At 41.9% G+C, this 276,124-nt stretch overlaps 1 non-coding gene and 1 pseudogene across 1 annotated transcript; one reads left to right on the forward strand and one right to left on the reverse strand.

Moving 5' to 3' along the window:
• Window positions 1-58,141: 58,141 nt before the first annotated feature.
• On the reverse strand, window positions 58,142-58,249 carry LOC132253290 (small nucleolar RNA R71). The gene has a single exon (XR_009465165.1). It is a non-coding gene; the product is annotated as a small nucleolar RNA R71 (small nucleolar RNA).
• Window positions 58,250-69,915: 11,666 nt separating this feature from the next.
• Window positions 69,916-227,209, forward strand: LOC132253130 (uncharacterized; annotated as a pseudogene).
• Window positions 227,210-276,124: the final 48,915 nt, after the last annotated feature.

Consider the following 276,124-nt stretch of genomic DNA (forward strand, 5'->3'; position numbering starts at 1 on the left):
GACTGATTTGCAAGCCGAGTTTCTCAAGAAGTTCTTTCCTACTCATAGGACCAATGGTTTGAAAAGGCAAATTTCGAACTTCTTAGCTAAAGAGAATGAGAAATTCTATGAGTGTTGGGAGAGGTACATGAAAGCTATTAATGCTTGTCCTCACCAGGGCTTTGACACATAGCTCTTAGTGAGCTATTTTTATGATGGTATGTTTTCTTTAATGAAGCAACTCCTAGAAACAATGTGTGGAGGAGACTTCATGAGTAAGAATCTGGAGGAAGCCATGAACTTTTTGAGTTATGTGGCTGAAGTTTCAAGAGGATGGGATGAACCAAACGGAGGTGGGAAGAATGAAGTCTCAACCTAATGCTAAGGGTTGGATGTATGCTTTGAATGAAGACATTGAGATGAAGGCAAAGGTTGCAGCTATGGCAAGGAGATTGGAAGAGCTATAAATGAAGAAGGTACAAGAAGTGCAAGCCATTTTTGAGACATCAGTGCAAGCTATGCTTTGTTCCATTTGTCAATCTTATGAGCACTTAGTGGAGGAGTGTCCTACCATTCCAGCAGTGAGAGAGATGTTTGGTGATCAAGCAAATGTTATTGGTCAATTCAAGCCCAATAACAATGCTTCATATGGCAACACCTACAATTCAAATTGGAGGAAGCATCCAAATTTCTCTTGGAAACCAAAGCCACTTGAGTACACACAACTTGCTCAAGCACCTCAGCAAGCCTCGAATCTTGAACAAGCTATTGTGAACCTTAGCAAGGTTGTGGGAGACTTTGTGGGAGATCAGAAGTCCATCAATGCTCAACTGAATCAGAGAGTTGACAGTGTGGAGTGTACATTGAACAAAAAGATGGATGGGATGCAAAATAATCTGTCTCAGAAGATAGACAATGTCTAATACGCAATCTCAAGGCTTACCAACCTCAACACATTGCTACAGAAAGGAAAGTTTCCTTCTCAACCTCATCAAAATCCCAAGGTATCCATGAAGTGGAGTCTCAAGAGGGAGAATCTTCAAAGATGAGGGAAGTCAAAGCATTTATCACCTTGAGGAGTGGTAAAGAGGTTGATCATCCCAGATCCAAGCTAAAGCATGATGAAGAGAGTGTAGCAGAAAAAGAAAAGAGTGGTAAAATTAAAGGAAATAGAAAAGGGAAAAGTACAAAGAAAGATGACCATGATTCTAGTGTCGATGAAGAACCCAAGAGGATAGTCATCAAGGAAGATATGATGAAGAAACACATGCCTCCACCTTTCCCCTAGGCTTTGCATGGCAAAGAGGGAACCAATAATGCATCAAAAAATTTGAAGTGTTGAGGCAAGTGAATGTCAATATCCCTTTGCTAGACATGATCAAACAAGTGTCGACATATGCAACATTCTTGAAGGACTTATGCACTGTAACGAGAGGGTTGAATGTGAACAAGAAAGCCTTCTTGACTGAGCAAGTGAGTGCCATCATATAGTGCAAGTCTCCAATGAAGTACAAAGATTCGGGCTGCCCTACCATCTTAGTGAGTATTGGAGGGACATGTGTGGAGAAAGCTTTGTTGGACTTGGGAGCAAGTGTGAATTTGATACCCTACTCTGTCTACAAGTAGTTGGGACTTGGAGAGTTAAAGCCAACATCCATCACTTTATCTCTGGCAGATAGATCAATGAAGATTCCAAGAGGGATGATCGAAGATGTCTTGGTTCAAGTCGACAAATTCTACTATCCAGTGGATTTTGTTGTTCTTGATACGGATCCGGTTGTCAAAGGAACTAATTATGTTCCTATCATACTTGGAAGACCATTCCTAGCTACATCAAATGCAATCATCAATTGTAGGAATGGAGTCATGCAACTCACGTTTGGCAACATGACATTAGAGCTCAACATCTTCCATTTGTGCAAGAAGCATATCCATCCGGAAGAAGAAGAAGGTCCAGAGGAAGTGTGCATGATTGACACTTTAGTAGAGGAGCATTGTTATCAGAGAATGTAGGAGGATTTGATTGAGAGTCTTGGGGATCTTGATGAAGGGTTACCTGAACCCTCAGATTTTCTTGCTACCTTGTCTTCTTGGAGGAGGAGAGAAGAAATTCTACCCTTATTCAATGAGGAGGAGACACAAAGAGCTGCTAAGGAGGAGCCCCCAAAGCTTATTCTTAAGCCACTACCCACAGAGTTGAAGTATACATACTTGGAAGAAGACAAGCAATGCCCTGTTGTTATATCTTCAGCTTTTACCATTCATCAGGATGATTGTCTACTTGAAGTCCTTAGAAGATGTAAGAAGGTAATAGGGTGGCCAATTTCTTATTTGAAAGGGATTAGCCCTTTAATCTGCACCCATCATATTTACATGGAAGATGAAGTAAAGCCGGTTCGTCAACCTCAGAGAAGGTTAAACCCTCACATGCAAGAGGTGGTGCAAGCTGAAGTTCTTAAGCTGCTTCAAGCTGGTATTATCTACCCCATATCAGATAGCCCATGGGTGAGTCTTACTCAAGTTGTGCCAAAGAATTCTGGGATCACGGTGGTGCAAAATGATAAGGGAGAAGATGTCTCTACACACCTCACTATAGGTTGGAGGGTGTGTATCGATTACAGGAGATTGAATGCAGTGACAAGGAAGAACCATTTCCCATTGCCCTTTATTAATCAAGTGCTTGAGAGGGTCTCTGGGCATCCTTTTTATTGTTTCTTGGATGGCTACTTCAGGTACTTTCAGAAAGAAATTGACGTTGAAGACCAGGAGAAGACCACTTTCACGTGCCCATTTGGCACCTATGCATACAGGAGAATGTCTTTCGGCTTATGCAATGCACCTATAACTTTCCAAAGATGCATGTTAAGCATTTTCAGTGATATGGTGGAGCGTATTATGGAAGTCTTTATGGATGATATCACCATATATGGAAGTGCATTTGATGAATGCTTGGTCAACTTAGAAGTTGTTCTGAACTGATGCATTGAGAAAGACTTAGTGCTTAACTAGGAGAAGTGCCATTTCATGGTACAACAAGGGATTGTCCTTGGGCACATCATCTCCAAGCAAGGCATTGAAGTTGACAAAGCAAAGGTTGAACTCATTGTCAAGTTGCCATCCCCAACAAATGTCAAAGGAGTAAGGCAATTCCTTGGCCATGCCGGGTCCAGTGACTTTACCATAGGAGCTGTTCTTGGGCAAAGAGAAGATGGAAAACCCTATGTGATCTACTACGCAAGCAAGACATTGAATGGAGCGCAAAGAAACTACACAAGCATTAAGAAAGAATTGTTAGCTATAGTTTTTGCCTTGGATAAGTTTTGTGCTTACTTGGTGGGGTCCTTGATTGTGGTTTTCACCGATCACTCTGCTTTGAAGTATCTGTTGACTAAGCAAGATGCTAGAGCAAGGGTGATTAGATGGATCCTCTTTCTTTAAGAGTTCAATCTCCAGATCAAAGACAAGAAAGAAGTGGAGAATGTGGTAGCAGACCACCTTTCAAGGCTAGCTATCACACATAATTCCCATGGTTTGCCCATCAATGATGATTTTCCAGAGGAGTCTCTCATGTTGGTGGAAGTTGCTCCTTGGTATGCTCACATTGCTAACTACCTAGTCACAAGAGAAGTTCCAAGTGAGTGGAGATCACAAGATAAGAAGTACTTCTTTGTAAAAATTCATGCCTACTATTGGGAAGAGCCATTTCTATTCAAGTATTGTGCGGATCAGATAATAAGGAAGTGTGTTCCTGAAGAAGAGCAACAGGGGATCCTCAGTCATTGCCATGAAAATGCATGTGGAGGCCACTTTGCTTCTCAGAAGACAACCACCAGGGTGTTGCAATCGAGTTTCTGTTGGCCATCACTTTTCAAAGATGGCCACACCATGTGCAAGAGTTGTGAGCGATGCCAGAGGGTTGGGAAGTTGACACGCAGGAACATGATGCCTTTGAACTCCATTTTGTTAGTTAATCTTTTTTATGTTTAGGACATTGACTTCATGGGGCCATTCCCTATGTCTTTTGGCTACTCTTACATCTTGGTGGGAGTAGGTTATGTTTCTAAGTGGGTTGAGGCAATCCCATGCAAGCACAATGACCATAGAGTGGTTCTCAAGTTTCTCAAGGAGAACATCTTCTCAAGATTTGGGGTTCCCAAAGCCATAATTAGTGATGGGGGTACTCATTTTTGCAACAAGCCTTTTGAAACTCTCCTAGCCAAGTATGGGGTGAAGCACAAGGTAGTTACACCTTACCACCCTCAAACTAGTGGGCAAGTTGAGTTAGCAAACCAGGAGATTAAAAACATATTGATGAAGGTTGTGAACACGAACAAAAAAGATTGGTCTACTAAGCTTCTTGATTCACTATGGGCATATAGAACAACTTATAAGACCATTCTTGGGATGTCTCCTTATCGCCTAATCTATGGCAAAACATGACATCTCCCTGTGGAATTGGAATACAAGGCTTGGTGGGGAATCAAGAAACTCAACATGGATTTGAGCAGAGCTAGGATGAAGAGTTTCTTAGACCTCAATGAGTTGGAGGAATTGAGAAATGATGCCTACATTAATTCAAAAATTGCAAAAGAGAGATTGAAGAGGTGGCATGATTAGTTGGTTTCCCGCAAAGATTTTCAAAAGGGACAAAGAGTCTTACTTTTTGACTTTAAGCTCCTCATCTTTCCAAGCAAACTGAAATCAAGGTGGATAGGTCCTTTTACCATTCACCAAGTGCATTCAAATGGAGTAGTGGAACTACTCAACTCCAACAGCACCAGTAGCTTCAAAGTGAATGGCCACCGTCTTCAAGCCCTTTGTGGAGCCTTTTTCTCGTGACAAGGAGGAATTCATCCTCCTTGATCCACATCAAGCTTGATAAGACCAGTTTTTGGATGGACTTAGTCTTTCTAAAGACTATCAAGTCCATATCTTTTTGTTTTATTTTTTATTTGAGAGTTTTCTTGTATTGTAACTTGTTTTGATTTTGATTTCTCGCTTTAATTTCATTTTGGTTTGATTTAACTTAGGTTTTTTATGATCAATTTCAAGGGGGACTTCAAAGTAGTTGGGTATGTCCTTAAAGATTCTTAGCAGAGGAAAAACCCTAAAGAAAAAAAATCACTAAGGCATTTCGCACACCCTTGCGAAAATTTTGCAGGGTATGCGAAACCCTTCTCAAATAGTAAGGTCAGCTACTACCAGTTTTGAGCCCTTTAAATTCCATTTCGCACATCCAACACTATGCGAAACACCCTTGCGAATTTATTTTTAAATACCTCCCGAACCCTAACTCCCCCATTTTTCCCCATTTCGCAAGCACCCTCCCATTGCGAATCTCTCTGCCACCTTGCGGTCTTTTCATAGTGTCACCCCGTGCCTCTGTTTTGGTTCCACCCTCTGTTCACATGCCCCCCCTCCCCCTCGCATCACACTCCTCCATCCCTCTACCATTCAACACCACCCTTCGAGCACGGACTCAAGGCCCATTTCTCCATTTCCATATGGCAAGGACCCGAGGGGCCCTTGTTGCCCCATCGCATTGTCGCACTCCGAGGCAGAGAGCCTCCTCTGCTCGAGTGCCTCGTGATTTGCCACCTCAGGAGGCCACCAAAAAGGCCCCGCAGATTCCCCTTTCTGAGGGTGGAACGCCCGCTAGTCCCTCCTCTTCTGCTCCTCAGCACATGTATGAGACTAGGAGACCAGCTACTACACAAGGGGCCACTGCTTCACGCCCTTAGAGTTCAGTGTGGTGCCCTCCTGCCAAGAGGGCCAGGACTTTAGGCCCAGGCGAGTCATCTAGAGCTTCACAACCTTAGCCTCCTATAGTTACACATGCTCGAGCTCTTATAGATTCTGAGCTTCCTTCCGACATGTCACTGGGGTCTATTATCAGACGCCCGATGCTCACAGCACTGCCCATTAAGGGCAACTCAAATTTCAAATCGAGACCTTTCCACTTGGAGTTCTAATTTGATCAGGAGGCCTTCCGACAGAAGCCTGAGCTCTGAGACTCTTATGGCTTACTGCAGAGGTACTATCTTGAGCAGCTTATGACTCCTCGTGAGTTCTTTTATCCTAGAGTAGCATTGGACTTTTACCAGTCCATGACTACTCGTGGAGTCCCAAGTCCTACCTCGATTCACTCCACCATTGATAGATGTCATGGTATCCGTGAGGTCAGATATATTGCAGAGGCTCTACAAATTCCTTTCGAGCCAATTGATCCATTTGTTTTCTGCCAATGGTACCCAGTATCTTAGAAGGACATGGTTTGCATTTCATACAGATTCGATCCTTCTTCGAAAGGAGCTTCCACTTGGGATGCTCCTTGTAGATGTGGTACTACGCTCCAACCTCTTTCCCCTACAACATTTGGTATAGAGGCGAGGAACTATCTTGGATGCTTTGTTCCACATGTCAAAGGGCTTCTACTTTGTCCCACACCACTAGATCATGGCCTCCCTTGTCCACTTTGAGGAGAAGGTCCATAGGAAAAAGCTTTAGAGGGCGGACACCATTCCATTGCTATTCCCAAGGTTGCTTTGCTAGATCTTGGAGCATATTGGTTTTTCTACTGAGCCTCAGCATGAGCGTCGCCGCATTTGTCGAGAGCGATTCACTCTTGACAAATGGAATCAGTTGGCGGGCTATTTTGCACCTCCAAGAGCCCATCTCATGGTAGCACTTCTAGAGCCCCCACAAATAGAGTAGGCACAGTCTACTCCAATACCTATAGAGCAAGGCGAGCTTCTGACAGAGACTATACCACTTGCCGCTGCATCACCTACTTTAGCACAACTAGTGCCCATGCCTGAGGCTATTTTTGCTGCTCCCCCTATGACTCATACTGTTCCACCTGTTGCTCCTACTACATCCGAGCCTTCCATCACCATCTCTGCTTCGGAGTTTCACGTCCTTGTAGCTACTTTGTAGACACTGTCCACCACACACGCTGCTCTCTTCCAACAGATGGCTGAGATGAGTTTCCAACAGAACCAGCAAACTGCTATACTTCACCAGATCCTGCAGCACCTAGGTCTTCTGCCTCCACCTCAGCCTGACCTTCCTGCATCATCAGAGCCTTTAGCTCCAGTTGAGGGTACTATTCTAGCTAAGGACACTACCACAGCAGAGGTCTAGATCCTACCACCTCAGGAGGCCACCACAAATGCCATTGCTTTAATTGATCCTCAAGATGAGCCTCAGACAGTTAACATAGTCACAACTACACTTGAGGATGCATCATCTCCACCTGAGGCTCCCACTACTTGATCATAAGACAACTCTTTATCTTATTGTATTTACATATTATATTAGTGGAGATTGTTCCTTGTTTTGATGCTTTATATTATGGGATTGGATTTATTACTTGATGATATCTTATATTGTACTTTCTCATATTAATATATAGACATCATTTTTTATTATACTTGGCCTTTTTCTATTTCCTCTACTCATTACTCTTTTTTTTTTTTGACTCATGTGGTTTCTCCTATATGACTCAGTCTCCATTTCACTCAGGAGGTACCACTTCCTCCCTTTATTTTCAATTGCTCTTGACACATTGAGGGCAATGTTGATCTAGGTTGGGGGGAGAGTTGAGGAAGGAAGTATTGTTAATAATGCTAGGTTAATTTGTTAATTTAGTTACTTTTTGCTTAATTTTAAAAGTATTTACTCTACTCTCCATGGTTATTAAGGAAAAATTCTCAAAATGAAATGGGAGAAATTGAGTTCTTGCCTTTTTACTTAAATCTTAGAGTTTGTATTATGCTTATTGAGGTTGATGAATTATTGAAACTCCTATTGAATTCAACTTTATTTCTTCCACTTTAATCTTACCACACACTATGCAAATTAAGTTCCGATTATAAGATGAAGAACTATCTCACCCCCTGAACTTAGGAAAATTTCGACTTGGTACCTTTGACCTCGTTTTAATAGTGTTGGGACACCTTATAAAAGGCTAATGAGCCTTAAAAAAATAATAATAACAAAGTGTTTCACTTGCCTTGAAACCCGAGCAAGGTCCGAGGGGTATATGACGAAAGTCTTTAAAACTCGATGCCCTAAGCCTTTATTGGTTGGGAGTCACCGACCTCAATGCTCCTTACAAGGGTGAATAGGTGGAGTTTAACATATTATAGGTGCTTGGGTATTGAAATCTGAGGAGTTAGTGGTCGAAAGATCCTTAAAGCTTAATGCCCTAAACCTTGATTGGTTAGGAGTCGTCAATAGATCCCCATTACATGGCTACTTTAGAAAACAATACCTTTAGCATTGCACTCCTCCAATGAAAATAAAATTGTGAAATAAAAGAGGTGCGTTCTTAGCCTATTGGAGGTTGGTCAGTTTGCTAAGGTTTCAGAAAGAACTAGGTTTAGAGGAGAGAATAGTTCGACATACTACAATCAGAAACTTATAAGCTTAACACTTTGATTTTTGTGAAAGAATAAGGATTGGACCTTTGGAGTGGAAATTCTTTTGATGCTTAAATTTGCATAATGCCTACTCTTTATAAATTGTGATTAGGCAAGATATTTGATGACTCTTGTTGAAGGTTGGGTTTTGCCTCTTTGATGTTCCATGAGAGAGTATGATCCGCATCATGCCACTTGAAAATTTTTTGGAGTGATTAGCATGATTTTGTAAATTATTTTACTGTCTATTTTTCTTTATCTCTCCTTCATTGCTAAGGGACTAGCAATATGTCGGTTGGGGGGAGTGATTACTACTCAAAAAGTGCTCTTTTATAGCTTGAAATTAAATGTTTTAAACACTTAGCAAGGGTTACTAATAAGTATTTGGCTAGTTTTGGTGTTTTTGGTAGCTTTTTTATCATTGAAACAAGCAAAGAATGAGGGAGAATTTTGTGCAATCCATGGCAATGCAAGTTGAAGCTCAAATACATGAAGAATCCGAGTTTTGGAGCACTTCATAGCCTTTTCCAAGCTTGGCAATAGATTGCCAAGCCAATAAGAGATGCAAGGAAGAAAACCAGAGGAAGAAATCCAACATGTAGCAATTTCACATGTTTATGCGAAAATTTCGCATAGCATGCGAAATCAAGAGGAGCAGTAGTTGTAGGACTAAGTGAAGGACAATTTTGCACACTGTGCGAATTTCGCACACCTTGCGAAACCACAAGATGCAAAAAAAAAAATGAATTTCGTACACCATGCGAAATTTTGCATGGTCTATGAAATCTTCCTATGCACCAACTCCATTAGATTTTTATCTCCAGATTTTTATGTAAATTACTAATTTCTCCTTGTAATCAACCAATGATAGGATTTCTTGATTAGGAACTATAAAGGGGGGTAGGAAAGACCTCTCTATATAATATCTTTTTGTATAATCTTTTGGATGGACGACACTTATAATTCCCGAAAGGAAGAAATATACAGAGCCCTTGCTCTGTCTTTCCTTCTCATTTTGTTTTCATTTTTCTTTCTAGCCAGACAACCTCTGAGGATGATTTCTCAGGGGATGAGTGGCTAAGTTTTACGTTTCTTGGAGTGATGGAAACTAGGTGAAGGATCTGAATGCAAAGGTGAGAGTTTTCCTTGCCTTAAATGAAGGTAGTTGTTGACCATTAATGGTTTTTATTTCAAGGATTAGCTTTAAATCCCTTAGAATCACCTTGAATGGCCAGTACTTAGTAAGCTTTCCGAATTCTATGAATGCTTATTGCTAGATCCATGGATGTCCATTAGTTATCAAGTATGAGCCATTGGAAGGTGGTTCAAGGTGAGAATCGCCTTGAATGGCCAATACTTGGTAAGCTTTCCGGATTCTATGGATGCTTATTGCTAGATCCATGGATGTTCATTAGTTATCAAGTACGAGCCATTGGACGGTGGTTCAAGGTGAGGGTCTTTAGTGTTTGAAGCCATTAATGGGAAGCAACTACCATTTTTCATGAAGCTTTTGGATCAAATATTAATTGCTAAATACAAAACCGGTTCGAGAGATAACCATCCTTTATGTTTTTATCCCCAATACAAGGAGAATATCTGGAATCTCCCCCTTCGCCTAAGGAATCCGATTCTAGTGACCTAAAGCTCCAAGAGACATTCTCTTTGTAGTTAACTTAAATTTCTATTTTTGTTTAACTTAAAATCAATTTTTTCAACCACAATTCCATTCTCTTTAAAAGCTAATTTTCTTAAGGAAAAGCACCATTTCATTACCTTCACTAAAGTCACTTGTATGAAGAAAACCCATCCCTGTGGACGATCCTAGAGCCACTATACTATAGTGGCCATGCTACCCTAGTGTAAGGTGATTTAGGTTTTATAAATTTTGTTGATAACACCCGTCTGGCATAAGAATCAAATGGCGTCGTTGCTAGGGATGAATCAAGCCTTGAGCTCATGACCAGGAGTTGTTCATGTCATCCATAGCCCTAAGTTATTTATAGCACTTAGAGGCTTGAGCTAATGATGTAGAATCATTCATATCATCCACAACCCTAAGTGGTTCATAGTATGTAGAGGCCTGAGCTGACAGGATCCAAAGTCATTCATATCATTCACAACTGTAAGCTTTTCATATCATTTGAAGCCTTGAACTCACAACCGAGAGTTGTTCATGTCAACCAAAGCCCTGAGTGATTCATAATATCTATAAGCTTGAGCTCACGGGATTATGAATCATTCATATCATTCACAACTCTAGGTTGTTTATATCATCCATAAACTTTACCTCACGATCCAGAGTAGCTTATGTCAACCACTACCTTGAGTAGTTCATAGCATCCAAAGCCCTAAGCTCATGACCCATAATAGCCCATCTGATTCACAACCCTGAGCAGTTCATAGCATCAAAAGCCCTGAGCTCACGACTCAAAGTTATTTATGTCAACCACAACCTTGAGTTGTTCATAGTATTTTGAGCCTTGAGCTCATGACCAAGAATCGTTCATGTCATCCATAGCCTTAAGTTGTTCATAACATTTAAAGGCTTGAGCTCATGATGAAGAATCGATCATATCATCCATAATCTTTAGCAGTTCATAGCATCTTAAGGTAAATAACAACAAGTCACTACATGCTTGGGTTCGTGATCTGCTATCCATTGTGTTCAATCTCCCCATGAACTGGTGTGTATAGTCTAACAAGGTGAAAGCTATCAACCTTTCAAGATTACCTCTACTATCTTTGAGTTATAGATCCTTCTATTGTGTATTCAACTGACATGTCTTAGCTCTAAAAGAGCCTATGTCAAGTTCCATGATTCGTGTTTTCCCAGCTGGTGTACCTTGATTTTGGTCCCCTGATGGGAGTAATCAACAAAATTTATAACCTATATCACCATGCACTAGGATAGCATAAGCTAGTATAGCATAGTGGCTCTAGGATCGTTCACTGGGAAGGGTTTTCAACTTACAACTGATACTAATTCAAAGTTGAATTGGTGCCTTTTCATTTCAAGGTTAGTTTCAAAAGAAAACATAAACTTTGGTTGAAAAAGGTTTGGTTTCAAGCTAACTAAAAAGAAAGTAATGGGAATTACTTTATAAAGAAAAACATTCCTTGGAGGTTCAGGTTCACAGGGGAGGTTCCTCATGCAAAAACAGAGCTTCGGTCACTTGGTTCATTTCCTCGCATTAGAGAATTAACATATAGTCAATTCTCTAATTGGTGTTGTACAGATGCATCCCTTAAATGGATTTCAACTTTAATTCCCTCTCACTGATGCAACTTGCAATGGCTCGTGCCTCTCACCTAGCATTTTCCATTCAAGGTGATCATTAACCTTGGACTTCCCTTCTCAAGCTCGCAAGAGATAACTAATGGATGCCTCCTTAGAGTCCAGAAGCTTACCAAGTGTTGGCAATTCTAGAAAATCCTACCTTCAGGTCACCTCCCAAAAGCTCGCAAGAGGTAAACTAGTGCATCTCCATGGACGGAGATCACTTGCCTTACCAAGTGTTGGCTCAGGTGAATTGAAGGCATTTTAAGTTAACTAAAAACATAGAAATCATAAACGGGTTACACTTTCTCTTCATTAACAGCTGAAACAACAAAACTACCAATTCTTGCATTCGGCCCTTTCCCCGGCTACCTTAGCTCCAAGAAACAAAAAGCCTAGCCACCCATCCTCTGAAGAAACATCCTCAGAGCTTGTTTGGCTAGTGAATGAAAAATACAATCAAAGTGAGAAGGTAAGGTAGAGCAAAGCTCTGTATTTTACTTCCTTTCAAACTATACAAAAAGTTGATTCTCTGAGAACAAGCTCCCGAGATTCATAAAATGAAAATTACAAAACAATATATAAGAGGTTGTTTACCCTTGTGTTCTTGCTTAACAACTAAGGAATCCTATAATTGGTGGATTACAAGGAGAGAATTGGGATTTAGACATCAAATATCTGAAGCAAAATATCAAAAAATGTCGGTCGCAACTATCTGGAAGCACTCAGGAGAATTTCGCAGGCGCACAAAAAGGCTGCAAAATTTCGCAGACAAATAAGATGGCTACGAAATCATTTCGCAGCCCTGTGAAATTGGCCTTCAGCTTGGAGTGATCTACTTCCAATGGCTCTAACTTCTTCATTTCAACTTCGATTCACAAACCGTTTGAAGCATTGGATTTTTGACTTCCTGATCTTCGAAACGATATATAGCATGTATAAATTGGACTTTAGGAAGTGCTCCAAAAGTGGCTGAAATGACTATCATCAAGAATGCTTCATGGCAGATATTCTCTTTACTTCCCCTCCTTGCATTCCGGATTGCTTATGGCAAAGGACTTTAAAGCTTCAAAGCTTTGGCTCTTTATGTTTCTGAGCTTTCCATTGCTTTGCCATGGATTCCAAATAACTCTCCTCAAACTTGGATTGCTTTAGTGATCAAATTACTAACAAAAACACCAAAACTTACACAAAGTGATTAGAAGTGATTGCAAAGGTCCTTAATATGTTAATTGGGTTAAAAGGTAACAACTACTACTCAAAAGTGTTTAAAAGAGTTAATTACAAGCTATCAAATAGCCCTTTTTGAGTAGTAATCACTCCCCCCAACCGACATATTGCTAGTCCCTTAGCAATGAAGGAGAGAAAAAGAAAAATAAAAAGTACTATAATTTAAAACATCATGCTGATCACTTCAAAAAATTTTAAGTGGCATGATGATCAAACTCTCACATGGGACATTAAAGATATGAAACTCAAATTTCAACAAGAGCTATCAAATACTTTACCTAATCATAATTCATAAAGAGAAGGTATTATGCAATTTGAAGCTTTAAAGTCATTTCCACTTCCAAAGGACTCAAACTTACTCTTCCACAAGAATCTAAGTGTTACTTGATAGCTTCTGAAAATAGTATGTTAAACTAATCTCTCCCCCCAACCTAGTTCTTTTTCAATACTTAGCAAACTGACCAAATTCAATAGGCTAAGAACGCACCCTTTTATTTTACAATTCTTTTCACTGTAGGAGTACGAGGCTTAAGGGTATTCTTTCCTAAATTGTCCACTTGATTACTACCCAAAGAGTGCTATTTTATACCTTTAATTCAATATCTTTTAAGCACTTTTGTGTAGTAATTCTCCATCTTTATTCCAATTGGCATGTTAAGGACCTAGCAATGACTTCTAATCATATTTGTGGCTAGTTTTAGTGTTTTGACAGCTTTTTGGATCATTAAGACAAGCCAAGTAAAGGAGAGAAGCAAAGAGGAAAAGCAAGCAAAGTGAAGAGAAGCAAAGAGGACAGCAGCTGCAGTCTTCTTTCGCACTTTTGGAGCATTTTCCGAAGTCCATTTTCTACATGCCATATACCATTTCAAAGCTCAGGAAGTCAAGAATCCAACGCTTCAAACCTTGTACGATTTGGAGCTGAAATGAGGAAGATATGGCCTTCAGAAGCCAACTGCTCCAGGCTTGTGCGAAATTTTCGCACAACACCTTCAAAATTCGCACAGCCCATGCATGGTGCGAATTTTGCTCTGTTTTTGCCGACTCCACTTTAGATATTTTCTTATGTATTTTTTGATGTATTTTCCTTTCTTATCCTTGTAACTAACCAATCACAAGCTTTTGCTTTTGTAAAGACTATATAAGGGGTGGAAATCACCTCTTGATATATAATAGATGTTACGTTTTACACTTAGGAAATATACAGAGCTCTCTCGTTTCTCTTTTCTCTTTACTATTTTATTTTCTTAGTAGCCAAACAGCCTCTGAGGGCTTTTCCTCAGAGGATGATTGGCTAAAACTTTTAGTTTCTCAAAGTATGGATGTTATGTGATGGCTTAGATGCAATCCCATGAAAATTTCTCGCACCTGGAAGGTAAGGTATTCATTTTTCATTAAAGGTTCATTAATGCAAAGTTTGGTTTTTATTTCCTTTGGACAACTTCCAACGGCCAATACTTGATAAGCTTTTGGATTTCTATCCATTAGTTATCTCCTACGAGCTATTGGAAGGTGAGGTTTTCAATTCCAAGTTTTGCATTAATCCGTTAGAACCAATTTCAATGGCCATTGAAAGGTGAGTTTATCACCTGGAATGACTTTGAGTTGCCAATATTTGGTAAGCTTTTGGCTTTAGACCATTAGTTATCTCTTACAAGCCATTCAAAGGAAGTCTAAGGTGAATAACCATTGATGAAATTCACTACCATCTGTTTTGCCATTTTAAAGGATTAAAACTTGATTTGCTAAATCCATACCGGTTCGGGAAGCAAGCATCACCATAGTTGGAACCCCAACGCGAGGAGCTTATCCTGAGATTTCCAATTTGCATAAGAGCCAGAGCATAGCTATCCTATCTTTGAGAAACTTGTTTTTACACCCTTTCATTTTAGTCTTTAATGTTAGCTTAGATTAGTTTAAATCTTTTTAAAAAATTTACATCTTCTTTTAAAGCTAACATCCATAAGAAAATCACCTATTTTCCTAATTTGAATATCACTAGTGTTTGCGAAAACCCTTCCCCGTGAACGATCCTAGAACCACTATGCTATAGTAGCTTGGCTACTTTAGTAATAGTATTCAAGGTATAAATTTTGTTGATACGCCTTTAAAGCTAAGCTACTATGAGTCGCATCAAATGGCACCGTTGCCGGGGAGTCGAATCAAATGGCGCCGTTGCCGGGGAAGGTGCCACAAGCACAGTGAAGCAACCATGAAGGGTAACTTGTGATCTTCATCACAAGTTTGGTGAGTTTTCTTATAATTTTTTTAGTTTAGTTTTTATTTAGTTAAATTTTTTATTCTCTTTTCTTTTATTTTTGTTTTAATTTCAATTTGTGCATTCCTTGTTGGATTCGAGACCAAGAGGGAACCCTGGTACAAGTCGAAGAAAAGAGCCTTAGTTGAATATCATTTTTTTTTTTATAAATGGAAATTCCACATGAAGATCAAAGCTCTCATTGTGATCATGAGAAGGACAAATTTGCATACCTATCCATTAGGGATCGGATTGAATTAGGGAAAAGGCAAGTTCAACAAAGCCAATGGGGTAGTAAGTATGCTTTGAATGGAGATGATTCATATGAGCATACGGTAGGGGAGTGCCCTACCATTCCAACTGTGAGAGACATGTACGGTTACCAAAGCTCCTACACCTCAAGTTGGAATAACCATCCCAACCTTACAACCCAACCTCAACCTCAACCATCAATGAGTACATCTTCATTGGAGCAAGCCATTTTGAAGATAAGCAAAGTCATGGAGGACTTTGTAGGTGAGCAACAAAAGATCAACTCTCATCTTAATGAAAAGATTGATAATATGGAGAGTTCAATAAATGTAATAATGGAGGGGGTTTATAATGATCTATCACTAAGGATAGAAAAAGTTCAAGACTCCATTGAGAAGCTCACCAATCTCGACATAGCAAGGGGGAAAAGGAAGCTTCCTCCTCAACCCCACCATAACCTTCAAGGAACCAATGCAAAAAGATCAAGGAAAGTGTTGAAGATCAACACTTTGGTAGGGGATTGCTATGACAACTCTATGGACCAACCTTCCATTGAAAATCATAAGGTTCAAAATGACAAAGGGTTACCTAAACCCTTTAAAGCATCCACTTCTCCGGGGAAGAGAAGAAAAACGAATTCCCTTGGACCAAATGGGAAGGATGCCAATTTTGTTTGGGATCCAGGGGGAATTCAGCATGAAGTGGGTGTGTGAGTGAGGATGAGCTAAATAGTTCATCTTCTTTTTGGGGTACATGTTATCAGCTTCATTTAAATTCTATGCTTTCTTTAAATTTATGCATGTTTTAGTTTGAATTCTTAGCTTTAATTTAGTTTTAATATGTTTTTAAGATGAGTTTTGAAGTGTTCATGCAGGTATGATGCTTGCAAAAATCGAAGTTATGGTGAAAACAAGGGAAAACAGGGGAGAAAAGCCAAAACAGAGCAATTCGTACCACCCCATTTCGGCAACTTTTGGGAACATTTCGATCACTTCCCGACGTTCATTTCATGTGTTCTGTATTTCATTTCAAAGCTTGGGAATTTAGGGGTCCATAGGTTCAAACGGTGCTCGATTTGGAGTTGAAACGAAGAAGTTATGGCCGTTTGAAGATGACTGTGCAAAGCTGAACGGAAATGTTGCAGCCACACCCCATTTTGCTACTGTTGGACACGTTTTTGGAGCACTTTCTAGAGCTCAAATTATGTATACCATATGTCGTTTTGAAGCTTAGGAATTCAGGAGTCCAGTGCTTCAAACGGTGTGCGATTTGGATTTGAAACGAAGAAGTTATGGCCATTTGAAAGAATCCAGTTTTGCATTTGGGCGGGTGAATAGTGTCTTGTGCGAAATTTTCGCACAACATATTGTGTTGTGCGAAACTCGCACAACACCCTCCCTTGTGCGAAATTTTCGCACAACACCCCCCTTGTGCGAATTTTTCAGCTTCTTCATCCCTACTCTCCCCAATCCCAAGCCTCTAAGCCTCATTTCTTTGCTCCATTATGCCTAAGACTCGAGGAAGCTATGCCTCAGCTCCCCAGAGCAGTCAGAGAGCCCCGCGCACCCTGGGATCACACACATGAAGCCTCTCACTCCATTTTTGACCTCCTTAAACCATCAAAGCCCATAGCTCCAACTGAGAGCTCTAGTTGAGGAGACTATGCCATCCAAGGAGAATACCAGAACAGAGGCCAAAGTCCTGATCCAACCCACTCAGAAGGCCACCACAGATGCATCAGCTCCACAGGACCTTACCATTATTTGATCATCTCTTTACTTTTTGTCTTTACATATTATATTAGTATATATAATTCCATGTTTTGATGTCTTATATTCTGGGATTGGATGTATTACTGATGATGCATCATATATAGACATCAATTCTTGTTTAAAACTTGGCATTTTTCTATTTTCTCTACTCACTAAATCTTTTGTTTTTTTTTTAAACATGTGGTTTCTCCTATACGACTTAGACTCCATGTCACTAAGGAGGTACCACTTCCTCCCTATTTTTCAATCGCTTTTGTCACATTGAGGACAATGTTCAGCTTGGTTGGGGGAAGAGTTGAGGAAGGAAGTTTTTGTTATTAATGCTAAGTTATTTTGGTAATTTAGTTGCTTTTTGCTTAATTTTAAAATTTTTTAAGTTTTTTATTCTACTCTCCATGGTTATTAAGGAAAAATTTTCAAATTGAATTTTTATCTTTTTACTTGAAACTTAGAGTTTGTATTATGTTTATTAAAGTTGATGAATTATTGAACTCCTATTGATTTCAACCTTATTTCTTCCACTTTAAGCTTATCACACACCGTGCACACTAGGTTCCGTTTATAAGATGAAAAACTATTTTCCTCTTGACTTAGGAAAATTTTAGACTTGGTACCTTTGACCTCATTTAATAGTGTTGGGACACCTTGTAAAAGGCCAATGAGTCTTTGAAGAAAATAAAGAAAGAAAGAAAAATGTTTGCTTGCCTTGAAACCCGAGCAAGGTTTGAGGGGTATATGGTGAAAATCTTTAAAACCTGGTGCCCTAAGCCTTCAATGGTTGGGAGTCACCGACCTCAATGCTCGTTACATGGGTGAATAGGTGGAGTTTAACATATTGTAGATGCTTGGGTATTAAAAATTCATTCTCAAAAGTCCGGGGTGAAATCCGAGGAGTTAGTGGTTGAAAAATCCTTAAAGCTTGATGCCCTAAACCTTGATTGGTTGGGAGTCATCGATGGACCCCCGTTACATGGACAATTTAGAAAAGAATGCCTTTAAGCTTTGCACTCCTACAAGAAAAAATTGTGAAAGAAAAGAGGTGCGTTCTTAGCCTATTGGAGGTTGATTAGTTTGCTAAGCTTTGAAAAGAACTAGGTTGAGGGAAAGATTAGTTTGACATACTATATCCGGAAACTAATAAATAACACAGATTTTTGTGGAAGAGTAAGGATTGGACCTTTGGGAGTGAAAATTATTTTGAAGCTTAAATTTGCATAAATGCCTACTCTTTATGAATTGTGACTAGGAAAATTATTTGATAGCTCCTATTGAAGTTTGAGTTTTATTTCTTTCATGTTCCGTGTGAGAGTTTGATCCAATCATGCCACTTGATTATTTTTTGGAGTGATCAGCATGATTTTGTAAAATATTACATTATATTATCTATTTTTCTTTATTTTTTCTCTCCTTCATTGCTCAGGGACTAGCAATATGTTAGTTGGGGGGAGTGATTACTACCCAAAGAGTGCTATTTTATACCTTTAATTCAATATCTTTTAAGCACTTTTGTGTAGTAATTCTCCATCTTTATTCCAATTGGCATGTTAAGGACCTAGCAATGACTTCTAATCATATTTGTGGCTAGTTTTAGTGTTTTGATAGCCTTTTGGATCATTAAGACAAGCCAAGTAAAGGAGAGAAGCAAAGAGAAGCAAAGAGGAAAAGCAAGCTAAGTGAAGAGAAACAAAGAGGACAGCAGCTGCAGTCTTCTTTCGCACTTTTGCAGCACTTCCCGAAAGTCCATTTTCTACATGCTATATACCATTTCAAAGTTCAGGAAGTCAAGAATCCAACGCTTCAAACCTTGTACGATTTGGAGCTGAAATGAGGAAGATATGGCCTTCGGAAGCCAACTGCTCCAGGCTTGTGCGAAAATTTCGCACAACACCTTCAAAATTCGCACAGCCCATGTCTGGTGCGAATTTTGCTCTGTTTTTGCCGACTCCACTTTAGATATTTTCTTATGTATTTTTTGATGTAATTTCCTTTCTTATCCTTGTAACTAACCAATCACAAGCTTTTGATTTTGTAAAGACTATATAAGGGGTGGAAATCACCTCTTGATATATAATAGATGTTATGTTTTACACTTAGGAAATATACAGAGCTCTCTCGTTTCTCTTTTCTCTTTACTATTTTATTTTCTTAGTATCCAAACAGCCTCTGAGGGCTTTTCCTCAGAGGATGATTGGCTAAAACTTTTAGTTTCTCAAAGTATGGATGTTATGTGATGGCTTGGATGCAATCCCATGGAAATTTCTCGCACCTGGAAGGTAAGGTATTCGTTTTTCATTAAAGGTTCATTAATGCAAAGTTTGGTTTTTATTTCCTTTGGAAAACTTCTAACGGCCAATACTTGATAAGCTTTTGGATTTCTATCCATTAGTTATCTCCTATGAGCTATTGGAAGGTGAGGTTTTCAATTCCAAGTTTTGCATTAATCCGTTAGAACCAATTTCAATAGCCATTGAAAGGTGAGTTTATCACCTGGAATGACTTTGAGTTGCCAATATTTGGTAAGCTTTTCGCTTTAGACCATTAGTTATCTCTTACGAGCCATTCAAAGGAAGTCTAAGGTGAATAACCATTGATGAAATTCACTACCATCTGTTTTGCCATTTTAAAGGATTAAAACTTGATTTGCTAAATCCATACCGGTTCGGGAAGCAAGCATCACCATAGTTGCAACCCCAACGCGAGGAGCCTATCCTGAGATTTCCAATTTGCATAAGAGCCAGAGCATAGCTATCCTATTTTTGAGAAACTTGTTTTTACACCCTTTCATTTTAGTCTTTAATGTTAGCTTAGATTAGTTTAAATCTTTCTAAAACATTTACATCTTCTTTTAAAGCTAACATCCATAAGAAAATCACCTATTTTCCTAATTTGAATATCACTAGTGTTTGCGAAAACCCTTCCCAGTGAACCATCCTATAACCACTATGCTATAGTAGCTTGGCTACTTTAGTAATAGTATTTAAGGTATAAATTTTGTTGATACGCCTTTAAAGCTAAGCTACCATGAGTCGAATCACCAGAGTAGATCATGTAACCCACAGTCCTGAGTTGTTCATAGCATCAAGAGCCCTACGCTCATGATCCATAGTCTTCCATGTCATCGACAACCCTGAGTTATTTATAGCATCAAGAGGCTTAAGCTCACGATCGAGAGTCATTCATGTCAATCGAAGCTGATAGATGTTCATAGCATTTAGAGCCTTGAACTCACAACCTAGAGTAGCTCATGTCATCAACAACCATAAGCTATTAATAGCATCTAGAGCCCTGAGCTCATGACCCAAAGTTGTTCATGTCAGTCACAACCTAGAGTTGTTCAAAACATCAAGAGCCCTTAGCTCATGACCCAAAGTAGCCTATGTTATCTACAACCCATAGCGATTCATAGCATCAACTACTCTGAGCTCATGACCCAAAGTTATTCATGTCAACCATAGCTCAAACCTGTTCATAGCATCTAAAGCCTTGTTATCATGACCCAGAGTAGTTGATGTCATCCACAGCCCAGAGCTATTCATAGCATCTAGAGCCTTGAGCTCACGACTCAGAGTAGTTGATGTCTTCCACAATCTTGAGTTGGTCATAGCATCAAGAGCCCTGAGTTGACGACTCGTAGTTTTTTATGTCATCGACAGCCTTGAGCAGTTAATAGCATCTAGAGCTCTAACTTCCTGACTAGGAGTTGTTCATGTCAACCATAGCATATAGTTGTTCATAGCATCTAAAGCTCTGAGCTCACGACACAGAGTCGTTTATGTCATCCACAACCTTGAGTTCTTCATAGAATCATGAGCCCTGAGCTCACGACCTAGAGTCTTTCACATCATCAACAGCCCAGAGTTGTACATATTAAGCATTTAGAGCAACTTTCTTAGTTAGGCATTTAAAGCCACTTTCTTAGTTAGGCATTGAGAGCCACTTTCTCAGTTACGCATTTAGAGCCACTTTCTCAATTAGGCATTTAGAGTCACTTTCTCAATTAGGCGTTGAGAGCAAGTTTCTCAATAAGGGATTCAAAGCCACTTTTTCCATTAGGTATTTAAAGCCACTTTCCTACTTAATCGTTTAGAGCCACATTCTTACTTAGGCTTTCAGAGCCACTTTCTCAGTTAGGCATTCCGAGCCACCATCTTGTGTTGTGCGAGTGTTGTGCGTCGCACAACACCTTCAAAATTCGCACAGCCCATGCATGGTACGAATTTTGCTCTGTTTTTGCCGACTCCACTTTAGATATTTTCTTATGTATTTTTTTATGTAATTTCCTTTCTTATCCTTGTAACTAACCAATCACAAGCTTTTGCTTTTGTAAAGACTATATAAGGGGTGGAAATCACCTATTGAAAAAAGGGAGGTGTTACGTTTTACACTTAGAAATATATAAAGCTCTGTTTTTCTCTCTTCTCCTGTTCTTCCCCATTTCTATTTTCTTAGTAGCCAAACAGCCTCTGAGGGCTTTTCCTCAGAGGATGATTGGCTAAAACTTTTAGTTTCTCAAAGTATGGATGTTATGTGATGGCTTGGATGCAATCCCATGGAAATTTCTCGCACCTGGAAGGTAAGGTAGACATTTTTCATTAAAGGTTCATTAATGCAAAGTTTGGTTTTTATTTCCTTTGGACAACTTCCAACGGCCAATACTTGATAAGCTTTTGGATTTCTATCCATTAGTTATCTCCTACGAGCTATTGGAAGGTGAGGTTTTCAATTCCAAGTTTTGCATTAATCCATTAGAACCAATTTCAATGGCCATTGAAAGGTGAGTTTATCACTTGAATGACTTTGAGTTGCCAATATTTGGTAAGCTTTTAGCTTTAAACCATTAGTTATCTCTTACGAGCCATTCAAAGGAAGTCTAAGGTGAATAACCATTGATGAAATTCACTACCATCTGTTTTTCCATTTTAAAGGATTAAAACTTGATTTGTTAAATCCATACCGGTTCGGGAAGCAAGCATCACCATAGTTGCAAGCCCAACGCGAGGAGCCTATCCTAAGATTTCCAATTTGCATAAGAGCCAGAGCATAGCTATCCTATCTTTGAGAAACTTGTTTTTACACCCTTTCATTTTAGTCTTTAATGTTAGCTTAGATTAGTTTAAATCTTTCTAAAACATTTACATCTTCTTTTAAAGCTAACATCCATAAGAAAATCACCTATTTTCCTAATTTGAATATCACTAGTGTTTGCGAAAACCCTTCCCAGTGAACGATCCTAGAACCACTATGCTATAGTAGCTTGGCTACTTTAGTAATAGTATTCAAGGTATAAATTTTGTTGATACGCCTTTAAAGCTAAGCTACCATGAGTCGCATCACCACGTAATGGGGGTCCATCGATGACTCCCAACCAATTAAGGTTTAGGGCATCAAGTTTTAAGGATCTTTCAACCACTAACTCCTCGGATTTTACCCCAGACTTTTGAGAATGAATTTTAATACCCAAGCACCTACAGTATGTTAAACTCCACCTATTCACCCTTTTAACGAGCATTGAGGTCGGTGACTCCCAACCAATTAAGGCTTAGGGCACCAGGTTTTAAAGATTTTCACCATATACCCCTCAGACCTTGCTCGGGTTTCAAGGCAAGCAAACATTTTCTTTTTTTCTCTTTTTTTTTTTCAAAGGCTCATTGGCCTTTTATAAGGTGTCCCAACATTATAAAATGAGGTCAAAGGTACCAAGTCTAAATTTTCCTAAGTCAAGAGGGAAATAGTTTCTCATCTTATAATCGGAACCTATTGTGCACAGTGTGTGAATAGCTTAAAGTGGAAGAACTATGGTTGAATTCAATAGAAGCTTCAATAATTCATCAACTTTAGTAAGCATAAAACAAACTCTAAGTCAAGTAAAAACAAAGATTCGATTTCTCTTATTTTAATTTGTGAATTTTTCCTTAATAACCATGGAGAAAAATTTTAAAATTAAACAAAAATAAACTAAATTACCAAAATACTTAGTATTAACAATAAAAACTTCCTTCCTCAACTGTCTCCCCCCAACCTAGCTGAGCATTGTCCTCAATGTGGTATGAGCAATTGAAATTACAGGGAGGAAGTGGTGCCTCCTGAGTGATATGAAGTTCGAGTAGATTAGGAGAAACCACATGTTTCAAAAACAATAACGGATATAAGTAGAGGAATAAAAATAAAATAATACCAAAATTACGCAAAAATGATAGATTTGTATTACTTCATGAAAGTACATTATAGAGGAAAACAAGTAATACAACCAATCCCAATATAACATATCAAAAGCATGGGATTACAAGTGCTACTATAATACGAAAATGCATAAAGAAAATACATAAAGTAAACTATGGAAATGATCAGATGGATGGAGGATGATGATGTGAAGATAATGGCTCAGGTGGATGTCTCTGTGTCTCCTACAGTCGGCTCTGTGGGCTCTAAGGGGGCAGGCATCTGGTGCTCAGGAGCTGATGGAATACCCAGATGGCGCTGAATCTGCCTCAGGATGGCAGTATGCTGAGTCTGAGTGGCAATAATCTGCTCCTGATGAGCACGAAGAGCTGTCATCTCCTGAGTAAGGATGCTCTGAGAAGTGGTCAATGCCTGCAAAGTGTGACATAGAGCTCTATACTCGGAAATGGATATGGTAGTCCTAAGCTCAAATGAAGAAGAGGGCTCTGATGTAGCTGGAATAACAGGGGGAAGCCGTGGTGTGGCAGGAGAAGTAGAGGGTGCAACCTCAGGTATAGGCTCTGCAGAGGGCTCTGCAGAGGGCTCTGCAGAGGGTACTGCAGGGGCAGGTGCTCTCGTGTCAGTTGGTGTCTCTATGGGCTGTGGCTCCTCTGGCTGCTCTGGATGTGGAATCTCTGGATGCTCTACTCCAACTGGGGCTCCCAGCTCTGCACTATAGGCTGTCATACTGGTCCATTTGTCTAGAGTGAATATCTCTCGACAAATGCGTTTGCGCTCAAGATGAGGCTCAGATGGATACCCCAAGTGCTCCAGAATCTGACATAACAATCTGGGGAACAGAAGTGGAATAGCATCGGCTCTGAGCAGCTTCTTCTTATGGACCTTCTCTTCAAAGTACAGAAGAGCAGCCATAATGAGATGATGAGGGCCAAAGAAGAATCCCTCAGATATCCGGAACAATGCCTCTAGCAAAACTCCTCTCCTCTGCACCCAGTGCTGAAGTGGAAAGATGTTATGGCGCAGTAGTGCATCTATGAAAAACATGCTAGGAGTGAGCTCCTTCCTCATCAGATACTGGTGTGTGGATGCCCCTCTGGACAAAATACGAACTATGTCGCTCTGGGAAGGCTGAGTCCAGACTCGATAATCCTCTGGACTGGCTGGCTCGTAAGGAATACGCAATGCCTCTGCTATATGTCTAGCTCCTAGAATACCATGACGTCAGTCTATGGTGAAGTGGATGACAGTAGGATCTCAGACATGGTGTGTGGTCATGGATTGATAAAAATCCATTGCTACACGGGGATAGAAAAAATCCCTGGGAGTCAGCAAATGCTCCATATGATACCTTTGGAGCAGATGGAAGGAGTCCCTGAGCTCAGGCTGAAGTCTGAAAGTGGCTGCGTCAAAACAGAGCTCGGAGTGGAATGGCCTAGCCCTGCAGTCCAAATTACCCTCAATGGGCGGCTGAGTGAGCATTGGACGCCTGATAAGCACCTCAGGAGCCATGCCGGAGGGAATCTGAGAATCTGTAGGCGGTGGCTGAGACGGTTGAGGCTCTGAGGATGGCTCTTCTGGCTCTGATAAATCAATTAACGCTGGTTCAGATACCTTGGCTTTTTTCTTGGGTGGCTGGCTTTTTGCCCTTGTCTGATAGCGCCTGACCGGAGGACTCATCGGTGCGTCCTCAACTGGAGGTGGGACGCGCGGTTGTCGCGGAGGCTCGGATGTGGAGCCTTGGACAGGGGTCTTTGGTGCAGCTCTCTTGTTGCTTGATGGAGAGGAGGACTGAGCTCCTCGGCTTCTTGCCATGGCTGAGCGGAGGAGATGGACGGAGGTGCACGCGGCTTAGGTTCAGACGAGAGGGAGAAGATGGAAGGTTGCTCTGGTTTTGGGTCTTCTCTAGCACTTGTTTGAAGTTCAAATTACCGGTTTTATTAGAAATTTGGAATTTATACCGTTAAAAATTGGATGCCAAGAGTTTTTTAAATTTTCGCAGAGGAGGGCGGATTTCGCAACGAAGGGGCATTTTCGCAGAGGAGGCCCCTTTTCGCAGCCCATTTCGCAGCTGCGAAATAGGGCTACTGTGCTGCGAAATGGCACTCGTGTGCCAAAGGGGTGTTTCGCAGCTGCGAAACACCCTGCGAAATGGGGCTATGACTGCGAAAATTGGAGATTTCATGCTTTGGAGATTTCGCAGCTGCGAAATGGAGTTACTGTGCTGCGAAATGGCACTTGTGTGCCAAGAGGGGGTTTCGTAGCTGCGAAAATTTTCACAGAGGGGTGTGTTGGGTTGTGAAATCATTTTGCAGGGGAGGGCTATTTTCGCAGCCAACCCTTGATTTCGCAGCGGGCACCTAAGGGCTGCGAAATCATTTCGCAACAGATGGCCATTTTCGCAGGGGCTTAATTTGGGCTGCGAAATTTCGCAGACCATTGAAATTTCTTGGTTCTGAGCTCCTTTTGGCTCACTAAGACCTTCCTTCATTTTCTTTGCAATTCCTCCTACAAAAGATCATTCAAAAATATGAAGTTACATATAATTAACAAAACTTTAGACCAAAATTAAAATCAAAAGAATTAATAAAGCTTTTAAATTAATAAACTTAAACAAAAATATGGACTTTGGTGAAACCAAGCCCATCTAACCCTTTTCTGATAAGGCTTTCTGTGGCTCAAGGAGGTTGATTTCCTCCTTCTCTTGCTTGAATGGCTCAATGAATGGCTTGAGACGATGACCATTGACCTTGAAAGTGTCAATACAGTTGGAATTCAGTAATTCCACCACTCCACTGGGATGCACTTGGTGAATAATGAAAGGACCTATCCACCTTGACTTGAGCTTCCCAGGAAAGATATGGAGCCTTGAATCATAGAATAAGACTCTTTGTCCTTTCCGGAATTCTTTGTTAGAGATTAATTGATCATGCCACCTCTTCATCCTCTGTTTTGCAACTTTGGAATTGATGTATGCATCATTTCTTAATTCCTCCATCTCATTAAGGTCTAAGCACCTCTTTGCTTCGACTCTAATCAAGTCCATGTTTAATTTCTTGATTGCCCACCAAGCCTTATATTCAACTTCCACAGGGAGATGGCATGCTTTGCCATAAACAAGGTGATATGGAGACATGTCAAGAATAGTCTTGTAAGCTGTTCTATATGCCCATAATGAATCATGAAGCTTAATAGACCAATCTCTTCTGCTCGTGATCACCACCTTCATCAATATATTCTTAGCATCCTTAGCCAAAAGTTCACAAAGAGATTTTGAAAGATTAGAGAAATCTTTTATAAATCTCCTATAGAACCCTGCATGGCCAAGGAATTGCCTTACTCCTCTTACAGTTGTTGGGGGCGGCAATTTGACAATAAGTTCCACCTTTGCTTTATCAACTTCAATGCCTTTCTCGGAGATGATATGGCCAAGGACAATTCCTTGATGTACCATAAAATGGCATTTCTCCCAGTTGAGCACCAAGTCCTTCTCAATGCATCTTTTAAGAACCGCTTCCAGGTTGACTAAGCATTCTTCAAATGTACCTCCATATATGGTGATGTCGTCCATGAAAACCTCCATAATTCGCTCCACCATATCACTAAAGATACTTAGCATACATCTTTGGAATGTTGCAGGTGCATTGCATAAACCAAAAGACATTCTTCTGTAGGCATATGTTCCAAATGGACATGTGAAAGTAGTCTTCTCCTGGTCTTCAACATCAATTTCAATTTGAAAATATCCGGAGTACCCTTCCAAGAAACAATAGAAAGGATGGCCAGAGACTCTCTCCAAGACTTGATCAATAAAAGACAATGGAAAATGATCTTTCCTTGTCACAGCATTCAATCTTCTATAATCAATACACACCCTCCAACCTGAAGTGAGGCGTGTAGTGATTTTTTCTCCTTTTTCATTTTGAACCATAGTAATCCCTGACTTCTTTGGTACCACTTGAGTAGGACTCACCCAAGGGCTGTCAGATATTGGGTAGATAATACCTGCTTGAAGTAGCTTCAGCACTTCAACTCGCACCACTTCTTGCAAATGAGGATTTAATCTTCTTTGAGGTTGATGAATTGGTTTAGCTTCTTCCTCCATGTATATATGATGTGTACAAACCAAAGGACTAATGCCTTTCAAGTCAGATATTTGCCATCCTATTGCTTTCTTACACCTCGTGAGAACTTCAAGTAGACACTTCTCCTGGGGACTAGTAAGAGATGAAGATATAACAACAGGGCATTGTTGATTCTTTTCCAGGTATGTGTATTTCAACTCCATGGGCAGAGGCTTCAAATTGAGCTTTGGGGTTTCTTCTTTATCAGCTTTTTGTGCCTCCTCTTTATTGAACAAAGGTAGAATCTCTTCTCTCCTCCTCCAACCTTATAGAGTGACAAGTACATCAGAGGGTTCAGGCAACCCTTCTTCAAGATCCCCAAGACTTTCATTCAACTTATCTTGCATATTCTAATTACAGTGCTCCTCCACTAGAGTGTCAATAATACATACCTCTTCTGGACCTTCTTCTTCTTCCGGAGTGATTTGCTTTTTAGACATATAAAAGATATTGAGCTCAAGTGTCATGTTGCCAAAAGTAAGTTGCATAAGTCCATTCCTACAGTTGATGATTGCATTTGAGGTAGCAAGGAATGACCTTCCAAGGATGATAGGAACAAAATTTGCTTCCTTGACAATGGGGTCCGTATCAAGAACAACAAAATCTACTGGATAGTAGAAATTATCAACTTGAACTAAGACATCTTCAATTACCCCCCTTGGAATTTTCACTGATCTATCTGCTAGAGATAGAGTGATTGAAGTTGGCTTCAATTCACCAAGTCCCAATTGCTTATAGACAGAGTATGGTAGCAAATTCACACTTGCTCCCAAGTCTAACAAAGCTTTCTCCACTACCTTTCCTCCTATCACAACTGAAATGGTAGGACATCCCGGATCTTTGTACTTCAAAGGAGACTTGCATTGTATGATAGCACTTACTTGCTCAGTCAAGAAGGCTTTCTTGTTCACATTCAACCCTCTTTTGATAGTACACAAATCCTTTAGGAATTTTGCATATGTTGGAACTTGTTTAATCATATCCAGCAATGGAATATTGACTTTCACTTGTCTCAATACTTCAAGAATCTCTGATGCATTTCTAATCCCCTTTTTCCCATGCAAAGCTTGAGGAAAAGGAGGAGAGGTGTGCTTCTTCAACATTTCTTCTTTAATAAGCATTTTCTTCGGATTTGCATTCAGTATTGAATCATGGTCCTCTTTCCTTTCACTGGTATCTTCCTTCTTTCCTTTGATTTCCTCCCTCTTCTTTGTCTTTTCTTCCTCTTCTTCTTCCACATAAGGCTTGGGTGTTGGTAACTCAACCTTTTTACCACTCCTTAGTGTGATCAAGGCTTTAACATCTCTCACCTGTGAAGATTCTCCTTCATGAGTTTCCACTTCATGGATACTCTTGGGGTTTTGGTGAGGTTGAGAAGGAAATCTACCCTTCTCTTGCACTGTGTTCAAGTTAGTGAACCTTGAGATTGAGTACTGAAGATTATCTATCTTTTGAGATAAGTCATTTTGCATCCCATCCATCCTTTTATTCAATGTATTCTCTACACTGTCAATTCTTTGACTGAGTTGAGCATTGATGGCTTTTTGGTCTCCAATAAAATCTCCCACAACCTTGCTGAGATTCACTATTGCTTGTTCAAGGCTTGAAGCTTGTTGAGATGGTTGAGCCAGCTGTTGGTACTGAGGTGCTCTTGGCTTCCATGAGAAATTTGGATGATTCCTCCAACTTGAGTTGTAGGTGTTTCCATACGGAGCATTGGCATTGGGCCTGAATTGTCCAATAACATTTGCTTGATCCCCAAACATCTCCTTTACAGTTGGAATTATAGGGCACTCCTCCACCAAGTGTTCATAAGATTGACAAATAGGACACAGCTGCTGTATTTGCACTGGTGTTTCAACAACAGCTTTCACTTCATGCATCTTTTTCAGTTCTAACTCCTCCAATCTTCTTGTCATAGCTGCAAACTTTGCTTTCATATCAACATCTTCATTCAAAGTGTACATCCCAGCCTTAGTATTAGAAGCATTCGATTGAGATTTCATCTTTCCCACTTCTCCTTTGTTTGGTTCATCCCATCCTCTTGAAACTTCAGCCACATAACTCAAGAAATCCATAGCTTCCTCCGGATTCTTACTCATGAAATCTCCTCCACACATTGTCTCAAGGAGTTGCTTCATTGAGGAAGACATCCCATCATAGAAATAGCTCACCAATAGCCATATATCAAAACCATGGTGAGGACAAGCATTAATGGCTTCCATGTATCTTTCCCAACACTCATAGAATTTCTCATTCTCTTTAGTTGAGAAGTTTGAGATTTGCCTTTTCAAGCCATTTGTTCTGTGAGTAGGAAAAAACTTCTTGAGGAATTCAGCTTGTAAATCAGTCCAAGTACGAATACTCCTTGGCCTTAAAGAATTAAGCCAAATCTTGGCCTTATCCTTTAAAGTGAAAGGAAATAACTTAAGCCTCATCAAGTCGATTGAAGCTCCTCCTTCTTGGAATGTATTACAAACTTCAAATTCCTTGATATGTGCATAGGGATTCTCACTTTCCATCCCATGGAAAGTTGATAGAAGTGAAACAATATGCGGTCTGATCACTAGCTGCTCTGTAGGGGGCACTATACATGATGGTGCACTCATACGAGGTGGATGCATGCGGTCCCTCATTGATCTGAAAGCATTGGGATTGTCCTGGTGACCATGGTGACTATGCTGATCTTCAGGCGTAGCTTCCATGATTTTCAAGCTCAATTCCAATTCCTTGTTATGAGGTGTATCACGTTTAACAAGCCTTCCTCCACTATCTCGTACCCAATTTGGCATACACAACTAGTATCAACTGTAACCAAAACAAAAACAAAAGGAAAACAAAAGAAAACAAGACTACAAAAAGATTAAAATGAACTAAAACTTAAATAAAAGATATGTTAAAGTGTGAACAAGTAAAAAAAGAGAGTGAAAGAGTTAATAAAATGAAAGAAAAATTACCAAACTTGTGATGAAAATCACAAGTACTCTGAAATTATATCACTGTGAAGTTGGCACCTTCCTCGACAACGGCGCCATTTGATTCGTGTTTTCCCAGCTGGTGTACCTGATTCGTGCCCAATTGGTGTCTCAGCTGATTCGTGTCCAGCTGGTGCTCCTTGATTGAGGGAGTAATCAACAAAATTTATAACCTATAACACCATATACTAGGGTAGCAAAGAAAAAGCTACTATAGTATAGCGGCTCTAGGATCGTTCACTGGGAAGGATTAGCAAGCTATCAATGATACCAATTCCAAGTGAATTGGTCTTGTTTCATTTCAAGGTTAGCTTAAGAAATAAAACACAAACTTTGATTGGTAAAGATTTAAACTAACTAACATAACAAGTACTCGGAATAACTTAGGAAGAAAAACATTCCTTGGAGAGTTAGGTTCACTGGGGTGGTTCCTTATGCAAAAGACATAGCTCCGGTCAGATGGTTCCTTTCCTCGCATTAGAGATTCAACATATAGTCAATTCTCTAACCGGTGTTGTACAGATACATCCTTTAATTGGATTTCAACTTTAATTCTCTCACTGATGCAACTTGCAATGGTTCATGCCTCTCACGAGCACTTACCATTCAAGATGATCTTTAACCTTGGACTTCCCTTCAAAAGCTCGTAAGAGATAACTAATGGATGTCTCCTTGGAGTCCAAAAGCTTACCAAGTGTTGGCAATTCTAGAAAATCCTACCCTAAAGTCACCTTCCAGAGGCTCGCAAGGGGTAAACTAGTGCATTTCCATGGTTGGAAATCACTTGCCTTACCAAGTGTTGGCCCAGGTGACTCTAAGGTGTTTTAAGTTAACTAAAAACATAGAAATCACTAAAGGATTTCACTTCCTCTTCATTACTAGCTAAAACCACAAAGCTTTGCATTCTTGCACTTGGAACCTTCCCCGGCAACCTTAGCTCCAAGGAATTAGAGGTTTAGTTACTCATTCTCTGGGGAAAACTCCTCAGAGAGTTCATAACTTAGTAAGAAAAATGAAAATACAAAGTGAGAAGGTAAGGCGATACAAAGAACTGAACTTTACTTGCTTACCCAAAACTTTACAAAAGGATCTCCTCCCTGAGAACAGGCTCCCGAGAGGTATTTATATGAACATAATATAAAACTAATTATTACATAGATATTTGCTCTTTTTTTACTAACTTAAAAGCTAAGGAATCTTGTAATTGGTGGCTTACAAGGAGTATTTTGGGATTTAGACAACAAAAATCTAATAGAAAATATCTCCAAATGTCGGTAGCAAATATCGGGATGCTCCAGGAACCATTTCGCAAGAGAAAATGGTGTCTGCGAGATTTTGCAGACACTCAAGAAGGGCTGCGAAATCATTTCGCAACAACATACTATCTTCGCAGGGCTACGAAGTTGGCTTCCACCTTGAGGTTCTTAGCTCCCAGCTTGCGGCATATATCAGGCAACTTCAGAAGGAAATACACCTTACTGTACAAAAAGGCTGCGAAATCACTTCGCAACAAAAGGGTGATTTCGCAACACTTTGGAAAATGCTTCCTTCAGCTCGGAGTGATTGGCTTGCAATGGCTACAACTTCTTCGTTTCAACTCCGAATTGCACACCGTTTGAAGAATTGGATTGTTGACTTCCTGAGCTTTGAAATGGTATATAGCATGCATCAATTGGACTTCAGAAAGTGCTCCAAAAGTGGCTGCTACGACTGTCATCAAGAATATGCTTCATGGTAGATTCTCTTTACTTTTTCTCCTTGCATTCCGGATTTGCTTATGGCAAAGGACTTCAAAGCTTTACCCAAGATTCCTCAAAACTCTCCTCAAACTTGAATTGCTTTGGTGATCAAATTACCAACAAAAACACCAAAACTTACACAAAGTGATTAAAATTGCTTTCAAGGGCTCTTAACATGCCAATTGAGTTAAAAGGCCAAAACTACTACTCAAAAGTGTTTAAAAGGATTAATTATAAGCTATCAAATAGCACTTTTTGAGTAGTAATCACTCCCCCCAACCGACATATTGCTAGTCTCTTAGCAATATAGGAGAGAAAAATGAAAATAAACAACAAATTAAACTATAATTTACAACATCATGCTGATAAAAAACAATTCTCAAGTGGCATGATGATCTAATTCTCACATGAAAACATTAAAGAAATACAAACCCAAATTTCAACAAGAGTTATAACAAACTATGCTAAACACTGTCAAACAAACTAAATTTGATTTCAATAGAAGTTTCAACAATTGAACCACTTTAGTAAGCATAATCCATACTCTAAGTCAAGTGAAAAACAACAGTTCAATTTCTCCTGTTTTAATTTGAAAATTTTTCCTCAAGATTCATGGAGAATAGAATAAAAAGAGTAAAAAGAAAAAACTACAACTAATTTACCAAAATAATTACATTACCAAAAAAAAATAAAAAATTAGCATACTTCCTTCCTCATTCCCCCCCAACCGAACTGAGCATTGTCCTCAATGTGATATGAGTGACTGTAATTAAAGGGAGGAAGTGGTACCTCCTGGCTGATATCAAATTCGAATATTGATTGGGGAAACCACATGTTTCAAAAAGAATAGAATATGTGAGAAAAGGAAATAAGGATAACTTAATGCTAACTGTTAACAAGAAATATTAAACTTGTATTACTTCGAATCCATTTGAGTACAATGTAAAAGAAAAGCAATACAAGCAATCCCAAATATAGTACCAAAATAATGGGATTTCTTTCCAACTAAAAATGAAATACATAAAACAAAGATAGTAGATATATATATAATGATCTGATGAGTGGGTGGTGCTGGGGCTAGGCAGATGGGTTTGCCTCTTCAGTTGGTGCTTCAGCTGGGGCTCGAGGCTCTAAGGGATGAGAGTGTGGCTCTGCTGGAGTAGAAGTGGAGGGCTCAACAGCTGGTGGCAGGTCGAAATGAAGCTGGAGCTGCCTTAAGATGGCAGTGTGTTGAGCCTGAGTGGCCAACATCTGCTCTTGGCATGCTCTAATGGCTGCCATCTCTTGAGCAAGACTGCTCTGAGATGCTGTGAGAGTCTCCAATGCACGGTACAACTCTCGATATTCAGATATAGGAATGGCCATCCTCGGTTCAGCTAATATGGATGGCTGAGATGAAGCTGGAGCAGCTGGTGGAGCTCTAGGAATGGTAGGGGCAACAACTGTTATACCCTCAGGTATGTGTCGTGGGGATGCTCTCCTTGCAGCTGGCTAAGGTGGCTCTTGCTGATCAACTTTATAGGCCGTCATGTTGTTCCATTTATCAAGAGTGAATGGCTCACGGCAAATGCGCTCTCTCTCCAGCTGATGCTCAGAAGGATATCCCAAGTGCTCCAGAATTTGGCATAGCAGCCTTGGAAAGAGGAGGGGAATGCAATCAGCTCTCTGAAGCTTCTTTTTGTGCACCTTCTCTTCGAAATAGAGAAGGGCTGCCAGGATCAGATGATGAGGCCCAAAGAAAAATCCTTCTGACATCTTGTAAAGGGCTTCTAAGAGGACTCCCCTTCTTTGAGTCCAATGCTGTAATGGGTAGAGATTATGACGCAAAAATGCATCAATCAGAAACATGACTGGAGGAAGCTCCCCCCTCAACAGATGTGATCGATTGGTAGCTCCTCTGGATAGGGTGCGCACCATCTCAAGCTCAGTAGGATTGGTCCAAGCTCTAAAATCATCGAATTGGGTTGGCTCATAGGGATTTTGCAGGGCTTCAGCAATATGGCATGCTCCCAATATGCCATGCCTCCCATCAATAGTGAAATGAATTAAAGATGGATCCCTGACCTGGTTGGTTGTCATGGATTGATAGAAATCCATGGCCACCCTTGGGTAGAAAAAGTCTCTCGGAGTCAGCAGGTGCTCCATGTGGTACCTTCTCAGCAGGTTGAATGTCTGTGCAAGCTGCAGCCTCACTCTGAATGCCGCTATGTCAAAGCATAGCTCGGAATGGAATGACCGAGCTCTACAATCCAAATTTCCCTCAATTGGGGGCTGAGTTAGCATTGGCCTCCTGATTACTTCTTCTGGAGCTATTTCAGATTGAATTTAGGGCTCTGGAAGTGGCGCTTGAGGCTCCTGAGATTTTTCTTCCGGTGCCGGAGATGGCACCGGTGACGGAAGTGGCATGGGAATCGGCGAGGAAACTGGAGTTGGAATCGGTGATGGAATTGGTGAAGGCTCTGGAGATTGCTCAGTCAGGTCAATGGGTTCTAAGCTTTCAACCCCTTGGCCTCTTTTGCAGTGGCCGACCCCCTGACCTGGTAAGGTAACGCCTCGCCGGAGGCTTTAGCGGCGCGGGCTTCACCAGAGGAGGAATTGCTTTCGGCTGCGAAGGCTCAGAAACGGGATCCAGAACTGGCTCCTTTCGTAGGCTTCTCTTGCGGTTTGAAGGGGAGGAAGACTTGGCCCCTCTGGTTCGCGCCATTTCGGGTTGTCGAAAGTTGGCCGGAACTGATGGTCGGAGAAGATGACCGGAGGCTTGCGCGGTGAGGCTCGAGGAAGGAGATGGACGGTCTGCGAGAATGGCGCGCTCTGATTTTGAAAACCTTTTCGCAGCTCAAATGACCGGTATAAATAGGAATAACGAAAGACTAAGGGTCAGTTTGAGTTTCGCAGCAAAATGCCATTTTCGCAGCCACTTCGCAATGCGTTTCGCAGCTGCGAAATTAATGTTACTGTGCTGCAAAGTGGCACACGTGTGCCAAAATCGCTTTCACAATTGCGAAATACCCTGCGGAATGGGACTTTTGGTGTGAAATCTGGGCTTTACCACTTCGCAAGGCATTTCGCAGCTGCGAAATGGGGACTCCTGTGCTGCGAAGTGGCACTCGTGTGCCAAACTCACCTTCGCAGCTGCAAAAATTCTCGCAGAGAATCCCAAAGTGTTGCGGAATGATTTGGCAACAAAATGCTCATTTCGCAGAAGTTTTCTTTAGGCTGCGAAATCTCGCAGAGCTCTGTTTTTGCTCTGTTTTCACTCTGTTTTTGCTCCGATTTCGATCCGATTTTTTTTCCTTTCAATTTCCTTGAAATTTCTTCCACCTGAGATCATTCAAAAAGATTAAAACACACCTAAAAACATGATTTAAGATCAAGAACTAAGATTAAATGTATGGAAAAAAAAACTTGAAAATTTACAAAATTTACAAAAATTTTGGACTGTGGTAAACCACATCCAGCAAACCCTTCTTTGCTTAGGCTTTTTGAGGCTCAAGGAGGTTGATTTCCTCCTTTTCTGGTTTGAATGGCTCCATGAATGGCTTGAGACGATATCCATTAACTCTAAAGCTATCATTGCCATTTGAATTCAATAATTCCACCACTCCATTGGAACATACTCGGTGAATAATGAACGGACCTATCCACCTTGACTTGAGCTTCCCAGGAAAGATATGGAGTCTTGTGTCATACAGTAAAACTCTTTGCCCTTCCTGAAATTCCTTGTTGGAGATGAGTTGATCATGCCACTTCTTCATCCTCTGTTTTGCAACTTTGGAATTGATATAAGCATTATTTCTTAATTCCTCCATCTCATTAAGGTCTAGATATCTCTTTTCTCCGGCTCTGATCAAGTCCATGTTCAACTTCTTTATTGCCCACCAAGCCTTGTATTCAATTTCCACAAGGAGATGGCATGCTTTGCCATAGACAAGACGATAGGGAGACATGCCAAGAATAGTCTTATAAGCTGTTCTATATGCCCACAATGAATCATGAAGCCTAATAGACCAATCCTTTCTGCTGGAATTCACCACTTTCATCAATATGTTCTTTATTTCCCTGTTAGCTAGCTCAACTTGCCCGGAAGTTTGAGGATGATAAGGTGTAGCCACCTTATGCTTCACTCCATACTTGGATAACAGAGCTTCAAAAGGTTTGTTGCAAAAATGAGCACCTCCATCACTGATTATGGCTTTGGGCACCCCAAATCTTGAGAAAATGTTCTCTTTAAGAAACTTGAGAACCACCCTGTGATCATTTTGTTTACAGGGGATTGCCTCAACCCATTTGGAAACATAATCCACCCCCACCAAGATGTAAGAATTACCAAAAGACATTGGAAAAGGTCCCATGAAGTCAATGCCCCATACATCAAATAGCTCAACTATTAGAATGGGGTTCATAGGCATTTAATTTCTTTTTGTTAGCTTTCCAAGCCTTTGGCATCTGTCACAATTTCTACACATGATGTGGGCATCTTTGAAAAGAGATGGCCAAGTAAACCCTGATTACAATACCTTCATGGCTGTTTTCTGAGAGGCAAAGTGGCCTCCACATGCATTTTCATGACAATGAGATAGAATCCCTTGCTGCTCATCTTTAGGAACACACTTCCTTATGATCTGATCTGGACAATACTTAAAAAGAAAGGGCTCTTCCCAATAATAAGCATGAATTTTGGCAAAGAAGTGCTTCCGGTCCTGTGCATTCCACTCACTTGGAATTTCACCAGTTACTAAATAATTAGCAATATGAGCATACCAAGGAGTTTTCACTAGGAACATGAGTGATTCTTCAGGAAAATCATCATTAATAGGCAAGGGATGGGAATTATGTGCTATAACTAACCTTGAAAGGTGGTCAGCTACTACATTCTCCACTCCTTTCTTATCTTTGATTTGGAGATCGAATTCTTGTAACAAAAGAATCCATCTAATCAACCTTGCTTTTGCATCTTGCTTTGTCAATAAATAGTTCAAGGCTGAATGGTCAGTAAAGACAATGATGAAAGACCCCACTAAATAAGCACGAAATTTGTCCAAAGCAAATACCACAACTAACAATTCTTTCTCTGTAGTTGTGTAGTTCCTTTGAGCTTCATTCAGTGTTTTGCTTGCATAGTAAATCACATAGGGCTTCCCATCTTCTCTTTGGCCAAGCACAACTCCTATAGCAAAGTCACTGGCATCACACATCAGTTCAAAAGGTAATTGCCAGTTAGGGGCTCTCACTATTGGAGTGGTTGTTAAAAATTTCTTCAGTTGATCAAAGCTATTTTGACACCTTTCATCCCATATAAATTTAGCATCCTTAGCTAACAGCTCACAAAGAGGTTTTGAAAGACTTGAAAACCCTTTTATAAACCTCCTATAGAACCCTGCATGGCCAAGGAACTGCCTTACTCCTTTTACAGTTGTTGGGGATGGCAATTTGACAATAAGCTCCACCTTTGCTTTATCAACTTCAATGCCTTTTTCAGAGATGATATGGCCAAGGACAATTCCTTGACGTACCATAAAATGACATTTTTCCCAGTTGAGCACCAGGTCTTTTTCAATGCATCTGTGAAGAACTGCTTCCAAATTAACTAAGCATTCCTCAAATGTACCTCCATATACGGTGATGTCATCCATGAAAACCTCCATAATTCGCTCCACCATATCACTAAAAATACTCAACATACATCTTTGAAATGTAGCAGGTGCATTGCATAAACCAAAAGGCATTCTCCTATAAGCATATGTTCCAAATGGACATGTAAAAGTGGTTTTTTCCTGATCTGCCAAATCAATTTCAATCTGAAAATACCCTAAATACCCATCCAAGAAATAATAGAATGGATGTCCAAAGACTCTCTCCAGCACTTGGTCAATAAATGGCAATGGAAAATGATCTTTCCTGGTTATAGCATTCAGCTTTCTATAATCAATACACACCCTCCAACCTGAAGTGAGGCGTGTAGTAACTTCTTCTCCTTTTCCATTCTGAACCACTGTGATTCCTGACTTCTTGGGTACCACTTGAGTAGGACTCACCCAAGGGCTATCAGATATAGGGTAAATGATTCCTGCTTGAAGTAGCTTCAGCACCTCAGCTCGCACCACCTCTTGTAGATGAGGATTCAATCTTCTTTGAAATTGACGAATTGGCTTTGCTTCCTCCTCCATATATATATGATGAGTACAAACTAAAGGACTAATGCCTTTTAAGTCAGATATTTGCCATCCTATTACCTTCTTACACCTCTTGAGAACTTCCATTAAACAATTCTCTTGATGACTGGTTAGAGATGAAGATATCACAATAGGACATTGATTATTTTCTTCAAGATATGTATATTTCAGCTCCACAGGTAAAGGCTTCAGATTGAGTTTTGGAATTTCTTTTTCAGCAGCTGCCTCCTCTTCTTTATTGAACAAAGGTAGAATCTCTTCTATCTTTCTCCAACTTTGTAGAATAGCAAGCCCAATAGGAGATTCAGACAAACCTTCCTCAAAATCCACAAGACTTTCATTCAACTTGTCCTGCATATTCTGATTACAGTGCTCCTCTACCAAAGTGTCAATAATGCACACCTCTTCTGGACCCTCTTCTTCTTCCGGAGTGGTTTGCTTTTTAGACATATAGAAGATATTGAGATCAAGTGTCATGTTGCCAAAAGTGAGTTGCATGAGCCCATTTCTACAGTTGATGATTGCATTTGAGGTAGCAAGGAATGGCCTTCCAAGGATGATAGGAACTAAATTAGCTTCCTTTATAGTAGGATCTGTATCAAGAACAATAAAATCTACTGGATAGTAGAAATTATCCACTTGAACCAATACATCCTCAATTACCCCCCTTGGAATTTTCACTGATCTATCTGCTAGAGATAGAGTGATTGCTGTTGGCTTCAACTCACCAAGTCCCAATTGCTTGTAGACGGAATAAGGAAGCAAATTCACACTTGCTCCCAAATCTAGCAAGGCTTTCTCCACTACCTTTCCTCCAATCATGACTGAAATGGTAGGACTTCCCGGGTCTTTGTACTTCAAAGGAGACTTACATTGTAAGATTGCACTTACTTGCTCAGTCAAGAAGGCTTTCTTGTTTACAGTCAACCCTCTTTTGATAGTACATAAGTCCTTTAGGAATTTTGCATACGTTGGAACTTGTTTAATCATATCCAGCAATGGGATATTTACTTTCACTTGCCTCAATACTTCAAGGATTTCAGCTGCATTTCTAATCCCCTTTTTCCCATGTAATGCTTGAGGAAAAGGTGGAGAAGTTGATTTCTTCAGCATTTCTTCCTTCATAAGTTCCTTCTCTGGAATTGCATTCATTGTTGAATCAGAGTCCTTCTTTTCTTCACTGATCTCACTCTCTTTATCTCCCATTTCCTTCCCTTTCTTTATCTCTTCTTCTTTCTCAACATGTGGCTTGGGTGTTGGCTGCTCAATTTTTTTACCACTCCTTAGAGTGATCAAGGCTTTGACATCTTTCATCTGTGATGATTCTCCCTCTTGGCTTTCCACTTCATGGACACCTTTGGGGTTTTGGTGGGGTTGAGAAGGAAATCTTCCCTTTTCTTGCAGTGTATTTAAATTTGTAAGCCTTGAAATTGAATATTGGATGTTATCAAACTTTTGGTTCATATCATTTTGCATTCCATCCATCATTTTATTCAACATACTCTCTACTCTATCAATTCTTTGATAGATTTAAGCATTGGTGGCTTCTTGCTTTCCAACAAAATCTCCCACTACCTTGCTGAGATTAGCCATTGCTTGTTCAAGACTTGAAGTTTGTTGAGATGGTGGATCCGGCTGTTGGTACTGAGTTGCTCTAGCCTTCCATGAGAAATTTGGATGATTCCTCCAACTTGAGTTGTAGGTATTTCCATAAGGTGCATTGTTATTGGGCCTGAATTGTCCAACAACATTTGCTTGATCTCTATACATTTCCCTTTCAACTGAAATTGCAGGGCATTCCTCCACCAAATGTTCATATGATTGACAATTAGGACACAGCTTCACTTGCACTGGTGCTTCAGCAACAGGTTGCACTTCATGAATTCTTTTCAGCTCCAACTCCTCCAATCTTCTTGTCATAGCTGCCATCTTTGCTTTCATATCATCATCTTCTTTCAAGGTATACATCCCAGCCTTTGCATTGAAAGCATTCAGTTGAGACTTCATCTTACCCACTTCTCCTTTGGTTGGTTCATCCCATCCCCTTGAAACATCAGCTACATAGCTCAAGAAATCCATAGCTTTCTCTGGATTTTTGTTCATGAAATCTCCTCCACACATTGTCTCGAGGAGTTGCTTCATTAAGGAGGACATACCATCATAAAAATAGCTCACCAATAGCCAAGTATCAAAGCCATGGTGAGGGCAAGCATTTATAGCTTCCATGTATCTTTCCCAACACTCATAGAATTTCTCATTCTCTTTAGCTGAGAAGTTTGAAATTTGCCTTTTCAAGCCATTTGTTCTATGAGTGGGAAAAAATTTCTTGAGGAATTCAGCTTGTAAGTCAGTCCAAGAACGGATACTCCTTGGCATTAAAGAATTAAGCCAAATTTTGGCTTTATCCTTCAAAGTAAAAGGAAATAACTTAAGCCTCATCAAATCAATTGAAGCTCCTCCCTCTTGGACTGTATTACAAACATCTTCAAATTCCTTGATGTGTGCATACGAATTCTCACTTTCCATCCCATGGAAAGTTGGTAGAAGTGGAACAAGATACGGTTTGATCACTAGCTGCTCTGTAGGGGGCACTATACATGATGGTGCACTCATACGAGGTGGATGCATGCGGTCCCTCATTGATCTGAATTCATTGAGATTGTCTTGACGACCTTGGTGACTATGCTGATCTTCAGGTGTAGTTTCCATGATATTCAAGCTCAATTCAAAGTCTTTTCTCTGAGGTGTATCACACTTAACAAGCCTTCCTCCACTGTCTCGTATCCACTTTGGCATACACAACTAGTATCTATCTGCTACTAAAATGAAAATAAAGGACAACAACAGAAACAAGGCTACAACAACAACAAAATTAAACTAAGCTGAATTTAAAAGATAAACTTGGATTATGAATTAGTAAAGAAAGAATGAGAATTAGTAAAATGAAAGAAACGTTACCAACTTGTGATGAAAATCACAAGTGCTCAAAAATGGTATCTCTAGAAACTTGACACCATCCCCGGCAACGGCGCCATTTGATTCGTGCCCAATTGGTGTCTCAGCTGATTCGTGTCCAGCTGGTGCTCCTTGATTGAGGGAGTAATCAACAAAATTTATAACCTATAACACCATATACTAGGGTAGCAAAGAAAAAGCTACTATAGTATAGCGGCTCTAGGATCGTTCACTGGGAAGGATTAGCAAGCTATCAATGATACCAATTCCAAGTGAATTGGTCTTGTTTCATTTCAAGGTTAGCTTAAGAAATAAAACACAAACTTTGATTGGTAAAGATTTAAACTAACTAACATAACAAGTACTCGGAATAACTTAGGAAGAAAAACATTCCTTGGAGAGTTACGTTCACTGGGGTGGTTCCTCATGCAAAGGACATAGCTCCGGTCAGATGGTTCCTTTCCTCGCATTAGAGATTCAACATATAGTCAATTCTCTAACCGGTGTTGTACAGATACATCCTTTAATTGGATTTCAACTTTAATTCTCTCACTGATGCAACTTGCAATGGTTCATGCCTCTCACGAGCACTTACCATTCAAGATGATCTTTAACCTTGGACTTCCCTTCAAAAGCTCGCAAGAGATAACTAATGGATGTCTCCTTGGAGTCTAAAAGCTTACCAAGTGTTGGCAATTCTAGAAAATCCTACCCTAAAGTCACCTTCCAGAGGCTCGCAAGGGGTAAACTAGTGCATTTCCATGGTTGGAAATCACTTGCCTTACCAAGTGTTGGCCCAGGTGACTCTAAGGTGTTTTAAGTTAACTAAAAAAACATAGAAATCACTAAAGGATTTCACTTCCTCTTCATTACTAGCTAAAACCACAAAGCTTTGCATTCTTGCACTTGGAACCTTCCCCGGCAACCTTAGCTCCAAGGAATTAGAGGTTTAGTTACTCATTCTCTGGGGAAAACTCCTCAGAGAGTTCATAACTTAGTAAGAAAAATGAAAATACAAAGTGAGAAGGTAAGGCGATACAAAGAACTGAACTTTACTTGCTTACCCAAAACTTTACAAAAGGATCTCCTCCCTGAGAACAGGCTCCCGAGAGGTATTTATATGAACATAATATAAAACTAATTATTACATAGATATTTACTATTTTTTTACTAACTTAAAAGCTAAGGAATCTTGTAATTGGTGGCTTACAAGGAGTATTTTGGGATTTAGACAACAAAAATCTAATAGAAAATATCTCCAAATGTCGGTAGCAAATATCGGGATGCTCCAGGAACTATTTCGCAAGAGAAAATGGTGTCTGCAAGATTTCGCAGACACTCAAGAAGGGCTGTGAAATCATTTCGCAACAACATACTATCTTCGCAGGGCTGCGAAGTTGGCTTCCACCTTGAGGTTCTTAGCTCCCAGCTTGCGGCATATATCGGGCAACTTCAGAAGGAAATACACCTTACTGTACAAAAAGGCTGCGAAATCACTTCGTAACAAAAGGGTGATTTCGCAACACTTTGGAAAATGCTTCCTTCAGCTCGGAGTGATTGGCTTGCAATGGCTACAACTTCTTCGTTTCAACTCTGAATTGCACACCATTTGAAGCATTGGATTGTTGACTTCCTGATCTTTGAAATGGTATATAGCATGCATCAATTGGACTTCAAAAAGTGCTCCAAAAGTGGCTGCTACGACTGTCATCAAGAATATGCTTCATGGCAGATTCTCTTTACTTTTTCTCCTTGCATTCCGGATTTGCTTATGGCAAAGGACTTCAAAGCTTTACCCAAGATTCCTCAAAACTCTCCTCAAACTTGAATTGCTTTGGTGATCAAATTACTAACAAAAACACCAAAACTTACACAAAGTGATTATAATTGCTTTCAAGGGCTCTTAACATGCCAATTGAGTTAAAAGGCCAAAACTACTACTCAAAAGTGTTTAAAATGATTAATTATAAGCTATCAAATAGCACTTTTTGAGTAGTAATCAGTACCTTGATTTTAGTCCCTTGATGGGAGTAATCAACAAAATTTATAACCTATATCACCATGCACTAGGATAGCATAAGCTAGTATAGCATAGTGGCTCTAGGATCGTTCACTGGGAAGGGTTTTCAACTTACAACTGATACCAATTCAAAGTTGAATTGGTGCCTTTTCATTTCAAGGTTAGTTTCAAAAGAAAACATAAACTTTGGTTGAAAAAGGTTTGGTTTCAAGCTAACTAAAAAGAAAGTAATGGGAATTACTTTATAAAGAAAAACATTCCTTGGAGGTTCAGGTTCACAGGGGAGGTTCCTCATGCAAAAACAGAGCTTCGGTCACTTGGTTCATTTCCTCGCATTAGAGAATTAACATATAGTCAATTCTCTAATCGGTGTTATACAAATGCATCCCTTAAATGGATTTCAGCTTTAATTCCCTCTCACTGATGCAATTTGCAATGGCTCGTGCCTCTCACCTAGCATTTTCCATTCAAGGTGATCATTAACCTTGGACTTCCCTTCTCAAGCTCGCAAGAGATAACTAATGGATGCCTCCTTAGAGTCCAAAAGCTTACCAAGTGTTGGCAATTCTAGAAAATCCTACCTTCAGGTCACCTCCCAAAAGCTCGCAAGAGGTAAACTAGTGCATCTCCATGGACGGAGATCACTTGCCTTACCAAGTGTTGGCTCAGGTGAATTGAAGGCGTTTTAAGTTAACTAAAAACATAGAAATCATAAACGGGTTACACTTTCTCTTCATTAACAGCTGAAACAACAAAACTACCAATTCTTGCATTTGGCCCTTTCCCCGGCTACCTTAGCTCCAAGAAACAAAAAGCCTAGCCACCCATCCTCTGAAGAAACATCCTCAGAGCTTGTTTGGCTAGTGAATGAAAAATACAATCAAAGTGAGAAGGTAAGGTAGAGCAAAGCTCTGTATTTTACTTTCTTTCAAACTATACAAAAAGTTGATTCTCTGAGAACAAGCTCCCGAGATTCATAAAATGAAAATTACAAAACAATATATAAGAGGTTGTTTACTCTTGTGTTCTTGCTTAACAACTAAGGAATCCTATAATTGGTGGATTACAAGGAGAGAATTGGGATTTAGACATCAAATATCTGAAGCAAAATATCAAAAAATGTCGGTCGCAAATATCTGGAAGCACTCAGGAGAATTTCGCAGGCGCATAAAAAGGCTGCGAAATTTCGCAGACAAATAAGATGGCTGCGAAATCATTTCGCAACCAAAGGCTGATTTCGCAGCCCTGCGAAATTGGCCTTCAACTTGGAGTGATCTGCTTCCAATGGCTCTAACTTCTTCATTTCAACTCCGATTCACAAACTGTTTGAAGCATTGGATTATTGACTTCCTGATCTACGAAACGACATATAGCATGTATAAATTGGACTTCAGGAAGTGCTCCAAAAGTGGTTGAAATGACTGTCATCAAGAATGCTTCATGGCAGATATTCTCTTTACTTCCCCTCCTTGCATTCCGGATTGCTTATGGAAAAGGACTTTAAAGCTTCAAAGCTTTGGCTCTTTATGTTTCTGAGCTTTCCATTGCTTTGCCATGGATTCCAAATAACTCTCCTCAAACTTGGATTGCTTTGGTGATCAAATTACTAACAAAAACACCAAAACTTACACAAAGTGATTACAACTGATTGCAAAGGTCCTTAATATGTTAATTAGGTTAAAAGGTAACAACTACTACTCAAAAGTGTTTAAAAGAGTTAATTACAAGCTATCAAATAGCCCTTTTTGAGTAGTAATCATTCCACTTAAGGAACTACTACAACCATAGTTTCCATGAACACCCCTCTTTAGGATCACCCAAGAGGACACACTGTCTCAATCCCATGAGATATCATGGTGCCTCTATTAAGAATACCTATTGCTACCGGCTTCCATCAATAGTGACCCAATCCATAGGGAATATATGATCAACTTACGATCTCACTCGTAGGTCAAAGCCACTACTAACTTTACCACAAACTTAATATTCTCTCATGGTTGAGAGATAACACTATGAAGCAGATTTATAAGGTCATGACTACTTGACAACCTTTAGTCATGACTCACCGTAGGTCCTATCCAATGTGTAACCATACACACTAGTGCACTCACCATGGGAAAACCATCCCAATAACCAAGACCAACCATCCCTCTAATTAGGAGGTGGTGCACTACAACCTCTAATGGGATGCTTAAACCAATGAACTAGTTGTGAACAAGTCATTTATTTGCAAAGAACTCATGACTTAGATCATCTGTGCAACTCTTAATGCACCTAAGTCACATACAATGCAAAAGATGCAAGCAAGAATGCTCATAATGCATAATACATGGAATAAGGATAGATAAAAGTGAAATTAGAACATCATTAAATAAGTAATGAATTCCAACTTTATTACATCATGTTATGGTTTTAAGGGCTCTATCCTAATATTCTTTCACTAGCCCTCAAAGCAGCATGCCTATAAAGCATGCCAAATATTCATCTAAAACCTATGTTATCTCTATCACCAACACAAACTCTCTCTGCCAATGTCTTGGTGAAGGGACCTACCAAGTTCTCCACATAAGGTATCTTGTTAACCATCCTCACCCTCTAAACTATCTCAACAATTTGGATCAAAAGCACATAATCCCTTATTCTCAAAAGATACTAGAATATATGCTTGACATAGCATAACTTTCCTGTTCTTGTTATCCTTGACAACTTTAAACCCTATAATATATTGCACCCCTTCTAGATTTCCATCTAGAACCAAGTAGACAACCAGATCTTAACTGATGATAGTATCCCTATATCATTCCTAATGAATAGATTGTCATCTACCTATAAGATCCTAGAACACGACCATGCTTCCTTATATTTTCTTGTACACACAAGGCCCTTTGCCATGAAAATATCTGGTTACATCATATAGATGCTAATATCAAGATAATCGTTTAAGAACACTATCTTGACATCCTATTACAATATCTCATAAATCACATGCACCGCAATGGGTAGGAGTACTCTGATTAATCTGAATATGGCTATTGGTGAAAAGGTTTCCCATATTCGAAACAATGTTTCGAACTATAACCTTTAGCTACAGCCTACCCATATAACTCTCAACTTTTCCATTGATTACTACTCAAAAAGTGGTCTTTTATAGCTTGTTATAAACTATTTTAAACACTTTTGAGTAGTAATTAATACCTTTTAACTCAATTGGCACGTTAAGGACCTTTCCATATGTTTTTAATCAATTTTTGGCTAGTTTTGGTGTTTTTGATAGCTTTTTGATCATTGAAGAAAGCCAAGAATGAGGGAGAATTTTGTGCAACCATTGGGAATAAGTTTCCAAGCCAATCAAAAGCTGCACGGAAGAGAATCAGAGAGAGAAATCCATCATGAAGCAATTTTGCATGGTGATGCGAAATCTTCACATGCTATGCGAAATTCAGAGGACGGCAGTTGCAAGGAAAATTTGGAGCACTTACTGGAGTCCAATTTTTACATGCTATATATCATTTCGAAGCTCGGGAAGTCAGGATTCCAACACTTTAAACAGTGTGCAATTTAGAGCTAAAATGAGGAAGTTATGGCCGTTTGAAGGCAACTATATAAAGATGAGGAGGAATTTCGCATTGACATTTCTTGATGCGAAAATTTTCGCATTGACATTCCCTGATGCGAAAATTTTCGCACTGACATTTCTCAATGCATAAATTTTCACAGCACACTTTCCCAATGCAAAAATTTCCTCACTGACTTTCTCCGATGTGAAATTTTTCTCACCACCTGTCTCCAATGCGAAAATGTAATAGCTAGATATTTTACACCGCCTCTTTTAGATCTTTTTACCTTAAGATATTTGGTTTAAATTATTAGTTCTCTCCTTGTAATCAGTTGAAGATCTTTTAGGATATTTAGGATATCTAATTAAGAGGTTGAAAATATCTCTTCTTATATATCCTAAGATATCTCCTTGTAAAAATCCCAGATAGAAATCCCCGAAACAATCCCCAGATACAATTCCATATCTCTAAACCATCTCTGATATCTCTCGTCTCTTTGAGGAGGGGAAGATATTGGAGTGGGGATCACTTGTACATGTTTTTAGTAAGAAATATACAGAGCGTTGCTCTACCTTACCTTCTCATTTTGATTGTATTTTTCATTCTAGCCAAACAACCTCTGAAGATGTTTTCTCAGAGGATGAGTGGCTAGACTTTTTGTCTCTTGGACGGAAGGGAGCTTGGTAAGGGACCCGACTACAAAAGTGAGAGTTTTCCTTGTTTCAATTTTTAATGAAGAGAAAGTTGTGACCCGGTAATGGTTTTTATATTTTTAGTTAACTTAAAACGCCTTAAAATCACCTGGGCCAACACTTGGTAAGGCAAGTGGACTCCATCCATTGAGTTACACTAGTTTATCTCTTGCAAGCCTCTGGTAGGTGGTTTAAAGGTAGGATTTTCTAGAATAGCCAACACTTGGTAAGCTTTTGGACTCTAAGGAGACATCCATTAGTTATCTCTTGCGAGCTTGTGAAAGGTAATCCAATGTTAAGGATCACCTTGAATGGAAAATGCTAGGTGAGAGGCACGAGCCATTGCAAGATGCATTAGTGAGTGGGAATTAGCGTTGAAACCATTAATGGGAAGCAGCTGTAACACACCGGTTGGGAGGATAACTATAGGTTAAATCCTCAATGTGAGGAAAGATCCAAAAATCTCCATTTTTTTGTAAAGGGCCTGAGCTTAGTGACCTGAAAATCTAAGAGACCATTTTCTTTGTAATTAAAACTCAGTTACCATTTTTTGGTTAGTTTACAACCAACCTTTTCCAAATCAAAGTTTATGTTTTCTTTTAAAGCTAACGTAGAAAATAAAAAACACCAAACCAATTCTTTAAACAAATATCAGGTGTGAAATGAAAACCCATCCCAGTGAACGATCCTAGAGCCACTATGCTATGCTAGCTATGCTATCCTAGTACATGGTGAAATAGGTTAAAAATTTTGTTGATTACTCCCGTCTGAGGACTGAATTAGAAGACACCAGCTGGACAAAAGAATCAAATGAATCAGCTGGTACACCAATTGGGAACGAATCATCCATCTACTCTATTGTTCCTCTTATACACCAACTCACACCTATGGGTTTTATTCCTTTAGGTGCTTCTACAGGAACCTATACTACATTAGAATCACAAGGATTCTAACTCATCCTCCATAGTCTTTTTCAAAAAAATGTGTATACACATCGCTCATTGTATCATCATAATATATGGGATTGATCTCATGTTCCTTTAGAATGACCTCAAAAGACTTTCGCAAATACATGAACTCCTAAGTGGTAAACTGGCTCTCAACGCCTAATGAGAAATGGCTATGAACACTCAAGTGAGAAAGTTGCCCTCAATGCCTAAGTAAGAAAGTTGCTTTGACCACCTAAGTGAGAAAGTGACTTTGAATGTCTGATTGAGAAAGTCACTTAGGATGCCTAACTGAGAAAATGGTTCTGAATGCCTAAGTGAGAATGGCTATGAATGTTGAAGTGAGAAAGTTGCTCTCAACACCTAAGTGAGAAAAGTGGATTTGAACACCTAAGTGAGAAAGTGACTCTGAAGGCCTAACTAAGAAAGTGACTTAGGACACTTAATTGAGAAAATGGTTCTAATCGCTTAAGTGAGAAAATGGCTCTAAAATGTTAAGCGGAAAAGTTCTTGTGAAGGCTTAAGTGAGAAAGTGGTTGTGAACGCCTAATTAAGGTAGTGGTTTTGAACGCCTAACTAAGATGGTGGCTCTGAATGCCTAACTAAGAAAGTGGCTCCCAAATTCAAATAGAGAAAGTTGCTTAGTATGCCTAAGTGTGAAAGTGGCTTTGAAAGCCTAAGTGAGAATATGGCTCTGAACAAATAAGTAGGAAAGTGGCTTTAAATACCTAATGGAAAGAGTGGCTTTGAACCCCTTATTGAGAAACTTGCTCTCAACGCCTAACTGAGAAAGTGGCTCTGAATGCCTAATTGAGAAAGTGGCTCTGAACGCCTAACTGAGAAAGTGGCTTGATTCGCGCCTAAGTGGTGTACCTTGATTTTGGTCCTCAGACAGGAGTAATCAACAAAATTTATAACCTATATCATCATATGCTAGGATAGCCTTAGCTAGTATAGCATAGTGGCTTTAGGATCGTTCACTGGGAAGGGTTTTCAACTTACTATTGACATTAATTCAAAGTTGAATTGATGCTTTTTCATTTCAAGGTTAGCTTCAAAAGAAAACATAAACTTTGGTTTAAAAAGGATTAGTTTTAAGCTAACTAAAATAATGTAATGGGAATTACTTATAAAGAAAAGCGTTTCTTGGAGTTTTAGCATCACTAGGGTCAGGCTGCTCATATAAAAACAGAGCTCCGGTCACTTGAGTCTTTTCCTCGCATTAGAGAATTAACATTGAGTTAATTCTCTAACTGGTGTGGTACAGATGCTTCCCTTTTTTGGATTCCAACATTAAATCCCTCTCACTGATTCATCTTGCAATGGCTCGTGCCTCTCACCTAGCATTTGCCATTCAAGGTGATCATTAACCTTGGATTTCCCTTCTCAAGCCTGCAAGAGATAACTAATGGATGTCTCCTTAGAGTCCAAAAGCTTACCAAGTGTTGGCAATTCTAGAAAATCCTACCTTCAAATCACCTCCCAAAGGCTCGCAAGAGATAAACTAGTGCATCTCAATGGACGGAGATCACTTTCCTTATCAAGTGTTGGCCCAGGTGATTTAAAGGCGTTTTAAGTTAACTAAAAACATAGAAACCATTAACGGGTCACACTTTCTCTTCATTAATAGTTGAAACAACAAAACTCTCAATTCTTACACTCGGCACCTTACCCAGCTACCTTAGCTCCAAGAGAAAAAAAGTCTAGCCACTCATTCTCTAATGATTTGTTCCCAATTGGTGTGTCAGCTGATTTATGTCCAGCTGGTGCTCTTTGATTGAGGGAGTAATCAACAAAATTTATAACCTATATCACCATGCATTAGGATAGCTTTAGCTAATATAGCATAGTGGCTCTAGTATCGTTCTCTGGGAAGGGTTTTCAACTCACAATTGATACCAATTCAAAGTTAAATCGGTGCTTTTTCATTTCAAGGTTAGCTTAAGAAATAAAACACAAACTTTGGTTAAATGAAGTTTTTGTTTCAAGCTAACAAAAAAGAAAGTAATGGAAATTACTTATGAAGAAAAACATTCCTTGGAGGTTTGGGTTCACAGGGGAGGTTCCTTATGCAAAAATAGAGCTTCGGTCATTTGGTTCATTTCCTCGCATTAGAGAATTAACATATAGTCAATTTTCTAACAGGTGTTGTACAGATGTATCCTTTAAATGGATTTCAGCTCTAATTCCCTCTCACTGATGCAACTTGCAATGGCTCGTGCCTCTCACCTAGCATTTGCCATTCAAGGTGATCTTTAACTTTAGACTTCCCTTCTCAAGCCTGCAAGAGATAACTAATGGATGTCTCCTTGGAGTCCAAAAGCTTACCAAGTGTTGGCAATTCTAGAAAATCCTACCTTCAAGTCACTTCCCAAGAGCTCGCAAGAGGTAAACTACTGCATCTCCATGGACGGAGATCACTTGCCTTACCACGTGTTGGCTCAAGTGAATTGAAGGTGTTTTAAGTTAACTAAAAACATAGAAATCATTAAAGGAACACATTTTCTCTTCATTAATGGCTGAAACCACAAAGCTATAAATTCTTGCACTTGGAACCTTTCCCGGCAACCTTAGCTTCAAGCAACTAAAAGTCTAGCCACTCATTCTCTAAGGAAACTTCCTCAGAGCTTGTTTGGCTAGTAAGAAAAAGAATGAGAAAACAAAAATATATATGAAAAACAAAGCAAGTGCTCTGTAAAATATATATATATATATATATTTTGCAAAATTGTACAAAGGATGCGTCTGAGAGCAAGCTCCCCACTCTCTTCTTTTTCCTCTTTTTTTTTTTTGAAGAAAATTACAAACTATATATCAGAGGTTATTCACCCTTTGTTCTTACTTAAAGATTAAGGAATCCTATGATAGGTGGGTTACAAGGAGAGTTTGGGGATTTAGACATCAAATATCTAAAGCAAAATATCTCAAAAAGTCGGTCGGAAATATCAGGAAGCTTCAGGAGAAATTCCGTTGCACTGTGCAAAAATGAAGACTTGGTCGTCAGTATTATCAGAGTTTTCTTTTTTATTGTGGGCGACAACAGATCCGGCGAATCGCGAGTGTTTGACGAGCCAAGCTGTCCGGGGAATCTAAATTGTTGGCTGCGGATGCTCTCCGGGTAAGCGCTATCAGAAGATCCGGACATGTCTGACCGGGGAAGTTGAAACGCCCTCCTCTCCCATCCGACGTCAGGCGCCGGATGTGAGATATCCGAAGAAGGTGGAATGTCGGCCGGACAGAATTCCTCCCCTGGTGGAATGAGCTATGTCACGCATCACAAGGGGGACCGTCTGCGTGTGCAAGGTGTAGAGACCCCTCCCCCTGATGACACGGAGCGCGCATCGCTATCCGGAGCAACTCCGTTTGGATTCCCCAAGAGGACACGCGGCGCGCTCCCCTATATGGACTCCCTCAGGGAGAAGCACACGACACTCGCGAACATCACACCCCGGACGATAACATATCCTATCCGGATATATTGTCCTGATCATTGACTAAAGTGAGCAAGCTTTGCTACGTCATTCCAACAGCTTGCCACAACTCACGTTCCGCCGCCCTCCGATGGTGTGTCCGGACGCCCTGTCCGGACATCTTTGCCAAGGATTCCAAAGAACTCTCCTCAATCTTGGATTGCTTTGGTGATAAAAAAGCTATCAAAACACCAAAACTTAACACAATTTGATTAGAATTGATTGCAAGGGTCCTTAATATGTTAATTGGGTTAAAAAGTGATAACTACTACTCAAAAGTGTTTAAAAGAGTTAATTACAAGCTATCAAATAGCACTTTTTGAGTAGTAATCATCTGAGGAAACATCCTCAGAGCTTGTTTGGCTAGTAAGAAAAATACAATCAAAGTGAGTAGGTAAGGTAGAGCAAAGCTCTGTTTATTACTTCCTTCAAAACTATACAAAAATTTGTCTCTGAGAACAAGCTCCCGAGAGATCTCTGTGTAATAAAAATTACAAACAATATATATGAGGTTATTCACCCTTTGTTCTTGCTTATTAACTAAGGAATCCTATGATTGATGGCTTACAAGGAGAAAATGGGGATTTAAACAACAAATATCTGAAGAAAAAAATCTAAAAGTGTCGGTCGCAAATATCTAGAAGCACTCAGGAGGATTTCGCAGGCATGCAAGATGGCTGTAAAATTTCGCAAGCTGAAGGTCTCCATTTCACAGCCAAAGGCTGATTTCACAGCCATAACCTTGTGATTTTGCAGCCTAAGGCTGATTTCACAACTGCGAAATTGGCCTTCAGCTTGGTGTGGCTGGCTTCCAATGGCTCTAACTTCTTTATTTCAACTTCGATTTGCACACTATTTGAAGCATTGGATTGCTGACTTCCCGAGCTTCGAAACGACATATAGTATGCATGAAATGGGCTCCAAGAAGTACTCCAAAAGTGTCCAACAATTGCTATCCTCTTGAATTCTTCATGTTATAATTTTCTCTTTGCTTTCCCTCTTTGCATTCATGATTTGATTTTGGCAAAGGACTTATAAAGCTTCAAAGCTTAGGTTCTTTATGTAAATGAGCTTCCAATTGCTTTGCCATGGATTCCATAGAACTCTTCTCAGTCTTGGATTGCTTTGGTGATCAAAATACTATCAAAAACACCAAAACTTAACACAATTTGATTAGAAACAATTGCAAAGGTACTTAATATGCTAATTGAGTTAAAAGGTAATAACTACTACTCAAAAGTGTTTATAAGAGTTAATTAAAAGCTATAAAATAACACTTTTTGAGTAGTAATCATGACTCTCAATGCCTAACTAAGAAAGTGGCTCTAAATGCCTAACTAAGAAAGTTTCTCTAAACGCTTAATATGTACAGCTCTGGGCTGTCAATGATGTGAAAGACTCTAGGTCGTGAGCTCAGGGCTTATGATTCTATGAAGAACTCAAGGTTGTGGATGACATGAACGACTCTGTGTCATGAGCTCAGAGCTTTAGATGCTATGAACAACTATATGCTATGGTTGACATGAACAACTCCTAGTCGGGAAGTTAGAGCTCTAGATGCTATTAACTACTCAAGGCTATCGATGACATAAAAAACTACAAGTCGTCAGCTCAGGGCTCTTGATGCTATGAACAACTCAAGATTATGGATGACATCAGCTATTTTGAGTTGTGAGTTCAGGGCTCTAGATACTATGAATAGCTTTGGGCTGTGGATGATATCAACTACTTTGGGTTATGATAACAAGGCTTTAGATGCTATGAATAGGTTTGAGCTATGGTTGACATGAATAACTCTAGGTCATGAGCTCAGAGTACTTGATGCTATGAATCACTATGGGTTGTAGATAACATAGGCTACTTTGGGTCATGAGCTAAGGGCTCTTGATGTTATGAACAACTCTGGGTTGTGGCTGAAATGAACAACTTCGGGTCATGAGCTCAGGGCTCTAAATGCTATTAATAGCTTATGGTTGTTGATGACATGAGCTACTCTGGGTTGTGAGTTTAGGACTCTATATGCTATGAACATCTATTAGCTTTGATTGACGTGAATGACTCTCGATCATGAGCTTAAGCCTCTTGATGCTATAAATAACTCAGGGTTGTCAATGACATGAAAGACTACGGATCATGAGCGTAGGGCTCTTAATGCTATGAACAACTCAGGATTGTGGGTTACATGATTTCCTCTGGGTTTTGAGCTCAAGGTTCTAGATGCTACGAACAACTCTAGGTTGTGGTTGACTTGAACAACTTCGGGTCATGAGCTTTGAGCTCTAAATGCAATGAACAACTTAGGGTTATTGATGACACGAAAGACTCCGAGTCATGAGCTTAGGGCTCTAAATGCCATGAACACCTCAGGGTTGTGCATGATATGAATGACTCGGGGTTGTGAGCTAAGGGCTATAGATACTACGAACATCTCAGGGCTATGGTTGAAATGAATAACTCAGGGTCGTGAGCTTAGGGCTATAGATACTATGAACATCTTAGGGTTGTGGTTGACATGAGCCACTCTAGGTCATGAGATTAGGCCTTTAGATGCTATGAAGAGCCCATGGTTGTCAATGGCATGAGCCACTCTAGGTCGTGAGCTCAGGGCTTTAGATGATACGAATAACTTTGGGTTGTGTTCTACATGAATGACTCCAAGTTGTGAGCTCAAGCCTCTAGATTTTATGAACATCTCAAGGATGTGGATAACATGAACAACTCTGGGTCTTGAGCTCAAGGCTTTAAATCCTTGAGCTCATGACCTAGTGTCGTTCATCTCAATGATTTAAATGTTATGAACAACTCAGGGCTTTCGATGACATGAGCCACTCTAGGTTGTGAGATCAGGGTTTTAAATGCTTTTAATAGCTCTAGGTTATCGATGATATGAAAGACTCTGGGTCATGAGTTAAAGGCTAATGATTCTATGAACAGCTCAAGGCTATGGATGACATGAATGACTTTAGGTCAAGAGCTCAAGGCCTTAGATGCAATGAACAACTATGAGTTGTGGTTTCATGAAAGACTCAGGGTTGTGAGCTTAGGGCTTTAGATGCTACGAACAACTCAAGGCTATCAATGACATGAGCCACTCTTGGTCTTATGCTCAAGCCTTTAGAGGCTATGAACAACTCATGGTCGACGTTGTGAGCTCAGATCTCTAGATGTTATGAACAACTCAGAGCTATCGATGACATGAAAGACTTTAGGTCGTGAGCTCAGCGCACTAGATTCTATGAATAAGTCAAGGTTGTGCATGACATGAACGACTCTAGGTCATGAGCTGAGGGCCCTAGATGTAATGAATAACTCTAGGTTATGGTTGACATGAAAGATTCTTGGTCATGAGATCAAGGCTCTAGATGTTATGAACAACTCAAGGATGTGGAATACATAAGCCACTCTAGGTCTTGAGCTCAGGGTTGTAGATGCTATGAATAGCTTAGGCTTATTGTTGACATGAACAACTTCGGGTTCTTAGCTCATGGCTTTAGATGCTATCAACAACTCAGGGTCATCAATGATATGAGCCACTCTTAAGCATGAGCTCAAGGGTTTAGATGCTAGGAACAACTCTGGGTTGTGGTTGAGATGAATGACTTTGGGTCGTGAGCTTAAGGCTCTAAATGCTATGAATAACTCAAGGCTATCGGTGATAGGAAACACTCTAGGTCATGAACTTAGGGCTATAGATGCTTGATTACTACTCAAAAAGTGCTCTTTTATAGCTTTTTATAAACTCTTTTAAACACTTTTGAGTAGTATTTATTACCTTTTAACTCAATTGGCACATTAAGGACCCTTTGCAAGTGTTACTAATAAGTTTTTGGCAAGTTTTGGTATTTTTGATAGCTTTTTTATCATTAAAACAAGCCAAGAATGAGGGAGAACTTGGTATAGTCCATGGCAAAGTAAGATTGAAGCTAAATTACACGAAAAATCCAAGTTTTGGGAGAGCTTCGAAGCCTTTTCCAAATCAATCAAGTATGCAAGGAAGAGAATCAGAGAAGGAATCTAACATTCAACAATTTTGCAACCCCTTGCAAATTGCCCAAGAAGGAATTTCGCAAGCCTTGCGAAATTGAGAGTGAATTTCGTAATCCCTTGCGAAATTTTCGCAAGCCAGAAGGAATTTCACAAGCCTTGTGAAACTGATGAATTTCGCAACCCCTTGCGAAATTTTCGCAAACCAGAATGCCTTGCGAAATCTTCCTATAATCTTCAGATATTTTTGTACTGACTCCGTTAGATTTTTATCTCAAGATATTTTGTGCAATTACCTATTCTCTCCTTGTTACAAGCTAAAGATATTTTTAGATATTTAGGATATCTAATTGAGGGGTTAAAAATATCTCTCTATATATGTCTTAAGTTTTTTTTTTTTTTTTTTATCTTGGAATCTTGGTAGAAATTCTTGGGGATCACTTGTACATTCTTTTTAGTAAGAAATATATAGAGCTTTGCTATGCCTTACCTATTCATTTTGTATTTATTTTCTTTCTAGCCAAACAACATATGAGGTTGTTTTCTTAGAGGATGAGTGGCTAGTCTTTTTGTTTCTTGGACTAAAGGAGGCTAGGTAAGGGATCCGGATACAAAGATAAGAGTTTTCCTTGTTTCAGTTTTAAATAAAGAGAAGGTGTGACCTGTTAATGGTTTTTATCTTTTTAGTTAACTTTAAATCCCTTAAAATCACCTGGGCCAAAACTTGGTAAGCTTTTCGGACTCCATCCATTGAAATCCATTAGTTATCTCTTGCGAGCCTCTGGGAGGTGGTTTAAAGGTAGGATTACCTAGAATAGCCAACACTTGGTAAGCTTTCGGACTCCCTGGAGACATCCATTAGTTATCTCTTGTGAGCTTTTGAAGGGTAATCCAAGGTTAAGAATCACTTTGAATGGCCAATACTAGGTGAGAGGTATGAACCATTGCAAGATGATTCAGTGAGAGGGTTTTAGTGTTTGAAACCATTAATGGGAAGCAACTGTAACACATCGGTTCGGGAAATAACTATAGGTTAAATCCCCAATGTGAGGAAAAGATCCGAAATCTCCCCTTTTGTATAAGAAACCTAAACCTAGTGACCTGAAACTCCAAGAAACCTTTTCTTTGTAATTAATCTCAGTTACTATTTTTGGTTAGCTTAAAACCAATCATTTTTCAACCAACATTATGTTTTCTTTTAAAGCTAACTCATAAAAGAAAAACTACCATTTCAGTGTTGTAACTACTATCACGTGTGAAATGAAAACCTATCCTTATGGACGATCCTAGAACCACTATGCTATGCTACCCTAGTATATGGTGAATTAGGTTTATAAATTTTGTTGATAACTCCCGTCTAAGGACTGAATCAAAGGTACACCAATTGGGGATGAATCAAATGGCGTTGTTGCCAGGGATGGTGCCACTTCACAATGATATAACCTTTTCAGAACACTTGTGATCTTCATCACAAGTATGGTGATTTTTCTTTTCTTTTACTAACTTTTAATTGTTTTTTTTTATTATTTGTTTCTATTTTTAGATTTTTTTTTTTACTAGTTTTAGTTATCCTTAATTTTTTTTTCTCTAGTATTGTTTTTCTTTTGTTTTCTTTATTTTTGTTTCAGTTATTGCTAGTTGTGCATGCCATATTGGATATGAGACAATGAGGGAAGGCTTGTGAAGATAAAAAATCCTCACGAAACAGAGTTGGAATTGTGTGTGAACGTCATGGAAGCTACACCTGAAGATCGGCACAATCAACATGCTCCAGAGAAGAAAATCAACACATACCGATCCATGAGGGACTGCAAGCATCCACCTCTTATGAGTGCACCGTCATGTACAGTACCACCTATAGAGCAGCTAACGATCCGACCACATATTGTGCCACTTCTACCTACTTTTCATGGGATGGAAAGTGAGAATCCCTACGCGCATATCAAGGATTTTGAGGAGGTTTGTAATACATTCCGAGAAGGAGGAGCTTCAATCGACTTGATGAGTCTCAAGTTATTTCCTTTCACTTTAAAGGATAAGGCCAAGGTCTGGCTTAATTCTTTAAGGCCAAGGAGTATCCGAACTTGGACTGATTTGCAAGCTGAATTTCTTAAGAAATTTTTCCCGACTCATAGGACCAACGACTTAAAAAGAAAAATTTCAAACTTCTCATCTAAAGAGAATGAGAAATTTTATGAGTGTTGGGAAAGATACATGGAAGATATCAATGCTTGTCCTCACCATGGCTTTGATACATGGCTATTGATTACTACTCAAAAAGTTTTATTTTATAACTTGTAATTAACTCTTTTAAACACTTTTGAGTAGTAGTTATTACCTTTTAACTCAATTGGCATGTTAAGGACCCTTGCAATCGTTTCTAATCAAATTGTGTTAAGTTTTGGTGTTTTTGATAGCTTTTTTATCACCAAAGCAATCTAAGATGAGGGAGAGCTTTGTATAATCCATGGCAAAGTAAATGGAAGCTCATTTACAAGAAAAATCCAAGCTTTGAAGCTTTGTAGTCATTTTCCAAAATCAAATCAAGAATGCAAGGAGGAAAAACAAAGAGAGGAATCTAACATGAAGAAATCCAAGAGGACAACAACTGTAGGACATATTTCGAGTACTTTCTGGAGTCCATTTTATGTATACTATATGTCGTTTCGAAGCTGGGGAAGTCAGGAGTCCAACGCTTTAAATGGTACACAAATCAGAGCTGAAATGAAAAAGTTATGTCCATTGGAAGACAACCACACCAAGCTGAAAGGCAATTTCGCAAGCTGTGAAATCACAAAGTGCAAGCTGCGAAATCAACTTTTTCTTGCGAAATGGAGACTTTTAGCTTGCGAAATTTTTGCAGCCCATGTTGCATGCTGTGAAATCCACCTAAGTGCTCCTTGATATTTGTGACCGGCTCTTTTAGATTTTTTCTTCAAATATTTGTTGTTTAAATCCCTATTTTCTCCTTGTAATCCACAAATCATAGGATTCCTTAGTTAGGAAGTAAGAAGAAAGGGTGAATAACCTCCTATATATCATTTTTAATTTTCTTTACACAAGGATATCTCTGGAGCTTGTTCTCATAAGATAGATAATCTCCAATACTCAATCTCAAGGCTCACTAACCTTAACACAGTGCAAGAGAAGGGAAAATTTCCTTCTCAACCTCACCAAAACCCCAAGGGTATCCATGAAGTGGAAAGTCATGATGGAGAGTCTTCACAAGTGAGAGATGTCAAAGCCTTGATTACTCTAAGGAGTGGTAAAAAGATTGAGCTGCCAACACCCAAGCCACATGTTAAGAAAGAGGAAGAAGAAGAAGAGACAGAGAAAATGGAGGAAATCAAAGGAAAAAAGAAAGATAACAATGAAGGGAAAGAGGACCATGATTCAACAGTGAATGCAACTCCGAAGAAAGTACTTATCAAGGGAGATGTGATGAAGAAACACACACCTCCACCTTTTTCTCAAGCTTTGCATGGGAAAAAGGGAATCAGAAATGCATTAGAAATTCTTGAAGTATTGAGACAGGTGAAGGTCTACATCCCATTGCTAGATATGATTAAACAAGTTCCAACTTATGCAAAATTCCTAAAGGACTTGTGTACTATCAAAAGAGGGTTGAATGTGAATAAGAAAGCCTTCTTGATTGAGTAAGTAAGTGCTATCATACAGTGCAATTCTCCATTAAAGTACAAAGATCCGGGTTGCCCTACCATTTCAGTCATGATTGGAGGAACTGTAGTGGAGAAAGCTTTGTTAGATTTGGGAGCAAGTGTGAATTTGCTACCATACTCTGTCTACAAGCAATTGGGACTTGGTGAATTGAAGCCAACATCAATCATTCTATCTCTAGCAGATAGATCAATGAAAATTCCAAGGGGGATAATTGAAGATGTCTTAGTTCAAGTTGATCATTTCTACTATCCAGTAGACTTTGTTGTTCTTGACACGAACCCAATTATCAAGGAAACTAATTATGTTCCTATCATCCTTGGAAGGCCATTGCTAGCTACATCAAATGCAATCATAAATTGTATGAATGGACTAATGCAACTCACGTTTGGCAACATGACATTGGAGCTTAATATCTTCTAAATGTCCAAAAAGCCAATCACTCCGGAAGAAGAAGAAGGTCCAGAAGAGGTGTGCATCATTGACACTCTAGTGGAGGAGCATTGTAATAAGAAAATCCAAGAGAAGTTCAATGAAAGTCTTGGGGATCTTGAAGAAGGGTTGCCTGAACCCTCACATTTGCTTGCTGCTCTACAAGGTTGGAGGAGGAGAGAAGAAATTCTACCTTTGTTCAATAAAGAGAAGGCATAAGAAGCTGCTAAAGAGGAGACCCCAAAGCTCAATCCGAAGCCCCTGCCCACGGAGTTGAAATATACATACCTAGAAGAGAATAAAAAGTGTCATGTTGTTATATCTTCATCTCTTACTACTCCTCAGCAGGTGTGTCTACTTGAAGTTCTCAAGAGGTGTAAGAAAGCAATAGGATGGCAAATATCCGACTTGAAAGGCATCAGTCCTTTGGTCTATACGCATCATATATACATGGAAGAAGAAGCTAAATCAATTCGTCAACCTCAAAGAAGATTGAATCCTCATATGCAAGAGGTGGTGCGAGCTGAGGTTCTGAAGCTACTTCAAGCAAGTATTATCTACCCCATATCAGATAGCCCATGGGTGAGTCCTCCTCAAGTGGTACCAAAGAAGTCAGGGATCACAGTGGTATAAAATGAAAAGGGAGAAGAAGTTGCTACACGCCTCACTTCAGGTTGGAGGGTGTGTATTGATTATAAAAAATTGAATGTTGTGACAAGGAAAGATCATTTTCCATTGCCATTTATTGATCAAGTGTTGGAGAGAGTCTCAGGCCATCCTTTCTATTGTTTCTTGGACGGCTACTCCGGGTATTTTCAAATAGAAATTGATGTTGAAGATCAGGAGAAAACCACTTTTACATGTCCATTTGGAACATATGCCTACAGAAGAATGCCTTTTGGTTTATGCAATGCACCTGCAACATTCCAACGATGTATGTTAAGTATCTTCAATGATATGGTGGAGCGAATTATGAATGTTTTCATGGATGACATCACCATATATGGAAGTACATTTGAGGGATGCTTAGTTAACTTGGAAGCAATTCTGAACAGATGCATTGAAAAGGACTTGGTGCTTAACTGGGATAAATGTCATTTTATGGTACAACAAGGAATTGTCCTTGGCCACATCATCTCCGAGAAAGGCATTGAAGTTGATAAAGCAAAGGTGGAACTTATTGTCAAATTGCCATCCCTAACAACTATAAAAGGAGTAAGGCAATTCCTTGGCCATGCAGGGTTCTATAGGAGGTTTATAAAAGATTTCTCTAAGCTTTCAAAGCCTCTTTGTGAACTATTGGCTAAGGATGCTAAATTTGTATGGGATGAGAGATGTCAAAGGAGTTTTGAGCAACTGAAGCAATTTTTGACAACCGTTCAATAGTGAGGGCTTCTAATTGGCAACTACCCTTTGAAGTGATATGTGATGCCAGTGACTTTGCTATAGGAGCTATTCTTAGTCAAAGAGAAGATGGAAAGCCCTATGTGATCTACTATGCAAGCAAGACATTGAACGAAGCGCAAAGGAACTACACAACCACAGAGAAAGAATTGTTAGCTGTAGTGTTTGCTTAGACAAGTTTTGTGCTTATCTAGTAGGGTCTTTCATTGTTGTTTTCACTGACCATTCAGCCTTGAAGTATTTATTGACAAAGCAAGATGCAAAAGCAAGGTTGATTAGATGGATTCTCTTACTACAAGAGTTTAATCTCCAAATCGGATATAAGAAAGGAGTGGAGAATGTGGTAGCTGACCACCTTTCAAGGTTGGCTATAGCACATAACTCCTATGTTTTACCTATTAATGATGACTTTCCAAAGGAATCACTTATGTTGCTAGAAAATACTCCTTGGTATGCTCATATTGCTAACTACCTAGTTACTGGTGAAGTTCCAAGTGAGTGGAAAGCACAAGATAGGAAGCACTTCTTTGCAAAGATTCATGCCTACTATTGGGAAGAACCTTTTCTTTTCAAGTATTGTGCAGATCAAATAATAAGAAAGTGTGTCCCTAAAGAAGAACAATAAGGAATCCTCAGTCATTGCCATGAGAGTGCATGTGGAGGCCACTTTGCCTCTCAAAAAACAACCATGAAGGTGTTGCAATCAGGTTTTAGTTGGCCATCACTCTTCAAAGATGCCCACACCATGTGTAGGAGCTGTGATAGATGTCAAAGGCTTGGGAAGCTGACACGAAGAAATCAAATGCCTATGAACCCCATTCTAATAGTTGATCTCTTTGATGTTTGGGGCATTGACTTCATGGGACCTTTCCTAATGTCTTTCGGTAACTCTTACATTTTGGTGGGGGTAGACTATGTTTCTAAATGGGTTGAGGCAATCCCATGTAAACACAATGATCACAGGGTGGTTCTCAAGTTTCTCAAGAGAACATCTTCTCAAGATTTGGGGTGCCCAAGGCCATAATCAGTCATGGGGGTACTCATTTTTGCAACAAGCCTTTTGAAACCCTTTTAGCCAAGTATGGGGTGAAGCATAAAGTAGCTACACCTTATCACCCTCACACTTCCGGGCAAGTTGAGTTGGCAAATAGGGAAATCAAGAATATATTGATGAAGGTAGTGAACATGAGCAAAAGAGATTGGTTTGTTAAACTCCATGATTCACTATGGGCATATAGAACAACTTACAAGACTATTCTTGGCATGTCTCCTTATCGCCTAGTCTATGGCAAAACATGTCATCTCCCTGTGGAAGTTGAATATAAGGCTTGGTGGGCAATGAAGAGGGTAAACATGGACTTGACCAGAGCCGGGGCAAAGAGGTGCTTAGACCTTAATGAGATGGAGGAATTAAGAAATGATGCCTACATCAATTCCAAAGTTGCAAAACAGAGGATGAAGAAGTGGCATGATCAGTTAATCTCCAACAAAGAATTCTAGAAGGGACAAAGAGTCTTACTCTATGACTCTAGGCTCCATATCTTTCTTGGAAAGCTAAAGTCAAGGTGGATAGGCCCTTTCATTATTCATCAAGTGCATCTCAATGGAGTGCTGGAACTACTGAATTCCAATAGCATAGACACTTTTAAAGTCAATGGCCATCGTCTCAAACAATTCATGGAGCCATTCAATTAAGACAAGGAGGAAGTCAACCTCCTTGAGCCACAGAAATCCTGATCAAAAAGGGGTTAGATGGACTTGGTCTTGCCAAAATCCATGTTTTTATTTTAATTTTGTTAATTTAAAAGCTTTTTTAATTGTTTTAATTTTGATCTTAGTTTTGATTTATGTTATTTTGATATAACTTAGACTTTTTGAATGATCAAAATCAAAAGGAATTTCAAAAGAAGTGGAGGGAAGCCATAGGGAACCAAAAAAGCACAAAAACAGAGGAATTTATGCTCCTGTGAAAATTTCACAGCCAAAAGAGTCACCTTGCGAAAAAAGGCTTCCCTTGCGAAAAATTTTTGCAGCCAAAAGTGCCATCATGCGAAAATGGGGTTATGCTGCAAAAAGAGGGTCCCCCTACGAAACCATTTCGCAGCCACAAGCCTCCCCTCCCATCCCGCAAAAATTTTTGCAGCTGTTAAACCACTCCCAAGCACATGTGTGCCATTTCGCAGTTGCGAAATGAGCTGTAAAACCCCTGCGAAATTCCCCTTTTGCTGCGAAATCCCCCTTTGGCTACGAAATGGCCCTCCTCCTACGAAAATCCCAACCGTCAATTAAACACCTATTTAAGCTTCTAAATTCCCAAGTTTCATTTCGTACAACTATTTTGACCTACGAAAAACCCTTTCAAGTACGAAACTGAACCAAATTAGAGGGCCATCTCCAAGGGAAGTCTAGAGGACATCCATTGAAGCATAGCACCCTGCGCACCTCCACCCACCCTCTGAAGCCTCTTCACTTCAGCCATGGCCAAAACAAGAGGAGCCAATACCCCATCTCCATCAGCTCGCGACAATACACTGAGAGCCTCACCTGTGTGAGACTCCATGACTAAGCCTCCACAACCACCTGCCATCCCACCTTCTGAAGATGGAGCGTCGTCTAGTCCTCCTCAGCGAAGATATCAAACTAAGAGACCACCCACTATACCAGGGGCAAGCTCCTCACGTCCCAAGAAGTCAGCTAGTTGCCCCCCTGTGAAGAAAACCAAAGTCTTAGCTCCAATAGAACCATCAGAGCCTCTATCAGAGCCTTAGCCGCCTACTATAGAGTCTCATATTCCTTTTGAGATGACTCCAAAGGTGGTTATCAGGCAACCTATGGTTACTCAGCCACCCATAGAGGGCAATTTGGATTGTCGGGCTAGGTCATTCCACTTTGAGCTATGTTTTGACAGAGAGACTTTCAGAGACCAGCCAGAGCTCAAAGATTCATTCCACTTACTTCAGAGGTACCATTTGGAGCACCTGATGACTCTAAGGGATTTCTTCTATCCCCGAGTCGCATTAGACTTTTATCAGTCTATGACTACGCATCGCGTCTAGGATCCTACTGTCATCCACTTCACTATTGATGGACGTCATAGTATCTTAGGAGTCAGACACAAAGTAGAGGCCCTCTACATTCCATATGAGCCAGTGCGTCCAACAGATTATAGAGAGTGAGCTCATCATTCTTAGAGTGATATGGTTTGTATACTGTCCAGGGGGACATCCACACGCTCGTTTCTTTTGAGGAAGAAGCTTTCACCCAGCATGTTTCCTCTCGATGCACTCCTACACCACAACATATTTCCACTTCAGCATATGGTGTAGAGGAGGAGAGCTATATTAGAGGCCTTGTTCAGGATTTCAGAGGGTTTTTACTTTGGCCCTCATCATTTGATCATGACCGCTCTTCTTTACTTTGAAGAGAAGGTCCACGGAAAGAAGCTACTGAGAGCATATGCAATTCCACTGCTATTCCCGAGGTTGCTCTGTCAGATACTAGATCACTTGGGCTATCCTTTTGAGCCTCAGCTTGAGCGTAGACGCATTTTCCGAGAGATATTCACTCTCGACAAATGGACTAGTATGACGGCTTATGTTGCATAGCCAGGAGCCCCAGCTGGACTAGAGCATCCAAAGATACCACAGCCAGAGGAGCCACAGTAGGCACAACAGGCTAAGATACCTACAGAGATCATAGCACCTGCCCCTGTAGTGCCTTCTACCACTCCTGAGGCCACATCATTTGCTTTTCTTACCACTCTTGGGACTCTGCCAGTTGTACCAGCTACATTTGCGCTTCATCCATCTGAGTCTAGTATCGCCATATCTATTTCAGAGTTTAGAGGCCTATGTCAGACTTTGCAGACATTGACCGTTACTCAGAGCGTTCTTGCCCAGCAAATGGCAGTCGTACGTGCACATCAGGATCAGTTTATCACCACCCAGACCCAGCATACTGTCATCCTTAGGTAGATACAGCAACATTTGGGTATTCTATCGCCACTTGAGCATGATATGCCTAGCCCATCAGAGCCTACAGATCCATCCCAGGATGCTCCTCTAACAAAATAGATTGTCCCCCCCGAGGAGACGACTACAGGACAAATAGAGACACCCATCCCGAGTACTCAGACTTGTACAACCAAGCCATTGCCTCCACATGATCCTCCTACCACCACCTGATCATTTATCTATTTTATTTTTTGTATTTCCTTATCATAGTAGAACTCGTAATCCGATGTTTTCGATGTTTTATATATTGGGATTGGATGTATTGCTTGTTCTTAGTTCATAGTGTACTTTCTTAAAGTAATACATATCCATCATTTTTTAGTATACTTGGCATAATATTATTTTATTTCCTCTACTCATAATTTTTTGTTGTTTTTGGATCATGTGGTTTCTCTTAGACGACTCAGACTCCATGTCACTCAGGAGGTACCACTTCCTCCTTGTATTTTCAATCGCTCTTGCCACATTGATGACAATGTTCAGCTTGGTTGGGGGGAAGAGAGTTGAGGAAGGAAGTTTTGCTTTTAATGCTAAGTTATTTTGGTAATTTAGTTGCTTTTTGCTTAATTTTAATTTTTTTAAGTTTTTAATCTAATCTTCATGGTTATTAAGGAAAAATTCTCAAAATGAAAAGGGAGAAATTGAATTTTTGTCTTTTTACTTGACTTAGAATTTGTATTATGCTTATTAAAGTCAATGAATTGTTGAAACTTCTATTGAATTAAACCTTAGTTTTTCCACTTTAAGCTATTCACACACTGTGCACGGTAGGTTCCGATTATAAGATGGAAAACTATTTCACCCTCTTGACTTAGGAAAATTTAGACTTGGTACCTTTGACCTTATTTTAATAGTGTTGGGACACCTTATAAAAGGCCAACGAGCCTTTGAAAAAAAGAAAAGAAAGAAAAAAAAAATGTTTTATTTGCCTTGAAACCCTAGCAAGGTCCGAGGGGTATATGGTGAAAATCTTTAAAACCTGGTGCCTTAAGCCTTCATTGGTTGGGAGTCACCGACCTCAATGCTCGTTACAAGGGTGAATAGGTGGAATTTGACATACTGTAGGTGCTTGGGTATTAAAATTTCTTTCTCGAAAGTCCAGGGTAAAATCCGAGGAGTTAGTGGTTGAAAGATCCTTAAAGCTTGATGCCCTAAACCTTAATTGGTTGGGAGTCATCGATGGACCCCCATTACATGGACAATTTAGAAAAGAATACCTTTAAGCTTTGTACTCCTACAAGAAAAAAAATGAAAAAATTGGGAAGCAAGAGGTGCGTTCTTAGCCTATTGAAGTTTGTCAGTTTGCTAAGTGTCGAAAAAGAACTAGTTGGGGGGAGAGATTAGTTCAGCATACTATATTCGGAAACTAATAAGTAACACTTAGATTTTTGTGGAAGAGTAAGGTTTGGACATTTGGGAGTGGAAATCATTTTGAAGCTTAAACTGGCATATTGCTTTCTCTTCATGGATTGTGATTAGACAAGTTATTTGATAACTCTTGTTGAAGTTTGAGTTTTATATCTTTAATGTTCCATGTGAGAGTTTGATCATCATGCCACTTGAAATTTTTTGAAGTGATCAACATGATTTTGTAAATTATATTACTGTTTATTTTTCTTTTTCTCTCATTCATTGCTAAGGGACTAGCAATATGTCAGTTGGGGGGAGTGATTACTACTCAAAAAGTGCTATTTTATAGCTTGTAATTAACTCTTTTAAACACTTTTGAGTAGTAGTTATTACCTTTTAACTCAATTGGCATGTTAAGGACCCTTGCAATCGTTTCTAATCAAATTGTGTTAAGTTTTGGTGTTTTTGATAGCTTTTTTATCACCAAAGCAATCTAAGATGAGGGAGAGTTCTATATAATCCATGACAAAGCAAATGGAAGCTCATTTACAAGAAGAATCCAAGCTTTGGAGCTTTGTAGTCCTTTTCCAAAAGCAAATCAAGAATGCAAGGAGGAAAAACAAATAGAGGAATCTAACATGAAGAAATCCAAGAGGATAGCAACTGTAGGACATATTTAGAGCACTTCCTGGAGTCCATTTTATGTATACTATATTTCGTTTCGAAGCTAGTGAAGTCAGGAGTCCAACGCTTCAAACGGTGCACAAATCAAAGCTGAAATAAAGAAGTTATGGCAATTGGAAGACAACCGCACCAAGCTGAAAGGCAATTTCACAAGCTGCAAAATCACAAAGTGCAAGCTACGAAATTAACCTTTTCTTGCGAAATGGAGACTTTCAGCTTGCAAAATTTTCGTAGCCCATGTTGCATGCTGCAGAATCCGCCTGAGTGCTCCCAGATATTTGCGACTGACTCTTTTAGATTTTTTCTTCAGATATTTGTTGTTTAAATCCCTATTTTCTCCTTGTAATCCACCAATCATAGGATTCCTTAGTTAGGAAGTAAGAAGAAAGGGTGAATAACCTCCTATATATCATTTTTAATTTTCTTTACACAAGGATATCTCGCGAGCTTGTTCTCAGAGACCAACTTTTTGTATAGTTTTGAAGAAAGTAATACACGGAGCTTTGCTCTGCGTTACCTACTCATTTTGATTATACTTTTCTCACTAGCCAAACAAGCTCAGAGGATGTTTCCTCAGAGAATGAGTGGCTAGGCTTTTTGTCTCTTGGAGTTAAGGAAGTTGGGTAAGGTGCCGAATGCAAAAATTGGAAGTTTTGTTGTTTCAACTTTTAATGAAGAGAAAGTGTGATTCGTTAATGGTTTCTATGTTTTTAGTTAACTTAAAACTCCTTAAAATCACCTGGGCCAACACTTGGTAAGGCAAGTGATCTCCGTCCATTAAGATACACTAGTTTATCTCTTGCGAGCCTTAGGGAGGTGGTTCAAAGGTAGGATTTTCTAGAATAGCCAACACTTGGTAAGCTTTTGGACTCTAAGGAGACATCCATTAGTTATCTCTTGCAAGCTTGTGAAGGGTAATCCAAGGTTAAGGATCACCTTGAATGGCAAATGCTAGGTGAGAGGAACGAGCCATTGCAAGATGAATCAGTGAGAGGGATTTAGTGTTTGAATCCATTAAGGGGAAGCGTCTATACCACACCGGTTCGGGAAATAACTATATGTTAAATCCCCAATGCAAGGAAAAGATTCAAGTGACCGAAACTCCCTTTTTGTATTAGGAACTTGAGCCTAGTGATCCAAAAACTCCAAGAAGCACTTTTCTTTGTAATTAAAATCAGTTACTATTTTTAGTTAGCTTAAAACCAATCATTTTTCAACCAAAGTTTATGTTTTCTTTTAAAGATAACCTTGAAATGAAAAAGCACCAATTCAGCTTTGAATTAATATCAATTGTAATTTGACAACCTATCCCAATGAACGATCCTAGAGCCACTATGCTATGCTAGCTGAGGCTATCCTAGTACATGGTGAAATAAGTTTATAAATTTTGTTGATTACTCCCGTCTGAGGACCAAAATCAAGGTACACCAGTTGATTGATCACCAATCAATAGGACATACACCAGCTGGGCATGAAATCAGCTATTGGTGAGTTATTTTTACAATGGTATGTCTTCCTCAATGAAGCAACTCTTAGAAACGATGTGTGGAGGAGACTTCATGAGTAAGAATCTAGAGGAAGGCATGGATTTCTTGAGTTATGTAGCTGAAGTTTCAAGAGGATGGGATGAACCGAATGCCAGAGAAGTGGGAAGAATGAAATCTCAACCTAATGCTTTTAATGTTAAGGTTGGATGTATACTTTGAATGAAGACACCGATATGAAATCAAAATTCGCAGCTATAGCAAGAAGATTGGAGGAGCTAGAAGTGAAGAAGATACGAGAAGTACAGGCCATTTGGGAAACACCAGTGCAAGTTATGTCGTGTTCCATTTGTCAATCTTTTGAGCACTTGGTGGTGGAGTGTCCCACAATTCCAGCTGTGAGAGAAATGTTTGGGGATCAAGCAAATGTTATTGGACAATTTAAGCCCAATAACAATGCTTCATATGGCAACACCTACAATTCAAATTGGAGGAACCATTTGAATTTCTCATGGAAACCAAGGGCACCTCAGTACATGCAACCTGGCCAAGCACCTCCATAAGCCTCAAATCTTGAACAAGCCATTGTGAATCTTAGCAAGGTCGTGGGAGATTTTGTTGGAGATTAGAAATCCATCAATGCTCAGCTCAATCAAAAAATTGATAGTGTAGAGAGTACATTGAACAAAAGGATGGATGGAATGCAAAATGATCTATATCAAAATATAGATAATCTCTATTACTCAATCTTAAGGCTTACCAATCTCAACATAGTGCAAGAGAAAATTTCCTTCGCAACCTCATCAAAATCCCAAGGGTATCCATGAAGTGGAGGCTTAGGGGGGAGAATCTTCACAGGTAAGGGAAGTTAAAGTAGTGATCACTCTAAGGAGTGGTAAAGAGGTTGATCTGCCTACATCCAAGCCAGAACATGAACCACAAAGTGAAGCAGAGAAAGAGAAGAGGGAGGAAATCAAAGGAAACAGGAAAGGGAATAGTATAAAGAAGGAGGACCTTGAAGCTACTGTGAATGAAGAACCGGAGAGGACCATCAACCAGAAAGATCTAATGAAGAAACATATGCCTCCATCATTCCCACAAGCTTTGCATGGAAAATAGGGAATCAACAACGCATCAGCAATTCTTGAAGTGTTGAGGCAAGTGAAAGTTAACATCCCTTTGCTAGACATGATCAAACAAGTTCTGACTTATGCAAAATTCTTGAAGTACTTATGCACTATAAAAAGAGGGTTGAATGTGAGTAAGAAAGCCTTCCCAACTGAGCAAGTAAGTTCCATTATACAATGCAAGTCTCCAATAAAATACAAAGATCCTGGCAGTCCTACCATCTCAGTGATGATTGGAGAGATGTGTGTGGAGAAAGCTTTGTTGGACTTGGGGGCAAGTGTGAATTTGCTACCTTACTCTGTCTACAAGCAATTGGGACTTGGAGAGTTGAAGCCAACATCAATCACTCTATCTCTAGCAGATAGATCTGTGAAAATTCCAAGAGGCATGATTGAAGATGTCCTAGTTCAAGTTGACAAATTCTACTACCTAGTGGATTTTGTTGTTCTTGATATGGACCCGGTTGCTAAAGGAACTAACTGTATTCCTATCATACTGTGAATACCATCCCTAGCTACATCAAATGCTATCATCAATTGTAGGAATTGAGTCATGAAACTTACATTTGGCAACACGACGTTAGAGCTCAACATCTTCTATATGTGCCAGAAACAATTCCATCCGAAATAAGAAGAAGGACTAGAAGAGGTGTGCATGATAGACAACCTAGTGGAAGAGCATTGTCATCAGAAAATCCTAGAAGATTTGAATGAGAGTCTTGGTGATCGTGATGAAGGGTTACCTGAACCCTCAGATTTGCTTGCTACTCTGGCCATCACTTTTCAAAGATGCCCTCACCGTGTGCAGGAGTTGTGACAAATGCTAGAGGCTTAGGAAATTAACACGTAAGAACATGATGCCTTTGAACCCGATTTTAATAGTTGATCTTTTTTATGTATGGGGCATTGACTTCATGAGACAACTTCCTATGTCCTTTGGCTATTCCTACATCTTGGTAGGAGTGGGTTATGTTTCTAAATGGGTTGAAGCGATCCCGTACAAATGCAATGATCACAGAGTTGTTCTCAAATTTCTCAAAGAGAACATCTTTTCTAGATTTGGAGTACCCAAGGCCATAATCAGTGATGGAGGTACTCATTTTTGTAACAAGTCATTCGAAACTCTCTTAGCCAAGTACGAGGTGAAGCATAAGGTAGCTACACCTTACCACCCTCAGACTTCTGGGCAAGTTGAGTTAGCAAACCAGGAAATCAAAAACATACTAATGAAGGTGGTGAATACAAGCAGAAGAGATTGGTCTGTTAAGCTTCATGATTCACTATGGGCTTACAGAACATCTTACAAGACCATTTTTGGAATGTCTCCTTATCGCCTAGTCTATGGCAAAGTGTGTCATCTTCCCGTTGAAGTGCAATACAAAGCTTGGTGGGCAATCAAGATGCTCAACATGGACTTGAACAGAGTCGACATGAAGAGATTTCTAGACCTTAATGAGATGGAGGAACAGAGAAATGACACCTACAATAACTCAAACATTGCAAAACAAAGATTGAAAAGGTGGCATGATCAGTTAGTCTCCCGCAAAGAATTCCAGAAGGGACAAAGAGTCTTGTTGTATGACTCTAGGCTCCACATCTTTTCGGAAAAATTGAAATCAAGATGGATAGGTCCGTTTACTATACAACAAGTGTATTCAAATGGAGTAGTCGAACTACTCAATTCCAACAACACTGGAAGTTTCAAAGTCAATGGCCAATGTCTCAAGCCATTCCTGGAGCCTTTTTCTCAAGACAAGGAGGAAATCAACCTCCTTGAGCCACATCAAGCTTAAAAAGACAAATGGTCAGATGGACTTAGTTTGTCGGAAGACACTAAGTCCATATTTTTTATTTTAATATTAATTTCATGTTTTATTGATTTAGTATATGTTTTAAATTGAAATTTCTTGCTTTAATTTTATTTTGCTAAGACTTAATTTAATTTTTGATCAATTGCAGGTGAATTCCAAAACAGATGGAAAAACTTTTCAAATTTTTTATGGAGGAGGAAAAATAGAGCAATTCGCAGGGCATGCGAAAATTTCATAACCCCAAATCCACCTTGCGAAAATTTCGCAACCCCAAATCCACCTTGCGAAAATTTTGCAACCCCACATCCACCTTGTGAAAATTTTGCAACCTCAAATGCACTTTGCAAAAATTTTGCAAACCAAAAATAACTTTGCGAAAGTTTCTCAAGGGCTGCGAAAAATTCGCAAACCAGTTTTGCCTTGCGAAATCCCTTGTGAATTTTGAAAAGCCCATGCAAACTCATTTAGCAACCCAACTTTGCCTTGCGAAAGCCTTGCGAAATTTAAAAAAAAAAGGTTGCGAACTTAGTTCGCAACTCAAAAACCCATTTCGCAACCTTGCGAATTCCAACGGTCTCTGTGCAAAATGCCAATGATCAGAGGAAAATCAAAAGGTCACTTAACCAAGCCTATTTAAAGGCCTCCCGCTGTCCAATCTGCCTCTATTCATTTCGCAAGCCCATCTGCTCCTTGCAAAACCCTACACCACCTTGCGAATTGGCTTTCTCTCCATTCCACGCCTCGCGCCCACCCATTTGAAGAAGCGACCTACACCTCTCACCCCATTTTGGCCATGACGCACATCAGAGGAGGCCATACTGACCCTTCAGCATCGCGTGAGGCCAGGCCAAGAGCCTCCTCTCCTCAGGATTCACCTCAAGCACCGACCGTTCCGTCTTCTGAGGGTGGGGTGCTTTCTAGCTCTCTTCAGCGCTGATATGCGACACGGAGACCATCGACTTCTCCGTCCCCTAAGCCATCAGTACACCGCATTCCACCTAAGAGAGCCAGGACCTCGGGCCCTGGAGAGACGTCTAGACATGCACAACCTCTTCCTTAGGCCCTAGTGGATTCTCAGTGTCCTTCCGACATTGCTCCGGAAGCCATCATCAAGAGGCCTATGGTCATCACGTCGCCCATTGAGGGCAATTCAGATTATAGAGCCAGGTCATTTCATTCCGAGCTCTATTTCGACATTGAGGCCATGCAGTAGCAGCCGGAGCTTTGGGATTCATTTGAATTGCTTCAAAGGTACCATCTCGAGCGCTTTATGACTCCTAAGGAGTTCTTTTACCCCAGAGTGGCGATGGACTTCTATCAGTCCATGACTACTCGGCGCACCCAGAGTCCTACCGCCATTCATTTCAGCATTGACGGGTGCCAAGGTATCCTAGAGGCTAGGCACATTGCTGAGGCTCTCCATATTGATTTTGAGCCAGAGGATCCAGCACATTTTCGGGAGTAGTCCCCTATATCTCAGCGGGACATGGTCCGCATCCTATCCAATGGGACTTCTAGAGATTCATTCCTTCTACGTAAGGAGCTTCCATCTGGGATGCTCCTAGTAGATGTGTTGCTGCAAGCCAACATTTTTCCTCTTCAGCACCTACTGCAGAGACGATGAGCCATCCTGGACGGGTTATTGAGGATATCGGAGGGCTTCTATCTCGGGCCACATCACCTGATTATGGCCGGTCTCCTCCATTTTGAGGAGAAAGTTCACAGGAAGCAGCTACAGAGAGCCGACACTATTCCACTATTATTTATGAGGCTGATCTGTTACATATTGGAGCACATGGGTTATCCTACTGAGCCCCACCTTGAGCGTCGCCACCATTGTCGAGAGTATTTCACTCACGACAAATGGACACAATTGGCGGGTTATTCAGCACCTGTAGCACCACCACCTAAGCTAGCATCTCCAGTGGCACCACAGGCTGAGCAGCAAGATGAGCTTCCCACAGAGTTTGTACCACCTTCCCCTGCAGCACCACCTATGCCTGAGGCCACCTCTACTGATCCTCCTGCTACACCTCATGTTCCACCAGTTGCACCTCCTACATCGGAGGCCTCCATCACCATATCTGCCATGGAGTTTTGTGCCATGGTACATTTGTTCCAGACACTGACCAATACACATAATGTTTTATTCTGATAGATGGCCGACATATGTGCTCAGTAGGACCAACATACTGCTATCATTCCTCATATTCAGCAGCATCTGGGACTCTTGCCACCACCTCAAACTGACATTCCAGGACCATCAGAACCCATAACTCCAGCTAAGGAGACCACCAGAGCCAATGTCCCACCCCAAGCCACTCAAGAGGCAACCATAGAGCCATCATCTCCACCAGAGAGCCCCGCTACTTGATCATTTCTTTATTTTATTTTGTATTTACTTGTTTTAATATTTTATATTCTGGGGTTGGATGTATTACATGATCATATTTCACATTGTACTTTCTCAGAGTAATATATACATATCAATTTTGTTTGTACTTGGCAATTTTTTCTATTGCCTGTACTCATTACTCTTTTGTTTTTTGAATCATGTGGTTTCTTTTATATGACTCAGACTCAATGTCACTCAGGTGGTACCACTTCCTCCCTTTATTTACAATCGCTCTTGCCACATTAAGGGCAATGCTGATCTTGGTTGGGGGGAAGAGTTAAGGAAGGAAGTTTTGTTAATAATGCTAATTTATTTTGTTAAGTTAGTACTTTTCGCTTAATTTTAAAAGTTTTTACTCTACTCTCCATGATTATTAAGGAAAATTCTCAAAATGAAATGGGAGAAATTGAATTCTTACCTTTTTACTTGAATATTAGAGTTCGTATTATGCTTATTAAAGTTGATGAATTATTGAAACTCTTATTGATTTCAACCTTATTTCTTCCATTTTAATCTTACCACACACTATGCACATTAGGTTCCGATTATAAGATGAAAAACTATCTCACCACCCCCTGAACTTAGGAAAATTTAGACTTGGTACCTTTGACCTCGTTTTAATAGTGTTGGGACACCTGATAAAAGGCCAATGAGCCTTTGAAAAATAAGAAGAAAAAGAACAAAGTGTTGCACTTGCCTTGAAACCCGAGCAAGGTCTGAGGGGTATATGGTGAAAATCTTTAAAACCCAGTGCCCTAAGCCTTGATTGGTTGGGATCCACCGACCTCAATGCTCGTTACAAGGGTGAATAGGTGGAGTTTAACATATTGTAGGTGATTGGGTATTAAATTTCAATTTCAAAAGTCCGGGGTAAAATCCGAGGAGTTAGAGGTCAAAAGATCCTTAAAGCTTGATGCCCTAAACCTTGATTGGTTGGGAGTCATCGATGGATCCCCGTTACATGGACACTTTAGAAAACAATACCTTTAGCATTGCACGCCTACAATGAAAAAATTGTGAAATAAAAGAGGTGCATTCTTAACCTATTGGAGGTTGGTCAATTTGCTTAAGTTTGAGTAAGAACTAGGTTGGGGGGAGAGATTAGTTCATAGTACTATATTCGGAAACTAATAAGCTTAACACATAGATTTTTATGGAAGAGTAATGATTGAGCCTAGGAGAGTGGAAATCCTTTTAATACTTAAATTTGCATAATGCCTACTCTTGATGAATTATGATCAGGTAAGATATTTGATATACTCTTGTTGAAGGTTGGGTTTTGCTTCTTTAATGTTCCATGTGAAAGTATACTTTACATCATGCCACTTATGATTTTTTGGAATGATTAATATGATTTTGTAAATTATTTTACTGTCTATTTTTCTTTATCTCTCCTTCATTGCTAAGGCACTAGCAAAATGTCAGTTGGGGGGAGTGATTACCACTCAAAATGTGCTCTTTTATAGCTTCTTATAAACTCTTTTAAACACTTTTGAGTAGTATTTATTACCTTTTAACTCAATTGGCACATTAAGGACCCTTTGCAAGTGTTACTAATCAGTTTTTGGCAAGTTTTGGTATTTTTGATAGCTCTTTGATCATTAAAACAAGCCAAGAATAAGGGAGAACTTGGTATAGTCCATGGCAAAGCAAGATTGAAGCTAAATTACACGAAGAATCCAAGTTTTAGGAGACCTTCGAAGCCTTTTCCAAATCAATCAAGTATGCAAGGAAGAGAATTAGAGAAGGAATATAACATTCAATAATTTTGCAACCCCTTGCGAAATATTCACAAGCTTGTGAATTGCCCAAGAAGGAATTTCGCAAGCCTTGCAAAACTAAGAGTGAATTTCGCAAGCCTTGCAAAACTGAGGGTGAATTTCGCAAGCCTTGCGAAATTGAGGGTGAATTTCGGAACCTCTTGCGAAATTTTCGCAAGCCAAAAGGAATTTCGCAAGCCTTGCGAAACTGATGAATTTCGCAACCCCTTGCAAAATTTTCACAAACCAGAATGCCTTGCAAAATCTTATTGTAATCTTCAGATATTTTTTCACCGACTCTGTTAGATTTTTATCTCAACATATCTTGTGTAATTACCTATTCTCTCCTTGTAATCATCTAAAGATCTTTTTAGATATCTAGGATATCTAATTGAGGGGTTAAAAATATCTCTCTATATATGTCTTAAGTTATCTCTTTTTGTAATATCTCGGAATCTCGGAAGAAATTCTTGGGGATCACTTGTACGTTCTTTTTAGTAAGAAATATATAGAGCTTTGCTCTACCTTACCTACTCATTTTGTATTTATTTTCTTTCTAACCAAACAACCTCTGAGGCTATTTTCTCAGTGGATGAGTGGCTAGTCTTTTTGTTTCTTGGACTGAAGGAAGCTAGGTAAGGGATCCAGATACAAAGGTGGGAGTTTTCCTTGTTTCAGTTTTAAATGAAGAGAAGGTGTGACCCGTTAATGGTTTTTATCTTTTTAGTTGACTTAAAATCCCTTAAAATCACTTGGGCCAATACTTGGTAAGCTTTTCGAACTCCATCCATTGAGATCCATTAGTTATCTCTTACGAGCCTTTGGGAGGTGGTTTAAAGGTAGGATTACCTAGAATAGCCAACACTTGGTAAGCTTTCGGACTCCTAGGAGACATCCATTAGTTATCTCTTGTGAGCTTTTAAAGGGTAATCCAAGGTTAAGAATCACCTTGAATGGCCAATACTAGGTGAGAGGTATGAACCATTAAAAGATGATTCAGTGAGAGGGTTTTAGTGTTTGAAACCATTAATGGGAAGCAACTGTAACACACCGGTTCGGGAAATAACTATAGGTTAAATCCCTAATGAGAGGAAAAGATTCGGAATCTCCCCTTTTGTATAAGGAACCTGAACCTAGTGACCTGAAACTCCAAGAAACCTTTCTTTGTAATTAATCTCAGTTACTATTTTTTGTTAGCTTAAAACCAACATTATGTTTTCTTTTAAAGCTAACTCATAAAAGAAAAACCACCATTTCAGTGTTGTAACTAATATCACATGTGAAATGATAACCCATCCCTATGGACGATCCTAGAACCACTATGGTATGCTAGCTATGCTACCCTAGTATATGGTGAATTAGGTTTATAAATTTTGTTGATAACTCCCGTCTGAGGACAGAATCAAAGGTACACCAATTGGGGACGAATCATGAATCGTAGTCTTTCATGTCATTCACAACTCTAAGTTGTTCATAGCATCAAGAGTCTTAAGCTCATGACCCAAAGTCGTGCATCTCAATCATAGCCTAAATTTGTTCATAGCATCTAAAGCCCTAAGCTCACGACCTAGAGTACCTCATGTATTCCACAACCCTGAGCTATTAATAGCATCTCAAGCCTAGAGCTCATGACTCGGAGATATTCATGTCAACCACAACCTAGAGCTATTTATAGAATTTACAACCCTAAGCTCAAAACCTAGAGTGGTTAATGTAATCCATAGCCCTGAGTTGTTCATAGCATCTAAAGCCCTTAGCTCAATACCCAGAGTCATTAATGTCTACCATAACCTAGAGCTATTCATAGCATCAGGGCCCTGAGCTCACGACCCAAAGTTGTTCATGTCATCTAGAGCTCTGAGCTCACGATACAGATTCATTCATGTAAACCACGCCTAACGTTGTTCATAGCATTTAGAGCCTTGAGCTCACAACTTAAAGTATCCCATGTTATACACAACCCTTAGCTGTTCATAGCAACTAGAGCCTTAAGCTCACAATCGAGAGTCTTTCATGTCAACCATCACCCTGAGTTATTCATAGTATTTACAAAGCAAAACTCATAACTCGTAGTTTTTCATGTCATTGACAACACTAAGTTGTTCGTAGGATCAAGAGCACTGAGCTCACGAGCCGGAGTCGTTCATCTCAACCATCACCCAAAGTTGCTCATAGCTTCTAGATCCCTGAGCTCATGACCTAGAGTACCTCATGTCTTCCACAATCCTAATCAATTAATACCATTTAGATCCTAGAGCTCATGTCTCAGAGTCGTTCATGTCAACCATAACCCAAAGTTGTTCATAGCATCTAGAGTCATGAGCTCACAACTCGGAGTCTTTCATGCCAAGCATAACTTGGAACTGTTCATTGCATCTAGGGCCCTAAGCTCATGACCAAGAGTTGTTCATGTCATCAACAACTCTGAGCTATTCATAGCATCTAGATCCTTGAGCTCATGACACAAATTCATTCATGTCAATCACAACCCAACGTTGTTCATAACATTTAGAGCCCTGAACTCACAACCAAGAGTATCCCATGTTATATACAACAATTAGTTGTTCATAGCAACCATAACCCTGAGTTGTTCATAATATCTACAACATTGAGCTCATGACTCGTAGTTTTTTATGTCATTGACAACTCTATGTTGTTCGTAGCATAAACAGCCCTTAGCTCACGACCTAGAGTCATTCATCTCAACCATAGGCCAAATCTATTCATAACATCTAAAGCCCTAAGATCATGACCTAAAGTACCTCATTTCTTCCACAATCCTAAGCTATTAATAGCATCTAGAGCTTGAAGCTCATGATTCAGAGTCCTTCATGTCAACCACAACCCAGAGTTCTTCATAACATTTAGAGCCCCGAGCTCAAGGCCTAGAGTGGCTAATGTCATCCCCAACCTTGAGTAGTTCATGAAATCTAAAGCCATGAGCTCACAACTCAAAGTCTTTCATGCCAAGCACAACTTAGGGTTGTCCATTGCATCTATGGCCCTGAGTTCATGACCCAAAGTTGTTCATGTAATCCACAACTCTGAGTTGTTCATAGCATCTATAGCTCTGAGCTCCTGACATAGATTCATTCATGTGGACCGCAGTCCAACGTTGTTCATAGCATTTAGAGCCTTGAGCTCACAACCAAGAGTATCCCATGTTATACACAACCCTTAGCTATTCATAGCAAGTAAATCCTTTACCTCATGATCGAGAGTCATTCATGTCTACCATCACCTTGAGTTGTTCATAGTATTAGCAACGTAAAGCTCATGACTCGTAGTCTCTCATGTCAATGACAACACTAAGTTGTTCATAGCATCAAAAGCTCAAGAGCCAAAGTCGTTCATCTCAACCATAGCCTAGAGTTTTTCATTGCACATAGAGCCCTTCGTCACTACCTAGAGTACCTCATGTCTTCCATAACCCTGAGCTATTAATACCATATAAAGCTTAGAGCTCAGGACTCAAAGTCATTCATGTCAACCACAACCCAGAGTTGTTCATAGCATTTAGAGCCCTGGGCTAAAGACGTAGAGTAGCTAATGTCATCCATAGCCCTGAGTTATTCCTAGCATTTAGAGTCATGAGCTCACAACTCGGAGTCTTTCATGCCAATCATAACCTGGAGTTGTTCATTGCATCTAAGGCCCTGAGCTCATGACCCAAAGTTGTTCATGTCATCCATAAATCTGAGTTGTTCATAGCATCTAGAGCCCTGAGCTCACGACACAGATTCATTCATGTAAATCATGGCCCAACGTTGTTCATAGCCTTTAGAGCCCTGAGCTCACAACCAAGAGTATCCTATGTTACACACAACCCTTAATTGTTCATAGCAACTAGAGCCTTGAGCTCACAATCGAGAGTCATTCATGTCAACCATCACCCTGAGTTGTTCATAGTATTTATAGTGCAAAGCTCATGACTCGTAGTTTTTCCTGTCATTGGCAACACTAAGTTGTTCGTAGGATCAAGATCACTAAGCTCATGAGCCGGAGTTGTTCATCTCAACCATCACCCAAAGTTGTTCATAGCATCTAGATCCCTCAGCTCATGACCTAGAGTACCTCATGTCTTCCAGAACCTTGATCTATTAATACCATCTAAAGCCTAGAGCTCATGTGTTAGAGTCGTTCCTAGAGTTGTTCATAGCATTCAAAGCCTTGAGCTAAAGACCTAAAGTGGCTAATGTCATCTACAGTCATGAGTTGTTCATATCATCTAGAGTCATGAGCTCACAACTTGGAGTCTTTCAGGCCAAGCACAACCTGGAACTGTTCATTGCATCTAGGGCTAGGGCTCTAGAGACAAATTCATTCATGTCAACCACAGCCCAACGTTGTTCATAGCATTTAAAGCGCTGAACTCATGACCAAGACTATCCCATGTTATACACAACCCTTAGCTGTTCATAGAAACTAGAGCCTTGAGCTCACAATCGAGAGTCATTCATGTCAACCATAACCCTGAGTTGCTCATAGTATCTCTAGCACTAAGCTAATGACTCATAGTTTTTTATGTCATTGACTACTCTATGTTGTTCGTAGCATCAAGAGCCCTCAACTCATGAGCCAGAGTCACTCATCTCAACCATAGGCCAAATCTATTCATAGCATCTAAAGCCCTAAGGTTAGGACCTAGAGTAATACAAGTCTTCCATAACCCTGAGCTATTAATAGCATCTAGAGCTTGGAGCTCATGACTCGGAGTTGTTCATGTTAACCATAACCCATAGTTGTTCATAGCATTTAGAGCCCTGAGCTCAAGACCTAGAGTGGCTAATGTCATCCATAGCCTTGAGTTGTTCATAGCATCTAAATCCATGAGCTCACAACTCGGAGTCTTTCATGCCAAGAACGACCTAGGGTTGTCCATTGCATCTAAGGTCATGAGCTGATTACCCAGAGTTGTTCATGTAATCCACAACTCTGAGTTGTTCATAGCATCTAGAGCGTTGAGCTCCTGATACAGATTCATTCATGTGAACCGGAATCCAACGTTGTTCATAGCATTTAGAGCCCTGAGTTCACACACAAGAGTATCCCATGTTATATGCAACTCTTAGTTGTTCATATCAACTAAAGCCTTCACCTCACGATCGAGAGACCTTCATGTCTACCATCACCCTGAGGTGTTCATAGTATTAACAGCGCAAAGCTCATGACTCGTAGTCTTTCATTTCATTGACAACACTAAGCTGTTCATAGCATCAATAACACTGAGCTCATGAGCCGAAGTCATTCATCTTAACCATAGCCCAAAGTTTTTCATAGCATCTAGAGCCCTTCGCTCACTACCTAGAGTACCTCATGTCTTCCACAACCTTGAGCTATTAATACCATATAGAGCCTGGAGCTCACTACTCGGAGTTGTTCATGTCAACCACAACCCAGAGTTGTTCATAACATTTTAAGCCCTGAGCTAAAGACCTAGAGCGGCTAATGTCATATAGCCCTAAGTTTTTCATGGCATCTAGACTCATGAGCTCACAACTCGGAGTCTTTCATGCAAAGTTGTTCATTGCATCAAGGGCCCTGAGCTCACGACCCAGTGTTGTTCATGTCATCGATAACTCTAAGTTGTTTATAGCATCTAGAGCCTGAGGTCATGACACAGATTCATTCATGTCAACTAGAGCCCAATGTTCTTCATATCATTTAGAGCCCTGAGCTCACAACTAAGAGTATCCCATGTTATACACAACCCTTAGATGTTCAGAGCAACTAGAGCCTTGAGGTCACGATCGAGAGTCGTTCATGTCAACCATAACCCTGAGTTATTTATAGTATCTGATTACTACTAAAAAAGTGCTATTTCATAGCTTGTAATTAACTCTTTTAAACACTTTTGAGTAGTAGTTATTGCCTTTTAACCCAATTAACATGTTAAGGACCCTTGCAATCAATTCTAATCAAATTGTGTTAAGTTTTGGTGTTTTGATAGCTTTTTGATCACCAAAGCAATATGAGATTGAGGAGAGTTATTTGGAATCCATGGCAAAGCAATGGAAAGCTCAAATTCATGAAGAACCAAGCTTTGGAGCTCCATAGCCCTTTTTCCAAAGTCATTCAAAGTATGCAAGGAAAGAACAACGGAGAGAGGAAAAACAGAGTGAAGAAAATAGAGGACAGAAGTTGTAGTCTTCTTTCATACTTTTGGAGCACTTCCTGAAGTCCATTTTCTACATTCTATATACCATTTCAAAGCTCAAGAAGTCAAAAATCCAATGCTTTAAACAGTGTGCGATTTGGAGTTGAAACGAAGGAGTTACATCCATTGCAAGCCGATCACTCCAAGCTGAAGGAAGATTTTTGCACGGCTGCGAAATCAGCCTTTTGCTGCGAGAATTTCGCAGCCATTTTGCACAGTGCACTGGTGTTCTCCTAAAGTTTCCCGATAGTTGCAACCGACTCTTTTAGATATTTTCTTCAGATATTTTTGTATAAATTTCCATTCTTCTCCTTGTAATCCACCAACCATAAGATTTCTTAGCTAGATAGGTTGGAAAAACTTCTCTATATATATTCCCTTGCATCCATTGTAATAGATATCATATATAGAATCAACGAACAGAGCACTTGCTCTGTTTTTCATATATATTCTTGTTTTCTCATTAGTTTTCTTTCTAGCCAATCAAACTCTGAGGATTTTTCCTCAGATGATGAGAGGCTAGGCTTTTCGTCTCTTGGAGTGAGGAAATCCGGGTAAGTTTCCACATGCATAATTTGGAAGTTTTGTTGTTTTAGTTTTTAATGAAGAGAAAGTGTGACCCGTTAATGGTTTTTATCTTTTTAGTTAACTTAAAACGCCTTTAAATCACCTGGGCCAACACTTGGTAAGGCAAGTGATCTCCAACCATAGAGATGCACTAGTTTACCCCTTGCGAGCCTCTGGGAGGTGACTTGTAGGTAGGATTTTCTGGAATTGCCAACACTTGGTAAGATTTTGGACTCTAAGGAGACATCCATTAGTTATCTCTTGCGAGCTTGAGAAGGGAAGTCCAAGGTTAAAGATCATCTTGAATGGCAAGTGCTAGGTTAGAGGCATGAGCCATTGCAAAGTGCATCAGTGAGAGGGATTTAGTGTTTGAACCCATTAATGGGAAGCATCTGTATAACACCGGTTGGAGAAGGAACTATATGTTAATTCTCTAATGCGAGGAAAAGAAACAAGTGACCGGAACTCCCTTTTTGTATGAGGAACCTGAGCCTAGTGATCTGAACTCCAAGAAACACTTTTCTTTGTAAGTAAAATCAGTTATTATTTTTGGTTAGTTTAAACCAAACCTTTTTCATTCAAACATCTTTATGTTTTCTTTTAAAGCTAACCTTGAAATGAAAAGGCACCAATTCAACTTTGAATTAATATCATTTGTGAAGTGAAAACCCATCCCAGTGAACGATCCTAGAGCCACTATGCTATAGTAGCTTTGTCTTTGCTACCCTAGTATATGGTGTAATAGGTTATAAATTTTGTTGATTAATCCCTCAATCAAGGAGCACCAGCTGCACACGAATCAGCTGAGACACCAATTGGGCACGAATCAGTATCTACAGCACTAAGCTCATGACTCATAGTTTTTTATGTCATTGACAACTCTATGTTGTTCATAGCATCAAGAGCCCTCAACTCATGACAAAGAGTCATTCATCTTAACCATAGCCCAAATCTATTTATAGAATCTAAAGCCTTAAGTTCACGATCTAGAGTACCTCATGTCTTCAACAACCCTGAGCTATTAATAGGATTTAGAGCTTGAAGCTGATGACTTGGAGTCGGTCATGTCAACCACAACCCAAAGTTGTTCGTAGCATTTAGAGCCCTAAGCTCAAGACCTAGAGTGGCTAATGTTATCCACAACCTTGAGTTGTTCATAGCATCTAAAGCCATGAGCTCACAACTCGGAGTCTTTCATGACAAGCATAGCCTAGGGTTGTTCATTGCATCTAAGGCCCTCAGCTCACGACCTAGAATTGTTCATGTAATCCATAACTCTGAGCTATTTATAGCATCTAAATCCCTGAGCTCATGACACAGATTCATTCATGTGAACCACAACCCAATGTTGTTCATAGCATTTAAGGCCCTGAGCTCACAACTAAGAGTATCCCAATCGAGAGTCATTCTTGTCAACCATCACCCTGAGTTATTCATAGTATTTACAACGCAAAGCTCATGACTCGTAGTCTTTCATGTCATGGACAACACTAAGTTATTCAGAACATCAAGAACACTAAGCTCATGAGCTGGAGTCGTTCATCTCAACCATAGCTTAAAGTTGTTCATAGCATCTAGAGCCCTTAGCTCATGACCCAGAGTACCTCATGTCTTTCATAACCCTGAGCTATTAATACCATATAGAGCTTGGATCTCACGATTGGGAGTCATTCATGTCAACCACAACCCAGACTTGTTCGTAGCATTTAAAGCCCCGAGCTAAGGACCTAGAGTGGCTAATGTCATCCATAGCCCTGAGTTATTCCTAGCATATAGAGTTAAGAGCTCACAACTCGGAGTCTTTCATGGCAAGCATAACCTGGAGTTGTTCATTGCATCTAAAGCCCTGAGCTCATGACCCAAAGTTGTTCATGTCATCCAAAACTCTGAGCAGTTCATAGTATCTAGAGCCCTAAGCTCATGACATAGATTCATTCATGTCAATCACGACCCAACGTTGTTCATAGCATTTAGAGCCTTGAGCTCACAACCAAGAGTATCCCATGTTATACACAACCCTTTGTTTTTCATAGCAACTAAAGCCTTGAGCTCACAATTGAAAGTGATGTTTGAAACTAAACTAACATAAAACTAGGTAAAAATGGAAGAAAGAAAGTTTCCCAGAGCTAGAGGTTGCTAGGATCAAGTTCAAAATGCAAAGTGGGAAATTCCGGATTTTTCTTCTCGCATTGGGGACAACAACATAAAGGATGGTTGTTTCCCGAACCGGTATAGGTTTAACAATGAAGATTTAATCCATAAAAAGTCAATAGAAATGGTAGTCAAGTTCCATTAATGGCTTTAGATACTATGGGTCTTCACCTTGAGCCACTTTCCAATGGTTTGTACATGATAACTAATGGACTGATATGGATCTAACAATAAGTATCCACAGAGACCTGAAACTTACCATGTATTGGCCATTCAAAGTGATTCTAAGGGATTTAAAGCAAAACTTTAGATTTAAAAGCCATTTATGAACTCCAACTACCTGTATTTAATGCACAAGAGTTTTCCACCTTTGCATCTGGACTTTTCACCTAGCTTCCTTCACTCCAAGAAACTAAAAGTTTAGCCTCTCATCCTCTGGGAAAACATCCTCAGAGGTTGTTTGGCTACCAAGAAAAAGAAAATAGTAGAGAGAAAAAGAAAGCAACGAGCGCCCTGTATTTTACTAAGTGTAAAACATAACATCATATCCGAGAGATGATTTCCACCCCTCTTATAGTCTTTACAAAGCAAAGCCTGTGATTGGCTAGTTACAGGGATAGGAAAGGAATTTACATAAAAAATACATAAGAAAATATCTCATTTGAAGTCGGCAAAACAGAGGAGATTTTGCACCAAAGACGCATGGGCTGGTGCGAATTTCGCACAAGGAGAAGGTGTTGTGCGAATTTCGCACAAGGGGAAGGTGTTGTGCGAATTTCGCACAAGGGGAAGGTGTTGTGCGAATTTCGCACAAGCTGAAGGTGTTGTGCGAATTTCGCACAAGCTTGGAGCAGTTGTCTTCCGAAGGCAATTTCTTCCTCATTTCAGCTCCAAATCGTACACGGTTTGAAGCGTTGGATTTTTGACTTCCTGAGCTTTGAAATGGTATATATCATGTAGAAGATGGACTTCAGGAAGTGCTCCAAAAGTGTGAAGGAAGACTGCAGCTGCTGTCTCTGTTTTCTTCATTCTGTTTGTTTTTCCTCTTTGCTTCACTCCTTTACTTGGCTTGTCTTAATGATCCAAAAAGCTGTCAAAACACTAAAACTAGCCACAAATATGATTAGAAGTCATTGCTAGGTCCTTAACATGCCAATTGGAATAAAGATGTAGAACTACTACACAAAAGTGCTTAAAACATAATAAATTAAAGGCGCAAAATAGCACTTTTTGGGTAGTAATCAACAACCCAGAGTTGTTCATAGGATTTACAACCTTGAGCTCAAGACCTAGAGTGGATAATGTGGTCCACAACCTTGAGTTGTTCATAGCATCTAGAGCCATGAGCTCACAAATTGGAGTATTTCATGCCAAGCATAGCCCAGAGTTGTTCATTTCATCTAAGGCCCTAAGCTCACGACCTAGAGTTGTTCAAGTCATCGACAAATCTAAGTTGTTTATATCAATTAGAGCCCTGAGCTCACGACACAGAGTCATTCATGTCAACCATAGCCCAATGTTGTCCATAGCATTCGGAGCCCTGAGCTCACAAGTAAGAGTATCCTGTGTTATCCACAACCCTTAGTTGTTCATATCAACTAGAGTCTTAAGCTCAAGATCGAGAGTCGTTCATCTCAAGCATCACCCTAAGTTGTCCATAGTATTTACAACACAAAACTCATGAGTCGTAGTCTTTCATGTCATTGACAACGCTAAGTTGTTCATAGCATAAAGAGCACAGAGCTCACGACCTAGAGTCGTTCATCTCAACCATAGCTCAAAGTTCTTCATTACATCTACAACCCTGAGTTCACGACCTAGTGTACCACATGTCTTACCCAATCCTGAGCTATTAATACCATCTAAAGCCTGGAGCTCACGACTTGGAGTTGTTCATGTCAACCACAACCCAAAGCTGTTCATAGCATTTAGAGCCTTGAGCTAAAGACCTAAGGTGGCTTATGTCATCCATAACCCTGAGTTGTTCATAGTATGTAGAGTTATGTGCTCACAACTTGGAGTCTTTCCTGCCAAGCACAGCCTGGAGTTGTTCATTGCATCTAGAGCCTTGATCTCATAACCTAGAGTTGTTCATGTCATCCACAACTCTGAGTTGTTCATAGCATCTAAAGCCCTGAGCTCATGACACAAAATCATTCATGTCAACAATATCCTAATGTTGTTCATAGCATTTAGAGCCCTAAGCTCACAACCAAGACTATCCCATGTTATCCACAACACTTTGCTTTTCATAGCAACTAAAGCTTTGAGCTCATGATCGAGAGTCGTTCCTTTCAACCATCACCTTGAGTTATTGATAGTATTTACAATGCAAAGCTCAAGACTCATAGACATTCATGTCATTGACAACACTAAGTTTTTCATAGCATCAAGAGCACTGAGCTCACGAGCCGGAGTCATTCATCTCAACCATAGCCCAAAGTTGTTCATAGCATCTAGTACCTTGAACTCACAACCTAGAGTACTTCATGTCTTCCATAACACTGAGCTATTAATATCATCTAGAGCATGTAGCTCATGACTCGAAGTCGTTCATGTCAACCACAACCCAAAGTTATTCATAACATTTAGAGCCTTGAGCTAAAGACCTAGAGTGGCTAATGTCATCCATAGCCCTGAGTTGTTCATATCATCTAGAGTCATGAGCTCACAACTCAGAGTCTTTCATGCCAAGCATAACCTAAAGTTGTTCATTGCATCTAGGGTCCTAAGCTCATGACCCAGAGTTGTTCATGCCATCCACAACTCCAAGCTGTTCATAGCAATTAGAGCCTTCAACTCACAATCGAGAGTTGTTCACGTCAACCATCACCCTAAGTTGTTCATAGTATTTACAGCACAAAGCTCATGACTCATAATATTTCATGTCATTGACAATGCTAAGTTATTCATAGCATAAAGAGCACTAAGCTCACATTCCGGAGTTGTTCATCTCAACCATAGCACAAAGGTTTTCATAGCATCTAAAGCCTTGAGCTCATGACCTATAGTACCTCATGTCTTCCAGAACCCTGAGTTATTAATACCATTTAGAGCCTGACTCAGAGTTGTTCATGTCAACCATAAGTTGCTCATAGCATTTAGAGCCTTGAGCTAAAGACCTAGAGTGGCTAATGTCATCCATAGCCCTGAGTTCATCATAGCATGTAGAGCCATGAGCTCACAACTCAGAGTCTTTCATGCCAGGCACATCCTGGAGCTATTCATTACATCTAAGGCCCTAATCTTAAGACCCAAAGTAGTTCATAGCACTTAGAGTCCTAAGCTCTCAACCAATAGTATCCTATGTTATCCATAACCCTTAGCTACTCATAGCAACTAGAGCCTTGAGCTCACGATTGAGAGTCATTCATGTCAACCATAACCTTGAGTTGTTCATAGTATCTACAATGCTGAGCTCATGACTTGTAGTTTTTTATGTCATTGATAGGTCAAAGTTGTTCATAGAATCAAGAGCCCTGAGCTCATGATATGGAGTCATTCATCTGAACCATAGTCTAAAGTTGTTGATAGTATCTAGAGCCCTGAGCTAACGACCTAGAGTCCCTCATGTATTCCACAACCCTTAGCTATTAATAGCATCTAAAGCCTAGAGCTCATGACTCGGAGTCGTTCATGTCAACCACAACCTAGAGTTGTTCATAGCATTTAGAGCCATAAGCTCAAGACTTAGAATGGCTAATGCCTTCCATAGCCTTGAGTTGTTCATAACATTTAGAGCCATGAGCTCAGAACTCAGAGTCTTTCATATGAACCATAGCCTAGAGTTGTTCATTGCATCTAGCACCCTAAACTCATGACTCAAAGCCATTCATGTCATCCACAACTCTAAGTTGTTCATGGAATCTTGTGCCTTGAGCTCACGACCCGGAGTTGTTGATGTCAACCATAAGGCAAAGTTGTTCATAACATCTAAAGCCCTGAGCTCACGAGCTAGAGTTGTTTATGTCAACCACTACCCAATGTTGTTCATAACATTTAGAGCCTTGAGCTCATGACCCAGAGTAGCCCATGTTATCCACAATTGTCATCTTTTTATAGCAACTAGAGCCCTGAGCTCACGACCAAAAGTTGTTCATGTCAACCACAACTCTGAGTTGTTCATAGTATCAAGAGCCCTTAGCTCATGCCCCATTGTCTTTCATGTCATCGACAACCCTTAGTTATTCATATCATTAAGAGCCCTAAGCGCATGACCCAGAGTCATTCATGTCAACCACATGCTAGAGTTGTTCATAGCACCTAGAGCCATGAGCTCAAGACCTAGAGTGACTGATGTCATCCAAAACCCTAAGCTATTCATAGCATCTAGAGCCATGAGATTACGACCCAAATTTTTTAGTGTCAACCCCAGCTTGAAGTTGTTCATTGCTTTTAGGGCCTTAAGCTGATGACTTAAAGTCATTCATGCTATCCACAACCCTAAGCAGTTCATTGAATCTAGAGTCTTGAGCTCATGACCTGGAGCCTTTCTTGTCATATAAAAACCTTAGGTGCTTCTTAGCATCTAGAGCACTAAGCTCAGGACCCGAAGTTGTTCATGTAAACCATAACCCAGAGTTGTGCATAATGTCTAAAGCCCTAAACTCACAACCAAGAGTGGCTAATGTCATCAATGACCTTATGTTTTTTATATCATCTAAATGCTTGAGCTAGTGACTTAAAGTCATTCATGTCAACCATAACCTAGAGTTGTTAATAGCATCTAAAGCCCTGAGCTCACGACCCAGAGTTGTTCATGTTAACTCTCATAACCCAGAGTTGTGCATAACAACTAAAGCCCTGAACTCACGACCAAGAGTGGCTCATGTCATCAACAACCTTGAGTTGTTCATAGCATCGAAAACCCTGAGCTAGCGACTTAGAGTCGTTCATGTCAACCACAACCTAAAGTTGTTAATAGCATCTAGAGCCCTGAGCTTAAGACTTAGAGTGGCTCATGTCATCCACAACCCTAAGTTGTTCATAGCATCTAGAGATCTAAGCTCATGACTTAGAGTTTTTCATGTCAAGCACAAATTGGAGTTGTTCATTGCATCATGGCCTTGAGCTCATAACTGAGAGTCATTCATATCACCCACAACCCTAAGCCGTTCATAGAATCGAAAGCCTTGAGCTCATGATCTTGAGTCTTTTATGTCATCAAGAACCTTGAGTTGTTCATAGAATCTTGAGGCTTGAGCTCAGAACTCAAAGTCTTTCATGTTATCGACAACCCTGAGTTGTTCATAGCATCTCGAGCCTTTATCTCACGACTCAGATTTATTCATGTCAACCATAGCCCAAAGTTGTTCATAGCATCTAAAGGCCTGAGCTTATGACCCCAAGTGGGTAGTGTCATCGACAGCCCTGAGTTGTTCATAGCATCTGAAGACCAAAGCTTATGACCTAGAGTCATTAATGCTAGTCATAACCCAAAGCTATTCATAACATCTAGAGCCCTAAACTTAAAACCAAGAGTGGCACATGTCATCTGCAACCTTGAGTTATTCATGGCATCTAGAGCCTCAAGCTCATGACCCAGAGTCTTTCATATCAACCATAACCTAGAGTTGTTCATTACATCTAGGGCCTTAAGTTGACGACCCAGAGTCGTTCATGTCATCCATAACACTGAGATGTTCATAGCATCTAAAGCCTTAAGCTCACGACCCGGAGTCGTTCATGTTAACCATTGCCTAGAGCTATTCATCGCATTTAGATGCATGAGCTCACGACCCAAAGTAGCTCATGTCATCAATAACCTTGAGCTTTTCATAGCATCTATAGCCTTGAGCTAACGATCTAGAGTCATTCTCTTCAACCATGACCTATAACTATTCCTAGCATCTATAACCCTAAGCTCATGACTCAGAGGAGCTCATGTCATCCACAAACCTTAGTTGTTCATAGCATTTAGAGACATGAGCTCATGACTTGGAGTAGCTCTTATCATCCACAACCTTGAGCTGTTCATAGTATCAAGAGCCTTGAGCTCCCGACCCAGAGTCTTTCATATCATCAATAGCCCTGATTTGTTCATAGCACAAAGAGCATTAAGCAAACGACCCATAGTTGTTCATGTCAACCACAACCTAGAGCTGTTATAGATCTTGAGCTCACGACTTAGAGTAGTTTATGTTATCCATAACCCTGAGTTGTTAATAGTATACAAAGCCTTGAGGTTATGACTCAGAGTTGTCTAGGTTAACCTTTACCTAGAGCTATTCATAGCATCTAGAGCCCTGAGTTGTTCATACATAGAGTGGCTCATATCATCCACAGTACTGAGTTATTCATAGCATCAAGAGCTTTAAGCTCACAACCTATCCTCTTTCAAGTCATTGATAAGCCTAAGTTGTTCATAACATCAAGAGCCTTGAGCACATGACCTGGAGTCATTAATGTCAACCACAACCCAAAGTTGTTCATAGCCTTTAGAGCTCTCAGGTCATGACATAGTGTTTCTCATGTCATCAACAACCTGAGCTATTAATAGAATCTAGAGCGTTGAGCTAACAACCTTGAGTCGGCTATGTTAACCACAACCTAGAGTTTCTCATAGAATCTAGAGCTTTAAGCTCAAGACATAAAGTGGTTTATGTTGTCCAAAGCACTAGGTTGTTCATAACATCTAAAGCCTAGAGCTCATGACCTAGAGTCTTTCATGTCAACCACAACCCAGAGTCGTTCATTGCATCTAAGTACTTAAGTTCATGACTCAGAGTTATTCACGTTATCCACAACTCAAAGTTGCTCATAGAATCTAGGGTCCTAATCTCACGAACCAAAGTCTTTCATGTCATTAATAGCCTTCAGTTGTTCATAACATCTAAATCCCTGAGCTCATGACCCAAAGTTGTTCATGTCAACCATAGGCTAGATCTATTCATAGCATCTACGGCCAAGAGTTGCTCAAGTCATCCACAACCTTGAGTTGTTCATAGCATGTAGAGGTCTAAGCTCATGACCTAGAGTCTTTCATGTCAACGACAACCCAACATTATCCATTGCATCTAGGGTCTTGATCTCATGACTCGATGTCATTTATATCATCCACAACATTAAGTTGTTCAAAGAATATTCACCCCTAATCTCCTGACCCGGAGTCTTTCATGTCATTGACAAACTTGAGTTATCCATAGAATTTAGAGCCTTGAACTCACGACCTGGAGTCTTTCATGTTATCAATAGCCCTAAAATGTTCATAGCATCTAGAGCCCTAAGCTCATGACCAAGAGTTGTTCATTTCAACCACATCCCAGAGGTGTTCATAGCATCTAAAGCCCTCAGCTCACAACCTAGAGAGGCTCATGTCCTCGATAGCTCTAAGCTATTCAGAGCATCTGAAGCCCTTAGCTCATGACCCAGGATCGTTCATGTCAACCATAGCCTAGAGTTGTTCATAATGTCTAAAACCTTGAGCTTAAGACCCAAAGTGACTCATGTCATCCACAACCCTGAGCTGTTCATAACATCTAGAGTTATGAACTCACGACCCAATGTTTTTCATGTCAAACGCAACCTAGAGCTGTGCATTGCATCTAGGGCCCTATGCTCACAACCCAGTTATTGATATCATCCATAACAATAAGTTGTTGATAGAATCTAGAGCCCTGAGCTCATGACCTAGAGTATTTCATGTCATCATTAGCCTTGAACTGTTCATAGAATCTAAAGCCTTGAGCTCACAACCTGGAGTCGTTTATGTCAACCACAACCCAAAGTTCATAAAAACATCTACAACCCTAAGCTTGAGACCTAGAGTCACTCATGTCATTGACAGATCTGAGTTATTCTTAGCATCTCAAGCCTTACGCTCATGATCCGGAGTCATTCATGCTAACCATAACCTAGAGTTGTTCGTATTATCTAAAGCCCTGAGCTCACCACCCAGAGTCTTCTATGTCAACCACAACTTAGAAATTTTCATTGTGTCTAGGGCCTTGAGTTGATGACCCAGAGTCATTCATGTCATCTATAGCCTTAAGATGTTCATAGCATCTAAACCCTTAAGCTCACAACCCAGAGTCGTTCATGTCAATCACACCCCAAAACTGTTCATAACATCTAGAGCCTTGAGCTAATGACCCAAAGGAGCTCATGTTATCCGTAGCCTTGAGTTGTTCATAGCATCTAGAGTTTTGAGATCACCACTTAGAGTAGCTCATGCCATCCACAGTCTTCAGTTATTCATAGCATTAAGAGCCCTGAGCTCACAACCCGAAGTCTTTCATGTCATCAACAGCCTTGAGTTGTTCATAGCATCAAGAGCCTTGAGCTCATGACTTAGAGTTGTTCATGTCTTCCAAAATCCAAAGCTATTCATAGCATCTAGTGCCCTAAGTTCACGAAATAGAGTAGCTCATGTCATTTAGTGCCCTAAGCTGTTAACACCATCTGGACCCCTTAGCTCACAGCCCAGAGTTGTTCATATCAACCATAACCCAAAGTTGTTCATAGCATTTAGAGTGCTGAGTTGAAGAACTAGAGTGGCTCATCTCATCCACAACCTTGAGTTGTTCATAGCATCTAGAGCCCTATGTTCACGACCTAAGGTCCTTTATTTCAACAACAACCTATACTTGTTTGTTCAATCTAAGGCCATATGTTCACGACCTAGAGGCATTCATCTCATTCACCGCCCTAAGCTGTTTATAGCATCTAGAGCCTAGAGTTCATGACACAGAGTGTTTCCTGTCATTGATAGCCCTGAGCTTTTCATAGCATCTAGAGCCTTAAGCTCATGACACTAAGTCGTTCATCTCAACCATAGCCTAGAGTTATTTGTAGCATCTAAAGTCTTAAGCTCATGCCCAAGAGTGGCTCATATCATCAACGACCCTGAGTTGTTCATAGCATCTAAAGCCATGAGTTGAGAATCATAAGTCATTCATGTGAACCATAAGCCTGAGTTGTTCATAGCATTTACAATCCTGAGCTCAAGACCCAGAGTGGCTTATGTATTCCACATCCTTGAGTTGTTCATAGCATCTAGAGCCTTGAGCTCACAACCTAAAATATTTCATGTCAACCACAACCCGGAGTTGTTCATTGCATCTAAGGCCCTAAGCTCATGACCTAGAGTCATTCATGTCATGCACAACCTTTACCTAGTCATAGAATTTAGTGTGTTAAGATCACAACCTAGAGTCTTTCATGTCATCGATAACTCTGAGTTATTAATAGCATCTAGAGACCTGAGCTAACAACCTAGAGTCGTTCATGTCAACCAGAGCCTTGAGTTGTTCATAGCCTCTAAAGGCTTGAGCATAAGACCTAGAGTGGCTCATGTCATCGATAACCCTGATCTATTTAAAGCATGTAAAGCCCTAAGCTTACAAACCTGAGTTTTTCATGTCAACCATAACCTATATTTGTTCATTGCATCTAGGGCCCCGAGCTCTTAACCTAGAGTAGTTCATGTAATCATTAGCCTTGACCTCATAACCCAGAGTCTTTCATATCATCGATAACCTAGAACTATTCAAAGCATTTAAAACCCTGATCTCATAACCCAAAGTGGCTCATGTCATAAAAAACACTAAGCTGATCAAAACATCTAAAGCCTTGAGGTCATAACCTGGTTTTGTCCATCTCAACCATAGCCTACCATTGTTCATAGCATTTGGAGCCTTGAGCTTAAGACCCGAAGTCATTCATGTCATTGAGATGTTCATAAAATCTAGAGGCTTGAGCTCACAACTCGGAGTCATTCATGTAAACCACAACCTAGAGTTGTTCATAGCATCTAAAGCCCTGAGCTCATGACCCAGAGTGGCTCATGCCATTGACAACCCTGAGCTCTTCATAGCATCTAAAGCCCTAAGCTCATAACCTAGAGTCGCTCATGTCAACCACAACCCTAAGATGTTCATAGTATCTATAGCCCTAAGCTCACAACCCCATGTCATTCATGTCAACCAAAACCCTAAGATGTTCATAGTATCTATAGCCCTTAGCTCACAACCCCAAGTAATTCATGTCATGCACAAACCTGAGGTGTTCATAGCATTTAGAGCCCTAAGCTCATGACCCGAAGTCTTTCATGTCATCAACAATCCTAAGCTATTCATAGCATTTAAAGCACAACCCTCACGATCAAGAGTTATTCAAGTCTACCATAGCCTAGAGTTATTTGTAGCATCTAGAGATCTATGCTCATAACCCTAGAGTAGTTCATGTCATTAACAACCATAAGTTGTTCATAGCATCTAGAGCCCTAAGCTTACGACCTGGAGTTGTTCATGTTAACCACAGGCCCATGCTTTTCATAATATGTAGAGCCTTGAGCTCATGACCTAGATTCGTTCATGGCATCCACAACCCTGAGTTGTTCATCGAATCTAGAGCCCTCAACTCACAACCTGAAGTCATTCATGTCAACTATAACCTTGAGTTGTTCATAACATCTAAAGCACTGAGCTCATGACCCAAAGTTGTTGATTTCAGACATACTTTTAAGCTGTTCATATCATCTAGAACCTTGAGCTCACTACCTGGAGTCGTTCATCTCATTGATAGCCTTGACCAGTTCATAGCATCTAAAGCCTTGAGTTCACAACCCGGAGTAGCTCATATAATCCACAACCTTGAGTTATTCATAGAATCTAGAGTTGTGAGCTCACAAACCGGAGTCCTTCATGTCATCCAAAACCCTGAGCAATTCATGGCATCTAGAGCCTTGAGTTCACAACCTAGAGTAGCTCATATAATCAACAGCCTTGAGTTGTTCATAGCATCTAAAACATTGAGCTCATGACCCAAAGTTATTGATTTCAAACATAGTTTTCAGCTGTTCATAACATCTAGAACCTTGAGCTCTCTACCCAGAGTCATTCATGTCATCTACAACCCTCAGCTGCACATAGCATTTAAAGCCATGAGCTCATGACCAAGAACTATTCATATGATCCACAACCTTGAGCTGCTCATAGGATCTAGAGGATTGAGGTCATAGGATCATTGATTCCGTGCCCAGCTGGTGTATGTCCTATTGATTGGTGTTCAATCAACTGGTGTAGCTTGATTTTGGTCCTCAGACTGGAGTAATCAACAAAATTTATAACCTATATCACAATGTACTAGGATTGCCTCAGCTAGCATAGCATAGTGGCTCTAGGATCGTTCACTAGGAAGGGTTTTCAATTTACTACTAATATTAATTCAAAGTTGAATTGGTGTTTTTTCATTTCAAGGTTAGCTTTAAAAGAAAACATAAACTTTGATTGAAAATTGGTTGGTTTTAAGCTTACCAAAAATAGTAACTGAAATTACTTATAAAGAAAAGTGTTTCTTGGAGTTTTTCGATCACTAGGGTCAGGCTCCTGTTATAAAAATAGAGTTCCGGTCACTTGAATCTTTTCCTCGCATTGGGGAATTAACATATAGTTATTTCCTGAATCGGCATGGTACAGATGCTTCCCTTTTATGGATTCAAACACTAAATCCCTCTCACTGATTCATCTTGCAATGGCTCGTGCCTCTCACATAGCATTTTCCATTCAAGGTGATCTTTAACCTTGGATTTCCCTTGAAAATCTTTCAAGAGATAACTAATGGATGTCTCCTTAAAGTCCAAAAGATTACCAAGTGTTGGTTATTCTAGAAAATCCTACCTTTGGACCACCTCCCAAAGGCTCGCAAGAGATAAACTAGCACATCTCAATGGACGGAGATCACTTGCCTTACCAAGTGTTGGCCCAGGGGATTTTAAGGCGTTTTAAGTTAACTAAAAACATAGAAACCATTAACGGGTCACACTTTTTCTTCATTAAAAGATGAAACAACAAAACTTCTAATTTTTACAGTCGACACCTTACCCAGTTTCCTTAACTCCAAGAGAAAAAAAGCCTAGCCACTCATTCTCTAAGGAAACATCCTCAGAGCTTGTTTGGCTAGTGAGAAAAATACAATCAAAATGAGTAGGTAAGGCAGAGCAAAGCTTTGTCTATTACTTCCTTCAAAACTATACAAAAAGTTGGTCTTTGAGGACGATTACAAGAAGAAAATGGGGATTTAAACAACAAATATCTGAAGAAAAAATCTAAAAGAGTCGATCGCAAATATCTGGGAGCACTCAGGTGGATTTCACAGCATGCAACATGGGCTGCGAAAATTTCACAAGCTGAAAGTCTCCATTTCGCAAGAAAAGGCTGATTTCGCAGCTTGCACTTTGTGATTTCGCAGCTTGCGAAATTGCCTTTCAACTTGATGCGATTGTCTTCCAATGGACATAACTTCTTCATTTCAGCTCTGATTTGCATATTGTTTGAAGCGTTGGACTCCTAACTTCCCAAGCTTCGAAATGACACATAGTATGCATAAAATGGACACTAAGAAGTGCTCAAAATGTGTCCTAAAGTTGCTGTCCTCTTGAATTTCTTCATGTTAGATTCTTCTCTTTGTTTCTCCTCCTTGTATTCATGATTTTCTATTGGAAAAGGACTACAAAGCTCCAAAGCTTGGATTTTTCTTGTAAATGAGCTTCCATTTGCTTTGCCATGGATTATACAAAGCTCTCCCTCATCTTAGATTGCTTTGGTGATAAAAAAAAGCTATCAAAAACACCAAAACTAAACACAATTTGATTAGAAACGATTGCAAAGGTCCTTAACATGCCAATTGAGTTAAAAGGTAATAACTACTACTCAAAAGAGTTAATTACAAGCTATAAAATAGAACTTTTTGAGTAGTAATCACTTCCCCCAACCAACATATTGCTAGTCCCTTAGCAATGAAGGAGAGAAAAAGAAAAATAAACAGTACTATAATTTACAACATCATGTTGATCACTCCAAAAAAATTTTAAGTGGCATGATGATCAAACTCTCACATGGAACATTAAAGATTTAAAACTCAAACTTCAACAAGAGATGTCATATAACTTGTCTAATCACAATTCATGAAGAGAAAGCATTATGCAAATTTAAGCTTCAAAAGAATTTCCACTCCCAAAGGGCCAAACCTTACTCTTCCACAAAAATCTATGTGTTACTTATTAATTTTCGAAAATAGTATGCGGAACTAATCTTTCTCCCCAACCTAGTTATTTTTCAAAACTTAGCAAACTAACTAACTTCAATAGGCTAAAAATGCACCTCTTGCTTCACAATTTTTTTTTCATTGTAGGAGTACAAGGCTTAAAGGTATTCTTTTCTAAATTGTCCATGTAACGAGGGTCCATCGATGACTCCCAACCAATTAAGGTTTAGGGCATCAAGCTTTAAGGATCTTTCAACCACTAATTCCTCGGATGTTACCCTGGACTTTTGAGAATGAATTTAATACCCAAGCACCTAAAGTATGTTAAACTCCACCTATTCACCCTTGTAACGATCATTGAGGTCGGTGGCTCCCAACCAATGAAGGCTTAGGGCACTAGGTTTTAAAGATTTTCACCATATACCCCTCAGACCTTGCTTGAGTTTCAAGGCAAGTAAAACATTTTTTCTTTGTTTCTTTTTTTCCAAAGGCTCATTAGTCTTTTATAAGGTGTCCTAACACTATTAAATGAAGTCAAAATTACCAAGTCTAAATTTTCCTAAGTCAAGGGGGTAAAATAGTTTTTCACCTTATAAATGGAACCTAGTGTGCACAGTGTGTGAATAGCTTAAAGTGGAAGAACTAAGGTTGAATTCAATAGAAGTTTCAACAATTCATCAACTTTAGTGAGCATAAAACAAAATCTAAGTCAAGTAAAAAGACAAAAAATTCAATTTCTCCCTTTTTAATTTGAAATTTTTTTCCTTAATAACCATGGAGAGTAGAATAAAAACTTAAAAAATTAAGCAAAAGCAACTAGATTAGCAAAATAACTTCGCATTAAAAGCAAAACTTCCTTCCTCAACTCTCTTCCCCCCAACCAAGCTGAACAACAAAAATTATGAGTAGAGAAAATAAAATGAGATTATGCCAAGTATACTAAAAAAATGATGGATATGTATTACTTTAAGAAAGTACACTATGGACCAAGAACAAGTAATACATCCAATCCCAGTATATAAAACATAAAAAACATGGGATTATGAGTTCTACTATGTAAGGAAATAAAAAAAGAAAATAGATAAATGATCAGATGGTGGTGGGAGGATCATGTGGAGACGATGGCTTGGCTGTAGAAGTCTGAGTGCTCAGGATGGATGTCTCTATCTGTCCTGTAGTCGTCTCCTCAAGGGGCACAGTCTGCTCTGCTAAAGAAGGGTCCTGGGATGGATCTGTAGGCTCTGATGGGCCAAGCATATCATGCTCAGGTGGCGATAAAATACCCAAATGTAGTTGTATCTGCCTAAGGATGGCAGTATGCTGGGTCTAGGTGGCAATAAGCTGATCCTGATGTGCACGTACTAGTGATAGGAGGAGCAGAAGATGCGACCTCAGGCGTAGGTCCTGTAGAAGGCACTACAGAGGCAGGTGTTATGATATCCGTAGGTATCTCAGCCTGTTGTGCCTGCTATGGCTATTTTGGCTGTGCTATCTCTGGATGTTCTGGTCCAGCTGGGGCTCCTGGCTGTGCAACATAAGCCGTCATACTAGTCCATTTGTCGAGAATGAATATCTCTCGACAAATGCATCTGCGTTGAAGCTGAGTCTCAGAAGGATAGCCCAAGTGCTCTAATATCTAACAGAGCAACCTCGGGAATAATAGTGGAATGGCATCCGCTCTCAATAGCTTCTTCCTGTGGACCTTCTCTTCAAAGTAAAGAAGAGCGGTCATGATCAAATGATGAGGGCCAAAGTAAAAACCCTCTGAAATTTGGAACAAGGCCTCCAGTATAGCTCTCCTCCTCTGCACCATATGCTGAAGTGGAAATATGTTGTGGCACAAGAGTTCATCTAGAAGAAACATGTTGGGTGGAAGCTCCTTCCTCAAAAGATATGAGCGTGTGGATGTCCCCCTGGACAGTATATGAACCATATCACTCTGAGAAGGATGAGCCCACACTCTATAATCCTCTGGACGCATTGGATCATAAGGAATGCGCAGGGCCTCTGCTATATGTCTAGCTCCCAAGATACCATGACGTCCATTAATAGTGAAGTGGATGACAGTAGGATCCCAGACGCGATGCGTAGTCATAGACTGATAAAAGTCTAATGCTACTTGGGGATAGAAGAAATCCCTTAGAGTCATCCGGTGCTCCAAATGGTACCTCTAAAGTAAGTGGAATGAATCTCTGAAAATCTCTCTATCAAAACAAAGCTCAGAGTGGAATGACCTAGCCCAGCAATCCAAATTGCCCTCTATGGAAGGCTGAGTAACCATAGGCCTCCTGATAACCACCTCCAAATTCATCCCAAAAGGAATCTGAGACTCTGTAGTAAGTGGTTGAGGCTCTGATGGAGGCTATGATGGCTCTACTGGAGCTGAGACTCTAGCTTTCTTCGCAGGAGGGCGACTAGCTGACTTATTGGGACGAGAGGAGCTTGCCCCTAGTGTAGTGGGTGGTCTCCTGGTCTGATATCTTCTCAGAGGAGGACTAGACGGCGCACCATCTTCGGAAGGTGGGATGGCAGGTGGCTGTGGAGGCTCGGTCATGGAGTCTCGCACAGGTGAGACTCTCAGTGCTCTGCTGTGGGATGATGGAGATGGGGTCTTAGCTCCTCTTATCTTGGCCATGGTTGAAGCAAAGAGGCTTGAGAAGGTGGGTGGAGGTGCGCGGGGGGTTAAAGTTCAGATGGATATCCTCTGGACTTCCCTTGGAGATGGCCCTTTAATTTGGTTCAATTTCGCACTTGAAGGGGCTCTTCGTAGGTCAAAATACCTGTGCGATGTGGGCTAATCAACCTCTTTACGACTTCTCAAGGTGATAACTGCTCTAACTTCCCTCACCTTTGAAGATTCTCCCTTTTGAGCCTCCACTTCATGGATACCCTTGGGATTTTGATGAGGTTGAGAAGGAAACTTTCCTTTCTCTTGCACTGTGTTGAGGTTGGTAAGCCTTGAGATTGTGTATTGGACATTGTCTATCTTCTAAGACAGATCATTTTGCATCCCATCCATCATTTTGTTCAATGTTCTCTCCACACTGTCAATTCTCTGATTCAGTTGAGCATTAATGGACTTCTGATCTCCCACAAAATCTCCCACAACCTTGCTAAGGTTCACAATAGCTTGTTCAAGATTCGAGGCTTACTGAGGTGCTTGAGCAAGTTGTGTGTACTGAGGTGGCTTTGGTTTCCAAGAGAAATTTGGATGGATCCTCCAATTTGAATTATAGGTGTTGCCATATGAAGCATTGTTATTAGGCTTGAATTGACCAATAACATTTGCTTGATCACCAAACATCTCTCTCACTACTGGAATTGTAGGACACTCCTCCACCCCGTGCTCATAAGATTGACAAATAGAACAAGGCATAGCTTGCACTGGTGTCTCAAAAAGGGCTTGTACTTCTTGTACCTTCTTCATTTCTAGCTCTTTTAATCTCCTTACCATAGCTACAACCTTTGCCTTCATGTCAATGTCTTCCTTCAAAACATACATCCCACCCTTAGCATTAGGTTGAGACTTCATTCATCCCACCTCTCTAGCATTTGGTTCATCCCATCCTCTTGAAACTTCAGCCACATAACTCAAAAAGTCCATGGCTTTCTCCAGATTCTTACTCATGAAGTCTCCTCCACACATAGTTTCTAGGAGTTGCTTCATTGAAGAAGACATACCATCGTAAAAATAGCTCACTAAGAGTCATGTGTCAAAGCCATGGTGAGGACAAGCATTAATAGCTTCCATGTACCTCTCCCAACACTCATAGAATTTCTCATTCTCCTTAGCTGAGAAGTTCAAAATTTGCCTTTTCAAACCATTGGTCTTATGAGTAGGGAAGAACTTCTTAAGAAACTCGGCTTGCAAATCATTCTAAGTTTGGATACTCCTTGGTCTTAGAGAATTCAGCCAAATCTTGGCTTTATCCTTCAAGGTGAAAGGAAATAGCTTGAGCCTCATCAAGTCAATTAAAGCTCCTCCTTCTTGAAATGTATTACAAACCTCCTCGAATTCCTTAATATGAGAGTAATGATTCTCACTTTCCATCCCATGGAAAGTAGGTAGGAGTGGCACAATGTGAGGTCGGATTACTAGCTGCTCAGTGGGAGGCACTATGCATGATGGTGTACTCATACGAGGTGGATGCATGCGGTCCCTCATGGATTGGTATGCATTGAAATTATCCTCTTGACCATGTTGGCTATTCTGGTCTTCAGGTGGAACATCCATGATGTTCAAGCACACTTCCAACTCAGTTTCTTGAGGAGTTTCAATTTTTACAAGTTTTCCCTCACTATCTCTTATCCAATAGAGCATGCACAACTAGAGATCACTGAAACAAAAACAAAGAAAACAAAAGAAATACAGTTCTAGGAAAAAGTTGAGGTTAGCTCAAAACTTAATAAAAGATAAGCTAAAATAAAGACAAAGAAAAATCACCAAACTTGTGATGAAGATCACAAGTGTTCACCAAAGGTTATGTCAATGTACTTTGGCACCTTCCCCTGCAACGGCGTCATTTGATTCGTCCCCATTGCAGTCGTGCCATTTGATTCTGGCCCAGAAGGGTGTTATCAACAAAATTTATAAAACCTAAATCACCTTACACTAGGGTAGCATAGCTAACATAGTATAGTGGCTCTAGGATCGTCCATAAGGATGGGTTTTCATCGTACAATTAACTTTAGTGAAGAAAAGAAAATGGTGTTTTTCCTTATGAAAATTAGCTTTTAAAGAAAATGGAATTGTGGTTACAAAGATTGATTTTAAGTTAAGCAAAAATAATAAGTAAAGTTAACTACAACGAAAAGGTCTCTTGGAGCTTTAGGTCACTAGGATCGGGTTCCTTAGGCAAAGGGGGAGATTCCGAATCTTTTCCTCCCATTGAGGACAATAACATAAAGGTTGGTTATCTCCCAAACCGGTTTTGTATTTAGCAATTAAGATTTGATCCAAAGGGTTCATGAAAAATGGTAATTGCTTCCCATTAATGGCTTCAAACACTAAAGACCCTCACCTTGAACCACCTTCCAATGGCTCGTACTTGATAACTAATGAGCATCCATGGATCTAGCAATAAGCATCCATAGAATCCGGAAAGCTTACCAAGTATTGGTCATTCAAGGTGATTTTAAGGGATTTAAAGGTAAACCTTGAAATAAAAAGCATTAATGGTTAACAACTACTTTCATTTAAAGCAATGACAACTCCCACCTTTGCATTCGGGTCCTTCACTTAGCTTCCATCACTCTAAGAAACGTAAAACCTAGCCACTCATCCCCTGAGAAATCATCCTCAGAGGTTGTTTGGCTAGAAAGAAAAGTGAAAACAAAATGAGAAGGAAAGGCAGAGCAAAAGCTCTATATATTTCTTACTATGGGAATTTACAAGTGTTCTCTCTTGATTGCATCCCTTTGTGTCTACATAAGATGTTACCCAAAAAATATAAAAGATATAAAAGAAAATATCTAGGTTGATTACAAGGAGAAAATAGGAAATTACACAAAATATTTGGAGATAAAAATCTAACAGAGTCGGTGCACAGGAAGATTTCGCATGATGTGCAAAATTGTCTTTCACTCAGTCCTGCAATTGTTCATCTTCTTGATTTCGCATGTTATGCGAAATTTTCGCATAGCCATGAGAAAATGCTGGTTGTTGGATTTCTTCCTCTGGTTTTCTTCCTTGCACCTCTGATTGGATTGGAAACCTATTGCCAAGCTTAGCAAAGGGCTATGAAGTGCTCCAAAGCTCAGATTCTTCATGTATTTGAGCTTCAACTTGCCTTGCCATGGATTTCACAAAATTCTTCCTCACTATGAAGTGCTCCAAAGCTCAGATTTTTCATGTATTTGAGCTTCAACTTGCCTTGCCATGGATTTCACAAAATTCTCCCTCATTCTTGGCTTGTTTCAATGATCAAATAGCTACCAAAAACACCAAAACTTGCCAAAAACTGATTAGTAACCCTTGCTAGGTTCCTTAACGTGCCAATTGAGTTAAATGGTATTAACTACTACTCAAAAGTGTTTAAAACAGTTAGTTTCAAGCTATAAAATAGTACCTTTTGAGTAGTAATCAATCATCCACAACTATGAGTTGTTCATAGCATCTAGACCCATGAACTCACAACCCGAAGTTGTTCAGGTCAACCACAACCATGAGTTGTTGATAGCATCTTGAACCCTAAGCTCACAACCTAGAGTCGTTCATGTCATCCACAACATTGAGCAGTTCATAGCATCTAAAGGCTTGAGCTCATGACACAAAATCTTTTTTATTTTTCAAAACCTTGACAAGTTCATAAAATTTGGAGGAATTAGCTCATGGGATCCTAAGTCGTTCATATCATCCACAACTTTCAGTTGTTCATAACTTCTAGAGCCCTGAGCTCAGGAGCCGAAGCCTTTCATGTCAACCACAACTCTGAGTTGTTCATAGAATCTTGAGGCCATGACCCGAAGTCGTTCATGTCATTCACAACCCTGAGTTGTTAAAAGCATCTAGAGCCCTAAGCTCATGACATACAGTCGTTCATATCAACCATAGCCCTTATTTGTTCATAGTATCTAGAGGCTTGAGATCATGACACGGACCGATTCTTATCCACCATAACCCCGAGCTATTTATTGCATTTATAACCCTAAACTCATGACCCAGAGTAGTTCATGTCATCAATAACCTTAGGCATTACATAGAACCTAGACCCTTGATCTCACAACCTGGAATCGTTCATGTCAACCACAACCCTGAGTTATTCATAGTATCTAGAGGATTGAGCTCAAGACCTAAAGTCTTTCATCTCATCCATACCCTAAGTTGTTCATAGCATTTAAAGCCATGAGCTCACGACCCAAAGTCATTCATGTCAACCACAACCCAGAGATGTACGTTGCATCTAGAGCCTTGAGCTCACGACCCAGAGTCGCTCATGTCAACTAGCACCATGAACATTTTATAACATTTAAAGCCTTGTGATCATGTCCCGGAGTCATTCTTGTCATCCACAGACTTGAGCAGTTCATAGCTCTGAGCTGTTCAAGGCATCTAAAACCCTAAGTTCACAACCCGAAGTCGTTCATATCATCCACAACCCTGAGCTATTTATAGCATCTAGAGCCCTCAGCTCATGACCTAGATTCTTTCATGTGATCGACAACCCAAACTTGTGTATGGAATCTACAACCTTTAGCTTATGACCTAAACTCTTTCATGTCAACCAAAACCCTACGTTGTTCATAGAATTTGGAAGCCTCAGCTCATGACTAATGTTATTTATGTCATCCACAACATTGAGTTGTTAAGAGTATCTAGAGCCCTAAACTCACGACCTCGAGTCTTCATGTGAACCATAAGCCTACGTTGTTCATAGCATCTAGAGCCTTGAGCTCATGACTCGAAGTCCTTCATGTTAACCACAACCCTGAGTAGTTCATAGCATCTAAAGCCCTGAGCTCAGGACATAAAGTCATTCATGTCAAACACAACCATCAGTTGTTCATAGCATCAAGAGCCCTAAGCTCATGACCCAAAGTCGTTCATGTCAACCATAGCCCTAATATGTTCATAGCATCTAAAGCCTTGAAATCATGACCTAAAGTCTTTCTTGTCATTGATAGACTTAATCTATTCATAACATCTATAGCCTTAAGCTCACAACTGAGAGTCTTTCTTCTCAACCATAGCTTTAAGTTGTTCTTAGAATCCAAAGGCCTGATCTCATGAACTAAAGTCATTCGTGTTATTCACAACCTTGAGTTGTTGATAGCATCTACAACCTTTAGCTCATGACCCAGAGTCGTTCATCTCATTCATAGTCTGAGAAATTCATAGCATCTAGAGGCTTGAGCTCATGATGGAGAATCATTCACATCATCCACAACTCTGAGTAATTCATAAAATATAGAGGCTTAAGCTCACAGGATACCGGCTCATTCATATCATCTACAACTCTGAGCTATTCATAATATCTAGAGCCCTAGGCTAACAACTAGGAGTAACTCATGTCATCCATAGCCGAGAGTTGTTCATAGCATCTAGAACATTGAGCTCACGACCCAGAGTCGTTCATGTCAACCACAACCCTGTGTTGCTCATAGCATTTAGAGCTCTTAGCTCTTGACCCAAAGTCTTTCATGTCATTAATAGCCCTAACCTATGTATAGCATCTAAAGCCCTCAGCTTATGACTCAAATTTTTTCATGTCATCAATAACCTTCAATCGTGCATAACATCCAGAACTCTAAGATCATAACTAGGAGTCTTTGATGTCAACCACAACCTTGAGCTTTACATAAAATATAGAGGTCTGATCCCATGACCTGAAATAGTTCATGTCATCCACAACCCTAGTTTGTTAGCAGCATCTAAAGCCTCGAGCTCACGACTCGAAGTTGTTCATGTCTTCCACTGCCCAAGGTAGTTCATAACATCTAGAGGGTTGAGCTCATGACACAGAATCATTCATATCATCCATAACCTAGAACGGTTCATTACATCTACAGGCCTAAGCTCATGGGATCCCAAGTCATCCATATCATCCACAACTATAAGTTGTTCATAGCTTCTAGATCCCTAAGCTCGGCACCTAGAGTCTTTCATGTCAACCACCACCTTGAGCTATTCATCATATCTAGAGCCCTGAACTCATAACCCAGAGTCATTCATGTTATCCACAACCCTGAGTTTTTCATAGCATCTAGCGCCTTGAGCTCATGACCTGAGTCGTTTATATCAACGATAACCCTAATTGTTCATAGCATCTAGAGCCTTGAGATAAAAACCTAGAGTTGTTCTTATCTTCCATAGCCCTAAGTAGTTCATAGCAACTAAAGGCTTGAGCTCATGACGTAGAATCATTCATATCATCCACAACCGTAAGCGGTTCATTTCATCAAGAGGTCCGAGCTTACGGGATCCTGAGTCCTACATATAATCAATAACTCTAAGCTATTCATGTTATCTAGAGCCCTAAGATCACGACCCATGGTAGAGAATGTCATCCACTACTATGAGTTGTGGATAGCATCTAGAGCCTTGAGCTCATGACCCAGAGTAATTCATATCATCCACAACCTTGAGCTATTTATAGTACTAGAGCCCTGAGCACACGACCTAGACTGTTTCATGTCATCAACAACCCAGACTTGTGTATAGCATGTAGAGTCCTAAGCTCACAACCTGGAGTCTTTCATGTCATTGACAACCTTAAGTTGTGCATAGCATCTAGAGCATTGAACTCACAACTCAAAGTCATTCATGTCAACCACAGCCTTAAGTTATTCATAGAATCTAAAGACCTGAGCTCATGACCTGGAGTCATTCATGTCATCCACAACCCTGAGTTGTTAATAGCATCTAGAACCTTAAGCTCATGAACCAAAGTCGTTCATGACAATTACAACCCTAAGTTGTTCATAGTATCTAGAGCCTTGAGCTCATAACCCGGAGTCGTTCATGTCAACAACAACCTTGAGCTATTCATAGCATCTAGAGTCTTGAGCTCACGACTTGGAGTCATTCATGTCAACCATAACCTTAAGACATCCATAACATTTAGAGCCTTGAATTCACGACCTAGAGTCTTTCAAGTCATCAACAACCTTAAGTTGTGCATAGCATTTAGAGCCTTAAGCTCATGAATCAGAGTCTTTCTTGTCAACCACAACCCTGTGTTGTTCTTAGAATTTAGAGATCGGGGCTAATGAATATGAGTCATTCATCTAATCCACAATCCTAAGTTATTAATAACATCTACAATCTTGACCTCACAACCAAGAGTCTTTCATGTCATCCACAGCCCTTAGTAGTTCATATCATCTAGAAGCTTCAGCTCATGATGCAGGATCATTCATATCATCCATAACCCTCAGCAATTCATAGTGTCTAGAGGCTTGAGCTCAAGGGATCCTGAGTCATTCATATCATCGATAACTCTAATCTCTTTATAGCATCTAGAGCTTTCGTTTCATGACCTAGAGTAGCTCATGTCATCCATAGCCTAGAGCAATTCATAGCATCTAGAGGCTTAAGCTCACGATCTAGAGTCGTTCATGTTAACCACAACCCTAAGCTATTCATAGTACCTAAAGCCCTGAGCTCTTGACCTAGAGTCTTTCATGTCATTGACAACCCTAATGATTACTACTCAAAAAGTGCTATTTCATAGCTTTTAATTAACTCTTTCAAACACTTTTGAGTAGTAGTTATTGCCTTTTAACCCAATTAACATGTTAAGGACCCTTGCAATCAATTCTAATCAATTTGTGTTAAGTTTTGGTGTTTTGATAGCTTTTTGATCACCAAAGCAATCCGAGATTGAGGAGAGTTATTTGGAATCCATGGCAAAGCAATGGAAAGCTCAGAAACATGAAGAACCGAAGCTTTGAAGTCCTTTGCCATAAGCAAATCCGGAATGCAAGGAGGGGAAGCAAAGAGAAATGTGCCATGAAGCATTCTTGATGATAGTCATGTCAGCCACTTTTGGAGCACTTCCTGGAGTCCAATTTATGCATGCTATATGTCGTTTCAAAGCTTAGGAAGTCAACAATCCAATGCTTCAAATTGTATAGGATTCAGAGTTGAAATGAAGGAGTTACAGCCATTGGAAGCCAATCACTCCAAGCTGAAGGAAGAATTTTGCACGGCTGCGAAATCACCCTTTTGCTGCGAAATGATTTCGCAGCCATTTTGCACAGTGCTGTGGAATTTCTCCTCAAGTTTCCCGATATTTGCGACCGACACTTTTGGATATTTTGCTTCAGATTTTTTATGTCTAAATCCCCATTTTCTCCTTGTAACCCACCAATTATAGGATTCCTTAGTTATTAAGTTTGGAAAAGGGGTGAATAACCTCAGATATTTTGTTTTGTAATTTTCTTTATATATAGCTCTCGGGAGCCTGTTCTCGGGAGGAGGACGATGAACCTTTGGTATAAGTAAGAAATATATCTACAGAGCACTTGCTCTATTTTTCTTTCATATTTTTGTTTTCTCGTTATTTTTCTTTCTAGCCAATCAAACTCTGAGGATTTTTCCTCAGAGGATGAGAGGCTAGGCTTTTCGTCTCTTGGAGCTAAGGTAACCGGGTAAGTTTTCGAATGCATAAATTGGAAGTTTTGTTATTTTAGTTTTTAATGAAGAGAAAGTGTGACCCGTTAATGGTTTTTATCTTTTTAGTTAACTTAAAACGCCTTTAAATCATCTGGGCCAACACTTGGTAAGGCAAGTGATCTCCGTCCATGGAGATTCACTAGTTTATCTCTTGCGAGCCTTTGGGAGGTGGTTTGAAGGTAGGATTTTCTAGAATAGCCAACACTTGGTGAGCTTTTGGACTCCAAGGAGACATCCATTAATTATCTCTTGCGAGCTTTTGACGGGTAATCCAAGGTTAAAGATCACCTTGAATGGCAAGTGCTAGGTGAGAGGTATGAGCCATTGCAAGGTGCATCAGTGAGAGGGATTTAGTGTTTGAACCCATTAATGGGAAGCATCTGTACAACACCGGTTGGAGAAGGAACTATATGTTAATTCTCTAATGCGAGGAAAAGAAACAAGTGACCGGAACTCCCTTTTTGTATGAGGAACCTGAGCCTAGTGATCTACACTCCAAGAAACACTTTTCTTTGTAAGTAAAATCAGTTACTATTTGTGGTTAGTTTAAAACCAAACCTTTTCCAACTCAAGTTTATGTTTTCTTTTAAAGCTAACCTTGAAATGAAAAGGCACCAATTCAACTTTGAATTAATATCATCTGTGAAGTGAAAACCCATCCCAGTGAACGATCCTAGAGCCACTATGCTATAGTAGCTTTGTCTTTGCTACCCTAGTTCATGGTGTAATAGGTTATAAATTTTGTTGATTACTCCCTCAATCAAGGAGCACCAACTGGACATGAATCAGCTGAGACACCAAGTAGGCATGAATCAAATGGCACCGTTGCCGGGGATGGTGCCACTTTACAGTGAATCACATTTCTAAAATACTTGTGATCTTCATCACAAGTTTGGTGACTTTTCTTTTCTTTTTACTAACTCTTTTTATTTGTTTCTCTTTCTTTGTTCATATTTTAGTATACCTTTTATTTAGTTTTTAGTTTACCTTAATTTCTTAGATTTTTTTTTCTTTTGTTTTCTCTGTTTTTAATTCACAAATTGCTAGTTGTGCATGCCATGTTGAATACGAGATAGTAGAGGAAGCCATGAACTTCATGAGTTATGTGGCTGAAGTTTCAAGAGGATGGGATGAACCAAATGCTAGAAGATATGGGAAGAATAACGTCTCAACCTAATGCTAAGAGTGAGGCATATATTTTGAATGATGGCATAGACATGAAGGCAAAGATTGCAGCTATGGCAAGGAGATTGGAAGAGCTAGAAATGAAGAAGATGCAAGAAGTGCAAGCCATCTCTCAGACACCATTGCAATCTATGCCTTGTGCCATTTGTCTATCTTATGAGCACTTGGTGAAGGAGTGTCCTACCATTCCAACGGTGAGAGAAATGTATGGTGATTATAACACCTACAATTCCAATTGGAGGGAGCATCAAAATTTCTCTTGGAAACCACAGCCGCCTCAATACAAGCAACCTGCTCAAGCACCACAGCAAGCCTCAAACCTTGAACAAGCTATGATGAATCTTAGCAAGGTCGTGGGAGACGTTGTTGGATCTCAAAAATCCATCAATGCTCAGCTCAGTCAAAGAATTGACAGTGTAGAGAGTTCATTGAACAAAAAGATGGATGAAGTGCAACATGATCTATCTCAAAAGATAGATAATCTCCAATATTCAATCTCAAGGTTTGCCAACCTCAACACAATGCAAGAAAAAGAAAATTTTCCTTCTCAACCTTATCAAAATTCCAAGGGCATCCATGAAGTGGAGGCTCAAGAGGGAGAATCTTCAATGGTGAAGGAAGTTGAAGAGGTTATCACTTTAAGGAGTGGTAAAGAGGTTGATCCGCTCACATGCAAGCTAGAGCACAAGGAAGAGAGTGAAATAGAGAAAGAAAAGAGGGAGGAAATCAAAGGAAAGAAAAAAGGGAAAAGCATAGACGAAGATGACTATGATTTTGAAATAGATGAAGAACCACAGAGGATAGTCATCAAGGAAGAATTGATGAAGAAAGCTTTGTATGGGAAAATCATACAAACCAAGTCTCAAGTGAAGGATGCAAACTTCATATGGGATCCGGGTAAGCTAAATCAGGAGCAAATTTTTTTATGGACTTAGTCTTTTTAAAGACTAGCTAGTCCATATCTTTTTGTTTTGTTTTTTTTTTTACTTGTTTTAATTTTGATTTCAATGTTTTAAATTTTGATTTAAATGCTTTAATTTTGATTTCAATGCTTTAATTCTAATTTGTTTTGATGTAATATAGGTTTTTGGATGATCAAAATCAGGAGGAATTGCAAATAAATTGAGGGAAAGTCGTTTGGAGCAAGAAAAAGTGTAAAAACAGGGGAAAAACAGGGGTCTGCGAGATTTCGCAACCTAAAAGAAGCCGCTGCGGAATCAATGTATCTCTACGAAAACGGTCGTCCTTTGCGAAATCATTTCGCAACTCAATTGACTCCTCTGCGAAACCAAGTTTGGCACATGAGTGCCACTTCGCAACACAGGAGCCCCCATTTCGCAGCTGCGAAACGGCTGCGAAGCTCCAAAGCATGAAAATTCCTAATTTCGCAGCCAAAGCTCCATTCCGCAGGGTGTTTCGCAGCTGCGAAACCATTTTTGGCACACGAGTGCCATTTCGCAGCACAGTGACCCTCATTTTGCAATTGCGAAACGACTGCGAAATCCCAAAGCGTAAAAACTCCCACTTTTCACAGCCAAAGCCCCATTCCACAAGTGCCATTTGAAAGCCCCGTACACTCATTTCGCAGCTGCGAAATGGCTGCAAAACCTCCACACCTTAAAATTCTTCAGCGCGCACACCATGAACAGACATGTCACAGCCGCACCCCCATTTCGGCAACTGTTGGACACAATTTGATCACTTCCTGGAGCTCAAATTATGCATACCATATCTCGTTTCAAATCTTGGGAAGTCAGGAGCCCATAGCTTCAAACGGTGCTCGATTTGGATTTGAAACGGAAAAGTTATGGCCTTTTGAAGATGACTGTGCAAACCATGAGCGGAAATGTCGCACCTCCATTTTGCTACTATTGGACACATTTTTGAAGCACTTCCTGGAGCTCAAATTATGCATACCACATCTCGTTTCAAATATTGGGAAGTCAGGAGTCTAATGCTTCAAATGGTACACGATTTGGAGGTGAAATGAAGAAGTTATGGCCATTTAAAGACGAGCGCGCAAAGCTGAGCGGGAATTTCGCAGCCGAGACGCCATTTGGAAGGGTGTTTCGCAGCTGGGAAACCACTCTTTGGCACACGAGTGCCATTTTGCAGCACAGTTCCCCTCATTTCGAAGCTGCGAAATGGCTACGAAATGGGCTGCAAAAATATTTCGCAGCGGAGAAATCACCTTTGAGCTGCGAAATCACCTTTAGGCTGCGAAATGATCTCCAAGCTTTGAAATGGCTGCGAAATCACCTCCAAGCTTCAAAATGGCCTTCAAATTGCGAAATTGACTTGTGAAATGGAGAAAGGTTTGCAAAAACACCTTGCAAAGCCAAGAGAAATTGCTAAAATGCTAACAGAGCCCCGCAACCATGCATATGAAGAGGAGAGACCCGCGCACCCTGGGATCACACACACTAAGCCTCTCACTCCATTTCTGACCTCCTTAAACCATCAGAGCCCACAGCTCCAACTGAGGAGACTATGCCACCTAAGGAGACTACCAGAACAAAGGCCAAAGTCCTGATCCAACCCATTCAAGAGGCCACCACAGACACATCAGCTCCACAGGACCTTACCATTACTTGATCATCTCTTTACTTTTTGTCTTTACATATTATATTAGTATAGATAATTCCATGTTTTGATGTCTTATATTATGGGATTGGATGTATTACTGATGATGCATCATATATAGACATCATTTTTGTTTAAACTTGGCATTTTTCTATTTCCTCTACTCACTAACTCTTATGTTTTCTTTGAAACATGTGGTTTCTCCTATACGACTCGGACTCCATGTCACTCAGGAGGTACCACTTCCTCCCTATTGTTCAATCGTTGTTGTCACATTGAGGACAATGTTCAGCTTGGTTGGGGGGAGAGTTGAGGAAGTAAGTATTGTTAATAATGCTAAGTTATTTTGGTAATTTAGTTGCTCTTTGCTTAATTTTTAAAATTTTTGAAAGTTTTTATTCTACTCTCCATGGTTATTAAGGAAAAATTTTCAAACTAAAAAGGGAGAAATTGATTTTTTGTCTTTTTACTTGACTTAGAGTTTGTATTATGCTTACTAAAGTTGATGAATTGTTGAAACTTCTATTGAAGTCAACCTTAGTTCTTCCACTTTAAGCTATTCACACACTGTGCACAATAGGCTCCGATTATAAGATGAAAAACTATTTCCCTCTTGACTTAGGAAAATTTTAGACTTGGTACCTTTGACCTCATTTAATGGTGTTGGGACACCTTATAAAAGGCCAATGAGTCTTTGAAGAAAAAAAAGAAAGAAAGAAAAAATGTTTACTTGCCTTGAAACCCAAGCAAGGTCTGAGGGGTATATGGTGAAAATCTTTAAAACCTGGCGCCCGAAGCCTTAATTGGTTGGGAGTCACCGACCTCAATGCTTGTTACAAAGGTGAATAGGTGGAGTTTAACATACTGTAGGTGCTTGGGTATTAAAATTCATTCTCAAAAGTCTGGGGTAAAATCCGAGGAATTAGTGGTTGAAAGATCCTTAAAGCTTGATGCCCTAAACCTTAATTGGTTGGGAGTCATCGATGGACCCCCGTTACATGGACAATTTAAAAAGGAATACCTTTAAGCCTTGTACTCCTACAATGAAAAAAAAAATTGTGAGAAAAGAGGTGCGTTCTTAACCTATTGGAGGTTGATCAGTTTGCTAAGCTTTAAAAAAAAAAAACTTGGTTGGGGGGAGAGATTAGTTCAACATACTATATTCGGAAACTAATAAATAACACTTAGATTTTTGTGGAAGAGTAAGGTTTGACCCTTTGGGAGTGGAAACTCTTTTAAAAGCTTAAATTTGCATAATGCCTTCTCTTTATGAATTGTGATTAGACAAGTTATTTGATAACTCTTGTTGAAGTTTGAGTTTTATTTCTTTAATGTTCCATGTGAGAGTTAGATCATCATGCCACTTGAAAATTGTTTTTTTTTTATCAGCATGATGTTGTAAATTATAGTATTGTTTATTTTTATTTTTCTCTCCTCCATTGCTAAGGGACTAGCAATATGTCGGTTGGGGGGGAGTGATTACTACTCAAAAAGTGCTATTTCATAGCTTTTAATTAACTCTTTTAAACACTTTTGAGTAGTAGTTATTGCCTTTTAACCCAATTAACATGTTAAGGACCCTTGCAATCAATTCTAATCAATTTGTGTTAAGTTTTGGTGTTTTGATAGCTTTTTGATCACCAAAGCAATCCGAGATTGAGGAGAGTTATTTGGAATCCATGGCAAAGCAATGGAAAGCTCAGAAACATGAAGAACCGAAGCTTTGAAGTCCTTTGCCATAAGCAAATCCGGAATGCAAGGAGGGGAAGCAAAGAGAAATGTGCCATGAAGCATTCTTGATGACAGTCATGTCAGCCACTTTTGGAGCACTTCCTGGAGTCCAATTTATGCATGCTATATGTCGTTTCAAAGCTCAGGAAGTCAAAAATCCAATGCTTCAAACTGTGCAGGATTCAAAGTTGAAATGAAGGAGTTACAGCTATTGGAAGCCAATCACTCCAAGCTGAAGGAAGAATTTTGCACGACTGCGAAATCACCCTTTTACTGCGAAATGATTTCGCAACCATTTTGCACAGTGCTGTGGAATTTCTCCTAAAGTTTCCCGATATTTGCGACCGACACTTTTGGATATTTTGCTTCAGATTTTTGATGTCTAAATTCCCATTTTCTCTTTGTAACCCACCAATTATAGGATTCCTTAGTTATTAAGTTTGGAAAAGGGGTGAATAACCTCAGATGTTTTGTTTTGTAATTTTCTTTATATATAGCTCTCGGGAGCCTGTTCTCAGGAGGAGGACGACGAACCTTTGGTATAAGTAAGAAATATATCTACAGAGCACTTGCTCTATTTTTCTTTCATATTTTTGTTTTCTCGTTATTTTTCTTTCTAGCCAATCAAACTCTGAGGATTTTTCCTCAGAGGATGAGAGGCTAGGCTCTTCATCTCTTGGAGCTAAGGTAATCGGGTAAGTTTTCGAATGCATAAATTGGAAGTTTTGTTGTTTTAGTTCTTAATGAAGAGAAAGTGTGACCCGTTAATGGTTTTTATCTTTTTAGTTAACTTAAAACGCCTTTAAATCACCTGGGCCAACACTTGGTAAGGCAAGTGATCTCCGTCCATGGAGATTCACTAGTTTATCTCTTGCGAGCCTTTGGGAGGTGGTTTGAAGGTAGGATTTTCTAGAATAGCCAACACTTGGTAAGCTTTTGGACTCCAAGGAGACATCCATTAGTTATCTCTTGCGAGCTTTTGAAGGGAAGTCCAAGGTTAAAGATCACCTTGAATGGCAAATGCTAGGTGAGAGGCACGAGCCATTGTGAGATGCATCAGTGAGAGGGAATTAATGCTGAAATTCATAAATGGGCTGCATCTGTACCACACCGGTTCGGGAAATAACTATATGTTAAATCCCGAATGCGAGGAAAAGAAACAAGTGGCCGGAACTCCCTTTTTTTACAAGGAACCTGAGCCTAGTGATCTGAACTCCAAGAAACACTTTTCTTTGTAAGTAAAATCAGTTACTATTTTTGGTTAGTTTAAAACCGAACCTTTTTCATTCAAACATCTTTATGTTTTCTTTTAAAGCTAACCTTGAAATGAAAAGGCACCAATTCAGCTTTGAATTAATATCAATTGTGAAGTGAAAACCCATCCCAATGAACGATCTTAGAGCCACTATGCTATAGTAGCTTTTTCTTTGCTACCCTAGTATATGGTGTAATAGGTTATAAATTTTGTTGATTACTCCCTCAATCAAGGAGCATTAGCTGGACACGAATCAGCTGAGACACCAATTGGGCACGAATCACCTAACCTATGTATAAAATCTAGAGCCTTGATCTCATGACTTAGAGTATTTCTTGTCATCGACAACCTTAAGTTGTGCTAACTTCTAGAGCCCTAAGCTCATGACTAAGAGTCTTTAATGTCAACCACAGGGTTGAGTTGTTCATAGAATCTAAAGGCCTAAGCCTATGGCCCAAAGTCATTCATGCCATCCATAATCGTAACTTATTTTTAGCATCTAGATCCTTTAGCTCACTACCCGAAGTCGTTCATGTTAATTACTGCCCTGAGTTGTTCATAGCTTTGATTACTACCCAAAAGGTGCTATTTTGCACCTTTAATTCATTATGTTTTAAGTACTTTTGTGTAGTAGTTCTCCATCTTTATTCCAATTGGCATGTTAAGGACCTAGCAACGACTTCTAATCATATTTATGGCTAGTTTTAGTGTTTTGAAAGCTTTTTGGATCATTAAGACAAGCCAAGTAAAGGAGTGAAGCAAAGAGGAAAAACAAACAGAATGAAGAAAATAGATGACAATAGTTGCAGTCTTCCTTCGCACTTTTGGAGTACTTCATGAAGTCCATTTTCTACATACTATATACCATTTCAAAGCTTAGGAAGTCAAAAATCCAATGCTTCAAACCGTGTACGATTTGGAGCTGAAATGAGGAAGATATGGCCTTTGAAAGACAACTACTCTAGGCTTGTGCGAAATTCGCACAACACCTTGAAATTCGCACAACACCTTCAGGTTGTACGAAATTCGCACAACACCCCTGCTTGTGCGAAATTCGCACCATCCCATGCGTGGTGCGAATTCTCCTCTGTTCTGCCGACTCCACTTTAGATCTTTTCTTTTGTATTTTTTTTATGTAAATTCCTTTCTTGTCCTTGTAACTAGCCAATCACAGGCTTTGCTTTGTAAAGACTATAAGAGGGGTGGAAATCATCTCTCGGAAAATATGTTACATTTTACACTTAGTGAAATACAGAGCTCTCTCGTTTTCCTTTTCTTTCTACTATTTTCTTTTTCTTGGAAGCCAAACAACCTCTGAGGATGTTTTCCCAGAGGATGAGAGGCTAAACTTTTAGTTTCTTGGAGTAAAGGAAGCTAGGTGAAAAGTCCAGATGCTAGAGTGGAAAACTCTCGTGCATTAAATACAGGTAGTTGGAGTTCATAAATGGCTTTTAAATCCAAAGTTTTGCTTTAAATCCCTTAGAATCACTTTGAATGGCCAATACATGGTAAGCTTCAGGTCTCTGTGGATGCTTATTGCTAGATCCACATCAGTCCATTAGTTATCATGTACGAGCCATTGGAAAGTGGCTCAAGGTGAAGACCCACAGTGTCTAAAGCCATTAATGGAACTTGACTACCATTTCTATTGACTTTTTATGGATTAAATCTTCATTGTTAAACCTATACCGGTTCGGGAAACAACCATCCTTTATGTTGTTGTCCCCAATGCGAGAAGAAAAATCTGGAATTTCCCACTTTGCATTTTGAACTTGATCCTAGCAACCTCTAGCTCCGAGAAACTTTCTTTCTTCCATTTTTACTTAGTTTTATGTTAGTTTAGTTTCAAACACCTTTCAAAACAAATTTTATTTTCTTTTAAACTTTAAGTTTTTAATAAAGGAACTCACCAAATTCAATTTCTAATCTTGAGTATATCACTGGTAGAATGAAAACCCATCCCAGAGTTTGACCCTAGAGCCACTATGCTATAGTAGCTTTGCTACGCTAGTATGAGGTCATAGGTTTTATAAATGTTTTTTATTAAAAGACCCGCATGGACTTTCACGGAATCAAAATGGCGCCATTGCCGGGGATGGTGCCACAATACAGTGATACAACCTTTTAGAGGCTACTTGTGATTTCCATCACAAGTTTGGTGAATTCCTTTTTCACTAATTTCATTTCGTTTATTTTTGTTTTCTTTCTAACCTTAACTTTTTTCTAGTTTTCTCTTGTTTTTGTTGTCTTTGTTTTGTTTTCAGGTAAGTTGTAACTTGTGCATGCCCTATTGGATTCGGGACCAAGAGGGAAGATTAGTAAGGATTGAGAATCCTCAAGACATAGAGTTGGATATCTGTGTAAACATCATGGACCCTCCACAAGAGGATCAGAATTCTCAACACGGTCAAGGGGGTAATCCAAATGCATATCTATCCATGAGGGATAGAATGCACCCACCAAGGATGAGTGCACCCTCATGCATCGTACCTCCTCTTGAGTAGTTGATTATAAGGCCCCATATTGTGCCCCTCCTACCAAATTTCCATGCAATGGAGAGTGAGAATCCATATGCCCACATCAAGGAGTTTGAGGAGGTGTGCAATACTTTTAGAGAGGGAGGAGCTTCAATAGACTTGATGAGACTCGAGCTATTCCCTTTTACTTTGAAGGACAAGGCAAAAATATGGCTTAATTCTTTAAGGCCAAGGAGCATAAGGAATTGGGTTGATCTTCAGCCCGAATTTTTGAAGAAATTTTTCCCCACCTATAGGACCAATGGGTTGAAGAGACAAATCTCAAACTTTTCTGCAAAAGAAAATGAGAAGTTCCATGAATGTTGGGAAAGGTATATGGAGGCCATCAATGCTTGTCCTCATCATGGCTTTGATACATGGCTCTTGGTGAGCTATTTTTATGATGGGATGTCTTCCTCCATGAAGCAAATTCTTGAAACCATGTGTGGGGGAGATTTTATGAGTAAGAATCCAGAAGAAGCCATGGACTTTTTAAGTTATGTGTCTGAGGTGTCAAGAGCATGGGATGAGCCCAACTCAAGAGAAAAAGGAAAGTTTCCCTCTCAACCAACCCAAAATCCAAAGGGTGAAATGTACATGTTAAGTGAGGACATGGACATGAAAGCTAAGGTGGCAACAATGGCAAGGAGGTTGGAAGAACTTGAGTTGAAAAAGATGCATGAAGTCCAAGCCATTTCCGAGACACAAGCCCATGTCATGCCATGCACCATTTGCCAATCATGTGATCATGTGGTAGATGAGTGCCCAACCATTCCAGCCATGAGGGAGATGTTAGGTGATCAAGCCAATGTTGTGGGGAAATTTAGGCCCAACAATAATGCACCTTATGGAAACACCTATAATTCAAGCTGGAGAAACCATCCAAATTTTTCTTGGAAACCAAGGCCACCTCCATATCAACCACAAGCCCAGACCCAAGCACCTCAACAAACCTCTTCAGTGGAGCAAGCCATTGTGAACCTAAGTAAAGTCATGGGTGACTTTGTGGGTGAACAAAAGGCAATCAACTCCCAATTGCACCAAAAGATTGAAAATGTTGAGAGTTCTCAAATTAAGAGAATGAAGGGGATGCAAAATGATCTATCTCAGAAGATAGATAATATTCAATACTCCATCTCTAGGCTTACCAACCTCAACACAGTGAATGAGAAAGGAAAGTTTCCCTATCAACCAAGCCAAAATCCCAAGGGTGTTCATGAAGTTGAAACCCAAGATGGGGAGTCTTCAAAGTTGAGGGAGGTTAAAGCTGTGATCACCTTGAGGAGTGGGAAGGAGGTTGATCAACCCTTGCCTAAGGTGAGGCAAGATGAAGAACTCATGTCAAAGAGAACCTTGGTTAAAGAGAGCAATAACCAAGAAGAGAAGAGTGGGAAGAAAAGTGCATCCAAATCAAGCATTGAAGAAGAGCCAAGGATAGTGATTAAAGAGGATATGATGAAGAAACATATGCCTCCCCCTTTTCCTCAAGCTTTACATGGAAAGAAGGAAATCAAGAATTCATCATAAATTCTTGAAGTTTTGAGACAAGTGAAGGTGAATATACCCTTACTTGATATGATCAAGCAAGTCCCCACATATGCAAAATTTTTAAAGGACTTGTGCACGGTCAAGAGAGGGTTACATGTGACAAAGAATGCATTCCTCACTGAGCAAGTAAGTGCTATCATTCAGAGTAAGTCTCCAATTAAGTACAAAGATCCGGGATGCCCCACCATTTCAGTCAACATTGGAGGGACACATGTGGAGAAGGCTTTACTAGACTTGGGGGCAAGTGTGAATTTGCTCCCATACTTTGTGTACAAGCAACTGGGACTTGGAGGATTGAAGCCCACAACCATCACACTCTCCTTAGCTGATAGGTCAGTCAAAATCCCAAGGGGGTGATATAGGATGTTCTAGTTCAAGTGGACAAATTCTACTATCCCGTGGATTTTGTTGTGCTTGATACTGATCTCACTGTTAAGGAACCAAATTATGTGCCAATCATCCTTGAGAGACCTTTCCTGGCTACCTCCAATGCTATCATCAATTGTAGAAATGGGGTGATGCAGCTCACATTTGGAAACATGACCTTGGAATTAAACATATTCCACCTATGCAAGAGGCATCTTCACCCAGAAGAGGAGGAAGGATTGGAGGAGGTGTGCTTGATCAACACCTTGGTTGAAGAGCATTGTGACAAGAGTTTAGAAGAGAACCTGAATGAAAACCTTGGAGTGCTTGATGCAGGGTTACCTGAACCCTCTGATGTGTTAGCCATCATGTCTCCTTGGAGGAGACGGGAAGAGATCTTACCACTGTTCAATAAAGAGGACTCACAAGGAGCAGCTATGGAGGACCCTCCAAAGCTGGTTTTGAAGCCACTTCCTGTTGATTTGAAGTATGCATATTTGGAGGAGGATGAGAAATGTCCAGTGGTGGTTTCTTCAACTGTCACAAGTGATCAAGAGGATAGTCTTTTGGGAGTCCTCAGAAAATGCAAGAAAGCCATTGGATGGCAAATTTCTGATCTGAAAGGGATTAGCCCTTTAGTGTGCACCCATCATATCTATATGGAGGAAGATGCAAAACCAGTGAGGCAGCCCCAGAGGAGGTTGAATCCTCACATGCAAGAGGTGGTGAGGGGTGAAGTTCTGAAGATACTTCAAGCAGGGATCATATATCCCATTTCAAATAGCTTGTGGGTGAGCCCCACCCAAGTAGTCCTAAAGAAATCTGGAATTACTGTGATCCAGAATGAGAAAGGGGAGGAAGTCTCTACACATCCTACCTCAGGATGGAGGGTGTGTATAGACTACAGGAGGTTGAATTCAGTGACTAGGAAGGACCATTTCCCATTGCCTTTCATGGACCAAGTCCTTGAGAGAGTCTCAGGACATCCTTTCTACTGTTTTCTGGATGGTTACTTAGGGTACTTCCAAATAGAGATTGATTTGGAATATCAAGAAAAGACAACCTTCACTTGCCCCTTTGGTACTTTTGCATATAGGAGAATGCCCTTTGGTTTATGTAATGCTCCTGCAACTTTCCAAAGATGTATGCTAAGCATCTTCAGTGATATGGTGGAGCGCATCATGGAAGTCTTCATGGATGACATCACTGCTTATGGAAGTTCTTATGAGGAGTGTTTGTTGCATTTAGAAGCTGTTCTCCAAAGATGTATTGAGAAAGACCTAGTGCTAAATTGGGAGAAGTGCCATTTTATGGTACAACAAGGAATTGTCTTAGGACATATAATCTCCAAGAATGGCATTGAGGTAGATAAGGCAAAGGTGGAGCTAATTGTTAAGTTGCCACCTCCCACAAATGTTAAAGGAATTAGGCAATTCCTAGGACATGTCGGGTTCTATAGGAGGTTCATTAAGGATTTCTCAAAAATCTCAAAACCTCTTTGTGAACTCTTGGTAAAGGATGCCAAGTTTGTGTGGGATGAGAAATGTCAGAAGAGTTTTGAGGAATTGAAGCAATTCCTCACAACTGCACCAATAGTGAAAGCCCCAAATTGGAAATTACCTTTTGAGGTAATGTGTGATGCAAGTGATCTTGCTATGGGGGCTGTTTTGGGGCAAAGAGAAGATGGAAAGCCCTATGTGATTTATTATGCGAGCAAAACTTTGAACGAGGCTCAAAGGAACTACACAACTACTGAGAATGAGTTATTGGCGGTAGTTTTTGCCTTAGATAAGTTTCGTGCCTATTTGGTAGGGTCCTCTATAGTGGTGTTCACTGACCATTCCGCTTTGAAGTACTTGCTAACCAAGCAAGATGCCAAGGCAAGATTGATAAGATGGATCCTTCTGCTCCAAGAATTCAATCTCCAAATCCGGGATAAAAAGGGAGTAGAAAATGTGGTAGTTGACCACTTGTCAAGGCTTGTGATAGCACATGACTCACATGGTCTACCTATCAATGATGACTTCCCTGAGGAGTCTCTCATGTCAATGAGGTAGCTCCATGGTATTCTCACATTGCAAATTACTTGGTTACTGGAGAAGTTCCAAGTGAGTGGAGTGCCCAAGACAAGAGGCATTTCTTTGCTAAGATCCATGCCTATTATTGGGAAGAGCCTTTTCTCTTCAAATATTGTGCGGATCAAATCATAAGGAAATGTGTTCCTGAGCAAGAGCAATTAGGAATTCTATCCCATTGTCATGATAGTGCATGTGGAGGTCATTTTGCCTCCAAAAAAACAACTATGAAAGTGATCCAATCGGGTTTTTGGTGGCCCTCTCTTTTCAAGGATGCCCACTCTATGTGCAAGGGATGTGATCGGTGCCAAAGGCTTGGGAAGCTAACACGCCGAAATATGATGCCCTTGAACCCCATCTTGATAGTGGATGTCTTTGATGTTTGGGGGATACACTTCATGGGACCATTTCCAATGTCGTTTGGACACTCCTACATTTTGGTGGGAGTGGATTATGTCTCTAAGTGGGTAGAAGCAATCCCATGTAGGAGCAATGATCATAAGGTGGTTCTTAAATTCCTTAAGGAGAACATCTTTGCAAGATTTGGAGTGCCTAAGGCCATTATAAGTGATGGAGGAACCCACTTTTGCAATAAACCTTTTGAGACTCTTCTAGCCAAATATGGGGTTAAGCACAAGGTAGCTACACCTTATCACCCTCAAACAAGTGGCCAAGTTGAGTTAGCCAACCGGGAGATCAAGAATATATTGATGATGGTGGTGAATGTGAATAGGAAGGATTGGTCTATTAAGCTCCTAGATTCCTTATGGGCTTATAGGACCGCTTACAAGACCATTCTTGGAATGTCTCCTTATCGCCTTGTTTATGGCAAAGCGTGCCATCTTCCAGTGGAGGTTGAATATAAAGCATGGTGGGCAATCAAGAAGCTCAACATGGATTTGACAAGAGCTGGGTTGAAGAGATGTTTGGATTTGAATGAATTGGAGGAAATGAGGAATGATGCTTACCTCAATTCAAAAATTGCAAAAGAGAGGTTGAAGAAATGGCATGATCAGTTGGTAAATCAGAAGAATTTTGCCAAGGGACAAAGAGTCTTGCTTTATGACTCTAAGCTTCATCTTTTTCCGGGAAAATTGAAATCAAGGTGGACGGGTCCTTTCATAATTCATGATGTGCAACCAAATGGAGTAGTGGAACTACTCAACTTCAATAGCACTCGAACTTTCAAAGTGAATGGGCATCGTCTCAAGCCCTATATCGAATCATTTTCCCGAGACAAGGAGGAATTCATCCTCCTTGATCCACCTCTAACATGAAAAACACTCAGTTCATGGTTGAACTTAGTCTCTTCAAAGACTAAAAAGTTCATCCTCTTTTTGTTCCCTTTTGCATTAATTTTAGTTTAATCTAGTTTCTCTTGTGTTTTTTCATGTTTTGATTTTTATTTTTTGACTTTAATTTCATTCTAATGTGGTTTGAATTGGTTTTTTGTGTTAACATGTAGGTAGGAAAGCTTGAAGAATGAAGTCAAGGTGAAAACAAGGGAAAACGGGGAAGAAAAGCCAAGACACAGCAAAATTCGCACCACCCATTCCCCTTGTGTGAAATTTTCGCACAACACATCCCCTTGTGCGAATTCTCTTTTGTGACAAATTTTCAAAAGCATGCTCTCGGTCCCTTCCCAAAATCTCAATGCGAATTTCACAGGAATGCGAACCTTGTGCGAACCTTGTGTGAATTCATTTTTGTGACAAATTTTCAAAACCATGCTTTCTGTCTTGGAGAACCACAGGAATGCGAAATTTTCGCACTACCCATCACCATGTGCGAAATTCGCACTTCCTCTTTAAAAGCCATGTTCTCCTCTTCAATTCTAAGTTTCTTCTTCTTCAATTCTCTCAACACCTCTCTTCTGATCACCCCTTTCCATCCTTAAGCTCCTCTCCTTCATCATTCCCCATCCTCAACACCACCATGGCAGCTCATCCCCATAGCTTCACTCCATAGCCGCAGCCTCCACTATTCACAACAGTCCACACCTTCCATTTTCAGCTCTTTCTCCTCCTTCCACCATCAAAAACCCTTCAATTCTTCACTCAACACTCTAAATCCATCCCTAAACCAATCCCAACCTTGCTTTTACCAAACCAAAACCTCAAGCTAAGGATTCAAGCCATGGTTTCTTCATAAGAAACCCATTGCCGCCGGCTAGAGGAGCTTCCAAATTCTAAATTCTCTTCTTAAAAAGCTCCAATTTCCAAGCCTAGCCACCATGAAAAATCCCTTTCCTACCTCAGCCAGCATTTCCCACCCTCAAAAACCAAGAATTTTCACCATTTGAAGGAGCCACAATTTTGCATTTGGGCGGGTGAATAGTGTCTTGTGCGAAATTTTCGCACAACACCCCCCTTGTGCGAATTTTTGAGCTTCTCCATCCCTACCCTCCCCAATTCCAAGCCTCTGAGCCTCATTTCGTCGCTTCCTCATGCCTAAGACCCGAGGAGGATATGCCTTAGCTCCCTAGAGCAGTCAGAGAGCTGCCCCTGTCCGGGCCCCACTAGATGCACCTCTACATTACCTGATTCTGCCCCTCAGCGCAGATACCATACGAGAAGAGCATCTGCCACGCCTGTGGCCCCTACTCAGATTCCACCTAGGAGTCCTCCTACAAAGAAGGCCAAGACTTCAGAGCCAGGAGAGTCCTCCAGAGCACCTCGGGATTCATAGTCTCAGCCTCCTTCCACGAGGCGCCCTAGAGCCAGCTCGCCCATTGAGGGCAACTCCAATTGCCGATCGAGAGCATTTCATGTCGAGGCATATTTTGATCACTTTATTTTGCGACAGCAGCCTGAGTTGCGGGATTCATACCGCCTACTTGAGAGGTACCATCTTGTACCCTTTATGACTCCGCCCCAGTTCTTTTATCCTCGAGTAGCTTTAGACTTTTACTAGTCTATGACTACTCGTGACGTCCCGGTGCCAGCCTCGATACCTTTTACCATTAATGGAAGCCAGGGTATTTTGGGGGCTAGACAGATTGCCGAGGCTTTCCATATCCCTTACGCACCAGCAGATCCCACTGCATTTAGAGGTTGGGCCCCACTTTCTGAGTGGGACATGGTTCGTATCTTATCTCGAGGGACATCTTCCCAAAGGATCGTTATGAGGAGAGAGCTTCCCCTCGGGATGCTCCTAGTTGATGTGGTGCTTCGCGCCAATCTTTTTCCTCTTCAGCATAGAGTGCAGAGGCAGCAGCCATTCTAGAGGCATTATTCCGTATCTCTGAGGGCTACTACTTTGGCCCCCATCATTTGATTATGGCCGCTCTCCTCCATTTTGAGGAGAAGGTGCATACGCGGTGTTTTACGAGGGCAGACACCATTCTTTTACTTTTCCCTCGGCTGCTATGCCATGTTTTGGCGCATATGGGTTTTCCTGCAGACCCTCATTCTGAGCCCCGCCGCCATTGTCGAGAAGGCTTCTCTCTTGACCAATGGAATCAGGTATGGCTCCATCAGCATTCCCCAGAACTTCCCGAGCCAAGGGAAGTCCCTCCTGATCCATCCACTTCAGCTCCCTCGGAGCCTGTACCAGAGGCAGCATCGTCTGACGCTCTTGTAGACCCTCAATTTTGTCCCTCGACACTGGCATTTATCCTTCTGGTGTCACATCCACCCATCGTTCGCATATGACACCACTAGGGCCCCTTTTGGGCTTAGTCGGTGTCCGAGCCTCGTGTGGGTTTGTGTGTGGTCCATTGTGGTGCATATGTGGTTTATTTAGGAGGGTCACCATGGCCATTTTCCTAGTTGTTCACATCACGCTATAGGAAGGAAGTGGGGTCATCCCGATGTTTTAGCTTAGTTGGGGTTTATAGGGGCATGTTGAGGTTCGGAGCACTCGGGCTTGTTTTGATTTTATCTCCCTCATCCAAACTCGGAATCAAGAACCGTTTCTTTTTATGGATTCCTTATTCTTCCAGGAACATTCTATAAAATTTTCAAAATATTTTGCAACCGGTCGGCTGGTTGGCAGCCGGTTCAGCCGGTTCATTATGTCAGCCGGTGTAGAACACTGATTTTTGGTAATTGTTTTGATCATATCTCCCTCTTCCGAACTTGGAATCATGCACCGTTTTTTTAATGGATTCCTTACTCTACTAGGAACATTCTGTCAAATTTTCAGAATTTTTCTCCATCAGGTCGACCAGTTGGCATCCGGTTCGGCCGGTTCAGCCGGTTCATTGAGTCAGCTGAGGTAAAACACTAATTCTAGTAATTTTGAGGCCCAAATCCTACATGGCTCAGGCCCATAAGCTCCAGATTGGTTTTGGACAATGTTGTGGGTCCATTTTAGGCCTTGGTTTGGGTTCCTTGCAGCCCACCACGAATCCATATGGATTCTTGGTGGTGAAGCAAGCTGAAAAAAACTGAAGGGAATGAGCTGGCCTTGTAAGTCTAAGAGAAGTAATGAGGGGTGTGGTTCCCATGCTGATGAAGGGAATTTCGGTGCTGAAGGGGAAGGAACCCAGGAGGCTCAAATGCTAAGAGGGGTATGGGTATAAAAGGTAAAAGGATAGGAGAGCAAAGGACCTTGGACATTTTGGAGAGGGGAAATCCTACTGGTGAGAAGAACAAAAGGTCAGTAGCATCTCCTGAGTTGAGAGTGTGGGAGAAGCTTCAGCACTGTGGTTTTTTTGAAGAGGAGAGTGCTAGCCTCTCAGTTTTGGAAGTCATCATCGGCATGCACGGATCATATTTGGTGGAGATTCTGAGGTAAGCACGATGAATTTTCTTTACTTATAGTTTATCTTCCTCGTCTTCATATGCTTTTTTCTCCTTCCTCATCATCTTTTCTTCCCTTTGATATGAAGATTGTATTGCTTGGGTGTGGATAATAAAGGCCACACATGATTGTTGTTTTTTGCTTCCTTGATCACTTAAGAACCTTCTGACCAAATTAGGGATTTTTTACCAACCGGCTGAACCGGTTTGGAATCGGTTCAACCGGTTCAGCACCATAGCTGGCTGCCTCTATCAGCCATGAGGAACACCTGCCTTCCTTTGTCCGGTTCTCACTCATCCGAGCTCGGAATTGAGAACCGCTTCTTTTTTTGTCTTTCTTAATCACTTAGGAACTTTCTGACCAAATTAGGGATTTTTTACCAACCGGCTGAACTGGTTTGGAACCGGTTCAACCGGTTCGGCACCATAGCTGGCTGCCTCTTTCAGCCATAAGGAACACCTGCCTTTCTTTGTCTCGTTCTCACTCATCCGGGCTCATAATTGAGAATCGTTTCTTTTGTTTGCTTCCTTAATCACTTAGGAACACTCTGACTGAATTTGGGGTTTTTTATCAACCGGATGAACTGGTGTTCAATCTGTTCAGCACCATAGCTGGCTGCCTCTTTCAGCCATAAGGAACACCTGCCTTTCTTTGTCTGGTTCTCACTCATCCGGGCTCGGGATTGAGTGTCGTTTCTTTTGTTTGAATCCTCACTCATTTAGGAGTTTTCTAGAAAAATTTTGGAATTCTTCTCAATAGGTTGTACCAGTTGAGAACTAGTTAAACCTGTTCTGCTGGAGGACTTTAGGTAGCCCTCGATTTTAGCATTTTTCGAGCCCTTATCCATGGGGGCTCAAACCCATTTGCTATAGGGCACTTGTGAGCCATCTTGAAGGTTTAAGTCAGTGTTTGATTTCAGTTAGTATGGGCAATTTTGAAGTTATGGGTGGTGTGGTCTAGATGAGTCTAGTTCGATTTGTATGGCATTTGGGGAGTCCCTTACCTCATTTCAACCAGCTATCTTCCTTTTTGGCACAATCTTTGATGCTTGATTTTGAATACATGTTGCGTGACTGACTCACCTTCTGCTGCAGCGCTTGGCTAGGGACCACATGTACGCATCGTTGGCTTTGGTTGTTGAATTCATATGCTTGCATGGTGCTTAATCTTGAATGTTTGTTATGTGTTTGCTTGTGTTTGGCTGACCTTTTATGCAGCGCGTGGCTAGGGACCACAGGTAAGCACCCATTGTTTTGTTTGGTTGAATTCATATGCATGCCAAATACCAATTAGGATTGTGTGATCCATGACATCTATTTAGCCTAGGGTTTCATTTGACCTTTGACCCATATGCTCCCACATACCCAATTCATTAGTAGAGACCGAGTTTCGGGCCTAGAGGGGTGCTACCTCGCATGAGGTACCTTCCCAATGGGTAACGTGATCCCCGAACCCAGAATCTAGTTTTCGTAGACCGTTTTTTCTATACTGGGGTCACTAGGGGTTTTTGTTCTTACTTAATTTTCCCCATTTTAAAAACAAAAATAAAAAGTAAGTGGCGACTCCAAACAACACCGGTCCTCACCGGGGGCGGGTTTTTCAAAACTGGAAAACACCAACTTTTTTTCATTTTCTTTCTTTTCCTTTAAAAGCGAGTCGCGTCGGTCCGGTGGATCAGGTGAGGGTCCACAAATTGGCGACTCCACTGGGGATCGAACCCAGAATCTCTGGTTTCATAAGAGGATCAAGCTTGAACTTGAGTTGGGTATATCGGAGCACATGGTTCTTTGATCAGTGGACTCTTAGGCTACATAGATGACTGATGATCACATACTTGGTTGGTATTTGGCTTACACCTGTGATGTGTTGTTGCTTGTGTGTTCACCTGTTGGATTCTAGCATGCTTGCTCATTGTTGATTGGTATTTAGCTATGACATTTGGGATTAGACTTAGATGATTAGATTGTGTGTAGATGTGTGGTAGGCTATCTCTTTGTGCATTACTATTTGCTGTATGACTGTTCCTTCCCTTGCATGACTGCTTGCTGCTTGTGTTTGTGGGGCACGTGTGTATCCCCTTACTTCCGAATCACTAGTCTTGGTCAACTATTCCTCATGGATTGTTTGTGTTTCTTGGGAGTCATTCCCAATTTTTCGCCTTCGACCAAGCTAGGGGTTTGGAATAGGGTCTAGCATAAGGGCTATATCGATGCTTGGGAGCACTATGGAAAAGATGGATATCTGAGCAATGAAGACCTGTATAGCCCTGAGCTGGATTTCATGGATACATGCGTGGCCAGCATGTCACTTTGATTGTTGATTGATTGTTAGTTAGGACCTTAGGTTGCGTATCCCTGTGGGTACAATCATCTAGTCTTTTAGGACTTGTCTTTTCTCTTTTTTTTTACTTTTGAGCCACATTACCCCTGAGGTATCACCATGTCAGAATCCCGTTCCTGCCTGTGGAACCGTATATCAGTTTAGCTATTGACATCACATGTCAGTTCATTCTCTCGGAAGATTTTAGTTATACGTTCCTAGTTTGATTTTAGGATTGATAGTCACGGGGACTGACGTACCCCTTTCCTTTTGTAGGATTATTGATTGAGATCGACCTGGGTTTCCGAGCTTGGATCCGGATTGGAGATAGACTGGTTAGAGGATCAGATTCACCCAGCCAGTTAGAGCAGATATCAGATCATAGAGATATGGACCCTCAGTACGCTACCGTTGACCAGTTGGCTGAGATTACCGATACCATGGCATCACTTAGGGACGCTATCTTAGGACTGGGTCAGAGGATTGATGGGCACCAGGCCCAGCCATTGCCGATTCCAGGGAGCACCCTGCATGACTTTACCACACCACCACCACCACCACCACCATCTGGGCCATCTGGACCTACTATACAGCAGGACTACATAGTTCCACCACCACCACCACCACCGGTTCAGTCAGCTCCCCAAGCTGGAGCATTTGTGTTGCATGGTCAGACTGAGACTACGCCACATTCTGTTGTGGCACCGGCACAGATTGTTGATGATACCCAGGCTCGTATTGATAAGATTGAGTAGAGGATGAGATCACTACATGTTTCTGATAGGATTATGGGTTGGGATGGATATGATGATATGCCAGTAGCAGCTTTGCCTGTTGAGTTCCGCATGCCGGACATTGAGAGATACACGGGGATAGGGTGCCCCCGTATTCACTTGCAGTTATATAGCACTGTTATGCGTGGGCATAGACTAGATGAGGCCCAAATGATTATGTTATTCCCTCTGCCATTGAGTGGTTCTGCTCAGCGTTGGTTTGCCTCATTGGACCCTTCGAGACGTAGGACATGGGCTGATTTGGGACAGGAGTTTATTAGACAGTATTATTTCAATACTATAGTGGATGTATCCCGGAGGGAGTTAGAGGCCCTTAGGCAGGGGTCGGATGAGACAGTCACTTCATTCATCTCCCATTGGAGGGAGAAGATAGCACAGATTATTGATAGACCTTCAGAGCGCGATCAGATCAGTATGATTATGCGCAGCCTTCAGCCCCGCTTTGCTAGGCATCTCATGGGCTTCTCTCAGACAGACTTTGGCTCCTTAGTGCAGGCCCTCTATGGCATTGAGGAGGGCATATCTAGAGGTTTATGGGCAGATTCTTCTCCTTCAGACTCAAAGGGGAAGAAGTCGGGATCAGGCCCCAGGCCCTCAGATGTTGGTACTATTGGCATGACAGGACACCAGTCTTCACGTCGTCCTCCGTTTCAGAGTCAGTTTTTAGGCACTCCTTATCAGATGATACAGCATGATCAGTACAGACCAGTTGCTCCCATCAGGCCAGTAGGGCCTACTTATCTACATCCGCCACCACAGCCGGTATATGCTACACAGGCACCCCAGAGGCCACCTATGCAGTTCCATCATCAGTATAGAGCACCGCCTCCACCGAGGCCAGTTAGACAGTTCACACAGCTTGGGATGCCACTGAGCCGAGCTTTTCAGAGATTGGTTGAGGGGGGACTGATTGCCCCACTACCGCCTATACCACCACTACAGCCTACCCCCCCAGGATTCAGGACAGATCTTCACTGTGCCTACCATCAGAGAGCAGACCATGATACAGACAGTTGTTCAGCACTGAGACATGCCATTCAGGATTTGATTGATCAGGGCTTGGTTGATTTGGGGCGTCCGGGTGTAGCCACTAACCCGCTACCTACTCATGACACTAGAGCAGTACCTCCACCCCCGGGAGGGGTACATTTGATTGAGTTTGCAGGGGATGAGATATTTATGATGGGTTGGGATGGAGAGGCTCCTCAGCCGATCAGTTTATATGAGGAGTCAGATTTTGTTGGATATATACCTAGACAGCAAATCCCCAGGCCATTCAGTTTGACCCCGGACAGGATTTATGGGCCGCCTCCAGTATCACCAGTATACTTACAGCATGTGCCACCTATGAAACCCTTCATTCTGTTCCTAGAGGAATATAGGCCCCCTCATAGAGATGTTCAGATAGTTACACGGAGTGGAAGGGTGGCACAACCTCCACCCGTTGACAGTCCATTTGCTGGTATAGCTGCTAGAGAGGAGGTTCAGAGAGAGGATGATGAGATATTACGACAGCTGCGCACTACTCAGGCTCGCATATCCATTTGGAGCCTTTTGGGCTCATCTAGTACACACAGAGATGCATTAGTCAGAGCCCTTGGCCAGATTAGGGTTGACACTGCTACTACCCCAGAGGGGCTTATTCACATGTTGACAGCTGATAGAGCTACATGTATAGTGTTTTCTGATGACGACTTGCCACCAGAGGGATCAAATCATGTTCGACCCTTATTCATTGATGTTGCTTGTTTAGGCCGTCGGGTGCCGTTTGTTCTATTGGACAACGGCTCTGCCCTGAACGTCTGTCCATTGGTTACTGCCATTGCGCTTGGGTTTTCACCAGATGATTTTGGGCCTTCTACACAGACTGTTAGAGCTTATGATGGGACTCAGAGGACAGTTATGGGTACACTCAGTACACATGTCATGATTGGGCCAGTTAGTTACTCCATAGTATTTCAGGTTTTAAGGATTCAGTCATCCTTTAACCTGCTTCTTGGCCGCCCGTGGATTCATGAGGCCGGTGCTATACCATCTTCCCTTCATCAGAAGGTGAAGTTCATACACGAGGGGCGCATTATCACGATACAGTCTGATAGAGATATTATCACTTCGTCTGAGCCAGTATTACATATCAGTCACAGTGAGGATGACTTACATTTGACCGGGTTTACGTTCGATGAGGTCCAGGTTGTCAGCTTAGAGGATGGCAACAGAGATACGGTACCTATGTCATTTGACCAGCACAGCAACACTTTGGTGCTCAGCATGATGAGAGGCATGTCTTATTTGCCTGGTATGGGATTGGGTCGCCGCCAGCAGGGGCCCCATGAGTTTACTTTCACAGTTGATCACGACATACCCTACGGATTAGGTTACATACCCACAGAGGCTGATGAGTGTTATATGTCACAACTGCGCAGGGATAGGGTGAGGGCTCGCATGTCTGACATTCCATTTGATTATCCCCTCTGCCCATACACCTTCCAGTTGGCCGACTACTTCATTAGGGGTTCAGAGCATACACCTCGCATAGAGGGGACTGTTCACATTCCAGAGACAGTTGGGATTCAGGACATCCAGCAGGCCTTGGGTCAGATTCATTTGGACACCGAGACTACTGAGGCACCTGGTGCCATGATAGTCACGCCCTCATCACCGGACCGAGCTAGTACGTTCTCTATGTGTTTCCCCGATGAGGTCCCTGACTATGACCTACCTATGGATTTGGGATATGGCACTGACGAGATGGACATGATCGGCATAGGTCGTATCTTCGATGCAGCGCCACACGGGCCCCATACTGTTTTCGACATGTTCGGAGTTTTTGTACTCAAGACTGATGAGGATGACTCTATTCCTGATGCCTACACTGATGATATGGATTTTATAGGCATTGGTCGTATCCTTGATGCAGCCCCACACGGGCCCCTTTATGTTTTTGACATATCTGGAGTTTCCGTACTTGATGATGAGTCAGTCCTTGATGTCGTTACTTCTGATTTTGCTTCTGTTGAGGGAGCGTCCGACTCTGTGGACCCACCTCTTTCTTTTGACACTATGTCCGGGTTTGTCACCCGCTTTGATGATATTTCTGATGGTAATAATGATATGAGTATTTTCGAGTACTTGAATGTGTCACAACATTTTCCTTTGATTGCACCACCAGCACCCACGACACATATATATGATGTTGATGATGTGGGAGATACAGATGACCCACTGGGTGGTCAGTCAGAGTGTGATTCTGATACAGAGGATAGGAAAGTCACACCCATTTCTAGTAGCACAGAGTTGATAGATTTTGGGGCACCAGATCAGCCCAGGGAGATTAGGATTGGCTCTTCTCTATCTCCTAATGAGAGGAGTAGATTGATTGACCTACTTAGGTCATACTTGGATGTATTTGCATGGTCATATGAGGACATGTCGGGCCTTGACCCCACCATAGTGCAGCATCACCTGCCCATTTTACCACATGCTAGGCCCGTTAAGCAGAAATTGAGGAGACTACACCCTCGATGGAGTTTGCAGGTTAAGGAAGAAATTCAGAAGCAACTCATTGTTGGCTTCTTGTTAGTGGTTGAGTATCCTGAGTGGCTGGCTAATGTCGTCCCTGTTCCCAAAAAGGACGGCAAGGTTAGAGTTTGTGTTGACTTTCGAGATCTGAATAAGGCCAGCCCTAAGGATGATTTTCCCCTTCCACACATTGATATGTTAGTTGATAGCACTGCGGGGCATCCGATGTTATCCTTCATGGATGGTTTTTCTGGGTATAATCAGATTTTGATGGCTCCAGAGGATATGGTGAAGACTTCTTTCATTACTGAGTGGGGTACTTACTGCTACCGAGTTATGCCATTTGGGTTGAAGAATGCAGGAGCCACTTATCAGAGAGCTACTACTACTCTGTTCCATGATATGATGCATAGAGATGTCGAGGTCTATGTGGATGACATGATAGTAAAGTCCCGAGACAGGGCAGATCACTTAGCAGCCTTACAAAGGTTTTTTGAGAGGATCAGACAGTTCAGGCTGAGATTGAATCCCAAGAAGTGCACCTTTGGGGTGACTTCTGAAAAATTGCTGGGACACATTGTTAGTGAGCGAGGTATAGAAGTTGATCCAGAGAAAATCAGAGCCATACTTGACATGCCTACCCCGAGGACTGAGAAAGAGATAAGGGGATTCCTAGGTAGATTGCAGTACATCAGTCGTTTCATTGCTAGACTGACAGACATTTGTGAGCCTATCTTCCGTCTTCTGAAGAAGAATCAGCCTACAGTTTGGAATGATGATTGTCAGCACGCTTTTGAGAGGATTAAGGAGTGTCTCCTTTCTCCTCCGGTTTTAGTGCCTCCCACACCGGGGCGTCCTTTGCTTCTGTACCTATCAGTTTCAAACATGGCCTTAGGATGCATGTTAGCTCAGCTTGATGATTTGGGGAAGGAGCGAGCCATCTATTATTTGAGTAAAAGGATGCTTGAGTATGAGTGCAAGTACATTATGATTGAGCGCCTTTGCTTAGCAGTGGTTTGGGCCACTAGGAGACTTAGACATTACATGACAGAGTATTCTGTGCTCTTGGTCTCACAATTGGACCCGTTGAGGTATCTATTTGACAGGCCTGTTCTGACCGGTAGGCTCATGAGATGGCTGGTATTGTTGACAGAGTTTGATATTCATTATGTCACGCAGAAGTCAGTAAAGGGAAGCATTGTTGCAGATCATCTAGCCTCTTTGCCGATATCCGATGACCGATCAATTGATGATGATTTCCCTGATGAGCAGATAGTTTCAATGACTAGTATTACGGGGTGGCGGTTGTACTTTGATGGTGCCGCCAATCAGTCGGGGTTTGGCATTGGTATCTTATTGATATCACCACAGGGTGATCATATCCCCAGATCAGTCCGGTTAGCATTTTCTGATCATCACCGGTTGACGAATAATATTGTAGAGTATGAGGCTTGCATTACAGGTTTGGAGACTGCACTTGATCTTGGCATTAGACAGTTGGAGATCCACGGGGATTCCAACTTGGTTATAAAGCAGACTCAGGGTATCTGGAGGACACGGGATGAGAAGCTGAAACCCTACCATGCTTACTTGGACCTGTTGATTGATAGATTCGATGTGTTAAGGTATATACATTTGCCCAGGGTGGAGAATCTGTTTGCCGATGCATTAGCCACCTTGGCTTCTCTGATTGTGATCCCTGCGGGGGTGAATGTTAGGCCATTGTTGATTGAGACTAGGTCTGCACCAGCTTACTGTTGTCTGATTGGAGAGATAGAGAATCAGATTGAGCTGCCATGGTATCATGATATTTATCAGTTTCTGTCATGCGGCGCTTACCCAGAGTCAGCCTCGGCCAAGGATAGGAGAGCATTGAGACAGTTGGCCACCAGATTTGTTGTTTGCGGGGATGCGCTGTATAGGAGATCACCTGATGGCTTGTTATTATTATGTTTAGACCGTGCATCTGCAGATCGAGTGATGAGAGAGGTTCATGCAGGGGTCTGTGGCCCACACATGGGAGGTCATATGCTAGCACGTAAGATCATGAGGACTGGCTACTTTTGGTTGACCATGGAGACAGATTGTTGCCAGTTTGTACAGAGATGTCAGGAGTGTCAGATGCATGGAGACTTGATACACGTGCCACCTTCTGAGTTGCATGCACTTGCATCCCCTTGGCCATTTTCAGTATGGGGTATTGATATTATTGGGAAGATCTCGCCCAAGTCTTCCAGTGGGCATGAGTACATTTTGGTTGCCATTGACTATTTCACCAAGTGGGTGGAAGCTGCTTCTTATGCTAGGTTGACAGCGGCCAGAGTGGCCAAGTTCATCAGATCGCATATTATCTGCCGATACGGGGTCCCTCATGAGCTGATCTCAGACAGAGGGGTGCATTTCAAGGGCGAGATGGACACGTTGATTCAAGAGTATGGCATTCAGCATCACAGATCGTCTGCATACAGGCCGCAGACTAATGGAGCAGTTGAGGCCGCAAATAAGAATATCAAGAGGATTTTGAGAAAGATGGTCGAGACTTCTTGGGATTGGTCAGAGAAGCTCCCTTTCGCATTGTGGGCTTATCGTACATCTTTTCGTACCTCTATTGGAGCTACCCCGTATTCTTTGGTGTATGGTATGGAGGCAGTGCTACTTGTTGAGATTGAGATGGGATCTTTGAGAGTAGCACTAGAGCAGCATATATCCGAGGCCGAGTGGGCCCAGTCTCGTTATGATCAACTTAACCTGTTGGATGAGAAGAGATTAAGGGCGGCAGATCATGTTCAGGCCTATCAAAGGAAGATGACCCGTGCATTCAGAAAGAGGGTCAGGTCTAGGAAATTCCAGAGAGGTGACCTAGTCTTGAAAGTCCTCAGGGGATTGATCATCGACCCTAGAGGCAAGTTTAGACCGAGTTGGAGTGGGCCTTATGTCATCCGAGACCTGACTCGAGAGGGAGCTGCCTGGTTGACAGACCTAGACGGAAATCAGTTCACAGAGCCAGTTAATATGGATCAGCTGAAGAAGTTTTATGCGTGAGATCATGGTCAGAGGATGGGTGGCCATCACTTCGAGTAGCCATATTCCCTATTGCACACCCATACATTGATATATACTATTGCTAGCCCTTTGAGCCTCACGTGGTTTATTATGGCCTTTTCTTTCATTCAGCCTTGCATACCTTTTCTAACCTGGGTTGGGGGCCTACCCTTGTGCGCTTTGTATTTATTGATTGGATCTATGAGCATTGTGGGCATGGTGTCATTCTTTGTTTGTTCTTTCTTGCATCATTGCCTTTTTCTTTTCGTCTCCATTTTGCATCTTCACACCGTCTACCTGTTAGTCCAGTTTCTATCATCTCTATTCACTTCGCTTCTGTTTTCCCTTCTGTGATGATGATGCGCTCTCGTCCCAAAGCTACCAGTCAGGTTTGTCACACCCTTCGTTCCGCCTGTAGGCTTTGATCCAAGATTCTTAGGTTGAAGGGGTCGGTCAAAATTGGAGGTTTGGGGTTCTTTTTGTTGGATTGTGATAGTATGGAATTCGGCCCAAAAAAATAAATAAATAAATAAATAAATAAATAAATAAAGGAAAAAAAATAAAATTAAAAAAAAAAAAAGGAAAAATTGTGCTTGTTTGGTGTTCGTTGATATACTTGGGATCATCAGAGGTGGTTTTGGGTTTGAGAGGTTTCTTTTTCCTTTAAGAGTCGGATGAGAGCATTGTACAATCCTTCTCACCATGGATCTGGGCGACACATTGGGAGTGAGGTTTGGGTTTCCTTGGCACTAGGCCCTTGGATCATTGCCTACATCACCATTCCCATCAATAGTGACTTGCTTTGATTTGGCGTTCTTAGGATGAGTTGTTCGTCGTTGTCACATATTGCTATATTTGTATCCCAGTTGGTTTCTCCATTTTCTTCTACACCCATTCATCATTCATCTTGTCCCTTTTCGTCTGCTTCTATCCTCGTCGATCGTCGTTTCACTTCATGAACGATGAGTTCTTTGGTGCGTATCACCTATTGTTTGTTTTTTATTTGGATGCAGGGTTGAGTCACCTTGCTCACATGGTTCTGCGATATTTGACATTGCGCACACAGGGGTTTGGCATTATCTATTGGGAGATTTGGGCCTTTGTTCCCCATCGTTTCATTCACCTTTTACCCCTGGCCTACATTACGGTCCGAGTCGTAAGACCACCCTGAGGCCATGAGATCTCGTGTTTGCTTCGATGCGGTTCATTCGGACAGGCTTCGTCTACTGATTGAGTATGGGATGTTGACAGGTCTCCATTACTTCGGGAGATATCGAGGGTCACATATTGTCTTTCCATTTAGTTTACTTGCCTCAGGTCCATGATCAGAGATAGATGATATAGAGAGTTGGGACCGTTGAGGGCACCTTTGCCTGATGTTTTGACACGTTTATACTAGGGCATGCTCCCATCCTTGCATGCTGGCTTTGGCTCTTTATACATGTACGCAGGCATTCCGTTTCGCCTAGTAATGTTATGGACATCAAAGTTTGAATAAGCCCCGTATTCAGCTCAGTTTCTTCATATAGCAGAGTGCTTCTAGGGTCTGACCCGAGATCAGATTCACGGTATTCATTGACCCAGCAGGAGTGCATACCCCATTCATTGTGTTGTTCGTTAGTTCAAATGAGTGGGTCTTCAGTGATGTATTCCAGAGTTTTCATTAAGATATCTGAGTTTCAGATGTACACACTGGGGCATATCCCCTATCAGTTTTTGTGGATATTGGCTGTTGTGGATTAGAGCGGAGGGTTTTTTTCCTTAGAAATGGATGATTGTGATATTTTCAGCTTTCTGGCTTTAACCATATGTGCGGTTATGGGATTCTGACATGATATTGATATCTTAGACTGGGGCATAACTCCTTTTCACCCTTGGTCACATTTGTGAGTTTGTCCTATAGGGGCATACCCCATTCTTTCCATTTGTTAGTGGTGATTGTGATTTCTCACTTGTCATTTATCGGCATTTTCTGGTGTTACACCGGGGCATACCCCTTTCTTTTGTCATGATGAAGGTGTTTGATTTCTGGCTTCTTCCAGTCATTTGTTGGCAATCCCTGGACGTCATACTGGGGCATACCCCTTTGTTATCATGGTTAGTATATCAGCGGTTGCATCTTAAGTCCCCCTATTTTGCTCTGAGTTTTGTTTTAAGGCATCCTCTATCTGTTTAGGTGTTTTGAGCCTTAGTAATGGCATCCCTACCCCATTTTAGTTCGGTGGTTCCTCGGCATCGTGCTCGAGTTCGATCGCCCGAATTCCACCATTTTCCGGTACTCGCCCGGACCCTTCTCCGGTACTCGCCCGGACCCTTTTCCGGTACTCGCCCGGACCCTTCTCCGGTACTCACCCGGATTTTACCCATTTTCGGTACTCGCCCGAACCCTTCTCCGGTACTCGCCCGGACCCTACTCCGGTACTCGCCTGGATTTTACCCGTTTTCGGTACTTGCCCGGAACCTTCTCCGGTACTCGCCCGGACCCTTCTCCGGTACTCGCCCGGATTTTACCCGTTTTTGATACTTGCCCGGAACCTTTTCCGGTACTCGCCCGGACCCTTCTCCGGTACTCGCCCGGAGCTTTTTCGGTACTTGCCCGAAGCCTTCTCCGGTACTCGCCCGGAGCTTTTTCGGTACTTGCCCGAACCCTTCTCCGGTACTTGCCCGGAACCTTCTCTGGTACTCGCCCGGACCCTTTTCCGGTACTCACCCGAATTTTACCCGTTTTCGGTACTCGCCCGAATTCCACCATTTTTCGGTACTCGCCCGGATTCCACTGTTTTTCAGTACTTGCCCGAACCCTTCTCCGGTACTTGCCCGGATCAAATCCCTAATCTTTCCCGGCATCGTGATCGGGTCTCCTTTTCTCTTTCTCCGGCATCGTGCCTAGATCCCATAGTCCATTCGGTCAGCATGACTTATTTCCCTTAGCCTTCTTTATTGTTGGGTGGGGACAAAATTGTTGGTCATTTGGGTTCTTCACTAGAGTTCATTTCACTCTTGCGTTACATGCACTTCGCACTCACGATTCACTCGTTCATTCACTCTACTGAAGAGGGGCATATTTGTAGACCCTCAATTTTGTCCCTCGACACTGGCATTTATCCTTCTGGTGTCACATCCACCCATCGTTCGCATATGACACCACTAGGGCCCCTTTTGGGCTTAGTCGGTGTCCGAGCCTCGTGTGGGTTTGTGTGTGGTCCATTGTGGTGCATATGTGGTTCATTTAGGAGGGTCACCATGGCCATTTTCCTAGTCGTTCACATCACGTTATAAGAAGGAAGTGGGGTCATCCCGATGTTTTAGCTTAGTTGGGGTTTATAGGGGCATGTTGAGGTTCGGAGCACTCGGGCTTGTTTTGATAGTATCTCCCTCATCCAAACTCGGAATCAAGAACCGTTTCTTTTATGGATTCCTTATTCTTCCAGGAACATTCTGTAAAATTTTCAAAATTTTTTGCACCCGGTCGGCTGGTTGGAAGCCGGTTCAGCCGGTTCAGCCGGTTCATTAGGTCAGCCGGTGTAGAACACTGATTTTTGGTAATTGTTTTGATCATATCTCCCTCTTCCGAACTTGGAATCATGCACCGTTTTTTTTAATGGATTCCTTACTCTACTAGGAACATTCTGTCAAATTGTCAGAATTTTTCTCCATCGGGTCGACCAGTTGGCATCCGGTTCGGCCGGTTCAGCCGGTTCATTGAGTCAGCTGAGGTAAAACACTAATTCTAGTAATTTTGAGGCCCAAATCCTACATGGCTCAGGCCCATAAGCTCCAGATTGGTTTTGGGCAATGTTTTGGGTCCATTTTAGGCCTTGGTTTGGGTTCCTTGCAGCCCACCACGAATCCATATGGATTCTTGGTGGTGAAGCAAACTGAAAAAAACTGAAGGGAATGAGCTGGCCTTGTAAGTCTAAGAGAAGTAATGAGGGGTGTGGTTCCCATGCTGATGAAGGGAATTTCGGTGCTGAAGGGGAAGGAACCCAGGAGGCTCAAATGCTAAGAGGGGTATGGGTATAAAAGGTAAAAGGATAGGAGAGCAAAGGACCTTGGACATTTTGGAGAGGGGAAATCCTGCTGGTGAGAAGAACAAAAGGTCAGTAGCATCTCCTGAGTTGAGAGTGTGGGAGAAGCTTCAGCACTGTAGTTTTTTTGAAGAGGAGAGTGCTAGCCTCTCAGTTTTGGAAGTCATCATCGGCATGCACGGATCATATTTGGTGGAGATTCTGAGGTAAGCACGATGAATTTTCTTTACTTATAGTTTATCTTCCTCGTCTTCATATGCTTTTTTCTCCTTCCTCATCATCTTTTCTTCTCTTTGATATGAAGATTGTATTGCTTGGGTGTGGATAATAAAGGTCACACATGATTGTTGTTTTTTGCTTCCTTGATCACATAGGAACCTTCTGACCGAATTAGGGATTTTTTACCAACCGGCTGAACCGGTTTGGAACCGGTTCAACCGGTTCAGCACCATAGCTGGCTGCCTCTGTCAGCCATGAGGAACACCTGCCTTCCTTTGTCCGGTTCTCACTCATCCGAGCTCGGAATTGAGAACCGCTTCTTTTTTTGTCTTTCTTAATCAATTAGGAACTTTATGACCAAATTAGGGATTTTTTACCAACCGGCTGGACCAGTTTAGAACCGGTTCAACCGGTTCAGCACCATAACTGGCCGCCTCTGTCAGCCATGAGGAACACCTGCCTTCCTTTGTCCGGTTCTCACTCATCCGAGCTCGGAATTGAGAACCGCTTCTTTTTTTGTCTTGATTAATCACTTAGGAACTTTCTGACCAAATTAGGGATTTTTTACCAACCGGCTGAACCGGTTTGGAACCGGTTCAACCGGTTCAGCACCATAGCTGGCTGCCTCTGTCAGCCATGAGGACCACCTGCCTTCCTTTGTCCGGTTCTCACTCATCCGAGCTCGGAATTGAGAACTGCTTCTTTTCTTGTCTTCCTTAATCACTTAGGAACTTTATCACCAAATTAGGGATTTTTTGCCAACCGTTTGAACCGGTTTGGAACCGGTTCAACCAGTTCAGCACCATAGCTGGCTGCCTCTGTCAGCCATGAGGAACACCAGCCTTCCTTTGTCCGGTTCTCACTCATCCGAGCTCGGAATTGAGAACTGATTCTTTTTTTGTCTTCCTTAATCACATAGGAACTTTCTCAGCAAATTAGGGATTTTTTACCAACCGGCTGAACCGGTTTGAAACCGGTTCAACCGGTTCAGCACCATAGCTGGCTGCCTCTGTCAGCCATGAGGAACACCTGCCTTCCTTTGTCCGGTTCTCACTCATCCGAGCTCGGAATTGAGAACTGCTTCTTTTTTTGTCTTCATTAATCACTTAGGAACTTTCTCAGCAAATTAGGGATTTTTTACCAACCGGATGAACCGGTTTGAAACCGGTTCAACCGGTTCAGCACCATAGCTGGCTGCCTCTGTCAGCCATGAGGAACACCTGCCTTCCTTTGTCCGGTTCTCACTCATCCGAGCTCGGAATTGAGAACCGCTTCTTTTGTTGTCTTGCTTAATCACTTAGGAACTTTATTACCAAATTAGGGATTTTTTACCAACCGGCTGGATCGGTTTAGAACTGGTTCAACCGGTTCAGCACCATAACTGGCTGCCTCTGTCAGCCATGAGGAACACCTGCCTTCCTTTGTCCGGTTCTCACTCATCCGAGCTCGGAATCGAGAACCGCTTCTTTTTTTGTCTTGATTAATCACTTAGGAACTTTCTGACCAAATTAGGGATTTTTTACCAACCGGCTGAACCGGTTTGGAACCGGTTCAACCGGTTCAGCACCATAGCTTGCTGCCTCTGTCAGCCATGAGGAACACCTGCCTTCCTTTGTCCGGTTCCCACTCATCCGAGCTCGGAATTGAGAACCGCTTCTTTTGTTGTCTTCCTTAATCACTTAGGAACTTTCTCACCAAATTAGGGATTTTTTACCAACCGTTTGAACCGGTTTGGAACCGGTTCAACCGGTTCAGCACCATAGCTGGCTGCCTCTGTCAGCCATGAGGAACACCTGCCTTCCTTTGTCCGGTTCTCACTCATCCGAGCTCGGAATTGAGAACCGCTTCTTTTGTTGTCTTTATTAATCACTTAGGAACTCTATGACCAAATTAGGGATTTTTTACCAACCGGATGGACCGGTTTAGAACCGGTTCAACCGGTTCAGCACCATAACTGGCTGCCTCTGTCAGCCATGAGGAACACCTGCCTTCCATTGTCCGGTTCTCACTCATCCGAGCTCGGAATCGAGAACCGCTTCTTTTTTTGTCTTGATTAATCACTTAGGAACTTTCTGACCAAATTAGGGATTTTTTACCAACCGGTTGAACCGGTTTGGAACCGGTTCAACCGGTTCAGCACCATAGCTGGCTGCCTCTGTCAGCCATGAGGAACACCTGCCTTCCTTTGTCCGGTTCTCACTCATCCGAGCTCGGAATTGAGAACCGCTTCTTTTGTTGTCTTCCTTAATCACTTAGGAACTTTCTCACCAAATTAGGGATTTTTTACAAACCGGCTGAACCGGTTTGGAACCGGTTGAACCGGTTCAGCACCATAGCTGGCTGCCTCTGTCAGCCATGAGGAACACCTGCCTTCCTTTGTCCGGTTCTCACTCATCGGAGCTCGGAATTGAGAACCGCTTCTTTTGTTATCTTCCTTAATCACTTAGGAACTTTATGACCAAATTAGGGATTTTTTACCAACCGGCTGGACTGGTTTAGAACCGGTTCAGCACCATAACTGGCTGCCTCTGTCAGCCATGAGGAACACCTGCCTTCCTTTGTCCGGTTCTCACTCATCCGAGCTCGGAATTGAGAACCGCTTCTTTTTTTGTCTTCCTTAATCACTTAGGAACTTTCTGAACAAATTAGGGATTATTTACCAACCGGATGAACCGGTTTGGAACCGGTTCAACCGGTTCAGCACCATAGCTGGCTGCCTCTGTCAGCCATGAGGAACACCTGCCTTCCTTTGTCCGGTTCTCACTCATCCGAGCTCGGAATTGAGAACCGCTTCTTTTGTTGTCTTCCTTAATCACTTAGGAACTTTCTCACCAAATTAGGGATTTTTTACCAACCGGCTGAACCGGTTTGGAACCGGTTCAACCGGTTCAGCACCATAGCTGGCTGCCTCTGTCAGCCATGAGGAACATCTGCCTTCCTTTGTCCGGTTCTCACTCATCCGAGCTCGGAATTTAGAACCGCTTCTTTTTTTGTCTTCCTTAATCACTTAGGAACTTTCTGAACAAATGAGGGATTTTTTACCAACCGGATGAACCGGTTTGGAGCCGGTTCAACCGGTTCAGCACCATAGCTGGCTGCCTCTGTCAGCCATGAGGAACACCTGCCTTCCTTTGTCCGGTTCTCACTCATCCGAGCTCGGAATTGAGAACCGCTTCTTTTGTTGTCTTTATTAATCACTTAGGAACTCTATGACCAAATTAGGGATTTTTTACCAACCGGATGGACCGGTTTAGAACCGGTTCAACCGGTTCAGCACCATAACTGGCTGCCTCTGTCAGCCATGAGGAACACCTGCCTTCCATTGTCCGGTTCTCACTCATCCGAGCTCGGAATCGAGAACCGCTTCTTTTTTTGTCTTGATTAATCACTTAGGAACTTTCTGACCAAATTAGGGATTTTTTACCAACCGGTTGAACCGGTTTGGAACCGGTTCAACCGGTTCAGCACCATAGCTGGCTGCCTCTGTCAGCCATGAGGAACACCTGCCTTCCTTTGTCCGGTTCTCACTCATCCGAGCTCGGAATTGAGAACCGCTTCTTTTGTTGTCTTCCTTAATCACTTAGAAACTTTCTCACCAAATTAGGGATTTTTTACCAACCGGCTGAACCGGTTTGGAACCGGTTCAACCGGTTCAGCACCATAGCTGGCTGCCTCTGTCAGCCATGAGGAACACCTGCCTTCCTTTGTCCGGTTCCCACTCATCCGAGCTCGGAATTGAGAAACGCTTCTTTTTTTGTCTTCCTTAATCACTTAGGAACTCTCTGAACAAATGAGGGATTTTTTACCAACCGGATGAACCGGTTTGGAACCGGTTCAACCGGTTCAGCACCATAGCTGGCTGCCTCTGTCAGCCATGAGGAACACCTGCCTTCCTTTGTCCGGTTCCCACTCATCCGAGCTCGGAATTGAGAACCGCTTCTTTTTTTGTCATCCTTAATAACTTAGGAACTTTTTGAAAAAATTAAGGATTTTTTACCAACCGGATGAACCGGTTTGGAACCGGTTCAACCAGTTCAGCACCATAGCTGGCTGCCTCTGTCAGCCATGAGGAACACCTGCCTTCCTTTGTCCGGTTCTCACTCATCCGAGCTCGGAATTGAGAACCGCTTCTTTTTTTGTCTTCCTTAATAACTTAGGAACTTTTTGAAAAAATTAAGGATTTTTTACCAACCGGATGAACCGGTTTGGAACCGGTTCAACCGGTTTGGAACCGGTTCAACCGGTTCAGCACCATAGCTGGCTGCCTCTGTCAGCCATGAGGAACACCTGCCTTCCTTTGTCCGGTTCTCACTCATCCGAGCTCGAAATTGAGAACCGCTTCTTTTTTTTGTCTTCCTTAATCACTTAGGAACTTTCTGACCAAATTAGGGATTTTTTACCAACCGGATGGACCGGTTTAGAACCGGTTCAACCGGTTCAGCACCATAGCTGGCTGCCTCTGTCAGCCATGAGGAACACCTGCCTTCCTTTGTCCGGTTCCCACTCATCCGAGCTCGGAATTGAGAAACGCTTCTTTTTCTGTCTTCCTTAATAACTTAGGAACTTTTTGAAAAAATTAAGGATTTTTTACCAACCGGATGAACCGGTTTGGAACCGGTTCAACCGGTTCAGCACCATAGCTGGCTGCCTCTGTCAGCCATGAGGAACACCTGCCTTCCTTTGTCCGGTTCTCACTCATCCGAGCTCGGAATTGAGAACCGCTTCTTTTGTTGTCTTCCTTAATCACTTAGGAACTTTCTCACCAAATTAGGGATTTTTTACCAACCGGCTGAACCGGTTTGGAACCGGTTCAACCGGTTCAGCACCATAGCTGGCTGCCTCTGTCAGCCATGAGGAACACCTGCCTTCCTTTGTCCGGTTCTCACTCATCCGAGCTCGGAATTGAGAACCGCTTCTTTTTTTGTCTTCCTTAATCACTTAGGAACTCTCTGAACAAATGAGGGATTTTTTACCAACCGGATGAACCAGTTTGGAACCGGTTCAACCGGTTCAGCACCATAGCTGGCTGCCTCTGTCAGCCATGAGGAACACCTGCCTTCCTTTGTCCGGTTCCCACTCATCCGAGCTCGGAATTGAGAACCGCTTCTTTTTTTGTCATCCTTAATAACTTAGGAACTTTTTGAAAAAATTAAGGATTTTTTACCAACCGGATGAACCGGTTTGGAACCGGTTCAACCAGTTCAGCACCATAGCTGGCTGCCTCTGTCAGCCATGAGGAACACCTGCCTTCCTTTGTCCGGTTCTCACTCATCCGAGCTCGGAATTGAGAACCGCTTCTTTTTTTGTCTTCCTTAATCACTTAGGAACTTTCTGAACAAATGAGGGATTTTTTACCAACCGGATGAACCGGTTTGGAACCGGTTCAACCGGTTTGGAACCGGTTCAACCGGTTCAGCACCATAGCTGGCTGCCTCTGTCAGCCATGAGGAACACCTGCCTTCCTTTGTCCGGTTCTCACTCATCCGAGCTCGGAATTGAGAACCGCTTCTTTTGTTGTCTTTATTAATCACTTAGGAACTCTATGACCAAATTAGGGATTTTTTACCAACCGGATGGACCGGTTTAGAACCGGTTCAACCGGTTCAGCACCATAACTGGCTGCCTCTGTCAGCCATGAGGAACACCTGCCTTCCATTGTCCGGTTCTCACTCATCCGAGCTCGGAATCGAGAACCGCTTCTTTTTTTGTCTTGATTAATCACTTAGGAACTTTCTGACCAAATTAGGGATTTTTTACCAACCGGTTGAACCGGTTTGGAACCGGTTCAACCGGTTCAGCACCATAGCTGGCTGCCTCTGTCAGCCATGAGGAACACCTGCCTTCCTTTGTCCGGTTCTCACTCATCCGAGCTCGGAATTGAGAACCGCTTCTTTTGTTGTCTTCCTTAATCACTTAGAAACTTTCTCACCAAATTAGGGATTTTTTACCAACCGGCTGAACCGGTTTGGAACCGGTTCAACCGGTTCAGCACCATAGCTGGCTGCCTCTGTCAGCCATGAGGAACACCTGCCTTCCTTTGTCCGGTTCCCACTCATCCGAGCTCGTAATTGAGAAACGCTTCTTTTTTTGTCTTCCTTAATAACTTAGGAACTTTTTGAAAAAATTAAGGATTTTTTACCAACCGGATGAACCGGTTTGGAACCGGTTCAACCGGTTTGGAACCGGTTCAACCGGTTCAGCACCATAGCTGGCTGCCTCTGTCAGCCATGAGGAACACCTGCCTTCCTTTGTCCGGTTCTCACTCATCCGAGCTCGAAATTGAGAACCGCTTCTTTTTTTTGTCTTCCTTAATCACTTAGGAACTTTCTGACCAAATTAGGGATTTTTTACCAACCGGATGGACCGGTTTAGAACCGGTTCAACCGGTTCAGCACCATAGCTGGCTGCCTCTGTCAGCCATGAGGAACACCTGCCTTCCTTTGTCCTGTTCCCACTCATCCGAGCTCGGAATTGAGAAACGCTTCTTTTTTTGTCTTCCTTAATAACTTAGGAACTTTTTGAAAAAATTAAGGATTTTTTACCAACCGGATGAACCGGTTTGGAACCGGTTCAACCGGTTTGGAACCGGTTCAACCGGTTCAGCACCATAGCTGGCTGCCTCTGTCAGCCATGAGGAACACCTGCCTTCCTTTGTCCGGTTCTCACTCATCCGAGCTCGGAATTGAGAACCGCTTCTTTTGTTGTCTTCCTTAATCACTTAGAAACTTTCTCACCAAATTAGGGATTTTTTACCAACCGGCTGAACCGGTTTGGAACCGGTTCAACCGGTTCAGCACCATAGCTGGCTGCCTCTGTCAGCCATGAGGAACACCTGCCTTCCTTTGTCCGGTTCCCACTCATCCGAGCTCGGAATTGAGAAACGCTTCTTTTTTTGTCTTCCTTAATAACTTAGGAACTTTTTGAAAAAATTAAGGATTTTTTACCAACCGGATGAACCGGTTTGGAACCGGTTCAACCGGTTTGGAACCGGTTCAACCGGTTCAGCACCATAGCTGGCTGCCTCTGTCAGCCATGAGGAACACCTGGCTTCCTTTGTCCGGTTCTCACTCATCCGAGCTCGGAATTGAGAACCGCTTCTTTTGTTGTCTTCCTTAATCACTTAGGAACTTTCTCACCAAATTAGGGATTTTTTACCAACCGGCTGAACCGGTTTGGAACCGGTTCAACCGGTTCAGCACCATAGCTGGCTGCCTCTGTCAGCCATGAGGAACACCTGCCTTCCTTTGTCCGGTTCTCACTCATCCGAGCTCGGAATTGAGAACCGCTTCTTTTTTTGTCTTCCTTAATCACTTAGGAACTCTCTGAACAAATGAGGGATTTTTTACCAACCGGATGAACCGGTTTGGAACCGGTTCAACCGGTTCAGCACCATAGCTGGCTGCCTCTGTCAGCCATGAGGAACACCTGCCTTCCTTTGTCCGGTTCCCACTCATCCGAGCTCGGAATTGAGAACCGCTTCTTTTTTTGTCATCCTTAATAACTTAGGAACTTTTTGAAAAAATTAAGGATTTTTTACCAACCGGATGAACCGGTTTGGAACCGGTTCAACCGGTTCAGCACCATAGCTGGCTGCCTCTGTCAGCCATGAGGAACACCTGCCTTCCTTTGTCCGGTTCTCACTCATCCGAGCTCGGAATTGAGAACCGCTTCTTTTTTTGTCTTCCTTAATCACTTAGGAACTTTCTGAACAAATGAGGGATTTTTTACCAACCGGATGAACCGGTTTGGAACCGGTTCAACCGGTTCAGCACCATAGCTGGCTGCCTCTGTCGGCCATGAGGAACACCTGCCTTCCTTTGTCCGGTTCTAACTCATCCGAGCTCGGAATTGAGAACCGCTTCTTTTGTTGTCTTCCTTAATCACTTAGGAACTTTCTCACCAAATTAGGGATTTTTTACCAACCGGTTCAACCGGTTCAGCACCATAGCTGGCTGCCTCTGTCAGCCATGAGGAACACCTGCCTTCCTTTGTCCGGTTCCCACTCATCTGAGCTCGGAATTGAGAAACGCTTCTTTTTTTGTCTTCCTTAATAACTTAGGAACTTTTTGAAAAAATTAAGGATTTTTTACCAACCGGATGAACTGGTTTGGAACCGGTTCAACCGGTTCAGCACCATAGCTGGCTGCCTCTGTCAGCCATGAGGAACACCTGCCTTCCTTTGTCCGGTTCCCACTCATCCGAGCTCGGAATTGAGAAACGCTTCTTTTTTTGTCTTCCTTAATAACTTAGGAACTTTTTGAAAAAATTAAGGATTTTTTACCAACCGGATGAACCGGTTTGGAACCGGTTCAACCGGTTCAGCACCATAGCTGGCTGCCTCTGTCAGCCATGAGGAACACCTGCCTTCCTTTGTCCGGTTCTCACTCATCCGAGCTCGAAATTGAGAACCGCTTCTTTTTTTTGTCTTCCTTAATCACTTAGGAACTTTCTGACCAAATTAGGGATTTTTTACGAACCGGATGGACCGGTTTAGAACCGGTTCAACCGGTTCAGCACCATAACTGGCTGCCTCTGTCATCCATGAGGAACACCTGCCTTCCTTTGTCCGGTTCTCACTCATCCGAGCTCGGAATTGAGAACCGATTTTTTTTTGTCTTGGTTAATCAATTAGGAACTTTCTGACCAAATTAGGGATTTTTTACCAACCGGCTGAACCGGTTTAGAACCGGTTCAACCGGTTCAGCACCATAGCTGCCTGCCTCTGTCAGCCATGAGGAACACCTGCCTTCCTTTGTCCGGTTCTCACTCATCCGAGCTCGAAATTGAGAACCGCTTCTTTTTTTTGTCTTCCTTAATCACTTAGGAACTTTCTGACCAAATTAGGGATTTTTTACCAACCGGATGGACCGGTTTAGAACCGGTTCAACCGGTTCAGCACCATAACTGGCTGCCTCTGTCATCCATGAGGAACACCTGCCTTCCTTTGTCCGGTTCTCACTCATCCGAGCTCGGAATTGAGAACCGCTACTTTTTTTGTCTTGGTTAATCACTTAGGAACTTTCTGACCAAATTAGGGATTTTTTACCAACCGGCTGAACCTGTTTAGAACCGGTTCAACCGGTTCAGCACCATAGCTGGCTGCCTCTGTCAGCCATGAGGAACACCTGCCTTCCTTTGTCCGGTTCTCCCTCATCCGAGCTCGGAATTGAGAACCGCTTCTTTTTTTGTCTTCCTTAATCACTTAGGAACTTTCTGAACAAATGAGGGATTTTTTACCAACCGGATGAACCGGTTTGGAACCGGTTCAACCGGTTCAGCACCATAGCTGGCTGCCTCTGTCAGCCATGAGGAACACCGGACTTCCTTTGTCCGGTTCTCACTCATCCGAGCTCGGAATTGAGAACCGCTTCTTTTGTTGTCTTCCTTAATCACTTAGGAAATTTCTCACCAAATTAGGGATTTTTTACCAACCGGCTGAACCGGTTTGGAACCGGTTCAACCGGTTCAGCACCATAGCTGGCTGCCTCTGTCATCCATGAGGAACACCTGCCTTCCTTTGTCCGGTTCTCACTCATCCGAGCTCGGAATTGAGAACCGCTTCTTTTTTTGTCTTCCTTAATCACTTAGGAACTTTCTGAACAAATGAGGGATTTTTTACCAACCGGATGAACCGGTTTGGAACCGGTTCAACCGGTTCAGCACCATAGCTGGCTGCCTCTGTCAGCCATGAGGAACACCTGCCTTCCTTTGTCCGGTTCCCACTCATCCGACCTCGGAATTGAGAAACGCTTCTTTTTTTGTCTTCCTTAATAACTTAGGAACTTTTTGAAAAAATTAAGGATTTTTTACCAACCGGATGAACCGGTTTGGAACCGGTTCAACCGGTTCAGCACCATAGCTGGCTGCCTCTGTCAGCCATGAGGAACACCTGCCTTCCTTTGTCCGGTTCTCACTCATCCGAGCTCGAAATTGAGAACCGCTTCTTTTTTTTGTCTTCCTTAATCACTTAGGAACTTTCTGACCAAATTAGGGATTTTTTACGAACCGGATGGACCGGTTTAGAACCGGTTCAACCGGTTCAGCACCATAACTGGCTGCCTCTGTCATCCATAAGGAACACCTGCCTTCCTTTGTCCGGTTCTCACTCATCCGAGCTCGGAATTGAGAACCACTTTTTTTTTTGTCTTGGTTAATCAATTAGGAACTTTCTGACCAAATTAGGGATTTTTTACCAACCGGCTGAACCGGTTTAGAACCGGTTCAACCGGTTCAGCACCATAGCTGGCTGCCTCTGTCAGCCATGAGGAACACCTGCCTTCCTTTGTCCGGTTCTCACTCATCCGAGCTCGAAATTGAGAACCGCTTCTTTTTTTTGTCTTCCTTAATCACTTAGGAACTTTCTGACCAAATTAGGGGTTTTTTACCAACCGGATGGACCGGTTTAGAACCGGTTCAACCTGTTCAGCACCATAACTGGCTGCCTCTGTCAGCCATGAGGAACACCTGCCTTCCTTTGTCCAGTTCTCACTCATCCGAGCTCGGAATTGAGAACCGCTTCTTTTTTTGTCTTCCTTAATCACTTAGGAACTTTCTGCACAAATTAGGGATTTTTTACCAACCGGATGAACCGGTTTGGAACCGGTTCAACCGGTTCAGCACCATAGCTGGCTGCCTCTGTCAGCCATGAGGAACACCTGCCTTCCTTTGTCCGGTTCTCACTCATCCGAGCTCGGAATTGAGAACCGCTTCTTTTGTTGTCTTCCTTAATCACTTAGGAACTTTCTCACCAAATTAGGGATTTTTTACCAACCGGCTGAACCGGTTTGGAACCGGTTCAACCGGTTCAGCACCATAGCTGGCTGCCTCTGTCAGCCATGAGGAACACCTGTCTTGCTTTGTCCGGTTCTCACTCATCCGAGCTCGGAATTGAGAACTGCTTCTTTTGTTGTCTTTCTTAATCACTTAGGAACTTTCTGACCAAATTAGGGATTTTTTACCAACCGGCTGAACCGGTTTGGAACCGGTTCAACCGGTTCAGCACCATAGCTGGCTGCCTCTGTCAGCCATGAGGAACACCTGCCTTCCTTTGTCCGGTTGTCACTCATCCGAGCTCGGAATTGAACTTTCTCACCAAATTAGGGATTTTTTACCAACCGGCTGAACCGGTTTGGAACCGGTTCAACCGGTTCAGCACCATAGCTGGCTGCCTCTGTCAGCCATGAGGAACACCTGCCTTCCTTTGTCCGGTTCTCACTCATCCGAGCTCGGAATTGAGAACCGCTTCTTTTGTTGTCTTCCTTAATCACTTAGGAACTTTATGACCAAATTAGGGATTTTTTACCAACCGGCTGGACCGGTTTATAACCGGTTCAACCCGTTCAGCACCATAACTGGCTGCCTCTGTCAGCCATGAGGAACACCTGCCTTCCTTTGTCCGGTTCTCACTCATCCGAGCTCGGAATTGAGAACCGCTTCTTTTTTTGTCTTCCTTAATCACTTAGGAACTTTCTGAACAAATTAGGGATTTTTTACCAACCGGCTGAACCTGTTTAGAACGGGTTCAACCGGTTCAGCACCATAGCTGGCTGCCTCTGTCAGCCATGAGGAACACCTGCCTTCCTTTGTCCGGTTCTCCCTCATCCGAGCTCGGAATTGAGAACCGCTTCTTTTTTTGTCTTACTTAATCACTTAGGAACTTTCTGAACAAATGAGGGATTTTTTACCAACCGGATGAACCGGTTTGGAACCGGTTCAACCGGTTCAGCACCATAGCTGGCTGCCTCTGTCAGCCATGAGGAACACCTGCCTTCCTTTGTCCGGTTCTCACTCATCCGAGCTCGAAATTGAGAACCGCTTCTTTTTTTTGTCTTCCTTAATCACTTAGGAACTTTCTGACCAAATTAGGGATTTTTTACGAACCGGATGGACCGGTTTAGGACCGGTTCAACCGGTTCAGCACCATAACTGGCTGCCTCTGTCATCCATGAGGAACACCTGCCTTCCTTTGTCCGGTTCTCACTCATCCGAGCTCAGAATTGAGAACCGCTTCTTTTTTTGTCTTGGTTAATCACTTAGGAACTTTCTGACCAAATTAGGGATTTTTTACCAACCGGCTGAACCTGTTTAGAACCGGTTCAACCGGTTCAGCACCATAGCTGGCTGCCTCTGTCAGCCATGAGGAACACCTGCCTTCCTTTGTCCGGTTCTCACTCATCCGAGCTCGGAATTGAGAACCCCTTCTTTTTTTGTCTTCCTTAATCACTTAGGAACTTTCTGAACAAATTAGGGATTTTTTACCAACCGGATGAACCGGTTTGGAACCGGTTCAACCGGTTCAGCACCATAGCTGGCTGCCTCTGTCAGCCATGAGGAACACCTGCCTTCCTTTGTCCGGTTCTCACTCATCCGAGCTCGGAATTGAGAACCGCTTCTTTTGTTGTCTTCCTTAATCACTTAGGAACTTTGTCACCAAATTAGGGATTTTTTACCAACCGGCTGAATCGGTTTGGAACCGGTTCAACCGGTTCAGCACCATAGCTGGCTGCCTCTGTCAGCCATGAGGAACACCTGCCTTCCTTTGTCCAGTTCTCACTCATCCGAGCTCGGAATTGAGAACCACTTCTTTTTTTGTCTTGGTTAATCACTTAGGAACTTTCTGACCAAATTAGGGATTTTTTACCAACCGGCTGAACCTGTTTAGAACCGGTTCAACCGGTTCAGCACCATAGCTGGCTGCCTCTGTCAGCCATGAGGAACACCTGCCTTCCTTTGTCCGGTTCTCACTCATCCGAGCTCGGAATTGAGAACCGCTTCTTTTGTTGTCTTCCTTAATCACTTAGGAACTTTGTCACCAAATTAGGGATTTTTTACCAACCGGCTGAATCGGTTTGGAACCGGTTCAACCGGTTCAGCACCATAGCTGGCTGCCTCTGTCAGCCATGAGGAACACCTGCCTTCCTTTGTCCGGTTCTCACTCATCCGAGCTCGAAATTGAGAACCGCTTCTTTTTTTTGTCTTCCTTAATCACTTAGGAACTTTTTGACCAAATTAGGGATTTTTTACGAACCGGATGGACCGGTTTAGAACCGGTTCAACCGGTTCAGCACCATAACTGGCTGCCTCTGTCATCCATGAGGAACACCTGCCTTCCTTTGTCCGGTTCTCACTCATCCGAGCTCGAAATTGAGAACCGATTCTTTTTTTGTCTTCCTTAATCACTTAGGAACTTTCTGAACAAATGAGGGATTTTTTACCAACCGGATGAACCGGTTTGGAACCGGTTCAACCGGTTCAGCACCATAGCTGGCTGCCTCTGTCAGCCATGAGGAACACCTGCCTTCCTTTGTCCGGTTCTCACTCATCCGAGCTCGAAATTGAGAACCGCTTCTTTTTTTTGTCTTCCTTAATCACTTAGGAACTTTCTGACCAAATTAGGGATTTTTTACGAACCGGATGGACCGGTTTAGGACCGGTTCAACCGGTTCAGCACCATAACTGGCTGCCTCTGTCATCCATGAGGAACACCTGCCTTCCTTTGTCCGGTTCTCACTCATCCGAGCTCAGAATTGAGAACCGCTTCTTTTTTTGTCTTGGTTAATCACTTAGGAACTTTCTGACCAAATTAGGGATTTTTTACCAACCGGCTGAACCTGTTTAGAACCGGTTCAACCGGTTCAGCACCATAGTTGGCTGCCTCTGTCAGCCATGAGGAACACCTGCCTTCCTTTGTCCGGTTCTCACTCATCCGAGCTCGGAATTGAGAACCCCTTCTTTTTTTGTCTTCCTTAATCACTTAGGAACTTTCTGAACAAATTAGGGATTTTTTACCAACCGGATGAACCGGTTTGGAACCGGTTCAACCGGTTCAGCACCATAGCTGGCTGCCTTTGTCAGCCATGAGGAACACCTGCCTTCCTTTGTCCGGTTCTCACTCATCCGAGCTCGGAATTGAGAACCGCTTCTTTTGTTGTCTTCCTTAATCACTTAGGAACTTTGTCACCAAATTAGGGATTTTTTACCAACCGGCTGAATCGGTTTGGAACCGGTTCAACCGGTTCAGCACCATAGCTGGCTGCCTCTGTCAGCCATGAGGAACACCTGCCTTCCTTTGTCCGGTTCTCACTCATCCGAGCTCGAAATTGAGAACCGCTTCTTTTTTTTGTCTTCCTTAATCACTTAGGAACTTTCTGACCAAATTAGGGATTTTTTACGAACCGGATGGACCGGTTTAGAACCGGTTCAACCGGTTCAGCACCATAATTGGCTGCCTCTGTCATCCATGAGGAACACCTGCCTTCCTTTGTCCGGTTCTCACTCATCCGAGCTCGGAATTGAGAACCGATTCTTTTTTTGTCTTCCTTAATCACTTAGGAACTTTCTGAACAAATGAGGGATTTTTTACCAACCGGATGAACCGGTTTGGAACCGGTTCAACCGGTTCAGCACCATAGCTGGCTGCCTCTGTCAGCCATGAGGAACACCTGCCTTCCTTTGTCCGGTTCTCACTCATCCGAGCTCGAAATTGAGAACCGCTTCTTTTTTTTGTCTTCCTTAATCACTTAGGAACTTTCTGACCAAATTAGGGATTTTTTACCAACCGGATGAACCGGTTTGGAACCGGTTCAACCGGTTCAGCACCATAGCTGGCTGCCTCTGTCAGCCATGAGGAACACCTGCCTTCCTTTGTCCGATTCTCACTCATCCGAGCTCGGAATTGAGAACCGCTTCTTTTGTTGTCTTCCTTAATCACTTAGGAACTTTGTCACCAAATTAGGGATTTTTTACCAACCGGCTGAATCGGTTTGGAACCGGTTCAACCGGTTCAGCACCATAGCTGGCTGCCTCTGTCAGCCATGAGGAACACCTGCCTTCCTTTGTCCAGTTCTCACTCATCCGAGCTCGGAATTGAGAACCACTTCTTTTTTTGTCTTGGTTAATCACTTAGGAACTTTCTGACCAAATTAGGGATTTTTTACCAACCGGCTGAACCTGTTTAGAACCGGTTCAACCGGTTCAGCACCATAGCTGGCTGCCTCTGTCAGCCATGAGGAACACCTGCCTTCCTTTGTCCGGTTCTCACTCATCCGAGCTCGGAATTGAGAACCGCTTCTTTTGTTGTCTTCCTTAATCACTTAGGAACTTTGTCACCAAATTAGGGATTTTTTACCAACCGGCTGAATCGGTTTGGAACCGGTTCAACCGGTTCAGCACCATAGCTGGCTGCCTCTGTCAGCCATGAGGAACACCTGCCTTCCTTTGTCCGGTTCTCACTCATCCGAGCTCGAAATTGAGAACCGCTTCTTTTTTTTGTCTTCCTTAATCACTTAGGAACTTTCTGACCAAATTAGGGATTTTTTACGAACCGGATGGACCGGTTTAGAACCGGTTCAACCGGTTCAGCACCATAACTGGCTGCCTCTGTCATCCATGAGGAACACCTGCCTTCCTTTGTCCGGTTCTCACTCATCCGAGCTCGAAATTGAGAACCGATTCTTTTTTTGTCTTCCTTAATCACTTAGGAACTTTCTGAACAAATGAGGGATTTTTTACCAACCGGATGAACCGGTTTGGAACCGGTTCAACCGGTTCAGCACCATAGCTGGCTGCCTCTGTCAGCCATGAGGAACACCTGCCTTCCTTTGTCCGGTTCTCACTCATCCGAGCTCGAAATTGAGAACCGCTTCTTTTTTTTGTCTTCCTTAATCACTTAGGAACTTTCTGACCAAATTAGGGATTTTTTACGAACCGGATGGACCGGTTTAGGACCGGTTCAACCGGTTCAGCACCATAACTGGCTGCCTCTGTCATCCATGAGGAACACCTGCCTTCCTTTGTCCGGTTCTCACTCATCCGAGCTCAGAATTGAGAACCGCTTCTTTTTTTGTCTTGGTTAATCACTTAGGAACTTTCTGACCAAATTAGGGATTTTTTACCAACCGGCTGAACCTGTTTAGAACCGGTTCAACCGGTTCAGCACCATAGCTGGCTGCCTCTGTCAGCCATGAGGAACACCTGCCTTCCTTTGTCCGGTTCTCACTCATCCGAGCTCGGAATTGAGAACCCCTTCTTTTTTTGTCTTCCTTAATCACTTAGGAACTTTCTGAACAAATTAGGGATTTTTTACCAACCGGATGAACCGGTTTGGAACCGGTTCAACCGGTTCAGCACCATAGCTGGCTGCCTTTGTCAGCCATGAGGAACACCTGCCTTCCTTTGTCCGGTTCTCACTCATCCGAGCTCGGAATTGAGAACCGCTTCTTTTGTTGTCTTCCTTAATCACTTAGGAACTTTGTCACCAAATTAGGGATTTTTTACCAACCGGCTGAATCGGTTTGGAACCGGTTCAACCGGTTCAGCACCATAGCTGGCTGCCTCTGTCAGCCATGAGGAACACCTGCCTTCCTTTGTCCGGTTCTCACTCATCCGAGCTCGAAATTGAGAACCGCTTCTTTTTTTTGTCTTCCTTAATCACTTAGGAACTTTCTGACCAAATTAGGGATTTTTTACGAACCGGATGGACCGGTTTAGAACCGGTTCAACCGGTTCAGCACCATAATTGGCTGCCTCTGTCATCCATGAGGAACACCTGCCTTCCTTTGTCCGGTTCTCACTCATCCGAGCTCGGAATTGAGAACCGATTCTTTTTTTGTCTTCCTTAATCACTTAGGAACTTTCTGAACAAATGAGGGATTTTTTACCAACCGGATGAACCGGTTTGGAACCGGTTCAACCGGTTCAGCACCATAGCTGGCTGCCTCTGTCAGCCATGAGGAACACCTGCCTTCCTTTGTCCGGTTCTCACTCATCCGAGCTCGAAATTGAGAACCGCTTCTTTTTTTTGTCTTCCTTAATCACTTAGGAACTTTCTGACCAAATTAGGGATTTTTTACGAACCGGATGGACCGGTTTAGGACCGGTTCAACCTTTTCAGCACCATAACTGGCTGCCTCTGTCATCCATGAGGAACACCTGCCTTCCTTCGTCCGGTTCTCACTCATCCGAGCTCAGAATTGAGAACCGCTTCTTTTTTTGTCTTGGTTAATCACTTAGGAACTTTCTGACCAAATTAGGGATTTTTTACCAACCGGCTGAACCTGTTTAGAACCGGTTCAACCGGTTCAGCACCATAGCTGGCTGCCTCTGTCAGCCATGAGGAACACCTACCTTCCTTTGTCCGGTTCTCACTCATCCGAGCTCGGAATTGAGAACCCCTTCTTTTTTTGTCTTCCTTAATCACTTAGGAACTTTCTGAACAAATTAGGGATTTTTTACCAACCGGATGAACCGGTTTGGAACCGGTTCAACCGGTTCAGCACCATAGCTGGCTGCCTCTGTCAGCCATGAGGAACACCTGCCTTCCTTTGTCCGGTTCTCACTCATCCGAGCTCGGAATTGAGAACCGCTTCTTTTGTTGTCTTCCTTAATCACTTAGGAACTTTGTCACCAAATTAGGGATTTTTTACCAACCGGCTGAATCGGTTTGGAACCGGTTCAACCGGTTCAGCACCATAGCTGGCTGCCTCTGTCAGCCATGAGGAACACCTGCCTTCCTTTGTCCGGTTCTCACTCATCCGAGCTCGAAATTGAGAACCGCTTCTTTTTTTTGTCTTCCTTAATCACTTAGGAACTTTCTGACCAAATTAGGGATTTTTTACGAACCGGATGGACCGGTTTAGAACCGGTTCAACCGGTTCAGCACCATAACTGGCTGCCTCTGTCATCCATGAGGAACACCTGCCTTCCTTTGTCCGGTTCTCACTCATCCGAGCTCGAAATTGAGAACCGCTTCTTTTTTTTGTCTTCCTTAATCACTTAGGAACTTTCTGACCAAATTAGGGATTTTTTACGAACCGGATGGACCGGTTTAGAACCGGTTCAACCGGTTCAGCACCATAATTGGCTGCCTCTGTCATCCATGAGGAACACCTGCCTTCCTTTGTCCGGTTCTCACTCATCCGAGCTCGGAATTGAGAACCTATTCTTTTTTTGTCTTCCTTAATCACTTAGGAACTTTCTGAACAAATGAGGGATTTTTTACCAACCGGATGAACCGGTTTGGAACCGGTTCAACCGGTTCAGCACCATAGCTGGCTGCCTCTGTCAGCCATGAGGAACACCTGCCTTCCTTTGTCCGGTTCTCACTCATCCGAGCTCGAAATTGAGAACCGCTTCTTTTTTTTGTCTTCCTTAATCACTTAGGAACTTTCTGACCAAATTAGGGATTTTTTACGAACCGGATGGACCGGTTTAGGACCGGTTCAACCGGTTCAGCACCATAACTGGCTGCCTCTGTCATCCATGAGGAACACCTGCCTTCCTTTGTCCGGTTCTCACTCATCCGAGCTCGGAATTGAGAACCCCTTCTTTTTTTGTCTTCCTTAATAACTTAGGAACTTTCTGAACAAATTAGGGATTTTTTACCAACCGGATGAACCGGTTTGGAACCGGTTCAACCGGTTCAGCACCATAGCTGGCTGCCTCTGTCAGCCATGAGGAACACCTGCCTTCCTTTGTCCGGTTCTCACTCATCCGAGCTCGGAATTGAGAACCCCTTCTTTTTTTGTCTTCCTTAATAACTTAGGAACTTTCTGAACAAATTAGGGATTTTTTACCAACCGGATGAACCGGTTTGGAACCGGTTCAACCGGTTCAGCACCATAGCTGGCTGCCTCTGTCAGCCATGAGGAACACCTGCCTTCCTTTGTCCGGTTCTCACTCATCCGAGCTCGGAATTGAGAACCGCTTCTTTTGTTGTCTTCCTTAATCACTTAGGAACTTTGTCACCAAATTAGGGATTTTTTACCAACCGGCTGAATCGGTTTGGAACCGGTTCAACCGGTTCAGCACCATAGCTGGCTGCCTCTGTCAGCCATGAGGAACACCTGCCTTCCTTTGTCCGGTTCTCACTCATCCGAGCTCGAAATTGAGAACCGCTTCTTTTTTTTGTCTTGGTTAATCACTTAGGAACTTTCTGACCAAATTAGGGATTTTTTACCAACCGGCTGAACCTGTTTAGAACCGGTTCAACCGGTTCAGCACCATAGCTGGCTGCCTCTGTCAGCCATGAGGAACACCTGCCTTCCTTTGTCCGGTTCTCACTCATCCGAGCTCGGAATTGAGAACCCCTTCTTTTTTTGTCTTCCTTAATAACTTAGGAACTTTCTGAACAAATTAGGGATTTTTTACCAACCGGATGAACCGGTTTGGAACCGGTTCAACCGGTTCAGCACCATAGCTGGCTGCCTCTGTCAGCCATGAGGAACACCTGCCTTCCTTTGTCCGGTTCTCACTCATCCGAGCTCGGAATTGAGAACCCCTTCTTTTTTTGTCTTCCTTAATAACTTAGGAACTTTCTGAACAAATTAGGGATTTTTTACCAACCGGATGAACCGGTTTGGAACCGGTTCAACCGGTTCAGCACCATAGCTGGCTGCCTCTGTCAGCCATGAGGAACACCTGCCTTCCTTTGTCCGGTTCTCACTCATCCGAGCTCGGAATTGAGAACCGCTTCTTTTGTTGTCTTCCTTAATCACTTAGGAACTTTGTCACCAAATTAGGGATTTTTTACCAACCGGCTGAATCGGTTTGGAACCGGTTCAACCGGTTCAGCACCATAGCTGGCTGCCTCTGTCAGCCATGAGGAACACCTGCCTTCCTTTGTCCGGTTCTCACTCATCCGAGCTCGAAATTGAGAACCGCTTCTTTTTTTTGTCTTCCTTAATCACTTAGGAACTTTCTGACCAAATTAGGGATTTTTTACGAACCGGATGGACCGGTTTAGAACCGGTTCAACCGGTTCAGCACCATAACTGGCTGCCTCTGTCATCCATGAGGAACACCTGCCTTCCTTTGTCCGGTTCTCACTCATCCGAGCTCGGAATTGAGAACCACTTTTTTTTTTGTCTTGGTTAATCAATTAGGAACTTTCTGACCAAATTAGGGATTTTTTACCAACCGGCTGAACCGGTTTAGAACCGGTTCAACCGGTTCAGCACCATAGCTGGCTGCCTCTGTCAGCCATGAGGAACACTTGCCTTCCTTTGTCCGGTTCTCACTCATCCGAGCTCGAAATTGAGAACCGCTTCTTTTTTTTGTCTTCCTTAATCACTTAGGAACTTTCTGACCAAATTAGGGTTTTTTACCAACCGGCTGAACCTGTTTAGAACCGGTTCAACCGGTTCAGCACCATAGCTGGCTGCCTCTGTCAGCCATGAGGAACACCTGCCTTCCTTTGTCCGGTTCTCACTCATCCGAGCTCGGAATTGAGAACCCCTTCTTTTTTTGTCTTCCTTAATAACTTAGGAACTTTCTGAACAAATTAGGGATTTTTTACCAACCGGATGAACCGGTTTGGAACCGGTTCAACCGGTTCAGCACCATAGCTGGCTGCCTCTGTCAGCCATGAGGAACACCTGCCTTCCTTTGTCCGGTTCTCACTCATCCGAGCTCGGAATTGAGAACCGCTTCTTTTGTTGTCTTCCTTAATCACTTAGGAACTTTGTCACCAAATTAGGGATTTTTTACCAACCGGCTGAATCGGTTTGGAACCGGTTCAACCGGTTCAGCACCATAGCTGGCTGCCTCTGTCAGCCATGAGGAACACCTGCCTTCCTTTGTCCGGTTCTCACTCATCCGAGCTCGAAATTGAGAACCGCTTCTTTTTTTTGTCTTCCTTAATCACTTAGGAACTTTCTGACCAAATTAGGGATTTTTTACGAACCGGATGGACCGGTTTAGAACCGGTTCAACCGGTTCAGCACCATAACTGGCTGCCTCTGTCATCCATGAGGAACACCTGCCTTCCTTTGTCCGGTTCTCACACATCCGAGCTCGAAATTGAGAACCGCTTCTTTTTTTTGTCTTCCTTAATCACTTAGGAACTTTCTGACCAAATTAGGGATTTTTTACGAACCGGATGGACCGGTTTAGGACCGGTTCAACCGGTTCAGCACCATAACTGGCTGCCTCTGTCATCCATGAGGAACACCTGCCTTCCTTTGTCCGGTTCTCACTCATCCGAGCTCAGAATTGAGAACCGCTTCTTTTTTTGTCTTGGTTAATCACTTAGGAACTTTCTGACCAAATTAGGGATTTTTTACCAACCGGCTGAACCTGTTTAGAACCGGTTCAACCGGTTCAGCACCATAGCTGGCTGCCTCTGTCAGCCATGAGGAACACCTGCCTTCCTTTGTCCGGTTCTCACTCATCCGAGCTCGGAATTGAGAACCCCTTCTTTTTTTGTCTTCCTTAAGCACTTAGGAACTTTCTGAACAAATTAGGGATTTTTTACCAACCGGATGAACCGGTTTGGAACCGGTTCAACCGGTTCAGCACCATAGCTAGCTGCCTCTTTCAGCCATGAGGAACACCTGCCTTCCTTTGTCCGGTTCTCACTCATCCGAGCTCGGAATTGAGAACCGCTTCTTTTGTTGTCTTCCTTAATCACTTAGGAACTTTGTCACCAAATTAGGGATTTTTTACCAACCGGCTGAATCGGTTTGGAACCGGTTCAACCGGTTCAGCACCATAGCTGGCTGCCTCTGTCAGCCATGAGGAACACCTGCCTTCCTTTGTCCAGTTCTTACTCATCCGAGCTCGGAATTGAGAACCGCTTCTTTTTTTGTCTTGGTTAATCACTTAGGAACTTTCTGACCAAATTAGGGATTTTTTACCAACCGGCTGAACCTGTTTAGAACCGGTTCAACCGGTTCAGCACCATAGCTGGCTGCCTCTGTCAGCCATGAGGAACACCTGCCTTCCTTTGTCCGGTTCTCACTCATCCGAGCTCGGAATTGAGAACCCCTTCTTTTTTTGTCTTCCTTAATAACTTAGGAACTTTCTGAACAAATTAGGGATTTTTTACCAACCGGATGAACCGGTTTGGAACCGGTTCAACCGGTTCAGCACCATAGCTGGCTGCCTCTGTCAGCCATGAGGAACACCTGCCTTCCTTTGTCCGGTTCTCACTCATCCGAGCTCGGAATTGAGAACCGCTTCTTTTGTTGTCTTCCTTAATCACTTAGGAACTTTGTCACCAAATTAGGGATTTTTTACCAACCGGCTGAATCGGTTTGGAACCGGTTCAACCGGTTCAGCACCATAGCTGGCTGCCTCTGTCAGCCATGAGGAACACCTGCCTTCCTTTGTCCGGTTCTCACTCATCCGAGCTCGAAATTGAGAACCGCTTCTTTTTTTTGTCTTCCTTAATCACTTAGGAACTTTCTGACCAAATTAGGGATTTTTTACGAACCGGATGGACCGGTTTAGAACCGGTTCAACCGGTTCAGCACCATAACTGGCTGCCTCTGTCATCCATGAGGAACACCTGCCTTCCTTTGTCCGGTTCTCACTCATCCGAGCTCGGAATTGAGAACCACTTTTTTTTTTGTCTTGGTTAATCAATTAGGAACTTTCTGACCAAATTAGGGATTTTTTACCAACCGGCTGAACCGGTTTCGAACCGGTTCAACCGGTTCAGCACCATAGCTGGCTGCCTCTGTCAGCCATGAGGAACACCTGCCTTCCTTTGTCCGGTTCTCACTCATCCGAGCTCGAAATTGAGAACCGCTTCTTTTTTTTGTCTTCCTTAATCACTTAGGAACTTTCTGACCAAATTAGGGTTTTTTACCAACCGGCTGAACCTGTTTAGAACCGGTTCAACCGGTTCAGCACCATAGCTGGCTGCCTCTGTCAGCCATGAGGAACACCTGCCTTCCTTTGTCCGGTTCTCACTCATCCGAGCTCGGAATTGAGAACCCCTTCTTTTTTTGTCTTCCTTAATAACTTAGGAACTTTCTGAACAAATTAGGGATTTTTTACCAACCGGATGAACCGGTTTGGAACCGGTTCAACCGGTTCAGCACCATAGCTGGCTGCCTCTGTCAGCCATGAGGAACACCTGCCTTCCTTTGTCCGGTTCTCACTCATCCGAGCTCGGAATTGAGAACCGCTTCTTTTGTTGTCTTCCTTAATCACTTAGGAACTTTGTCACCAAATTAGGGATTTTTTACCAACAGGCTGAATCGGTTTGGAACCGGTTCAACCGGTTCAGCACCATAGCTGGCTGCCTCTGTCAGCCATGAGGAACACCTGCCTTCCTTTGTCCGGTTACCACTCATCCGAGCTCGGAATTGAGAAACGCTTCTTTTTTTGTCTTCCTTAATAACTTAGGAACTTTTTGAAAAAATTAAGGATTTTTTACCAACCGGATGAACCGGTTTGGAACCGGTTCAACCGGTTTGGAACCGGTTCAACCGGTTCAGCACCATAGCTGGCTGCCTCTGTCAGCCATGAGGAACACCTGGCTTCCTTTGTCCGGTTCTCACTCATCCGAGCTCGGAATTGAGAACCGCTTCTTTTGTTGTCTTCCTTAATCACTTAGGAACTTTGTCACCAAATTAGGGATTTTTTACCAACCGGCTGAATCGGTTTGGAACCGGTTCAACCGGTTCAGCACCATAGCTGGCTGCCTCTGTCAGCCATGAGGAACACCTGCCTTCCTTTGTCCGGTTCTCACTCATCCGAGCTCGGAATTGAGAACCCCTTCTTTTTTTGTCTTCCTTAATCACTTAGGAACTTTCTGAACAAATTAGGGATTTTTTACCAACCGGATGAACCGGTTTGGAACCGGTTCAACCGGTTCAGCACCATAGCTGGCTGCCTCTGTCAGCCATGAGGAACACCTGCCTTCCTTTGTCCGGTTCTCACTCATCCGAGCTCGGAATTGAGAACCGCTTCTTTTGTTGTCTTCCTTAATCACTTAGGAACTTTGTCACCAAATTAGGGATTTTTTACCAACCGGCTGAATCGGTTTGGAACCGGTTCAACCGGTTCAGCACCATAGCTGGCTGCCTCTGTCAGCCATGAGGAACACCTGCCTTCCTTTGTCCGGTTCTCACTCATCCGAGCTCGAAATTGAGAACCGCTTCTTTTTTTTGTCTTCCTTAATCACTTAGGAACTTTCTGACCAAATTAGGGATTTTTTACGAACCGGATGGACCGGTTTAGAACCGGTTCAACCGGTTCAGCACCATAACTGGCTGCCTCTGTCATCCATGAGGAACACCTGCCTTCCTTTGTCCGGTTCTCACTCATCCGAGCTCGGAATTGAGAACCACTTTTTTTTTGTCTTGGTTAATCAATTAGGAACTTTCTGACCAAATTAGGGATTTTTTACCAACCGGCTGAACCGGTTTTGAACCGGTTCAACCGGTTCAGCACCATAGCTGGCTGCCTCTGTCAGCCATGAGGAACACCTGCCTTCCTTTGTCCGGTTCTCACTCATCCGAGCTCGGAATTGAGAACCACTTTTTTTTTTGTCTTGGTTAATCAATTAGGAACTTTCTGACCAAATTAGGGATTTTTTACCAACCGGCTGAACCGGTTTAGAACCGGTTCAACCGGTTCAGCACCATAGCTGGCTGCCTCTGTCAGCCATGAGGAACACCTGCCTTCCTTTGTCCGGTTCTCACTCATCCGAGCTCGAAATTGAGAACCGCTTCTTTTTTTTGTCTTCCTTAATCACTTAGGAACTTTCTGACCAAATTAGGGTTTTTTACCAACCGGCTGAACCTGTTTAGAACCGGTTCAACCGGTTCAGCACCATAGCTGGCTGCCTCTGTCATCCATGAGGAACACCTGCCTTCCTTTGTCCGGTTCTCACTCATCCGAGCTCGAAATTGAGAACCGCTTCTTTTTTTTGTCTTCCTTAATCACTTAGGAACTTTCTGACCAAATTAGGGTTTTTTACCAACCGGCTGAACCTGTTTAGAACCGGTTCAACCGGTTCAGCACCATAGCTGGCTGCCTCTGTCATCCATGAGGAACACCTGCCTTCCTTCGTCCGGTTCTCACTCATCCGAGCTCAGAATTGAGAACCGCTTCTTTTTTTGTCTTGGTTAATCACTTAGGAACTTTCTGACCAAATTAGGGATTTTTTACCAACCGGCTGAACCGGTTTAGAACCGGTTCAACCGGTTCAGCACCATAGCTGGCTGCCTCTGTCAGCCATGAGGAACACCTGCCTTCCTTTGTCCGGTTCTCACTCATCCGAGCTCGGAATTGAGAACCCCTTCTTTTTTTGTCTTCCTTAATCACTTAGGAACTTTCTGAACAAATTAGGGATTTTTTACCAACCGGATGAACCGGTTTGGAACCGGTGCAACCGGTTCAGCACCATAGCTGGCTGCCTCTGTCAGCCATGAGGAACACCTGCCTTCCTTTGTCCGGTTCTCACTCATCCGAGCTCGGAATTAAGAACCGCTTCTTTTGTTGTCTTCCTTAATCACTTAGGAACTTTATGACCAAATTAGGGGTTTTTTACCAACCGGATGGACCGGTTTAGAACCGGTTCAACCTGTTCAGCACCATAACTGGCTGCCTCTGTCAGCCATGAGGAACACCTGCCTTCCTTTGTCCAGTTCTCACTCATCCGAGCTCGGAATTGAGAACTGCTTCTTTTTTTGTCTTCCTTAATCACTTAGGAACTTTCTGCACAAATTAGGGATTTTTTACCAACCGGATGAACCGGTTTGGAACCGGTTCAACCGGTTCAGCACCATAGCTGGCTGCCTCTGTCAGCCATGAGGAACACCTGCCTTCCTTTGTCCGGTTCTCATTCATCCGAGCTCGGAATTGAGAACCGCTTCTTTTGTTGTCTTCCTTAATCACTTAGGAACTTTCTCACCAAATTAGGGATTTTTTACCAACCGGCTGAACCGGTTTGGAACCGGTTCAACCGGTTCAGCACCATAGCTGGCTGCCTCTGTCAGCCATGAGGAACACCTGTCTTGCTTTGTCCGGTTCTCACTCATCCGAGCTCGGAATTGAGAACTGCTTCTTTTGTTGTCTTTCTTAATCACTTAGGAACTTTCTGACCAAATTAGGGATTTTTTACCAACCGGCTGAACCGGTTTGGAACCGGTTCAACCGGTTTGGAACCGGTTCAACCGGTTCAGCACCATAGCTGGCTGCCTCTGTCAGCCATGAGGAACACCTGCCTTCCTTTGTCCGGTTGTCACTCATCCGAGCTCGGAATTGAACTTTCTCACCAAATTAGGGATTTTTTACCAACCGGCTGAACCGGTTTGGAACCGGTTCAACCGGTTCAGCACCATAGCTGGCTGCCTCTGTCAGCCATGAGGAACACCTGCCTTCCTTTGTCCGGTTCTCACTCATCCGAGCTCGGAATTGAGAACCGCTTCTTTTGTTGTCTTCCTTAATCACTTAGGAACTTTATGATTAAATTAGGGATTTTTTACCAACCGGCTGGACCGGTTTATAACCGGTTCAACCGGTTCAGCACCATAACTGGCTGCCTCTGTCATCCATGAGGAACACCTGCCTTCCTTTGTCCGGTTCTCACTCATCCGAGCTCGAAATTGAGAACCGCTTCTTTTTTTTGTCTTCCTTAATCACTTAGGAACTTTCTGACCAAATTAGGGTTTTTTACCAACCGGCTGAACCTGTTTAGAACCGGTTCAACCGGTTCAGCACCATAGCTGGCTGCCTCTGTCATCCATGAGGAACACCTGCCTTCCTTCGTCCGGTTCTCACTCATCCGAGCTCAGAATTGAGAACCGCTTCTTTTTTTGTCTTGGTTAATCACTTAGGAACTTTCTGACCAAATTAGGGATTTTTTACCAACCGGCTGAACCTGTTTAGAACCGGTTCAACCGGTTCAGCACCATAGCTGGCTGCCTCTGTCAGCCATGAGGAACACCTACCTTCCTTTGTCCGGTTCTCACTCATCCGAGCTCGGAATTGAGAACCCCTTCTTTTTTTGTCTTCCTTAATCACTTAGGAACTTTCTGAACAAATTAGGGATTTTTTACCAACCGGATGAACCGGTTTGGAACCGGTTCAACCGGTTCAGCACCATAGCTGGCTGCCTCTGTCAGCCATGAGGAACACCTGCCTTCCTTTGTCCGGTTCTCACTCATCCGAGCTCGGAATTGAGAACCGCTTCTTTTGTTGTCTTCCTTAATCACTTAGGAACTTTGTCACCAAATTAGGGATTTTTTACCAACCGGCTGAATCGGTTTGGAACCGGTTCAACCGGTTCAGCACCATAGCTGGCTGCCTCTGTCAGCCATGAGGAACACCTGCCTTCCTTTGTCCGGTTCTCACTCATCCGAGCTCGAAATTGAGAACCGCTTCTTTTTTTTGTCTTCCTTAATCACTTAGGAACTTTCTGACCAAATTAGGGATTTTTTACGAACCGGATGGACCGGTTTAGGACCGGTTCAACCGGTTCAGCACCATAACTGGCTGCCTCTGTCATCCATGAGGAACACCTGCCTTCCTTTGTCCGGTTCTCACTCATCCGAGCTCAGAATTGAGAACCGCTTCTTTTTTTGTCTTGGTTAATCACTTAGGAACTTTCTGACCAAATTAGGGATTTTTTACCAACCGGCTGAACCTGTTTAGAACCGGTTCAACCGGTTCAGCACCATAGCTGGCTGCCTCTGTCAGCCATGAGGAACACCTGCCTTCCTTTGTCCGGTTCTCACTCATCCGAGCTCGGAATTGAGAACCCCTTCTTTTTTTGTCTTCCTTAAGCACTTAGGAACTTTCTGAACAAATTAGGGATTTTTTACCAACCGGATGAACCGGTTTGGAACCGGTTCAACCGGTTCAGCACCATAGCTAGCTGCCTCTTTCAGCCATGAGGAACACCTGCCTTCCTTTGTCCGGTTCTCACTCATCCGAGCTCGGAATTGAGAAACGCTTCTTTTGTTGTCTTCCTTAATCACTTAGGAACTTTGTCACCAAATTAGGGATTTTTTACCAACCGGCTGAATCGGTTTGGAACCGGTTCAACCGGTTCAGCACCATAGCTGGCTGCCTCTGTCAGCCATGAGGAACACCTGCCTTCCTTTGTCCAGTTCTTACTCATCCGAGCTCGGAATTGAGAACCGCTTCTTTTTTTGTCTTGGTTAATCACTTAGGAACTTTCTGACCAAATTAGGGATTTTTTACCAACCGGCTGAACCTGTTTAGAACCGGTTCAACCGGTTCAGCACCATAGCTGGCTGCCTCTGTCAGCCATGAGGAACACCTGCCTTCCTTTGTCCGGTTCTCACTCATCCGAGCTCGGAATTGAGAACCCCTTCTTTTTTTGTCTTCCTTAATAACTTAGGAACTTTCTGAACAAATTAGGGATTTTTTACCAACCGGATGAACCGGTTTGGAACCGGTTCAACCGGTTCAGCACCATAGCTAGCTGCCTCTGTCAGCCATGAGGAACACCTGCCTTCCTTTGTCCGGTTCTCACTCATCCGAGCTCGGAATTGAGAACCGCTTCTTTTGTTGTCTTCCTTAATCACTTAGGAACTTTGTCACCAAATTAGGGATTTTTTACCAACCGGCTGAATCGGTTTGGAACCGGTTCAACCGGTTCAGCACCATAGCTGGCTGCCTCTGTCAGCCATGAGGAACACCTGCCTTCCTTTGTCCGGTTCTCACTCATCCGAGCTCGAAATTGAGAACCGCTTCTTTTTTTTGTCTTCCTTAATCACTTAGGAACTTTCTGACCAAATTAGGGATTTTTTACGAACCGGATGGACCGGTTTAGAACCGGTTCAACCGGTTCAGCACCATAACTGGCTGCCTCTGTCATCCATGAGGAACACCTGCCTTCCTTTGTCCGGTTCTCACTCATCCGAGCTCGGAATTGAGAACCACTTTTTTTTTTGTCTTGGTTAATCAATTAGGAACTTTCTGACCAAATTAGGGATTTTTTACCAACCGGCTGAACCGGTTTCGAACCGGTTCAACCGGTTCAGCACCATAGCTGGCTGCCTCTGTCAGCCATGAGGAACACCTGCCTTCCTTTGTCCGGTTCTCACTCATCCGAGCTCGAAATTGAGAACCGCTTCTTTTTTTTGTCTTCCTTAATCACTTAGGAACTTTCTGACCAAATTAGGGTTTTTTACCAACCGGCTGAACCTGTTTAGAACCGGTTCAACCGGTTCAGCACCATAGCTGGCTGCCTCTGTCAGCCATGAGGAACACCTGCCTTCCTTTGTCCGGTTCTCACTCATCCGAGCTCGGAATTGAGAACCCCTTCTTTTTTTGTCTTCCTTAATAACTTAGGAACTTTCTGAACAAATTAGGGATTTTTTACCAACCGGATGAACCGGTTTGGAACCGGTTCAACCGGTTCAGCACCATAGCTGGCTGCCTCTGTCAGCCATGAGGAACACCTGCCTTCCTTTGTCCGGTTCTCACTCATCCGAGCTCGGAATTGAGAACCGCTTCTTTTGTTGTCTTCCTTAATCACTTAGGAACTTTGTCACCAAATTAGGGATTTTTTACCAACCGGCTGAATCGGTTTGGAACCGGTTCAACCGGTTCAGCACCATAGCTGGCTGCCTCTGTCAGCCATGAGGAACACCTGCCTTCCTTTGTCCGGTTCTCACTCATCCGAGCTCGAAATTGAGAACCGCTTCTTTTTTTTGTCTTCCTTAATCACTTAGGAACTTTCTGACCAAATTAGGGATTTTTTACGAACCGGATGGACCGGTTTAGAACCGGTTCAACCGGTTCAGCACCATAACTGGCTGCCTCTGTCATCCATGAGGAACACCTGCCTTCCTTTGTCCGGTTCTCACTCATCCGAGCTCGGAATTGAGAACCACTTTTTTTTTGTCTTGGTTAATCAATTAGGAACTTTCTGACCAAATTAGGGATTTTTTACCAACCGGCTGAACCGGTTTTGAACCGGTTCAACCGGTTCAGCACCATAGCTGGCTGCCTCTGTCAGCCATGAGGAACACCTGCCTTCCTTTGTCCGGTTCTCACTCATCCGAGCTCGAAATTGAGAACCGCTTCTTTTTTTTGTCTTCCTTAATCACTTAGGAACTTTCTGACCAAATTAGGGATTTTTTACGAAAGGGATGGACCGGTTTAGAACCGGTTCAACCGGTTCAGCACCATAACTGGCTGCCTCTGTCATCCATGAGGAACACCTGCCTTCCTTTGTCCGGTTCTCACTCATCCGAGCTCGGAATTGAGAACCGCTTCTTTTTTTGTCTTGGTTAATCACTTAGGAACTTTCTGACCAAATTAGGGATTTTTTACCAACCGGCTGAACCGGTTTAGAACCGGTTCAACCGGTTCAGCACCATAGCTGGCTGCCTCTGTCAGCCATGAGGAACACCTGCCTTCCTTTGTCCGGTTCTCACTCATCCGAGCTCGGAATTGAGAACCCCTTCTTTTTTTGTCTTCCTTAATCACTTAGGAACTTTCTGAACAAATTAGGGATTTTTTACCAACCGGATGAACCGGTTTGGAACCGGTGCAACCGGTTCAGCACCATAGCTGGCTGCCTCTGTCAGCCATGAGGAACACCTGCCTTCCTTTGTCCGGTTCTCACTCATCCGAGCTCGGAATTAAGAACCGCTTCTTTTGTTGTCTTCCTTAATCACTTAGGAACTTTATGACCAAATTAGGGGTTTTTTACCAACCGGATGGACCGGTTTAGAACCGGTTCAACCTGTTCAGCACCATAACTGGCTGCCTCTGTCAGCCATGAGGAACACCTGCCTTCCTTTGTCCAGTTCTCACTCATCCGAGCTCGGAATTGAGAACTGCTTCTTTTTTTGTCTTCCTTAATCACTTAGGAACTTTCTGCACAAATTAGGGATTTTTTACCAACCGGATGAACCGGTTTGGAACCGGTTCAACCGGTTCAGCACCATAGCTGGCTGCCTCTGTCAGCCATGAGGAACACCTGCCTTCCTTTGTCCGGTTCTCATTCATCCGAGCTCGGAATTGAGAACCGCTTCTTTTGTTGTCTTCCTTAATCACTTAGGAACTTTCTCACCAAATTAGGGATTTTTTACCAACCGGCTGAACCGGTTTGGAACCGGTTCAACCGGTTCAGCACCATAGCTGGCTGCCTCTGTCAGCCATGAGGAACACCTGTCTTGCTTTGTCCGGTTCTCACTCATCCGAGCTCGGAATTGAGAACTGCTTCTTTTGTTGTCTTTCTTAATCACTTAGGAACTTTCTGACCAAATTAGGGATTTTTTACCAACCGGCTGAACCGGTTTGGAACCGGTTCAACCGGTTTGGAACCGGTTCAACCGGTTCAGCACCATAGCTGGCTGCCTCTGTCAGCCATGAGGAACACCTGCCTTCCTTTGTCCGGTTGTCACTCATCCGAGCTCGGAATTGAACTTTCTCACCAAATTAGGGATTTTTTACCAACCGGCTGAACCGGTTTGGAACCGGTTCAACCGGTTCAGCACCATAGCTGGCTGCCTCTGTCAGCCATGAGGAACACCTGCCTTCCTTTGTCCGGTTCTCACTCATCCGAGCTCGGAATTGAGAACCGCTTCTTTTGTTGTCTTCCTTAATCACTTAGGAACTTTATGACCAAATTAGGGATTTTTTACCAACCGGCTGGACCGGTTTATAACCGGTTCAACCGGTTCAGCACCATAACTGGCTGCCTCTGTCATCCATGAGGAACACCTGCCTTCCTTTGTCCGGTTCTCACTCATCCGAGCTCGGAATTGAGAACCGCTTCTTTTTTTGTCTTCATTAATCACTTAGGAACTTTCTGACCAAATTAGGGATTTTTTACCAACCGGATGAACCGGTTTGGAACCGGTTCAACCGGTTCAGCACCATAGCTGGCTGCCTCTGTCAGCCATGAGGAACACCTGCCTTCCTTTGTCCGGTTCTCACTCATCCGAGCTCGGAATTGAGAACCGCTTCTTTTTTTGTCTTCCTTAATCACTTAGGAACTTTCTGAACAAATTAGGGATTTTTTACCAACCGGCTGAACCTGTTTAGAACCGGTTCAACCGGTTCAGCACCATAGCTGGCTGCCTCTGTCAGCCATGAGGAACACCTGCCTTCCTTTGTCCGGTTCTCCCTCATCCGAGCTCGGAATTGAGAACCGCTTCTTTTTTTGTCTTCCTTAATCACTTAGGAACTTTCTGAACAAATGAGGGATTTTTTACCAACCGGATGAACCGGTTTGGAACCGGTTCAACCGGTTCAGCACCATAGCTGGCTGCCTCTGTCAGCCATGAGGAACACCTGCCTTCCTTTGTCCGGTTCTCACTCATCCGAGCTCGGAATTGAGAACCGCTTCTTTTTTTGTCTTCCTTAATCACTTAGGAACTTTCTGAACAAATTAGGGATTTTTTACCAACCGGCTGAACCGGTTTGGAACCGGTTCAACCGGTTCAGCACCATAGCTGGCTGCCTCTGTTAGCCATGAGGAACACCTGCCTTCCTTTGTCCGGTTCTCACTCATCCGAGCTCGAAATTGAGAACCGCTTCTTTTTTTTGTCTTCCTTAATCACTTAGGAACTTTCTGACCAAATTAGGGATTTTTTACGAAAGGGATGGACCGGTTTAGAACCGGTTCAACCGGTTCAGCACCATAACTGGCTGCCTCTGTCATCCATGAGGAACACCTGCCTTCCTTTGTCCGGTTCTCACTCATCCGAGCTCGGAATTGAGAACCGCTTCTTTTTTTGTCTTGGTTAATCACTTAGGAACTTTCTGACCAAATTAGGGATTTTTTACCAACCGGCTGAACCGGTTTAGAACCGGTTCAACCGGTTCAGCACCATAGCTGGCTGCCTCTGTCAGCCATGAGGAACACCTGCCTTCCTTTGTCCGGTTCTCACTCATCCGAGCTCGGAATTGAGAACCCCTTCTTTTTTTGTCTTCCTTAATCACTTAGGAACTTTCTGAACAAATTAGGGATTTTTTACCAACCGGCTGAACCTGTTTAGAACCGGTTCAACCGGTTCAGCACCATAGCTGGCTGCCTCTGTCAGCCATGAGGAACACCTGCCTTCCTTTGTCCGGTTCTCCCTCATCCGAGCTCGGAATTGAGAACCGCTTCTTTTTTTGTCTTCCTTAATCACTTAGGAACTTTCTGAACAAATGAGGGATTTTTTACCAACCGGATGAACCGGTTTGGAACCGGTTCAACCGGTTCAGCACCATAGCTGGCTGCCTCTGTCAGCCATGAGGAACACCTGCCTTCCTTTGTCCGGTTCTCACTCATCCGAGCTCGGAATTGAGAACCGCTTCTTTTTTTGTCTTCCTTAATCACTTAGGAACTTTCTGAACAAATTAGGGATTTTTTACCAACCGGCTGAACCGGTTTGGAACCGGTTCAACCGGTTCAGCACCATAGCTGGCTGCCTCTGTCAGCCATGAGGAACACCTGCCTTCCTTTGTCCGGTTCTCACTCATCCGAGCTCGAAATTGAGAACCGCTTCTTTTTTTTGTCTTCCTTAATCACTTAGGAACTTTCTGACCAAATTAGGGATTTTTTACGAAAGGGATGGACCGGTTTAGAACCGGTTCAACCGGTTCAGCACCATAACTGGCTGCCTCTGTCATCCATGAGGAACACCTGCCTTCCTTTGTCCGGTTCTCACTCATCCGAGCTCGGAATTGAGAACCGCTTCTTTTTTTGTCTTGGTTAATCACTTAGGAACTTTCTGACCAAATTAGGGATTTTTTACCAACCGGCTGAACCGGTTTAGAACCGGTTCAACCGGTTCAGCACCATAGCTGGCTGCCTCTGTCAGCCATGAGGAACACCTGCCTTCCTTTGTCCGGTTCTCACTCATCCGAGCTCGGAATTGAGAACTGCTTCTTTTGTTGTCTTTCTTAATCACTTAGGAACTTTCTGACCAAATTAGGGATTTTTTACCAACCGGCTGAACCGGTTTGGAACCGGTTCAACCGGTTCAGCACCATAGCTGGCTGCCTCTGTCAGCCATGAGGAACACCTGCCTTCCTTTGTCCGGTTGTCACTCATCCGAGCTCGGAATTGAACTTTCTCACCAAATTAGGGATTTTTTACCAACCGGCTGAACCGGTTTGGAACCGGTTCAACCGGTTCAGCACCATAGCTGGCTGCCTCTGTCAGCCATGAGGAACACCTGCCTTCCTTTGTCCGGTTCTCACTCATCCGAGCTCGGAATTGAGAACCGCTTCTTTTGTTGTCTTCCTTAATCACTTAGGAACTTTATGACCAAATTAGGGATTTTTTACCAACCGGCTGGACCGGTTTATAACCGGTTCAACCGGTTCAGCACCATAACTGGCTGCCTCTGTCATCCATGAGGAACACCTGCCTTCCTTTGTCCGGTTCTCACTCATCCGAGCTCGGAATTGAGAACCGCTTCTTTTTTTGTCTTCATTAATCACTTAGGAACTTTCTGACCAAATTAGGGATTTTTTACCAACCGGATGAACCGGTTTGGAACCGGTTCAACCGGTTCAGCACCATAGCTGGCTGCCTCTGTCAGCCATGAGGAACACCTGCCTTCCTTTGTCCGGTTCTCACTCATCCGAGCTCGGAATTGAGAACCGCTTCTTTTTTTGTCTTCCTTAATCACTTAGGAACTTTCTGAACAAATTAGGGATTTTTTACCAACCGGCTGAACCTGTTTAGAACCGGTTCAACCGGTTCAGCACCATAGCTGGCTGCCTCTGTCAGCCATGAGGAACACCTGCCTTCCTTTGTCCGGTTCTCCCTCATCCGAGCTCGGAATTGAGAACCGCTTCTTTTTTTGTCTTCCTTAATCACTTAGGAACTTTCTGAACAAATGAGGGATTTTTTACCAACCGGATGAACCGGTTTGGAACCGGTTCAACCGGTTCAGCACCATAGCTGGCTGCCTCTGTCAGCCATGAGGAACACCTGCCTTCCTTTGTCCGGTTCTCACTCATCCGAGCTCGGAATTGAGAACCGCTTCTTTTTTTGTCTTCCTTAATCACTTAGGAACTTTCTGAACAAATTAGGGATTTTTTACCAACCGGCTGAACCGGTTTGGAACCGGTTCAACCGGTTCAGCACCATAGCTGGCTGCCTCTGTCAGCCATGAGGAACACCTGCCTTCCTTTGTCCGGTTCTCACTCATCCGAGCTCGGAATTGAGAACCGCTTCTTTTTTTGTCTTGGTTAATCACTTAGGAACTTTCTGACCAAATTAGGGATTTTTTACCAACCGGCTGAACCGGTTTAGAACCGGTTCAACCGGTTCAGCACCATAGCTGGCTGCCTCTGTCAGCCATGAGGAACACCTGCCTTCCTTTGTCCGGTTCTCACTCATCCGAGCTCGGAATTGAGAACCCCTTCTTTTTTTGTCTTCCTTAATCACTTAGGAACTTTCTGAACAAATTAGGGATTTTTTACCAACCGGCTGAACCTGTTTAGAACCGGTTCAACCGGTTCAGCACCATAGCTGGCTGCCTCTGTCAGCCATGAGGAACACCTGCCTTCCTTTGTCCGGTTCTCCCTCATCCGAGCTCGGAATTGAGAACCGCTTCTTTTTTTGTCTTCCTTAATCACTTAGGAACTTTCTGAACAAATGAGGGATTTTTTACCAACCGGATGAACCGGTTTGGAACCGATTCAACCGGTTCAGCACCATAGCTGGCTGCCTCTGTCAGCCATGAGGAACACCTGCCTTCCTTTGTCCGGTTCTCACTCATCCGATCTCGGAATTGAGAACCGCTTCTTTTTTTGTCTTCCTTAATCACTTAGGAACTTTCTGAACAAATTAGGGATTTTTTACCAACCGGCTGAACCGGTTTGGAACCGGTTCAACCGGTTCAGCACCATAGCTGGCTGCCTCTGTCAGCCATGAGGAACACCTGCCTTCCTTTGTCCGGTTCTCACTCATCCGAGCTCGAAATTGAGAACCGCTTCTTTTTTTTGTCTTCCTTAATCACTTAGGAACTTTCTGACCAAATTAGGGATTTTTTACGAAAGGGATGGACCGGTTTAGAACCGGTTCAACCGGTTCAGCACCATAACTGGCTGCCTCTGTCATCCATGAGGAACACCTGCCTTCCTTTGTCCGGTTCTCACTCATCCGAGCTCGGAATTGAGAACCGCTTCTTTTTTTGTCTTGGTTAATCACTTACGAACTTTCTGACCAAATTAGGGATTTTTTACCAACCGGCTGAACCGGTTTAGAACCGGTTCAACCGGTTCAGCACCATAGCTGGCTGCCTCTGTCAGCCATGAGGAACACCTGCCTTCCTTTGTCCGGTTCTCACTCATCCGAGCTCGGAATTGAGAACCCCTTCTTTTTTTGTCTTCCTTAATCACTTAGGAACTTTCTGAACAAATTAGGGATTTTTTACCAACCGGATGAACCGGTTTGGAACCGGTGCAACCGGTTCAGCACCATAGCTGGCTGCCTCTGTCAGCCATGAGGAACACCTGCCTTCCTTTGTCCGGTTCTCACTCATCCGAGCTCGGAATTAAGAACCGCTTCTTTTGTTGTCTTCCTTAATCACTTAGGAACTTTATGACCAAATTAGGGGTTTTTTACCAACCGGATGGACCGGTTTAGAACCGGTTCAACCTGTTCAGCACCATAACTGGCTGCCTCTGTCAGCCATGAGGAACACCTGCCTTCCTTTGTCCAGTTCTCACTCATCCGAGCTCGGAATTGAGAACCGCTTCTTTTTTTGTCTTCCTTAATCACTTAGGAACTTTCTGCACAAATTAGGGATTTTTTACCAACCGGATGAACCGGTTTGGAACCGGTTCAACCGGTTCAGCACCATAGCTGGCTGCCTCTGTCAGCCATGAGGAACACCTGCCTTCCTTTGTCCGGTTCTCATTCATCCGAGCTCGGAATTGAGAACCGCTTCTTTTGTTGTCTTCCTTAATCACTTAGGAACTTTCTCACCAAATTAGGGATTTTTTACCAACCGGCTGAACCGGTTTGGAACCGGTTCAACCGGTTCAGCACCATAGCTGGCTGCCTCTGTCAGCCATGAGGAACACCTGTCTTGCTTTGTCCGGTTCTCACTCATCCGAGCTCGGAATTGAGAACTGCTTCTTTTGTTGTCTTTCTTAATCACTTAGGAACTTTCTGACCAAATTAGGGATTTTTTACCAACCGGCTGAACCGGTTTGGAACCGGTTCAACCGGTTTGGAACCGGTTCAACCGGTTCAGCACCATAGCTGGCTGCCTCTGTCAGCCATGAGGAACACCTGCCTTCCTTTGTCCGGTTGTCACTCATCCGAGCTCGGAATTGAACTTTCTCACCAAATTAGGGATTTTTTACCAACCGGCTGAACCGGTTTGGAACCGGTTCAACCGGTTCAGCACCATAGCTGGCTGCCTCTGTCAGCCATGAGGAACACCTGCCTTCCTTTGTCCGGTTCTCACTCATCCGAGCTCGGAATTGAGAACCGCTTCTTTTGTTGTCTTCCTTAATCACTTAGGAACTTTATGACCAAATTAGGGATTTTTTACCAACCGGCTGGACCGGTTTATAACCGGTTCAACCGGTTCAGCACCATAACTGGCTGCCTCTGTCATCCATGAGGAACACCTGCCTTCCTTTGTCCGGTTCTCACTCATCCGAGCTCGGAATTGAGAACCGCTTCTTTTTTTGTCTTCATTAATCACTTAGGAACTTTCTGACCAAATTAGGGATTTTTTACCAACCGGATGAACCGGTTTGGAACCGGTTCAACCGGTTCAGCACCATAGCTGGCTGCCTCTGTCAGCCATGAGGAACACCTGCCTTCCTTTGTCCGGTTCTCACTCATCCGAGCTCGGAATTGAGAACCGCTTCTTTTTTTGTCTTCCTTAATCACTTAGGAACTTTCTGAACAAATTAGGGATTTTTTACCAACCGGCTGAACCTGTTTAGAACCGGTTCAACCGGTTCAGCACCATAGCTGGCTGCCTCTGTCAGCCATGAGGAACACCTGCCTTCCTTTGTCCGGTTCTCACTCATCCGAGCTCGGAATTGAGAACCGCTTCTTTTTTTGTCTTCCTTAATCACTTAGGAACTTTCTGAACAAATTAGGGATTTTTTACCAACCGGCTGAACCGGTTTGGAACCGGTTCAACCGGTTCAGCACCATAGCTGGCTGCCTCTGTCAGCCATGAGGAACACCTGCCTTCCTTTGTCCGGTTCTCACTCATCCGAGCTCGGAATTGAGAACCGATTCTTTTTTTGTCTTCCTTAATCACTTAGGAACTTTCTGAACAAATGAGGGATTTTTTACCAACCGGATGAACCGGTTTGCAACCGGTTCAACCGGTTCAGTACCATAGCTGGCTGCCTCTGTCAGCCATGAGGAACACCTGCCTTCCTTTGTCCGGTTCTCACTCATCCGAGCTCAGAATTGAGAACCGCTTCTTTTTTTGTCTTGGTTAATCACTTAGGAACTTTCTGACCAAATTAGGGATTTTTTACCAACCGGCTGAACATGTTTAGAACCGGTTCAACCGGTTCAGCACCATAGCTGGCTGCCTCTGTCAGCCATGAGGAACACCTGCCTTCCTTTGTCCGGTTCTCACTCATCCGAGCTCGGAATTGAGAACCCCTTCTTTTTTTGTCTTCCTTAATCACTTAGGAACTTTCTGAACAAATTAGGGATTTTTTACCAACCGGATGAACCGGTTTGGAACCGGTTCAACCGGTTCAGCACCATAGCTGGCTGCCTCTGTCAGCCATGAGGAACACCTGCCTTCCTTTGTCCGGTTCTCACTCATCCGAGCTCGGAATTGAGAACCGCTTCTTTTGTTGTCTTCCTTAATCACTTAGGAACTTTGTCACCAAATTAGGGATTTTTTTACCAACCGGCTGAATCGGTTTGGAACCGGTTCAACCGGTTCAGCACCATAGCTGGCTGCCTCTGTCAGCCATGAGGAACACCTGCCTTCCTTTGTCCGGTTCTCCCTCATCCGAGCTCGGAATTGAGAACCGCTTCTTTTTTTGTCTTCCTTAATCACTTAGGAACTTTCTGAACAAATGAGGGATTTTTTACCAACCGGATGAACCGGTTTGGAACCGGTTCAACCGGTTCAGCACCATAGCTGGCTGCCTCTGTCAGCCATGAGGAACACCTGCCTTCCTTTGTCCGGTTCTCACTCATCCGAGCTCGGAATTGAGAACCGCTTCTTTTGTTGTCTTCCTTAATCACTTAGGAACTTTCTCACCAAATTAGGGATTTTTTACGAACCGGATGGACCGGTTTGGGACCGGTTCAACCGGTTCAGCACCATAACTGGCTGCCTCTGTCATCCATGAGGAACACCTGCCTTCCTTTGTCCGGTTCTCACTCATCCGAGCTCAGAATTGAGAACCGCTTCTTTTTTTGTCTTGGTTAATCACTTAGGAACTTTCTGACCAAATTAGGGATTTTTTACCAACCGGCTGAACATGTTTAGAACCGGTTCAACCGGTTCAGCACCATAGCTGGCTGCCTCTGTCAGCCATGAGGAACACCTGCCTTCCTTTGTCCGGTTCTCACTCATCCGAGCTCGGAATTGAGAACCCCTTCTTTTTTTGTCTTCCTTAATCACTTAGGAACTTTCTGAACAAATTAGGGATTTTTTACCAACCGGATGAACCGGTTTGGAACCGGTTCAACCGGTTCAGCACCATAGCTGGCTGCCTCTGTCAGCCATGAGGAACACCTGCCTTCCTTTGTCCGGTTCTCACTCATCCGAGCTCGGAATTGAGAACCGCTTCTTTTGTTGTCTTCCTTAATCACTTAGGAACTTTGTCACCAAATTAGGGATTTTTTTACCAACCGGCTGAATCGGTTTGGAACCGGTTCAACCGGTTCAGCACCATAGCTGGCTGCCTCTGTCAGCCATGAGGAACACCTGCCTTCCTTTGTCTGGTTCTCCCTCATCCGAGCTCGGAATTGAGAACCGCTTCTTTTTTTGTCTTCCTTAATCACTTAGGAACTTTCTGAACAAATGAGGGATTTTTTACCAACCGGATGAACCGGTTTGGAACCGGTTCAACCGGTTCAGCACCATAGCTGGCTGCCTCTGTCAGCCATGAGGAACACCTGCCTTCCTTTGTCCGGTTCTCACTCATCCGAGCTCGGAATTGAGAACCGCTTCTTTTGTTGTCTTCCTTAATCACTTAGGAACTTTCTCACCAAATTAGGGATTTTTTACCAACCGGCTGAACCGGTTTGGAACCGGTTCAACCGGTTCAGCACCATAGCTGGCTGCCTCTGTCAGCCATGAGGAACACCTGCCTTCCTTTGTCCGGTTCCCACTCATCCGAGCTCGGAATTGAGAAACGCTTCTTTTTTTGTCTTCCTTAATAACTTAGGAACTTTTTGAAAAAATTAAGGATTTTTTACCAACCGGATGAACCGGTTTGGAACCGGTTCAACCGGTTCAGCACCATAGCTGGCTGCCTCTGTCAGCCATGAGGAACACCTGCCTTCCTTTGTCCGGTTCTCACTCATCCGAGCTCGAAATTGAGAACCGCTTCTTTTTTTTGTCTTCCTTAATCACTTAGGAACTTTCTGACCAAATTAGGGATTTTTTACGAACCGGATGGACCGGTTTAGAACCGATTCAATCGGTTCAGCACCATAACTGGCTGCCTCTGTCATCCATGAGGAACACCTGCCTTCCTTTGTCCGGTTCTCACTCATCCGAGCTCGGAATTGAGAACCGCTTTTTTTTTGTCTTGGTTAATCAATTAGGAACTTTCTGACCAAATTAGGGATTTTTTACCAACCGGCTGAACCGGTTTAGAACCGGTTCAACCGGTTCAGCACCATAGCTGGCTGCCTCTGTCAGCCATGAGGAACACCTGCCTTCCTTTGTCCGGTTCTCACTCATCCGAGCTCGGAATTAAGAACCGCTTCTTTTGTTGTCTTCCTTAATCACTTAGGAACTTTCTGACCAAATTAGGGGTTTTTTACCAACCGGATGGACCGGTTTAGAACCGGTTCAACCTGTTCAGCACCATAACTGGCTGCCTCGGTCAGCCATGAGGAACACCTGCCTTCCTTTGTCCAGTTCTCACTCATCCGAGCTCGGAATTGAGAACCGCTTCTTTTTTTGTCTTCCTTAATCACTTAGGAACTTTCTGCACAAATTAGGGATTTTTTACCAACCGGATGAACCGGTTTGGAACCGGTTCAACCGGTTCAGCACCATAGCTGGCTGCCTCTGTCAGCCATGAGGAACACCTGCCTTCCTTTGTCCGGTTCTCACTCATCCGAGCTCGGAATTGAGAACCGCTTCTTTTGTTGTCTTCCTTAATCACTTAGGAACTTTCTCACTAAATTAGGGATTTTTTACCAACCGGCTGAACCGGTTTGGAACCGGTTCAACTGGTTCAGCACCATAGCTGGCTGCCTCTGTCAGCCATGAGGAACACCTGTCTTGCTTTGTCCGGTTCTCACTCATCCGAGCTCGGAATTGAGAACTGCTTCTTTTGTTGTCTTCCTTAATCACTTAGGAACTTTCTGACCAAATTAGGGATTTTTTACAAACCGGCTGAACCGGTTTGGAACCGGTTCAACCGGTTTGGAACCGGTTCAACCGGTTTGGAACCGGTTCAACCGGTTCAGCACCATAGCTGGCTGCCTCTGTCAGCCATGAGGAACACCTGCCTTCCTTTGTCCGGTTGTCACTCATCCGAGCTCGGAATTGAACTTTCTCACCAAATTAGGGATTTTTTACCAACCGGCTGAACCGGTTTGGAACCGGTTCAACCGGTTCAGCACCATAGCTGGCTGCCTCTGTCAGCCATGGGGAACACCTGCCTTCCTTTGTCCGGTTCTCACTCATCCGAGCTCGGAATTGAGAACCGCTTCTTTTGTTGTCTTCCTTAATCACTTAGGAACTTTATGACCAAATTAGGGATTTTTTACCAACCGGCTGGACCGGTTTAGAACCGGTTCAACCGGTTCAGCACCATAACTGGCTGCCTCTGTCATCCATGAGGAACACCTGCCTTCCTTTGTCCGGTTCTCACTCATCCGAGCTCGGAATTGAGAACCGCTTCTTTTTTTGTCTTCATTAATCACTTAGGAACTTTCTGACCAAATTAGGGATTTTTTACCAACCGGCTGAACTGGTTTGGAACCGGTTCAACCGGTTCAGCACCATAGCTGGCTGCCTCTGTCAGCCATGAGGAACACCTGCCTTCCTTTGTCCGGTTCTCACTCATCCGAGCTCGGAATTGAGAACCGATTCTTTTTTTGTCTTCCTTAATCACTTAGGAACTTTCTGAACAAATTAGGGATTTTTTACCAACCGGATGAACCGGTTTGGAACCGGTTCAACCGGTTCAGCACCATAGCTGGCTGCCTCTGTCAGCCATGAGGAACACCTGCCTTCCTTTGTCCGGTTCTCACTCATCCGAGCTCGGAATTGAGAACCGCTTCTTTTGTTGTCTTCCTTAATCACTTAGGAACTTTCTGACCAAATTAGGGATTTTTTACCAACCGGCTGGACCTGTTGAGAACCGGTTCAACCGGTTCAGCACCATAACTGGCTGCCTCTGTCAGCCATGCGGAACACCTGCCTTCCTTTGTCCGGTTCTCACTCATCCGAGCTCGGAATTGAGAACTGCTTCTTTTTTTGTCTTCCTTAATCACTTAGGAACTTTCTGAACAAATTAGGGATTTTTTACCAACCGGATGAACCGGTTTGGAACCGGTTCAACCGGTTCAGCACCATAGCTGGCTGCCTCTGTCAGCCATGAGGAACACCTGCCTTCCTTTGTCCGGTTCTCACTCATCCGAGCTCGGAATTAAGAACCGCTTCTTTTGTTGTCTTCCTTAATCACTTAGGAACTTTCTGACCAAATTAGGGGTTTTTTACCAACCGGATGGACCGGTTTAGAACCGGTTCAACCGGTTCAGCACCATAACTGGCTGCCTCTGTCAGCCATGAGGAACACCTGGCTTCCTTTGTCCAGTTCTCACTCATCCGAGCTCGGAATTGAGAACCGCTTCTTTTTTTGTCTTCCTTAATCACTTAGGAACTTTCTGAACAAATTAGGGATTTTTTACCAACCGGGTGAACCGGTTTGGAACCGGTTCAACCGGTTCAGCACCATAGCTGGCTGCCTCTGTCAGCCATGAGGAACACCTACCTTCCTTTGTCCGGTTCTCAGTCATCCAAGCTCGGAATTGAGAACCGCTTCTTTTTTTGTCTTGATTGATCACTTAGGAACTTTCTGATCAAATTAGGGATTTTTTACCAACCGGATGAACCGGTTCGGAACCGGTTCAACCGGTTCAGCACCATAGCTGGCTGCCTCTGTCAGCCATGAGGAACACCTGCCTTCCTTTGTCCGGTTGTCACTCATCCGAGCTCGGAATTGAGAACCGCTTCTTTTGTTGTCTTCCTTAATCACTTAGGAACTTTCTCACCAAATTAGGGATTTTTTACCAACCGGCTGAACCGGTTTGGAACCGGTTCAACCGGTTCAGCACCATAGCTGGCTGCCTCTGTCAGCCATGAGGAACACCTGCCTTGCTTTGTCCGGTTCTCACTCATCCGAGCTCGGAATTGAGAACCGCTTCTTTTGCTGTCTTTCTTAATCACTTAGGAACTTTATGACCAAATTAGGGATTTTTTACAAACCGGCTGGACCGGTTTAGAACCGGTTCAACCGGTTCAGCACCATAACTGGCTGCCTCTGTCATCCATGAGGAACACCTGCCTTCCTTTGTCCGGTTCTCACTCATCCGAGCTCGGAATTGAGAACCGCTTCTTTTTTTGTCTTGATTAATCACTTAGGAACTTTCTGACCAAATTAGGGATTTTTTAACAACCGGCTGAACCGGTTTGGAACCGGTTCAACCGGTTCAGCACCATAGCTGGCTGACTCTGTCAGCCATGAGGAACACCTACCTTCCTTTGTCCGGTTCTCACTCATCCGAGCTCGGAATTGAACTTTCTCACCAAATTAGGGATTTTTTACCAACCGGCTGAACCGGTTTGGAACCGGTTCAACCGGTTCAGCACCATAGCTGGCTGCCTCTGTCAGCCATGAGGAACACCTGCCTTCCTTTGTCCGGTTCTCAGTCATCCGAACTCGGAATTGAGAACCGCTTCTTTTTTTGTCTTGATTGATCACTTAGGAACTTTCTGATCAAATTAGGGATTTTTTACCAACCGGATGAACCGGTTCGGAACCGGTTCAACCGGTTCAGCACCATAACTGGCTGCCTCTGTCATCCATGAGGAACACCTGCCTTCCTTTGTCCGGTTCTCACTCATCCGAGCTCGGAATTGAGAACCGCTTCTTTTTTTGTCTTCATTAATCACTTAGGAACTTTCTGACCAAATTAGGGATTTTTTACCAACCGGCTGAACCGGTTTAGAACCGGTTCAACTGGTTCAGCACCATAGCTGGCTGCCTCTGTCAGCCATGAGGAACACCTGCCTTCCTTTGTCCGGTTCTCACTCATCCGAGCTCGGAATTGAGAACCGCTTCTTTTTTTGTCTTCCTTAATCACTTAGGAACTTTCTGAACAAATTAGGGATTTTTTACCAACCGGGTGAACCGGTTTGGAACCGGTTCAACCGGTTCAGCACCATAGCTGGCTGCCTCTGTCAGCCATGAGGAACACCTGCCTTCCTTTGTCCGGTTCTCAGTCATCCGAGCTCGGAATTGAGAACCGCTTCTTTTTTTGTCTTGATTGATCACTTAGGAACTTTCTGATCAAATTAGGGATTTTTTACCAACCGGATGAACCGGTTCGGAACCGGTTCAACCGGTTCAGCACCATAGCTGGCTGCCTCTGTCAGCCATGAGGAACACCTGCCTTCCTTTGTCCGGTTGTCACTCATCCGAGCTCGGAATTGAGAACCGCTTCTTTTGTTGTCTTCCTTAATCACTTAGGAACTTTCTCACCAAATTAGGGATTTTTTACCAACCGGCTGAACCGGTTTGGAACCGGTTCAACCGGTTCAGCACCATAGCTGGCTGCCTCTGTCAGCCATGAGGAACACCTGCCTTGCTTTGTCCGGTTCTCACTCATCCGAGCTCGGAATTGAGAACCGCTTCTTTTGCTGTCTTTCTTAATCACTTAGGAACTTTATGACCAAATTAGGGATTTTTTAACAACCGGCTGGACCGGTTTAGAACCGGTTCAACCGGTTCAGCACCATAACTGGCTGCCTCTGTCAGCCATGAGGAACACCTGCCTTCCTTTGTCCGGTTCTCACTCATCCGAGCTCGGAATTGAGAACCGCTTCTTTTTTTGTCTTGATTAATCACTTAGGAACTTTCTGACCAAATTAGGGATTTTTTAACAACCGGCTGAACCGGTTTGGAACCGGTTCAACCGGTTCAGCACCATAGCTGGCTGACTCTGTCAGCCATGAGGGACACCTGCCTTCCTTTGTCCGGTTCTCACTCATCCGAGCTCGGAATTGAACTTTCTCACCAAATTAGGGATTTTTTACCGACCGGCTGAACCGGTTTGGAACCGGTTCAACCGGTTCAGCACCATAGCTGGCTGCCTCTGTCAGCCATGAGGAACACCTGCCTTCCTTTGTCCGGTTCTCAGTCATCCGAGCTCGGAATTGAGAACCGCTTCTTTTTTTGTCTTGATTGATCACTTACGAACTTTCTGATCAAATTAGGGATTTTTTACCAACCGGATGAACCGGTTCGGAACCGGTTCAACCGGTTCAGCACCATAACTGGCTGCCTCTGTCATCCATGAGGAACACCTGCCTTCCTTTGTCCGGTTCTCACTCATCCGAGCTCGGAATTGAGAACCGCTTCTTTTTTTGTCTTCATTAATCACTTAGGAACTTTCTGACCAAATTAGTGATTTTTTACCAACCGGCTGAACCGGTTTAGAACCGGTTCAACTGGTTCAGCACCATAGCTGGCTGCCTCTGTCAGCCATGAGGAACACCTGCCTTCCTTTGTCCGGTTCTCACTCATCCGAGCTCGGAATTGAGAACCGCTTCTTTTTTTGTCTTCCTTAATCACTTAGGAACTTTCTGAACAAATTAGGGATTTTTTACCAACCGGATGAACCGGTTTGGAACCGGTTCAACCGGTTCAGCACCATAACTGGCTGCCTCTGTCAGCCATGAGGAACACCTGCCTTTCTTTGTCCCGTTCTCACTCATCCGAGCTCGGAATTGAGAACCGATTCTTTTTTTGTCTTCCTTAATCACTTTGGAACTTTCTGAACAAATTAGGGATTTTTTACCAACCGGATGAACCGGTTTGGAACCGGTTCAACCGGTTCAGCACCATAGCTGGCTGCCTCTGTCAGCCATGAGGAACACCTGCCTTCCTTTGTCCGGTTGTCACTCATCCGAGCTCGGAATTGAGAACCGCTTCTTTTGTTGTCTTGCTTATTCACTTAGGAACTTTCTGAACAAATTAGGGATTTTTTACCAACCGGATGAACCGGTTTGGAACCGGTTCAAGCGGTTCAGCACCATAGCTGGCTGCCTCTGTCAGCCATGAGGAACACCTGCCTTGCTTTGTCCGGTTCTCACTCATCCGAGCTCGGAATTGAGAACCGCTTCTTTTGTTGTCTTTCTTAATCACTTAGGAACTTTATGACCAAATTAGGGATTTTTTACCAACCGGCTGGACCGGTTTAGAACCGGTTCAACCGGTTCAGCACCATAGCTGGCTGCCTCTGTCAGCCATGAGGAACACCTGCCTTCCTTTGTCCGGTTCTCACTCATCCGAGCTCGGAATTGAGAACCGCTTCTTTTGTTGTCTTCCTTAATCACTTAGGAACTTTCTGACCAAATTAGGGATTTTTTACCAACCGGATGAACCGGTTTGAAACCGGTTCAACCGGTTCAGCACCATAGCTGGCTGACTCTGTCAGCCATGAGGAACACCTGCCTTGCTTTGTCCGGTTCTCACTCATCCGAGCTCGGAATTGAGAACTGCTTCTTTTGTTGTCTTTCTTAATCACTTAGGAACTTCATGACCAAATTAGGGATTTTTTACCAACCGGCTGGACCGGTTTAGAACCGGTTCAACCGGTTCAGCACCATAACTGGCTGCCTCTGTCATCCATGAGGAACACCTGCCTTCCTTTGTCCGGTTCTCACTCATCCGAGCTCGGAATTGAGAACCGCTTCTTTTTTTGTCTTCATTAATCACTTAGGAACTTTCTGACCAAATTAGGGATATTTTACCAACCGGCTGAACCGGTTTAGAACCGGTTCAACTGGTTCAGCACCATAGCTGGCTGCCTCTGTCAGCCGTGAGGAACACCTGCTTTCCTTTGTCCGGTTCTCACTCATCCGAGCTCGGAATTGAGAACCGCTTCTTTTTTTGTCTTGATTAATCACTTAGGAACTTTCTGACCAAATTAGGGATTTTTTACCAACCGGCTGAACCGGTTTGGAACCGGTTCAACCGGTTCAGCACCATAGCTGGCTGCCTCTGTCAGCCATGAGGAACACCTGCCTTCCTTTGTCCGGTTCTCACTCATTCGAGCTCGGAATTGAGAACCGATTCTTTTTTTGTCTTCCTTAATCACTTAGGAACTTTCTGAACAAATTAGGGATTTTTTACAAACCGGATGAACCGGTTTGGAACCGGTTCAACCGGTTCAGCACCATAGCTGGCTGCCTCTGTCAGCCATGAGGAACACCTGCCTTCCTTTGTCCGGTTCTCACTCATCCGAGCTCGGAAATTGAGAACCGCTTCTTTTGTTGTCTTCCTTAATCACTTAGGAACTTTCTGACCAAATTAGGGATTTTTTACCAACCGGCTGGACCTGTTGAGAACCGGTTCAACCGGTTCAGCACCATAACTGGCTGCCTCTGTCAGCCATGAGGAACACCTGCCTTCCTTTGTCCGGTTCTCACTCATCCGAGCTCGGAATTGAGAACCGCTTCTTTTTTTGTCTTCCTTAATCACTTAGGAACTTTCTGAACAAATTAGGGATTTTTTACCAACCGGATGAACCGGTTTGGAACCGGTTCAACCGGTTCAGCACCATAGCTGGCTGCCTCTGTCAGCCATGAGGAACACCTGCCTTCCTTTGTCCGGTTCTCACTCATCCGAGCTCGAAATTGAGAACCGCTTCTTTTGTTGTCTTCCTTAATCACTTAGGAACTTTCTGACCAAATTAGGGATTTTTTACCAACCGGCTGGACCTGTTTAGAACCGGTTCAACCGGTTCAGCACCATAACTGGCTGCCTCTGTCAGCCATGAGGAACACCTGCCTTCCTTTGTCCGGTTCTCACTCATCCGAGCTCGGAATTGAGAACCGATTCTTTTTTTGTCTTCCTTAATCACTTAGGAACTTTCTGAACAAATTAGGGATTTTTTACCAACCGGATGAACCGGTTTGGAACCGGTTCAACCGGTTCAGCACCATAGCTGGCTGCCTCTGTCAGCCATGAGGAACACCTGCCTTCCTTGGTCCGGTTCTCACTCATCCGAGCTCGGAAATTGAGAACCGCTTCTTTTGTTGTCTTCCTTAATCACTTAGGAACTTTCTGACCAAATTAGGGATTTTTTACCAACCGGCTGGACCTGTTGAGAACCGGTTCAACCGGTTCAGCACCATAACTGGCTGCCTCTGTCAGCCATGAGGAACACCTGCCTTCCTTTGTCCGGTTCTCACTCATCCGAGCTCGGAATTGAGAACCGCTTCTTTTTTTGTCTTCCTTAATCACTTAGGAACTTTCTGAACAAATTAGGGATTTTTTACCAACCAGATGAACCGGTTTGGAACCAGTTCAACCGGTTCAGCACCATAGCTGGCTGCCTCTGTCAGCCATGAGGAACACCTGCCTTCCTTTGTCCGGTTCTCACTCATCCGAGCTCGGAATTGAGAACCGCTTCTTTTTTTGTCTTCCTTAATCACTTACGAACTTTCTGAACAAATTAGGGATTTTTTACCAACCAGATGAACCGGTTTGGAACCAGTTCAACCGGTTCAGCACCATAGCTGGCTGCCTCTATCAGCCATGAGGAACACCTGCCTTCCTTTGTCCGGTTCTCACTCATCCGAGCTCGGAATTGAGAACCGCTTCTTTTGTTGTCTTCCTTAATCACTTAGGAACTTTCTAACCAAATTAGGGATTTTTTACCAACCGGCTGGACCTGTTTAGAACCGGTTCAACCGGTTCAGCACCATAACTGGCTGCCTCTATCAGCCATGAGGAACACCTGCCTTCCTTTGTCCGGTTCTCACTCATCCGAGCTCGGAATTGAGAACCGCTTCTTTTTTTGTCTTCCTTAATCACTTAGGAACTTTCTGAACAAATTAGGGATTTTTTACCAACCGGATGAACCGGTTTGGAACCGGTTCAACCGGTTCAGCACCATAGCTGGCTGCCTCTGTCAGCCATGAGGAACACCTGCCTTCCTTTGTCCGGTTCTCACTCATCCGAGCTCGGAATTGAGAACCGCTTCTTTTGTTGTCTTCCTTAATCACTTAGGAACTTTCTGACCAAATTAGGGATTTTTTACCAACCAGCTGGACCGGTTTAGAACCGGTTCAACCGGTTCAGCACCATAACTGGCTGCCTCTGTCATCCATGAGGAACACCTGCCTTCCTTTGTCCGGTTCTCACTCATCCGAGCTCGGAATTGAGAACCGCTTCTTTTTTTGTCTTCATTAATCACTTAGGAACTTTCTGACCAAATTAGGGATTTTTTACCAACCGGCTGAACCGGTTTAGAACCGGTTCAACTGGTTCAGCACCATAGCTGGCTGCCTCTGTCAGCCATGAGGAACACCTGCCTTCCTTTGTCCGGTTCTCACTCATCCGAGCTCGGAATTGAGAACCGCTTCTTTTTTTGTCTTGATTAATCACTTAGGAACTTTCTGACCAAATTAGGGATTTTTTACCAACCGGCTGAACCGGTTTAGAACCGGTTCAACTGGTTCAGCACCATAGCTGGCTGCCTCTGTCAGCCATGAGGAACACCTGCCTTCCTTTGTCCGGTTCTCACTCATCCGAGCTCGGAATTGAGAACCGCTTCTTTTTTTGTCTTGATTAATCACTTAGGAACTTTCTGACCAAATTAGGGATTTTTTACCAACCGGCTGGACCTGTTGAGAACCGGTTCAACCGGTTCAGCACCATAACTGGCTGCCTCTGTCAGCCATGAGGAACACCTGCCTTCCTTTGTCCGGTTCTCACTCATCCGAGCTCGGAATTGAGAACCGCTTCTTTTTTTGTCTTCCTTAATCACTTAGGAACTTTTTGAACAAATTAGAGATTTTTTACCAACCAGATGAACCGGTTTGGAACCAGTTCAACCGGTTCAGCACCATAGCTGGCTGCCTCTGTCAGCCATGAGGAACACCTGCCTTCCTTTGTCCGGTTCTCACTCATCCGAGCTCGGAATTGAGAACCGCTTCTTTTTTTGTCTTCCTTAATCACTTACGAACTTTCTGAACAAATTAGGGATTTTTTACCAACCGGATGAACCGGTTTGGAACCGGTTCAACCGGTTCAGCACCATAACTGGCTGCCTCTGTCAGCCATGAGGAACACCTGCCTTTCTTTGTCCCGTTCTCACTCATCCGAGCTCGGAATTGAGAACCGATTCTTTTTTTGTCTTCCTTAATCACTTTGGAACTTTCTGAACAAATTAGGGATTTTTTACCAACCGGATGAACCGGTTTGGAACCGGTTCAACCGGTTCAGCACCATAGCTGGCTGCCTCTGTCAGCCATGAGGAACACCTGCCTTCCTTTGTCCGGTTGTCACTCATCCGAGCTCGGAATTGAGAACCGCTTCTTTTGTTGTCTTGCTTATTCACTTAGGAACTTTCTGAACAAATTAGGGATTTTTTACCAACCGGATGAACCGGTTTGGAACCGGTTCAAGCGGTTCAGCACCATAGCTGGCTGCCTCTGTCAGCCATGAGGAACACCTGCCTTGCTTTGTCCGGTTCTCACTCATCCGAGCTCGGAATTGAGAACCGCTTCTTTTGTTGTCTTTCTTAATCACTTAGGAACTTTATGACCAAATTAGGGATTTTTTACCAACCGGCTGGACCGGTTTAGAACCGGTTCAACCGGTTCAGCACCATAGCTGGCTGCCTCTGTCAGCCATGAGGAACACCTGCCTTCCTTTGTCCGGTTCTCACTCATCCGAGCTCGGAATTGAGAACCGCTTCTTTTGTTGTCTTCCTTAATCACTTAGGAACTTTCTGACCAAATTAGGGATTTTTTACCAACCGGATGAACCGGTTTGAAACCGGTTCAACCGGTTCAGCACCATAGCTGGCTGACTCTGTCAGCCATGAGGAACACCTGCCTTGCTTTGTCCGGTTCTCACTCATCCGAGCTCGGAATTGAGAACTGCTTCTTTTGTTGTCTTTCTTAATCACTTAGGAACTTCATGACCAAATTAGGGATTTTTTACCAACCGGCTGGACCGGTTTAGAACCGGTTCAACCGGTTCAGCACCATAACTGGCTGCCTCTGTCATCCATGAGGAACACCTGCCTTCCTTTGTCCGGTTCTCACTCATCCGAGCTCGGAATTGAGAACCGCTTCTTTTTTTGTCTTCATTAATCACTTAGGAACTTTCTGACCAAATTAGGGATATTTTACCAACCGGCTGAACCGGTTTAGAACCGGTTCAACTGGTTCAGCACCATAGCTGGCTGCCTCTGTCAGCCGTGAGGAACACCTGCTTTCCTTTGTCCGGTTCTCACTCATCCGAGCTCGGAATTGAGAACCGCTTCTTTTTTTGTCTTGATTAATCACTTAGGAACTTTCTGACCAAATTAGGGATTTTTTACCAACCGGCTGAACCGGTTTGGAACCGGTTCAACCGGTTCAGCACCATAGCTGGCTGCCTCTGTCAGCCATGAGGAACACCTGCCTTCCTTTGTCCGGTTCTCACTCATTCGAGCTCGGAATTGAGAACCGATTCTTTTTTTGTCTTCCTTAATCACTTAGGAACTTTCTGAACAAATTAGGGATTTTTTACAAACCGGATGAACCGGTTTGGAACCGGTTCAACCGGTTCAGCACCATAGCTGGCTGCCTCTGTCAGCCATGAGGAACACCTGCCTTCCTTTGTCCGGTTCTCACTCATCCGAGCTCGGAAATTGAGAACCGCTTCTTTTGTTGTCTTCCTTAATCACTTAGGAACTTTCTGACCAAATTAGGGATTTTTTACCAACCGGCTGGACCTGTTGAGAACCGGTTCAACCGGTTCAGCACCATAACTGGCTGCCTCTGTCAGCCATGAGGAACACCTGCCTTCCTTTGTCCGGTTCTCACTCATCCGAGCTCGGAATTGAGAACCGCTTCTTTTTTTGTCTTCCTTAATCACTTAGGAACTTTCTGAACAAATTAGGGATTTTTTACCAACCGGATGAACCGGTTTGGAACCGGTTCAACCGGTTCAGCACCATAGCTGGCTGCCTCTGTCAGCCATGAGGAACACCTGCCTTCCTTTGTCCGGTTCTCACTCATCCGAGCTCGAAATTGAGAACCGCTTCTTTTGTTGTCTTCCTTAATCACTTAGGAACTTTCTGACCAAATTAGGGATTTTTTACCAACCGGCTGGACCTGTTTAGAACCGGTTCAACCGGTTCAGCACCATAACTGGCTGCCTCTGTCAGCCATGAGGAACACCTGCCTTCCTTTGTCCGGTTCTCACTCATCCGAGCTCGGAATTGAGAACCGATTCTTTTTTTGTCTTCCTTAATCACTTAGGAACTTTCTGAACAAATTAGGGATTTTTTACCAACCGGATGAACCGGTTTGGAACCGGTTCAACCGGTTCAGCACCATAGCTGGCTGCCTCTGTCAGCCATGAGGAACACCTGCCTTCCTTGGTCCGGTTCTCACTCATCCGAGCTCGGAAATTGAGAACCGCTTCTTTTGTTGTCTTCCTTAATCACTTAGGAACTTTCTGACCAAATTAGGGATTTTTTACCAACCGGCTGGACCTGTTGAGAACCGGTTCAACCGGTTCAGCACCATAACTGGCTGCCTCTGTCAGCCATGAGGAACACCTGCCTTCCTTTGTCCGGTTCTCACTCATCCGAGCTCGGAATTGAGAACCGCTTCTTTTTTTGTCTTCCTTAATCACTTAGGAACTTTCTGAACAAATTAGGGATTTTTTACCAACCAGATGAACCGGTTTGGAACCAGTTCAACCGGTTCAGCACCATAGCTGGCTGCCTCTGTCAGCCATGAGGAACACCTGCCTTCCTTTGTCCGGTTCTCACTCATCCGAGCTCGGAATTGAGAACCGCTTCTTTTTTTGTCTTCCTTAATCACTTACGAACTTTCTGAACAAATTAGGGATTTTTTACCAACCAGATGAACCGGTTTGGAACCAGTTCAACCGGTTCAGCACCATAGCTGGCTGCCTCTATCAGCCATGAGGAACACCTGCCTTCCTTTGTCCGGTTCTCACTCATCCGAGCTCGGAATTGAGAACCGCTTCTTTTGTTGTCTTCCTTAATCACTTAGGAACTTTCTAACCAAATTAGGGATTTTTTACCAACCGGCTGGACCTGTTTAGAACCGGTTCAACCGGTTCAGCACCATAACTGGCTGCCTCTATCAGCCATGAGGAACACCTGCCTTCCTTTGTCCGGTTCTCACTCATCCGAGCTCGGAATTGAGAACCGCTTCTTTTTTTGTCTTCCTTAATCACTTAGGAACTTTCTGAACAAATTAGGGATTTTTTACCAACCGGATGAACCGGTTTGGAACCGGTTCAACCGGTTCAGCACCATAGCTGGCTGCCTCTGTCAGCCATGAGGAACACCTGCCTTCCTTTGTCCGGTTCTCACTCATCCGAGCTCGGAATTGAGAACCGCTTCTTTTGTTGTCTTCCTTAATCACTTAGGAACTTTCTGACCAAATTAGGGATTTTTTACCAACCAGCTGGACCGGTTTAGAACCGGTTCAACCGGTTCAGCACCATAACTGGCTGCCTCTGTCATCCATGAGGAACACCTGCCTTCCTTTGTCCGGTTCTCACTCATCCGAGCTCGGAATTGAGAACCGCTTCTTTTTTTGTCTTCATTAATCACTTAGGAACTTTCTGACCAAATTAGGGATTTTTTACCAACCGGCTGAACCGGTTTAGAACCGGTTCAACTGGTTCAGCACCATAGCTGGCTGCCTCTGTCAGCCATGAGGAACACCTGCCTTCCTTTGTCCGGTTCTCACTCATCCGAGCTCGGAATTGAGAACCGCTTCTTTTTTTGTCTTGATTAATCACTTAGGAACTTTCTGACCAAATTAGGGATTTTTTACCAACCGGCTGAACCGGTTTAGAACCGGTTCAACTGGTTCAGCACCATAGCTGGCTGCCTCTGTCAGCCATGAGGAACACCTGCCTTCCTTTGTCCGGTTCTCACTCATCCGAGCTCGGAATTGAGAACCGCTTCTTTTTTTGTCTTGATTAATCACTTAGGAACTTTCTGACCAAATTAGGGATTTTTTACCAACCGGCTGGACCTGTTGAGAACCGGTTCAACCGGTTCAGCACCATAACTGGCTGCCTCTGTCAGCCATGAGGAACACCTGCCTTCCTTTGTCCGGTTCTCACTCATCCGAGCTCGGAATTGAGAACCGCTTCTTTTTTTGTCTTCCTTAATCACTTAGGAACTTTTTGAACAAATTAGAGATTTTTTACCAACCAGATGAACCGGTTTGGAACCAGTTCAACCGGTTCAGCACCATAGCTGGCTGCCTCTGTCAGCCATGAGGAACACCTGCCTTCCTTTGTCCGGTTCTCACTCATCCGAGCTCGGAATTGAGAACCGCTTCTTTTTTTGTCTTCCTTAATCACTTACGAACTTTCTGAACAAATTAGGGATTTTTTACCAACCAGATGAACCGGTTTGGAACCAGTTCAACCGGTTCAGCACCAGTGCTGGCTGCCTCTATCAGCCATGAGGAACACCTGCCTTGCTTTGTACGGTTCTCACTCATCCGAGCTCGGAATTGAGAACCGCTTCTTTTGTTGTCTTTCTTAATCACTTAGGAACTTTATGACCAAATTAGGGATTTTTTACCAACCAGCTGGACCGGTTTAGAACCGGTTCAACCGGTTCAGCACCATAACTGGCTGCCTCTGTCATCCATGAGGAACACCTGCCTTCCTTTGTCCGGTTCTCACTCATCCGAGCTCGGAATTGAGAACCGCTTCTTTTTTTGTCTTCATTAATCACTTAGGAACTTTCTGACCAAATTAGGGATTTTTTACCAACCGGCTGAACCGGTTTAGAACCGGTTCAACTGGTTCAGCACCATAGCTGGCTGCCTCTGTCAGCCATGAGGAACACCTGCCTTCCTTTGTCCGGTTCTCACTCATCCGAGCTCGGAATTGAGAACCGCTTCTTTTTTTGTCTTGATTAATCACTTAGGAACTTTCTGACCAAATTAGGGATTTTTTACCAACCGGATGGACCTGTTGAGAACCGGTTCAACCGGTTCAGCACCATAACTGGCTGCCTCTGTCATCCGTGAGGAACACCTGCCTTCCTTTGTCCGGTTCTCACTCATCCGAGCTCGGAATTGAGAACCGCTTCTTTTTTTGTCTTCATTAATCACTTAGGAACTTTCTGACCAAATTAGGGATATTTTACCAACCGGCTGAACCGGTTTAGTACCGGTTCAACTGGTTCAGCACCATAGCTGGCTGCCTCTGTCAGCCATGAGGAACACCTGCTTTCCTTTGTCCGGTTCTCACTCATCCGAGCTCGGAATTGAGAACCGCTTCTTTTTTTGTCTTGATTAATCACTTAGGAACTTTCTGACCAAATTAGGGATTTTTTACCAACCGGCTGAACCGGTTTGGAACCGGTTCAACCGGTTCAGCACCATAGCTGGCTGCCTCTGTCAGCCATGAGGAACACCTGCCTTCCTTTGTCCGGTTCTCACTCATCCGAGCTCGGAATTGAGAACCGATTCTTTTTTTGTCTTCCTTAATCACTTAGGAACTTTCTGAACAAATTAGGGATTTTTTACAAATCGGATGAACCGGTTTGGAACCGGTTCAACCGGTTCAGCACCATAGCTGGCTGCCTCTGTCAGCCATGAGGAACACCTGCCTTCGTTTGTCCGGTTCTCACTCATCCGAGCTCGGAAATTGAGAACCGCTTCTTTTGTTGTCTTCCTCAATCACTTAGGAACTTTCTGACCAAATTAGGGATTTTTTACCAACCGGCTGGACCTGTTGAGAACCGGTTCAACCGGTTCAGCACCATAACTGGCTGCCTCTGTCAGCCATGAGGAACACCTGCCTTCCTTTGTCCGGTTCTCACTCATCCGAGCTCGGAATTGAGAACCGCTTCTTTTTTTGTCTTCCTTAATCACTTAGGAACTTTCTGAACAAATTAGGGATTTTTTACCAACCGGATGAACCGGTTTGGAACCGGTTCAACCGGTTCAGCACCATAGCTGGCTGCCTCTGTCAGCCATGAGGAACACCTGCCTTCCTTTGTCCGGTTCTCACTCATCCGAGCTCGAAATTGAGAACCGCTTCTTTTGTTGTCTTCCTTAATCACTTAGGAACTTTCTGACCAAATTAGGGATTTTTTACCAACCGGCTGGACCTGTTTAGAACCGGTTCAACCGGTTCAGCACCATAACTGGCTGCCTCTGTCAGCCATGAGGAACACCTGCCTTCCTTTGTCCGGTTCTCACTCATCCGAGCTCGGAATTGAGAACCGATTCTTTTTTTGTCTTCCTTAATCACTTGGGAACTTTCTGAACAAATTAGGGATTTTTTACCAACCGGATGAACCGGTTCAGCACCATAGCTGGCTGCCTCTGTCAGCCATGAGGAACACCTGCCTTCCTTTGTCCGGTTCTCACTCATCCGAGCTCGGAAATTGAGAACCGCTTCTTTTGTTGTCTTCCTTAATCACTTAGGAACTTTCTGACCAAATTAGGGATTTTTTACCAACCGGCTGGACCTGTTGAGAACCGGTTCAACCGGTTCAGCACCATAACTGGCTGCCTCTGTCAGCCATGAGGAACACCTGCCTTCCTTTGTCCGGTTCTCACTCATCCGAGCTCGGAATTGAGAACCGCTTCTTTTTTTGTCTTCCTTAATCACTTAGGAACTTTCTGAACAAATTAGGGATTTTTTACCAACCAGATGAACCGGTTTGGAACCAGTTCAACCGGTTCAGCACCATAGCTGGCTGCCTCTGTCAGCCATGAGGAACACCTGCCTTCCTTTGTCCGGTTCTCACTCATCCGAGCTCGGAATTGAGAACCGCTTCTTTTTTTGTCTTCCTTAATCACTTAGGAACTTTCTGAACAAATTAGGGATTTTTTACCAACCAGATGAACCGGTTTGGAACCAGTTCAACCGGTTCAGCACCATAGCTGGCTGCCTCTATCAGCCATGAGGAACACCTGCCTTCCTTTGTCCGGTTCTCACTCATCCGAGCTCGGAATTGAGAACCGCTTCTTTTGTTGTCTTCCTTAATCACTTAGGAACTTTCTGACCAAATTAGGGATTTTTTACCAACCGGCTGGACCTGTTTAGAACCGGTTCAACCGGTTCAGCACCATAACTGGCTGCCTCTATCAGCCATGAGGAACACCTGCCTTCCTTTGTCCGGTTCTCACTCATCCGAGCTCGGAATTGAGAACCGCTTCTTTTTTTTCTTCCTTAATCACTTAGGAACTTTCTGAACAAATTAGGGATTTTTTACCAACCGGATGAACCGGTTTGGAACCGGTTCAACCGGTTCAGCACCATAGCTGGCTGCCTCTGTCAGCCATGAAGAACACCTGCCTTCCTTTGTCCGGTTCTCACTCATCCGAGCTCGGAATTGAGAACCGCTTCTTTTGTTGTCTTCCTTAATCACTTAGGAACTTTCTGACCAAATTAGGGATTTTTTACCAACCGGCTGAACCGGTTTGGAACCGGTTCAACCGGTTCAGCACCGTAGCTGGCTGCCTCTGTCAGCCATGAGGAACACCTGCCTTGCTTTGTACGGTTCTCACTCATCCGAGCTCGGAATTGAGAACCGCTTCTTTTGTTGTCTTTCTTAATCACTTAGGAACTTTATGAACAAATTAGGGATTTTTTACCAACCAGCTGGACCGGTTTAGAACCGGTTCAACCGGTTCAGCACCATAACTGGCTGCCTCTGTCATCCATGAGGAACACCTGCCTTCCTTTGTCCGGTTCTCACTCATCCGAGCTCGGAATTGAGAACCGCTTCTTTTTTTGTCTTCATTAATCACTTAGGAACTTTCTGACCAAATTAGGGATTTTTTACCAACCGGCTGAACCGGTTTAGAACCGGTTCAACTGGTTCAGCACTATAGCTGGCTGCCTCTGTCAGCCATGAGGAACACCTGCCTTCCTTTGTCCGGTTCTCACTCATCCGAGCTCGGAATTGAGAACCGCTTCTTTTTTTGTCTTGATTAATCACTTAGGAACTTTCTGACCAAATTAGGGATTTTTTACCAACCGGCTGGACCTGTTGAGAACCGGTTCAACCGGTTCAGCACCATAACTGGCTGCCTCTGTCAGCCATGAGGAACACCTGCCTTCCTTTGTCCGGTTCTCACTCATCCGAGCTCAGAATTGAGAACCGATTCTTTTTTTGTCTTCCTTAATCACTTAGGAACTTTCTGAACAAATTAGGGATTTTTTACCAACCGGATGAACCGGTTTGGAACCGGTTCAACCGGTTCAGCACCATAGCTGGCTGCCTCTGTCAGCCATGAGGAACACCTGCCTTCCTTTGTCCGGTTCTCACTCATCCGAGCTCGGAATTGAGAACCGCTTCTTTTGTTGTCTTCCTTAATCACTTAGGAACTTTCTGACCAAATTAGGGATTTTTTATCACCCGGCTGGACCTGTTGAGAACCGGTTCAACCGGTTCAGCACCATAACTGGCTGCCTCTGTCAGCCATGAGGAACACCTGCCTTCCTTTGTCCGGTTCTCACTCATCCTAGCTCGGAATTGAGAACCGCTTCTTTTTTTGTCTTCCTTAATCACTTAGGAACTTTCTGACCAAATTAGGGATTTTTTACCAACCGGCTGGACCTGTTGAGAACCGGTTCAACCGGTTCAGCACCATAACTGGCTGCCTCTGTCAGCCATGAGGAACACCTGGCTTCCTTTGTCCGGTTCTCACTCATCCGAGCTCGGAATTGAGAACCGCTTCTTTTGTTGTCTTCCTTAATCACTTAGGAACTTTCTGACCAAATTAGGGATTTTTTACCAACCGGCTGAACCGGTTTGGAACCGGTTCAACCGGTTCAGCACCATAGCTGGCTGCCTCTGTCAGCCATGAGGAACACCTGCCTTGCTTTGTACGGTTCTCACTCATCCGAGCTCGGAATTGAGAACCGCTTCTTTTGTTGTCTTTCTTAATCACTTAGGAACTTTATGACCAAATTAGGGATTTTTTACCAACCAGCTGGACCGGTTTAGAACCGGTTCAACCGGTTCAGCACCATAACTGGCTGCCTCTGTCATCCATGAGGAACACCTGCCTTCCTTTGTCCGGTTCTCACTCATCCGAGCTCGGAATTGAGAACCGCTTCTTTTTTTGTCTTCATTAATCACTTAGGAACTTTCTGACCAAATTAGGGATTTTTTACCAACCGGATGAACCGGTTTAGAACCGGTTCAACTGGTTCAGCACCATAGCTGGCTGCCTCTGTCAGCCATGAGGAACACCTGCCTTCCTTTGTCCGGTTCTCACTCATCCGAGCTCGGAATTGAGAACCGCTTCTTTTTTTGTCTTGATTAATCACTTAGGAACTTTCTGACCAAATTAGGGATTTTTTACCAACCGGCTGAACCGGTTTGGAACCGGTTCAACCGGTTCAGCACCATAGCTGGCTGCCTCTGTCAGCCATGGGGAACACCTGCCTTCCTTTGTCCGGTTCTCACTCATCCGAGCTCAGAATTGAGAACCGATTCTTTTTTTGTCTTCCTTAATCACTTAGGAACTTTCTGAACAAATTAGGGATTTTTTACCAACCGGATGAACCGGTTTGGAACCGGTTCAACCGGTTCAGCACCATAGCTGGCTGCCTCTGTCAGCCATGAGGAACACCTGCCTTCCTTTGTCCGGTTCTCACTCATCCGAGCTCGGAATTGAGAACCGCTTCTTTTGTTGTCTTCCTTAATCACTTAGGAACTTTCTGACCAAATTAGGGATTTTTTACCAACCGGCTGGACCTGTTGAGAACCGGTTCAACCGGTTCAGCACCATAACTGGCTGCCTCTGTCAGCCATGAGGAACACCTGCCTTCCTTTGTCCGGTTCTCACTCATCCGAGCTCGGAATTGAGAACCGCTTCTTTTTTTGTCTTCCTTAATCACTTAGGAACTTTCTGAACAAATTAGGGATTTTTTACCAACCGGCTGGACCTGTTGAGAACCGGTTCAACCGGTTCAGCACCATAACTGGCTGCCTCTGTCAGCCATGAGGAACACCTGGCTTCCTTTGTCCGGTTCTCACTCATCCGAGCTCGGAATTGAGAACCGCTTCTTTTGTTGTCTTCCTTAATCACTTAGGAACTTTCTGACCAAATTAGGGATTTTTTACCAACCGGCTGAACCGGTTTGGAACCGGTTCAACCGGTTCAGCACCATAGCTGGCTGCCTCTGTCAGCCATGAGGAACACCTGCCTTGCTTTGTACGGTTCTCACTCATCCGAGCTCGGAATTGAGAACCGCTTCTTTTGTTGTCTTTCTTAATCACTTAGGAACTTTATGACCAAATTAGGGATTTTTTACCAACCAGCTGGACCGGTTTAGAACCGGTTCAACCGGTTCAGCACCATAACTGGCTGCCTCTGTCATCCATGAGGAACACCTGCCTTCCTTTGTCCGGTTCTCACTCATCCGAGCTCGGAATTGAGAACCGCTTCTTTTTTTGTCTTCATTAATCACTTAGGAACTTTCTGACCAAATTAGGGATTTTTTACCAACCGGATGAACCGGTTTAGAACCGGTTCAACTGGTTCAGCACCATAGCTGGCTGCCTCTGTCAGCCATGAGGAACACCTGCCTTCCTTTGTCCGGTTCTCACTCATCCGAGCTCGGAATTGAGAACCGCTTCTTTTTTTGTCTTGATTAATCACTTAGGAACTTTCTGACCAAATTAGGGATTTTTTACCAACCGGCTGAACCGGTTTGGAACCGGTTCAACCGGTTCAGCACCATAGCTGGCTGCCTCTGTCAGCCATGGGGAACACCTGCCTTCCTTTGTCCGGTTCTCACTCATCCGAGCTCAGAATTGAGAACCGATTCTTTTTTTGTCTTCCTTAATCACTTAGGAACTTTCTGAACAAATTAGGGATTTTTTACCAACCGGATGAACCGGTTTGGAACCGGTTCAACCGGTTCAGCACCATAGCTGGCTGCCTCTGTCAGCCATGAGGAACACCTGCCTTCCTTTGTCCGGTTCTCACTCATCCGAGCTCGGAATTGAGAACCGCTTCTTTTGTTGTCTTCCTTAATCACTTAGGAACTTTCTGACCAAATTAGGGATTTTTTACCAACCGGCTGGACCTGTTGAGAACCGGTTCAACCGGTTCAGCACCATAACTGGCTGCCTCTGTCAGCCATGAGGAACACCTGCCTTCCTTTGTCCGGTTCTCACTCATCCGAGCTCGGAATTGAGAACCGCTTCTTTTTTTGTCTTCCTTAATCACTTAGGAACTTTCTGAACAAATTAGGGATTTTTTACCAACCGGATGAACCGGTTTGGAACCGGTTCAACCGGTTCAGCGCCATAGCTGGCTGCCTCTGTCAGCCATGAGGAACACCTGCCTTCCTTTGTCCGGTTCTCACTCATCCGAGCTCGGAATTGAGAACCGCTTCTTTTGTTGTCTTCCTTAATCACTTAGGAACTTTCTGACCAAATTAGGGATTTTTTACCAACCGGATGTACCTGTTTAGAACCGGTTCAACCGGTTCAGCACCATAACTGGCTGCCTCTGTCAGCCATGAGGAACACCTGCCTTCCTTTGTCCGGTTCTCACTCATCCTAGCTCGGAATTGAGAACCGCTTCTTTTTTTGTCTTCCTTAATCACTTAGGAACTTTCTGAACAAATTAGGGATTTTTTACCAACCGGATGAACCGGTTTGGAACCGGTTCAACCGGTTCAGCACCATAGCTGGCTGCCTCTGTCTGCCATGAGGAACACCTGCCTTCCTTTGTCCGGTTCTCACTCATCCGAGCTCGGAATTGAGAACCGCTTCTTTTGTTGTCTTCCTTAATCACTTAGGAACTTTCTGACCAAATTAGGGATTTTTTACCAACCGGCTGAACCGGTTTGGAACCGGTTTAACCGGTTCGGCACTATAGCTGGCTGCCTCTTTCAGCCATAAGGAACACCTACCTTTCTTTGTCTCGTTCTCACTCATCCGGGCTCAGAATTGAGAACCGTTTCTTTTGTTTGCTTCCTTATTCACTTAGGAACACTCTGACTGAATTTGGGGTTTTTTTATCAACCGGATGAACTGGTGTTCAATCGGTTCAGCACCATAGCTGGCTGCCTGTTTCAGCTATAAGGAACACCTTCCTTTCTTTGTCTGGTTCTCACTCATCCGGGCTCGTGATTGAGTGTCGTTTCTTTTGTTTGAATCCTCACTCATTTAGGAGTTTTCTAGAAAAATTTTGGAATTCTTCTCAATAGGTTGTACCAGTTGAGAACTAGTTAAACCTGTTCTGCTGGAGGACTTTAGGTAGCCCTCGATTTTGGCATTTTTCGAGCCCTTATCCATGGGGGCTCAAACCCATTTGCTATAGGGCACTTGTGAGCCATCTTGAAGGTTTAAGTCAGTGTTTGATTTCAGTTAGTATGGGCAATTTTGAAGTTATGGGTGGTGTGGTCTAGATGAGTCTAGTTCGATTTGTATGGCATTTGGGGAGTCCCTTACCTCATTTCAACCAGCTATCTTCCTTTTTGGCACAATCTTTGATGCTTGATTTTGAATACATGTTGCGTGACTGACTCACCTTCTGCTGCAGCGCTTGGCTAGGGACCACATGTACGCATCGTTGGCTTTGGTTGTTGAATTCATATGCTTGCATGGTGCTTAATCTTGAATGTTTGTTATGTGTTTGCTTGTGTTTGGCTGACCTTTTATGCAGCGCGTGGCTAGGGACCACAGGTAAGCACCCATTGTTTTGTTTGGTTGAATTCATATGCATGCCAAATACCAATTAGGATTGTGTGATCCATGACATCTATTTAGCCTAGGGTTTCATTTGACCTTTGACCCATATGCTCCCACATACCCAATTCATTAGTAGAGACCGAGTTTCGGGCCTAGAGGGGTGCTACCTCGCATGAGGTACCTTCCCAATGGGTAACCTGATCCCCGAACCCAGAATCTAGTTTTCGTAGACCGCTTTTTCTATACTGGGGTCACTAGGGGTTTTTGTTCTTACTTAATTTTCCCCATTTTAAAAACAAAAATAAAAAGTAAGTGGCGACTCCAAACAACACCGTTCCTCACCGGGGGCGGGTTTTTCAAAACTGGAAAACACCAACTTTTTTTCATTTTCTTTCTTTTCCTTTAAAAGCGAGTCGCGTCGGTCCGGTGGATCGGGTGAGGGTCCACAGCTCCACCTGCTGTTCCTCCTACCCTAGAGCCGCCCATTACTATCCTTGATGCAGAGTATCGTGACTTGCTCGCTTCTTTCCAGACTCTGACCACTACTCAGACGGCCATTATGGAACGGATGGACCACTTCCAACTTCGGCAGGACCAGTAGACTCTCATTCTCCGTGAGATTCAACAGCACCTCGGCCTTTTGCCACCAGCTCCACCTGTAGCGGTACCTTCCTCAGTTCCAGCGGAGGACCCTACTACTTGATCATACGATCACTCCTCTCCTTTTTTGTATCTATATTCTATGTTTTTGGATGTGTTATATATTTTGGACTACTTTTATACTGGGATTGGATATATTCCATGTTTATCTTGTATATTGTACTCTCTCAGTTTATATAGAAATCTTCCTTTTTGTGTATTTTAGCTTTTCCTTTTTATTTCCTCTAATCATCACTCTTATGATTTTTCTTTTCGTATGAAACATGTGGTTTCTCCTGTTCATTCAGAGTCCCTTACTATCAGGAGGTATCACTTCCTCCCTTTTATTATCACTTGCTTTTGGAACATTGGGGACAATGTTCATCCTAGTTGGGGGGAGAGTTGAGGAAGTAATTTGTTGAATTTTTGGTTAAGTTATTTTGCTAACAAATTTTTTGCAAACTCTCTTGATTTCTCAAAGATAAATTCTCAAAAGTAAATGGGAGAAATTAAATTCTTATCTTATTGCCATAGTCTCAGAGTTTGTATTATGCTTATTAAAGTTGATAAATTGTTGAAGCTCCTTTTGATTTCAATCTTAAGTCTTCCACTCTAATCTTTTCACACACTGAACACATTAGATTCCAGTTATAAGATGGAAAACTTTCTCACCCCCTAAACTTAGGAAATTTTCGACTTGGTGCCATTGACCTCATTCTATTAGTGTTGGGACACCTTTTAAAAGGCAAATGTGTCTTATGAAAAAATTTGCTTCACTTGCTTTGAAACCTGAGCAAGGTCCGAGGGGTATATGGTGAAAATCTTTAAAGCCTGGTGCCCTAAGCCTTTACTGGTTGGGAGTCACCGACCTCACTGCTCGTTACATGGGTGGATGGGTGGAGTATATATATATATATATATAAAATAAAAAAAATAAAAAAATAAAAAAATAAAATAGAAGAAGAAAAGGAGGTGTGTTCTTAGCCTTTTATATATGAGTTAGTGTTACTAAAGTTGGAGAAAAACCTTAGTTGGGGGGAGAATGTAGTTTGACATACTATAACTGGAAACTAAGCACCTTAACACTTAGATTTTTGTGGAAGATTAAGAGTTAGTCCTTTGGGAGTGGAAATTATTTTGATGCTCAAATTTGCATAATGCCCACTCTTTGTATGTTGTGATAGGTAAGTTATTTGATGACTCTTGTTGATGATTGAGTTTTATATCCTTGACTTGCCATGTGAGAGTTTGATCCAATCATGCCACTTGATTATTTTTTGGAGTGACCAGCATGATTTTGTAAATTATTATATTATCTATTTTTCTTTATTTTTCTCTCCTTCATTGCTCAGGGACTAGCAATGTGTCAGTTGGGGGGAGTGATTACTACTCAAAAAGTGCTATTTTGCACCTTTACTTCATTATGTTTTAAGCACTTTTGTGTAGTAGTTCTCCATCTTTATTCCAATTGGCATGTTAAGGACCTAGCAATGATGTCTAATCATATTTGTGGCTATTTTTAGTGTTTTGACAGCTTTTTGGCTCATTAAGACAAGCCAAGTAAAGGAGTGAAGCAAAGAGGAAAAACAAACAGAATGAAGAAAACAGAGGACAACAGCTGCAGTCTTCCTTTGCACATTTGGAGTACTTCCCGAACTCCATTTTCTACATGCTATATACCATTTCAAAGCTCAGGAAGTCAAGAATCCAATGCTTTAAACTGTGTACGATTTAGAGCTGAAATGAGGAAGATATGGCCTTCGGAAAACAACTACTTCAGGCTTGTGCGAAATTCGCACCACACCTTGAAATTCGCACAACACCTTCAGGTTGTGCGAAATTCGCACAACACCCCCTGCTTGTGAGAATTTCGCACCAGCCCATGCGTGGTGCGAATTCTCCTCTATTCTGCCGACTCCACTTTAGATCTTTTCTTTTGTATTTTTTTGATGTAAATTCCTTTCTTATCCTTGTAACTAGCCAATCATAGGCTTTGCTTTGTAAAGACTATAAGAGGGGTGGAAATCATCTCTTGGAAAATATGTTACATTTTACACTTAGTGAAATACAGAGCTCTCTCGTTTTCCTTTTCTCTATACTATTTTCTTTTTCTTGGAAGCCAAACAACCTCTAAGGATGTTTTCCTAGAGGATGAGAGGCTAAACTTTTAGTTTCTTGGAGTAAAGGAAGCTAGGTGAAAAGTCCAGATGCTAAAGTGGAAAACTCTCGTGCATTAAATACAGGTAGTTGGAGTTCATAAATGGCTTTTAAATCCAAAGTTTTGCTTTAAATCCCTTAGAATCACTTTGAATGGCCAATACATGGTAAGATTCAGGTCTCTGTGGATGCTTATTTCTAGATCCACATCAGTCCATTAGTTATCATGTATGAGCCATTGGAAAGTGGCTCAAGGTGAAGACTCACAGTGTCTAAAGCCATTAATGGAACTTGACTACCATTTCTATTGACTTTTTATGGATTAAATCTTCATTGTTAAACCTATACCGGTTCGGGAAACAACCATCCTTTATGTTGTTGTCCCCAATGCGAGAAGAAAAATCCCGAATTTCCCACTTTGCATTTTGAACTTGATCCTAGCAACCTCTAGCTCCTGGAAACTTTCTTTCTTCCATTTTTACTTAGTTTTATGTTAATTTAGTTTCAAACACCTTTCAAAACAAATTTTATTTTCTTTTAAACTTTAAGTTTTTAACAAAGGAACTCACCAAATTCAATTTCTAATCTTGAGTATATCACTGGTAGAATGAAAACCCATCCCAGAGTTCGACCCTAGAGCCACTATGCTATAGTAGCTTTGCTACGCTAGTATGAGGTCATAGGTTTTATAAATGTTTTTGATTAAAAGACCCGCATGGACTTTCACAGAATCAAGCGTCTAAAGACCTGAGCTCACGACCTAGAGTCATTCATATCTTCCACAACCCTAAGAAATTTATAGCATCTAATGGCTTGAGCTCATGACATAGAATCGTTCAAACGTCCATAGCCTAGAGCGGTTCATAACATTTACAGGCCTAATCTCATGGGATCCTAAGTCATTTATATCGTTCACAACCCTAAGTTGTTCATACCTTCTAGAGCCCTAAGCTCAATACCTGTAGTATTTCATGTCAAACACTACCTTGAGTTGTTCATAATATCTAAAGCTCTGAGCTCATAACCCGGAGTTGGTCATGTCATCCATAGCCTTGAGTTGTTGAGAGCATCTAGTGTCTTAAGCTCAAGACATGAAGACGTTCATGCCGGCCACAACATTGAGCTTTTCATAGCATCTAGAGCCTTGAGATCATGACTCCAAGTCATTCATGTCTTCCATTGCCCTTATCAGTTCATAGCATCTAGAGGCTTGAGCTTAGGAAATAGAATTGTTCATATTATCCACAACCCTAAGTGATTTAAAGCCACTAGAGGATTGAGCTCATGAGATCTTAAGTCATTCATATCATCCACAAATCTAAGTTGTTCATAGCATCCAAAGTCCTAAGCTCATGACCCAGAGTAGCTCATGTCATCTCCAGCCCTGAGTTGTTCATAACATCTAGAGTCCTAAGTTCATGACTCGAAATTGTTCATGTCAACCACAATCTTGAGTTGTTCATAGTATTTAGAGCCTTGAGCTCACGACCTAGAGTTGTTCATGTCATTGACAACCTTAAGTTATGCGTAGCATCTAGAGCCTTATTCTCACGACTTGGAGTCGTTCATGTCAACCATAACCCTGTGTTGTTCATAAAATCTAGAGGCCTAAGCTCATGACCTGAAGTCATTCATGTTATCCATAACCCTGAGTTGTCAATAGCATTTAAATCCTTGATCATGCAACCCATAGTCGTTCATGTCATCCATAACACTAAGGAGTTCATAGAATCTAAGGGCTTGAGCTCATGATGAAGAATCATTCAAATCATCTATAACCCTTAGCCGTTCATAGCATCTAGAGGCTTGAGCTCACGGGATCTTGACTCGATCATATTATCCACAACTCTCAGTTGTTCATAGTATTTGGAGCGTTGAGCTCACAACCCGAAGTCTTTCAGGCCAACCACAACCCTAAGTTGTTTATAGCATTTAGAGCCCTGAGTTGTTCATAGCATCTAAAGCCTTGAGTTGTTCATAGCATCTAGAGCCCTGAGCTCTCGACCCAGAGTTTTTCATGTCATTGAAAGCCTATACCTGTGTATAAAATCTAGAGCCCTGAGCTCTCGACCTAGAGTTTTTCATGTCATTGAAAGCCTATACCTGTGTATAAAATCTATAGCCCTCAGCTCATGACCAGGAGTCTTTCATGTAATCGACAACTTTAAGTTGTGAATAACATCTAAAGCCTTGAGCTAACAACTCAGAGTCTTTCATGTTAACTAGAATCCTTAACTATTCATAGAATTTAAAGGCCTAAGCTCATGACCCAGAGTCGATTATGTTATCCACAACTCTATGTTGTTAATAACATCTATATCCCAAAGCTCATGACCTAGAGTCAATCATGTCGATTACAACCCTGAGTTGTTCATAGCATCTAGAACCTTAAGCTCACAACTGAAAGTTATTTATGTCTTTCATAGCCATGAGCAGTTCATAGCATCTAGAGGCTTGAGCTGATGACATAGAATCATTCATATATTATTCACATCCTGAGCGGTTTATAACATCTAGATGACTAAGCTCATGGGATCCCGAGTCATTCATATAATCCACAACTCTGAGCTATTCATAGCATCCAAAGCCCTAGGATCACGACTTAGAGTAGTGCATGCCATCTACAGCCTTGAGCTATTCATAGCATCTGGAGCCCTAAGCTTATGACCTAGAGTCATTCATGTAATCCACAACTGAGTTGTTCATAGTATCAAGGGCCTTGAGCTCATGACCTGGACTCTTTCATGCCATCGATAGCCCAGACTTATGTATAGTATGTAAAGCCCTAATCTCACGACCTGGAGTCTTTCATGTCATCGAAAACCTTAAGTTATGTATAGTATTTAGAGCCCTAAGGTTACAAATTGAAGTCATTCATGTCAACCTCATCTCTTAGTTGTTCATAGAATCTAGAGGCCTAAGCTCATGACCTGAAGTCATTCAAGTTATCCATAATTTTGAGTTGTTAATAGCATCTAAAGGCTTGAGCTCATGACCTAGAGTTGTTCATGTCATCTAGAACCCTAATTTTTTAATAGCATGTTGAGCCCTAAGCTTATGACCCATAGTTGTTCATGTCAATCACAACCTTGAGATGTTCATTCCATGTAGAGCATTGCACTCACATCCCAGAGTCTTTCATGTCAACAACAACCTTTAGTTACATAACCCAGAGTTGTCCATGTATCCATAGCCTTGAGTTGTTAACAGCATTGAGAGGCCTTAGCTCATGATTTAGAATCATTCATGTCAACAACAACCCTGAGTTGTTCATAGCATCTAGAGCCCTAAGCTCCCGAGTTAAAGTCTTTCATTTTATTGATAGCCTTAAGTTGTGCATAACATCTAGAGCCTTGAGCTCACAAATTAGAGTCTTTCATGTCAACCACAACTCTTAGTTTATCATAGACTCTAAAGGCCTAAGCTCATGACCCAAAGTCGTTCATGTCATCCACAAGCCTAAGTTGTTAATAACATCTAGAGCTTAAGCTTGCGACTCGAATTTGTTCATGTCATCCACATCCCTAAGAAGTTCATAACATCTAGAGGCTTGAGCTCATGACATAGCATTCCTATCATCCACAACCCTTAGCGTTTCATAGCATCTAGTGGCTTTAGCTCACGGGATCCTAAGTCATTCATATTATCCACAAATTTGAGTTATTCATAGTATCTAGAGCCTTGGGCTCATGACCCGGAGTAGCTCATGTAATCGACAACCTAGAGTTGTTCATAGAATTTAAAGCCTTGAGCTCATGACCTTGAGCCATTCATGTAAACCATAACCTAGATCTTTTCATAGAATCTTGATCCCTGAGCTCACGACCCAGAGTCGTTCATGTCATCCACAACCCTGAGTTGTTCATAGAATCTAGAGGCCGGAGTACACACGATCGCAACTCATTCATTTCATCCACAACTCCAAGTTGTTCATAGCATCTCGAGCCTTGAGCTTACGATTTGGAGTCGTTCATGTGAACCAAAGGCCTTAGTAGTTCATAGCTTCTAAAGAACTTTCCTTATAGGATCCCAAGTCGTTCATATCACTCATTGATTACTACTCTAAAAGTGATATTTTATAGCTTGTAATTAACTCTTTTAAACACTTTTGAGTAGTAGTTATTACCTTTTAACCCAATTAACATATTAAGGACCTTTGCAATCATTTCTAATCAAATTGTGTAAGTTTTGGTGTTTTTGTTAGTAATTTGATCACCAAAGCAATCCAAGATTAAGGAGAGTTCTTTGGAATCCATGGCAAAGCAATGGAAAGCTCAGAAACATGAAGAACAGAAGCTTTGAAGTCCTTTGCCATAAGCAAATCCTGAATGCAAGGAGGGGAAGCAAAGAGAAATCTAACATGAAACATTCTAGATGACAGTCATGTCAGCCACTTTTGGAGTATTTCATGGAGTTCAATTTATGCATGCTATATGTCATTTCGAAGCTCAGGAAGTCAAAAATCCAATTCTTTAAACAGTGCATGATTCGGAGTTGAAATGAAGGAGTTACAGCCATTGGAAGCCGATCACTCCAAGCTAAAGGAAAATTTTGCACAACTGCGAAATTAGCCTTAGGCTGCGAAAATGGTGTCCTTTTGCTGCGAAATTTCGCAGCCCTCTTGCACGCACGACTTCGGTGTTCTCCTGAAGCTTCCCGATATTTGCGACCGACATTTTGAGATATTTTGCTTTAGATATTTGATGTCTAAATCCCCAAACTCTCATTGTAACCCACCTATCATAGGATTCCTTAGTCTTTAAGTAAGAATAAAGGGTGAATAACCTCTTATATATAGTTGTAATTTTCTTTACACACCATCATCATGTAATCGACGAAAGGAAGAAATATATTTTACAGAGCACTTGCTCTGTTTTTCCTTCATATTTTTGTTTTCTGGTTATTTTTATTTCTAGCAAATCAAAGTCTGAGGATTTTTCCTCAGAGGATGAGTGGCTAGGCTCTTTGTCTCTTGGAGTGAAGAAAGTCGAGTAAGTTTCCACATGCATAAATTGGAAGTTTTGTTGTTTTAGTTTTTAATGAAGAGAAAGTGTGACCCATTAATGGTTTTTATCTTTTTAGTTAACTTAAAACACCTTTAAATCACCTGGGCCAACACTTGGTAAGGCAAGTGATCTCCATCCATTGAGATGCACTAGTTTATCTCTTGCGAGCCTTTGGGAGGTGGTTTAAAGGTAGGATTTTCTAGAATAGCCAACACTTGGTAAGCTTTTGGACTCCAAGGAGACATCCATTAGTTATCTCTTGCGAGCTTTTGACGGGTAATCCAAGGTTAAAGATCACCTTGAATGGTAAATGCTAGGTGAGAGGCATGAGCCATTGCAAGATGCATCAATGAGAGGGATTTAGTGTTTGAACCCATTAAGGGGAAGCATTTGTACCACACCGGTTAGAGAATTAACTATATGTTAATTCTCTAATGCGAGGAAAAGAAACAAGTGACCGAAACTCTCTTTTTGTATGAGGAACCTAAGCCTAGTGATCTGAAACTCCAAGAAACACTTTTCTTTGTAATTAAAATCAGTTACTATTTTTGGTTAGCTTAAAACCAATCCTTTTTCCACCAAAGATTATGTTTTCTTTTAAAACTAACCTTGAAATGAAAAAGCACCAATTCAGCTTTGAATTGATATCAATTGTGAAGTGAAAACCCATCCCAGTGAACGACCCTAGAGCCACTATGCTATGCTAGATAAGGCTATCCTAGTACATGGTATAATAGGTTATAAATTTTGTTGATTACTCCCTAAGGACCAAAATCAAGGGACACTAGCTGGACATCAATCAGTTGAGACACCAATTGGGAACGTATCACTCATAACTCTAGATTGTTTGTAGCATCCAAAGTCCTAAGCTCACGACCCTGCGTAGCTCATGTCATCTATAGCCCTAAGTTGTTCATAGCATCTACAACCCTGAGCTCATGACTCAGAGTAGCTCATCTCATCCACACCCTTGAGTTGTTTATAGAATTTAGAGTCCTGAGTTTATGACCTAGAGTCATCCATGTCATCCATAACCCTGAGTTGTTCATAACATCTATAAGCTTGAGTTCATGATGCAGAATTGTTCATATCGTCCATAGCCTTGAGCAGTTCATAGTATTTAGGGGATGAGCTCACAGGATCTTAAGTTTTTCATATCATTCATAACTCTTACATGTTCATAGCATCTAAAGCCCTCAGCTGATGATGACCTAAGGTTTTTTAGGTCAACCACAACCCTGTGCTATTCATAGTATATGGAGCCTTGAGCTCATGACCCAATGTCATTAATGTCATTCACAACCTTGAGTTGTTCACACCATCAAGAGCCCAAATCTTATAACCCATAGTTATTCATATCATCCACAACCTTGAATTGTTCATCACATCTAAAGCCCTAATCTCATGACCTAGAGTCATTCATTTTATCCACAACCCTTATCCATTCATAGCATTTAGAGGCTTGAGCTAATGATGCAGAATCGTTAATATCATCCATTGCCATAAGCGATTCAAAGCATCTAGAGGCTTGAGCTCACGGGATCCCGAGTCATTCATATCATCCATAACTCTAACCTGTTCATGACATCTAGATCCCTAAGCTCATGACCTGGAGTTGTTCACTTCAACCAAAGCCTTGAGCAGTTCATATCATCTAAAGACATGCACTCACGGAATCTTGAGTTGTTCATATCATTCATAACTCTAAGTTGTTCATAACATCCAAAGCCTTGACGTCACGACCCGAAGTAGCTCATGTCATCCACAACCCTGAGTTGTTCATAGCATCTAAGCCTTGAGCTCATGACTCAGAGTAGTTCATCTCACCCACACCCCTAAGTTTTTCATAGCATCTAGAGCCATAAGCTTACAGCCCAAAGTCGTTCATGTCAACCACAACCTTGAGGTGTTCATAGTATCTACAGTGCTAAGCTCATGACCTAGAGTCGTTAATGTCATCCACAACCCTAAGTGGTTAACAACATCTAGAGGCTTGAATTGACAGGATCTTGAGTCATTCATATCATCCATTGGCTTGAGTGGTTTAAAGCATCTAGAAGCTTGAGCTCATGGGACCCTGAGTCATTCATATCATCCATAACTCTGACTTATTCGTGGCATTTAGATCCCTAAGATCACAACCTGGAATTGTTCACCTCAACCAAAGCCTTGAGCGGTTCATACCATTTAGAGACATATGCTCACGGGATCCTTAGTCGTTCATATCATTCATAACTCTAAGTTGTTCATAACATCCAAAGCCTTGAGGTCACGACCCGGAGTAGCTCATGTCATCCATATCCCTAAGCTGTTCATAACATTCAAGCCTTGAGATCATGAGTTGGAGTTGTTCATCTCATCCACACCCATGAGTTTTTCATAGCATCTAGAGCCTTGAGCTTACGACCCAAAGTTCTTCATGTCAACCATAACCCTGAGGTGTTCATAGTACCTAGAGCACTAAGCTCACAATTTAGAGTCGTTAATGTCATCCACAATGCTAAGTGGTTCACAACATCTAGAGCCCTGAATTAACGGGATCTTGAGTCATTCATATCATCCATTGCCTTGAGCGGTTCAAAGCATCTAGAGGCCTGAGTTCACGGGATCTTGAATCATTCATATCATCCATAACTCTGACCTATTCATAGCAACTAAGCTCAAGACCTAGAGTTGTTCACCTCAACTAAATCCTTGAGTGGTTCATATCCTCTAGAGACCTGCACTCACGGGATCCAGAGTCATTCATATCATTTATAACTCTAAGTTGTTGATAACATCCAAAGCCTTGAGGTCACAACTCGAAGTAGCTCATGTCATCCATAGCCCTCAGCTGTTCATAACATCCAGGCCTTGAGCTCACGACCCGGAGTAGTTCATCTTATACACATCCATGAGTTTTTCATAACATCTAGAGCCCTGAGCTTACGACCCAGAGTTGTTCATGTCAACCACAACCTTGAGGTGTTCATAGTATCTAGAGCACTAAGCTCACGACCCAGAGTAGTTAATGTCATCTGCAACCCTAAGCGGTTCATAGCATTTAGAGGCCTGAATTGACTGGATTCTAATTCATTCATATCATCCATAACTCTTAGTTGTTCATTGTTTCTAGAGCCTTGAGCTCACAGCCCAAATTCTTTCATGTCAATCATAACCCTGACCCATTCACAACATTTAGTGGCTTGAGCTCATGATGCATAATCTTTCATAGAATTTGTAACCCTGAGTGGTTTATAACATCTAGAGGCCTAAGCTCACTAGATCCTAAGTCGTTCATATCATCCATAATTCAAGGTTGTTTATAGCATCCAGAGCCTTGAGCTCACCACTCGGAGTGGCTCTTGTCATGCATAGCCCTGAGTTGTTCATAGCATCTAGAGCCTTAAGCTCACGACCAGGAGAGTCAGACATGTCAACCATAACACTTGATTGTTCATAGTATCTAAAGCCCTAAGCTTTCAATCTAGAGTCGTTCATGTTATCCACAACCTTGAGTTGTGCATAGCATCTAGATCCCTAATGTCCTAATTCGGAGTCTTTCATGACATTGATAGACCTAAGTTGTGCATAGTATTTAGAGCTTTGAGCTCATGACCCGGTGATTTGTCCCCAATTGGTGTTCTACTTTGATTTAATCCTCATACGGGAGTTATCACCAAAATTTATAAACCTAATTCACCATATACTAGGGTAGCATAGCTAGCATAGCATAGTGGTTCTAGGATCATCCACAGGGATGGGTTTTCATTTCACACGTGATATTAGTTACAACACTGAAATGGTGGTTTTTCTTTTATGAGTTTGCTTTAAAAGAAACCATAATGATGGTTGAAAAATGGGTTGGTTTTAAGCTACCCAAAAATAGTACTGATATTAATTACAAAGAAAATGTTTCTTGGAGTTTCAAGTCACTAGGTTCAGGTTTCTTATACAAAATGGGAGATTCTGAATCTTTTCCTTGCATTGGGGATTTAAACTATAGTTATTTCCCGAACCAGTGTGTTACATTGCTTCCCATTAATGGTTTCAAACACTAAAATCCTCTCACTGATGCATCTTGCAATGGTTCATACCTCTCACCTAGTATTGGCTATTCAAGGTGATCTTTAACCTTGGATTACCCTTCAAAAGCTCACAATAGATAACTAATGGATGTCTCCAGGGAGTCCGAAAAGCTTACCAAGTGTTGGCTATTCTAGGTAATCCTACCTTTAAACCACCTCCCAGAGGCTCGCAAGAGATAACTAATGGATCTTTATGGATTGACTCCGAAAACCTTACCAAGTGTTGGCCCAGGTGATTATAAGGGATTTTAAGTTAACTAAAAATATAAAAACCATTAACGGGTCATAACTTCTCTTCATTTAAAACTGAAACAAGGAAAAACTCTCACTTTTGTATCTGGATCCCTTACCTAGCTTCCTCCAGTCCAAGAAACAAAAAGCCTAGCCACTCATCCTCTGAGAAAACATCATCAGAGGGTGTTTGGCTAGAAAGAAAATAAAATCAAAATGAGTAGGTAAGGCAAAGCAAAATTCTGTATATTTCTTACTAAAAATGTACAAGTGATCCCCAAGAATTTCTTTCGAGATTCTCCGATATATTACAAAAAGAGATAACTTAAAACATATATAGAGAGATATTTTTAACCCCTCAATTAGATATCCTAAATATCTAAAAAGATCTTTAGCTGATTACAAGGAGAGAATAGGGAATTACACAAAATATCTTGAGATAAAAATCTAACGGAGTCGATGCAAAAATATCAGGAAGATTTCGCAAGGTTGCGAAATTCATCAGTTTCGCAAGGCTTGTGAAATTCCTTCTTAGCTTGTGAAAATTTCGCAAGGGGTTGCGAAATTCATTCATGGGAAATTCACAAGCTTGCGAATATTTCGCAAGAGGTTGCAAAATTCACGAATGTAAATTCCTTCTCTGATTCTCTTCCTTGCATACTTGATTGATTTGGAAAAGGCTTCCAAGCTCTCCCAAACTTGGATTCTTCATGTAATTTAGCTTCAATCTTGCTTTTTCATCAACCATACCAAGTTCTCCCTCGTTCTTGGCTTGTTTTAATGATAAAAAAGCTATTAAAAACATCAAAACTTGCCATAAACTTATTCGTAACACTTGCAAGGGTCCTTAATGTGCCAATTGAGTCAAAAGGTAATAAATACTACTCAAAAGTGTTTGAAAGAGTTTATAAGAAGCTATAAAAGAGCATTTTTTGAGTAGTAATCACCCGGAGTCTTTCATGTCATCGATAATTCTGAGTTGTGCATAGCATCTAGAGGCTTGAGCTCATGTCCTAGAGTCTTTGAGGTCGATCATAACCCTGAGTTGTTCATAGACCAGAGCTTCTCACTGATTACTACCCAAAAAGTGCTATTTTGCACCTTTAATTCATTATGTTTTAAGCACTTTTGTGTAGTAGTTCTCCATCTTTATTCCAATTGGCATGTTAAGGACCTAGCAATGACTTCTAATCAAAATTTTGGTTAGTTTTAGTGTTTTGATAGCTTTTTGGATCATTAAGACAAGCCAAGTAAAGGAGTGAAGCAAAGAGGAAAAACAAACAGAATGAAGAAAACAGAGGACAGCAGCTGTAGTCTTCCTTCGCACTTTTGGAGTACTTCCCAAACTCCATTTTTACATGCTATTACCATTTCAAATCTCAGGAAGTCAAGAATCCAACGCTTCAAACTGTGTACGATTTGGAGCTGAAATGAGGAAGATATGGCCTTCGGAAGACAACTGCTCCAGGCTTGTGCGAAATTCGCACAACACCTTCAGGTTGTGCGAAATTTGCACAACACCTTCAAGTTGTGCGAAATTTGCACCAGCCCATGCGTGGTGCGAATTCTCCTCTTGTTTTGCCGATTCCACTTTAGTTTTTTTCTTATGTATTTTTTGATGTAATTTCCTTTCTTGTCCTTGTAACTAGCCAATCACAAGCTTTGCTTTTGTAAAGACTATAAGAGGGGTGGAAATCATCTCTCGACAACATGTTATGTTTTACACTTAGTGAAATACAGAGCTCTCTCGTTTTCCTTTTCTCTCTACTATTTTCTTTTTCTTGGAAGCCAAACAACCTCTGAGGATGTTTTCCCAGAGGATGAGAGGCTAAACTTTTAGTTTCTTGGAGTGAAGGAAGCTAGGTGAAAAGTCCAGATGCTAAAGTGGAAAACTCTCGTGCATTAAATACAGGTAGTTGGAATTCATAAATGGCTTTTAAATCTAAAGTTTTGCTTTAAATCCCTTAGAATCACTTTGAATGGCCAATACATGGTAAGCTTCAGGTCTCTGTGGATGCTTATTGCTAGATCCACATCAGTCCATTAGTTATCATGTACGAGCCATTGGAAAGTGGCTCAAGGTGAAGACCCACAGTGTCTAAAGCCATTAATGGAACTTGACTACCATTTCTATTGACTTTTTATGGATTAAATCTTCATTTTTAAACCTATACCGGTTCGGGAAACAACCATCCTTTATGTTGTTGTCCCCAATGCGAGAAGAAAAATCCGGAATTTCCCACTTTGCATTCTGAATTTGATCATAGCAACCTCTAGCTCCGGGAAACTTTCTTTCTTCCATTTTTACCTAGTTTTATGTTAGTTTAGTTTCAAACACCTTTCAAAACAAATTTTATTTTCTTTTAAACTTTAAGTTTTTAACAAAGGAAATCACCAAATTCAATTTCTAATCTTGAGTATATCACTGGTAGAATGAAAACCCATCCCAGAGTTCGACCCTAGAGCCACTATGCTATAGTAGCTTTGCTACGCTAGTATGAGGTCATAGGTTTTATAAATGTTTTTTATTAAAAGACCCGACTGGACTTTCATGGAATCACTCACCTAGAGTCATTATTTTATTCCACATCCTTGAGTTGTTTATAGCATTTAGAGCCCTAAGGTCACGACCCGGAGTCATTCATGTCAACCACAAGCCTGAGCTATTCATATTATCTAAAGCCCCGAGTTCATAGCCCTAAGCTATCAACAACAGCCCTAAGCTATTCATAGCATCTAGAGCATTAAGATCATAACTCAATGTTATTCATCTCAACCATAGAAAAAATGTGTTCATTGCATCTAGAGCCTTGATTACTACTCAAAAAGTGTTATTTTATAGCTTGAAATTAACTGTTTTAAACACTTTTGAGTAGTAGTTAATACTTTTTAACTCAATTGGCACATTAAGGAACCTAGCAAGGGTTACTAATAAGTTTTTGGCTAGTTTTGGTGTTTTTGGTAGCTTTTTTGTCATTGAAACAAGCAAAGAATGAGGGAGAATTTTGTGCAATCCATGGCAATGCAAGTTGAAGCTTAAATACATGAAGAATCTGAGTTTTGGAGCACTTCATAGCCTTTTCCAACCTTGCCAATAGATTGCCGAGCCAATAAGAGATGCAAGGAAGAAAACTAGAGGAAGAAATCCAACGTGTAGCAGACATGCGAAAATTTCGCATAGCATGACAAATCAAGAGGAAGAGTAGTTGCAGGACTGAGTGAAGGACAATTTTGCACAATGTGCAAAATTTCGCACACCCTGCAAAACCACAAGATGCAAACAAAAATGAATTTCACATACCATGCGAAATTTTGCATGGTCTGCGAAATCTTCCTGTGCACCGACTTCGTTAGATTTTTATCTCTAGATTTTTGTGTAAATTACTATTTTCTCCTTGTAATCAACCAATGATAGGATTTCTTGGTTAGGAACTATAAAGGGGGGTAGGACAGACCTCTCTATATAATATCTTTTTGTATAATCTTTTGGATAGACGACACTTGTAATTCCCGGAAGGAAGAAATATACAGAGCCCTTGCTCTGCCTTTCCTTCTCATTTTGTTTTCATTTTTCTTTCTAGCTAAACAACCTCTGAGTATGATTTCTTAGGGGATGAGTGGCTAAGTTTTACATTTCTTGGAGTGATGGAAACTAGGTGAAGGACCCGGATGCAAAGGTGGGAGTTTTCTTTGCTTTAAATGAAGGTAGTTGTTAACCATTAATGGTTTTTATTTCAAGGTTTAGCTTTAAATCCCTTAGAATCACCTTGAATGGCCAATACTTGGTAAGCTTTCTTGATTCTATGGATGCTTATTACTAGATCCATGGATGTCCATTAGTAATGAAATACGATCCATTGGAAGGTGGTTCAAGGTGAGAATCACCTTGAATGGCCAATACTTAGTAAGCTTTTCAGATTCTATGGATGCTTATTGCTAGATCCATGGATGTTCATTAGTTATCAAGTACGAGCCATTGGAAGGTGGTTCAAGGTGAGGGTCTTTAGTGTTTGAAGCCATTAATGGGAAGCAACTACCATTTTTTCATGAACCCTTTGGATCAAATCTTAATTGCTAAATACAAAATTGGTTCGGGAGATAACCATCCTTTATGTTATTGTCCCAAATGTGAGGAGAAGATCCGAAATCTCCCCCTTTGCCTAAGGAACCCGATCCTAGTGACCTAAAGCTCCAAGAGATATTCTCTTTGTAGTTAACTTAAATTTTTATTTTTGCTTAACTTAAAATCAATTTTTTCAACCACAATTCCAATTTCTTTAAAAGCTAATTTTCATAAGGAAAAACACCATTTCATTAACTTCACTAAAGTCACTTGTACAAAGAAAACCCATCCCTGTGGACGATCCTAGAGCCACTATACTATAGTAGTCATGCTACCCTAGTGTAAGGTGATTTAGGTTTTATAAATTTTGTTGATAACACCCGTCTAGCGCAAGAATCAAACGGTGTCGTTGTTGGGGACGAATCAAATGGCGTCGTTGCCGGGGATGGTGCCAAAGTCATTGACTTTACTTTTGGTGAACACTTGTGATCTTCATCACAAGTTTGGTGATTTTTCTTTTACTAATTCTTTTTCTTTGTCTCTATTTCAGCTTATCTTTTATTTAGTTTTTAGCTAACCTTAACCTCTTCCTAGAATTGTATTTCTTTTGTTTTCTTTGTGTTTGTTTCAGTGATCTCTACTTGTGCATGCCCTATTGGATAAGAGATTTTGAGGGAAGACTTGTGAAGATTGAAACTCCTTAAGAAACTGAGTTAGAAGTGTGCTTGAACATCATGGATGTTCCACCTGAAGACCAGAATAGCCAACATGGTCAAGAGGATAATTTCAATGGATACCGATCCATGAGGGACCACATGCATCCACCTCGTATGAGTGCACCTTCATGCATAGTGCCTCCCACTGAGCAGCTAGTAATCCGACCTCACATTGTGCCACTCCTACCTACTTTCCATGGGATGGAAAGTGAGAATCCCTACTCGCATATTAAGGAATTTGAGGAGGTTTGTAATACATTCCAAGAAGGAGGAACTTCAATTGACTTGATGAGGCTCAGGCCAAGATTAGGCTCAATTCTCTAAGGCCAAGGAGTATCCGAACTTGGATTGATTTGCAAGCCGAGTTTCTCAAGAAGTTTTTCCCTACTCATAGGACCAATAGTTTGAAAAGACAAATTTTGAACTTTTCAGCTAAAGAGAATGAGAAATTCTATGAGTGTTAGGAGAGGTACATGGAAGCTATTAATGCTTGTCCTCACCATGGCTTTGACACATGGCTCTTAGTGAGCTATTTTTACGATGGTATGTCTTCTTCAATGAAGCAACTCCTAGAAACTATGTGTGGAGGAGACTTCATGAGTAAGAATCCGGAGGAAGCCATGAAGTTTTTGAGTTATATGGCTGAAGTTTCAAGAGGATGGGATGAACCAAACGCTAGAGAGGTGGGAAGAATGAAGTCTCAACCTAATGCTAAGGGTGGGATGTATGTTTTGAATGAAGACATTGACATGAAGGCAAAGGTTGCAGCTATGGCAAGGAGATTTGAAGAGCTAGAAATGAAGAAGGTATAAGAAGTGCAAGCCATTTTTGAGACATCAGTGCAAGTTATGCCTTGTTCCATTTGTCAATCTTATGAGCACTTGATAGAGGAGTATCCTACCATTCTAGCAGTGAGAGAGATGTTTGGTGATCAAGCAAATGTTATTGGTCAATTCAAGCCCAATAACAATGCTTCATATGGCAACACCTACAATTCAAATTGGAGGAACCATCCAAAATTCTCTTGGAAACCAAAGCCACCTCAGTACACACAACCTCCTCAAGCACCTCAATAAGTCTCGAATCTTGAACAAGCTATTGTGAACCTTAGCAAGGTTGTGAGAGACTTTATGGGAGATCAGAAGTCCATCAATGCTCAACTGAATCAGAGAATTGACAGTGTGGAGAGTACATTGAACAAAAAGATGGATGAGATGCAAAATGACCTGTCTCATAAGATAGACAATGTCTAATACACAATCTCAATGCTTACAAATCTCAACACAGTGCAAGAGAAAGGAAAGTTTCCTTCTTAACCTCATCAAAATCCCAAGGGTATCCATGAAGTGGAATCTCAAGAGGGAGAATCTTCAAAGGTGAGGGAAGTCAAATCAGTTATCACCTTGAGGAGTGTTAAACAGGTTGATCAACCCATATCCAAGCCAAAGCATGATGAAGAGAGTGTAGCAGAAAAAGAAAAGAGTGAGTAAATCAAAGAAAAAAGAAAAGGGAAAAGTACAAAGAAAGATGACCATGATTCTAGTATGGATGAAGAACCCGAGAGGATAATCATCAAGGAAGATACGATGAAGAAACACATGCCTCCACCTTTCCCCCAAGCTTTGCATGGTAAAAAGGGAACCAATAATGCATCAGGAATTTTTGAAGTGTTGAGGCAAGTGAAGGTCAATATCCCTTTGCTAGACATGATCAAACAAGTGTCGACATATGCAAAATTCTTGAAGAACTTGTGCACTATAAAGAGAAGGTTGAATGTGAACAAGAAAGCCTTCTTGACTGAGCAAGTGAGTGCCATCATACAGTACAAGTCTCCAGTGAAGTACAAAGATCCGGGCTGCCCTACCATCTCAATGAGTATTGGAGGGACATGTGTGGAGAAAGCTTTGTTGGACTTGGGAGCAAGTGTGAATTTGCTACCTTACTATGTCTATAAGCAGTTGGGACTTGGAAAGTTAAAGCCAACATCCATCACTCTATCTCTGACAGATAGATCAGTGAAGATTCCAAGAGGGATGATCGAAGATGTCTTGGTTCAAGTTGACAAATTCTACTATCCAGTGGATTTTGTTGTTCTTGATACAGATCTGGTTGTCAAATGAACTAATTATGTTCCTATCATACTTGGAAGATAATTCCTAGCTAAATCAAATGCAATCATCAATTGTAGGAATGGAGTCATGCAACTCAAGTTTGGAAACATGACATTAGAGCTCAACATCTTCCATTTGTGCAAGAAGCATATCCATCCAGAAGAAGAAGAAGGTCTAGAGGAAGTGTGCATGATTGCCACTTTAGTGGAGGAGCATTGTGATTAGAGAATGCAGGAGGATTTGATTGAGAGTCTTGGGGATCTTGATGAAGGGTTACCTGAACCCTCAGATTTTCTTGCTACCCTGTCTCCTTGGAGGAGGAGAGAAGAAATTCTACCCTTATTCAATGAGGAGGAGACACAAAGAGCTGCTAAGGAGGATACCCTAAAGCTTATTCTTAAGTCACTAGAGTTGAAGTATGCATACTTGGAAGAAGACAAGTAGTGCCCTGTTGTTATATCTTCAGCTTTTACCATTCATCAGGAGGATTGTCTACTTGAAGTCCTTAGAAGATGTAAGAAGGCAATAGGGTGGCCAATTTCTGATTTGAAAGGGATCAGCCCTTTAGTCTGCACCCATCATATTTACATGGAGGATGAAGCAAAGCCAGTTCGTCAACCTCAGAGAAGGTTGAACCCTCACATGCAAGAGGTGGTGTGAGGTGAAGTTCTTAAGCTGCTTCAGGCCGGTATTATCTACCCTATATTAGATAACCCATGGGTGAGTCCCACTCAAGTTGTGCCAAAGAAGTCTGGGATCACGGTGGTGCAAAATGATAAGGGAGAAGATGTCTCTACATGCCTCACTTCAGGTTGGAGGGTGTGTATCGATTACAGGAGATTGAATGTAGTGACAAGGAAGAACCATTTCCCATTGCCCTTTATTGATTAGGTGCTTGAGAGGGTCTCTGGGCATCCTTTTTATTGTTTCTTGGATGGCTACTCTAGGTACTTTCAGATAGAAATTGATGTTGAAGACCAGGAGAAGACCACTTTCACGTGCCCATTTGGCACCTATGCATACAAGATAATGCATTTCGGTTTATGCAATGCACCCACAACTTTCCAAAGATGCATGTTAAGCATTTTTAGTGATATGGTGGAGCGTATTATGGAAGTCTTTATGAATGATATCACCATATATGGAAGTGCATTTGATGAATGCTTGGTCAACTTAGAAGCTGTTCTGAACTGATGCATTGAGAAAGACTTAGTGCTTAACTGGGATAAGTGCCATTTCATGGTACAACAAGGGATTGTCCTTGGGCACATAATCTCCAAGCAAGGCATTGAAGTTGACAAAGCAAAGGTTGAACTAATTGTCAAGTTGCCATCCCCAACAAATGTCAAAGGAGTAAGGCAATTCCTTGGCCATGCCGGGTTCTATAGGAGGTTTATCAAGGATTTCTTTAAGCTTGCAAGGCCTCTTTGTGAACTATTGGTGAAGGATTCTAAATTCATATGGGATGATAGATGCTAAATGATTTTTGAAGAATTGAAGCTATTTCTGACAACCGCACCAATAGTGAGGGCTCCCAACTGGCAATTGCCCTTTAAGGTAATGTGTGATGCCAGTGACTTTGCCATAGGAGTTGTTCTTAGGCAAAGAGAAAATGTAAAACCCTATGTGATCTACTATGCGATCAAGACATTGAATAGGGCGCAAAGAAACTACACAACCACCGAGAAAGAATTGTTAGCTGTAGTTTTTGCCTTGGATAAGTTTCGTGCTTACTTAGTGGGGTCCTTCATTGTGGTTTTCACTGATCACTCTGCTTTGAAGTATCTGTTGACTAAGCAAGATGCTAAAGTAAAGTTGATTAGATGGATCATCTTTCTTCAAGAGTTCAATCTCCAGATCAAAGACAAGAAAGGAGTGGAGAATGTGGTAGCAAACCACCTTTCAAGGCTAGCTATCGCACATAATTCTCATGGTTTTCCCATCAATGATGATTTTCCAGAGGAGTCTCTCATATTGGTGGAAGTTGCTCCTTGGTATGCTCACATTGCTAACTACCCAGTCACAGGTGAAGTTCCAAGAGAGTGGAAAGCATAAGATAAAAAGTACTTCTTTGAAAAAATTCATGCCTACTATTGGGAAGAGTCATTTCTATTCAAGTATTGTGTGGATCAGATAATAAGGAAATGTGTTCCTAAAGAAGAGCAACAGGGGATCCTCAATCATTGCCATGAAAATGCATGTGGAGGCCACTTTGCTTCTCAGAAGACAACCACCAGGGTGTTACAATCGGGTTTCTATTGGCCATCACTTTTCAAAGATGCCCACACCATGTGCAAGAGTTGTGATCGATGCCAGAGGGTTGGGAAGTTGACACGTAGGAACATGATGCCTTTGAACCCCATTTTGATAGTTGATCTTTTTTATGTTTGGGGCATTGACTTCATGGGCTTATTCCCTATGTCTATTAACTACTCTTACATCTTGGTGGGAGTAGATTATGTTTCTAAGTGGGTTGAGGCAATCCCATGCAAGCACAATGACCATAGAGTGGTTCTCAAGTTTCTCAAGGATAACATCTTCTCAAGATTTGGGGTTCCCAAAGCCATAATTAGTGATGGGGGTACTCATTTTTGCAACAAGCCTTTTGAAACTCTCCTAGCCAAGTATGGGGTGAAGCATAAGGTAGCTTACCACCCTCAAACTAGTGGGCAAGTTGAGTTAGCAAACCAGTATATTAAAAACATATTGATGAAGGTGGAGAACATGAACAGAAAAGATTGGTCTGCCAACCTGCTTGATTCATTATGGGCATATAGAACAGCTTACAAGACCATTCTTGGGATGTCTCCTTATCGCCTAGTCCATGGCAAAGCATGTCATCTCCCTGTGGAATTGGAATACAAGGCTTGGTGGGTAATCAAGAAACTCAACATGGATTTGAGCAGAGCATGGATGAAGAGTTTCTTAGACCTTAATGAGTTGGAGGAACTGAGAAATGATGCCCACATCAATTCAAAAATTGCAAAAGAGAGATTGAAGAGGTGGCATGATCAGTTGGTTTCCCACAAAGATTTTCAAAAGGGATAAAGAGACTTGCTCTTTGACTCCAAGCTTCACATCTTTCCGAGCAAGCTGAAATCAAGGTGGATAGGTCCTTTTACCATTCACCAAGTGCACTCAAATGGAGTAGTGGAACTACTCAACTCCAACAACACCAGTAGCTTCAAAGTGAATGGCCACTGTCTCAAGCCCTTTATGGAGCCTTTTTCTCGTGACAAGGAGGAATTCATCCTCCTTGATCCACATCAAGCTTGACAAGACCAGTTTTTGGATGGACTTAGTCTTTCTAAAGACTATCAAGTCCATATCTTTTTATTTTACTTTTGATTTGAGAGTTTTCTTGTATTGTAACTTGTTTTTATTTTGATTTCTTACTTTAATTTCATTTTGGTTTGATTTAACTTAGCATTTTGATGATCAATTTCAGAGGGGACTTCAAAGCAGTTGGGCATGTCCTTAAAGATTCTTGGTAGAGGAAAAACCCCAAAGAAAAAAAAATCACCAAGGCATTTCGCACACCCTTACGAAATTGCAGGGTATACGAAACCTTTCTCAAATAGTAAGGTTAGCTACTGCCAGTTTTGAGCCCTTTAAATTCCATTTCACATTGCCAACACTGTGCGAAACACCCTTGCGAATTTATTTTTAAATACCTCCCCAACCCTAACTCCCCCATTTCGTAAGCACCCTCTCATTGCGAATCTTTTTTCCACCTTGCGATCTCTTCACAGTGTCACCCTGTGCCTCTGTTCTGGTTCCACTCTCTGTTCGCACGCCCCCCCCCCCCTCGCGTCTCACTCCTCCGTCCCTCTCCCATTCGACACCTCCCTTCGAGCACGGACCCGAGGGGCCCTTGCTGCCCCTTCCCAGAGTTGCACTCCAAGGCAGAGAGCCTCCTCTGCTTGGGTGCCTCGTGATTCGCCACCTTAGTAGGCCACCATAGAGGCCCCGCAGATTTCCCCTTCGGAGGGTGGAGTGCTCGCTAGTCCCTCTTCTTCTGCTCCTCAGTGCAAGTATGAGACTAGGAGACCAGCTACTACACAAGGGGCAACTGCTTCGCGCCCTCAGAGTTCAGTGCGGAACCCTCATGCTAAGAGGGCCAGGACTTCAGGCCCAAGCGAGTCATCTAGAGCTTCACAGCCTGAGCCTCTTATAGTTACACATGCTCGAGCTCCTGTAGATTCTGAGCTTCCTTTCAACATGTCATCGGGGTCTATTATCAGACGCCCAATGCTCACAGCACTGCCCATTGAGGGCAACTCAGATTGTAGATCAAGACTTTTCCACTCGGAGTCCTATTTTGATCAGGAGGCCTTCCGATAGAAGCCTGAGCTCCGAGACTCTTATGGCCTACTGTAGAGGTACTATCTTAAGCAGCTTATCACTCTTAGTGAGTTCTTTTATCCCAGAGTAGTATTAGACTTTTACTAGTCCATGACTACTCGTGCCATCCCGAGTCCTACCTCGATTCACTCCACCATTGATGGATGTCATGGTATCCTCGAGGCCAGAGATATTGCAGAGGCTCTACAAATTACTTTCAAGCCAATTGATCCATCTGTTTTCCGCCAGTGGTCCCCAGTATCTTAGAAGGACATGGTTCACATTTTATACAGATTCGATCCTTCTTCGGAAGGAGCTTCCACCTGGGATGCTCCTCATAGATGTGGTGCTACGCTCCAACTTCTTTCCCCTACAACATTCGATACAGAGGTGAAGAGCTATCTTAGATGCTTTGTTCCACATATCAGTAGGCTTCTACTTTAGCCCACACGACTAGGTCATGACCTCCCTTGTCAACTTTGAGGAGAAGGTCCATATGAAGAAGCTTCAGAGGGCGGACACCATTCCATTGCTATTCCCGAGGTTACTTTCCTAGATCTTGGAGCATATGGGTTTTTCTACTGAGCCTCAGTACGAGCGCCACTGCATTTGTCGAGAACGATTCACTCTTGACAAATGGAATCAGTTGGCAGGCTATTTTGCATCTCTAAGAGCCCATCCCATGGTAGCACCTCCAGAGCCCCCACAGACAGAGCAGACATAGTCTACTCCAGTACCTACAGAGTAGGGCGAGCTTCCGATAGAGACTATACAACTTGTCCCTGCATCACCTACTTCAGCACAACAAGTGCCCATGCCTAAGGCTGTTTCTACTGCTCCCCCTATGACTCATACTGTTCCACCTGTTGCTCTTACTACATCCGAGCCTTCCATCACCATCTCTGCTTCGGAGTTTCACGGCCTTGTAGCTACTTTGTAGACACTATCCACCACACACGCCACTCTCTTCCAACAGATGGTTGAGATGAGTTCCCAGTAAAACCAACAAACTACTATACTTCACCAGATCCAGTTGCACCTGACACTTCTGCCTCCACCTCAGCCTGACCTTCTAGTATCATCAGAGCCTTTAGCTCCTGTTAAGGGTACTATTCCAGCTAAAGACACTGCCACAGTAGAGGTCCAAATCCCCCCACCTCAGGAGACCGCCACAAATGCCATTGCTTCAGTTGATCCTTAGGATGAGCCTTAGACAGTTGACACAGCCACAACTACACCTGAGGATGCATCATCTCCACCTGAGGCTCCCACTACTTGATCATAGGACATCTATTTATTTTATTGTATTTACATATTATATTAGTGGAGATTGTTCCTTGTTTTGATGCTTTATATTCTGGGATTTGATGTATTACCTGATGATATCTTATATTGTACTTTCTCAGATTAATATATAGACATCATTTTTTATTATACTTGGAATTTTTCTATTTCCTCTACTCATTACTCTTTTCTTTTTTGACTCATGTGGTTTCTCTTATACAACTCATACTCCATTTCACTCAGGAGGTACGACTTCCTCCCTTTATTTTCAATTGCTCTTGACACATTGAGGGTAATTTTGATCGAGGTTGGGAGGAGAGTTGAGGAATGAGGTATTGTTAATAATGCTAGGTTAATTTTTTAATTTAGTTACTTTTTGCTTAATTTTAAAAGTTTTTACTCTACTCTCCATGGTTATTAAGGAAAAAATCTCAAAATGAAATGGGAGAAATTGAGTTCTTGTCTTTTTACTTGAATCTTAGAGTTTGTATTATACTTATTGAGGTTGATGAATTATTGAAACTCCTATTGAATTCAACTTTATTTATTCCACTTTAATCTTACCACACACTGTGCACATTAGGTTTCGGTTATAAGATGAAAAACTATCTCACCCTCTGAACTTAGGAAAATTTCGACTTGGTACCTTTCACCTCGTTTTAATAGTGTTGGGACACCTTATAAAATGCCAATGAACCTTCAAAAACAAAAAGAACAAAGTGTTTCACTTGCCTTGAAACCCGAGCAAGGTCTGAGAGGTATATGGCAAAGTCTTTAAAACCCGGTGCCTTAAGCCTTTATTGGTTGGGAGTCACCAACCTCAATGCTCGTTACAAGGGGGAATATGTGGAGTTTAACATATTATAGGTGCTTAGGTATTGAATTTCCATTTCAAAAATCCAAGGTGAAATCTGAGGAGTTAGTGGTCGAAAGATCCTTAAAGCTTGATGCCCTAAACCTTGATTGGTTGGGAGTCATTGATGGATCCCCGTTACATGGACACTTTAGAAAACCATACCTTTAGCATTGCACTCCTACAATGAAAAAAAAAAATTGTGAAATAAAATAGGTGCGTTCTTAGCCTATTGGAGGTTGGTCAGTTTGCTAAGGTTTGAGAAAGAACTAGGTTAGGGGGAGAGAATAGTTCGACATACTATAATCAGAAACTAATAAGCTTAACACTTGGATTTTTGTGGAAGAGTAAGGATTGGACCTTTGGGAGTGGAAATTCTTTTGATGCTTAAATTTGCATAATGCCTACTCTTTATAAATTGTGATTAAGCAAGATATTTGATGACTCTTGTTGAAGGTTGGGTTTTGCCTCTTTGATATTCCATGAGAGAGTATGATCCGCATCATGCCACTTGAAATTTTTTTGGAGTGATTAGCATGATTTTATAAATTATTTTACTGTCTATTTTTCTTCATCTCTCATTCATTAGCATGTGTCGGTTAGGGGGAGTGATTAATACTCAAAAAGTGCCCTTTTATAGCTTGAAATTAACTGTTTTAAACACTTTTGAGTAGTAGTTAATACTTTTTAACTCAATTGGCACATTAAGGAACCTAGCAAGGGTTACTAATTAGTTTTTGGCTAGTTTTGGTGTTTTTGGTAGCTTTTTTATCATTGAAACAAGCAAAGAATGAGGGAGAATTTTGTGCAATCCATGGCAATGCAAGTTGAAGCTCAAATACATGAAGAATACGAGTTATGGAGCACTTCATAGCCTTTGCCAAGCTTGGTGCAAGGAAGAAAACTAGAGGAAGAAATCCAACATGTAGCAATTTTGCATGTCTATGCGAAAATTTCGCAAAGCATGCGAAATCAAGAGGGGGAAGAGCTGCAGGACTAAGTGAAGGACAATTTCACACACTGTGTAAAATTTCGCACACCCTACGAAACCACAAGATGTAGAAAAAAATAAATTTCGCACACCATGCAAAATTTTGCATGGTCTGCGAAATCTTCCTGTGCACCTACTCCGTTAGATTTTTATCTCTAAATTTTTGTGTAAATTACTATTTTCTCCTTGTAATCAACCAATGATAGGATTTCTAGGTTAGGAACTATAAAGGGGGGTAGGAAATACCTCTTTATATAATACCTTTTTGTATAATCTTTTGGATAGACGACACTTGTAATTCCCGGAATGAAGAAATATATAGAGCCCTTGCTCTGCCTTTCATTCTCATTTTGTTTTCATTTTTCTTTCTAGCCAAACAACCTCTGAGGATGATTTCTCAGGAGATGAGTGGCTAAGTTTTACGTTTCTTAGAGTGATGGAAACTAGGTGAAGGATTCGGATGCAAAGGTGGGAGTTTTCCTTGCTTTTAATGAAGGTAGTTGTTAACCATTATTGGTTTTTATTTCAAGGTTTTGGCTTTAAATGCCTTAGAATCACCTTGAATGGCCAATACTTAGTAAGCTTTTCGGATTCTATGGATGCTTATTGCTACATCCATGGATGTCCATTAGTTATCAAGTACAAGCCATTGGAAGGTGGTTCAAGGTGAGAATCACCTTGAATGGCCAATACTTGGTAAGCTTTCCGGATTCTATGGATGCTTATTGCTAGATCCATGGATGTTCATTAGTTATCAAGTACGAGCCATTGGAAGGTGGTTCAAGGTGAGGGTCTTTAGTGTTTGAAGCCATTAGTGGGAAGCAACTACCAATTTTCATGAACCTTTTGGATCAAATATTAATTGCTAAATACAAAACCGGTTCGGGAGATAACCATCCTTTATGTTATTGTCCCCAATGCGAGGAGAAGATCCGGAATCTCCCCCTTTGCCTAAGGAACCCGATCCTAGTGACCTAAATCTCCAAGAGACATTCTCTTTATAGTTAACTTAAATTGCTATTTTTGCTTAACTTAAAATCAACTTTTTCAACCACAATTCCAATTTCTTTAAAAGCTATTTTTCTTAAGGAAAAACACCATTTCATTACCTTCACTAAAGTCTCTTGTACGAAGAAAATCCATCCCTGTGGACGATCCTAGAGCCACTATACTATAGTAGCCATGCTACCCTAGTGTAAGGTGATTTAGGTTTGATTCGTTCCCAATTGGTGTCTCAACTGATTCATGTCCTCTCAATGGTCCCTGACAGTGGTGCCATTTGATACGTGTCCAGCTGGTGTCCCTTGATTGTGGTCCTCAAAAGGGAGTAATCAACAAAATTTATAACCTATTACACCATGTACTAGGATAGCCTTAGCTAGCATAGCATAGTGGCTCTAGGGTCGTTCACTGGGATGGGTTTTCACTTCACAATTGATATTAATTCAAAGATGAATTGGTGCTTTTTCATTTCAAGGTTAGCTTTAAAAGAAAACATAAAGATGTTTGAGTGAAAAAGGTTTGGTTTTAAACTAACCAAAAATAGTAACTGATTTTAATTACAAAGAAAAGTGTTTCTTGGAGTTTAGATCACTAGGCTCAAGTTCCTTGTACAAAAAGGGAGTTTCGGTCACTTGTTTCTTTTCCTCGCATTAGAGAATTAACATATAGTTAATTCTCTAACCGGTGTGGTACAGATGCTTCCCCTTAATGGGTTCAAATGCTAATTCCCTCTCACTGATGCATCTTGCAATGGCTCATGCCTCTCACCTAGCATTTACCATTCAAGGTGATCTTTAACCTTGGATTACCCGTTAAAAGCTCACAAGAGATAACTAATGGATTTCTCCTTAGAGTCCAAAAGCTTACCAAGTGTTGGCTATTCTAGAGAATCCTACCTTTAAACCACATCCCAAAGGCTCGCAAGAGGTAAACTAGTGCATCTCAATGGACAGAGATCACTTGCCTTACCAAGTGTTGGCCCCGGTGATTTAAAGGCGTTTTAAGTTAACTACAAAGATAAAAACAATCAACGGGTCACATTTTCTCTTCATTAATAATTGAAACAACAAAACTTCCAATTTATGCATGAGGAGACTTACCCGACTTTCTTCACTCCAAGAGACTAAGAGCCTAGCCTCTCATCATCTGAGGAAAAATCCTTAGAGTTTGATTGGCTAGAAAGAAAAATAACGAGAAAACAAAAATATGAAGGAAAAACAGAGCAAGTGCTCTGTAAAATATATTTCTTGCTCTCGTCAGATTACATGATGATTCGTCTCTGAGAACAAGCTCCCGAGAGTCGATTCTTTAAAGAAAATCACAAACTATATATAAGAGGTTATTCACCCTTTGTTCTTACTTAAAAACTAAGGAATCTTATGATAAGTGGGTTACAAGGAGAGTTTGGGGATTTAGACATCAAATATCTAAAGCAAAAAATCTCAAAATGTCGGTCGGGAAGCTTCAGGAGAACACCACGGCACTGTGCACAATGGCTGCGAAATTTTCGCAGCAAAAGGACAACATTTTCGTAGCCAAAGGTTGATTTCACAGCCGTGCAACATTCTGCCTTCAGCTTGGAGTGATCGGCTTCCAATGGCTGTAACTTCTTCATTTCAACTCTGAATCATGCACCGTTTGAAGAATTTGATTATTGACTTCCTGAGCTTCGAAACGACATAAAGCATGCATAAATTGGACTTCAGGAAGTGCTCCAAAAGTGGCTGAAATGACTGTCATCAAGAATGCTTCATGGCTGGTTCTTCTTTGCTACCCCTCCTTGCATTCCGGATTTGCTTATGGAAAAGGACTTTAAAGCTTCGGTTCTTCATGTTTCTGAGCTTTCCATTGCTTTGCCATGGATTCCAAAGAACTCTCCTCAATCTTGGATTGATTTGGTGATCAAAAAGCTATCAAAACACTAAAACTTAACACAATTTGATTAGAATTGATTGCAAGGGTCCTTAACATGCCAATTGAGTTAAAAGGTAATAACTACTACTCAAAAGTGTTTAAAAGAGTTAATTACAAGCTATAAAATAGCACTTTTGAGTAGTAATCAAGGTTTTATAAATTTTATTGATAACACCCATCTAGCGCAAGAATCAAATGGCGTCGTTGCTAGGGATGAATCAAGCCTTGAGCTCATGACCAGGATTTGTTCATGTCATCCATAGCCCTAAGTTATTCATAGCACTTAGAGGCTTGAGCTAATGATGTAGAATCATTCATATCATCCACAACCCTAAGCGGTTCATAGTATCTAGAGGCCTGAGCTGACAGGATCCAAAGTCATTCATATCATCCACAACTCTAAGCTATTCATATCATCTGAAGCCTTGAACTCACAACCGAGAGTTGTTCATGTCAACCAAATCCCTGAGCGATTCATAATATTTATAAGCTTGAGCTCATGGGATTATGAATCATTCATATCATTCACAACTCTAGGTTGTTTATATCATCCATAAACTTTACCTCACGATCCAGAGTAGCTTATGTCAACCACTACCTTGAGTAGTTCATAGCATCGAAAGCCCTAAGCTCATGACCCATAATAGCCCATCTCATCCATAACCCTGAGCAGTTCATAGCATCAAAAGCCCTAAGCTCATGACTCAAAGTTATTTATGTCAACCACAACCTTGAGTTGTTCATAGTATTTCGAGCCTTGAGCTCATGACCAAGAATCGTTCATGTCATCCATAGCCCTAAGTTGTTCATAAAATTTAAAGGCTTGAGCTCATGATGAAGAATCGTTCATATCATCCACAACCTTTAGCAGTTCATAGCATCTTAAGGTAAATAACAACAAGTCACTACATGCTTGGGTCCATGATCTGCTATCCATTGTGTTCAATCTCCCTATGAACTGGTGTGTATAGTCTAACAAGGTGAAAGCTATCAACCTTTCAAGACTACCTCTACTATCCTTGAGTTATAGACCCTTCTATACTGTATTCAATTGACATGTCTTATCTTTAAAAGAGCCTATGCCAAGTTCCACTTAAGGAAATACTACAACCATAGTTTCTATGAACACCCCTCTTTAGGATCACCCAAGAGGACGCACTATCTCAATCCCACGAGATATCATGGTGTCTCTATTGAGAATACCTATTGCTACCGGCTTCCATCAATAGTGACCCAATCCATAGGGAATATATGATCAACTTATGATCTCACTAGTAGGTCAAAGCCACTATTAACTTTACCATAAACTTAATATTCTCTCATGGTTGAGAGACAACACAATGAAGCAAATTTATAAGGTCATGACTACTTGACAACCATTAGTCATGACTCATCGTAGGTCTTGTCTAATGTCTAACCATACACACTAGTGCACTCACCATGGGAAAACCATCCCAATAACCAAGACCAACCATCCCTCCAATTAGGAGGTGGTGCACTACAACCTCTAATGGGATGCTTAAACCCATGAACTAGTTGTGAACAAGTCATTTATTTGCAAGGAACTCGTGACTTAGATCTTCTGTGCAACTCTTAATGCACCTAAGTCACGTACAATGCAAAAAATGCAAGCAAGAATGATCATAATGTATAATACATGGAATAAGGATAGATAAAAGTGAAATTAGAACATCATTAAATAAGTAATGAATTCCAAATTTATTACATCATGTTATGGTTTTAAGGGCTCTATCCTAATATTCTTTCACTAGCCCTCAAAGCATCATGCCTATAAAGCATGCCAAATACTCATCTAAAACCTATGTTATCCCTATCACCAACATAGACTCTCCCTGCCAATGTCTTAGTGAAGGGATCTACCAAGTTCTCCACATAAGGTATTGTGTTAACCATTATCATCCTCTAAACTATCTCAACAATTTGGAGCAATAGCACATAATCCCTCATTCTCAAAAGATACTAGAATATATGCTTGACATAGCATGACTTTCTCGTTCTTGTTATCCCTGACAACTTTAAACCCAAGAATATATTACACCTCTTCTAGATTTCCATCTAGAACCAAGTAGACAACCAGATCTTAACTGATGATAGTATCCCTATATCATTCTTAATGAGTAGATTGTCATCTACCTATAAGATCCTAGAACACCACCATGCTTCCTTATATTTTCTTGTACACACAAGGCCCTTTGCTATGAAAATATTTGGTTACATCATATAGATGCTAATATCAAGATAATCATTTTAGAACACTATCTTGACATCCTATTGCAATATCTCATAAATCATATGCACTTCAATGGGTAGGAGTACTCTGATGGATCTGAATATGGCTATTGGTGAAAAGGTTTCCCATATTCAAAACAATGTTTCAAACTATAACCTTTAGGTACAGCCGATCCACATAAATCTCAACTTTTCCATCTACTCTATTGTTCCTCTTGTACACCAACTTACACCTGTGGATTTTATTCCTTTAGGTGCTTCTACAGGAACCTATACTACATTAGAATCACAAGGATTCTAACTCTTCCTCCATAGTCTTTTTCCAAAAAATGTGTATACACATCGCTCATTGTATCATCATAATATATGGGATTGATCTCATGTTCCTTTAGAATGACCTCAAAAGACTTTCCCAAATACATGAACTCCTAAGTGGTAAATTGGCTTTCAACGCCTAATGAGAAATGGCTACGAACGCTCAAGTGAGAGAGTTGCTTTGACCACTGATTCGTGCCCAGTTAGGTATTTTAATAAAAAATATTTATAAATCCTATGACCTCATACTAGCGTAGCAAAGCTACTATAGTATAGCAGCTCTAGGGTCGAACTCTGGGATGGGTTTTCACTCTACCAATGATAAACTCAAGATTAGAAATTGAATCTGATGATTTCCTTTGTCAAAAACTTAAAGTTTAAGAAAAAATAAAATTTGTTTTAAAAGTGGTGTTTGAAACTAAACTAACATAAAACTAGGTAAAAATGGAAGAAAGAAAGTCTCCCGAAGCTAAAGGTTGCTATGATAAAGTTCAGAATGCAAAGTGGGAAATTCCGGATTTTTCTCCTCGTATTGGGGACAACAACATAAAGGATGGTTGTTTCTTGAACCGGTATAGGTTTAACAATGAAGATTTAATCCATAAAAAGTCAATAGAAATGGTAGTCAAGTTCCATTAATGGCTTTAGACACTATGGGTCTGCACCTTGAGCCACTTTCCAATGGCTCGTACATGATAACTAATGGTCTTATGTGGATCTAGCAATAAGTATCCACAGAGACCTAAAAGCTTATCATGTATTGGCCTTTCAAAGTGATTCTAAGGGATTTAAAGCAAAACTTTAGATTTAAAAGCCATTTATGAACTCCAACTACCTGTATTTAATGCACGAGAGTTTTCCACTTTTGCATCTGGACTTTTCACCTAGCTTTCTTCACTCCAAGAAACCAAAGGTTTAGCCTCTCATCCTCTAGGAAAACATCCTCAGAGGTTGTTTGGCTTCCAAGAAAAAGAGAATAGAAGAGAGAAAAGGAAAGCAAAGAGAACTCTGTATTTCTCCTCGAGAGGAAAATTTCACTAAGTGTAAAAAATACAATTATTTTTTCGAGAGATGATTTCCACCCCTCTTATAGTCTTTACAAAGCAAAGCCTGTGATTGGCTAATTACAAGGATAAGAAAGGAATTTACATAAAAAAATACAAAAGAAAAGATCTCATGTGGAGTCGGCAGAACAGAGGAGATTTCACACCAAAGTCGCATGAACAATACAAGGTGCGAAATTCGCACTTGCATGGGCTGGTACGAAATTCGCACTTGCATGGCATTTTCGCATGAATAGTACAAAGTGCGAAATTTGCCATTTTGAGCTCCTTATACGAATGGAAATATACCACTATAGGTACTTGATTTGTCAGCAATTCCAAGTCGGTTCCGAATATGGGATTCTTGAAAGGTGATTTTGCATGATGAACAAAATAGAGCCTCCCAAAGTGACAGTGCACAGCTACAAAAACTGCTTCTTTCCTCTATTTTTCCTCTTCGCTTCTCTCCTTTACTTAGCTTGTCTTAATGATCCAAAAAGCTGTCAAAACACTAAAACTAGCCATAAATATGATTAGAAGTCATTGCTAGGTCCTTAACATGCCAATTGGAATAAAAATGGAGAACTACTACACAAAAGTACTTAAAACATAATGAATTAAAGGCGCAAAATAACACTTTTTGGGTAGTAATCAACCACCTAAGTGAGAAAGTGACTTTGAATGTCTGATTGCGAAAGTGACTTAGGACGCCTAACTGGGAAAATGGTTCTGAATGCCTAAATGAGAAATGGCTATGAACGTTGAAGTGAGAAAGTTGCTCTCAACACCTAAGTGGGAAATTAGATTTGAACACCTAAGTGAGAAAGTGACTCTGAATGCCTAACTAAGAAAGTGACTTAGGACACTTAATTGAGAAAATGGTTATAATCTCTTAAGTGAGAAAGTGGCTCTAAAATGTTAAGTGGAAAAGTTCTTGTGAAGGCTTAAGTGAGAAAGTGGTTCTGAACCCCTAACTAAGATGGTGGCTCTGAATGCCTAACTGAGAAAGTGGCTCTGAAAGCCTAAGTAAGAATGTGGCTCTAAACGATTAAGTAGGAAAGTGGCTTTAAATACCTAATGGAAAAAGTGGCTTTGAATCCCTTATTGAGAAACTTGCTCTCAACGCCTAATTGAGAAAGTGACTCTAAATGCCTAGTTGAGAAAGTGGCTTTAAATGCGTAACTGAGAAAGTGGCTCTCAATGCCTAACTAAGAAAGTGGCTCTAAATGCCTAACTAAGAAAGTTGCTCTAAATGCTTAATATGTACAACTCTGGGCTGTTGATGATGTGAAAGACTCTAGGTCGTGAGCTCAGGGCTCATGATTCTATGAAGAACTCAAGGTTGTGGATGACATAAACGACTCTGTGTCATGAGCTCAGAGCTTTAGATGCTATGAACAACTATATGCTATGGTTGACATGAACAACTCCTAGTCAGGAAGTTAGAGCTCTAGATGCTATTAACTGCTCAAGGCTGTCGATGACATAAAAAACTACGAGTCGTCAACTTAGGGCTCTTGATGCTATGACCAACTCAAGATTGTGGAAGACATCAACTACTCTGAGTCGTGAGCTCAAGGCTTTAGATGCTATGAATAGCTCTGGGCTGTGGATGACATCAACTACTCTGGGTCATGATAACAAGGCTTTAGATGCTATGAACAGGTTTGAGCTATGGTTGACATGAATAACTTTGGGTCATGAGCTCAGAGTAGTTGATGCTATGAATCGCTATGGGTTGTAGATAACATAGGCTACTTTGGGTCATGAGCTAAGGGCTCTTGATGTTTTGAACAACTCTAGGTTGTGACTGACATGAACAACTTTGGGTCATGAGCTCAGGGCTCTAAATGCTATTAATAGCTTATGGTTGTTGATGACATGAGCTACTCTAGGTTGTGAGTTCAAGGCTCTAAATGCTATGAACATCTATCAGCTTCGATTGACATGAATGACTCTCGATCGTGAGCTTAAGCCTCTTGATGCTATAAATAACTCAGGGTTGTCGATGACATGGAAGACTATGGATCATGAGCGTAGGGCTCTTGATGCTATGAACAACTCAGGACTGTGGGTTACATGATCTACTCTGGTGATTCGACTCATGGTAGCTTAGCTTTAAAGGCATATCAACAAAATTTATACCTTAAATACTATTACTAAAGTAGCCAAGCTACTATAGCATAGTGGTTCTAGGATCGTTCACTGGGAAGGGTTTTCGCAAACACTAGTGATATTCAAATTAGGAAAATAGGTGATTTTCTTATGGATGTTAGCTTTAAAAGAATATGTAAATGTTTTAGAAAGATTTAAACTAATCTAAGCTAACATTAAAGACTAAAATGAAAGGGTGTAAAAACAAGTTTCTCAAAGATAGGATAGCTATGCTCTGGCTCTTATGCAAATTGGAAATCTCAGGATAGGCTCCTCGCGTTGGGGTTGCAACTATGGTGATGCTTGCTTCCCGAACCAGTATGGATTTAGCAAATCAAGTTTTAATCCTTTAAAATGGAAAAACAGATGGTAGTGAATTTCATCAATGGTTATTCACCTTAGACTTCCTTTGAATGGCTCGTAAGAGATAACTAATGGTCTAAAGCTAAAAGCTTACCAAATATTGGCAACTCAAAGTCATTCAAGTGATAAACTCACCTTTCAATGGCCATTGAAATTGGTTCTAACGGATTAATGCAAAACTTGGAATTGAAAACCTCACCTTCCAATAGCTCGTAGGAGATAACTAATGGATAGAAATCCAAAAGCTTATCAAGTATTGGCCGTTGGAAGTTGTCCAAAGGAAATAAAAACCAAACTTTGCATTAATGAACCTTTAATGAAAAATGTCTACCTTACCTTCCAGGTGCGAGAAATTTCCATGGGATTGCATCTAAGCCATCACATAACATCCATACTTTGAGAAACTAAAAGTTTTAGCCAATCATCCTCTGAGGAAAAGCCCTCAGAGGCTGTTTGGCTACTAAGAAAATAGAAATGGGGAAGAACAGGAGAAGAGAGAAAAACAGAGCTTTATATATTTCTAAGTGTAAAACGTAACACCTCCTTTTTTTCAATAGGTGATTTCCACCCCTTATATAGTCTTTACAAAAGCAAAAGCTTGTGATTGGTTAGTTACAAGGATAAGAAAGGAAATTACATAAAAAAATACATAAGAAAATATCTAAAGTGGAGTCGGCAAAAACAGAGCAAAATTCGCACCATGCATGGGCTGTGCGAATTTTGAAGGTGTTGTGCGAATTTCGCACAACACTCGCACCACACAAGGTGTTGTGCGAAAATTTCGCACAAGCCTGGAGCAGTTGTCTTCCGAAGGCCATATCTTCCTCATTTCAGCTCCAAATCGTACACGGTTTGATGCGTTGGATTCTTGACTTCCTGAGCTTTGAAATGGTATATAGAATATAAAAAACGGACTTCGGGAAGTACTCAAAAAGTGCGAAAGAAGACTGCAGATGCTGTCCTCTTTGCTTCTCTTCACTTTGCTTGCTTTTCCTCTTTGCTTCTCTTTGCTTCTCTCCTTTGCTTGGCTTGTCTTAATGATCCAAAAATCTGTCAAAACACTAAAACTAGCCACAAATATGATTAGAAGACATTGCTAGGTCCTTAACACGCCAATTGGACTAAAGATGGAGAACTACTACACAAAAGTGCTTAAAACATAATGAATTAAAGGTGTAAAATAGGACTTTTTGGGTAGTAATCATTTGGGTTTTGAGCTCAAGGTTCTAGATGCTATGAACAACTCTAGGTTGTGGTTAACTTGAACAACTTCAGGTCATGAGCTTTAAGCTTTAAATGCTATGAACAGCTTAGGGTTATTGATGACATGAAAGACTCTAGGCCATGAGCTTAGGGCTCTAAATGCCATGACCACCTAAGGGTTGTGAGCTACGGGCTATATGTACTACGAACATCTCAGGGCTATGGTTGAAATGAATTACTCAGGGTCGTGAGCTTAGGGCTATAGATACTATGAACATCTTAGGATTGTGGTTGACATGAGCGACTCTAGGTCATGAGCTTAGGCCTTTAGATGCTATGAAGAGCTCACGGTTGTCAATGGCATGAGCGACTCTAGGTCATGAGCTCAGGGCTTTAGATGATACGAATAACTCTAGATTGTGGTTTTCATGAATGACTCCAAGTTGTGAGCTCAAGCCTCTAGATTTTATGAACATCTCATGGATGTGGATGACATGAATGACTCTGGGTCTTGAGCTCAAGGCTCTAGATGCTATGAACAACACTAGGCTATGGTTGAGATGAACGACACTAGGTCGTGAGCTCAAGGATTTAAATGTTACCAACAAATCAGGGCTTTCGATGACATGAGCCACTCTAGGTTGTGAGGTCAGGGTTTTAAATGCTTTGAATAGCTATAGGTTATCAATGATATGAAAGACTCTGGGTCATTAGTTAAAGGCTAATGATTCTATGAACAACTCAAGGCTATGGATGACATGAATGACTCTAGGTCAAGAGCTCAGGGCCCTAGATGCAATGAACAACTATGAGTTATGGTTGCATGAAAGACTCAGGGTTGTGAGCTTAGGGCTTTAGATGTTACGAACAACTTAGGGCTATCAATGACATGAGCCACTCTTGGTCTTATGCTTAAGCCTTTAGAGGCTATGAACAACTCGAGATTATGATCGACGTGAAAGACTCGAGGTTGTGAGCTCAAATCTCTAGATGTTATGAACAACTCAGAGCTATCGATTACATGAAAGACTCTGGGTTGTGAGCTCTACGCACTAGATTCTATGAATAAGTCAAGGTTGTGCATGACATGAATGACTCTAGGTCATGAGCTTAGGGTCGTAGATGTAATGAATAACTCTGGGTTGTGGTTGATGATTTCGTGCCTAGCTGGTGTATGTCCTGTTGATTGGTGCTCAATCAACTAGTGTACCTTGATTTCGGTCCTCAGATGGGAGTAATCAATAAAATTTATAACCTATTTCACTATGTACTAGGATAACCTCAGCTAGCATAGCATAGTGGCTCTAGGATCGTTCACTAGGATGAGTTTTCACTTCACAATTGATATTAGTTAAAAAGCTGAATTGGTGTTTTTTCTTTTCAAGGTTAGCTTTAAAAGAAAACATAATCTTTAGTAGAAAAAGGGTTGGTTTTAAGCTAACAAAAAATAGTAACTGATTTTAATTACAAAGAAAAGTGCTTCTTGGAGTTTTAGATCACTAGGCTCAGATTTGTCATACAAAAAGGGAGTTCTGGTCACTTGAATCTTTTCCTCACATTGGGGATTTAATATATAGTTATTTCCCGAACCGGTGTGGTACAGATGCTTCCCCTTAATGGGTTCAAATACTAAATCCCTCTCACTGATGCATCTTGCAATGGTTCATACCTCTCACCTAGTATTGGCCATTCAACGTGATCCTTAACCTTGGATTACCAGTTTAAAGCTCACAAGAGATAACTAATGGATGTCTCTTGAGAGTCCAAAAGCTTACCAAGTGTTGGCTATTCTAGAAAATACTACCTTTAAACCACCTCCCAAAGGCTTGTAAGAGATAAACTAGTGTATCTCAAAGGACGGAGATCACTTGCCTTACCAAGTGTTGGCCCAGGTGATTTTAAGGCGTTTTAAGTTAACTAAAAACATAGAAACCATTAACGGGTCACACTTTCTCTTCATTAAAAGCTGAAACAACAAAACTTCCAATTTTTGCATTCGGCACCTTACCCAGCTTCCTTAACTCCAAGAGACAAAAAGACTAGCCACTCATTCTCTGAGGAAACATCCTCAGAGCTTGTTTGGCTAGTGAGAAAAATACAATCAAAATGAGTAGGTAAGGCAAAGCAAAGCTCTGTGTATTACTTTCTTCAAAACTATACAAAAAGTTGGTCTTTGAGAACAAGCTCCCGAGATATCCTTGTGTAAAGAAAATTACAAATGATATATAGGAGGTTATTCACCCTTTCTTCTTACTTCCTAACTAAGGAATCCTATGATTGGTGGATTACAAGGAGAAAATGGGGATTTAAACAACAAATATCTGAAGAAAAAATCTAAAAGAGTCAGTCACAAATATCTGAGAGAACTCAGGTGGATTTCGCAACTTGCAACATGGACTGCGAAAATTTTGCAAACTGAAAGTCTCCATTTCGCAAGAAAAGGTTGATTTCGCAGCTTGCGAAATTGCCTTTCAGTTTGGCATGGTTGTCTTCCAATGGCCATAACTTTTTCATTTCAGCTCTAATTTGCACACCGTTTGAAGCGTTAGACTCCTAACTTCCTGAGATTCGAAACAACATATAGTATGCATAAAATGGACTCCAAGAAGTGCTCAAAATGTGTCCTATAGTTGCTGTCCTCTTGGATTTCTTCATTTTAGATTCCTCTCTCTGTTTTCCTCCTTGCATTCTTGATTTGCCTTTGGAAAAGGACTACAAAGCTCCAAAGCTTGGATTCTTCATGTAAATGAGCTTCCATTTTCTTTATCATTTATTATATAGAGAGCTCTCCCTCAGTCTTAGATTGCTTTGGTGATCAAAAAGCTATCAAAAACACTAAAACTTAACATAATTTGATTAGAAACGATTGCAAGGGTCCTTAACATGCCAATTGAGTTAAAAGGTAATAAAAACTACTCAAAAGTGTTTAAAAGAGTTAATTACAAGCTATAAAATAGCACTTTTTGAGTAGTAATCACTCTCCCCAACCGACATATTGCTAGTCCCTTAGCAATAAAGGAGAGAAAAAGATAAATAAACAGTACTATAATTTACAACATCATGCTGATCACTCCAAAAAATTTCAAGTGGCATGATGATCAAACTCTCACATGGAACATTAAAGATATAAAACTCAAACTTCAACTAGAGTTATCAAATAACTTGTCTAATCACAATTCATGAAGAGAAAGCATTATGCAAATTTAAGCTTTAAAAGAGTTTCCACTTCCAAAGGGTCAAACCTTAATCTTCCACAAAAATCTAAGTGTTATTTATTAGTTACTGAATATAGTATGCTGAACTAATCTCTCCCCCCAACCTAGTTCTTTTTCAACACTTAGCAAACTGACAACCTTCAATAGGCTAAGAACACACCTCTTGGTTCACAATTTTTTTCTTTGTAGGAGTACAAGGCTTAAAGGTACTTTTTTCTAAATTGTCCATGTAACGGGGGTCCATCGATGACTCCCAACCAATTAAGGTTTAGGGCATCAAGCTTTAAGGATCTTTCAACCACTAACTCCTCGGATTTTACCCCGGACTTTTGAGAATGAATTTTAATACCCAAGCACCTACAATATGTCAAACTCCACCTAGTCACCCTTGTAACGAGCATTGAGGTCGGTGACTCCCAACCAATGAAGGCTTAGGGCACCAAGTTTTAAAGATTTTCACCATATACCCCTCAGACTTTGCTCGAGGTTCAAGGCAAGTAAAGCATTTTTTTTTTCTTTCTTTTTTTCAAAGGCTCATTAGCCTTTTATAAGGTGTCCCAACACTATTAAATGAGGTCAAAAGTACCAAGTTTAAATTTTCCTAAGTCAAAAGGGGAAATAGTTTTCATCTTATAATTGGAACCTAGTATGCACAGTGTGTGAATAGCTTAAAGTTGAAGACATAAGGTTGAATTCAATAGAAGTTTCAACAATTCATCAACTCTAGTAAGCATAATACAAATTCTAAGTCAAGTAAAAAGATAAAAATTTAATTTCTCCCATTTCATTTTGAGAATTTTTCCTTAATAACCATGAACAATAGAATAAAAACTTTTTTTTAAAAATTAAACAAACACAACTAAATTACCAAAATAACTTAGTATTAATAGCAAAACTTCCTTCCTAAACTCTCTTCCCCCTAACCAAGCTGAACATTGCCCTCAATGTGGCATGAGCGATTGAAAATACAGGGAGGAAGTGGTACCTCCTGAGTGACATGGAGTTTGAGTTGTCTAGGAGAAACCACATGATTCAAAAACAACAAAAATTATGAGTAGAGGAAATAAAATGAGATTATGCCAAGTATACTAAAAAATGATGGCTATGTATTACTTTTAAGAAAGTACACTATGAACTAAGAACAAGTAATACATCCAATCCCAATATATAAAACATAAAAAACATGGGATCACGAGTTCTACTGTAATAAGTAAATACAAAAAAGGAAAATAGATATATGATCAGATGGTGGTGGGATGATCATGTGGAGAGGATGGCTCGGCTGTAGAAGTCTGAGTGCTTAGGATGGGTGTCTCTATCTGTCCTGTAGTCGTCTCCTCAAGGGGCACAGTCTGCTCTGCTAAAAGAGCGTCTTGAGATGGATCTGTAGGCTTGGATGGGCCAAGCATATCATGCTCAAGTGGCGATAGAATACCCAAATGCTGTTGTATCTGCCTAAGGATTGCAGTATGCTAGGTCTGGGTGGCGATAAGCTGATCCTGATGTGCACGTACGACTGCCATCTACTGGGCAAGGACGCTCTGAGTAGTGGTCAATGTCTGCAAAGTATGACATAGGCCTCTGAACTCTGAAATAGATATGGTGATACTAGACTTAGATGGATGAGGTGCGGATGTAGCTGGTGGGGGAGTCCCAGGAGTGGTAAGAGGAGCAGATGATGTGGCCTCAGGAGTGGTAGAAGGCACTGTAGGGGTAGGTGCTATGATCTTTGTAGCTATCTCAGCCTGTTGTGCCTGCTAGGGCTCCTGGTTGTGCAATATAAGCCGTCATACTAGTCCATTTGTCGACAGTGAATATCTCTCGGCAAATGCATCTACGCTCAAGCTGAGGCTCAGAAGTATAGCCCAAGTACTCTAATATCTGACAGAGCAACCTCGAGAATAGCATTGGAATCGCATTTGCTCTCAGTAGCTTCTTTTTATGGACCTTCTCTTCAAAGTAAAGAAGAACGGTCATGATCAAATGATGAGGACCAAATTAAAAACCCTCTGATATCCTGAACAAGGCCTCCAATATAGCTCCCCTCCTTTACACCATATGCTGAAGTGGAAATATGTTGTAGCATAGGAGTGCATCGAGAAGAAACGTGCTGGGTGGAAGCTCTTTTCTCAAAAGAAACGGGCATGTGGATGTCCCCTTGGACAGTATACGAACCATATCACTTTGAGAAGGATGAGCCCACTCTCTATAATCTGTTGGACGCATTGGCTCATATGAAATGCAGAGGGCCTCTGCTATGTGTCTGGCTCTTAAGATACCATGACGTCCATCAATAGTGAAGTGGATGACAGTAGGATCCCGGACGCGATGCGTAGTCATAGATTGATAAAAGTTTAACGCTACTCGAGAATAGAAGAAATCCCTTGGAGTCATCAGGTGCTCCAAATGGTACCTCTGAAGTAAGTGGAATGAATCTCTGAGCTCTGGCTGGTGTCTAAAAGTCTCTCTGTCAAAACATAGCTCACAGTGGAATGGCCTAGCGCGACAATCCAAATTACCCTCTATGGGTGGCTGAGTAACCATAAGTCGCTTGATAACCACCTCCGGAGTCATCCTAGAAGGAATTTGAGACTCTATAGTAGGCGGCTAAGGCTCTGATGGAGGCTCTGATGGCTCTACTAGAGCTGAGACTCTGGCTTTCTTCACAGGAGGGTGACTAGCTGACTTCTTAGGATGTGAGGAGCTTGCCCCTAATGTAGTGGGTGATCTCCTGGTCTGATATCTTCACTGAGGAGGACTAGATGGCGCTCCATCTTCGAAAGATGGGATGACAGGTGGCTATGGAGGATCAATCATGGAGTCTCGCACAGGTGAGGCTCTCAGTGTACTGCCTCGAGCTGATGGAGATAGGGTCTTGGCTCCTCTCATTTTGGCCATGGCTGAAGTGAAGAGGCTTCAGAGGGTGGGTGGAGGTGCGCGAGGTGCTATGCTTCAGATGGATGTCCTCTGAACCTCCCTTGGAGAGGCCCTCTAATTTTGGTTGAGTTTCGCACTTGGAAGGGCTTTTCGCAGGTCAAAATAGCTGTGCGAAATGAAACTTAGGAATTTAGAGGCTTAAATAGGTGTTCAATTGACGGTTGGAATTTTCGCAGGAGAAGGGCCATTTCGCAGCCAAATGGGGATTTTGCAGCTGTGAAATTTTTCGCAGGGGGGGCTTGTGGCTGCGAAATTTTACTTTGGAGGGTTTTGCAGCTCATTTCGCAGCTGGGAAATGGCACACGTGTGCCTGGGGGTGGTTTCACAGCTACAAATTATTTCGCAGGGGGGAAAGGGGGGGGGGGGGAGGGGGGGGTCTTGTGGGTGCGAAATTGTTTCGCAGGAGGACCCTCTTTTCGCAGCATAACCCCATTTTCACAGGATGACACTTTTGGCTGCGAAATTTTTTCACAAGGGAAGCCTCTTTTCGTAGGATGACTCTTTTGGCTGTGAAATTTTCGCAGGAGCATAAATTCCTTTGTTTTTTGTGCTTCTTTGGTTCCCTGTGGCTTCCCTCCACTTCTTTTGAAATTCCTCTTGATTTTGATCATTCAAAAAGTCTAAGTTATATCAAAATAACATAAATCAAAGCTAAGATCAAAATTAAAACAATTAATAAAGCTTTTAAATTAACAAAATTAAAACAAAAACATGGACTTTGGCAAGACCAAGTCCATCTAACCCCTTTTTGGTCAGAATTTATGTGGCTCAAGGAGGTTGACTTCCTCATTGTCTTGATTGAATGGCTCCATGAATGGTTTGAGACGGTGGCCATTGACTTTAAAAGTGTTTGTGCTGTTGGAATTTAGTAGTTCCACCACTCCATTGAGATGCTTTTGGTGAATAATGAAAGGGTCTATCCACCTTGACTTTAGCTTTCCAAGAAAGATATGAAGCCTAGAGTCATAAAGTAAGACTCTTTGTCCCTTCTGAAGCTCTTTGTTGGAGATTAACTGATCATGACACCTCTTCATCCTCTGTTTTGCAACTTTGGAATTGATGTAGGCATCATTTCTTAATTCCTCCATCTCATTAAGGTCTAAGCACCTCTTTACCATAGCTCTGGTGAAGTCCATGTTTACCTTCTTGATTGCCCACCAAGCCTTATATTCAACTTCCACAGGGAGAGGGCATGCTTTGCCATAGTGATTACTACTCGAAAAGTGCTATTTGATAGCTTGTAATTAACTCTTTTAAACACTTTTGAGTAGTAGTTATTACCTTTTAACCCAATTAACATATTAAGGACATTTGCAATCAATTCTAATCAAATTGTGTTAAGTTTTGGTGTTTTGATAGCTTTTTGATCACCAAAGCAATCCAAGATTAAGGAGAGTTCTTTGGAATCCATGGCAAAGAAAATGGAAAGCTCAGAAACATGAATAACTGAAGCTTTGAAGTCCTTTGCCTTAAGCAAATCCAGAATGCAAGGAAGGGAAGCAAAGAGAAATCTGCCATGAAGCATTCTTGATGACAGTCATGTAAGCCACTTTTGGAGCACTTTCTAGAGTCCAATTTATGCATGCTATATGTTGTTTCGAAGCTCAAGAAGTCAAAAATCCAATGCTTCAAACGGTGCATGATTCAGAGTTGAAATGAAGGAGTTACAGCCATTGCAAGCAGATCACTCCAAGCTGAAGGAAAATTTTGCACGACTGCGAAATCACCCTTTTGCTGCGAAAATGTTGTTCTTTTGCTGCGAAAATTTCACAGCCATTTTGCACAGTGCAACGAAATTTCTCCTAAAGCTTCCCGATATTTGCGACCGACATTTTGAGATTTTTTGCTTTAGATATTTGATGTCTAAATCCCCAAACTCTCCTTGTAACCCACCTATCATAGGATTCCTTAGTCTTTAAGTAAGAACAAAGGGTGAATAACCTCATATAGTTTGTAATTTTCTTTATATAATCGAGACTCGGGAGCTTGTTCTCAGGGACGCATCCTTTGTACAGTTTTGCAAAGAAGTAAAATACAGAGCCTTTGCTCTGCCTTACCTTCTTGTTTTGATTGTATTGTATATTATTTACTTTTTATTTCTAGCCAATCAAACTCTGAGGATTTTTCCTCAGAGGATGAGAGGCTAGGCTCTTATTCTCTTGGAGTAAAGAAAGCCGGGTAAGTTTCCTCATGCATAAATTGGAAGTTTTGTTGTTTTAGTTTTTAATGAAGAGAAAGTGTGACCCGTTAATGGTTTTTATCTTTTTAGTTAACTTAAAACGCCTTCAATTCACCTGGGCCAACACTTGATAAGGCAAGTGGTCTCCGTCCATTGAGATACACTAGTTTATCTCTTGCGAGCCTATGGGAGGTGGTTTGAAGGTAGGATTTTCTAGAATAGCCAACACTTGGTAAGCTTTTGGACTCTTAGGAGACATCTCTTAGTTATCTATTGCAAGCTTTTGATGGATAATCCAAGGTTAAAGATCACCTTGAATGGCAAATGCTAGGTGAGAAGCATGAGCCATTGCAAGGTGCATCAGTGAGAGGGATTTAGTGTTTAAACCCATTAAGGGGAAGCATCTGTACCACACCGGTTAGAGAATTAACTATATGTTAATTCTCTAATGCGAGGAAAAGAAACAAGTGACCGGAACTCCTTTTTTTTGTATAAGGAACCTAAGCCTAGTGATCTAAACTCCAAGAAACACTTTTCTTTGTAATTAAAATCAATTACTACTATCTTTGGTTAGCTTAAAACCAATCCTTTTTCAAACATCTTTATGTTTTCTTTTAAAGCTAACCTTGAAATGAAAAGGCATCAATTCATCTTTGAATTAATATCAATTATGAAGTGAAAACCCATCCTAGTGAACGACCCTAGAGCCACTATGCTATGCTAGCTAAGGCTATCCTGGTACATGGTGTAATAGGTTATAAATTTTGTTGATTACTCCCTTCTGAGGACCACAATCAAGGGACACCAGCTAGACACGTATCAAATGACACCACTGTCAGGGACCATTGAGAGGACATGAATCAGCTGAGACACCAATTGGGAACGAATCACATAGACTAGGTGATAAGGAGACATACCAAGAATAGTCTTGTAAGCTGTTCTATATGCCCATAGTGAATCATGGAGCTTAATAGACCAATCTCTTTTGCTCGTGTTTACCACCTTCATCAATATATTCTTGATTTCCCTATTTGCCAACTCAACTTGCCCGGAAGTCTGAGGGTGATAAGGTGTAGCTACCTTATGCTTCACCCCATACTTGGCTAAAAGGGTTTCAAAAGGCTTGTTGCAAAAATGAGTACCCCCATCACTGATTATGGCCTTGGGCACCCCAAATCTTGAGATGATGTTCTCTTTGAGAAACTTGAGAACAACTCTATGATCATTGTGTTTACATGGGATTACCTCAACCCATTTAGAAACATAGTCTACCCCCACCAAAATGTAAGAGTTACCAAAAGACATTGGGAAAGGTCCCATGAAGTCAATGCCCCAAACATAAAAAAAGATCAACTATTAGAATGAGATTCATAGGCATTTGCTTTTTTCGTGTCAGCTTCCAAGCCTTTGGCATCTATCACAACTCCTACACATGGTGTGGGCATCTTTGAAGAGTGATGGCCAACTAAAACCTGATTGCAACACCTTCATGGCTGTTTTCTGAGAGGCAAAGTGGCCTCCACAAGCACTCTCATGGCAATGGCTGAGGATTCCTTGTTGCTATTCTTTAGGGACACACTTCCTTATTATTTGATCTGCATAATACTTGAAAAGAAAAGGTTATTCCCAATAGTAGGCATGAATCTTTGCAAAGAAGTGCTTCCTATCTTGTGCTTTCCACTCACTTGGAACTTCACCAGTAACTAGGTAGTTAGCAATATGAGCATACCAAGGAGTATTTTCTAGCAACATAAGTGATTCCTTTGGAAAGTGATCATTAATAGGTAAAACATGGGAATTATGTGCTATAGCCAACCTTGAAAGGTGGTCAGCTACCACATTCTCCCCTCCTTTCTTAACTCTGATTTGGAGATTGAACTCTTGTAGTAAGAGGATCCATCTAATCAACCTTGCTTTTGCATCTTGCTTTGTCAGTAAATACTTCAAGATTGAATGGTCAGTGAAAACAACGATGAAAGACCTTACTAGATAAGCACGAAACTTGTCTAAGGCAAACACTATAGCTAACAATTCTTTCTCTATGGTTGTGTAGTTCCTTTGCGCTTCGTTCAATGTCTTGCTTGCATAGTAGATCACACAGGGCTTTCCATCTTCTGTTTGGCCAAGAACAACTCCTACAGTAAAGTCACTGGCATCACACATCACTTCAAAGGGTAGTTGCCAGTTAGGAGCCCTCACTATTGGAGCGGCTGTCAAAAATTACTTTAGTTGCTCAAAACTCCTTTGACATCTGTCATCCCTTACAAATTTAGCATCCTTAGCCAATAGTTCACAAAAAGGCTTTGAAAGCTTAGAGAAATCTTTTATAAACCTCCTATAGAACCCTGCATGGCCAAGGAATTGCCTTACTCCTTTTTCAGTTGTTGGGGATGGCAATTTGACAATAAGTTCCACCTTTGCTTTACCAACTTCAATGCCTTTCTCGGAGATGATGTGGCCAAGGACAATTCCTTGTTGTACCATAAAATGGCATTTCTCCCAGTTGAGCACCAAGTCCTTTTCAATGCATCTGTTCAGAATCGCTTCCAAGTTGACTAAGCATTCTTCAAATGTACTTCCATATATGGTGATGTCATCCATGAAAACCTCCATAATTTGCTCCACCATATCACTGAAGATACTTAACATACATCGTTGGAATGTTGCAAGTGCATTGCATAAACCAAAAGGCATTCTTCTGTAGGCATATGTTCCAAATGGACATGTGGTGGTCTTTTCCCGATCTTCAACATCGATTTCTATTTGAAAATACCCGGAGTAGCCGTCTAAGAAACAATAAAAAGGATGGCCTAAGACTCTCTCCAATACTTGATCAATAAATGGCAATGGAAAATGATCATTTCTTGTCATAACATTCAATTTTCTATAATCAATATGATTACTACTCAAAAAGTGCTATTTTATAGCTTGTAATTAACTCTTTTAAACACTTTTGAGTAGAAGTTATTACCTTTTAACTCAATTGGCATGTTAAGGACCCTTGCAATCAATTCTAATCAAATTGTGTTAAGTTTTGGTGTTTTTGATAGCTTTTTTATCACCAAAGCAATCTAAGATGAGGGAGAGCTTTATATAATCCATGGAAAAGCAAATGGAAGCTCATTTACATGAACAATTCAAGCTTTGGAGCTTTGTAGTTCTTTGCCAAAGCCAATCAAGAATGCAAGGAGGAAAAAGAGAGGAATCTAACATGAAGAAATTCAAGAGGATGGAAACTGTTGGACACATTTTGAGTACTTCTAGGAGTCCATTTCATGCATACTATATTTCGTTTCCAAGCTCGAGAAGTCAGGAGTCCAATTCTTCAAACGGTGTGCAAATTGGAGTTGAAACGATGAAGTTATGGCCGTTTGAAGACAACCGCGCAAAGCTCAGCGAATTGAGCTGCGAAAATTTCGCAGGAAACCACCCCTTGGCCCACGAGTGCCATTTCGCAGCTGCGAAATGTGATTCATGCCCAATTGGTGTCTCAGCTGATTCGTGTCCAGCTGGTGCTCCTTGATTGCGGGATTAATCAACAAAATTTATAACCTATTACACCATATACTAGGGTAGCAAAGACAAAGCTACTATAGCATAGTGGCTTTAGGATCGTTCACTGGGATGGGTTTTCACTTTGCAAATGATATTAATTCAAAGATGAATTGGTGTCTTTTCATTTCAAGGTTAGCTTTAAAAGAAAACATAAAGATGTTTGAATGAAAAAGATTTAGATTTAAACTAACCAAAAATAGTAACTGATTTTACTTACAAAGAAAAATGTTTCTTGGAGTTCAGATCACTAGGCTCAAGTTCCTCATACAAAAAGGAGAGTTCCGGTCACTTGTTTCTTTTCCTCACATTAGAGAATTAACATATAGTTAATTCTCTAACCGGTGCTGTACAGATGCTTCCCATAATTGGATTTCAGCTCTAATTCCCTCTCACTGATGCAACTTGCAATGATTCATGCCTCTCACTAGCACTTACCATTCAAGGTGATCTTTAACCTTGGACTTCCCTTCAAAAGCTCGCAAGAGATAACTAATGGATGTCTCCTTGGAGTCCAAAAGCTTACCAAGTGTTGGCTATTCTAGAAAATCCTACCTTCAAGTCACCTCCCAAAGGCTCGCAAGAGATAAACTAGTGAATCTCCATGGACGGAGATCACTTGCCTTACCAAGTGTTGGCCCAGGTGATTTAAAGGCGTTTTAAGTTAACTAAAAAGATAAAAACCATTAACGGGTCATACTTTCTCTTCATTAAAAACTAAAACAACAAAACTTCCAAATTATGCATGTGGAAACTTACCCGGATTTCCTCACTCCAAGAGACGAAAAGCCTAGCCTCCCATCCTCTGAGTTTGGTTGGCAAGAAAATGAAAATGAAAGAGAAGGAAAAAATAGAGCAAGGCTCTGTATATTCTATATATTTATATATCTATATATTTTATAGTGGATGCAAGGGAATATATATAGAGACGTTTTTCCAACCTTCCTAACTAAGAAATCTTATGGTTGGTGGATTACAAGGAGAAGAATGGAAATTTATACAAAAATATCTGAAGAAAAATATCCAAAAGTGTCGGTCGCAACTATCTGGAAGCTTCAGGAGAACACCCATGCACTGTGCAAAATGGCTGCGAAATTCTCGCAGCAAAAGGCTGATTTCGCAGCCGTGCAAAAATCTTCCTTCAGCTTGGAGCGATCTGCTTGCAATGGCTGTAACTCCTTCGTTTCAACTCCGAATTGTGCACCGTTTGAAGAATTGGATTTTTGACTTCCTGAGCTTTGAAATGGTATATAGCATGTAGAAAATGGACTTCGGAAAGTGCTCCAAAAGTGCGCAATAAGACTGTAGCTGTTGTCCTCTATTTTCTTCACTCTGTTTTTCCTCTCTCCGTTGCTCTTTCCTTGCATACTTTGAACGACTTTGGCAAAGGGCTATGGAGCTCCAAAGCTTGGCTCTTCATGAATTTGAGCTACCAAAAGCTTTGCCATGAACTATATACAGCTCTCCCTCATTCTTGGATTGCTTTGGTGTAGCTAAAAGCTATCAAAAACACCAAAACTTAACACAATTTGATTAGAAATGATTGCAAGGGTCCTTAACATGTCAATTGAGTTAAAAGGTAATAATTACTACTCAAGAGTGTTTAAAAGAGTTAATTACAAGCTACAAAATAGCACTTTTTGAGAAGTAATCAAAATGGGCTGCGAAATGGCAGTGAAATTGGCCCTTGGCCGTGAAGTGGCCTCCAAGATGCGAATGAAGTTGCGAATCATCTCCAAATCGCAAATCATCTCCAAGTTGCGGAATCACATCTAAGTTGCAAAACCAAAGTTCAAACTTGGAAAATAGACAATTCAACGTGCAAAATCAACCTATGCAATCTCAGATATTTGCTACCGACTAAGTTAGATTTTTTCTCAAGATATTTTGTGTAAATTTCTATTTTCTCCTTGTAATCAGTCAAAGATATTATTGGGATATTTCTTAGAAAATATCTTCTCTATATATATCTTTGAACCAATGTAAAGAAGAGAAATATATATCATCCATATGTAATCCGACAAGAGGAGGATCATAGTAAGAAACATATTTTTACAGAGCACTTGCTCTGTTTTTCCTTCATATTTTTGTTTTCTCTTTATTTTTATTTCTAGCCAAACAAACTCTGAGGATGTTTCCTCAGAGGATGAGTGGCTAGGCTCTTTGTCTCTTGGAGTAAAGAAAGCCGGGTAAGTTTTCGAATGCATAAATTGGAAGTTTTGTTGTTTCAATTTTTAATGAAGAGAAAGTGTGACTCGTTAATGGTTTCTATGTTTTTAGTTAACTTAAAACGCCTTTAAATCACCTGGGCCAATACTTGGTAAGGCCAGTGATCTCCATCCATTGAGATGCACTAGTTTATCTCTTGCGAGCCTTTAGGATGTGGTTTAAAGGTAGGATTTTCTAGAATAGCCAACACTTGGTAAGCTTTTGGACTCTAAGGAGACATCCATTAGTTATCTCTTGCGAGCTTTTGACGGGTAATCCAAGGTTAAGGATCACCTTGAATGGCAAATGCTAGGTGAGAGGCATGACCCATTGCAAGATGCATCAGTGAGAGGGAATTAGTGTTTGAATCCATTAAGGGGAAGCATCTGTACCACACTGGTTAGAGAATTAACTATATGTTAATTCTCTAATGAGAGGAAAAGAAACAAGTGACCGGAACTCCCTTTTTGTATAAGGAATCTAAGCCTAGTGATCTAAAACTCCAAGAAACACTTTTCTTAATAAGTAATTTCCATTACTTTATTTTTGGTTAGCTTAAAACCAATCATTTTTCAAACATCTTTATGTTTTCTTTTAAAGCTAACCTTGAAATGAAAAGGCACCAATTCAGCTTTGAATTAATATCAATTGTGAAGTGAAAACCCATCCCAGTGAACGACCCTAGAGCCATTATGCTATGCTAGTTGAGGCTATCCTAATACATGGTGTAATAGGTTATAAATTTTGTTGATTACTCCCATCTAAGGACCACAATCAAGGAACACCAGCTAGACACGAATCAAATGGCACCATTGTCAAGGACCATTAAGAGGACATGAATCAGTCAACTGATACACCAATTGGGAACGAATCACAATACACACCCTCCAACCTAAAATGAGGCGTGTAGCAACTTCTTCTCCCTTTTCATTTTGCACCACCGTGATCCCTGACTTCTTTGGTACCACTTGAGTAGGACTCACCCATGGGCTATCTGATATAGGGTAGATAATACCTGCTTGAAGTAGCTTCAAAACCTTAGCTCGCACCACCTCTTACATATGAGGATTCAATCTTCTTTGAGATTGATGAATCTGTTTAGCTTCTTCTTCCATGTATATATGATGTGTACAGACCAAAGGACTGATGCCTTTCAAGTCAGATATTTGCCATCCTATTGATTTCTTACACCTCTTGAGGACTTCAAGTAGACACACCTCCCGAGGAGTAGTAAGAAATGAAGATATAACAACAGAGCACTTTTTATTCTCTTCTAGGTATGTATATTTCAACTCCGTGGGCAGGGGCTTCAGATTGAGATTTGGGGTTTCCTCTTTAGCAGCTTCTTGTGCCTCCTCTTTATTAAACAAAGGTAGAACTTCTTCTCTCCTCCACCAAAATTGTAGAGTAGTAAGCAAATGTGAGGGTTCAGGCAACCCTTCTTCAAGATCCCCAAGACTTTCATTTAACATCTCTTGCATTTTCTAATTACAATGCTCCTCCACTAGAGTGTCAATGATGCACACCTCTTCTGGACCTTCTTCTTCTTCCGGAGTGATTAGCTTTTTGGACATATATAAGATATTAAGCTTTAATGTCATGTTGCCAAACGTGAGTTGCATGAGTCCATTCCTATAATTTATGATTACATTTGATGTAGCTAGGAATGACCTTCTAAGGATAATAGGAACATAATTAGTTTCCTTGACAATTGGGTCCGTGTCAAGAACAACAAAGTCTACTAGATAGTAGAAATTATCAACTTGAACTAAGACATCTTCAATTATCCCCCTTGGAATTTTCACTGATCTATTTGCTAGAGATAGAGTGATTGATGTTGGCTTCAATTCACCAAGTCCCAATTGTTTGTAGACAGAGTATGGTAGTAAATTCACACTTGCTCCCAAATTTAACAAAGCTTTATCCACTACAGTTCCTCCAATCATGACTGAAATGGTAGGGTGACCCAGATCTTTGTACTTCAAAGGAGACTTGCATTGTATGATAACACTTACTTGCTCAGTCAAGAAGGCTTTCTTATTCACATTCAACCCTCTTTTGATAGTACACAAGTCCTTTAGGAATTTTGCATAAGTTGGCACTTGTTTAATCTTATCTAGCAATGGGATGTTGACCTTCACCTGTCTCAATACTTCAAGAATTTCTGATGCATTTCTGATTCCCTTTTTCCCATGCAAAGCTTGAGGAAAAGGTGGAAGTGTGTGTTTCTTCATCACATCTCCCTTGATAAGTACTTTCTTCGGAGTTGCATTCACTATTGAATCATGGTCCTCTTTCCCTTCACTGCTATCTTTCTTCTTTCCTTTGATTTCCTTCCTCTTGTTTGTCTCTTCTTCTTCTTCCTCTTTCTCAACATGTGGCTTAGGTGTTGGCAGCTCAACCTTTTTACCACTCCTTAGAGTAATCAAGGCTTTGACATCTCTCACTTGTGAAGACTCTCCTTCATGAGTTTCCACTTCATGGATACCCTTGGGGTTTTGGTGAGGTTGAGAAGGAAATCTCCCCTTTTCTTGCACTGTATTAAGGTTAGTGAGCCTTGAGATTGAGCATTAGAGATTATTTATCTTCTGAGATAAGTCATTTTGCATTACATCCATCCTTTTATTTAATGTATTCTCCCCATTGTCAATTCTTTGATTGAGTTGAGCATTGATGGAATTCTGATCTCTAACAAAATCTCCCACGACCTTGCTTAGATTCACTATTGCTTGCTGAAGATTTGAAGCTTATTGAGATGCTTGAGCTGGTTGTGTATACTGAGGTACTCTTGGCTTCTAAGAGAAATTTGGATGGTTCCTCCAATTTGAGTTATAAGTATTACCATATGAAGCATTGTTGTTGGGCTTGAATTGTCCAATGACATTTGCTTGATCTCCAAACATTTCCTTAACAGTTGGAATTATAGGGCAGTCCTCCACCAAGTGCTCATACAATTAACAAATAGGACATGGATTGACTTGCACTGGTGTCTCAGCAATAGCTTCCACTTCATGTATCTTTTTCAGTTCTAGCTCCTCCAATCTTCTTGTCATAGCTGCAATCTTTGCTTTCATATCAATATCTTCATTCAAGGTGTACATCCCAGCCTTAGCATTAAAGGCATTTGGTTGAGACTTCGTCTTCCCTACTTCTCCTTTGTTCGGTTCATCCCATCCCCTTGAAACTTCCGCCACATAACTCAAGAAGTCCATGGCTTCCTCCGGATTCTTACTCATGAAATCTCCTCCACAAATAGTCTTGAGGAGTTGCTTCATTGAGGAAGACATTTCATCATAAAAGTAACTCACCAATAGCCATGTATCAAAACCATGGTGAGGACAAGCATTGATGGATTCCATGTATCTCTCCCAACACTCATAGAATTTCTCATTCTCTTTAGCTGAGAAGTTTGAAATTTGCCTTTTCAAGCCATTTGTCCTATGAGTAGGGAAAAATTTCTTGAGGAATTCAGCTTGGAAATCAGTCCAAGTTCGGATACTCCTTGGCCTTAAAGAATTAAGCCAAATCTTGGCCTTATCCTTCAAAGTAAATGGAAATAGCTTTACCTCATCAAGTCGATCGAAGCTCCTCCTTCTTGGAATGTATTACAAACATCTTCAAATTCCTTGATATGTGCATAGGGATTCTCACTTTCCATCCCATGGAAAGTAGGTTGAAGCGGAACAATATGCGGTCTAATTGCTAACTGCTCTGTAGGGGGCACTATACATGATGGTGCACTCATATGAGGTGGATGCATGCGGCCCTCATTGATCTGAATGCCTTGGGATTGTCCTGATGACCATGGTGACTATGCTGGTCTTCAGGTGTAGCTTCCATGATGTTCAAGCTCAATTCCAACTCCTTTTTATGAGGTGTTTCAAGTTTCACAAGCCTTCCTCCACTGTCTCGTATCCAATTTGGCATACACAACTAGTATCAACTGTAATAAAAACAAAGAAACAAAAGAAAACAAAAGAGAACAAAACTATAAAAAGACTAAGACTAACTAAAACTAAATTAAAAGATTTGATAAAATATGAACAAGTAGAATAGACAATTAAAAAGAGTTAGTAAAATGAAAGAAAAATCACCAAACTTGTGATGAAAATCACAAGTACTGTGAAAAGATGATATCACTGTAAAGTTGGCACCATCCCCGGCAATGGCGCCATTTAATTTCGTGCCCAGCTGGTGTATGTCCTATTAATTAGTGCTTAATCAACTAGTGTACCTTGATTTCGGTCCTCGGACGAGAATAATCAACAAAATTTATAACCTATTTCAGCATATTCTAGGATAGCCTCAGCTATCATAGCATAGTGGCTCTAGGATCGTTCATTGGGATGAATTTTCACTTCACAATTGATATTAGTTAAAGAGCTGAATTGGTGCTTTTTCTTTTCAGGGTTAGCTTTCAAAGAAAACATAATCTTTAGTTGAAAAGGGGTTGGTTTTAAGCTAACCAAAAATAGTAACTGATTTTAATTACAAAGAAAAGTGCTTCTTGGAGTTTTAGATCACTAGGCTCAGATTTGTCATACAAAAAGGGAGTTCCGGTCACTTGAATCTTTTCCTCGCATTGGGGATTTAACATATAGTTATTTCCCGAATCGGTGTGGTACAGATGCTTCCCCTTAATGGGTTCAAACACTAAATCCCTCTCACTGATGCATCTTGTAATGGTTCATACCTCTCACCTAGTATTGGCCATTCAAGGTGATCCTTAACCTTAGATTACCAGTCTAAAGCTCGCAAGAGATAACTAATGGATGTCTCCTGAGAGTCCAAAAGCTTACCAAGTGTTGGCTATTCTAGAAAATCCTACCTTTAAACCACCTCCCAAAGGCTCGTAAGAGATAAACTAGTGTATCTCAATGGACGGAGATCACTTGTCTTACCAAGTGTTGGCCCTGGTGATTTTAAGTCGTTTTAAGTTAACTAAAAACATAGATACCATTAACGGGTCACATTTTCTCTTCATTAAAAGCTGAAACAACAAAACTTCCAATTTTTGTATTCGGCACCTTACCCAGCTTCCTTAACTCCAAGAGACAAAAATTCTAGCCACTCATTCTCTAAGGAAACATCCTTAGAGCTTGTTTGGCTAGTGAGAAAAATACAATCAAAATGAGTAGGTAAGGCAGAGCAAAGCTCTGTGTATTACTTTCTTCAAAACTATACAAAAAGTTGGTCTCTAAGAACAAGCTCCCGAGATATCCTTGTATAAAGAAAATTACAAATGACATATAAGAGGTTATTCACCCTTTCTTCTTACTTCCTAGCTAAGGAATCCTATGATTGGTGGATTACAAGGAGAAAATGGGGATTTAAACAACAAATATCTGAGAGAACTCAGGTGGATTTCGCAGCTTACAACATGGGCTACGAAAATTTTGCAAACTGAAAGTCTCCATTTCGTAAGAAAAGGTTGATTTCGCAACTTGCACTTTGTGATTTTGCAGCTTGCAAAATTGCCTTTCAGCTTGGCATGGTTGTCTTCCAATGGCCATAACTTTTTCATTTCAGCTCTGATTTGCACACTGTTTAAAGCGTTAGACTCCTGACTTCCCAAGATTCGAAACAACATATAGTATGCATAAAATGGACTCCAGAAAGTGCTTGAAATGTGTCCTACAGTTGCTATCCTCTTGGATTTCTTCATGTTAGATTCCTCTATCTGTTTTCCTCCTTGCATTCTTGATTTGCCTTTGGAAAAGGACTACAAAGCTCCAAAGCTTGGATTCTTCATGTAAATGAGCTTCCATTTTCTTTTTCATGGATTATATAGAGCTCTCCCTCAATCTTAGATTGCTTTGGTGATCAAAAAGCTATCAAAAACACCAAAACTTAACACAATTTGATTAGAAACGATTGCAAGGGTCCTTAACATGCCAATTGAGTTAAAAGGTAATAACTACTACTCAAAAGTGTTTAAAGAGTTAATTACAAGCTATAAAATAACACTTTTTGAGTAGTAATCAATTGACATGAATGATTCTTGGTCATGAGATCAAGGCTCTAGATGCTATGAACAACTCAAGGATGTGGAATACATAAGCCACTCTAGGTCTTGAGCTCAGGGTTGTAGATGCTATGAATAGCTTAGGCCTATGGTTGACAAGAACAACTTTGGGTTCTTAGCTCATGGCTTTAGATGCTATCAACAACTTAGGGTCATCAACGATATGAGCCACTCTTGAGCATGAGCTCAAGGGTTTAGATGCTAGGAACAACTTTGGGATGTGGTTGAGATGAACGACTTTGGGTCGTGAGCTTAAGGCTCTAGATGCTATGAATAACTCAAGGCTATCGATGATAGAAAACACTTTGGGTCATGAACTCAGTGCTATAGATGCTTGATTACTACTCAAAAAGTGCTCTTTTATAGCTTATTATAAACTCTTTTAAACACTTTTGAGTAGTATTTATTACCTTTTAACTCAATTGGCACATTAAGGACCCTTTGCAAGTGTTACTAATCAGCTAAAGATCTTTTTAGATATTTAGGATATCTAATTGAGGGGTTAAAAATATCTCTCTATATATGTCTTAAGTTATCTCTTTTTGTAATATCTCGGAATCTCGAAAGAAATTTGATTTCGTACCTAGCTGGTGTACCTTGATTTTGGTCCTCAAATAGGAGTAATCAACAAAATTTATAACCTATATCACCATGTACTAGGATAGCCTCAGCTAGCATAGCATAGTGGCTCTAGGATCGTTCACTAGGAAGGGTTTTCAACTTACAACTGATAATAATTCAAAGTTGAATTGATGCTTTTTCATTTCAAGGTTAGCTTCAAAAGAAAACATAAACTTTGGTTTTAAGCTAAATAAAGTAATGGAAATTACTAATAAAGAAAAGTGTTTCTTGGAGTTTTAGGATCACTGGGGTCAGGCTCCTCATACAAAAACAGAGTTCCGGTCACTTGAATCTTTTCCTCGCATTAGAGAATTAACATATAATTAATTCTCTAACCGGTGTGGTACAGATGCTTCCCTTTTATGGATTTCAACATTAAATCCCTCTCATTGATTCATCTTGCAATGGCTCGTGCCTCTCACCTAGAATTTACCATTCAAGGTGATCATTAACCTTGGATTTCCCTTCTCAAGCTTGCAAGAGATAACTAATGGATGTCTCCTTGGAGTCTAAAATCTTACCAAGTGTTGGAAATTCTAGAAAATCCCACCTTCAAATCACCTCCCAGAGGCTCGCAAGAGATAAACTAGTGTATCTCAATGGATGGAGATCACTTGCCTTACCAAGTGTTGGCCCAGGTGATTTAAAGGCGTTTTAAGTTAACTAAAAACATAGAAACCATTAATGGGTCACACTTTCTCTTCATTAATAGCTGAAACAACAAAACTTCCAATTCTTGCACTTGGCACCTTACCCAGCTACCTTAGCTCCAAGAGACAAAAAGTCTAGCCACTCATTCTCTGAGGAAACATCCTCAGAGCTTGTTTGGCTAGTAAGAAAAATACAATCAAAATGAGTAGGTAAGGCAGAGCAAAGCTCTATATATTACTTCCTTCAAAACTATACAAAAGGTTGTCTTTGAGAACAAGCTCCCCAGATGATCATGTGTAAAGAAAATTACAAACTATATATAAGAGGTTATTCACCCTTTGTTCTTACTTATTAACTAAGGAATCCTATGATTGGTGGATTACAAGGAGAAAATGGGGATTTAAACAACAAATATCTGAAGAAAAAATCTAAAAGAGTCAGTCGTAAATATCTGGAAGCACTCAAGAGGATTTCACAGGCATGCAAGATAGGCTACGAAATTTTGCAAGCTGAAGGTCTCCATTTCGCAGCCAAAGGTTGATTTCCTAGCTACGAAATTGGCCTTCAGCTTTGTGTGATTGGCTTCCAATGGCTCTAACTTCTTCATTTCAACTCTGATTCGTGCACCGTTTGAAGCGTTGGATTCCTGACTTCCCAAGCTTCAAAATGACATGAAATATGCATGAAATGGACTCCATGAATTGCTTTAAAAGTGTCCAATAGTTGCTGTCCCCTTGAATTCTTCATGTTAGATTTCTCTCTTTGCTTTCCCTCCTTGCATTGATAATTTGCTTATTGCAAAGGACTTATAAAACTTCAAAGCTTAGGTTCTTCATGTAAATGAACTTCCAATTGCTTTGCCATGGATTCTATAGAACTCTCCTCAATCTTGGATTGCTTTGGTGATCAAAATACTATCAAAAACACGAAAACTTAAAACAATTTGATTAAAAATGATTGCAAAGGTCCTTAATATGCTAATTGGGTTAAAAGATAATAACTACTACTCAAAAGTGTTTAAAAGAGTTAATTACAAGCTAAAAAATAACACTTTTTGAGTAGTAATCACTCCCCCCAACCGACATATTGCTAGTCCCTTAGCAATGAAGGAGAGAAAAAGTAAAATAAACAGTAATATACTTTACAAAATCATGCTGATCACTTCAAAAAATTTTAAGTGGCATGATGATCAAACTCTCACATGGAACATTAAAGATATATAAAACTCAAATTTCAACAAGAGTTATTAAATACTTTGCCTAATCACAATTCATAAAGAGAAGACATTATGCAAATTGAAGCTTTAAAATCATTTCCACTTCCAAAGAGCCAAACCTTACTCTTCCATAAAAATCTAAGTGTTACTTATTAGTTTCCGAATATGGTATGCTGAACTAATCTCTCCCCCAACCTAGTTCTTTTTCAACACTAAGCAAACTGACAAAATTTAATAGGCTAAGAATGCACCCCTTTTGTTTCACAATTTTTCATTTTTTTTTCATTGTAGGAGTACAAGGATTAAGGGTATTATTTTCTAAATTGTCCATGTAATGGGGGTCCATCGATGACTCCCAACCAATTAAGGTTTAGGGCATCAAGCTTTAGGGATCTTTCAACCACTAACTCCTCGTATTTTACCCCGGACTTTTGAGAATGAATTTTAATACCCAAGCACCTACAGTACGTTAAACTCCACCTATTCACCCTTGTAACGAGCATTGAGGTCGGTGACTCCCAACCAATGAAGGCTTAGGGCACTAGGTTTTAAAGATTTTCACCATATACCCCTCAGACCTTGCTCGAGTTTCAAGGCAACCAAGCATTTTTTCTTTCTTTCCTTTTTTTTTTTTTTTTCAAAAGCTCATTGGCCTTTTATAAGGTGTCCCAACACTATTAAATGAGGTAAAAGGTACCAAGTCTAAAATTTTCCTAAGTCAAGAGGGAAATAGTTTTTCATCTTATACTCGGAACCTATTGTGCACAGTGTGTGAATAGCTTAAAGTGGAAGAACTAAGGTTGAATTCAATAGAAGTTTCAACAATTCATCAACTTTAGTAAGCATAATACAAATTCTAAGTCAAGTAAATAGACAAAAATTCAATTTCTCCCTTTTCATTTTGAAAATTTTTCCTTAATAACCATGGAAAGTAGAATAAAAACTTTAAAAATTTTAAAATTAAGCAAAAAGCAACTAAATTACCAAAATAACTTAGCATTAATAAAAAAACTTCCTTCCTCAACTCTCCCCCAACCAAGTTGAACATTGCCCTCAATGTGGCAAGAGCGATCGAAAAACAGGGAGGAAATGGTACCTCCTTAGTGACATGGAGTTCGAGTAGAATAGGAGAAACCACATGTTTCAAAAATAATAAAAGATGTGAGTAGAGGAATTAAAATAAAATTATGCCAAGAATACTAAAAAATATGATAGATTTGTATTACTTCAAGAAAGTCCACTATAGAGTAAAACAAGTAATACAACCAATCCCAATATATAAAACATCAAAAACATGGGATTATAAGTTCTACTACTGTAAAGAAATACAGAAAGGAAACTATGGAAATGATCAGATAGTGGTGGGAGGATCATGTGGAGATGATGGCTCGGTTGTAGAGGTAGGAATGCTCGGGATGGATGGCTCAATCTCTCCTGTATTCGGCTCCTCAGGGGGCATAGTCTGCTCTTTTAGAAAAGGGGCCTATGATGGATCTGTAAACTTTGATGGGATAGGAATAACATGCTCAAGAGGCGATGAAATTCCCAGATGCTGCTATATCTGCCTAAGGATGGCAGTATGCTAGGTCTGGGTGGCGATAATCTACTCCTGATGGGCATGAGGAGTTGTCATTTGCTAAGTCAGGATGCTCTGAGAAGTGGTCAATGTCTGCAAGGTGTGACATAGGCCTCTGAACTCGGAAATGGATATGGCGATCCTAGGCTCAGATAGAGGAGGAGGCTCTGATGTAGATGGTATAACAAGCGGAGTCCCTGGTGTGGCAGGAGGAGCAGAGGGTGTAACCTCAGGCATAGGTCCTGTAGAGGGCACTACAAGGGCAAGTGCTCTCATGTCAGCTGGTATCTTAATCGACTGTGGCACCTCTAAATGCTCTGGATGTGGAATCTCTAGATGTTCTGGTCCAGCTGGGGCTCCTGGCTTTGTATCATAAGCTATCATACTCGTCCATTTGTCAAGAGTGAATATCTCTAGGCAAATGCGTCTGCGCTCAAGCTAAGGCTCAGATGGATATCCCAAGTGCTCCAAAATCTGACATAGTAATCTCGGGAAGAGAAGTGGAATGGCATCCGCTCTGAGCAGCTTCTTCCTATGGACCTTCTCTTCAAAGTACAGAAGAGCGGCCATAATGAGATGATGAGGGCCAAAGAAAAATCCTTCGGATATCCTGAACAATGTCTCTAGAAAAGTTCCTCTCCTCTGCACCATATGCTGAAGTGGATAGATGTTATGGCGCATGAGTGCATCTATAAAGAACATGCTTGGAGGGAGCTCCTTCCTCAACAGATAGGGGCATGTGGATGCCCTTCTGGACAGTATATGAACCATGTCACTTTGGGAAGGATGAGCCCAGACTCGATAATCCTCTAGACATGCTGGCTCGTAGGGAATGCGTAGGGCCTCTGCTATATGTCTGGCTCCCAGGATACCATGACGTCCGTCTATGTGGATAACAATAGGATCCCGGACATGATGTGTAGTCATAGACTGATAAAAGTCTAATGCTACACGGGGATAAAAGAAATCCCTGGGAGTCATCAGGTGCTCCACATGGTACCTCTACAGCATATGGAAGGAATCTCTGAGCTCTGGCTGAAGCCTAAAGGTATCTCTGTCAAAGCAAAGCTCTGAGTGGAATGGCCTAGCCCGACAATCCAAATTACCCTCAATGGGTGGCTGAGTGACCATGGGACGCCTAATAACCACCTCAAGAGTCATCCCTAAGGGAATCTGAGACTCTATGGCTGGTGGCTGAGGCAGCTGAGGCTCTAATGGAGGCTCCGATGGCTCAAGTTGTGCTGATACCCTTGCTTTCTTCTTAAGGGGACGACTACTTGACTTTTTGGCACGAGAGGAGCTTGCCCCGGGTGTGGTGGGTGGTCTCCTCGTCTCATATTGCCTCGAAGGAGAACTCAAAGGTCCGCCCTCTACTGAAGGTGAGACGGTTAGTGGCTGTGAAGGCTCAGTCATGGAGCCTTGCACAGGGGCCACTCTCAGTGCTTTGGGGCGGCTTGAAGGAGACGAGGTTTTAGTTTCTTGGGTTTTTGCCATGGCTGACTTAGAGAAGTTGGTCGGAGGTGCGCGCGCGGCTTGGGCTTAGATGGAGGTCATCTGGAAATGGCACTATGGCTTGGCTTCTATTTCGCACCAAAGAGATGTTTTCGCAAGGCAAATGAAAATTTGGAATTTAAAATGTTTAAATTGGAAGCCAAGTGATGGTTGGACTTTTCGCAGATGAGAGGCATTTTCGCAATGAGGGCTCATTTTCGCAGCTAAGGGTCGTTTTCGCAGCCCATTTCGCAGTTGTGAAATTAGGAGCTGGGGCTGCGAAATGGCACTCGTGTGCCAAAGTGGGTTTCGTAGGGGGTTTCGTAGCTGCGAAATGAGGCTTGGGCTGCGAAATTTAGATTTTGAAGGCCTTGGTGATTTCGTAGAGGCTTTCGCAGCTGCGAAATGGGGGCATGGGCTGCGAAATGGCACTCGTGTGCCAAGGGGTTGTTTGGCAGCTACGAAAATTTTCGCAGGGGGTAGCTATGGGGCTGCGAAATGGTTTCGTAGCAGAGGGTCCATTTTCCAACCAACCCTTGATTTCGCAGCAGATGGCCATTTTCGCAGGGGGCTATTTTGGGCTGCGAAATTTCGCAGACCACTGAATTTTCTTGGTTCTGAGCTCCTATTGGCTCCCTAAGACCTTCCTTCACCTCTTTTGCAATTCCTCCTAAATTAGATCATTCAAAAAGTCTAAGCTACATAGAAATAACATAAATTAAGACCAAAATTAAAATCTAAACAATTAATAAAGCTATTAAATTAACAAAATTAAACAAAAAATATGGACTTTGGTGAGATCAAGTCCATCTAACCCCTTTTTTATTAGGCTTTCTATGGCTCAAGGAGGTTGATTTCCTCCTTATCTTACTTGAATGGATCAATGAACAGTTTGAGATGATGGCCATTGACTTTAAAAGTGTATGTGCTGTTGGAATTCAGTAATTCCACCACTCCATTGAGATGCACTTGGTGAATAATGAAAGGGCCTATCCACCTTGACTTCAGCTTCCTAGGAAAGATATGGAGCCTTGAGTCATATAGTAAGACTCTTTGTCCTTTTCGGAATTCTTTGTTGGAGATTAATTGATCATGCCACCTCTTCATCCTCTGTTTTGCAACTTTGGAATTGATGTAGGCATCATTTATTAATTCCTCCATCTCATTAAGGTCTAAGCACCTCTTTGCCTCGGCTCTGCTCAAGTCCATGTTAACCTTCTTGATTGCCCACCAAGCCTTATATTCAACTTCCATAGGGAGATGGCATGCTTTGCCATAGACTAGGTGATAGGGAGACATGCCAAGAATAGTCTTATAAGCTGTTCTATATGCCCATAGTGAATCATGGAGCTTAATAGACCAATTTTTTCTGCTCGTGTTCACCACCTTCATTAATATATTATTGATTTCCCTGTTTGCTAGCACAACTTGCCCGGAAGTTTGAGGGTGATAAGGTGTATCTACCTTATGCTTCACCCCATACTTGGCAAATAGGGTTTCAAAAGGCTTGTTGCAAAAATGAGTACCTCCATCACTGATTATGGCCTTGGGCACCCCAAATCTTGAGAAGATGTTTTCCTTGAGAAACTTGAGAACCACCCTATGATCATTGTGTTTACAGGGGATTACCTCAACCCATTTAGAAACATAGTCCACCCCCACCAAGATATAAGAGTTAACAAAAGACATTCGGAAAGGTCCCATGAAGTCAATGCCCCAAACATCAAAGAGATCAACTATTAGAATGGGGTTTATGGGCATTTGATTTCTTCTTGTTAGCTTCCCAAGCCTTTGGCATCTATCACAGCTCCTGCACATGGTGTGGGCATCTTTGAAAAGTGACAGCCAACTAAGCCCTGATTACAACACCTTCATGGCTGTTGATTCGTGTTTCCCAATTGGTGTCTCAGCTGATTCATGTCCAGCTGGTGTTCCTTGATTGAAGGAGTAATCAACAAAATTTATAACCTATATCACCATGCATTGGGATAGCTTTGGCTAGTATAGCATAGTGGCTCTAGGATCGTTCACAGGGAAGGGTTTTCAACTCACAACTTATACCAATTCATAGTTAAATTGGTGCTTTTTCATTTCAAGGTTAGCTTAAGAAAGGAAACACAAACTTTGTAAAAAAAAAAAAAGGTTTTGTTTTAAGCTAACTAAAAAGAAAGTAATGAAAATTACTTATGAAGAAAAACATTCCTTGGAGGTTTAGGTTTACAGGGGAGGTTCCTTATGCAAAAATAGAGCTCCGGTCACTTGGTTCATTTCCTCGCATTAGAGAATTAACATATAGTCAATTCTCTAACCGGTGCTGTACAGATGCTTCCCTTTAATGGATTTCAGCACTAATTCCCTCTCACTGATGCAACTTGCAATGGCTTGTGCCTCTCACCTAGCATTTGCCATTCAAGGTGATCATTAACCTTGGACTTCCCTTCTCAAGCTCGCAAGAGATAACTAATGGATGTCTCTTTGGAGTCCAAAAGCTTACCAAGTGTTGGCAATTCTAGAAAATCTTACCTTCAAGTCACCTCCCAAAAGCTCGCAAGAGGTAAACTAGTGCATCTCCATGGACGGAGATCACTTGCCTTACCAAGTGTTGGCTCAGGTGAATTGAAGGTGTTTTAAGTTAACTAAAAACATAGAAATCATTAATGGGTCACACTTTGTCTTCATTAATGGCTGAAACAACAAAACTACCAATTCTTGCAGTTGGAACCTTTCCCAGCAACCTTAGCTCCAAGGAACTAAAAGCCTAGCCACTCATTCTCTGAGGAAACTTCCTCAGAGCTTGTTTGGCTAGTAAGAAAAATTAAATAAATATATACAATCAAAACAAGTAGGTAAGGCAGAGCAAAAGCCCTGAATTTTACTTCTTTCAAAACTATACAAAAATTGTCTGTGAGCAAGCTTCCGTCTTTCTTAATGGAAACTTACAAGCATTAAATATGGGGTTACTTACCCTTTGTTCTTGCTTAAAGACTAAGGAATCCTATGATAGGTGGATTACAAGGAGAATTTGGGAGTTTAGACATCAAATATCTAAAGCAAAATATCTCAAAAAAATGTCGGTCACAGATATCGGGAAGCTTCAAGAGAATTTTGCAGCCGTGCAAGAGGGCTATGAAATTTCGTAGCAAAAAGGACACCATTTCGCAGCCCAAGGCTGATTTCGCAGTCGTGCGAAATTTGCCTTCAACTTGGAGTGATTGGCTTCCAATGGCTGTAACTCTTTCATTTCAACTCCGAATCGTGTACTGTTTGAAGAATTGGATTGCTAACTTCTCGAGCTTTAAAACGACGTATAGTATGCATAAATTACACTCCAGAAAGTGCTCCAAAAGTGGCTGACAATGACTGTCATCTAGAATGCTTCATGGCAGATTTCTCTTTGCTTCCCCTCCTTGCATTCCGGATTTGCTTACGGCAAAGGACTTTAAAGCTTAAAAGCTTTGGTTCTTCATGTTTATGAGCTTTCCATTGCTTTTCCATGGATTCCAAAGAACTCTCCTCAATCTTGGATTGCTTTGGTGATCAAATTACTAACAAAAACACCAAAACTTACACAATTTGATTAGAAATGATTGCAAAGGTCCTTAATATGTTAATTGGGTTAAAAGGTGATAAATACTACTCAAAAGTGTTTAAAAGAGTTCATTACAAGCTATCAAATAGCACTTTTTGAGTAGTAATCAGCTACTATAGTATAGTGGTTCTAGGATTGTCCATAGGGATGGGTTTTCTTCGTATAAGTGACTTTAGTGAAGGTAATGAAATGGTGCTTTTCCTTATGAAAATTGGATTTTAAAGAAAATGGAATTGTGGTTGAAAAAGTTGATTTTAAGTTAAACAAAAATAGCAATTTAAGTTAACTACAAAGAGAATGTCTCTTGGAGCTTTAGGTCACTAGGATCGGGTTCCTTAGGCAAAGGGGGAGATTCCAGATTTTCTCCTCGCATTGGGGACAATAACATAAAGGATGGTTATCTCCTGAACCGGTTTTGTATTTAGCAATTAAGATTTGATCCAAAGGGTTCATGAAAAATGGTAGTTGCTTCCCATTAATGGCTTTAAACATTGAAGACCGTCACCTTGAACCACCTTCCAATGGCTCGTACTTGATAACTAATGAACATCCATGGATCTAGCAATAAGCATCCATAGAATCTGGAAAGCTTACCAAGTATTGGCCATTCAAGGTGATTCTCACCTTGAACCACCTTCCAATGGCTCTACTTGATAACTAATGGACATCCATGGATCTAGCAATAAGCATTCATAGAATCCAGAAAGCTTACCAAGTATTAGCCATTCAAGGTGATTCTAAGGGATTTAAAGCTAAACCTTGAAATAAAAACCATTAATGGTTAACAACTACCTTCATTTAAAGCAAGGAAAACTCCCACCTTTGCATCCGGGTCCTTCACCTAGTTTCCATCACTCTAAGAAACATAAAACTTAGCCACTCATCCCTTGAGAAATCATCCTCAGAGGTTGTTTGGCTAGAAAGAAAAATAAAAACAAAATGAGAAGGAAAGGCAGAGCAAGGGCTCTATATATTTCTTCCTACCGGAATTACAAATGTCGTCTCATTTCAAAAGATTATACAAAAAGATATATTTTATAGAGGTCTTTCCAACCCCTCTTTATAGTTCCTAAACAAGAAATCCTATCATTGGTTGATTACAAGGAGAAAATAGTAATTTACACAAAAATCTGGAGATAAAAATCTAACGGAGTCGATGCACGGGAAGATTTCGCAGACCATGTGAAATTTCGTATGGTGTGTGAAATTCATTTTTACTGCATCTTGTGGCTTCGTAGGGTGTGCAAAATTTCGTACAGTGTGTTAAATTGTGCTTCACTTAGTCCTGTAGTTGCTCCTTCTCTTGATTTTGCATGCTATGCAAAATTTTCGCATAGACATGCAAAATTGCTACATGTTGGATTTTTTTTCCTCTGGTTTTCTTTCTTGCATCTCATATTGGCTTGGCAACCTATTGCCAAGCTTGACAAAGGGTTATGAAGTGCTCCAAAACTCGGATTCTTCATGTATTTGAGCTTCAACTTGCATTTCCATGGATTGCACAAAATTCTCCCTCATTCTTTGCTTGTTTCAATGATAAAAAACCTACCAAAAACACCAAAACTAGCCAAAAACTTATTAGTAACCCTTGCTAAGTTCTTTAATGTGCCAATTGAGTTAAAAAGTATTAACCACTACTCAAAAGTGTTTAAAATAGTTAATTTCAAGCTATAAAAGAGCACTTTTTTAGTAGTAATCACTCCCCCCAACCGACACATTACTAGCCCCTTAGCAATGAAGGAGAGAGAAAGAAAAATAGACAGTAAAATAATTTACAAAATCATACTAATCACCCCAAAAAATTTTCAAGTGACATGATGCAGATCATACTCTCTCATGGAACATCAAAGAGGCAAAATCCAACCTTTAACAAAAGTCATCAAATATCTTGCTTAATCACAATTTATAAAGAGTAGGCATTATGCAAATTTAAGCATCAAAAGAATTTCCACTCCCAAAAGTCCAATCCTTACTCTTCCACCAATATCTAAGTGTTAAGCTTATTAGTTTCTTATTATAGTATGTCGAACTATTCTCTCCCCCTAACCTAGTTCTTTCTCAAACCTTAGCAAACTGACCAACCTCCAATAGCCTAAGAACACACCTCTTTTATTTCACAATTTTTTTTTTCATTGTAGAAGTGTAATGCTAAATGTATTGTTTTCTAAAGTGTCCATGTAACGGGGATCCATCGATGACTCCTAACCAATCAAGGTTTAGGGCATCAAGCTTTAAGGATCTTTAGACCACTAACTCCTCAAATTTCACCCCGAAATTTTGAGATTGAAATTCAATACCCAAGCGGCTACAATATGTTAAACTCCACCTATTCACCCTTGTAACGAGCATTGAGGTCGGTAACTCCCAACCAATAAAGGCTTAAGGCACCGGGTTTTAAAAACTTTTGCCATATACTCCTTGGACCTTGCTCGGGTTTCAAGGCTACTGAAACACTTTGTTCTTTTTTTTTTTTTTTTGAAGGCTCATTGGCCTTTTATAAGGTGTCCCAACACTATTAAAATGAGGTCAAAGGTACCAAGTCGAAATTTTCCTAAGTTCAGGGGGTGAGATAGTTTTTCATCTTATAACCGGAACCTAATGTGCACAGTGTATGGTGAGATTAAAGTGGAAGAAATAAGGTCGAATTCAACAGGAGTTTCAATAATTCATCAACCTTAATAAGCATAATACAAACTCTAAGAATCAAGTAAAAAGGCAAGAACTCAATTTCTCCCATTTCATTTTGAGAATTTTTCCTTAAAAACCATGGAAAATAGAGTAAAAACTTTTAAAATTAAGCAAAAAATAACTAAATCAACAAATTAACCTAAAAAAGAAACTAAATTAACAAATTAACCTAGCATTATTAACAATACTTCCTTCCTCAACTCTTCCCCCAACCAAGATCAACATTGCCCTCAATGTGTCAAGAGCAATTGAAAATAAAGGGAGGAAGTGGTACCTCATGAGTGAAATGGAGTTTGAGTCGTATAGGAGAAACCACATGAGTCAAAAAATAAAAGAGTAATGAGTAGAGGAAATAAAAAAATGCCAAGTATAATAAAAAATGATGTCTATATATTAATATGAGAAAGTGTAATATGAGATATCATCAGGTAATACATCCAATCCCATAATATAAAGCATCAAAACAAGGAACAATCTCCACTAATATAATATATAAATACAATAAGATAAAGAGATGTCCTATGATCAAGTAGTGGGAGCCTCAGGTGGAGATGATGCATCCTCAAGTGTAGCTGCGACTATGTCAGATGTTTGAGGCTCATCCTAAGGATCAACTGAAGTAATGGCATCTGTGGTGGCCTCCTGAGGTGGCGGGATCTAGACCTCTGTTGTGGTAGTGTCCTCAACTGGAATAGTATCCTCAATTGGAGCTAAAGGTTGTGATGATGTAGGAAGGTCGGGCTGAGGTGGAGGCAGAAGACCCAAGTGCTGCTGGATCTGGCGAAGTATAGTAGTCCGCTGCTTCTACGGGGAATGCATCTCAGCCATCTGCTGGAAGAGAGCGGCGTGTGTGATGGACAGTGTTTGCAAAGTAGCTACAAGGCCGCGAAACTCCAAAGCAAAGATGGTGATGGAAGGCTCGGATGTAGTGGAAGCAACAGATGGAACAGTAGGAGTCAAAGAGGGAGCAACAGAAATAGCCTCAAGCATGGGCACTAGTGGTGCTGAAGTAGGTGATGCAGGGGTAGGTGGTATAGTCTCTATAGGAAGCTTGCCTTGTTCTGTATGTACTAGAGTAGACTATGCCTGCTCTGTCTGTGGGGGCTCTGTGGTGGCCTCCTAAGGTGGCAAATCATGAGGCACCCGAGCAGAGGAAGCTCTCTGCCTTGGAGTGTGACTTTGCGAAGGGGCAGCAAGGGCCCCTCGGGTCCATGTCATATGGAAATGGAGAATTGAGCCTCGGGTCCGTGCTTGAAGGGGGGTGTCGAATGGGAGAGGGACGGAGGAGTGAGATACGAGGGGGGGGGGGGGGGCGTGTGAACAGAGGGTGGAACTAGAACAAAGGCATGGGGTGACACTATGAAGAGGCCATAAGGTGGCAGAGAGATTCGCAATGGGAGGGTGCTTGCGAAATGGGGGAAATAAGGGAGTTAGGGTTTGAGAGGTGTTTAAAAATAAATTCGTAAGGGTGTTTCGCATAGTGTTGGGTGTGCAAATGGAATTTAAAGGGCTCAAAATTGGTAGTAGCTAACCTTACTATTTGAGAAGGGTTTCGCATACCTTGCGAAATTTTCGCAAGGGTGTGCGAAATGCCTTGGTGAATTTTTTCTCTTCAGGGTTTTTCCTCTGCCAAGAATCTTGAAGGACATGCCCAACTGCTTTGAAGTCCCCCCCGAAATTGATCATAAAAACCTAAGTTAAATCAAACCAAAATGAATTTAAAGCGAGAAATCAAAATCAAAACAAGTTACAATACAAGAAAACTCTCAAATAAAAAACAAAACAAAAAAAATATGGACTTGATATAATTTAGAAAGATTAAGTCCATCCAAAAACTGGTCTTGTCAAGCTTGATGTGGATGAAGGAGGATGAATTCCTCCTTGTCACGAAAAAAAGGCTCCACAAAGGGCTTGAGACGATGGCCATTCACTTTGAAGCTACTGGTGCTGTTGGAGTTGAGTAGTTCCACTACTCCATTTGAATGCACTTGGTGAATGGTAAAAGGACCTATCCACCTTGATTTTAGCTTGCCCAGAAAGATGTGGAGCTTAGAGTCATAGAGCAAGACTCTTTGTCCCTTTTGAAAATCTTTGCAGGAAACCAACTGACCATGCCACATCTTCAACCTCTTCAACCCAGCTCTGCTCAAATCCATGTTGAGTTTCTTGATTGCCCACCAAGCCTTGTATTCCAATTCCACAGGGAGATGACATGCTTTGCCATAGACTAGGCGATAAGGAGACATCCCAAGAATGGTCTCGTAAGCTATTCTATATGCCCATAGTGAATCAAGGAGCTTGGAAGACCAATTTTTTATGTTCGTGTTCACCACCTTCATCAATATGTTTTTAATCTCCCGGTTTTCTAACTCAACTTGCCCACTAGTTTAAAGGTGGTAAGGTGTAGCTACCTTATGCTTCACCCCATACTTGCCTAGGATAGTTTCAAAAGGCTTGTTGCAAAAATGAGTACCCCCATCACTAATTATGGATTTGGGCACCTCAAATCTTAAAAAGATGCTCAAATCTTGAGAAGATGTTCTCCTTGAGAAACTTAAGAACCACTCTATGGTCATTGTGCTTCCATGGGACTGCCTCAACCCACTTAGAAACATAATCTACTCCCACCAAGATGTAAGAGTAGCTAAAAGACATAGGGAATGGTCCCATGAAGTCAATGGCCCAAACATAAAAAAGATCAACTATCAAAATAGGGTTCAAAGGCATCATGTTCCTGCGTGTCAACTTCCCAACCCTCTGGCATCGATCACAACTCTTGCACATGGTGTGGGCATCTTTGAAAAGTGATGGCCAATAGAAACCCGATTGCAACACCCTCATGGTTGTCTTCTGAGAAGTAAAGTGGCCTCCACATGCATTTTCATGGTAATGAGTGAGGATCCCCTGTTGCTCTTCTTCAAGAACACACTTCCTTATTATCGGATCCGCACAATACTTGAATAGAAATGGCTCTTCCCAATAGTAAGCATGAATTTTCGCAAAGAAGTACTTCTTATCTTGTGTTTTCCACTCACTTGGAACTTCTCCTGTGACTAGGTAGTTAGCAATGTGAGCATACCAAGGAGCAACTTTCACCAACATGAGAGACTCCTCTGGAAAATCATCATTGATGGGCAAACCATGGGAATTGTGTGTGATAGCTAGCCCTGAAAGGTGGTCTGCTACCACATTCTCCACTCATTTCTTGTCTTTGATCTGGAGATTGAACTCTTGAAGCAAGAGGATCCATCTAATCAGCCTTGCTTTAGCATCCTGCTTAGTCAACAGATACTTCAAAGTAGAGTGATCAGTGAAAACCACAACGAAGGACCCCACCAAGTAAGCACGAAACTTATCCAAGGCAAAAACTACAGCTAACAATTCTTTCTCGGTGGTTGTGTAGTTTCTTTGTGCCTCATTCAATGTCTTGCTCACATAGGGTTTTCCATCTTCTTTTTGCCCAAGAACAGCTCCTATGGCAAAGTCACTAGCATCACACATTACCTCAAAGGGCAGTTGCCAATTGGGAGCCCTCACTATTAGTGCGGTTGTCAGAAATAGCTTCAATTCTTCAAAACTCCTTTTGGCATCTATC

This window comes from Vitis vinifera, chromosome 18, assembly GCF_030704535.1.
Source record: "Vitis vinifera cultivar Pinot Noir 40024 chromosome 18, ASM3070453v1".
NCBI classification, from domain to species: domain Eukaryota; kingdom Viridiplantae; phylum Streptophyta; class Magnoliopsida; order Vitales; family Vitaceae; genus Vitis; species Vitis vinifera.